The sequence below is a fragment of the Ranitomeya variabilis genome, chromosome 6 (genome assembly GCF_051348905.1).
Source record: "Ranitomeya variabilis isolate aRanVar5 chromosome 6, aRanVar5.hap1, whole genome shotgun sequence".
In the NCBI taxonomy this organism is placed as follows: domain Eukaryota; kingdom Metazoa; phylum Chordata; class Amphibia; order Anura; family Dendrobatidae; genus Ranitomeya; species Ranitomeya variabilis.
In genome coordinates this window covers 16,753,429-17,041,786 of record NC_135237.1, presented here as the reverse complement: position 1 = coordinate 17,041,786, position 288,358 = coordinate 16,753,429, and the positions used below count along the sequence as shown (strand labels likewise).

Sequence of the window (288,358 nt, the reverse complement as noted above, 5' to 3'; positions counted from 1 at the left end):
TATGGCTAGACCAAAAGGCAGAGCTGAGAACTGGAAGTGGCTTAGGACTCCTCTGATGTGAACCGCCATCCTGAGGAATCTTTGGTGATCCTTGTGTATTGGGACGTGATAATATGCGTCCTTTAGGTCTAGGACCACCATGAAGCATTGAGGAAACAGCATCTTGATAGATGACTTTATCGTTTCCATTTTGAATGCCTGGACCTCTAAGTAGTTGTTTAGACTTTTCAGATTTATGATGGTTCTGAAAGACCCGTCTGGTTTTCTTCTCAGAAATAGAGGGGAATAGTATCCTTGTCCTCTTTCTTGAGGGGGGACCTCCAGTAGAACTCTCTTTTCTACTAACCCCATGACTTCTCTTTCTAGTGCCAGCTGTTCCTCTGCTGAAGACCTTGTAGATGTCATCGTAAAAGAGGGACGAGGGTATCTCTTGAATGTTAACCTCAGTCCTGATTCTATAATGTTCAGTATCCATTGACTGGAGGTAATCTTTTTCCAGGCTGGGAGAAAGCGAGACAGCCTCCCTCCCACCTGGGGCGAACCTTCATTGCGGAGGTTTCTTGTTATCATTGGGGTTTTTATTAAAGATAAACCCCTTGTTTTTGTTCCTCTTATCCTCCCATTTCCCCTGGCCTCTCCCCGGGTTCTTTCGGAAAAACCTCTTGCTCCGAAAGGGCTTCCGGTAAGAGGGGAGGCCCAAGGGAGGAAAGGACTTTTTCTTGTCCCCAGCTTTTTCTAAAATGTCATCTAAAGTGGAGCCAAACAAGAATTCTCCTTCACAGGGGATGGTACACAGTCTTGTCTTAGTTTGGAGGTCGCCTGGCCAGTTCTTAAGCCAGAGGGCGCGCCTGGCTGCATTAGCTAGTGCTGCTGACCTAGCGGCTAGTCTGATTGAGTCGGCCGAGGCGTCAGCCAGGAAAGCCGCGGCTCCTCTCATCACTGGTAAAGTATTCAGTATGGAGTCTCGGGAAGTCTTCCCTTTTAATTGACCCTCTAGTTGGTTTAGCCAAATCATTAGGGAGCGAGATGTACACGCCGCTGCTACTGCAGGTTTTAAGCCCCCCCCTGCTGCCTCCCAAGAGCCTTTGAGGAAGGCGTCCGCCTTCTTGTCCATAGGGTCTTTTAGTACCCCCATGTCTTCAAACGGGAGTGCGAATTTTTTTGACGCTTTGGCTATAGCCACATCTAATTTGGGGGCTTTTTCCCAAAAGGAGCAGGATTCGTCCTCAAAAGGGTATTTCCTTTTGGGAGTTAAGAGAGACTTTTTCATGGGCTTTTTCCATTCTTTTTTGATTAAAGCTGCAATTGCATCATTAAGTGGAAAAACTCTCCTCTTTTTTTGTTCTAGGCCCCCGAACATGATGTCCTGTACCGATTTTTTGGGGTGGGAGTCTACTAATCCCATAGTACTTCTCACCGCCTTTATAAGGCCATCGGTGTCCTCTAGAGGGAAACAATTGTGCCCCCCCGAGGAAGAAGTGGATGATGCCGATGAGGAGGAGGAGGAGTCGGAGGATACTGAGCTTGCACTGTCGCTGTCAGATTTTGAGACCGGAGATGGAGACCTATCCTTGGTCTTTCTCCGTTTTTTCCCCTTTTTTAGGGATCTAAGGGTGTCTTCTACTTGCTCTTTAATCAGGTTTTTTAAGTCGGTTGCAAACCCTGGCAGACTTTCAGATACTGTCTGCTGTATGCAAGTATTACACAGCGTCTTCTCCCAGGCAGGTGGAAGATCTTCTCTGCAGATGGCACAAATTCTATGCTTTGTTTTGCCTACGCTCTTCCTCCCCTAAAAGAGACAAATAATAACCTTACTGTCTCTGACTTTCACGAAGATCCACTTACCACCTCCAGGACCCATAAATACCGATTGGGGATTCTCCGCCTCTGGCTTTTTCCCCGACGCCGTACTGGACCCCTTACTGCGTTGGGACCTCTGGCGTTCGTTGCTGGTGTCCTGGCGCTGCTGTCGCCTTTTTTGCTGCTGCTGCTGCTGTGGCGCTGCTATAGGTGGAGATGATTCTGGCAAGGGAGATGCCGGGTCGCTCATATTGCTGCTGGTCTGCGGTCACTGCTTTGACAACACTCTGATGTAGTTGCAAGCAGCTTTTTTTGAGGCTTCTGCTGATAAATTTGCGGAGCCGCTAGGAGGAAGTAGCTTTCCCCATTTAAAGCCTTCGCGCCGCTTTTTTTTTTTTTTTTTTTTATTATCCGCGCCTGCGCAGTAGCGCCCGGCTGATCGAACGCCGGCGCCTGCGCAGTAGCGCCCGGCTGACGCCGAACGCCGGCGCCTGCGCAGTAGCGCCCGGCTGATGGCGAGGAGCGCCGAACGCCGGCGCCTGCGGATCCAAGCGGCGCCTGCGCAGAAGCGGTATGAGCGCTTCGCCGGCGCCTCGCGAGACCAGCTTAATCCCGGGCATGCGCCGAACTTGCAAGATGGCGCCGGGAGTGCATATATGGCGCTGCTGACCGGCGCCTCCGGTCCTATGCAGTCCTTAGTGTGCGGCTCTGCATGCCCGATGGCGGTGCAGTGTGCAGACTGACGCCAGCTTTTTTGGGGGGAGGGCCGCCGCACCTCCCGCAACCACAGAGGGACCCCCCTGGATGTTGCCTGCTGCATCTTACCTGGGGAGGTGACCGCGAACTCCTTGTCACCTCCCCCGCACACCCTAGAGGCCCACTAGCCCTTCGCGGTGGCGCTTCGGGTCACCACCTTAGCCGAGGCAGAGGGACCCCAGCTGCCTGAACCGGACTAGATGGCCCCGGAATTCCCACGTCGATCTGGTAAGTCCATAGGTCTCCCATCAAGGACAGGAAACCAACTGATGCGGGAGAGTGGTACCGCCTTTTTATCCGTAGGTTTCCTGTCCTTGGTGGGCGGATCCCCTCTCTCCGTGGTGCCGTCATGGGCGATCAGAGAAAAATCCATGTTTTCTGAGTTTTCGTTTTACAGTGATTAGGAGGTTAAGGAAGTAGCACCCAGATTCTCCAGGTCGGTGCACTCATACCAAATAAATTATTTTTTCTTCCTATATTCTAGTGGACAAAACCAAAAACTTTAGTGCGTCAACAATTCTGTTTTTACATTTTTTAAAACCCACGACCCTTGGGGTAGGTGCACACCACATCTTTTTCAGAGATTTCGCCTGCAACAGGCATGAAAAAGACAAAAAAAGAAATACCCAAAAGAATGAACATATGCAAAGCAGTAACAAAACGACTTGCTCTGCATGCGTTCAGTCTTTCAACTTATTTTATCAGCTTTGCAGTTACAAGGTAAATCTAACACATTTTATTCGAGTTTTAGTGTATTTAACCCCCTAACACGATGTTGGGATGTGAGGAGCCGAGACTGCTCCACAGGTGGCAGATGCCAGCTAAATTAAATATCCAGCATCTGTGTAACAGCCACAGCGGAGATCTGGACGCTGCCGTCTACCACTGTCCGCAGCATGTAAATGTTGGAGCTGCCGATGCTTAGTGAGGAGCCGCAGCTCGGACTTCCTCGGTTACATTTGTAGGAGGAGAGTGAAGCAGCAGCTGACTTGGGCTCGAGTGACAATGTCAAGTGAACCCCGGGAGAGTCCGTGCCAACACCACTGGTACAACATGGAATATATAGTTTTTATTTTTTTTATATAAGGTGGAAAACCGTGATCGCGAAGGGACTGTCAGTTGTGGACAACCCCTTTGACAACATTTTTAAAGCAGCCAACATCCCCCTTACATATAGAAAAACAGAAAACTGCCTATTGGAAGGAGGGAAGAAAACAAGTGCATAAATATCAAGTAACTCGACCATTTAATGGATTACATTTTTATTTTTGCTTACAAACACTATCTGCCCATTCTCATTTTTAAAAATTTGCTAATTTTGTTAACGTGGACCATTAAACAGACAATGGGGCCAGAACGGAGGACATTTTAAGGGAGACATTGACGGAGGGACATTATTAAAGGACATGTCCAGAATCGTAGACTGCTGGTGGAGGCCAGGTCCAAAGTTTGCACCATAGGACTCTAGTTCAGCCACCGTCAGTTGCATTATGCAGCCAGTCATACCCTGAATATTCATTCTCATATACAAATTATCTGTAAACCTTCCCATCAGTGATCCAAAGCACTAACCTGTTCGTCTGCAGTTTGCGGGGTGGGGATGCCAGACGAGGCTTCACATAGACTGTCTCCAGATGGGGCTTTACTGACAGATGGGGAACACGAGGAAAAAGGCAACCGGCTGCCTCTGGTATTCAGCACTGCTGAAGGTCCTGACGGCTGGTGCGGCGTTATGTCTTCACTCTGCGGACAGTCCCCGAGCAAAACACTTCCCTGGAACAAGATGACATCGCGTCACACAGTCTGCCATCATTTCAGTAATGCGTGTAACCGGGCCGTGGTCTACAGCAGGACAGAACGTCACTGCACCTCATTCTCAGCCTTAGTTACTAACAGTTCGTGTCACACAAAGAAAAATGTAATCCCACACATCATCGATTACTATCAGATTGGGGAGGTTCACTCAGCATCACCGTTTATTACAGAAATTTCTCTATATTTTCGGTTTCGGCCAAAACCACAATCAATGGCGCATGAGCAGAAGCTCCACAAGAACAGACACAGCCCTGGGAAGGAAAACCACCAAATGCAGAAAAAAACAAAACAAAACAGTTGACAGAAAGTAAAGAGTAATGCACGGCAACTTTCCTCTCTCCCGAATACCAGCGTGACATCACATTCAGGTTCAGGGGTGCCGTCCATTAATATAATTCTTATGCCATATTCTCTTGATGTACGGGTTGTATCCCAGTGCCAATTTCTGGCCAGGAAACAGGTTTTACATGCAACTTTATGGCCATGTTCACACAATGCGTTTTTTACTGCGGAACCGCAGCTGTTTTCCATGCAGGGTACAGTACAATGTAACCCTATGGAAAACAGGAAGCGCTGTGCACATGATGCTGAAATTCACTAAAAAAGCCGCGCTGAATAGCTGCGGTAAAAAAGAAGGACCATGTCACTTCTTTGTGCGGAACTGCAGCGGTTCTACACCCATAGACCTCCATTGTGAGGTCAAACCCGCAGATCAAAAATATATCTGCGGGTTTTATTGCGGTTATGGGTGGAGAAACCGCTGCAGCAGGAAGTGCGGGGAAGCGGGAGGAAGTTCGTGGGCGGAGTGTGTTCCTGTATCCCGAAGAGACATGGAGGCATACCGTCGCATGGGGATCGATGTCGGCCGTTTGATAGATTTGGTTGGTGTGTGTGTGTGTGTGTGTGTGTGTGTGTGTGTGTGTGTGTGTGTGTGTGTGTGTGTGTGTGTGTGTGTGTGTGTGTGTCCTGTTGTGAATTTGCTTTTTGGCTCCCTCTAGTGGTTACTAGTGATTTGACTCTGGGTATGTCAGTCATCCCTTGTATGCTCACCTGGGCCGTTAGTTCAGGGGTGTTGCTATATAAGCTCCCTGGACCTTCAGTTCAATGCCTGGCAACGTTGTAATCAGAGCTAATCTGTTGTGCTCTTGTCTACTGATCCTGGTTCCTGCTAGATTAAGCTAAGTCTGCTTTCTTGCTTTTTGCTATTTGTTTTTGTTTGCATTTTTGTCCAGCTTGTACATAATCTGTATCCTAACCTTGCTGGAAGCTCTAGGGAGGCTGGAGTTCTCCCCCCGGGCCGTTAGACGGTTCGGGGGTTCTTGAATTTCCAGTGTGGAATTTTGATAGGGTTTTCGTTGACCATATAAGTTATCTTACTACATTCTGCTATTAGTAAGTGGGCCTCTCTTTGCTAAACCTAGTTCATCTCTGTGTTTGTCATTTCCTCTTACCTCACCGTTATTATTTGTGGGGGGCTTGTATCCAACTTTTGGGGTCTATTATCTGGAGGCAAGAGAGGTCTTTGTTTTCCTCTTCTAGGGGTAGTTAGTCCTCCGGCTGGCGCGAGACATCTAGCGACCTACGTAGGCATGTTCCCCGGCTACTTCTAGTGTTGGCGTTAGGAGTAGATATATGGTCAACCCAGTTACCACTGCCCTATGAGCTGGATTTTTGTACTTCGCAGACTTACTTGTTCCTCTGAGACCCTCGCCATTGGGGTCATAACAGTCTCCCCATGCGACGCTAGTGCCACCATTGTGCTAAGTCGCCGTATGGGACTACTACTCCCATCCGGTATTAGGATGGGAGAGTTGTCCCTGTGTCCGGCGACTTAGCACAGTTGTAAAGTTACTCAAAACACACACAATACACATACATGACACACAGTACATACAACATATAACACAGAGTATATACTCACCAACAGCACACTGGTAGGCGAAGCCCTCGATCCCCTAGAAAAAATCCCAAAATAAAAAATCAAATCCATACTCCCTGTCCGCAGAATCCATAAAACGAGTGTCCCACGCCGATCGGCTGCTCTCCGGCGATACACTGCCAGGAGCGAAGCTCCTAGCAGTGTATCACGTACTGTTCCGGCGTTCAATGGCTCCGGCGTCTCGGTTAACGGCAGTACAGCTGCGTTGAACTTTCCCACGCAGCACTGCCGTTAAGCGAGAGTGCCGGGGTCAATGACCGCCGGTAAACTCGCTCGCGCATGCGCAGTGACACACCGACAGGAACTATGGCTCCTGTCAGTGTGTTGCTGCAGCCGTGGAGAGCAGACATATCTCTGGATGTGTCTGTTCTCCATGGAAGATCTTCGTGGGACCCTCGATGGATTTCTGCGGACAGGGCCAGGGAGTATGAATTTGTTTTTTTATTTTGCGTCTTTTTCAGGTCGAGGGTCTTCAGGACGGATTGAGCGTACAATAAAATATGGTCAAAAAGTGGGTGTCTTTATTTCATTAAAATATTTTTTTTCTAGTGTTTGTGTTTTTTCTTTTTAACCCTTTCATTGGATTAATAATGGATAGGCATCTTATTGACGCCTCTCCATTATTAACCGGGCTTAATGCCACCTTACAATAGCAAGGTGGCATTAACCCCTCATTACCCCATATCCCACCGCTACAGGGAGTGGGAAGAGAGGGGCTAAGTGCCGGAATTGGCACATCATTTTGATGCGCCTTTTCTGGGGCGGCTGCGGGCTTATATTTGTAGCCCGGGGGGGGGGGGGGGGGGGGGTCGGGGATGGGGGGGCAAATATCCATGGCCCCTTTCCTAGGCTATGAATTTAAGCCCACGGCTGTCTGCATAGCCTTTCTGGCCTAAAAATATAGGGGGACCCCAACACTTTTTTGGGGGGGGCTCTCCCTTTATTTCTGAGCCAGAAAGGCTACGCAGACAGCTGTGGGCTTCATATTCATGGCCTGGGAACAGCCATGGGTATTTTAACCCCTTCCCAGGCCACAAATATTGGCCCGCAGCAGTCTGCCTAGCCTTTCTGGCCTAAAAATATAGGGGGACCCTATGTCATTTTTTTTTTTTTTTTTGGGGGGGGCCTATATTTTTTTTTCATCATTTTAATAGCATTAATAATGGATAGGCGTCTTATTGACGCCTCTCCATTATTAACCGGGATTAATGCCACCTTACAATAGCCGAAACGCGTGGCACCGAAACGCGTGGCACCGAAACGCGTGGCACCGAAACACGTGGCACCGAAACACGTGGCACCGAAACACGTGGCACCGAAACACGTGGCACCGAAACACGTGGCACGTGGCACTTAAATACGTGGCACTTAAATAGCTGGATAGAGCTGGATCCGCGGGCTGTGATCTGGCCTACGCTCAGCACTGCGGAGCGCTGTCATTCAAAACACGTCCACTCATTTTGGTGTTTAGTCCCAAAATGGAGGATGGAAGAAGAAAAGGGTTGGACAAGAAAATTACATCATTTCTTTTTTTTTTTTTTTTCCCACTGCAGTTAAAGCTTTATTTGTGTCAAACACAGACAATCTGCAGAGAAAACTGCATAAAAAACCGCACTAAAAACCGCATCAAAAAACGCACCTGCATTTTCTGCCAAGAGCTGCGGTTTTTAGTGCAGAAAAACAGCAGGGAAATCAGGAACGTGTGAACATGGCCTATAAATGTTTTTATCTCCTCTAGCTTTTTTTGCGTTATTTTTATTTTTTCAAAAAATATTTGTTTAAAAAGGGAATTTGTCAGCAGTTTTAGCCGATATAAGATACAGCCATCACCTTCTGTAATGCCGTATATCTGCCCCCAAGCCGACCTGGAAGAACTGAAAAAGAAGTTTTATTATACTCACCTGCGGGGCGGTCCGGTGGTCTTCGCTCTGGCTGGGCTCTTTGACCTTTTCCGGCACCTGCGCACTACAATGGGGCAGATAAGTCCGCCTGTGCAGGAGCGTGATACCGGGGAGCCTGTGTGGATGATGCAGGGTCACGTCATCCACACAAAGCAAGCAGGATGGCGGCCATCATAAGATGGGAGGCACCGGGCCAAGACCAGCGAAGACCATCGGACCGGACCGCCCCGTAGGTGAATATAATAAAACTTAATTTTCAGTTCTTCCAGGTCGGGTTGGGGGCAGATATACAGTATTATAGAATGTTGTATATCAGGACTGAAAGGTGATGGCCGTATCTTATATCGGCTAAAACTGCTGACAGGTGAACTTTAACAAGAAAGATCTTAGACTGACGGATGCCGAATATATTGCATATAATAAGACACCACATTTCCAGATTTTCAAATCTCTCTCCCCATCAGAACCCCACCTTTTCCCCTTATCCATCTGATTTTGCATTAGACTGTTGGCCCTCCTTCATGTACAAATGCCAACAGTATCATGAACTGCACATCCCATACACTACCCTCTATCCGCTCTATTGTTTTGAGCCAACTCATTAGACACCATAATTGAACCTTTAAACAACCCCCTCCACACACACACCATTTCCCAAATTTAGCCGTGTTCACCCTCTTTATATAGACCTTTTTTCCCACCAGGATAGTACTGTTTAGGCCTCCTAGTACCTTTTCTATTAGGGGGGCATTATTTGCCAAGCAATGGCTATAGTCTTTCTAGTCTGAGGAGCCCCTAACCATTCCTCCCCCTCTGTAGAGGCGGCGAGCCCCTAAACTCCCCCCACCCCTCCGCTGTAGAGGAGACAAGCCCCTAACCTTCCCCCCCCCCCTCTGTAGAGGCGGCGAGCCCCTAACCTCCCCCCCCCCCCCCCGCTGTAGAGGAGACGAGCCCCTAACCTCCTCCCCGCTGTAGAAGTGGCGAGCCCCTAACCCCCCCACGTAGAGGTGACGAGCCCCTAACCATTCCCCCAACCCCCCCCCCCGCTCCGCTGTAGGGGCGGCGAGCCCCTAAAACTCCAACCCGAGCTGTAGAGGAGACGAGCCCCTAACCTACCCCCCACTGTAGAGTCGTCGAGCCTTTAACCCCCCCCCCCCCCCCCCCCCCCCCGTAGAGGCGAGCCCCTAACCCCCCCCCCTTAGAGGTGACAAGTGACAAGCACCTAACCATCCCTCCCCCTTCCCCAGCGCAGATGCTTTTTGTGTTACTCAACACTTAAATTGTTAAAACTTTAGGAAGTGCAACCGATCTTTTCTACGAGCCTTTCCGCTTTTCATATATATTTATATAGCACCATTGATTCCATGGTGCTGTACATGAGAAGGGGTTACATCCAAATTACAGTAAACAGACTAACAACAACAGGCTGATACAGAGGGGAGAGGACCTTGCAGGCTTACATTCTACACTATCACTATTAAATTGAATATTGAATCAAATTTTTTTTTTTTTTCTTTTTAATAAGGATTTACTTTAATAAATTGGGCACAGACGGCCATAAAATAGAAGTATAAAAAAGCTTACAGGATCGATGTGCCACCTCTGCAATGTTATCTGGGGAGGAAATGGATAGAACTTTTCTTTCTAGGATCTCAGTACATTTTTCAGGCTAGAAGCCTGCCTGTAAGGGGTTAACCAGCCCTAAAATGAGGAGGCTCCTCCATCATCAGGGGCTCTGCACTCTTAGTAGTAGAGACCCCCACACTCCTAACCTTTACCTGTACCCACATCACAGCAGCAGGGTCAGGGTGAGAGCACGTGGTCAGGAAGCCGCCCCCCTCATGGGCTATGCTCCCAGTATGGAGACAGGAAGTCTCCTGTGCACTGAGGCATGCTGGGCAGATTAGGCTCACAAGAGCATCTGATAATTGTTATCTTTTAATTATATGCACTAAGAAACTACTATTCTGGTCTATAAACTACAGAGGCTTCCTCAGAAGGGATGACTGCACACCCTACAGACCATCAAAATTGCAGGGAGCGCACCAGCCCATGATAAAGGGCCCATGATAAAGGACTGGCAGAGTGGGATTAGTGCTGGGACACAGCAGAACTATAGCAACAACAAATTAAAGTAAATTAATTGCATAGAGGCTGTAGTATAGACTGTGTCTAGACCAGAGATGAAAGTCTGCAGCCAGTCTGTCAGGTCTCCCTAGTATTGCCGGTTTGAGCGAGCACGTCTATTACAGCCACACTGTCAGGATTCAGAAGTCTGCAGACTTTCAGCCCAAGCCAGAACTACCCCTTTAAGTTATCCATTATGGTTAGGGGATCATTTGCTGACCGCTGTCGTAGAGCTCTGCAGTGCTCATATTTGTGTGAAGATTGGGAACATTTAGCCGACTCCATTCATTCTCTGTAGGACTGATAATTGCTGAGCTCAGTACTTGCCATCTACGGCAGTCCCATAGAGAATGAATGAGGCAGAGGTGCACAATGTTCAACCTACATTCAGACAGATGTGCAGAGGCCCCGGTCTAATGATCCAGCAGGTCCCAGCAATCGGACCCCAGCCATTAATAACTTATCCCTTATCCTATCGATCGTGGATGAACATTATTGGTACAAATTTTTCATTTGAACTAGAATAGTCTATGTGCTGTTGAACGACAATACAGATAACCAATGAAGGCAAAAATCAGCAAAGGCATCCTCTGTGCCTAGGCCTGAAAATATTATAATCCATATATCTGCATCCACGTAGCACATTGGGGCAGAATTACATACTCCACACTATCAGATGCTGCTGAATGTCTTACCAAATGCCACACAACGTACTACTTTATGTAAGGCAGTGCGTACAATATCCAAAAACCACACGCTGCTTCATTTCTGGGGAAAAAACACGGCTATTATCAGAAAAAAAAACCCAAACTGTGCGACAACCGCTGCTCAGCCAACACCAGAGGCCTCGATCATTTCACCTTCTCCAGGCTGGAACCTCTGGATGAATTAATGGTTGTATCACGCTGCAGTTCTCACAAACACAACACATGGTGCACTGATCTGCAGGATACAATTCACGGCCGTGCGTCCACCACAGTCAGATTTCTATGTAAATATATAGCCACATCAATAGCAGACTTGCATTGTGGCTTTCACCTTATGGAAAGAAATTCATTAAAATGAACCAAAAAGGCCAGAAGGACCAAATAATTATATTAAAGTTATTGTCTCACTGAAGAAACTTATGGCAAATCAATAGTTCTTAACTCTGGGACCGGCACCTTCTGTTCCCCCGCTAGGTCCAGCATACGGCCACCAGCCAGTGGAAAGGTTGTAGTAAATGGAGTTCTATAGGAGTTCTGAGTGCAGAATAGCACATATGCTCTTGGTGGTGTGTGAAAGTCCCATAGAAATGAATGGAGATGGAAAACACACACCGCCACCTTTCCACTCATTGTTCAGACAACGGTCAGACTGGGTATCGAAGGACTTGTATTCTAGAGATCCATGTGGATCCCACATCTAAGGGACATTTATGGCATAACTAACTAATGTAACATAAAAGTCTCGATAGAAGACGTCCCTAATTCTCCGTTTAATAAACCATACAATGACACGGCTTACATGAGCTACTGTTGACCGATTAACAGCGCACATAAAAGATCCAGTCCTGTAACAAACTTAGGCTAGTTTCACACATCAGTTTTTTGTTTTCAGGCTAAATCCGGCTAATTTTTTAAAAAACAGATCTGTTGTAAATTGTGAAAAACTGATGCGCCGGATCCGTTTTTTTAGGGACAGGGAGAGAGACATGATTTGTATGGAAAATGCTTTGAAAACCAGATCCGGGTGCCAGATTGATTGTGTCACACCTCCGTTTCAAGCGTTTTTGGCTGATTCCGTCACTGTGCGTTTTTTTTTCCACCGGACAAAAAACATCACAGTGGACGTTTTCTCCGTCCGCCGGAAACGACTACTTGGACGGATCCGGAAAGAAACGGATGAAACGTCTGGCCATCAGGCACAATCCGGCACTAATACAACTCTATGGGAAAAAAACGGATCCGGCGTAAAAAAAACCCAAACATCTGTTCTTTTACAAAAATTGCCGGATTGTGCCTGAAACAAAAAACCTGATGTGTGAAAGTAGCCTTAAGTTGTGTGCGTTCATTAGCGACGTTACTCAGGCTAAGGATTGGGAACAAGTGTTCTTATGAAGACTCCTTTATGTATACAGCCCTGTGTCGTATGGATAGAGACAAGACAGGTCATAGAAAGCTGCTTTTCTTTCTGGCTGGTGGATGGGGTCCCCATGTGGACATACACACAGCAGGCAGTGGGAAGTCACACACAGGCAGTCACACATTCTCCTGTGGGCCTCACAGTGTTGACTCCTTGGCTGCAGTAGAATAATATCCATGTCCAGCTTTATTTAGAGCCTAAACTGTAGAGATCCTCCCCTGCGTCCCTGGATGACTGCATTTCACCTAGTGACTGCATTAGGCAAGATGCCAACCTGTGTGCAAAGCTCATGTAGACGGGACAAATGTCCAGGAGAAACTGTGCACGTTACCTAAATGATCAGCCAACAAAGGACACATCCACCCAGCAGCATACAGGCCCGACAGGGATTACAAGTCCATGGCTGATGCAATACCCCCGACAACCTGAAGACAAGTGTGGCACTATTCTACAAGAACGCACCAATCGTTTTCTAATCTATACAATCCCTTTAAAGGGTGGAGATATTTTACAATTCCAGCAGATAATTTTAGGTCTTTGCAGACAGGCTGGCTTTTTATCTGATGGCATATTACAGTTTGACAACTCCTAGCAGGTGGCATCTTTGCAATGCATGTCTTTACCTTCGTACATCGGATTTGCTTGTAGATCTCCGTCTGTTGCCTTATCCGAAACTCTAGGTCGGAAACCTGAGCTTGTAACCATGTCCACCGGCAGATAATAGCCGCCCGCTCCATCGCCCACCTCCACTCTGCCCGGCGAGGACACCTGCAGAGAAGCGTCAGGTTAGAATATTATGTCTAGGAGCCGAGATGCTGCACAAACACTGCGGGAACAAGCAGGTCATTACATAAAACGGAGGAAGAGTTTGGGTTACATAAATGTTCATTTTTAAAAGTGTTTCACCCCAATATACGGCGATTTAGACCCAGTCTAGAAAACACAAGAGCTCCCCAAAGTCAGGACTGCCACTCTGAAGGGTCATTAACTGTGTAGGACAAGGCACAGAAGTCACAGCGGTTCAGGAAAGTAATACGCCGGCGCGGTGCAAAGGGTGAAATTACAGCACAGAGCTCCATTTCCTGGAAGGAGCGACAAGAACAGGATACGGTGTAACCTGCACAATTCACAGCGTAAAAAGATGGACCCCAGCACTGCCAGAACGAATCCTGGCGCATGACTCCATTACTGACCACAACTCTGGGCCTGGTCAGAAAGCATCGGAAGAAAACCACCTGCCCTCCACTCATCCGTAACGGGACCTCTACAAAGGTGCCCCCATTCTGGTGACTAGCGAGGGTCTCAGAAGTCCCCGCTAACCTAGAACCATGCTGGTTTTCAACACTGAAGGACAAATATTAACAACAAATCATCAGTGATTGGCGAGGGACCAATTTTTAGCAACCCCTTCAGATGTCACCTTTTTTTTTGGCGACGTGACAGAACTATTACAGAGAGTTTAAAGGGCTTTAGTCGAATATGTATGGGGTCTTCAGGTTACATCATTAGTACCAAATTCAGTCGATATCAGTCTAATGTGTAGGACGGGCTCCGGAAAAAGTGTCGGGGGGGAGAGAGGGATCCTGCCTGCTGAATCGGCAGCTGCCCCCTCAGGGGACACGGGAACGCTTGGCCAAGCACTCGGTATATGGGAAAGTCGGGGGAGGAAGCGGCTGGCGAAGCAATTGTACTGGCAGTGACTAATGTGTACAGAAGGTTTGTGGATAATCCGGTATCCGATCACTTGGGATCTGATTAGCCGCTCAGAACAAGCTTCTGTCATCATTGGGGGGGGGACTCATTGTGGCCTTTTATCGTGGATCTTCCCATTAATAATCTGGTTCTGTGGCTTAGATCATGCGAGTGTGACTAGGTGATTGTTCACACATGGTGTTTTTTGCAGTGGTTTTGTCTGCAATAAAACGGATCTGCACAAAGCGCGGCCATCTGAAGTGATTTTCAGGCAGATTTCAGGTGTGATTTTTCTACACCACATGTTAATAAAGTTAGTTTTATTCAACAAAATCACTGCATTAAGCCGCACAAATGTTCCATGGCTTTTTTTGAATTATTCTTTCAATAGGCAAAAAAAAAAAAAAAACCTATGCAAGAAGCAACACGCTGCAGAAACGCTGTTCAAGTTTAGTCAGGAAAAAGAATCTGCATGACTGAACGCTCATTGCTATGGCTGGTCCTGGAAAAAAGTACAGCCACTTTTGCCTGGAAGAAAAAAAAAAAAAAAAACTGTGAAAATAGCCTAAGGCCACCGCTGATCTGTAAGGATCAGGCCCAGTTTATTTTTTCCTTGCGCACTTTCTGTGCATGTGAACGGAGGTTACAGCCAGGTTCACTGATTGTCATTGGTTTGATGTGACTGGCACAGAATCCATATCTAGACTGGTGTCCAACCCTGAATGTGGGAATGGACCCTTGTATGTCAGTTATCTCCTTACAGATTACATCAGGTTAATCACCCACAAAGAAAAGGACAGGGTGTGCGATCTATACTGAGCACAATAAAGGAAGAAGTGAACCCGTGTTATCACACAGCGCAGACCTGGACATAATGCAGGCGGCCCGGGATCTGAGCACCGAGGACATTGCAGGTCTACATGTACAGCTGAAACCACAAGCTTCCATCCGCTATCTGACATGAAAGCAGAATAAACCTTTCCCGTTTTAGGTCGACTAGGATTACCATAATTATTAATATTTGCCAAATGCCAGAGAATAGTGATAGAATGTTATAAGGTATTTTCATTACTTACTGCAAAGTGAAAAGTTTACATACACTACGCCTTAAAACAATTATGGGATGTCCATATGATGATGTCATGTGTTTGGAAGCTTCTGATAGGTTTTTGGCAACATCTGAATTAGACACACCTGTGGATGTATTTTAATGCACACCTGAAACACACTGCTTCTTCGTGTAGCATCATGGGAAAGTCTCAAGAAATCAGCCAAGATGTCAGGAAGAGAATTGTGGACTTGCACAAGCCTGGCTCAGCCTTGTGTACCATTTCAAGATAATACCTGAAGGTGCCTCATTCATCTGTACAAACAAGATGGGAATGTCCAGCCATCATACCACTCAGGAAGGAGACGGGTTCTGTGTCTCCGAGATGAACGTGCTTTGGTCCGACAGGTGCACATCAACCCAAGGACAAAAGCAAACGACGTTGTGAAGATGATGGTGGAAGCTTGTAAGATTTTGTCAATATCCACAGTGAAACGAGCACTGTATCAACATGGGCTGAAAGGCCACTCTGCCAGGAAGAAGCCATTACTCCAAAAGAAACAAAGTCAGATTAATGCATGCAAAAGGCACACAGGAACAAAGACCTTAATTTTTGGAGACATCCTGTGATCTGATGAAGCTAAAATGGAACTTTATGGGCAATCATTGCGCTTGGAGGAAAAAGGGAGAAGCTTTGAAGCCTGAGAACACCATCCCCACTGTGAAACATGAGGGTGGCAGCATAATGTTATGGGGTTGATATGCTGCAGGAGGGACTGGTGCACTTCACAAAATAGATGGCATCATGAGAAAAGAAGATTATGTGGGAATTCTTAAGCAACATCTCAAGACCTCAGCCGGGAAGATAAAGCTTGGGCAGAAATGGGTCTTCCAAACCGAAAATGACCAGAAGCAGACTGCCAAAACGGTAACAAAGGGGCTCAGGATAACAAAGTCAATGTTCTGGAGCCCTGATCTCAATCCTACTGAAAATTTATGGGCAAAGCTGAAAAGGCCGGTGCGAGCAAGGCGACCTACCGACCTGGATCAGTTACACCAGTTTTGTCAGGAGGAATCGGCACAATTTCCAACCAACTATTGTGAGAAGCTTGTGGAAGGAGATCCCAAACGTCTAACCCAAGTCATTCAGTGTAAGGGCAATGGTACCAAATACTAATGAAATGGATGGAAACTTTTGACACTGCAGTAAGTAATAAAAATGCCTTAAAACATTCTCTCTCATTCTTGCATTTGGCAAATAACTGTTATCCTCATTGGCCTAAAACAGGAAAAAAGTTTATTCCGATTTCATGTCAGTTATTGAGATAAACATGTAGATGTGTCTTTATATATAGTGAATGGAAACTTCTGGTTTCAACTGTATATTGTGACTGCAGATTATACATCCCCCATCACGTCCGGTTACACATTCAGCCAGAGAATCAGGTAACAGGATGTGTTAATTTTCTACTACTGGACATCAGAGTTCACTCAGTTCAGAATATTCTCACCGTCTGCAGCGGTGCAGCTCCTTCAAAACGTATTCACAGTATTTCACTTTTTTTTTCGTCCGTTTTCGGCTGAAAAAATATTCTAAAAAAAACGCTTACATTAAGCATCCCTTCATTTCAGTGCATTCCGCAATTTGTGCACATGCTGCGTTTTTCCCCCCCAAATTAATTTTGTCGATTTTTCACGTTTTGCCGCTATATTATTGCATTGGGTAGCTCCGGAAAAAAAAACGCGAAAAATCCGCAAAAAAAAAAAAAAAGGGAAAAAAAAGCATGCGGATTTCCTGCAGAAAAAGTCAGATTTTGTTCAGCAAAATTCTGCAGACATTCCTGAACGTGTGCACATAGCCCAAGAAGGACTTCGGAATAGAAATCCAAAGATAGAGTAAGACAGATGTGGAGGACTTGTGTACAGATATATAATGAACCAGGGCCTTGTAGAGCCAGCAGGGTGGGCCGTCGATGAGCGGGGGCGCCATTGCACATGTATATAGGGTGCCAACCTCCGCCGGTAGCTAGGGCGGTTCAGTGTTTGGGGCAGGCACTGCCCTGTGGTCTTTGTTTTGTAACTTGTGTGTCTCTTTGGTGTTTGTATGTTTTCATGCTTTGCAAGTTTATGATATATTTTATTGATATGAATTAAGTTATATTCTATTATTGCAATATAGTGTAGAGTTCTATGGTGACCAGTGCTGCAGTTCCCAGCAGCGATGGGACTTGTTGGAAGCAGCCAGCACGTGATACAACAAGTCACGTCACTCTCCAGGCACAGCGGCGCCCACATCGCTGCAGGGGGACAGCGCTCAAGTTTCCTTTATGTGGGGTTCTGCATTGATGTAGGTTGTATTTTAAATGGACAAAGCCTTTAAAGACTAAATGTTCTGCATGTTTTTTCATATTTCACATGCAGCAATTTGCCTGCAGATAGGTGGTCTAGAATAGAGATGAGATAATTTTCTCGGGTTCCCTCTTATTCGGGAAGCTATAGCTCTGCCGAATAAGTTGCAGAGGGAACCAGGGTACCTGGATCGCACCGGCCGTTCAGCTGATCGGCGCCGCAGCTGCATGTGCCCGTTTGTTGGGCTCTTCATGCATGTGTTGTAACTGACAGCCGCGATACATGCAGCTGCGGTGCTGATCAGCTAATCGGCCGCTGCAATCCAGGAAGCCGGGTCCCCTCTGCAGCTTATGTGGCTAGCGCTATAGCTTCAAGAATAAGAGGGAACCTGAGAAAATTAACTCATCTCTAGTCTCGAGACCCCCACCAACTCCTTACTAGACACCCTGAGACATCAGCTCAGGAGAGGACACAAACCGCTTCGTATCATATGCTTTCTATCAAATCTGTACTCCACTGTGTGTGTTCACAGGGCCTATTGAGAGATTTGCGGGGGTCCAGGTACTGAGACCCCTACCAATCTGCAAGTCATTAAAGTGCAATGTATATATATATATTTTCAAAACCATTTATGTCTTCAATTACAGCTTAAAAAAAAAAAAGTTTATAAATTAGAAAAGTGACAGAAAGTTACCCCCGACAGATACAGAATATCTAAACCCTTTTAACCATCTACTATAAGGCTATGAAATGGCCACTATTTCCATTCCTGGTTCGGACCCTTCCCTTGTTGTCAGTAAATTGAAAACCCCAGCGGTCTGTTTATTGCACAACAAGACTATGGTGCCTCCTGCCCTCAGCCATTAGCAGGTAATCTCCTCTGCTGCCAGTATCTGGAGGAGGCCCTTGGTTTTGATAACATTAAGAATTTATTAAGCATGCCTACATGCCAGCAGCCATATCCCCAGAGGGGCAAGAAAGGGGTGAGCACGCATCTGTGAGGAGACAAAAGGATGTAGCATTAATAAAAATCAACATGGCCAATCCTTTTAAAAAAGGCCAAAAAAAAAAGGCCAGGAAAAAGCCAGGAGAGCCAAGACAACGAAGGCAGATTCAAAAGAAATCGGGAGCCTTACAGGGGTTGTCTTATGGTGCCAACTTCAGCACCAATGACCCTGCGCACGGTGCGTCTATATTCTGTAATGTGACGGTGCAGGGTGTGCACCAAGTAGATAGCAGGAAGCCAGACAGCCATATGAATAAGGAAAACAAAACAGCTGTCATTTGATAAACGTATTATCAGGCCGTCCGTGACCTATTTTCTTGCTTTCTGACGCCCTTCAGAAAGTGCAGTAATTGAGAGCTCGGTGTTGTGTCTAAAGTGTACACACCACTGAGCAAACTCTGCAGTTCTCAGCCCTGTGCTTCATGCTTCCTGGGACACATCTGCGCTATTGGAGCCGACTCTTCTACTTAAAACACTGGCGGCTCAAGAAAACAAAAAGCACTGAAAAGAAGTGCAGGAACTGCATGACTTGGCTGACCAGTATGAGGCTGGTCCCAGTGGCTTCTTCCCACCACTTTCCTGGCGACTGAAGGCCCCGTCACACATAGCGAGATCGCTAGCGAGATCGCTGCCGAGTCACAAGTTTTGTGACGCAACAGCGACCTCAGTAGCGATCTCGCTATGTGTGACACGTACCAGCGATCAGGCCCCTGCTGCGAGATCGCTGGTCGTGTCGGAATGGCCTGGACCTTTTTTTGGTCGTTGAGGTCCTGCTGACATCGCTGAATCGGTGTGTGTGACATGGATTCAGCGATGTCTTCACTGGTAACCAGGGTAAATATCGGGTTACTAAGTGCAGGGCCGCGCTTAGTAACCCGATGTTTACCCTGGTTACCAGCGTAAATGTAAAAAAAAACAAACAGTACATACTCACCATCTGATGTCCGTCAGGTCCCTTGCCGTCCGCTTCCTGCTCTGACTGAGTGCCGCCGTACAGTGAGAGCAGAGCACAGCAGTGACGTCACCGCTGCGCTCTGCTCACTGTACGGCGGCACTCAGTGAGAGCGGGAAGCAGACGGCAAGGGACCTGACGGACATCAGATGGTGAGTATGTACTGTTTGGTTTTTTTGGTAACCAGGGTAAACATCGGGTTACTAAGCGCGGCCCTGCACTTAGTAACCCGATGTTTACCCGGGTGCTGCAGGGGGACTTCGGCATCGTTGAAGACAGTTTCAACGATGCCGAAGTCGTTCCCCTGATCGTTGGTCGCTGGAGAGAGCGGTATGTGTGACAGCTCCCCAGCGACCACACAACGACTTACCAACGATCACGGCCAGGTCGTATCGCTGGTCGTAATCGTTGGTAAATCGCTATGTGAGACGGGGCCTTGACAGGTATCTTGTCTGCACAGGAGGGAAAGACCTGTCAAAGGGATGGGGAGAAGCTATTGGGACCAGTCAGCCGATAGTCCCCAGATGGCCTCAAGGATTTTAGGCACCACCGCAGCCAGGAACCAGATGACAGGTTCCTTTAATCCAAGTTAACCAGAGACATTAAAGAGTTAACTTTTCTCTTTGCGTACATGCAAATATATAAACTTAATTTATATTCAAAAAGTTTCAGTCTTTGCCTATCAATAGCCTGAATATTCCCTTGCTTTAAAAAGGGAACTTTGGATACAAAAAAAAAAATAAAAAAAAATTGTGGCCATTCCTCAGTACTGAAGACCCATGATAGGGAGGAGGGGGATGCAGCTGCAGTGTTTCTGCCAATCAACAGGTCACAACTCAAAGCTGAAAACCTGGGTCACATCTGAACAACAATAGAGACATGGACAGGGAAAGAAAAGTCCCACAAATCGGCTGCTGTAGGTGACTAACAATCGATTGATTTTTTTTATTTGTGTAAAGACGGACAATTTATAAACTTTTTGGGCTAACTCACAAGACATATTGGTTGTATAATCATCTCCATTTGACAGGCACATCATACGAGGCACATTCTGGTTACAAGACCTGTAGTCAGGCCAGGACTTGGTACCAAACCAGGGATGTGAAAATACAGCCACTATAGTCCCGTGTGGATGAGCCCCAAAACACAGGCCCCCCCCCCTAAACACACAGGCAGCCCCCCTCCCCCCAATACACAGGCAGCTACAGAAAACCAGGGTGGGCATATCTGTGCAATCCTCTGTACTGCACGTGCAGTCTCACCAGCAGCGTCACACGCTTTCAGGAGCGCATTCTGCAACCGGCGTGAGGTTGGTAGTAAAAGAGCGGTGATGGAGCCCAGTGCCATCGTGTCTGTAGTGCAGCCTGACCGCACAGAGCACTATAGGGGTACGTGTCCACGATCAGGAATAGCAGAACGCCGTGTTCTACATTACAAGCACCGTGCATGGGATTTATAGAAATCTCCTGCCCACTGTGCTTCTATTTACTGCTGCGTAAGCTCACCAACGCTGCGGGTTTACGAGATGCAGCATGTACGTATTTTGACCAATAGAATGTCATTACATGCGGTAAATCCACATGTACTAAAAAACAAGTGCGTACATTGAGATTAAGGGCTCATTCTCACACGCGAGAAACTCGGATGAGTCTTGCACGTCAGTACCCGGCACTCAGGAGCAATACATGCAGCCGCACGCTCCGCTCCTGAGTGCCGGGTACTGACGTGCGAGACTCATCCGAGTTTATGAGCCCTTACAGAAGGGATCCCAAAATGATTTAACATGGGACAACCATCCGAGCAGAGGCATCATCAGGCCCCTCACATGATAGAAGGTAAGGTTTACATGTTTCTGCCATTACTGCAGTGTTGCCAAGCGATTAACAAATTCAATGAACCAAGCGACAGACAACGACCCGACGTCTCTCGTGTACTCATCCTCCCACATCGCAGGGGACGGAGTCAGCACTACACATTCATGCCGAGGAGTACAGCTGTAGACAGGAGCAGGATGCGGGGACAACGACTGGAAACTCAGTTTCTGCCAACACAACTAAACACTTGGTTTTCTTTTAAAGAGAGATAAGCTGCCACCAGGTGTCTGGTGTCCATAGTAGTCAGAATGCATGCACGCCTGGCTGAACTGAGCACGCATTTGTAGGAGGAAGGTGACTTAATGAAGGTGTACGGCCAACAGGGGTCAGCACTGTTTTTAGCGACAAAAACAAATTCTCAATGTTAAAATTCAGAAATGCTGAAGGACGAGTAATCTGAAAGCTGGAATGTCACCAATTGCGAAGGCAGCTGTGGCCGGGTCGGCACTGGCTGCAGGGTTTTCTGTCTATGGATGTAAAAAGCATTCAGGGAATCGGATGAGTCATCAAATGAGAATAGTGCACAGGTCTGATAAATCAGGGTCCATGCGTGATATTAGCTGGGCATTGTGCAGCCGCGTCTCTCCAGGAGTAGCATCACTTATCAGGTCAGCAATCTGCAGCCACATGCCACACTACCAACAACACAGTGATAGGAGCCCAGGATCGCAGCACACAGACACCATGGAATGACTGCAGAGGGGGCTAGGAGTGGTAGATTGGGGTCTGACCACTGGGACCCGCACTGATCACCAGAAAGGGGAGCTTTTATACCCATTACTATGTCAATACTGCTCCATTTATTCCTTATGAGGTTGCGGAGTGCTGGGCTTGATTTTGCCAACAGCCCCATAAAGAACGAATGGAGCACAGTTTATTTTTCTCACTTATATGGCGCCATTAATTCCACAGCCCTTTAGAGACATTGTGGGAACTGTCCCCGATGGGGCTCACAATCTAGATTCCCTATCAGTATGTCTTTGGAGTGTGGGAGGAAACCGGAGAACCGAAGGAAACCCACCCAAACACAGGGAGAACATACAAACTCCTGGCAGATGTTGTCCTTGGAGAGATCTGCTGATTGGTGGGTGTCCTGCACCAATCAGCAAGTTATCAATGGACAAGCCCTTTAAATGCTGGATCAGAGAAAAGAAGGTCCGCGTTTAGTTTATTTTATATCATATGCTGCTCTAATAAAAAGAAAGTTGAATAACCCATACAGAACAGGGAAACTAGTCTGAATGCAGTCTGGTGATAAAACCAAACTGGCCACAAGTTAACAGAGCTGCATTACATCAAGTTACACATGTGACTCCAAAATCCTCGCCCCCCACCCCCAAAACTCAATAAGACATTTTATCATAGACTTGCACATTTCTTCTGAAACCCCTAAAGTATTTAAAATAAAATAAAAATAAAAATCAGCAGACACCTGTCCTATAACTCTGGCTACTGTGTGTAGAGGTCTCATCACAAGACACTGATCACACTGAGCGATAAAAGCCATTAATCCAGGCGGAGAGTGTGCAGGCCGGGTCCGCTGCTTCCTCCCGTACGCCCTGTACACGTCTGCTCAGGGACTGATAACGCTATAGCCAGCTGTAATCAGACCGATCCCCGACAACCTGTAACTCCTCTGTAGAGCACCAACACAAGTGTCACATGACAGGAGGTACGAGAAGATGCGACAACTACGGCACATACATATATATGTGCAATATGATGCTGGCAAAAGGAAGAAAATGACAAATACCATAAGCATCTGTGCAAAACAACCTAAGCCACTTCCACAGCCTCCCTGAATATTAGTCTTTGTACAGCCTCCTATAAAGCTGACACTACATATGTACAGTATGTGACCCATCCCTGCCCATATATAACTTGTACAGTGTCTGTATACAAGAGCCTACATAGACCCCTATACAACTTGTAGAGTCAGTATACAGATTCCTGCGTACCGGACTGCTGTTCAGATGAATGTTCCCACATATATAGTGCCTTGGTTATTTCACAGTCACTAACACAATCACACACCCTAAGGGTTTGTGCACACATTGCGGATTCGTGTGCGGATTTTTCCACGCAGATTCTGAAAAATCTGCAGGCAAAAACGCCCTGTGTTTTACCTGCAGATTTACCGCGGATTTCACCTGCGGATTCCTATTATGGAGCAGGTGTAAAACGCTGTAGAATCAACACAAAGAATTGGCATGCTGCGGAAAATAAACTGCAGTGTTTCCGAGCGGTATTTTCTGCAGCATGTGCACTGCGGATTTAGTTTTCCAAAGGTTTACATGGTACTGTACAACGCATGGAAAACTGCTTCGAATCTGCAGCGTCAAATCCGAAAACGTGTGCACATTCCCTTATACTATTACTAAGCCCCACATATAACCTCCTTAAGTGTAAAAAAAAAAAAAAAAATTATACATGCAATTGTGGCCAAAAGTTTTAGATTTAAAATCAGATGAATAGCAAAAAAAAAAAAAAAAATGGAGTCATAACTTCCCTTGAAAATCAATTTAATCACACAAACCCATTTCCACCGAATTGCAGCCCTGACACAAAGACCGACCTACATCATTCCAATTATTTTTTTTCTTCTTTAGATTAGAAGAAAGATTTACCAACAACTAGGTAGCTTATCTTCAATCAGCATGACCGTGATGAGAGCAGACTGGCTGCTTTGAAAGGGGGCTGGTGCCTGAAATCATTTTTTCATTAACTATGATTACATACAAGGAAACTAGAGCAGTAATTGTTGCTTGGCATCAAAAGGGCTTTACAGGCAAGGACATTGATGCTTGTAAGATTTCCCCTAAATCAACCAATTCCAAAGAAGTTCAATGACTATGAATGGGGCATCACGGCACCCAACAAAGTCCAGCAAGGACCATCTAAAGAAAGATACAGCTACTCGATAGGTTCAACACAAATACAAAGATTGCTCAGGAACAGCAGCAGCCCAAAGAAAACAATGTGCAGAGCAATCTATACTAGACTAGATCGCTCAGTGAGCTCAAGCTGCCATAGCTCGACAGCGCGAGTACTGTTTACACAGGACAGTGCACCACAGAGGACGATTTTTTTATGCTGTGGACAGTATTTTTTTTAGCAACTCATTCACATTTACCTACCAGTGTACATACCCATTAAGTAACTCCGAGAACAAAACATTGACATTTTCAGGCCATGATCAGGAAACTCCCCAGAGAGGAATCCCATTGAGAACCCGTGGTCAATCTACAAAAGACGACAAACAAAAACCCAGAAATTGTAGTGAACTCTGGTGACCGGAACAGGCAGCCACCAGTCAGGATCTGCCCAGAAAGATATCCATCTACTGGGGCTGGCATAGGGCAGAAGTCTGGAGAATAAGGGGCAGCGCTGGCAATACTGAGGAGTCACAGAAACTTCATGTGTTGGTCAATAAAATGTAACAACTTAAGAAATGTTTATAATTGTCTGTCAGTAACCATAGAAACAGCAGAATAAGGTTAAGTTCACACAGGATGTTTTTGCTGCTTTTTTTTCTGCAGCAAAACCTGATCATCTTGGCAGAAAAGAAGCTGCGTCAAAAACGCAGGTTTAGGTGCGTTTTTGGTTGAGTTATCTTTTTCTCTTTTTCCAGGCTAATGTCCTTGGGAGTTTCAGCAGCAAATAATGATACCTGAGGTTTTGGTGCGTTTTTTTCAACACCCATTCAAGTCAGTGGGTGAAAAAACTGCAGCAAATACGCTGAAAGAAGTGACAAACTCTATGTCCAAAAAACCCAGCAAAGCACAAAATACTGATCACACAAAAAAACAATGTGTGTGCATGAGATTTCTGAAACCGCATAGGCTTTGCTGGTATTGTAAAAAGCAGCTGAAAATTAGCATTAAAAAAAGCAGCAAAAACGCCCTGTGTGAACTTACCCTTAAAGTGAAAAAAAAACCTCAAAAAGGCAAAATGTGAAAACCAAAATCTGTCAGTCTGAAAACTTTGTGCCACAAATCAAGTATATACTCTTGTATACCATCTGTATATACACTCACCCCCAGTCAGTAAACCTCTCCTGCATCAACATAAAACTCAGCATCAGAATGATGCAAAAGAACATTAAACAAGCCTGATGCATTTTGCAGACAAGTCCTGTTTCCAAGGTTAAGGCCTTGTTCACACGATCCTTTTTTCCCTGCGGATTTTTCAGGTCCTGATTTCTGAAAACCGCAGTGCAAAACCTGCGGTGGTTTTCACTGCGGTTTTCAGTCCTTTTTCTACTGCGGATTCCACTGCGGGTTTCCAGCTGCTTTTTCCTATTGGTGCAGGTGGAAAACAGCAGCGGAATCCGCAGAAAGAATTGACATGGTACTTCTTTTTTTCCGCAGAAAATCAGCGCGGATTTTCCAGCGGAAAAAAGGAACGTGGGAACAGCGGTTTCTTTTTTCCATTGGGTTACATTGTACTGTACCCTGCATGGAAAAAGGATGCGGATCCGCAGCTGCAAATCCGCTGCGGATCCACAGCAAAAACCGCATCGTGTGAACATAGCCTAAAATAGAATTCTTTGGCCACAAAGATCAAAAGGTACCGTATATACTCGAGTATAAGCCGAGATTTTCAGCCCAAATTTTTGGGCTGAAAGTGCCCCCTCGGCTTATACTCGAGTCATGATCGGTGGTGGGGTCGGCGGGTGAGCACTGTCATATACTTACCTAGTCCCGGCGATCCTGTCGCTCCCCCTGCCCGTCCCACTGTCTCCGGGTGCCGCAGCCTCTTCCCCTGAGCGGTCACGTGGGACCGCTCATTAGAGAAATGAATAGGCTGCTCCACCTCCCATAGGGGCGGGGCCGCCTATTCATTTCTCTAATGAAGCGGTGCCGGTGACCGCTGATAGAGAAAGAGGCTGCGGCACCGAAGACAGGCAGGGGGAAGGAGCGGGACGCCGGGAGCAGGTAAGTATTACATAGTCACCTGTCCGCGTTCCACACGCCGGGCGCTGTCTCCATCTTCCCGGCGTCTCTCTCTCCTCACTGACTGTGCAGGTCAGAGGGCGCGATGACGCATATAGTGTGCGCGCCGCCCTCTGCCTGATCAGTCAGTGCAAAGAGACGCCGGGAAGATGGCGCCGAGGAGCTGCAAGCAAGACAGGTGAGTATGTGTTTTATTATTTTTATTGCAGCAGCAGCAGCACAGCTATGGGGCAATAATGGACGGTGCAGAGCACTATATGGCACAGCTATGGGGCAATAATGGTGCAGAGCACTATATGGCACAGCTATGGGGCAATAATGGACGGTGCAGAGCACTATATGGCACAGCTATGGGGCAATAATGGTGCAGAGCACTATATGGCACAGCTATGGGGCAATAATGGACGGTGCAGAGCACTATATGGCACAGCTATGGGGCAATAATGGACGGTGCAGAGCACTATATGGCACAGCTATGGGGCAATAATGGTGCAGAGCACTATATGGCACAGCTATGGGGCAATAATGGTGCAGAGCACTGTATGGCACAGCTATGGGGCAATAATGGTGCAGAGCACTGTATGGCACAGCTATGGGGCAATTATGGACGGTGCAGAGCACTATATGGCACAGCTATGGGGCAATAATGGTGCAGAGCACTATATGGCACAGCTATGGGGCAATAATGGTGCAGAGCACTGTATGGCACAGCTATGGGGCAATAATGGTGCAGAGCACTGTATGGCACAGCTATGGGGCAATTATGGACGGTGCAGAGCACTATATGGCACAGCTATGGGGCAATAATGGTGCAGAGCACTGTATGGCACAGCTATGGGGCAATAATGGTGCAGAGCACTGTATGGCACAGCCATGGGGCAATAATGGTGCAGAGCACTGTATGGCACAGCTATGGGGCAATAATGGACGGTGCAGAGCACTATATGGCACAGCTATGGGGCAATAATGGACGGTGCAGAGCACTATATGGCACAGCTATGGGGCAATAATGGACGGTGCAGAGCACTATATGGCAGAGCTATGGGGCAATGGTGCAGAGCACTGTATGGCACAGCTATGGGGCAGTAATGGTGCAGAGCACTATATGGCACAGCTATGGGGCAATAATGGACGGTGCAGAGTACTGTATGGCACAGCTATGGGGCAGTAATGGTGCAGAGCACTGTATGGCACAGCTATGGGGCAATAATGGTGCAGAGCACTATATGGCACAGCTATGGGGCAATAATGGACGGTGCAGAGCACTATATGGCACAGCTATGGGGCAATAATGGTGCAGAGCACTATATGGCACAGCTATGGGGCAATAATGGTGCAGAGCACTGTATGGCACAGCTATGGGGCAATAATGGTGCAGAGCACTGTATGGCACAGCTATGGGGCAATTATGGACGGTGCAGAGCACTATATGGCACAGCTATGGGGCAATAATGGTGCAGAGCACTATATGGCACAGCTATGGGGCAATAATGGTGCAGAGCACTGTATGGCACAGCTATGGGGCAATAATGGTGCAGAGCACTGTATGGCACAGCTATGGGGCAATAATGGTGCAGAGCACTGTATGGCACAGCTATGGGGCAATAATGGACGGTGCAGAGCACTATATGGCACAGCTATGGGGCAATAATGGTGCAGAGCACTGTATGGCACAGCTATGGGGCAATAATGGTGCAGAGCACTGTATGGCACAGCTATGGGGCAATAATGGTGCAGAGCACTGTATGGCACAGCTATGGGGCAATTATGGACGGTGCAGAGCACTATATGGCACAGCTATGGGGCAATAATGGTGCAGAGCACTGTATGGCACAGCTATGGGGCAATAATGGTGCAGAGCACTGTATGGCACAGCTATGGGGCAATAATGGTGCAGAGCACTGTATGGCACAGCTATGGGGCAATTATGGACGGTGCAGAGCACTATATGGCACAGCTATGGGGCAATAATGGTGCAGAGCACTGTATGGCACAGCTATGGGGCAATAATGGTGCAGAGCACTGTATGGCACAGCTATGGGGCAATAATGGTGCAGAGCACTGTATGGCACAGCTATGGGGCAATAATGGACGGTGCAGAGCACTATATGGCACAGCTATGGGGCAATAATGGTGCAGAGCACTGTATGGCACAGCTATGGGGCAATAATGGACGGTGCGGAGCACTATATGGCACAGCTATGGGGCAATAATGGTGCAGAGCACTATATGGCACAGCTATGGGGCAATAATGAACGGTGCAGAGCACTATATCGCACAGCTATGGGGCAATAATGGTGCAGAGCACTATATGGCACAGCTATGGGGCCATAATGAACAGTATGGAGCATCTATTTTTATTTTTGAAATTCACCGGTAGCTGCTGCATTTTCCACCCTAGGCTTATACTCGAGTCAATAAGTTTTCCCAGTTTTTTGTGGCAAAATTAGGGGGGTCGGCTTATACTCGGGTCGGCTTATACTCGAGTATATACGGTATGTGTGAAAAAATTTCAGGAAAAGAACATTTCACCAACTAGTAAGCATGGGAGTAGATCAATCAGGCTTTGGGGTTTGGCTGCAGCCAATGTCACAGGGAACATTTCACGGGTAGAGGGAGGAATAGATTCAATGAAATTTCAACAAAATCTTTATGTAAACATAACATCTGTAAAACCTGAAGGTGAGAAGAGGATGGATGCTACAAATGGATAATGATCCTACACACACACAGGTCACAATCCACAATAGACGACCTCAAAAGGCGCAAGATGAAGGTTTTACAATGGCCCTCACAGTCCCCAGATCTGAACATAATTGAAAATCTGTGGCTAGATCTCAAGACGCCCCAGAAATCGCACGGAAGGAAATCCCTCAAACAAGTATTGAAAGAGTCTTGTCTGGCTACAAAAGCGTTTACAAGCTGGGATATTTGCAAAAGGGGGCTCTACTAGGTACCAACCATGTAGGGTGCCCAGACTTTTGCATTGGTCCATTTTCTTTAACGATTCTTAAAATGTAAAAGATTTAAAAAATTATTTTTGCCATAAAATACAAAGTATACTATACTGTATACCAGAGGTGTCAAACTGCATTCCTCGAGGGCTGCCAACAGGTCATGCTTTCAGGATTTCCTTGTATTGCACAGGTGATAATTTAATCACCTGCACAGAATGATTTCAGCACCTTGTGGAATGCTAAGGAAATCCTGAAAACATGACCTGTTGGCAGCCCTCGAGGAATGCAGTTTGACACCTCTGCTGTATGCTATCAGTGTACACACTCACCCCCGGTCCTGCAGTGTATATACTCCTGTATACCATCAGTGTACACACTCACCTCCGGTCCAGCAGTGTATATACTCCTGTATAGTATCAGTGCACACACTCACCCCCGGTCCGGCAGTATATACTCCTGCATAGCATCAGTGCACACACTCACCCCCGTTACTGCAGTATATACTATCAGTGCACACACTCACCCCCTGGTCCTGCAGTGTATATTCCCCTGTATACTATCAGTGTACACACTCACCCCCCTGGTCCTGCAGTGTATATTCCCCTGTATACTATCAGTGCACACATTCACCCCAAGTCCTTCGGTGTATATTCCGCAGTATACTGTCAGTGTACACACTCATCCCCGGTCCTGCAGTATCTTCCCCTGTGTAGTATCAGTGCACACACTCACCCCCGGTCATGCAGTGTATATACTCCTGTATACTATCAGTGTACACACTCACCCCCGGTCCTGCAGTGTATATACTCCTGTATACTATCAGCGCACACACTCACCCCCGGTCCTGCAGTATATACTCCTGCATAGTATCAGTGTACCACCCCCCCCCCCCCCCCCCCGATCCTGCAGTATATACCATCAGTGGACATACTCACCCCCGGTCCTGCAGTGTATATAATCCTGTGTAGTAACAGTGTACACACTCACCCCCGGTACTGCAGTGTATATACTCCTGTACAGTATCAGTGTACACATTCACCCCCGCTCCTGTAGTATATACCATCAGTGTACACACTAACCCCCGGTCCGCAGTATTTACCATTAGTGTACACACTCACCTCCCATTCTGTAGCATATACTCCTCTATAGTATCAATGTACACCCCCCCAATCCTGCAGTATATACTATCAGTGGACACACTCACCCCCGGTCCTGCAATGTATATGTATATACTCCTGTGTAGTAACAGTGTACACACTCTCCCCCGGTACTGCAGTGTATATACTCCTGTACAGTATCAGTGTACACACTCACCCCCGCTCCTGTAGCATATACCATCAGTGTACACACTCACCCCCGGTCCTGCAGTGTATATACTCCTGTGTAGTAACCGTGTACACACTCACCCCCGGTCCTGCGGCATATATTCCCCTGTATACTATCAGTGCACACACTCACCCCAAGTCCTGCGGTATATATTCCGCTGTATACTGTCAGGGTACACACTCACCCCCAGTCCTGCAATGTATATTCCCCTGTATACTATCAGTGCACACACTCACCCCAAGTCCTGCAGTGTATATACTCCTGTATACTATCAGTGCACACACTCACCCCTGATCCTGCAGTGTATATACTCCTGTATAGTATCAGTATACACACTCACCCCGATCCTGCAGTGTATATACTCCTGCATAGTATCAGTGTACACACTCACCCCCGGTCCTGTAGTATATACCATCAGTGTACACACTCACCCCCAGTCCTGCAGTGTATATTCCGCTGTATACTATCAGTGCGCACACTCACCCCCGGTCCTGCAGTATATACTCCTGCATAGTATCAGTGTACGCACTCACCCCCGGTCCTGCAGTGTATATACTCCTGTGTAGCAACAGTGTACACACTCACCCCCGCTCCTGTAGTATATACCATCAGTGTACACACTCACCCCCGGTCCTGCAGTGTATATTCCGCTGTATACTATCAGTGTACACACTCACCCCCGGCCCTGTATTATATACCATCAGTGTACACACTCACCCCCGGTCCTGCAGTGTATATACTCCTGTATACTATCAGTGCACACACTCACCCCCGATCCTGCAGTGTATATTCCCTTGTATACTATCAGTGCACACACTCACCCCGGTCCTGCAGTATATATTCCCCTGTATACTATCAGTGTACACACTCACCCCCGGTCCTGCAGTATATATTCCCCTGTATACTATCAGTGCACACACTCACCCCGGTCCTGCAGTATATACTCCTGCATAGTATCAGTGTACACCCCCCGATCCTGCAGTATATACTATCAGTGTACACACTCACCCCGGTCCTGCAGTATATATTCCCCTGTATACTATCAGTATACACTCACCCCCAGTCCTGCAGAATATATTCCTGTATACCATCAGTGCACACACTAACCCCAGGTTCGCAGTATATACCATCAGTGTACACACTCACCCCAGGTTCGCAGTATATACCATCAGTGCACACACTAACCCCAGGTTCGCAGTATATACCATCAGTGCACACACTAACCCCAGGTTCGCAGTATATACCATCAGTGTACACACTCACCCCCCATTCTGTAGTATATACTCCTCCATAGTATCAGTGTACACCCCCCCCCCAATCCTGCAGTATATACTATCAGTATACACACTCACCCCGGTCCTGCAGTATATATTCCCCTGTATACTATCAGTGTACACACTCACCCCCGGTCCTGCAGTGTATACTCCTGTATATTATCAGTATACACACTCACCCCCAGTCCTGCAGAATATATTCCTGTATACCATCAGTGCACACACTAACCCCAGGTTCGCAGTATATACTATCAGTGTACACACACTCACCCCCGGTCCGGCAGTATATACTATCAGTGCACACACTCACCCCCGGTCCGGCCGTATATACACACTATCAGTGCACACACTCACCCCCGGTCCGGCAGTATATACTATCAGTACACACTCACCCCCGGTCCGGCAGTATATACTTCCCTGTATAGTATCAGTACACATCCACCCCCGGTCCGGCAGTATATACTATCAGTGCACACACTAACCCCCGGTCTGCAGTATTTACCATCAGTGTACACACTCACCTCCCATTCTGTAGCATATACTCCTCTATAGTATCAATGTACACCCCCCCCAATCCTGCAGTATATACTATCAGTGGACACACTCACCCCCGGTCCTGCAATGTATATACTCCTGTGTAGTAACAGTGTACACACTCTCCCCCGGTACTGCAGTGTATACACTCCTGTGTAGTAACCGTGTACACACTCACCCCCGGTCCTGCGGCATATATTCCCCTGTATACTATCAGTGCACACACTCACCCCAAGTCCTGCGGTATATATTCCGCTGTATACTGTCAGGGTACACACTCACCCCCAGTCCTGCAGTGTATATACTCCTGTATAGTATCAGTGTACACACTCACCCCAAGTCCTGCAGTGTATATACTCCTGTATAGTATCAGTGTACACACTCACCCCCAGTCCTGCAGTGTATATACTCCTGTATAGTATCAGTGTACACACTCACCCCCGGTCCTGTAGTATATACCATCAGTGTACACACTCACCCCCAGTCCTGCAGTGTATATTCCGCTGTATACTATCAGTGCGCACACTCACCCCCGGTCCTGCAGTGTATATACTCCTGTATAGTATCAGTATACACACTCACCCCGATCCTGCAGTGTATATACTCCTGCATAGTATCAGTGTACACACTCACCCCCGGTCCTGTAGTATATACCATCAGTGTACACATCCACCCCCAGTCCTGCAGTGTATATTCCGCTGTATACTATCAGTGCGCACACTCACCCCCGGTCCTGCAGTATATACTCCTGCATAGTATCAGTGTACGCACTCACCCCCGGTCCTGTAGTATATACCATCAGTGGACACACTCACCCCCGGTCCTGCAGTGTATATACTCCTGTGTAGTAACAGTGTACACACTCACCCCCGGTACTGCAGTGTATATACTCCTGTACAGTATCAGTGTACACACTCACCCCCGGTCCTGTAGTATATACCATCAGTGTACACACTCACCCCCGTTCCTGCAGTGTATATACTCCTGTATACTATCAGTGCACACACTCACTCCGGTCCTGCAGTATATATTCCCCTGTATACTATCAGTGTACACACTCACCCCCGGTCCTGCAGTATATATTCCCCTGTATACTATCAGTGTACACACTCACCCCCGGTCCTGCAGTATATATTCCCCTGTATACTATCAGTGTACACACTCACCCCCGGTCCTGCAGTATATATTCCCCTGTATACTATCAGTGTACACACTCACCCCCGGTCCTGCAGTATATATTCCCCTGTATACTATCAGTGTACACACTCACCCCCGGTCCTGCAGTATATATTCCCCTGTATACTATCAGTGCACACACTCACCCCGGTCCTGCAGTATATACTCCTGCATAGTATCAGTGTACACACTCACCCCGGTCCTGCAGTATATACTCCTGCATAGTATCAGTGTACACCACCCGATCCTGCAGTATATACACCTGCATAGTATCAGTGTACACCCCCCAATCCTGCAGTATATACTATCAGTGTACACACTCACCCCGTTCCTGCAGTATATATTCCCCTGTATACTATCAGTGTACACACTAACCCCGGGTCCCGGGTACACACTCACCCCCCATTCTGTAGTATATGCTCCTCCATAGTGTCAGTGTACACCCCCCCCAATCCTGCAGTATATACTATCAGTGCACACACTCACACCCGGTCCTGCAGTGTATATACTCCTGTATAGTATCAGTGTACACACTCACCCCCGGTCCTGTAGTATATACTATCAGTGTACACACTAACCCCCGGTCCGCAGTATATACCAGTGTACACAATCACCCCCCATTCTGTAGTATATGCTCCTCCATAGTGTCAGTGTACACCCCCCCCCCCCCCAATCCTGCAGTATACACTATCAGTGCACACACTCACCCCCGGTCCTGCAGTGTATATACTCCTGTATAGTATCAGTGTACACACTCACCCCCGGTCCTGTAGTATATACCATCAGTGTACACATTCACCCCTGGTCCTGCAGTGTATATACTCCTGTGTAGTAACAGTGCACACACTCACCCCCGATCCTGCAGTATATACTATCAGTGCACACACTCGCCCCCGGTCCGGCAGTATATACTATCAGTGCACACACTCACCCCCGGTCCGGCAGTATATATTACCCTGTATACTATCAGTGCACACACTCGCCCCCGGTCCGGCAGTATATACTATCAGTGCACACACTCACCCCCGGTCCGGCAGTATATACTATCAGTGCACACACTCACCCCCGGTCCGGCAGTATATACTATCAGTGCACACACTCGGTCCCGGTCCGGCAGTATATACTATCAGTGCACACACTCACCCCCGGTCCGGCAGTATATATTACCCTGTATACTATCAGTGCACACACTCACCCCCGGTCCGGCAGTATATACTATCAGTGCACACACTCGCCCCCGGTCCGGCAGTATATACTATCAGTGCACACACTCACCCCCGGTCCGGCAGTATATACTATCAGTGCACACACTCACCCCTGGTCCGGCAGTATATACCATCAGTGCACACACTCACCCCCGGTCCGGCAGTATATACTATCAGTGCACACACTCACCCCCGGTCCGGCAGTATATACTATCAGTGCACACACTCACCCCCGGCCCGGCAGTATATACTATCAGTGCACACACTCACCCCCGGTCCAGGTCCGGCAGTATATATTACCCTGTATACTATCAGTGCACACACTCACCCCCGGTCCGGCAGTATATACTATCAGTGCACACACTCGCCCCCGGTCCGGCAGTATATACTATCAGTGCACACACTCACCCCCGGTCCGGCAGTATATACTATCAGTGCACACACTCACCCCCGGTCCGGCAGTATATACCATCAGTACACACTCGCCCCCGGTCCGGCAGTATATACTATCAGTACACACACTCACCCCCGGTCCGGCAGTATATACCATCAGTACACACTCACCCCCGTTCCGGCAGTGTATATTCCCCTGTATAGTATCAGTGCACACACTCGCCCCCGTTCCGGCAGTGTATATTCCCCTGTATAGTATCAGTGCACACACTCGCCCCCGGTCCGGCAGTATATACCATCAGTGCACACACTCGCCCCCGTTCCGGCAGTGTATATTCCCCTGTATAGTATCAGTGCACACACTCACCCCCGGTCCGGCAGTATATACCATCAGTGCACACACTCACCCCCGGTCCGGCAGTATATACCATCAGTGCACACACTCACCCCCGGTCCGGCAGTATATACCATCAGTGCACACACTCACCCCCGGTCCGGCAGTATATACCATCAGTGCACACACTCACCCCCGGTCCGGCAGTATATACCATCAGTGCACACACTCACCCCCGGTCCGGCAGTATATACCATCAGTGCACACACTCACCCCCGGTCCGGCAGTATATACCATCAGTGCACACACTCACCCCCGGTCCGGCAGTATATACCATCAGTGCACACACTCACCCCCGGTCCGGCAGTATATACCATCAGTGCACACACTCACCCCCGGTCCGGCAGTATATACCATCAGTGCACACACTCACCCCCGGTCCGGCAGTATATACCATCAGTGCACACACTCACCCCCGGTCCGGCAGTATATACCATCAGTGCACACACTCACCCCCGGTCCGGCAGTATATACCATCAGTGCACACACTCACCCCCGGTCCGGCAGTATATACCATCAGTGCACACACTCACCCCCGGTCCGGCAGTATATACCATCAGTGCACACACTCACCCCCGGTCCGGCAGTATATACCATCAGTGCACACACTCACCCCCGGTCCGGCAGTATATACCATCAGTGCACACACTCACCCCCGGTCCGGCAGTATATACCATCAGTGCACACACTCACCCCCGGTCCGGCAGTATATACCATCAGTGCACACACTCACCCCCGGTCCGGCAGTATATACCATCAGTGCACACACTCACCCCCGGTCCGGCAGTATATACCATCAGTGCACACACTCACCCCCGGTCCGGCAGTATATACCATCAGTGCACACACTCACCCCCGGTCCGGCAGTATATACCATCAGTGCACACACTCACCCCCGGTCCGGCAGTATATACCATCAGTGCACACACTCACCCCCGGTCCGGCAGTATATACCATCAGTGCACACACTCACCCCCGGTCCGGCAGTATATACCATCAGTGCACACACTCACCCCCGGTCCGGCAGTATATACCATCAGTGCACACACTCACCCCCGGTCCGGCAGTATATACCATCAGTGCACACACTCACCCCCGGTCCGGCGGTATATACCATCAGTGCACACACTCACCCCCGGTCCGGCGGTATATACCATCAGTGCACACACTCACCCCCGGTCCGGCGGTATATACCATCAGTGCACACACTCACCCCCGGTCCGGCGGTATATACCATCAGTGCACACACTCACCCCCGGTCCGGCAGTATATACTATCAGTGCACACACTCACCCCCGGTCCGGCAGTATATACTATCAGTGCACACACTCACCCCCGGTCCGGCAGTATATACTATCAGTACACACTCACCCCCGGTCCTGCGGCCGCTCCTCCTCGCTCCGGTCCCCCCGCTCCGGCAGGCGCCGCTCCTCCTCCTCGCTCCCCCGGTCCGGGCTCGCAGCCGCCCGGTCGCTGTCGCTCTCCCCCCCGGAGCTGCTCTCAGTCGCGTCGGAGTCGAATCCTCCCTGCGCCGCCCGCAGCCGGGCCGTGGAGCTGCTCGCCAGCCGGTCTAGCTCCGTGTGCCTGGAGGCCGGCAGCCCCGCGGGCCCCCGCTCCGCCAGCAGCTCCACCAGGCCGGCCAGCTGCTGCCGGACGTGCCGCTCCACCTGCTTGGCCTGGATCACCTGCAGCCGCCGGCACAGCCTGCGGGCCCGGGCCCCGAGCTCCTGCTGCCGGCCGGACAGGCGGGCCGCCCTCCGCGCGCACAGGGCCCCGGGCTCCGCATCCCCGGGCTTGTCCGGGGCCCCCCGGCTCTTCCCCGGCCGCTCCGGGGTGCAGTCCTTGCCGCTCCCGTTGAGCAGGAGGAGGCCGCTCCGCTGGGCCCGGCCCGCCCCGTTCAGCTCCGGCTTCCACACGGGCAGGCCGCGCTCGGTGGCCGGGGCGCTCAGCTTCAGCCTGTGGGGAGCTTCCTGTGCGGCTCCAGTCAGCGCCGGGGCCATGTCCGCCATACAGGGACCTCCGGAAGAGGGGGGCGGCACACGCGTCACGGCTCCGGGGGGCCCGGGCTCTTCATGGCCCGGCCGCCGGGGGGTCTCTCTCCTCAACCCTCCGGCACTCACAGCGCTAGCTCGCGGCCGCGTCTCCTCAGAACGCCCGAAGCGCGGCGACGGCAGAGGCCTCCTCCCCAGCCGGGTAGCAGCCAGGGGAACAAAGCTCCTTTACTCCTCCCCCCGCCTCCTCCTCCATTGCGCGCTTACCCCGCCCGCCGCCATCTTGTGCCGTGCCTGTCACTCCGCGCCCCGGAACGTACCACCGCACTCGGCGCTGAAGACGGTGACCTTCAATGCCCCCGTCACTAACCCTTTCTGTTAACCGCTGCTTAACTGAATATGTGGATGAGACTGATAATCTCTGCGGATAAAACAAAATAGAAGAAATTAAAAAAGCAAAACTATTATCCACCCCTCCTCTCCGCTGCAACTTGGTACAGTCCACTGACTGAGGCGGCGACGACCCCTATTGCGCACTAGGCTAATTCTCACTTTCCCGCCTCCCTCTCCTGACAGAATGCCCCGCCCATTGCTCTGATTGGATGAGCCCTGCACTCCTTTGTATCGCCTGCTTTTTTTTTCTTTTGCAGGACGCCGATAGGCGTGGCATAACGCCCGCCTCCCATCAATGTGATTGACGCGCAAACTAGCCAATCAGGTCAAAGAACATAGTTCCCGCCTTTATTTCACAGGCAGCATGGTAGTAGTCACAGCCATGAAGAGGAGCTTATAATAAAATGGCTACTCAGCTCCAAAATGTTACAGAGATCAGGGTTCTTTATTCTTTATAGTCACAGCTCCATTCATAGATATAAATTACACCTAAATAATAGAGCTTGGAATTCCCTTTTTAGTAAAAGGGGTGGGGCTTAAAGGCGAACGCTAACTTGCATTGGCGTGTGTTAAGTGAATAGCGCAGTGTCCTACCTTAAGTGCCATCACTTACTATATAGTGTCCTTCCTTATTACATATAGCACCATCCATTATTATATAGTGGCCTTCCTTATTACATACAGTGCTGTTTCTTATTACATACTGTGTGTTTCCTTCTTCTGTATAGTGCCCCCTTATTACATACAGTATGCTACCTTATTTGTAGTGCCTTCCCTTATTACATACAGTGTCCTTCCTTATGTATAGTGCCTCCTTATTACATACAGTGTCCTTCCTTATGTATAGTGCTTCCTTATTACATACAGTGTCCTTCCTTATGTATAGTTCCTCCTTATTACATACAGTGTCCTTCCTTATGTTTAGTGCCTTCCCTTATTACATACAGTGTCCTTCCTTATGTATAGTGCCTCCTTATTACATACAGTGTCCTTCCTTATGTGTAGTGCCATCCCTTATTACATATAGTGTCCTTCCTTATGTATAGTGCCTTCTTATTACATATAGTGTCCTTCCTTATGTATAGTGCCTCCTTATTACATACAGTGTCCTTCCTTATGTATAGTGCCTCCTTATTACATACAGTGTCCTTCCTTATGTTTAGTGCCTTCCCTTATTACATACAGTGTCCTTCCTTATGTATAGTGCCTCCTTATTACATACAGTGTCCTTCCTTATGTGTAGTGCCATCCCTTATTACATATAGTGTCCTTCCTTATGTATAGTGCCTTCTTATTACATACAGTGTCCTTCCTTATGTATAGTGCCTCCTTATTACATATAGTGTCCTTCCTTATGCATAGTGCCTCCTTATTACATACAGTGTCCTTCCTTATGTATAGTGCCTCCTTATTACATACAGTGTCCTTCCTTGTGTATAGTGCCTCCTTATTACATACAGTGTCCTTCCTTATGCATAGTGCCTCCTTATTACATACAGTGTCCTTCCTTATGTATAGTGCCTCCTTATTACATACAGTGTCCTTCCTTGTGTATAGTGCCTCCTTATTACATACAGTGTCCTTCCTTATGTATAGTGCCTCCTTATTACATACAGTGTCCTTCCTTATGTATAGTGCCTCCTTATTACATACAGTGTCCTTCCTTATGTATAGTGCCTCCTTATTACATATAGTGTCCTTCCTTATGTATTGTGCCTCCTTATTACATGTATTGTCCTTCCTTATGTATAGTGCCTCCTTATTACATACAGTGTCCTTCCTTATGTATAGTGCCTCCTTATTACATACAGTGTCCTTCCTTGTGTATAGTGCCTCCTTATTACATACAGTGTCCTTCCTTATGTATAGTGCCTCCTTATTACATACAGTGTCCTTCCTTATGTATAGTGCCTCCTTATTACATACAGTGTCCTTCCTTATGTATAGTGCCTCCTTATTACATATAGTGTCCTTCCTTATGTATTGTGCCTCCTTATTACATGTATTGTCCTTCCTTATGTATAGTGCCTCCTTATTACATATAGTTTCCTTCCTTATGTATTCTGCCTCCTTATTACATACAGTGTCCTTCCTTATGTATTGTGCCTCCTTATTACATACAGTGTCCTTCCTTATGTATAGTGCCTCCTTATTACATACAGTGTCCTTCCTTATGTATAGTGCCTCCTTATTACATACAGTGTCCTTCCTTATGTATAGTGCCTCCTTATTACATATAGTTTCCTTCCTTATGTATTCTGCCTCCTTATTACATACAGTGTCCTTCCTTATGTAAAGTGCCTCCTTATTACATACAGTGTCCTTCCTTATGTATAGTGCCTCCTTATTACATACAGTGTCCTTCCTTATGTATAGTGCCTCCTTATTACATACAGTGTCCTTCCTTATGTATAGTGCCTCCTTATTACATACAGTGTCCTTCCTTATGTATAGTGCCTCCTTATTACATACAGTGTCCTTCCTTATGTATAGTGCCTCCTTATTACATACAGTGTCCTTCCTTATGTATAGTGCCTCCTTATTACATACAGTGTCCTTCCTTATGTATAGTGCCTCCTTATTACATACAGTGTCCTTCCTTATGTATAGTGCCTCCTTATTACATATAGTTTCCTTCCTTATGTATTCTGCCTCCTTATTACATATAGTGTCCTTCCTTATGTAGTCTCTCTCACCAGTGGTCACCACTCACCTGGCTAAAATATTTAACCTCTCTCTTTCTTCAGGTATCTTTCCCTCCTCATTTAAACATGCCATCATAACCCCTTTACTTAAAAAGCCATCCCTGGACCAGAACTGCACTGCTAACTACAGACCTGTATCTAACCTTTCCTTCATCTCTAAACTCCTGGAACGCTTGGTTCACTCCCATCTAATCCGCTATCTCTCGGATAACTCTCTTCTCGACCCCTTACAATCTGGTTTCCGCTCTTTACACTCCACTGAAACTGCCCTCACTAAAGTCTCTAATGATCTAATAACAGCTAAATCCAAAGGTCATTGCTCTCTGCTGATTCTCCTGGATCTCTCTGCTGCATTTGATACTGTGGATCATCAGCTCCTCCTCGCTATGCTCCGCTCCATAGGCCTCAAGGACACAGCCCTCTCCTGGTTCTCCTCCTACCTCTCTGACCGCTCCTTCACTGTATCTTTTGCCGGCTCCTCTTCCTCTCCTCGTCCCCTTACTATCGTGGTTCCGCAGGGCTCAGTCCTAGGCCCCCTCCTCTTCTCTCTATACACGGCCCCTATTGGACAAACAATCAGCAGATTTGGGTTCCAGTATCATCTCTATGCTGATGACACCCAATTATACACTTCTTCTCCTGACATCACCCTTACCCTAATTCAAAATACCAAGGATTGTCTGTCTGCTGCCGCGTTAATCATGTCCTCCCTCTACCTGAAACTAAATCTCTCCAAAACGGAACTTCTTGTGTTTCTCCCTTCTACTAACCTGTCTCTACCCAACATCGAAATTACCCTGGAGGGTTCAACCATAACTCCCCTGCAGCATGCCCGCTGTCTTGGGGTCATATTCGACACCAAACTTTCCTTTCCTCCCTACATCCGATCACTCACTCGCTCTTGTCACCTGCATCTTAAAAACATCTCCAGAATCCAACCTTTTCTCACCGTTGAAATTGCTAAGACTCTTACTGTCGCTCTTATTCATTCCCGTCTGGACTACTGCAACTCTCTTCTGATCGGTCTCCCTCTTACCAAACTTTCTCCTCTCCAATCCATCTTGAATGCTGCAGCCAGGGTCATATTTCTGTCCAGTCACTTCACTGATGCCTCCATCTTGTGCCAGTCATTACACTGGCTACCCATTCGCTACAGGGTCCAGTATAAACTCATCTCTCTCTCCCACAAAGCTCTCCACAGTTCTGCACCGCCTTATATCTCCTCTCTCATCTCTGTCTATCGCCCTACATGGGCCCTCCGTTCTACAAACTACCTAAGACTAACATCCTGTCAGGACTCTGAACATGTTTTATTACTTTTTGTGCATTACTGTCCTTTTTCAAGATGGCGTCTTTGGTCTCATGTGCACTGTGTCTTCCTGCTATAAAACTCCACCCCAGCCTTCAGTCTGTGCTAGAGTATTCTGCCTTGCATCCAGCTCCTGACCTCTGGTGACTCCCTGGCTATACACCTGCACCTGCTCCTGTGAACCTGTGTGGTGATCCTGCTACTCTGCTCTGAGTTCCTGCTGCATACACCAGTGTTCAGTAATCCTCCTTCATCTGCTGTTCTTGTTTACTTCCATCTGCATTTGCTGGACATATAAGCTGTTTCTGCTCTGCAAGAACCTGAGACTATTACCCAGGCCTCGCTGGTTGAGCTAAGATATGATTTGAACTGCCTTATAAGCTTATCTATCTGTGCCTGGACTAAGACAAGGATTTATTCGTGTCAAGTATCCTCAAGAATAACTGTGCTTCATAGACTTTCTGCTTGATTGCATTTTCCTCTGAAGTTTCCTATAGACTGCTAAGCTGCGTTTATTATTTGCACCAAGTGTTGTGGACTTGAGTTTCTCTCTGCACCTGTTTGAATCACCGTGTGATAATATAGACTTTACCACTTATAAAACTGTGTCCTGTAGTTGTCTTGTTCCACGCAAAGAGTCTCCTGAGTTATCCCCTATAATTATTACAGGATACTCTAGCCTAAAAAAAAAGGAGACTGCTGGAACAATGACTGCAGAAAGCAGACTAGAGCAGGTGTTTTCCATAATTAGATCACTGCAGAAAGATGTGGAAGGTCTGCAAAAGAAGTTTGGAAGCTTTGAACACAATCAACAAGTGTTTGGACAGACTTTGCAGGACTTAAGCAACCGCATGGCAGCCCAGGAAAACAAACTTGCTGGTATAGAGTCCCAGTATGGACGGGCTTTTCAGGACATAAGCACGCAAATAGCTGCACAAGCGACTTTTCCCTCTGGGCAACCGCCACCAGCTAGCCCACCTAAGTTGCCCCCATTCAGATTTAATGGTAATCGCGACAAATTTTGTGGCTTTGTGAATCAATGTATGCTATATTTTGATGTGCATGCTGACCATTTTCCTACTGATAGATCCAAAGTATTGTGTGTAATAATGCTGCTGACCGCACGAGCGCTCGCCTGGGCGAATCCGATGATTGAGTCTCGTGACCCGCGGTTAAATAACTTGGATGATTTCTTGGCTGCTATGGCATTAATGTTTGATGACCCTAATTGCCGTGCAACCGCTGAATCTGCTTTGTTGTCTTTACGCCAGGCTAAACGTTCTGTTATTGAGTATGCCACTGAATTCAGGAGATTGGCGGTAGATACCAATTGGGACAGTTATGCACAATTGTCTATTTTTAAAAGGGGTCTGTCTAGTATTGTAAAAGATGAACTAGCCCGCTCTGAGTCACCACAAGAGCTAGAGACATTTATACAGCATTGTGTGCGCATAGACATTCGCCTTACTGAGCGTAGGCAGGAGAAATTTGCTGCATATAACCGTATTTCTAACTTTTCCCTTCCTTCCAAAGAGCCTGCAGGTAAAACCTCTCAGGAGGTGGAGGAGGTGCCCATGCAAATTGATTCCGTTCAGAGGCGCGAGATCAATGAGCGCCGGGAGCATTGCCTTCGTGAAAGTCTATGTTTCTACTGCGGCCAGTCTGACCACTTCTTGATCAATTGTCCTAAGTGTCCTAGACGACCTAACAAGGTGCTAGCAGCAGTAGGGGAGTATGACAACGGTGATGATGAATCTGACATCTCTGAATGTAGCCTGCCTGTATTCCATTCACTTTCTATGACTTCACCCCCCAGGGAGCTTAAGGAAAAGAACTCTCACTTTTCTCTCCCTATTAAGATCCTGTGTTCAGGACAGTGGATTTCCAGTGCACAGCGTCGGACTGGAGCACCTTGGGCCCACCAGAGAAAATCATTCTTGGGGCCCACTATGTAGCTACACAGAAATAGATACAAGACCACCAATTGTGCGGTAAAGGCTATGCCTACATTTTTGGACACGATGTGGCCAGGAGGTGGATGTGCCCCGTGCGGTAGGTGCGTTGCGTGCCCTAATGTTGAGAGATGCAATTCCTTTATGAATTCAGAGGGCACGAGGGAATATAATATCAGACAACGCATCTCCTGTGTTTCCCGATACGTGATATATTATGCTACCTGTCCGTGTGGCTTGATCTATGTTGGTCTGACCACACGGCAGTTTAAAGTCCGTATTCGGGAACACGTACTGGGAATTAGCGCAGCAGCTACTTGCACGGACACATCCACCCTAAAAACCCTGCCGCGTCATTTTTATGACTTCCATCAATGTAACGAAAAATTACTACGAGTACGGGGCATTGACCTACTACAAATTAATATTAGGGGAGGTAATCTCTCTAAACGTCTAGCACAGCTAGAATGTAAATGGATTTGGACATTGGGGACAATCCATCCGAAAGGACTGAATGAGTATTTATCATTCGTCCCATTTCTGTGAGCTTCCGTCCTTTAAACTATAGGGGATTCATTTGTGTCATGCACTATGTGTTTTTATGTTTATTTCTATTCGCATTTTTTAATATCATATTTTTTAATATCATACTTTTTAGATGGGTGCACGCCATATTCTACTGTTCTTTGAAATACAAGGATATCTGCAACGCTGCAAGAAGACATCTATTATTATGTTTATTAGTATGTCTTCATGTGTCATTATTAGTGTTTTGAATAACTGCGACAGTGAGGTTATGCTACTTGTACACTATTATTGCTGATAGTATATGGATGTAATATATCGGATATGTACATGTGGGTTATATGCTTTTCTATATATACATATGTGTGCATTTATGTAACGTTGTACAGTTTTTGGTTGTCAATATTGCTGTCTTATGAGATATATATTTTGTTGTTTGTTCCAATTGTCCAATTGTCTTGTTTGGTTTTTTATATGTTGTCCTTGTGTGTGATTCAGCGCTATATTTATCACATGTGGCTATGGTGTATTTATTGTCATACACAGTTATGGGCACGCTTTTCTTCTGTATATATATGTATATTTATCTTGCCCTTGTTCTTTGCCCTTTTCCATAATGGTGTCTGCTACACATCCGCTTTATGCCCACCTGTTTGCTCGCGTTCCTTGGTGTCCATTGTCATGTGATGCCGGAGCACGTGGGGCCCCGCGTGTTTCCGGTTCCGGATGGCAGCGGCGCTTCTGGATGGCAGGGTATGCAGGCAGCGCACTTTGCGGCGTCAGGGATTTCCGATATGGCGGCATATAAATGCTGCCATTATCGGTCCATATCACACCCCCTGAGGAAGGAACACGTTCGGTGTTCCGAAACGCGCGTCGGGGTGGGCTTGGGGTCTCCCCACCGTGGATGCACATCAGGTAACTCCTTCGGGAGAGATAATCTTGTTATAGGTTCTATTTGGTTGCCACTAGTGGCTCTAATCGATTTATCTATGTGCATTTGCACGATATTATTGTTCTCAGGATGGTTATCTACTATTTAATATTGATGTGCTCCTATATGCATTTATATATCCACTTTATGTGGTGTGGCACTCGCATTGCAGTATTTATTATTGCGGTGGTATGACCCCATGGCCCAATGTGCTTTGTGCATTGACACTAGTTTTTCCTATTAGCCCCATTGGTTCCTGTTGTACCTTTTCTATGTACTGTTGATTTTTAAATGTATTTAATAAAGATATAATTTTATGGGATTAATCAACTGTGTCCTCTGTGGAGTATTAGGATTTCGGTTTTACAGTTGTCTCTTGACTTAGTCCTAGCATACACACATTTAGCACCATTATAGGTGTCTGTTTGGCTCTAATATCATGCGTGTCCCATGTGTGTAAAATGCATGCCGCAATATTATTTTCATTATTTACCACTTATAAAACTGTGTCCTGTAGTTGTCTTGTTCCACGCAAAGAGTCTCCTGAGTTATCCCCTATAATTATTACAGGATACTCTAGCCTAAAAAAAAAGGAGACTGCTGGAACAATGACTGCAGAAAGCAGACTAGAGCAGGTGTTTTCCATAATTAGATCACTGCAGAAAGATGTGGAAGGTCTGCAAAAGAAGTTTGGAAGCTTTGAACACAATCAACAAGTGTTTGGACAGACTTTGCAGGACTTAAGCAACCGCATGGCAGCCCAGGAAAACAAACTTGCTGGTATAGAGTCCCAGTATGGACGGGCTTTTCAGGACATAAGCACGCAAATAGCTGCACAAGCGACTTTTCCCTCTGGGCAACCGCCACCAGCTAGCCCACCTAAGTTGCCCCCATTCAGATTTAATGGTAATCGCGACAAATTTTGTGGCTTTGTGAATCAATGTGTGCTATATTTTGATGTGCATGCTGACCGTTTTCCTACTGATAGATCCAAAGTATTGTGTGTAATAATGCTGCTGACCGCACGAGTGCTCGCCTGGGCGAATCCGATGATTGAGTCTCGTGACCCGCGGTTAAATAACTTGGATGATTTCTTGGCCGCTATGGCATTAATGTTTGATGACCCTAATCGCCGTGCAACCGCTGAATCCGTTTTATTGTCTTTACGCCAGGCTAAACGTTCTGTTATTGAGTATGCCACTGAATTCAGGAGATTAGCAGTAGATACCAATTGGGACAGTTATGCACAAATGCCTATTTTTAAAAGGGGTCTGTCTAGTATTGCAAAAGATGAACTAGCCCGCTCTGAGTCACCACAAGAGCTAGAGACATTTATACAGCATTGTGTGCGCATTGACATTCGCCTTACTGAGCGTAGGCAGGAGAAATTTGCTGCATATAACCGTATTTCTAACTTTTCCCTTCCTTCCAAAAAGCCTGCAGGTAAAACATCTCGGGAAGTGGAGGAGGTGCCCATGCAAATTGATTCCGTTCAGAGACGCAAGATCAATGAGCGTCGGGAGCATCGCCTTCGTGAAAGTCTATGTTTCTACTGCAGCCAGTCTGACCACTTCTTGATCAATTGTCCTAAGTGTCCTAGACGGCCTAACAAGGTGCTAGCAGCAGTAGGGGAGTATGACAACTGTGATGATGAATCTGACATCTCTGAATGTAGCCTGCCTGTATTCCATTCACTTTCTATGACTTCACCCCCCAGGGAGCTTAAGGAAAAGAACTCTCACTGTTCTCTCCCTATTAAGATCCTGTGTTCAGGACAGTGGATTTCCAGTGCACAGCGTCGGACTGGAGCACCTTGGGCCCACCAGAGAAAATCATTCTTGGGGCCCACTATGTAGCTACATAGAAATAGATACAAGACCACCAATTGTGCGGTAAAAAGCGCTAATATCAGGGTATAATATAAGGTAGTTCACGTCTTAATTATGTAGCAAGGGTTGGGGTAGCCCCCTCACAGAATATAATGTAGCCCCCTCATAAAATATAATGCGGTCCCCTCTCATAGAATATAATGCAGCACCCCACAAAATATAATGCAACCCCCTCAGGTATGACGCAGTCCCAACCATAGAATATAATGTAGCACCCCCATAGGGTATAATGCAGCCCCCCTCATATAGTATAATGCAACCCACCACAGAATATAATGTAGTCCCCTGAGAGAATGCAGTTCCACCACAGAATATAATGCAGCCCCCCCATAAAGTATACTGTAGCCCCCTCATATAGTATGATGTAGCCCCCCATAATATAATGTAGTACCCTGAGTATAATGCAGTCCCCCCACAGAATATAATGTAGCCCCCTGTTGTGAACTATACCTTTTGGCTCCCTCTTGTGGTCACTAGTGATTTGGCACTTGGATTGTCTTTTACCAGGTTGGTACTCACCTGCTTCGTTAGACCATGGGTCGCAAAGTCTGCAAAACATAAATACTCGCTCTTAGGGAAGTGGTAACTAGGCTGACCATATACCTGATCCTAGCGCAAACACTAACAGCAGCCGGGGAACGTGCCTACGTTGATCCTAGACGTCTCGCGCCAGCCGGAGAACTAACTAACCCTATCAGGGAAAATAAGACCTCTCTTGCCTCCAGAGAAAAGACCCCAAAGTAATACAAGCCCCCAACAAATAATAACGGTGAGGTAAGAAGAAAAGACAAACGTAAGAATGAACTAGATTTAGCAAAGTGAGGCCCACTGACTAATAGCAGAATATAGTAAGAAGACTTATATGGTCAGCAAAAAACCCTGCAAAATATCCACGCTGAATATCCAAGAACCCCCAAACCGACTGACGGTGTGGGGGGAGAATATCAGCCCCCCTAGAGCTTCCAGCAATAACAGGAATCACATATTGTACAAGCTGGACAAAAATATGAACAATGCAAATGATCAAGAGTACGAAAGCAGGACTTAGCTTATCTTGCAAAGAACCAGGACCTGAAGACAGGAGCAAACAGAAGAGAACTGATTACAACGATGCCAGGCACTGGACTGAGAATCCAGGAAGTTTAAATAGCAACACCCATGGTCTAACGAAGCAGGTGAGTACCAACCTGGTAAAAGACAATCCAAGTGCCAAATCACTAGTGACCACAAGAGGGAGCCAAAAGGTATAGTTCACAACAGCCCCCCCCCCCCCCCAGGGCCGTATTTAGGGTTTCTGCTGCCCTAGTCACTTTTAGTGCTGCCTCCCCCTTTGGTGAGTATAACACTATCGGCAGTGACTTTGGCAAGAATCGCTGATGTGAAAGTCGCCTTTTGCAGCAGATCCGACAGTTTTTCTGCATGTGCCGCGTAACAGATCACTTACAGCAACACTGCGTTTGGCCTCATTCATTCCCTATAGGATTTGTGGCACTTGCCGTGATCTGGCAAATGTGGTACCATACCTCCCACAAATTTTAGGCCACGCCTCTGACCACACCCATTTCACAACTAGTCACACCCATATCCACGTCCCAACCACAGCCATTTAGCACTGCTGATCACACTGTTTTATATACAATAATTATAAACAAAAAAAATGGCCACACAGTGCTCCATACTGTATAATGGTCACACATGATACTCAATACTGTATCACGGCCACCACACATGACGCTCCATACTGTATAATGGCCACACATAGTGTTCCATACTGTATAACGGCCACACACAGTTCTCCATACTGTATAATGATCCCACATGATGCTCAATACTGTATAATGGCCACACATGATGCTCCATACTGTATAACGGCCACACATGATGCTCCATACTGTATAATATCCATTGGCCACACATAATGCTCCATACTGTATAACGGCCACACATGATGCTCAATACTGTATAATGGCCACACAGTTCTCCATACTGTATAATGCCCCCCCCTCCTGTATGCATGGCTCATCTCCCTCCCATCCATCCCATATGCATGGCTCATATTCCCCCCTGTATGCATGGCTCATAGTCCCCTCCCGTATGCATGGCTTATATTCCCCCCTGTATGCATGGCTCATCTCTCCACCCCCCGCTCCCGCTCCTGCTCCCATCTTGCATGGCGCGCCAGCTTAAGTCCTCCTTCATCCCCCCGTCCCTCATACTCACCTGTCCCACACTGCACGGCCGCGCCGACATCCCTCGCGCTCTGTCCCGACTCCCGTCGCAGCACCTTCTTCCTGCCTGAGCGGTCATGTGATACCGCTCATTAAGGTCATGAATATGCGCATATTCATGACCTTAATGAGCGGTACCACGTGACTGCTCATTCAGGACGAGCTGAAGACGCTTAGACCATCGCTGGAGCAGGGTGAGCATCGTCTTCAAGGAGGGTGGGAGGCGGGCGGCCGAGGGGGCCCCTGGAGCATTGGGGGCCCTAGGCAGCTGCTGGCCAGTATGCCAGCAGGTGTCAGTGCCAGGGCCCACCGGAGAATCCTCCGGTTCTCCGGTGGGCCAGTCTGAGCCTGCCAATGCAGCTATGATTGACTCTGGTGCAGGTGGCAATTTCATGGATATCGCATTTGCCAAGGAACATGGTATTAAAATTCAGCAAAGAGCCTCTCCAATTACCATGGAAACAGTGGATGGGTCACCTTTAATCTCTGGGCCTGTGGATCAGGAGACCGTACCCCTTGAAATTTTGTTGGAGCCTAATCATCAGGAGCAACTTTCTTTCTTGCTAATTTCTTCTCATTTTCCTGTGATTTTAGGCATTCCTTGGTTGCGTTCTCAGAACCCAATTATCAACTGGGAGACCAAGGAGATTATCTTTCCAACAAGGAGCAACTCAGCGTTAACAGAAGCTGTCCCTGAGTCCACGGCTACGGAACCACATGTACAGGTATTTTCTTTACCTCCAGCATATAAAGAGTTCTCTAACATCTGTGACAAGAAGAATGCAGATCAGCTTCATCCACACAGACATTATGACTGTCCTATTGAGTTGCTTCCTGGGGCAGCTATTCCTTTTGGTAACGTATACCCTTTGGCGGCACCTGAGCTTCAAGCCTTAAAGGAGTATATTGATGAAAATCTGGCCAAAGGCTTCATATGTCCTTCTTCCTCACCAGCAGGGGCACCTATGTTTTTTGTAAAGAAGAAGGATGGGACCCTGAGACCCTGTGTTGACTATCGGGAACTCAATAAGGTAACCGTACGAAACCGTTACCCTTTGCCTCTGATTCCCGAATTACTGGAAAGAGTCCGCCATGCTAAGGTGTTCTCTAAACTGGATCTTCGTGGGGCTTATAATTTGGTGCGTATTCGTCCAGGGCATGAGTGGAAGACAGCATTCAGATGCCGGTATGGACACTTTGAATCTCTTGTGATGCCCTTCGGGCTTTGTAACGCCCCTGCAACATTTCAACACCTTGCTAATGACATTTTCAGAGATTTGTTGGACCAGTTTGTAGTGATCTATTTGGACGATATACTAATCTTTTCTGACTCTCTACAGGAACATGAAGAACATGTCAAAACTGTTTTAAGACGTCTGAAAGAGAAACATCTGTCATGATTCCCCAATGGCATGGGAACATCAGAAACACAAAATAACAGACTAGCCCTCGGGTGATGGAAACTCAAGCTGACCGTGACCTAAATCTACCACACAACTAACAGTAGCCAGGAAGCATTCCTACGGCTGCCTAGATGCCATGCGCCAGCCGGAGAACTAACTACGCCTGGAAGAGGAAGGAACAGACCTGGCTTACCTCTAGTGAAATTCCCCAAAGATGATAGTAGCCCCCACATATATTAACGGTGAGTTCAGAGGAAAAGACATACACAGTATGAAGGTAGATTTAGCAAAGCGAGGTCCACTTACTAGATAGAGGAAGGATACAAAAGAGGACTTCACGGTCAGCTGAAAAACCCTTTCAAAAACCCATCCTGAAATTACTTTAAGACTCCTGTGTCAACTCATGACACAGGAGTGGCAATTTCAGTCCACAAGAGCTTCCAGTAACAGGAAATGACAAACTGTAAACTGGACAAAAAAATACAAAACAAAAAGGACAAGAGTCCACTTAGCTGATCAGCAGACTGGTAGCAGGAACATGCAACTGAAAGACTCAGGTTACAATGATGACCGGCAAGGAAGTGACTGGAGAGCAAGGCTAAATAGGGAACTCCCAAAACTGATGGAAGCAGGTGAGCTGAGGCAGAAAAGAACACACAAGTCTCCAGTACCACCAGCCACCACTAGGGGAGCCCAAAAAGCGGATCACAACAGTACCCCCCCCTTAAGGAGGGGGCACCGAACCCTCACAAGAACCGCCAGGGCGACCTGGATGAGCCCTATGAAAGGCACGAACCAAATCCGAGGCATGAACATCAGAAGCAGTTACCCAAGAATTATCTTCCTGACCATAGCCTTTCCATTTAACCAGATACTGGAGTCTCCGCCTGGAAATACGGGAGTCCAAGATCTTCTCTATAACGTACTCCAATTCACCCTCAACCAGCACAGGAGCAGGAGGCTCAACAGAAGGAACCACCGGCACCTCGTATCTCCGCAACAACGACCGATGGAACACATTATGGATAGCGAAAGATGCCGGGAGGTCCAAACGAAAGGAAACAGGGTTAATAATCTCCAAAATCCTATAGGGACCGATGAACCGAGGCTTAAATTTAGGAGAAGAAACCCTCATTGGGACAAAACGGGAAGACAACCACACCAAGTCCCCAACACGAAGGCGAGGACCAACCCGACGCTGGCGGTTAGCAAACCGCTGAGTCCTCTCCTGGGACAAATTCAAATTGTCCACCACTTGTTCCCAAATCCGATACAACCGATCCACCACAGCATCTACTCCAGGACAATCCGAAGACTCCGCCTGACCAGAAGAAAAACGGGGATGAAACCCCGAATTGCAAAAGAAAGGGGAAACCAAAGTGGCCGAACTAGCCCGATTATTAAGAGCAAACTCCGCCAACGGCAAAAAGGCAACCCAATCATCCTGATCCACAGACACAAAACACCTCAAATACGTCTCCAAAGTCTGATTAGTTCGCTCCGTCTGGCCATTAGTCTGAGGATGGAAGGCAGACGAAAAAGACAAATCAATGCCCAACCTGGCACAGAATGCCCGCCAAAATCTAGAAACGAACTGGGTACCCCTATCAGAAACGATATTTTCAGGAATATCATGCAAGCGAACCACATTTTGAAAAAACAAAGGAACCAACTCAGACGAGGAAGGCAACTTCGGCAATGGCACCAAATGAACCATCTTAGAAAAACGGTCACACACCACCCAGATAACAGACATCCTCTGAGAGACAGGAAGATCAGAAATAAAGTCCATCGAGATGTGCGTCCAAGGCCTCTTCGGAATAGGCAAGGGCAACAACAACCCGCTAGCCCTAGAACAACAAGGCTTGGCCCGAGCATACACATCACAAGACTGCACAAAAACACGCACATCTCGAGACAGAGATGGCCACCAGAAGGATCTAGCCACCAAATCCCTGGTACCAAAAATTCCAGGATGACCCGCCAGCGTAGAAGAATGAACCTCCGAGATGACTCTACTGGTCCAATCATCAGGAACAAACAGTCTACCAGGTGGACAGCGATCAGATCTATCCGCCTGAAACTCTTGCAAAGCACGTCGCAGATCTGGGGAAATAGCGGATAATATCACCCCATCCTTAAGGATACCTGTAGGTTCCGAATCACCAGGGGAATCAGGCTCAAAACTCCTAGAAAGGGCATCTGCCTTCACATTCTTAGAACCTGGTAGATATGAGACCACAAAATTAAACCGAGAGAAAAACAACGACCAGCGCGCCTGTCTAGGATTCAGGCGCCTGGCAGACTCAAGATAAATCAGATTCTTGTGATCAGTCAAAACCACCACCTGATGTCTAGCACCCTCAAGCCAATGATGCCACTCCTCAAATGCCCACTTCATGGCCAAAAGCTCCCGATTACCGACATCATAATTTCTTTCGGCGGCAGAAAATTTCCGAGAAAAGAACGCACAAGGTCTCATCACTGAGCAATCGGAACTTTTCTGCAACAAAACCGCCCCCGCTCCGATCTCGGAAGCATCGACCTCAACCTGAAAGGGGAGAGAGACATCAGGCTGGCGCAACACAGGGGCAGACGAAAAGCGGCACTTAAGTTCCCGAAAGGCCTCCACAGCGGCAGAGGACCAATTGGCAACATCAGCACCCTTCTTAGTCAAATCCGTAAGAGGCTTAGCAACACCAGAAAAAAACAGTTATAAATCGACGATAAAAATTAGCAAAGCCCAAGAACTTCTGAAGACCCTGTAGAGAAGTAGGCTGCGTCCAGTCGTAAATAGCCCGAACCTTGACAGGGTCCATCTCAACAGAAGAAGGGGAAAAAATGTACCCCAAAAAGGAAATCTTTTGAACCCCAAAAACACACTTAGAACCCTTTACACACAGAGAATTCTCCCGCAAGACCTGAAAAACCCTCCTGACCTGCTGAACATGAGACTCCCAGTCCTCAGAAAAAATCAAAATATCGTCCAAATACACAATCATAAATTTATCCAGATATTCACGGAAAATATCATGCATAAAGGACTGAAAAACTGAAGGTGCATTAGAAAGGCCGAAAGGCATTACTAAATACTCAAAGTGGCCCTCAGGCGTATTAAATGCGGTTTTCCACTCATCCCCTTGCTTAATTCGCACCAAATTATACGCCCCACGGAGATCAATCTTGGAGAACCACTTAGCCCCCCTTATGCGAGCAAACAAATCAGTCAGCAAAGGCAACGGATACTGATATTTGACAGTAATTTTATTCAGGAGTCGATAATCAATACAAGGCCTCAGCGAGCCATCCTTTTTAGAGACAAAGAAAAACCCAGCTCCTAAAGGTGATGAAGAAGGACGAATATGTCCCTTTTCCAGGGACTCCTTAACATATTCTCGCATGGCAGCATGCTCAGGTACAGATAGGTTAAACAAACGACCCTTTGGAAATTTACTGCCTGGAATCAGATCTATGACGCAATCACACTCTCTATGGGGAGGGAGAGAACCAATTTTAGGCTCTTGAAAAATATCCCCAAAATCCGACAAAAATGCCGGAACCTCAGAGGGAATAGATGACGAGATAGAAACCAAAGGTATGTCCCCATGAGCCCCCCGACATCCCCAGCTTAACACAGACATAGTTTTCCAGTCCAGTACTGGGTTATGAGATTGCAACCATGGTAATCCAAGCACTAACACATCATGTAAATTATGCAACACGAGGAAGCGAATCATCTCCTGATGGTCTGGAGTCATACGCATAGTCACTTGCGTCCAGAACTGTGGTCTATTACAAGCCAGAGGTGTAGAATCAATACCCTTCAGAGGTATAGGAACTTCCAGAGGCTCTAAATCAAACCCACAGCGCCTGGCGAAGGACCAATCCATGAGACTCAGAGCGGCGCCAGAGTCCACATAGGCATCCACGGTAATAACTGATAATGAACAAATCAGAGTTACAGACAGAAGAAATTTAGACTGTAAAGTGCCAATAGAAACAGACTTGTCAACCTTCCTAGTACGTTTAGAGCATGCTGATATAACGTGCGCGGAATCACCACAGTAGAAGCACAAGCCATTTTTGCGCCTATAATTCTGCCGCTCGCTTCTTGACAGAATTCTGTCACATTGCATTTTCTCTGGCGTCCCTTCAGAAGATACCGCCAAATGGTGCACGGGTTTGCGCTCCCGCAAACGCCGATCAATCTGAATCGCCATTGTCATGGACTCATTCAGACCTGTGGGCGTAGGAAACCCCACCATGACATCCTTAACGGCATCAGAAAGGCCTTCTCTGAAAATTGCCGCTAGGGCACACTCATTCCACTGAGTAAGCACAGACCATTTACGAAATTTTTGGCAGTATATCTCAGCTTCATCTTGCCCTTGAGACAGGGCTATTAAAGCTTTTTCAGCTTGAATCTCCAAATTAGGTTCCTCATACAGCAACCCTAAAGCCAGAAAAAAACGCATCCACATTGAGCAACGCAGGATCCCCTGGTGTCAATGAAAATGCCCAATTTTGAGGGTCACCTCGCAGCAAAGAAATCACAATCTTAACCTGCTGAACAGGATCTCCAGAGGAGTGAGGTCTGAGAGAAAGGAATAATTTACAATTACATTTGAAATTCAGAAACCGAGATCTATCTCCGGAAAATACCTCTTTTGTAGGAATCTTAGGTTCAGAAATAGGAGTACGTAAAACATAATCTTGTAAATTCTGAACCTTCGTAGCAAGATTATTTAAACCTGCAGCCAAACTCTGAGGGTCCATCCTTAAACCGGAGAGATCAGAGCCATTCAAGGATTAGAAGGAGAGAAAGGCAAGGCTGTAAATAGAGCAGAAATACAACTGAGCCAACTAAGTAGCAAACATGAGAGGAAAAAAAAAAAAAATCTACAGACTTCTTTTACTCTCCTTTCTTCTGCCAATTACTTTAACAGTGGCCGGTCATACTGTCATGATTCCCCAATGGCATGGGAACATCAGAAACACAAAAATAACAAACTAGCTCTCGGGTGATGGAAACTCAAGCTGACCGTGACCTAAATCTACCACACAACTAACAGTAGCCAGGAAGCATTCCTACGGCTGCCTAGATGCCATGCGCCAGCCGGAGAACTAACTACGCCTGGAAGAGGAAGGAATAGACCTGGCTTACCTCTAGTGAAATTCCCCAAAGATGATAGTAGCCCCCACATATATTAACGGTGAGTTCAGAGGAAAAGACATACACAGTATGAAGGTAGATTTAGCAAAGCGAGGTCCACTTACTAGATAGAGGAAGGATACAAAAGAGGACTTCACGGTCAGCTGAAAAACCCTTTCAAAAACCCATCCTGAAATTACTTTAAGACTCCTGTGTCAACTCATGACACAGGAGTGGCAATTTCAGTCCACAAGAGCTTCCAGTAACAGGAAATGACAAAACTGTAAACTGGACAAAAAATACAAAACAAAAAGGACAAGAGTCCACTTAGCTGATCAGCAGACTGGTAGCAGGAACATGCAACTGAAAGACTCAGGTTACAATGATGACCGGCAAGGAAGTGACTGGAGAGCAAGGCTAAATAGGGAACTCCCAAAACTGATGGAAGCAGGTGAGCTGAGGCAGAAAAGAACACACAAGTCTCCAGTACCACCAGCCACCACTAGGGGAGCCCAAAAAGCGGATCACAACAAACATCTATATTAAGCCGGAGAAATGCGAGTTCCATCGTTCTGAGATACAGTTCTTAGGTTATATCATCTCTCCCCAGGGGCTGAACATGGAATCTGGTAAGATTCAGGCTATCCTTGACTGGCCGGTACCTAAGAACGTTAAGGAGGTCCAACGTTTTATTGGTTTTGCAAATTTCTACAGACGCTTCATTCGAAAATTTTCTGATATTGTCCGTCCCATTACTTCCTTGACAAAGAAGGAAAAGCCCTTTAAGTGGTCATCACAGGTACAAGAAGCTTTTGATCGGCTTAAGATCTGTTTCACATCAGCACCGTTGTTGATACACCCAGACCCAAAACTTTCTTTCATTGTGGAGGTGGATGCTTCTGATAATGCTTTGGGGGCTATTCTCTCCCAAAGAACTGGAGAGAAGGGTCTGCTACATCCTTGTGCTTTCTTTTCCCGTAGACTAACCTCAGCAGAGAAGAATTACGACATGGGAGACAAGGAATTGCTGGCTATTATTGCGGCTTTCAAAGAATGGAGGCATCATCTGCAAGGAGCTGCACAACAGATCATAGTGCTAACTGGCCATCGCAATCTAGAGTTCCTTAAATCCACTAGATGTCTTTCTCCTCATCAGGCTCATTGGAACTTATTTTTAAATCAATTTAACTTTGTTATCTCGTACCGTCCAGGTTCTCGTAATGGGAAGGCTGATGATTTATCCCGAATCCATGCTGCGGATTCCGTACCTGGAGCCCCGTCCAAGACCATTCTATCTGATGCCAATTTAATCGGAGTTATCCACGATCAGGACTTGTGGAAGGAGTGCAGGGAGGCTTATGACGGTGATGTATTTCTGGCCAACCCACCTTTGGATATTAATCTTGTCTTTAAGGGTGGCATGTGGTTCAGAGATCGACATATCTACGTGTTATGATCTGGTGACCTTGGAGCCGCATGAAACCTTCTCTGGAGTCGGTGGAACCTGTACTGACCGCAAATCCTGAACTAACACCGCAACTAGAAGTAGCCGTGGGGTGTGCCTAACAAACCCTAGACACCTCGACACAGCCGGAGGACTAAATACCCCTATAGATGGAAATAGGAATGCTACCTTGCCTCAGAGCAGACCCCCAAAGGATAGGCAGCCCCCCACGAATAATGACTGTGAGTAGGAGAAGAATAGACACACGCAGGTAGAAAACAGGATTTAGCAAAAGAGGCCACTCTAGCTAAATAGGAAAGGATAGGACAGATTACTAGGCGGTCAGTATTAAAACCCTTCCAAAAATATCCACAGCAGATAATACAAAAAGTTCCACAATCTAACTAAAGACATGGAATGTATATCTGCCACTCCAGAGAATCCAGCAAGACTGAGAAAATACTGACACAATCTGAGCTGGACAAGAAAACACAAAGAATAGCACTGAATTGTGAAGCACCCAACATGTGTGCCACAGGAAAAAAAAAACAGACACTTATCTTTGCTGATTTGGAAGAAAGGCAGGAGGAACCAGGCAGAGGTCCTACACCTCCCAAGAACAATTGACAACTGGCAAGGACTAATTAATCCTGCACGCCTAAATACCCCAGTCAGAACTGCAATCAGCAGATACACCTGTCCAGGACTGCAACTCAGGGGCAACTGCATTACCACCTACAACCACCGGAGGGAGCCCAAAAGCAGAATTCACAACAGTACCCCCCCCCTTGAGGAGGGGTCACCAAACCCTCACCAGAGCCCCCAGGCCGATCAGGACGAGCCAGATGAAAAGCATGAACCAAATCAGCAGCATAGACATCAGAAGCAAAAACCCAAGAATTATCCTCCTGGCCATAACCCTTCCATTTGACAAGGTACTGAAGCCTCCGCCTCGAAAAAACGAGAATCCAAAATCTTCTCAACCACATACTCCAACTCCCCATCAACCAAAACAGGGGCCGGAGGATCAACAGAGGGAACAACGGGCACCACATATTTCCGCAATAAAGATCTATGGAAGACATAATGGATAGCAAAAGAGGCCGGAAGCGCCAATCGAAAAGACACCGGATTAATAATCTCAGAAATCCTATAAGGACCAATAAACCGAGGCTTAAACTTAGGGGAAGAGACCTTCATAGGAACATGACGGGAAGACAACCAAACCAAATCCCCAACCCGAAGCCGGGAACCAACACACCGACGACGGTTAGCAAAACGTTGAGCCTCCTCCTGAGACAACACCAAATTGTCCACCACATGAGCCCAAATCTGCTGCAACCTGTCAACCGCAGAATCCACCCCAGGACAATCAGAAGGCTCAACCTGCCCCAAAGAAAAACGAGGATGAAAACCAAAATTACAAAAAAAATGGCTCAACACCTTTCTTCCCTTCTTCTGAGATGCATTTAACTCATTATGGGCCAGTTGTACTGTTATGATCTGGTGACCTTGGAGCCGCATGAAACTTTAACTGGAGTCGGTGGAACCTGTACTGACCGCAAATCCTGAACTAACACCGCAACTAGAAGTAGCCGTGGGGTGTACCTAACATACCCTAGACACCTCGACACAGCCGGAGGACTAAATACCCCTATAGATGGAAATAGGAATGCTACCTTGCCTCAGAGCAGACCCCCAAAGGATAGGCAGCCCCCCACGAATAATGACTGTGAGTAGGAGAAGAATAGACACACGAAGGTAGAAAACAGGATTTAGCAAAAGAGGCCACTCTAGCTAAATAGGAAAGGATAGGACAGATTACTAGGCGGTCAGTATTAAAACCCTTCCAAAAATATCCACAGCAGATAATACAAAAAGTTCCACAATCTAACTAAAGACATGGAATGTATAGCTGCCACTCCAGAGAATCCAGCAAGACTGAGAAAATACTGACACAATCTGAGCTGGACAAGAAAACACAAAGAATAGCACTGAATTGTGAAGCACCCAACATGTGTGCCACAGGAAAAAAAAAACAGACACTTATCTTTGCTGATTTGGCAGAAAGGCAGGAGGAACCAGGCAGAGGTTCTACACCTCCCAAGAACAATTGACAACTGGCAAGGACTAATGAATCCTGCACGCCTAAATACCCCAGTCAGAACTGCAATCAGCAGATACACCTGTCCAGGACTGCAACTCAGGGGCAACTGCATTACCACCTACAACCACCGGAGGGAGCCCAAAAGCAGAATTCACAACATCTACGTCCCTGAGGTCGTCCGTCTGCAGATCCTCAAGTTGGTACATGACTCCAAGTTGGCTGGTCACAGGGGGGTACAGAAGACACAAGAGTTCCTGAGCCGATTCTTCTGGTGGCCAACTTGCCTGAAGGATACCAAGGACTATGTTCTCTCTTGCGAGGTATGTGCTCGTTACAAGACTCCTCATGTGGCACCTACGGGTCTTCTACAACCATTACCTGTTCCGTCCCGCCCTTGGGGGTCTATATCAATAGACTTTATTGTGGAGCTGCCTACATCGGGGGGCATGAATACAATCATGGTGGTAGTTGATCGGACGGACTAAAGCTGCTCATTTTGTTCTGTGCACCGGCCTCCCCTCAGCTAAAGATACAGTGAACTTGGTTATACAGAATGTCTTTCGGTTGCATGGGGTGCCAGGTGAGATCATCTCTGACCGTGGAGTGCAGTTCGCTTCAAGATTCTGGAAGGGGTTTTGCTCTGCACTCAATATTAATGTCTGTCTCTCTTCCGCTTACCATCCCCAGACAAATGGTCAGACTGAGCGTACCAACCAGACGCTGGAACAATATCTAAGATGCTATGTCAGCCATCTCCAGGATGATTGGTTGGAGTTGCTGCCGTTAGCCGAATTTTCATATAACAATTCTCAGAGCGCCTCCACTAAATTTACACCTTTCTTTGCCAATCTGGGTTATCATCCGTGTATCTTACCTAGGTCTCCAATTAATTCTCCGGTTCCGGCAGTGGAGGAAAGGCTGACTGCGATGAGGCAAAATCTGGAGGTTCTGAAGGAATCCCTGACCACAGCTCAAGAACGTTATAAGAGATCGGCTGATAGATTCCGTAAACCTGCACCCATGTTCAAGGTAGGAGATTCCTTGTGGTTAGCAACTAAAAATCTGAAGTTAAACGTTCCTTCACAAAAACTTGGACAGAAATTCATTGGCCCTTTCAAGATCAACGGTATTGTGAGCTCTGTGGCCTGCCGGCTGAAGCTGCCTAGGACAATGAAGGTACACCCAGCTTTTCATGTATCTTTACTAAAACCTGTATCTCCTAATACCTTCCGGGGACGTGTTGTGCCACCTCCGCAGCCTGTGGTGATTGATGGGCAAGAACAATTCGTGTTGGAGGAAATTATTGATTCCAGGATTCGCAGGAATCGGCTCCAATATCTGATAAGATGGCAGGGATATCCCCCTGAGGAAGACTCTTGGGAATCTGTGGAAAACATCAATGCCCAACAGAAGATTTCTCGTTTTCATCAGAGATTCCCTGAGAAACCAGGTCCAGGATCGTCCTGAGGCCGCTTCTAAAGAGGGAGTAATGTCAGGACTCTGAACATGTTTTATTACCTTTTGTGCATTACTGTCCTTTTCCAAGATGGCGTCTTTGGTCTCATGTGCACTGTCTTCCTGCTATAAAACTCCACCCGAGCCTTCAGTCTGTGCTAGAGTATTCTGCCTTGCATCCAGCTCCTGACCTCTGGTGTCTCTCTGGCTATATACCTACTCCTGTGAACCTGTGTGGTGATCCTGCTACTCTGCTCTGAGTTCCTGCTGCATACACCAGTTCCAGTAATCCTCCTTCATATCACGGCTCGAGAAGTGGACCCTCTGGGTCACGGCTTCAGAGCCCCCGAGGGCGAGCGGACCAGATGGGACCACCCCCTATACAGGGAGTGTTTGGGACAGGCCCAAGGGGGGTGAGGCCGCGACAGCCGGAACCAAAGGGACGACTAGTACGGGAGCCAGAGGTGGGACTGAGAATACAAGAGAGGTGGTGTCCCCGAGGCGCACAGATAGAGCCTAGCCTAGAATGTAAGGTACTAACCGGTGTGAAGGAGATTCACGGTAGATAGGGAGCGATGGAAACACAGGACTGACACGGAGACTGGAACTCAGGACTGGTACGGAGGCTGGAACACAGGACTGGTACGGAGGCTGGAACACAGGACTGGTACGGAGGCTGGAACACAGGACTGGTACGGAGGCCGGAACACAGGACTGGTACGGAGGCTGGAACACAGGACTGGTACGGAGGCCGGAACACAGGACTGGTACGGAGGCTGGAACACAGGACTAGTACGGAGGCTGGAACACAGGACTGGTACGGAGGCTGGAACACAGGACTGGTACGGAGGCTGGAGGACAGGACTGGTACGGAGGCCGGAACACAGGACTGGTACGGAGGCTGGAACACAGGACTGGTACGGAGGCTGGAACACAGGACTGGTACGGAGGCTGGAACACAGGACTAGTACGGAGGCTGGAACACAGGACTGGTACGGAGGCTGGAACACAGGACTGGTACGGAGGCTGGAGGACAGGACTGGTACGGAGGCTGGAACACAGGACTGGTACGGAGGCTGGAACACAGGACTGGTACGGAGGCTGGAACACAGGACTGGTACGGAGGCTGGAAGACAGGACTGGTACGGAGGCTGGAACACAGGACTGGTACGGAGGCTGGAAGACAGGACTGGTACGGAGACTGGAACACGGGGATAACACGGAGGCTGGAACACAGGAATAACACGGAGGCTGGAGACAATGAGACAGAGTAGGGCACAAGGTAAACGCTGGTGGAGCCTAAGAGACCAAGGGGTTGTCGGCAAGGAACCGACGAACACGATAGACGCAAAGGCGTCTAACCTGGGCAAATGCAGGAGTGAAATACCCGATGGGCGCCGCCATATTGGGGGCGGAGCCATCGGGTCACGAACTCCCAGAAGCCCGTGCGGTGAGAGAAGCCCGTCTGCGCATGCGCGGACCGGCAAAGGGACGAGCACCCAGGAAAGCAGGGACAGAGGAGCGAGGAGGAGCGTCGGGAGCGCGCCGGCCGGAACGGTAAGTATGGGAAGGCGTAACAGTACCCCCTCTCTTACCCCCCCTCTCTTTAGAGCTGGAAAGGAATTTTTTCAAAACCAAAGGAGCATTGATATTCTCAAGAGGCTCCCAAGACCTCTCCTCGGGCCCAAACCCTTTCCAGTCAATTAGAAAAAATGTTTTGCCCTTGACAGTTTTTTTGGCGAGAATATTCTTAACCTCAAAAAATGCATCAGAGGAGACAGGTTGATGAGAACGAGATGGAACAGAATGAAAATGATTGAAAATTGCGGGTTTGAGGAGAGATACATGAAAGACGTTAGGAATGCGTAAAGTGGTGGGTAATTTCAATTTGTATGCTACATCATTAACTCGGCTAGAAATCTCAAAGGGGCCGATGTATCGGGGACCCAACTTCTGAGAAGGAATTTTAAGTCTGATATAGCGAGAGGAAAGCCAGACCTTATCGCCAGGTCGATAAGGAGGAACATCCAAACGCCTTTTGTCGGCAAACCGCTTCATTTTGCTACTGGCTTTTACTAGCGCCTCCTTAGTCTCCAACCAAATTTGGGAAAACTCCTGGGACAAGGCATCCGCCGCCGGTACGCCTGAGGTGGGGAGAACAGGGAGAGGAATGCCGGGATGTTGCCCAAAAACAATAAAAAAGGGTGACTTAGATGAGGATTCGCTAGTATGGTTGTTGTAGGCGAATTCTGCCCAAGGAAGAAGAGATACCCAGTCATCATGGTGAGCATTGGAAAAGTGACGAAGATAAGAGATGAGGATTTGATTAGTACGTTCCACTTGACCGTTGGACTGGGGATGGTAAGCAGAGGAAAAATCTAGCGATACCTTCATAAGGCCACAAAGCGCTCTCCAAAAACGGGAGGTAAACTGGACTCCTCGGTCAGAGACGATGTGCTGAGGAAATCCGTGAAGCCGAAAAACTTGAAGTAAAAAAATCTTCGCAAGGTCAGGAGCAGATGGAAGTCCGGGTAAAGAGATGAAGTGGGCCATCTTAGAAAATCTGTCCACTACCACTAGAATAGTAGTGCAATTAGAAGACCTTGGTAAATCAGTGACAAAGTCCATAGCAATATGAGTCCATGGAACCGATGGCACAGGAAGAGGAAGTAGAGGCCCAGAAGGCAGCTGTCGAGGAACCTTATTCCGAGCACACGTGGAACAGGAAGCCACAAAATCTAATACATCCCGGCGAAGAGAAGGCCACCAATAATGGCGAGAAATCAGGGAGAGAGTCTTCTTACCTCCGACATGTCCGGCGAACTGGGAGGAATGACCCCAATGTAAGACCTTTAACTTGTCACAATTAGAAACGAGAGTCTTCCCAGAAGGCGGTGAGATTACATCGAGAGGAGCCAAAGAGACAATCTTAGCTGGGTCAAGAATGTGCGCAGGTTTCTCCTCTATATCTGACGGTTGAAAAGACCGAGACAGGGCGTCAGCCCTGATGTTCTTATCTCCAGGCCGGAAATGCAGCTCGAAGTCGAAGCGTCCGAAGAACAAGGACCATCTTGCTTGTCGAGGATTCAGCCTTTGGGCTGACTGAACATAGGCTAGATTCTTGTGGTCAGTGAAAATAACAAAAGGATGAACTGCCCCTTCGAGAAGGTACCGCCACTCCTCCAGGGCCAATTTGATGGCTAACAGTTCCTTGTCACCAATGGAATAATTGCGTTCCGGGGGAGAAAAAGCTTTGGAGAAAAAGCCACAGGAAACCAACCGACCAGAATTGGATCTTTGTAAAAGCACAGCTCCGGCTCCAAAAGATGATGCGTCCACTTCAAGAGTAAAAGGCCTGTTGGTATCAGGACGATGAAGCACCGAGGCAGAAGCAAATTCTTGTTTCAGAGTTTGGAAGGCTGTCTCTGCCTCTGGAGGCCAGAGATTAGGATCAACCCCTTTACGGACCAGAGCAGAGATTGGTTTAGACAACGAGGAAAAATGAGGGATAAATTGTCTGTAGTAATTGGCAAAGCCAAGGAACCGCTGGATAGCTTTTGTTCCCGAAGGACGGGGCCAATTCAAAACGGCAGAGACCTTTTCTGGATCCATTCTTAGACCCTCTTCAGACACAATATATCCCAAGAAGGGCACGGAAGACTGCTCAAAAACACATTTTTCGAACTTTGCGAAGAGATGATTCTCCCTTAGGCGAAGTAAGACTCGGCGGACGTCTCGGCGATGAGTGGAAAGATCAGGAGAGAAGACGAGGATGTCATCCAAGTAGACAACAACATTGGTATAGAGGCAGTCACGAAAGATGTCATTGACGAACTCCTGGAACACCGCTGGAGCATTACAAAGCCCAAACGGCATCACCAGATACTCGTAGTGACCGTCCCGAGTGTTGAATGCGGTCTTCCACTCGTCTCCCGCACGAATACGAACCAAGTTATAAGCTCCTCGAAGATCAAGCTTAGTAAAAATTCGTGCACCTCTCAGTCGGTCGAAGAGCTCAGAGATAAGCGGTAAAGGGTATTTGTTCTTCACGGTGATGTTGTTTAACCCTCTGTAATCAATACACGGACGAAGGGAACCATCCTTCTTCTTCACAAAAAAGAAGCCCGCGCCAGCTGGAGAAGAAGATTTCCGAATAAAGCCTCTAGCAAGATTCTCTTGAACATAGTCCGACATAGCTTGTGTTTCTGCTGGCGAGAGCGGGTAGATTCTTCCTCTAGGAGGCACGGCACCAGGAACAAGGTCAATGGGACAGTCGTAAGGTCGGTGCGGCGGAAGAGACTCCGCCTCCTTTTTGTCAAAAACATCAGAAAAAGAAGAATAAGCAGAGGGCAGCCCGGAGAGGATGGGAGAGGGACAAGGGACACCAACAGGGCGCACCGGCAGCAGACAACGAGACTGACAGGAATCTCCCCAACGAAGAATACTGCCCCCACGCCAATCCAGGAAGGGCTCGTGGAGACGCAACCAGGGAAGACCGAGAAGAATGGGGTGAGAGATGTTGGCCAAAACTAAAAACGAAATTCTCTCTCTATGAAGAGCCCCAACCTGAAGTTCCACAGAGTGCGTGACTTGAGTAATAGTCTCCTGCAGGGGTCTCCCGTCTACTGAAGCGAGAAGAAGAGGGTTCTCTAACGGCTTAACGGGAACTGAGAATTTGATTACCTCCTCAAGCCTAATAAAATTTCCTGCAGCTCCAGAGTCTAAATAAGCCTCAAGAGAGAAACGTTTGTCATGTACGTGCAATAAAACGGGCAAAGTGAGGGGTTGAGAGGTTTCATTAGTACCTAGGGAGGCCTCTCTTACCTGACCTAGGCGGAGGAGTTTTCCGGACGGTCAGGACAGGCACGAAGGAGATGTGAGGAACTGCCACAGTAAAAACAGAGACCCTGGGTACGTCTCTCCTTGCGACGTTGTTCGGAGAGTCTAACACGATCCACCTGCATCGGTTCAGGAGCAGAAACAGAAGGGGAGACCCTAGGACGAGGGCTGAGAGGTCTGCGAGAAGTCATAGAAGAACGCGGAAATTTTCTCTCCCGGGCTCTCTCCTGAAAACGAAGATCAATTCGCGTAGCTAAAGAAATTAAATCCTCCAAAATAGTAGGAGTATCCCGGCCAGCTAATTCATCCTTGATACGACTGGAAAGCCCCCGCCAGAAAGCCCCGACTAATGCCTCGTTATTCCAACCCAAATCGGTAGCTAAAGTTCGGAACTGAATAGCATATTGCCCTACGGTTAGGGACCCCTGCTGTAGATTAAACAGGGCTTCGGTGGTGGAAGCCAAACGACCTGGTTCATCGAACACTCGACGAAAGGTCTCTAAAAATGAAGTGAGCTGGAGGACCACAGGGTCATCCCGCTCCCAAAGTGGATTAACCCATGCTAAGGCTTCCCCCTCCAAATGTGAAACAATAAACGCCACCTTGGCCCGATCCGTGGGATATTGCTCAAAGTGAAGACGGCACTGATTGAGAAATCCCCGGCATTGTTTGGGATCTCCATTGAAACGAGGGGGCTTAGCCAAACGAGGAGTGGGATGAGGTGCTAGAGCTGGTGAGGGAACAGACGCGGCAGCCTGGAGGGAAAGAAGGCGACTATCAACAGAAGCCATATACCCCAAAATATGGGACTGGGCATCGCGCTGCTGTGCCAGTTCTTGCTGCAAACTGGCCAGCTGAGAGGCACTTCCAGGATCGGAGGACTGGAGGGCCGAGAGACGGGAGTCCATAGATTTCATGAAGGACATCATTCGAGACTGGTTCTCCCGCAAGAAAACTAACTCCTTCTGAGCGGCTGCGGCTCCGGCGGGATCCATGGCCTTTGCGTACTATCACGGCTCGAGAAGTGGACCCTCTGGGTCACGGCTTCAGAGCCCCCGAGGGCGAGCGGACCAGATGGGACCACCCCCTATACAGGGAGTGTTTGGGACAGGCCCAAGGGGGGTGAGGCCGCGACAGCCGGAACCAAAGGGACGACTAGTACGGGAGCCAGAGGTGGGACTGAGAATACAAGAGAGGTGGTGTCCCCGAGGCGCACAGATAGAGCCTAGCCTAGAATGTAAGGTACTAACCGGTGTGAAGGAGATTCACGGTAGATAGGGAGCGATGGAAACACAGGACTGACACGGAGACTGGAACTCAGGACTGGTACGGAGGCTGGAACACAGGACTGGTACGGAGGCTGGAACACAGGACTGGTACGGAGGCTGGAACACAGGACTGGTACGGAGGCCGGAACACAGGACTGGTACGGAGGCTGGAACACAGGACTGGTACGGAGGCCGGAACACAGGACTGGTACGGAGGCTGGAACACAGGACTGGTACGGAGGCTGGAACACAGGACTGGTACGGAGGCTGGAGGACAGGACTGGTACGGAGGCCGGAACACAGGACTGGTACGGAGGCCGGAACACAGGACTGGTACGGAGGCTGGAACACAGGACTGGTACGGAGGCTGGAACACAGGACTAGTACGGAGGCTGGAACACAGGACTAGTACGGAGGCTGGAACACAGGACTGGTACGGAGGCTGGAACACAGGACTGGTACGGAGGCTGGAGGACAGGACTGGTACGGAGGCTGGAACACAGGACTGGTACGGAGGCTGGAACACAGGACTGGTACGGAGGCTGGAACACAGGACTGGTACGGAGGCTGGAAGACAGGACTGGTACGGAGGCTGGAACACAGGACTGGTACGGAGGCTGGAAGACAGGACTGGTACGGAGACTGGAACACGGGGATAACACGGAGGCTGGAACACAGGAATAACACGGAGGCTGGAGACAATGAGACAGAGTAGGGCACAAGGTAAACGCTGGTGGAGCCTAAGAGACCAAGGGGTTGTCGGCAAGGAACCGACGAACACGATAGATGCAAAGGCGTCTAACCTGGGCAAATGCAGGAGTGAAATACCCGATGGGCGCCGCCATATTGGGGGCGGAGCCATCGGGTCACGAACTCCCAGAAGCCCGTGCGGTGAGAGAAGCCCGTCTGCGCATGCGCGGACCGGCAAAGGGACGAGCACCCAGGAAAGCAGGGACAGAGGAGCGAGGAGGAGCGTCGGGAGCGCGCCGGCCGGAACGGTAAGTATGGGAAGGCGTAACACTTCATCTGCTGCTCGTGTTTACTTCCATCTGCATTTGCTGGACATGTAAGCTGTTTCTGCTCTGCAAGAACCTGAGACTATTACCCAGACCTCCCTGGTTGAGCTAAGATATTATTTAAACTGCCTTATAAGCATATCTATCTGTGTTGTGGACTAAGCAAGGACTTATTCGTGTCAAGTATTCTCAAGAATAATTATGCTTCATAGACTTTCTGCGTGATTGCATTTTCCTCTGAAGTTTCCTATAGACTGCTAATCTGCATTTGATGTTTGCACCAAGTGTTGTGGACTTGAGTTTCTCTCTGCACCTGTTTGAATCACCGTGTGATAATATAGACTTTACCACTTATAAAACTGTGTCCTGTAGTTGTCTTGTTCCACGGAAAGAGTCTCCTGAGTTATCCCCTATAATTATTACACATCCTCTGTAATCCGAACCTCGCACCTCCGTCTCCAAGACTTCTCTCGTGCTGCGCCAGCTCTCTGGAATGCACTTCCCCAGATGATCAGACTGATACCTAGCCCTGACCTATTCAAGCGCGCTTTAAAAACCCATCTCTTCAAACAAGCCTACCACATTAACTACTCAGTAAACTAACTTTGCCCTGTTCCCTCCTTCCAAATATTACTCTGAATCTGCACCCTACTATTCATCTGTCTCCACACCCTCCATGCACATGATAACTGCACTTGATACGTGACTATTGCACTTAAACACACGGGCTGATGACCGGATCATGCAGCTTTATATGAAAATCCCTATTTATTATAATTGCCAGACCTGAAATAACAAGCACTTTTCACCTATTGTGTCCCCTCATTTCCTTGTAGATTGTAAGCTTGCAAGCAGGGACCTCACTCCTAATGTCACTGTTTAAATTGTCTTAACTTGTATTGAATTTGTCTGTATATGTCCCCGCTTAATTGTAAAGTGCTGCGGAATATGTTGGTGCTATATAAATAAAAAGTATTATTATTATTATTATTATTATAGTGCCCCCCTTTTTACATATAGTGTCCTTCCTTATGTATAGTGCCACCCCTTATTACAAACAGTGTATGTAGCGCTAGTGTTCTTCTTACCCCAGCAGGGACACCGACTCACTCACTGCCGCAGCCCCTGTCCCGCACTTCCTTTTCCACTTTCTGCTGTCTGGGGGCACTCAAAGCACTGTTCTTAGGAAATATGCACACGCTCTCCTTAAAGGGACAGTGCACGCTGTCCTAAAGTGTCCCCAGCCAATGGATGGAACACAATTATTATTTAAGGCACCTCCACCTGATGAGAGGTGCCTGAGCAACGTGTATACTCTGTTTGCATTCTTGCTAGTTCTCAGGCCCGCTGTTCTAGTTTATCTTCCAGTACCTGCCTGTGCCTGCCTGTATACAAGCCATATTTGTTGTACCTTACTCAGCTTACTGCACTTGCTGTACCCACCTGAATTTCAGCTGCACCTTTCTGCAACTGCAGTGCACACCTCTTTATCAGCCGAACCTGCCTGCACCTGCCAGTATATCAGTTGCACCTGCCAGTGCATGCCCGTACATCAACCATGCCCACCCGTATACCAGCTGTTCCTGTCTGCACCTGCCAGTGTCTGCCTGAATTCCAGCCATCACCTGCAGCACCAGCCTCTCTTGGGTTCCTGCCATGCGTGCCTGTACTAGCTGAACGATCCCATTCCAGCTCCCTGCCCTTTGGGAATCAGCTGCCGTGCATCAGATGGCCTTCCTGGTTTAGCACCTGATGCTCATCGGGAGCCAAGCCTAACCTCACCATCACGGGCTCTAGTGAAGAGTCAGGCGTTCACCTAGTTACACCACTCCAGGCTTTCCTCAGACCACGGCACAGTGGTTCCTCCACTCCCGTTACAGTGTCCTTTCTTATGTATAGTGCAATTTCTTATTACACACAATGTCCTTCCTTATGTATAGTGCCACCCCTTCCTATTTACAGTGTCCTTCCTTATATATAGCGTCATCCATTATTATATAGTATCCTTCCTTATTACTTATAGCGCTGTTCCTTATTACATAGAAATCTTACTTATGTATAGCACCACCCCATATTACAGTGTTCTTCCTTATGTATAGTGCCACCCCTTCTTACATACAGAGTACTTCCTTATGTATAGTACCACCCCTTATTACATAGTGTCCTTCCTTATGTTTAATGCCACTCTTTATTACATACAATGTCCTTCCTTATGTTTAGCACCACCCTTTATTATATACAGTGTCGTTCCTTATGTATAGTGCTACCCCTTATTACATACAGTGTCTGTAGCGTGAGTTTCCTTCCTCCCCTGGCAGAGAAGCCAACTATCTCACTGCTGAAGCCCCCATGCCGCACGTCATCCTCCTGCTGATGCCCGGGGTCTGCGCACAGCTCACTGAACCCTGGGCACTCCCTCCTTCTTAAAGGGACAGTGTCCTAGAGTATCCCCAGCCAATGGCTGGGAGACAATTATTATTTAAGGCATTTCCACCTGATAGGTGGTGCCTGAGCAACGTGTACACTCTGCTTGTTTGCATGCTTGCTAGTTCTCAGGTCCCCTGTTGTAGTTTATCTCCTAGTACCTGCCTGTATACCAGCCATATTTGTCGAACTTTACTGCACTTGCTGTACCCACCTGAATTCCAGCTGTACCTACCTGCACCCGGTGTGCCCACCTCTTTGTCAGCCATACCTGCCTGTACCTGCCACTGCCTGCCTGTATATCAGCCTTACCTGCCTGCCTGTATATCAGTCGTACCTGCCAGTGCAAGCCTATATATCAACCGTGCCCAGCTGTATACCAGCCGTACCTGCCAGTGCCTGCCTGTATACCAGCTGTTCCTGTCTGCACCTGCCAGTGCCTGCCTGAATTTCAGCCATCCCCGCCAGTACCTGATGCTCTTGTGTTCCTGCCATGCCTGAATGTACTAACTGAACTTTTCCTTCTATGCCGGTCCAGATTCCTGCCCTTTGGGGGTCAGCTGCTGTGCGTCCAAGGTCCGTCCTGGTGTAGCACCTGGTGCCCATCTGGAGCCAAGCCTAACCCCACCTTCAGGGCCTTTAGTGAAGAGTCAGGTATTCACCTAGTTACACCCCTCCAGGCTCTCCTTGGACCGTGGCACAGTGGTTCCACCACTCCTGTTACTGTGCCCTTCCTTGTGTACAGTGCAACTCCTTATTACAAATTGTGTCCTACCTTATGTATAGTGTTACCTTTCCATAGTGTCCTTCTTTATGTATAGCGGAAACCCTTATTACATAGTCTCCTTCCTTATGTATAGTGCCACACTTTATTACATAGTGTCCTTCCTTATGTATAGCACCACCCCTTATTACATACAGTGTCCTTCCTTATTACATATTGCGCTCTTATTACATACTGTTTCCTTACTGTATATAGTACAAGTTTTATTACAAACAGTGTCCTTTCCTATATATAGTGTCATCCTTTATTACATACAGTAAGAGGAAGATATAAGGATTTCTGGTGTCAAGGGCAGTGAAATGGTTCATATAAGGATCCCTGGTAGCCTACAGCAGTGAAATAGTTAATGTAAGCATCTCCGGTAGTCAAGGGGATAAAGGATCCATGGTGGTATAGAGAGGATCCCTGGTGGTCTAGGGCAGAGCCTGGCAAACTGTGGCCCATGGGCCACATTCAGGTCTCTGGCTGTTCCAGTCTGGCCACCTGTCCAAGAGAGCCAAAGAGCTGAAAACAGTGGCCATGGGCAGTACCAGGCCCCCACCCACTACCTGCTGTGCCAGCTACCCATATCCTCTGGATGCAGACCGCTGTCTGGTGGAGGAGGGACCGCCAACTCCTTCTTCCACCACTCAACATGTGTGACTGAGCCAGCACACGCGATAACGTCACTTCATTGCATCTGCTGTATGGAGTGTCAATGCACAGGAGCGGAGCACCAGTGGAACGAGAGAGAGGTGAATGAGGTGGGTTTTTTGTCACATGTGTATGGGATGTTTGCATGTATTTAAGAGGCTACGTGAGAGCTCGTGGCATGCTGTATATAGGAGGCTATGTGAGGACTCATACTGTTAATAGGAGGCCATGTGAGAGCTCATGCTGTTAATAGGAGGCCATGTGAGAGCTCATGCTGTATATAGGAGGCCATGTGAGAGCTCATACTGTATATAGGAGGCTATGTGAGGGCTCATGCTGTATATAGGAGGCTATGTGAGAGCTCATGCTGTATATAGGAGGCCATGTGAGAGCTCATGCTGTATATAGGAGGCTATGTGAGAGCTCATGCTGTATATAGAAGGCTATGTGAGGGCTCATACTGTATATAGGAGGCTATGTGAGAGCTCATCCTGTATATAGGAGGCTATGTGAGAGCTCATCCTGTATATAGGAGGCTATGTGAGAGCTCATGCTGTATATAGGAGGCTATGTGAGAGCTCATGCTGTATATAAGAGGCTATGTGAGGACTCATACTGTTAATAGGAGGCCATGTGAGAGCTCATACTGTATATAGGAGGCTATGTGAGAGCTCATACTGTATATAGGAGGCTATGTGAGAGCTCATACTATATATAGGAGGCTATGTGAGAGCTCATACTATATATAGGAGGCCATGTGAGAGCTCATACTGTATATAGGAGGCTATGTGAGAGCTCATACTATATATAGGAGGCTATGTGAGAGCTCATACTGTATATAGGAGGCTATGTGAGAGCTCATACTGTATGTAGGAGGCTATGTGAGGGCTCATACTGTTAATAGGAGGCCATGTGAGAGCTCATGCTGTATATAGGAGGCTATGTGAGAGCTCATACTGTATATAGGAGGCTATGTGTGGGCTCATACTGTATATAGGAGGCTATGTGAGAGCTCATCCTGTATATAGGAGGCTATGTGAGGGCTCATGCTGTATATAGGAGGCTATGTGAGAGCTCATCCTGTATATAGGAGGCTATGTGAGGACTCATACTGTTAATAGGAGGCCATGTGAGAGCTCATACTGTATATAGGAGGCTATGTGAGAGCTCATACTATATATAGGAGGCTATGTGAGAGCTCATACTGTATATAGGAGGCTATGTGAGAGCTCATACTGTATGTAGGAGGCTATGTGAGGGCTCATACTGTATATAGGAGGCTATGTGAGGGCTCATACTATATATAGGAGGCTATGTGAGGGCTCATACTGTATATAGGAGGATATGTGAGGGCTCATACTGTATATAGGAGGCTATGTGAGGGCTCATACTGTATATAGGAGGCTATGTGAGAGCTCATACTGTATATAGGAGGCTATGTGAGAGCTCATACTGTATATAGGAGGCTATGTGAGGACTCATACTGTTAATAGGAGGCCATGTGAGAGCTCATGCTGTATATAGGAGGCTATGTGAGAGCTCATGCTGTATATAGAAGGCTATGTGTGGGCTCATACTGTATATAGGAGGCTATGTGAGAGCTCATCCTGTATATAGGAGGCTATGTGAGGGCTCATGCTGTATATAGGAGGCTATGTGAGGACTCATACTGTTAATAGGAGGCCATGTGAGAGCTCATACTGTATATAGGAGGCTATGTGAGAGCTCATACTATATATAGGAGGCTATGTGAGAGCTCATACTGTATATAGGAGGCTATGTGAGAGCTCATACTGTATGTAGGAGGCTATGTGAGGGCTCATACTGTATATAGGAGGCTATGTGAGGGCTCATACTATATATAGGAGGCTATGTGAGGGCTCATACTGTATATAGGAGGATATGTGAGGGCTCATACTGTATATAGGAGGCTATGTGAGGGCTCATACTGTATATAGGAGGCTATGTGAGAGCTCATACTGTATATAGGAGGCTATGTGAGAGCTCATACTATATATAGAAGGCTATGTGAGAGCTCATACTGTATATAGGAGGCTATGTGAGAGCTCATACTATATATAGGAGGCTATGCGAGAGCTCATACTGTATATAGGAGGCTATGTGAGGGCTCATACTGTATATAGGAGGCTATGTGGGGGCTCATACTGTATATAGGAGGCTATGTGGGGGCTCATACTGTATATAGGATATGTAAGAGCTCATACTGTATATAGGAGGCTATGTGAGGGCTCATACTGTATATAGGAGGCTATGTGCGGGCTCATACTGTATATAGGAGGCCATGTGAGGGCTCATACTGTATATAGGAGGCTATGTGTGGGCTCATACTGTATATAGTAGGCTATGTGCGGGCTCATACCGTATATAGGAGGCTATGTGAGGGCTTATACTGTATATAGGAGGCTATGTGAGGGCTCATACTGTATATAGGAGGCCATGTGAGAGCTCATACTGTATATAGGAGGCTATGTGAGGGCTCATACTGTATGTAGGAGGCTATGTGAGGGCTCATACTGTATATAGGAGGCTATGTGAGGGCTCATACTGTATATAGGAGGCTATGTGCGGGCTCATACTGTATATAGGAGGCTATGTGAGGGCTCATACTGTATATAGGAGGCTATGTGTGGGCTCATACTGTATATAGGAGGCTATGTGCGGGCTCATACTGTATATAGGAGGCTATGTGCGGGCTCAAACTGTATATAGGAGGCTATGTGCGGGCTCATACTGTATACAGGAGGCTATGTGAGAGCTCATACTATATATAGGAGGCTATGTGAGGCCTCATACTGTATATAGGAGGCTATGTGCGGGCTCATACTGTATATAGGAGGCTATGTGAGAGCTCATGCTGTATATAGGAGGCTATGTGAGAGCTCATACTGTATATAGGAGGCTATGTGGGGCTCATACTGTATATAGGAGGCTATGTGAGAGCTCATGCTGTATATAGGAGGCTATGTGAGAGCTCATACTGTATATAGGAGGCTATGTGGGGCTCATACTGTATATAGGAGGCTATGTGAGAGCTCATGCTGTATATAGAGGCTATGTGAGAGATCATGCTGTATATAGGAGGCTATGTGAGAGCTCATGCTGTATATAGAGGCTATGTGAGAGCTCATGCTGTATATAGAGGCTATGTGAGAGCTCATGCTGTATATAGGAGGCTATGTGGGGGCTCATACTATATATAGGAGGCTATGTGGGGGCTCATACTATATATAGGAGGCTATGTGGGGGCTCATACTGTATAATGGAGGCTAATTGAGGGCTCATACTGTATATAGGAGGCTATGTGAGGGCTCATACTGTATATAGGAGGCTATGTGGGGGCTCATACTGTATATAGGAGGCCATGTGAGAGCTCATGCTGTATATAGGAGGCTATGTGGGGGCTCATACTATATATAGGAGGCTATGTGGGGGCTCATACTATATATAGGAGGCTATGTGAGAGCTCATGCTGTATATAGGAGGCTATGTGGGGGCTCATACTATATATAGGAGGCTATGTGGGGGCTCATACTATATATAGGAGGCTATGTGGGGGCTCATACTGTATAAAAGAGGCTAATTGAGGGCTCATCTATATATATAATTGTCTAAGGGTTTTTCCGTCTGTCTGTCTGTCTCTCTTTCTGTCTGTCTGTCTGTCTGTCTGTCTGTCTGTCTGTCTTTCTGTCTGTCTGTCTGTCCTGGAAATCCCGCGTCTCTGATTGGTCGAGGCCGCCAGGCCTCGACCAATCAGCGACGGGCACAGTATCGACGTAGATGTCATAATGGTTGCCATGGCGACGATTATGTCATAAAGGTTGCCTCGACCAATCAGCGACGGGCACAGTCTGCCGCGGGGACATGCATATTCTAGAATACCCGATGCGTTAGAATCGGGCCACAGTCTAGTACTGTATATAGGAGGCTATGTGAGGGCTCATACTGTATATAGGAGGTTATGTGAGGGCTCATACTGTATATAGGAGGCTATGTGGGGGCTCATACTGTATATAGGATATGTAAGAGCTCATACTGTATATAGGAGGCTATGTGAGGGCTCATACTGTATATAGGAGGCTATGTGGGGGCTCATACTGTATATAGGATATGTGAGAGCTCATACTGTATATAGGAGGCTATGTGAGGGCTCATACTGTATATAGGAGGCTATGTGGGGGCTCATACTGTATATAGGAGGCTATGCAAGAGCTCATACTGTATATAGGAGGCTATGTGAGGGCTCATACTGTATATAGGAGGCTATGTGGGGGCTCATACTGTATATAGGATATGTAAGAGATCATACTGTATATAGGAGGCTATGTGAGGGCTCATACTGTATATAGGAGGCTATGTGGGGCTCATACTGTATATAGGAGGCTATGTGCAGGCTCATACTGTATATAGGAGGCTATGTGTGGGCTCATACTGTATATAGGAGGCTATGTGAGGGCTCATACTGTATATAGGAGGCTATGTGCGGGATCATACTGTATATAGGAGGCCATGCGAGGGCTCATACTATATATAGGAGGCCATGTGAGGGCTCATACTGTATATAGGAGGCTATGTGTGGGCTCATACTGTATATAGGAGGCTATGTGAGGGCTCATACTGTATATAGGAGGCCATGTGAGAGCTCATACTGTATATAGGAGGCTATGTGAGGGCTCATACTGTATATAGGATATGTAAGAGCTCATACTGTATATAGGAGGCTATGTGGGGGCTCATACTGTATATAGGAGGCTATGTGGGGGCTCATACTGTATATAGGATATGTAAGAGCTCATACTGTATATAGGAGGCTATGTGAGGGCTCATACTGTATATAGGAGGCTATGTGAGGGCTCATACTGTATATAGGAGGCTATGTGTGGGCTCATACTGTATATAGGAGGCTATGTGCAGGCTCATACTGTATATAGGAGGCTATGTGTGGGCTCATACTGTATATAGGAGGCTATGTGAGGGCTCATACTGTATATAGGAGGCTATGTGCGGGATCATACTGTATATAGGAGGCCATGCGAGGGCTCATGCTATATATAGGAGGCCATGTGAGGGCTCATACTGTATATAGGAGGCTATGTGTGGGCTCATACTGTATATAGGAGGCTATGTGAGGGCTCATACTGTATATAGGAGGCCATGTGAGAGCTCATACTGTATATAGGAGGCTATGTGAGGGCTCATACTGTATATAGGAGGCTATGTGAGGGCTCATACTGTATATGAGGCTATGTGAGGGCTCATACTGTATATAGGAGGCTATGTGCGGGCTCATACTGTATATAGGAGGCTATGTGCGGGCTCATACTGTATATAGGAGGCTATGTGAGGGCTCATACTGTATATAGGAGGCTATGATTAAGAACCAGTCTGTTTGAAACACGTAAGGCCATGCGTTTCCCGGGTTACTTGCCTTTTTTCTGAACTAATGGTTTTATACCATAATTTTAGCCATATTATACATGAAAGATTTTTCTTTTTAAATAGTTATTTACCGATAGATCTGTTGCTGGATGCCTTTCACTCTTTGATATTGCTTGTTTGCTGCTAACACGAACTTCTTTCCGTGCACGGCCATTGGATTCACCTGCAGTGAGCTGGATTTTTTCTACAATTGTTTTTGTATTGAGTGTGGCTATGTGGGGGCTCACACTGTATATAGAGTGGTTATGTGGGGGCTCATATTGTAAATGGGTGCCATGAGGGGACCATGCTGTAAATAGATAGGTAATGTGGAGGCTTATACTGTATATAGAGTGGTTATGTGGGGCTCATACTGAATATAGGGGGCTATGTGGGACTCACACTTTATATAGAGTGGTTATGTGGGGCTCATACTGAATATAGGGGGCTATGTGGGACTCACACTTTATATAGAGGAGCTATGTGGGGGCTCATACTGTATACAGGGGACTATGCGGGACTCACACTTTATATAGAGGAGCTATGTGGGGGCTCATACTGTATACAGGGGACTATGTGGGACTCACACTTTATATAGAGGAGCTATGTGGGGCTCATACTGTATATAGGGGACTATGCGGGACTCACTTTATATAGAGGAGCTATGTGGGGCTCATACTGTATATAGGGGACTATGTGGGACTCACACTTTATATAGAGGAGCTATGTGGGGGCTCATACTGAATATAGGGGGCTATGTGGGATTCACACTTTATATAGAGGAGTTAAGTGGGGGCTCATACTGTATATAGGGGACTATGTGGGACTCACACTTTATATAGAGGAGCTATGTGGGGGCTCATACTGTATATAGGGGACTATGTGGGACTCACACTTTATATAGAGGAGATATATGGGGGCTCATAATGTATACAGGGGACTATGTGGGACTCACATTGTATATAGAGGAGATATGTGGGGGCTCATACTGTATATTGGGGACTATGTGGGACTCACACTTTATATAGATGAGCTATGTGGGGGCTCATACTGTATATAGGGGACTATGTGGGACTCACATTTTATATAGAGGAGCTATGTGGGGGCTCATACTGTACAGTATATAGGGGACTATGTGTGACTCACACTTTATATAGAGGAGCTATGTGGGGGCTCATACTGTATACAGGGGACTATGTGTGACTCACACTTTATATAGAGGAGCTATGTTGGGGCTCATACTGTATATAGGGGACTATGTGTGACTCACACTTTATATAGAGGAGCTATGTGGGTGCTCATACTGTATATAGGGGACTATGTGTGACTCAAATTTTATATAGAGGAGCTATGTGGGGGCTCATACTGTACAGTATATAGGGGACTATGTGTGACTCACACTTTATATAGAGGAGCTATGTGGGGGCTCATACTGTATACAGGGGACTATGTGTGACTCACACTTTATATAGAGGAGCTATGTTGGGGCTCATACTGTATATAGGGGACTATGTGTGACTCACTTTATATAGAGGAGCTATGTGGGGGCTCATACTGTATACAGGGGACTATGTGTGACTCACACTTTATATAGAGGAGTTATGTTGGGGCGGCTCATACTGTATATAGGGGACTATGTGTGACTCAAATTTTATATAGAGGAGCTATGTGGGGGCTCAAACTGTATATAGGGGACTATGTGGGACTCACACTTTATATAGAGGAGACATTTGGGGCTCATAATGTATATAGAGGGCTATGTGTGACTCACACTTTATATAGAGGAGATATGTGGGGGCTCATACTGTATATAGGGGACTATGTGTGACTCACACTTTATATAGAGGAGCTATGTGGGGGCTCATACTGTATACAGGGGACTATGTGTGACTCACACTTTATATAGAGGAGATATGTGGGGGCTCATACTGTATATAGGGGACTATGTGTGACTCACACTTTATATAGAGGAGCTATGTGGGGGCTCATACTGTATACAGGGGACTATGTGTGACTCACACTTTATATAGAGGAGCTATGTGGGGGCTCATACTGTATATAGGGGACTATGTGGGACTCACACTGTATATAGAGGAGATATGTGGGGGCTCATACTGTATATTGGGGACTATGTGGGACTCACACTGTATATAGAGGAGATATGTGGGGGCTCATACTGTACAGTATATAGGGGACTACGTGTGACTCACACTTTATACAGAGGAGCTATGTGAGGGCTTATACTGTATATAGGGGACTATGTGGGACTCACACTTTATATAGAGGAGCTATGTGGGGGCTCATACTGTATATAGAGGACTATGTGAGACTCACACTTTATATAGAGGAGCTATGTGGGGGCTCATACTGTATATAGGGGACTATGTGGGACTCACACTTTATATAGAGGAGCTATGTGGGGGCTCATACTGTATATAGAGGACTATGTGGGACTCACACTTTATATAGAGGAGCTATGTGGGGGTTCATACTGTATATAGGGGACTATGTGGGACTCACACTGTTTATAGAGGAGCTATGTGGGGGCTCATACTGTATGCACGGGGCTGTGTGTGGGACTTTACAGCATATAGGCAGCTGTGTGCAGGCTCATACGGCATACAGGGAGTCAGTGTGTGGGTTAATTCGGTATATAGGGGATGTCAGCATACTTAATTCTGCTCAATATTAAGCCATACAATTAATATAAAATAATTATTAATATATTAATATTAAGCTGAATTAATTTCAGTCTATTGGTTATGCCCTCACAACAGTCACAGTCTCATATGGCCCCTCGGAATATTAATTGCCCACCCCTGGTTTAGGGGGTAATGTAAGGATTCCTGGTGGCCTAGGGATAAAGTAATGATTCTTTTTGGTCTAGGGGATAATATAAAGATTGCTGGTTGTCTAAGAGAAAAAAAGTAAGGGTTCCTGGTACTCAGGGAATAATGTAAGGATCTCTGGTGGTATAGGGAAAAAGTAAGGGTTCCTGGTGGTCTAGGGGATAAAGTTAGGATACCTAATGGTCTAAGTGATAATGTAAGCATTTGGTGGTCTAGGGGATAAGATAAGCATCTCTGGGGGTCTAGGATAATGAATGGGATAATGTAAGGAACCCTGGTGGTCTAGTGAATAATGTAAGGACCCTTGGTGGTCTAGGGGATAAAGTAAGGACCCCTGGTGGTCTAGGGGATAATGTAAGGAACCCTGGTGGTCCAGTTGATAAAGTAAGGAAACCTGGTGGTCTAGGGAATAAAGTGAGCAAGCCTGGTGGTCTAGGGGATAATGCAAGTATCCCTGGTGAAGGGTACTGGAAGGGTTAATTCTCCTTAACTGGAGTCCAGTGGTTACTGGACCCCAAAACCATGAGCAGACTGACTCACTACCCCCTGGTAGGCAGAGTGCCATGGTAAGTGATAGGTGCCCCCTGTGGTAGCGGCTCCTGACACTTGGCAGTTTAGCGTATGTGATGGGAATCAGTTATCGCCTCCGTCACATACGACCAACATGTCTCAGTTCCATGGTCCCCGGGTCTCCTGGTACTTGTGATGCATCAGGGACCAGGATCAGACAGCGGTGAGCACAGATCTCCCAGAGGGCCGCCTGATGATGGGCTGGTGGGGAGGTATATAGGAATATACACAGTAAAGCTGCGGTCACACTAGCAGTATGTGGTCAGTATTTTACATCAGTATTTGTAGCCAAAACCAGGAGTGGAACAATTAGAGGAAAAGTATAATAGAAACGTCTGCACCACTTCTGTATTTATCACCCACTGCTGGTTTTGGCTACAAATACTGATGTAAAATACTGACCAGATACTGAGGGTGCGACGGCAGCCTATATGTGATAGATGTGAGGGTGCACGCTCAGGCTCAGCCGCGGTCTGGATGGGTGAGGGAGCAGAGACTGGACAAATTACAAAGCACCAAGACGTTAGTCATATTGGGCCCCGACTCCCAGATCAACGAGGGCCACTAATATCAGAAGTTTCACTACGAAGAGCATATCATTAACCTAAACTTCTACTTTAATTAGGATTTTACCAATACTCAAGTTAGACGCCTATAATACACCTACACCATACATATAATACACCTACACCGTACATATAATACACCTACACCGTACATATAATACACCTACACCGTACATATAATACACCCACACCGTACATATAATACACCCACACCGTACATATAAAACACCTACACCGTACATATAACACACCTACACCGTACATATAATACACCTACACCGTACATATAATACACCCGCACCGTACATATAATACACCCACACCGTACATATAATACACCTACACCGTACATATAATACACCTACACCGTACATATAATACACCTACACCGTACATATAATACACCCACACCGTACATATAATACACCCACACCGTACATATAATACACCTACACCGTACATATAATACACCTACACCGTACATATAATACACCTACACCGTACATATAACACACCTACACCGTACATATAACACACCTACACCGTACATATAATACACCTACACCGTACATATAATACACCTACACCGTACATATAATACACCCACACCGTACATATAATACACCCACACCGTACATATAATACACCTACACCGTACATATAATACACCTACACCGTACATATAACACACCTACACCGTACATATAACACACCTACACCGTACATATAATACACCTACACCGTACATATAATACACCTACACCGTACATATAACACACCTACACCGTACATATAATACACCTACACCGTACATATAATACACCTACACCGTACATATAATACACCCACACCGTACATATAATACACCCACACCGTACATATAATACACCTACACCGTACATATAACACACCTACACCGTACATATAATACACCTACACCGTACATATAACAACACCCACACCGTACATATAATACACCCACACCGTACATATAATACACCTACACCGTACATATAATACACCTACACCGTACATATAATACACCCACACCGTACATATAATACACCCACACCGTACATATAATACACCTACACCGTACATATAATACACCTACACCGTACATATAATACACCTACACCGTACATATAATACACCTACACCGTACATATAATACACCCACACCGCACATATAATACACCTACACCGCACATATAATACACCTACACCGCACATATAATACACCTACACCGCACATATAATACACCTACACCGCACATATAATACACCTACACCGTACATATAATACACCTACACCGTACATATAATACACCTACACCGCACATATAATACACCTACACCGTACATATAATACACCTACACCGCACATATAATACACCTACACCGTACATATAATACACCCACACCGTACATATAACACACCTACACCGTACATATAATACACCTACACCGTACATATAATACACCCACACCGTACATATAACACACCTACACCGTACATATAATACACCTACACCGTACATATAATACACCCACACTGTACATATAACACACCTACACCGTACATATAATACACCTACACCGTACATATAATACACCTACACCGTACATATAATACACCTACACCGCACATATAATACACCTACACCGTACATATAATACACCTACACCGTACATATAATACACCTACACCGTACATATAATACACCTACACCGCACATATAATACACCTACACCGTACATATAATACACCCACACCGTACATATAATACACCGTACATATAATACACCTACACCGTACATATAATACACCTACACCGTACATATAATACACCTACACCGCACATATAATACATCTACACCGTACATATAATACACCTACACCGTACATATAACACACCTACACCGTACATATAATACACCTACACCGCACATATAATACACCTACACCGTACATATAATACACCCACACCGTACATATAATACACCCTGTTGTGAGCTCTATTTTTGGGCTCCCTCTAGTGGTCACAAGCGGTACTGGGTAGTGTTGTCTTTCTGCAGGTTGGCAGCATCAGCTGGTTCGTTATCCTTGGTTGGTTTCCTATTTAGCTCACCTGGATACTCAGTTCCTTGCCTGCTATCAATGTATTCAGTGCTCTTCAGATTCCTGGTGTCTACCTTGCTCCCAGTCTCTCCAAGACAAGCTAAGTTTTTGTCCGTTCATTTTTTGATTATCAGCATTCATCATGTTTCTTGTCCAGCTTGCTAGGATGTGATCTCGCTTGCTGGTTGCTCTAGGGGACTGAGTTTCTCCCCCCACACCGTTAGTTGGTGCGGGGGTTCTTGAATCTCAGTGTGGATATTTTGTAAGGGTTTTTTACTGACCGCACAGACCCCTTTACTATTTTCTGCTATCTAGTATAGCAGGCCAAAAGTGTTTAATGCATCGCTGAAGTGGGATTAAAAGAAGACCTGAGTACATTTTTTTTTTGTGTGCTGCAGTCTGTCTAGCTTCTGTTCATCCCCTTGAACTCTGAGTGGTTTTGAGCTCAGCTGCAGACATGAATGTTCAGACTCTGACTTCTAGTGTGGATCATCTTGCTGCACGGGTACAAAGTATTCAGGATTGTGTTATTCGTAGCCCTATGTCAGAACCAAAGATACCCATTCCTGAGTTGTTTTCTGGAGATAGATCTAGGTTTCAGAATTTTAAGAATAATTGTAAGTTATTTCTATCTCTGAGACCTCGTTCCTCTGGTGATTCCGCTCAGCAAGTTAAAATTGTTATCTCCTTGTTGCGTTGCGACCCTCAAGATTGGGCTTTCTCTCTGGCGCCAGGAGATCCTGCATTGCTTAATGTAGATGCATTTTTTCTGGCTCTTGGACTGCTTTATGAGGAGCCTAATCTTGAGAATCAGGCAGAAAAAGCGTTGCTGGCTATCTCTCAAGGTCAGGATGAAGCCGAAGTGTATTGCCAAAAATTTCGGAAATGGTCGGTGCTTACTCAATGGAATGAGTGTGCCCTGGCTGCAAGTTTCAGAGAAGGTCTTTCTGAGGCCGTTAAGAATGTTATGGTGGGGTTCCCCACCCCTACAAGTCTGAGTGATTCTATGGCTTTAGCCATTCAGGTTGATCGGCGTTTGCGGGAGCGCAAATCTGCTCATCCTTTGGCGGTATTTTCTGAACAGAGACCTGAGTCTATGCAATGTGATCGAACTCTGACCAGAATTGAGCGACAAAGTCATAGACGTCAAAATGGGTTGTGCTTTTACTGTGGTGATTCTGCTCATGTTATCTCAGCATGCTCTAAACGCTTAAAAAAGGTCGCTAAACCTGTCACCATTGGTACTATACAGCCTAAATTTATTTTGTCTGTTACTTTGATTTGTTCTTTGTCGTCCTACCCGGTTATGGCTTTTGTGGATTCGGGTGCTGCCCTGAATCTGATGGATTTGTCATTTGCCAGGCGCTGTGGTTTTGTCCTGGAGCCTTTGGAATTTCCTATTCCTCTGAGGGGAATTGATGCTACGCCATTGGCTGAGAATAAACCTCAGTATTGGACGCAAATGACCATGTGCATGACTCCCGTACATCAGGAGGTGATTCGCTTTCTTGTTTTGCATAATTTACATGATGTTGTCGTTTTGGGTCTGCCATGGCTGCAAGCTCATAATCCAGTTTTAGATTGGAAAGTTATGTCTGTATCTAGTTGGGGTTGTCAGGGAATTCATGGCGATACTCCGTTGGTGTCTATTGCTTCTTCCACTCCTTCTGAGGTCCCTGAGTTTTTGTCGGACTACCAGGATGTATTTGATGAGCCCAGGTCCAGTGCCCTGCCCCCTCATAGGGATTGTGACTGTGCTATAAATTTAATTCCTGGTAGTAAATTCCCTAAGGGACGACTTTTTAATCTCTCTATACCAGAGCATGCCGCGATGCGGAGTTATATAAAGGAGTCTTTGGAGAAGGGACATATTCGCCCATCCTCTTCCCCTCTTGGTGCAGGATTTTTTTTTGTGGCCAAGAAGGATGGTTCTCTGAGACCGTGTATAGATTATCGTCTTCTAAATAAAATCACGGTCAAATTTCAGTATCCTTTGCCACTACTGTCTGATTTGTTTGCTCGGATTAAGGGTGCCAGTTGGTTCACCAAGATAGATCTCCGTGGTGCGTATAACCTTGTGCGCATTAAGCAGGGAGATGAATGGAAAACAGCATTTAATATGCCCGAAGGCCATTTTGAGTACTTGGTGATGCCTTTTGGACTCTCTAATGCTCCTTCTGTGTTTCAGTCCTTCATGCATGACATCTTCCGAGAATATCTGGATAAATTTATGATTGTTTATCTGGATGACATTTTGGTCTTTTCTGATGATTGGGAGTCCCATGTGAAGCAGGTCAGGATGGTGTTTCGGGTCCTGCGTGCTAATGCTTTATTTGTGAAGGGCTCAAAATGCCTCTTCGGAGTACAGAAGGTCTCCTTTTTGGGTTTTATTTTTTCTCCTTCTACTGTGGAGATGGACCCAGTCAAGGTCCAGGCTATTCATGACTGGACTCAGCCCACGTCTGTTAAGTCTTCAGAAGTTCTTGGGTTTTGCTAATTTTTACCGTCGTTTCATCGCTAATTTTTCTAGCGTGGTTAAACCTTTGACGGATATGACCAAGAAGGGTTCTGATGTGACTAATTGGTCTCCTGCGGCCGTGGAGGCCTTTCGGGAGCTTAAGCACCGGTTTTCTTCAGCTCCAGTCTTATGTCAGCCAGATGTCTCTCTCCCCTTCCAGGTCGAGGTTGATGCTTCCGAGATTGGAGCTGGGGCTGTTTTGTCGCAGAGAAGCTCTGAGGGCTCTGTGATGAAGCCATGTGCTTTCTTTTCAAGAAAGTTTTCGCCTGCCGAGCGGAATTATGATGTTGGTAATCGGGAGTTGTTGGCTATGAAGTGGGCATTTGAGGAGTGGCGACATTGGCTCGAAGGAGCTAAACATCGTGTGGTGGTCCTGACTGATCACAAAAATCTGATTTACCTCGAGTCTGCCAAGCGCCTGAATCCTAGACAGGCTCGTTGGTCGTTGTTTTTCTCCCGTTTCAACTTCGTGGTCTCATACCTGCCTGGTTCGAAGAACGTGAAGGCTGATGCACTTTCTAGGAGTTTTGTGCCTGACTCTCCGGGAGTTTCTGAGCCGGCTGGTATTCTCAGAGAGGGAGTGATTTTGTCTGCCATCTCCCCAGATTTGCGACGAGTGCTGCAGAAATTTCAGGCGGATAGACCTGACCGTTGTCCACCAGAGAGACTGTTTGTCCCTGATAGATGGACCAGCAGAGTTATTTCCGAGGTTCATTCTTCGGTGTTGGCGGGTCATCCTGGGATTTTTGGTACCAGAGATTTGGTGGCTAGGTCCTTCTGGTGGCCTTCCTTGTCGCGGGATGTGCGTTCCTTTGTGCAGTCTTGTGGGATTTGTGCTCGGGCTAAGCCTTGCTGTTCTCGTGCCAGCGGTTTGCTTTTGCCTTTGCCTGTCCCGAAAAGGCCTTGGACGCACATTTCCATGGATTTTATTTCGGATCTGCCAGTATCTCAGAAAATGTCTGTCATCTGGGTGGTGTGTGATCGTTTTTCCAAGATGGTCCATTTGGTGCCCTTGCCTAAGCTGCCTTCCTCCTCCGATTTGGTTCCTCTATTTTTTCAGAATGTGGTTCGCTTGCACGGCATTCCTGAAAATATTGTGTCTGATAGAGGATCCCAGTTTGTGTCCAGGTTTTGGCGAACTTTTTGTGCTAAGATGGGCATTGATTTGTCTTTTTCGTCGGCCTTCCATCCTCAGACTAATGGCCAAACCGAGCGAACTAATCAGACGTTGGAGACTTATTTGAGATGTTTTGTTTCTGCTGATCAGGATGATTGGGTGACTTTCTTGCCATTGGCCGAGTTTGCCCTTAATAATCGGGCTAGTTCTGCTACCTTGGTTTCGCCTTTTTTTCTGCAATTCTGGTTTCCATCCTCGTTTTTCCTCGGGTCAGGTTGAGTCTTCTGACTGTCCTGGGGTGGATTCTGTGGTGGATAGGTTGCAGCAGATTTGGAGCCATGTGGTGGACAATCTGAAATTGTCACAGGAGAAGGCTCAGCGCTTTGCCAACCGCCGCCGCGGTGTGGGTCCCCGACTTCGTGTTGGGGATTTGGTGTGGCTGTCTTCTCGGTATGTTCCTATGAAGGTCTCATCTCCTAAGTTTAAGCCTCGCTTCATCGGTCCTTATAAGATCTTGGAAATCCTTAACCCGGTGTCTTTTCGTTTGGATCTCCCAGCATCGTTTGCTATTCATAATGTGTTCCATAGGTCTTTGTTGCGGAGGTATGTGGTACCTGTGGTTCCTTCTGTTGAGCCTCCTGCTCCGGTGCTGGTCGAGGGCTAATTGGAGTACGTGGTGGAGAAGATTTTGGATTCTCGTATCTCTAGACGGAGACTTCAGTATCTGGTTAAGTGGAAGGGCTATGGTCAGTGCAGCGCCCCAGAGTCCGGGTCGTTGCAGTACTGTGGCTTCGCCACTAAGGGGAGCTATGGTGCGTCTGATGGCACTGAAGGAGTTCATCTGATCAGGTATCACAGACACCAATACATTTCACAGTCGGGCCTCCGGGGGGAGCTAAGGGTTCTATTTACTAGGCCACTCCCCACCATAGTGGGTAAACTGGGGGTCAGGCAGGAAGTTAGATGAGAAAGCTGACTGGGTTGGAACCAGGCAACACCTTGTGGCAGAGGGTGTTGTGGGGGAAGATACAGTAGGGTCTCTGTCAGGGGTGGGATCCTGACAGAGGCTTGACAACTTGAACGAACGTAACGGGACCGTGCCTGCTCAGCATAGCGGCGGTGCCCAAGGAAGGACTAGAAGCGAGATACATTGTGCTGAGTGAGAAACGAGATCACGCAAAAGGAGAAATACCAGTAGGGGTCGTGCTGTAAGACCGAGGCAACATCCTACTGAGGCGCACTACCAGTGGCCGGAACGCCGAGGGAGTATTATAACATTCAGCTTCAAGCGATACTTCAAACAGCGGCAGGACAGTCAGTCTAAGGCGGGCTGTCTAACTTAAATCACCTATGCAGTCTTGGGGGGCAACTTGTGGAGAGGGGCGACTCTAGGGTCCCGGAAGAGCTCCGAGCCTACCCGTCAAACGGGTGCCGTCCCAACCAGAACACCAGGGAGGGACGGAGGATTAGCAGAACATCATCTAATCGAGTTGTGAGGGAACTTAAGAAACAGACACAACAGTTGTGGGGACTTTCCGTAAGCACAGCAGGGAAGGACCGCAACACATAGCGCTAGAAGGAAGGCACCGATTTCCACCTGTGAAGAGAACTCTGGAGGTGCCATTGGACCGGCCGGACTTGCGCAGCCTGGTGAACCGTATTCTGGACTGAGGACCCAGAGATCTTCAGTAAAGAGACTGCAACCTGGTGTCCTCGTTATTTACTGCACTGCACCTCTACAGCCTCATCACCATCATCCGTTGTACCTATTACACTGTGCGCCCCACGGCAGGGTCACGGACCGGGGCCTAGCCGCCGTGACAACCCCAGAGCAGAGACTCAGAGGCCCAGTACCGGGTACCCCTCGGCCCTGCGGCAGTGGGGGCGCTACATCTTGGCGTCACGAACAGGATCTACTTAAGCCTGAAGAATCAGGTCATGTGTGCCTTGGAACTGTGATTTACTGTACTTTATTGAGAGACTGTGTGCTGCGCCATTTACCGCCAAAAATCCGCCGCCATTGCAGCGCTGAGGAGAGCGCAGGAGAAGAGGAGGGGCGTGGAGTAGGCGTAGGCAAGCTAGAGAGCGCGAACAACAATGGCCGCCCAGTCTAAATATTGCTGTGTGCTGAGGACGTGTCCGTCAGCAGTCGAGACCCGCCTCCTGATTTTCTACGCTGGGCGGAAACCGAAGAAACGAAACTATGACTCAGATGAGGTGGAACTGGAGACCAGGACAGGCCTGCAGAAAAGAATGGCCCCGCATCGACCCCCGTCACCAGTGGATTACTCTGATATGCCCCCGCTGGAAGAGTTGGACCCGTGGGAGCTGCCGATGGGGCACCCCGTGCCTGAATGGTCTCCGGCTCATACGCCTTCCGCAGGAGAGGAGAGCGGCGCCGGAGGAGCTACCGTGGGTGAAGGTACCCAATGCCGCGACTCCCGGGGAGGTCACTTCACCTCTGCACACGACCCGGCCCCTGCTGCGACCAGTGGCGTCCCGATGTCCCCGCCGTCTGGCACCAATGCACCGGGGGGGCATGACCTCGGGCCCTTCCCCTGGGGGGAATATCGGAACCACCTGATCGCAGAATTCCAGCGAGAAGTGGAGCGGGAGGCGCGAGGTGAACTGCTGGAGGGCTCCCTGCCGAAGTGGGGCGTTGTGGTTGTGTACCTGCCCCAGACGGGAAAGGGCTTCGTGCAGGAGATCGGGACAGCCCTGAGAGTCCGCATTACCCAAGAAGAAGTGGAGCCCTGCCTGTGTGGAGACGGTGCCAAGTCCTCCCTAAAGCCGGGGGATGTGGTCACCTACCGCCGGCACCTAAAGGGGAGCGGCTGGTGGGCCCGGGATATGCAGCGCTGCACCGCCGTTCTGGCGGTATCCCGCACCGAGGGGGAGGAGCTCGCCGCTGAAGCTGCTGCTGCAGCCGCTGCTGCTGCCAGCATTATCCATCGGCCCACACAGACCCTCATTGCAGCGCACGACCTGGTTGTGCAGAAGACCCGAACCCACGGGGTGCACCTGGCCGCGGGAGTGAACTTGGAGGCCGACCTGCCTGGGTCGCAGAGGGCCACCTGCCAGGTGAAGCCTCGGTGGGGGCTACCGAAAGACGAGTAAGCATGACTGCTTTAAATATGTACATAGTTCTTAACTGTTGGTGTGTTGATTTCTGATGCTGCTAAAACCCGTCCAGGGTTAACTCTTAAGGGGATCCTTCTGTTGACCCAGGATCCCTATTGTTTTGCTTTTGTTTGATTTTTCCAAGTTTTTGCACAAAGTTTCCAGAACTGCTGAAATCATGAACAGTGCATGATCCGAACTTCTTGTATATAGTTTGCACCTTGTTAAAGGTGCTCCCTACTGGTTTTACTTAAAGAAGGACTCTTTGTGAAGATACCACACTGGAACCTTTGTTGAGTACGGACTGGTAGCCTGAGAAGGCGTGCTACCTCATAGAGACTTAGTCCCCTCTTAAAGGGGATGTTCGCCTGTCGCACTTAAACAATGATATTGCTTTAAGTAGCAATGATGTTTGACAAAAGAAAATGATGATAATGTTTACATGAGAAAGTTATATGTATTTAATTAGTTAATTGTGAAGAAATGCTGATGATGTTCCGGAAAGAAAGCGAAAACGAGAAGAAGGATGCAGTGGGCCCATAGGGGTAGACGTGGTGTCCAGCATGCATAGTAGTGAGAAAAATAATGAGAAGGTTTGATGTTGTGTAAAGAAAATGGTTAATTACGTTGATAAATGATAGATAATTAGGATAGAAGGTAAACCCTGAGTCCTCATAAGAGCCATGCAGAGATGGCTCAGTGCTCTTAAAACTGAAAGTATGTTATGTTCTATACTGTGTATAGTAGTTGAAAAGACAGAAGGCTCGGGCTGAAAGGAGCGGTCCTGTAAGAAAGGAGAGGCAGTAGGTCTGGTGCCGATAGGACAGGCGGTCCTGCAGATTTAAAGAAGGAGAATGAAAAAGTTAAATTACCTTATAATGTGATTATAGGAAGGTCTTTAGTGGATTTAGAGTGTATGTCCTTAAAGGCAATGTTAAATTATTGTTCAACAATGTTGCACTTAGTAGAATATCCGGTTGGGTAAGAAAAGTTATTTGTAGCATGTTGCTATGACATTTAACCACGTTTGTAACGTTCAAGTGTCCTTACCTCCCATAAAGGGAAGCCTGTTTAAATATGCTTATTGTTATTACAATCAACAAAATTGTATGTCTTTTTGCTGACTTGTATTGTTGTTTTCTTCCCAGTCCCGGAGTACTGTGTTTAACCAGGGGGGAGTGCAGCGCCCCAGAGTCCTGGTCGTTGCAGTGCTGTGGCTCCGCCGCTAAGGGGAGCTATGGTGCGTCTGATGGCACTGAAGGAGTTCATCAGATCAGGTATCACAGACACCAATACATTTCACAGTCGGGCCTCCGGGGGGAGCTAAGGGTTCTATTTACTAGGCCACTCCCCACCATAGTGGGTAAACTGGGGGTCAGGCAGGAAGTTAGATGAGAAAGCTGACTGGGTTGGAACCAGGCAACACCTTGTGGCAGAGGGTGTTGTGGGGGAAGATACAGTAGGGTCTCTGTCAGGGGTGGGATCCTGACAGAGGCTTGGCAACAAGAACGAACGTAACGGGACCGTGCCTGCTCAGGATAGCGGCGGTGCCCAAGGAAGGATCAGAAGCGAGATAGATTGTGCTGAGTGAGAAACGAGATCAAGCAAAAGGAGAAATACCAGTAGGGGTCGTGCTGTAAGACCGGAGCAACATCCTACTGAGGCGCACTACCGGTGGCCGGAACGCCGAGGAAGTATTATAACATTCAGCTTCAAGCGATACTTCAAACAGCGGCAGGACAGTCAGTCTAAGGCGGGCTGTCTAACTTAAATCACCTATGCAGTCTTGGGGGGCAACTTGTGGAGAGGGGCGACTCTAGGGTCCCGGAAGAGCTCCGAGCCTACCCGTCAAACGGGTGCCGTCCCAACCAGAACACCAGGGAGGGACGGAGAATTAGCAGAACATCATCTAATTGAGTTGTGAGGGAACTTAAGAAACAGACACAACAGTTGTGGGGACTTTCCGTAAGCACAGCAGGGAAGGACCGCAACACATAGCGCTAGAAGGAAGGCACCGATTTCCACCTGTGAAGAGAACTCTGGAGGTGCCATTGGACCGGCCGGACTTGCGCAGCCTGGTTATCCGGATTCCGGACTGAGGACCCAGAGATCTTCAGTAAAGAGGTAAAGAGACTGCAACCTGGTGTCCTTGTTATTTACTGCACTGCACCTCTACAGCCTCATCACCATCATCCGTTGTACCTATTACACTGTGCGCCCCACGGCAGGGTCACGGACCGGGGCCTAGCCGCCGTGACAACCCCAGAGCAGAGACTCAGAGGCCCGGTACCGGGTACCCCTCGGCCCTGCGGCAGTGGGGGCGCTACATCAGGAGGATAATTCCTGGGTTGTCGCCTCTGATGTTCATGCGGCCGATTTGGTTCGCGCCTTCCACGCAGCTCGTCCTGATTTCCCTGGGGGTCGTGATGAGGGTTCGGTGACCCCTCCTCAAGGGGGGGGGTACTGTTGTGAACTCTATTTTTGGGCTCCCTCTAGTGGTCACAAGCGGTACTGGGTAGTGTTGTCTTTCTGCAGGTTGCTTCATCAGCTGGTTCGTTATCCTTGGTTGGTTTCCTATTTAGCCCACCTGGATACTCAGTTCCTTGCCTGCTATCAATGTATTCAGTGCTCTTCAGATTCCTTGTGACTACCTTGCTCCCAGCCTCTCCAAGACAAGCTAAGTTTTTGTCCGTTCATTTTTTGATTATCAGCATTCATCATGTTTCTTGTCCAGCTTGCTAAGATGTGATCTCCTCGCTTGCTGGTTGCTCTAGGGGACTGAGTTTCTCCCCCCACACCGTTAGTTGGTGCGGGGGTTCTTGAAATCTCAGTGTGGATATTTTGTAAGGGTTTTTTACTGACCGCATAGATTCCCTTTTCTATTTTTTGCTATCTAGTATTAGTGGGCCTCATTTGCTGAATCTGCTTTCACCCCTGTGTATGTGCCTTCCTCTTACCTCACCGTTATTATCTGTTGGGGGCTTCTATATCTTTGGGGGATTATTTCTCTGGAGGCAAGAGAGGTCTTTCTTTCTCTCCAGGGGTAGTTAGTTCCTCAGGCTGGCTCGAGACGTCTAGGAATTTTTTAGGCACGTTCACCGGCTACTTCTAGTGTGTTTGGATAGGTTCAGATTTGCGGTCAGTCCAGTTTGCCACCTCCCTAGAGCTTGTCCTACGTTTGTTACTTAGCTGGAGTAATTCGTGATCCTCAACCACTAAGGATCATAACAACACCCACACCGTACATATAATACACCTACACCGCACATATAATACACCTACACCGTACATATAATACACCTACACCGTACATATAATACACCTACACCGTACATATAACACACCTACACCGTACATATAACACACCTACACCGTACATATAACACACCTACACCGTACATATAATACACCTACACCGTACATATAATACACCTACACCGTACATATAATACACCTACACCGTACATATAATACACCTACACCGCACATATAATACACCTACACCGTACATATAATACACCTACACCGTACATATAATACACCCACACCGCACATATAACACACCCACACCGTACATATAATACACCTACACCGTACATATAATACACCTACACCGCACATATAATACACCTACACCGTACATATAATACACCTACACCGTACATATAATACACCTACACCGTACATATAACACACCTACACCGTACATATAACACACCTACACCGTACATATAACACACCTACACCGCACATATAACACACCTACACCGCACATATAACACACCTACACCGCACATATAATACACCTACACCGCACATATAATACACCTACACCGCACATATAATACACCTACACCGCACATATAATACACCTACACCGTACATATAATACACCTACACCGCACATATAATACACCTACACCGCACATATAATACACCTACACCGCGCATATAATACACCTACACCGCGCATATAATACACCCACACCGTACATATAACACACCTACACCGTACATATAATACACCTACACCGTACATATAACACACCTACACCGCACATATAACACACCTACACCGTACATATAACACACCTACACCGTACATATAACACACCTACACCGTACATATAATACACCTACACCGTACATATAATACACCTACACCGTACATATAATACACCTACACCGTACATATAATACACCTACACCGCACATATAATACACCTACACCGTACATATAATACACCTACACCGCACATATAATACACCCACACCGTACATATAATACACCTACACCGCACATATAACACACCTACACCGTACATATAATACACCTACACCGCACATATAACACACCTACACCGTACATATAATACACCTACACCGCACATATAATACACCCACACCGTACATATAATACACCTACACCGTACATATAACACACCTACACCGTACATATAATACACCTACACCGCACATATAATACACCTACACCGTACATATAATACACCTACACCGTACATATAATACACCTACACCGCACATATAATACACCTACACCGTACATATAATACACCTACACCGCACATATAATACACCCACACCGTACATATAATACACCTACACCGTACATATAATACACCCACACCGCACATATAATACACCCACACCGCACATATAATACACCCACACCGTACATATAATACACCTACACCGTACATATAATACACCTACACCGCACATATAATACACCCACACCGTACATATAATACACCTACACCGTACATATAATACACCCACACCGCACATATAATACACCTACACCGCACATATAATACACCTACACCGTACATATAATACACCCACACCGTACATATAATACACCCACACCGCACATATAATACACCCACACCGTACATATAATACACCTACACCGTACATATAACACACCCACACCGTACATATAATACACCTACACCGTACATATAATACACCTACACCGCACATATAATACACCTACACCGTACATATAATATACCTACACCGTACATATAACACACCTACACCGTACATATAATACACCTACACCGTACATATAACACACCTACACCGTACATATAATACACCTACACCGTACATATAATACACCTACACCGTACATATAATACACCTACACCGTACATATAATACACCTACACCGTACATATAACACACCTACACCGTACATATAATACACCTACACCGTACATATAATACACCCACACCGCACATATAATACACCCACACCGCACATATAATACACCTACACCGTACATATAATACACCTACACCGTACATATAATACACCCACACCGTACATATAATACACCCACACCGTACATATAATACACCTACACCGTACATATAATACACCTACACCGTACATATAATACACCTACACCGTACATATAATACACCCACACCGTACATATAATACACCTACACCGTACATCTAATACACCTACACCGCACATATAATACACCTACACCGTACATCTAATACACGCACACGCACACGCACGCGCACACTAAACCCCCCGCCTCCTGCAGTTCCCCTAATGGCCGCTGGTCCTCCAGTGTCGCTGTCGCTTTTGTTCCACTTGTCCTTGCTGTCAGCCGTCTCTGCGCTCATTAATGATGGCGGCGCCCTTGGGGATCGTGCCGGTGCTCGGGAGGCTGCTGCTGTGCCGGGTGCACCGGGGCCATGTGCGGCCGTTGTGTGTGCGGAGACACCGAGTAAATCCGACAGCGGAGGATCACACGGCGGACATGGGGGCAGGTGAGTGGGGACCGGGGCTGAGTGACCTCCGTTATGTCCCGTGCAGTGTCCGCTCTCGTGCTCGGGCTCCTGTCATTAACCCTTTGTGGCTGTTATGTCGCTGAAGTTGTTTCCTATTTGCTTATACTTTATTTTTTACAGTTTATAACAAAGAAAAAAAATCACAATAATAAAATACAAAACGGCTCCGAGAGGAAACCGCGACTAGTGTCCGCTGCAGAAATGGCGTCAAAGGGGCCCCGAAGGGCGTTATCCAAAGGGTTCCATGACCAGGGGCCACAGGTGTCACCACGGATAGAGGGCGCCCCACAGGAGAACGGTCAGGGGGCTCTGAGGAACCCACTGTGATGTCTGCAATCCTGCTAGTGACGGTGGGACCCCCCATCCCTAGTGAGCGCCTGTGGGACCCCCCATCCCTAGTGAGCGCCTGTGGGACCCCCCATCCCTAGTGAGCGCCTGTGGGACCCCTCCATCCCTAGTGAGCGCCTGTGGGACCCCCCATCCCTAGTGAGCGCCTGTGGGACCCCCCATCCCTAGTGAGCGCCTGTGGGACCCCCCCATCCCTAGTGAGCGACTGTGGGACCCCCCATCCCTAGTGAGCGACTGTGGGACCCCCCATCCCTAGTGAGCGACTGTGGGACCCCTCCATCCCTAGTGAGCGACCCCCCCCCATCCCTAGTGAGCGACCCCCCCCATCCCTAGTGAGCGTCCCCCCCCATCCCTAGTGAGCGACTGTGGGACCCCTCCATCCCTAGTGAGCGACCCCCCCCCCCATCCCTAGTGAGCGCCTGTGGGACCCCCCCATCCCTAGTGAGCGCCTGTGGGACCCCCCCATCCCTAGTGAGCGACCCCCCCATCCCTAGTGAGCGCCTATGGGACCCCCCATCCCTAGTGAGCGACCCCCCCATCCCTAGTGAGCGTCCCCCCCCCCCATCCCTAGTGAGCGACTGTGGGACCCCCCCATCCCTAGTGAGCGCCTGTGGGACCCCCCCCATCCCTAGTGAGCGACTGTGGGACCCCCCCATCCCTAGTGAGCGCCTGTGGGACCCCCCCCATCCCTAGTGAGCGCCTGTGGGACCCCCCCCATCCCTAGTGAGCGCCTGTGGGACCCCCCCCATCCCTAGTGAGCGCCTGTGGGACCCCCCCATCCCTAGTGAGCGCCTGTGGGACCCCCCCATCCCTAGTGAGCGCCTGTGGGACCCCCCCATCCCTAGTGAGCGCCCCCCCCCATCCCTAGTGAGCGCCTGTGGGACCCCTCCATCCCTAGTGAGCGACTGTGGGACCCCCCCATCCCTAGTGAGCGCCTGTGGGACCCCCCCCATCCCTAGTGAGCGCCCCCCCCCATCCCTAGTGAGCGCCTGTGGGACCCCTCCATCCCTAGTGAGCGACTGTGGGACCCCTCCATCCCTAGTGAGCGACCCCCCCCCCCCCATCCCTAGTGAGCGACCCCCCCCATCCCTAGTGAGCGACTGTGGGACCCCTCCATCCCTAGTGAGCGACCGACCCCCCCATCCCTAGTGAGCGCCTGTGGGACCCCCCCATCCCTAGTGAGCGCCTGTGGGACCCCCCCATCCCTAGTGAGCGCCTGTGGGACCCCCCCATCCCTAGTGAGCGACCCCCCCATCCCTAGTGAGCGCCTATGGGACCCCCCATCCCTAGTGAGCGACCCCCCCATCCCTAGTGAGCGTCCCCCCCCATCCCTAGTGAGCGACTGTGGGACCCCCCCCATCCCTAGTGAGCGCCTGTGGGACCCCCCCCATCCCTAGTGAGCGCCTGTGGGACCCCCCCCCATCCCTAGTGAGCGCCTGTGGGACCCCCCCATCCCTAGTGAGCGCCTGTGGGACCCCCCCATCCCTAGTGAGCGCCCCCCCCCCATCCCTAGTGAGCGCCCCCCCCCCATCCCTAGTGAGCGCCTGTGGGATCCCTGCCATCCCTAGTGAGCGCCTGTGGGACCCCTGCCATCCCTAGTGAGCGCCTGTGGGACCCCCCCCATCCCTAGTGAGCGCCTGTGGGACCCCCCCCATCCCTAGTGAGCGCCTGTGGGACCCCCCCTGTCATGGTTCTCAATGGCAAGAGAGCGTAGTAAAGCATACAAAAAGGACTAGCTCTTGGAAGATGGGAACTCGAGCTGACTGTGAGCTAAACCTACCGCACAAATAACAGTGGCCGGGTAGCGTGCCTACGTTTTATCCCTAGACGCCCAGCGCCAGCCGGAGAACTGACTGACCCTAGCAAAGGAAAATACAGACCTGGCTTACCTCTAGAGAAATTTTCCCCAAAAGGCAGACAGTAGCCCCCACATATATTGTCGGTGATTTCAGAGGAAATTGACATACGAAGTATGAAGATAGGTTTAGCAAATTGAGGTCCGCTTACTAGATAGTAGGAAGACAGAAAAGGGAACTACACAGTCAGCTGAAAACCCTTTCAAAACACCATCCTGGAATTACTTTAAGACTCTAATATCAACTCATGACACCAGAGTGGCAATTTCAGCTCACAAGAGCTTCCAGCCTCAGAAATATTCAAACACAGAGAACTGGAACAAAAATGCAAAACAAACTTAGGACTACAAGTCCAACTTAGCTGATAGTAGTCTAGGAGCAGGAACATGCAACAGAAAGGCTTCTGGTAACATTGTTGGCCGGCATAGAAATGACTGAGGAGCAAGGCTAAATAGAAACTCCCACATCCTGATGGAAACAGGTGAACAGAGGCGATGAAGCACACAAGTTCAGTACCACCAGTGACCACCGGGGGAGCCCAGAAACCAAATTCACAACAGTACCCCCCCCCCTCAAGGAGGGGGCACCGAACCCTCACCAGAACCACCAGGGCGATCAGGATGAGCCCTATGAAAGGCACGGACCAAATCGGAGGCATGAACATCAGAGGCTGTCACCCAAGAATTATCCTCCTGACCGTAGCCCTTCCATTTGACCAGATACTGGAGTTTCCGTCTGGAAACACGGGAGTCCAAGATTTTTTCCACAACGTACTCCAACTCACCCTCAACCAACACCGGAGCAGGAGGCTCAACGGAAGGCACAACCGGTACCTCATACCTGCGCAACAATGACCGATGGAAGACATTATGAATAGAAAAAGATGCAGGGAGGTCCAAACGAAAGGACACAGGGTTAAGAATCTCCAATATCTTGTACGGGCCGATGAACCGAGGCTTAAACTTAGGAGAAGAAACCTTCATAGGGACAAAACGAGAAGACAACCACACCAAGTCCCCAACACAAAGACGAGGACCAACACAACGACGGCGGTTGGCAAAATGCTGAGTCTTCTCCTGGGACAACTTCAAATTGTCCACCACATGCCCCCAAATCTGATGCAACCTCTCCACCACAGCATCCACTCCAGGACAATCCGAAGACTCCACCTGACCGGAAGAGAAACGAGGATGAAACCCCGAATTACAGAAGAAAGGAGAAACCAAGGTGGCAGAACTAGCCCGATTATTGAGAGCAAACTCCGCCAAGGGCAAAAAGGCAACCCAATCATCCTGATCCGCAGACACAAAACACCTCAAATAAGTCTCCAAGGTCTGATTAGTTCGCTCGGTCTGGCCATTAGTCTGAGGATGGAAAGCAGACGAAAAAGACAAATCAATGCCCATCCTAGCACAGAACGCTCGCCAAAATCTAGACACGAATTGGGTTCCCCTGTCAGACACGATATTCTCCGGAATACCATGCAAGCGAACCACATTTTGAAAAAACAGAGGAACCAACTCGGATGAGGAAGGCAATTTAGGCAAGGGGACCAAATGGACCATCTTAGAGAAACGGTCACACACCACCCAGATGACAGACATCTTCTGAGAAACAGGGAGATCAGAAATAAAATCCATGGAGATGTGAGTCCAAGGCCTCTTCGGAATAGGCAAAGATAACAACAATCCACTAGCCCGAGAACAACAAGGTTTGGCCCGAGCACAAACATCACAAGACTGCACAAAACCTCGCACATCTCGCGACAGGGAAGGCCACCAGAAGGACCTAGCCACCAAATCCCTGGTACCAAAGATTCCAGGATGACCTGCCAACGCAGAAGAATGGACCTCCGATATGACTCTACTGGTCCAATCATCAGGAACAAACATTCTACCAGGTGGGCAACGATCAGGTCTATCCGCCTGAAACTCCTGCAAGACCCGACGCAAGTCTGGGGAAACAGCAGATAATATCACTCCATCCTTAAGGATACCTGTAGGTTCAGAATTACCAGGGGAATCAGGCTCAAAACTCCTAGAAAGGGCATCCGCCTTCACATTTTTAGAACCCGGTAGGTAAGAAACCACAAAATTTAACCGAGAGAAAAATAACGACCAGCGCGCCTGTCTAGGATTCAGGCGCCTGGCAGACTCAAGATAAATCAAATTCTTGTGGTCAGTCAATACCACCACCTGATGTCTAGCCCCCTCAAGCCAATGACGCCACTCCTCAAAAGCCCACTTCATAGCCAAGAGCTCCCGATTACCAATATCATAATTTCGCTCAGCGGGCGAAAATTTACGAGAAAAGAACGCGCAAGGTCTCATCACGGAGCAGTCGGAACTTTTCTGCGATAAAACCGCCCCAGCTCCGATTTCTGAAGCGTCGACCTCAACCTGAAAAGGAAGAGTAACATCAGGCTGACGCAATACAGGGGCGGAAGAAAAGCGGCGCTTAAGCTCCCGAAAGGCCTCCACAGCAGCAGGGGACCAATCAGCAACATCAGCACCCTTCTTAGTCAAATCAGTCAACGGCTTAGCAACATCAGAAAAACCAGTTATAAATCGACGATAAAAATTAGCAAAGCCCAAAAACTTCTGAAGGCTCTTAAGAGAAGAGGGTTGCGTCCAATCACAAATAGCCTGAACCTTGACAGGATCCATCTCGATGGAAGAGGGGGAAAAAATGTACCCCAAAAACGCACTTAGAACCCTTTACACACAAGGAATTAGAGCGCAAAACCTGAAAAACCCTCCTGACCTGTTGGACATGAGAGTCCCAGTCGTCCGAAAAAATCAAAATATCATCCAGATACACAATCATAAATTTATCCAAATATTCACGGAAAATGTCATGCATAAAAGACTGAAAGACTGAAGGGGCATTTGAAAGACCAAAAGGCATTACTAAATACTCAAAATGGCCCTCAGGCGTATTAAATGCGGTTTTCCACTCATCCCCCTGCTTAATTCGCACTAAATTATACGCCCCACGAAGATCAATCTTAGAGAACCACTTGGCCCCCTTTATTCGAGCAAACAAATCAGTAAGCAGTGGCAAAGGATACTGATATTTAACCGTGATTTTATTCAAAAGCCGATAATCAATACACGGCCTCAAAGAGCCATCTTTTTTAGATACAAAGAAAAAACCGGCTCCTAAGGGAGATGACGAAGGACGAATATGTCCCTTTTCCAAGGACTCCTTAATATATTCCTGCATAGCAGCGTGTTCAGGCACAGATAGATTAAATAAACGACCCTTTGGAAACTTACTGCCCGGAATCAGATCTATTGTACAATCGCACTCCCGGTGCGGAGGTAGTGAACCAAGTTTAGGCTCCTCAAAAACGTCACGATAATCAGATAAAAATTCCGGAATCTCAGAGGGAATAGATGACGAAATGGAAACCAAAGGTACGTCCCCATGAGTCCCCTGACATCCCCAGCTTAACACAGACATAGCTTTCCAGTCGAGGACTGGGTTATGAGATTGCAGCCATGGCAATCCAAGCACCAACACATCATGTAGATTATACAACACAAGGAAGCGAATAATCTCCTGGTGATCCGGATTAATACGCATAGTTACTTGTGTCCAGTATTGTGGTTTATTACTAGCCAATGGCGTGGAGTCAATACCCTTCAGAGGTATAGGAACTTCCAGAGGCTCTAAATTAAACCCACAGCGTTTGGCAAAGGACCAATCCATAAGACTCCAAAGCGGCGCCAGAGTCGACATAGGCGTCCGCGGTAATAGACGATAAAGAGCAAATCAGGGTCACAGATAGAATAAACTTGGACTGTAAAGTACCAATTGAAACAGACTTATCAACCTTCTTAGTACGTTTAGAGCATGCTGATATAACATGAGTTGAATCGCCACAATAGAAGCATAACCCATTTTTTCGCCTAAAATTCTGTCGTTCGCTTCTGGACAGAATTCTATCACATTGCATAATCTCTGGCGCCTTCTCAGTAGACACCGCCAAATGGTGCACAGGTTTGCGCTCCCGCAAACGCCGATCAATCTGAATAGCCATTGTCATGGACTCATTCAGACCTGCAGGCACAGGGAACCCCACCATAACATCTTTAATGGCATCAGAGAGACCCTCTCTGAAATTCGCCGCCAGGGCGCACTCATTCCACTGAGTAAGCACAGACCACTTACGAAATTTTTGGCAGTATATTTCAGCCTCATCTTGCCCTTGAGACAGGGCCATCAAGGCTTTTTCAGCCTGAATCTCTAAATGAGGTTCCTCATAAAGCAACCCCAAAGCCAGGAAAAACGCATCCACATTGAGCAACGCAGGATCCCCGGGTGCCAATGCAAATGCCCAGTCCTGAGGGTCGCCCCGGAGCAAGGAAATTACAATCCTGACCTGCTGTGCAGGATCTCCAGCGGAGCGAGATCTCAGAGACAAAAATAATTTACAATTATGTTTGAAATTCTGGAAGCGAGATCTATCCCCGGAGAAAAATTCAGGCAAAGGTACTCTAGGTTCAGATATAGGAGCATGAATTACAAAATCCTGTAAACTTTGAACCTTCATAGCGAGATTGTTCAGACCTGTAGCTAAACCCTGAGGATCCATATTAATCAGGTGAAATCAGAACCATTCAAGGATTAGAAGGAGAGAGAGACGAAGGCTGCAGTAAGCAGAGATGCTAGTGAATCAACTAATGAGCAAACTCAGGAAAAAAAAAAAAAAAATTATCTGCAGACTTCTTTTCTCTCCTTTCTTCTGCCAATAATTTTAACCCTTGGCCGGCCAAACTGTCATGGTTCTCAATGGCAAGAGAACGTAGTAAAGCATACAAAAGGACTAGCTCTTGGAAGATGGGAACTCGAGCTGACTGTGAGCTAAACCTACCGCACAACTAACAGTGGCCGGGTAGCGTGCCTACGTTTTATCCCTAGACGCCCAGCGCCAGCCGGAGAACTGACTGACCCTAGCAGAGGAAAATACAGACCTGGCTTACCTCTAGAGAAATTTTCCCCAAAAGGCAGACAGTAGCCCCCACATATATTGTCGGTGATTTTAGAGGAAATTGACATACGAAGTATGAAGATAGGTTTAGCAAATTGAGGTCCGCTTACTAGATAGTAGGAAGACAGAAAAGGGAACTTCACAGTCAGCTGAAAACCCTTTCAAAACACCATCCTGGAATTACTTTAAGACTCTAATATCAACTCATGACACCAGAGTGGCAATTCCAGCTCACAAGAGCTTCCAGCCTCAGAAATAAACAATCACAGAGAACTGGAACAAAAATGCAAAACAAACTTAGGACTACAAGTCCAACTTAGCTGATAGTAGTCTAGGAGCAGGAACATGCAACAGAAAGGCTTTTGGTAACATTGTTGGCCGGCATAGAAATGACTGAGGAGCAAGGCTAAATAGAAACTCCCACATCCTGATGGAAACAGGTGAACAGAGGCGATGAAGCACACAAGTTCAGTACCACCAGTGACCACCGGGGGAGCCCAGAAACCAAATTCACAACACCCCCCATCCCTAGTGAGCGCCTGTGGGACCCCCCCCATCCCTAGTGAGCGCCTGTGGGACCCCCCCATCCCTAGTGAGCGCCCCCCCCATCCCTAGTGAGCGACTGTGGGACCCCTGCCATCCCTAGTGAGCGCCTGTGGGACCCCCCCCATCCCTAGTGAGCGCCTGTGGGACCCCCCCCCATCCCTAGTGAGCGCCTGTGGGACCCCCCCCCCCATCCCTAGTGAGCGCCTGTGGGACCCCCCCATCCCTAGTGAGCGCCCCCCCCATCCCTAGTGAGCGACTGTGGGACCCCTGCCATCCCTAGTGAGCGCCTGTGGGACCCCCCCCATCCCTAGTGAGCGCCTGTGGGACCCCCCCCCATCCCTAGTGAGCGCCTGTGGGACCCCCCCCATCCCTAGTGAGCGCCTGTGGGACCCCCCCCATCCCTAGTGAGCGCCTGTGGGACCCCCCCCCCATCCCTAGTGAGCGCCTGTGGGACCCCCCCATCCCTAGTGAGTGCCTGTGGGACCCCCGCCATCCCTAGTGAGCGCCTGTGGGACCCCCCCCATCCCTAGTGAGCCCTAGTGAACCACAGTGTAACCTTCATCCCCAGTGAGCGGTGACGGTGGTTTTTCCCACCCCCCCTCCTTAGTGAGTGACTGCATTAACCCCTTGATGTCGCTCTCCGGTGCCCGCGGTTGTGCTGCCTTTGTGTTCTGTTGCTTTTCAGCGTGTTCGGTTGTTTCTTATTATTGTAGTTTTGCAGATAAGACAATTGACAGCTCCCGCGTCATCTGTTTGTTTTCCTCTAGATGCAAATCTTCTAAAACAATTCCCGGCTCCGAAGAACCTGCTGCATTGCGCCATCAGCCGGGCGCTGCGGACCTCACAGCTCCGCGACAAGATGAGCTACATCCACAGCGGCGGCGGCAGCCACAACGTGAGCACACAGCTACTGCAGCGCCTCTTGTCATTACAGGGCACTGCTAGTCTGGAAGTCACACCTTGTAAAGAGAAGTTTTATGACTTTCCAGTGGAATTAGTGTCGGTCCTCACCGATGTCAGTATCTCTGCTGCCCTAAAGTGAATAGGAAATCCAGAAATGGAGCCGAAATCTCCTGTTACCTGCAAGGAAATATTACTAAGAAGTGTCAGGTCTGAACGAGGCGCAACCTCTGGATATAGAAGTTTCCATCCACGATGTATAAAGACACATCTGCAGGTTCTTCTCAATATCTGACATGAAATCAGAATAATCCTTTCCCATTTTAGGCCAAAATGGATTACCATAATCCTTATATATTATTTTAAAACGCTCTTTTTCGGTGATTACTTTGTATCTCCGTTCATACTGCACACACAGACACAAATAATACACCATTGGAAATGTAAACTTGCCCCCTTCAGCAAGAAAATAGCCAAACAAACCACACATCCACGATATGCTCACAAAATACAGTTTAAACATTAATTTTCATACACCTGCAGTAAGGAAAAATGACCTGCAGGTGGCACCACAGTACCCCTTACAGACATCACAAACAAATCTTAACATTTTCCTTGGGAGCTTTCCAGATTGCCGAACTCCTTGCCCAGCCGATTTCAGGCACATTGGGGGATTGCACACTTCACTGCAGGTGAGTCACATATGCAAACATGCCCCCTTCAGCAAGAAAAAACACAAACAAACCACACATTCACGATTTGATCAATAAATACAGCTTAAACATTAATTTTCAAAAACCTGCAGGTGAAAAAAAACAACCTACAGGTGGCATCACAACTTGAAGACCTTTTTTTAGCCTCTACTTATTAAACCAATTTATTGTAATACCAATCTACATATATAAATACCTCTCTGTGTTCATCATCTCATTAAAGGGAACCTGTCACCCCCTGTGCCTATTAAGGTAAAAGAGCCCCCTTCAGCAGCACTAAGGCCTTGTTCACACGATCCTTTTTTCCCTGCGGATTTTTCAGGTCCTGATTTGTGAAAACCGCAGTGCAAAACCTGCAGTGGTTTTCACTGCGGTTTTCAGTCCTTTTTCTTCTGCGGATTCCACTGCAGGTTTCCAGCTGCTTTTTCCTATTGGTGCAGGTGGAAAACAGCAGCGGAATCCGCAGAAAGAATTGACACGGTACTTCTTTTTTTCCGCAGAAAATCAGCGCGGATTTGCCGGCGGAAAAAAGGATCGTGGGAACAGCGTTTTTTTTTTCCATTGGGTTACATTGTACTGTACCCTGCATGGAAAAAGGATGCGGATACGCAGCTGCAAATCCGCTGCGGATCCGCAGTAAAAACCGCATCGTGTGAACATAGCCTAAGGCTGCATTCTGTGAAAGTGGCTCTTATGCTTAGTATCCCTAGGAATGCTGAAATAATCACTTTTGTAAATTTCGTGCCATACCTCTATTGAGTCAGGGAGGTATGATTTCTCCCCCGACTCAGCCGTCTCGTAGCTGTCCATCATCCCACCGGGAGCCAGCCTCCTCTGTCTTGTGCCGTCACCCGCGCCTGCGCTCTGCCCTGGAACTTACAATTAGTGATGTGAGGAGATCGCGCCAGTGCATAGCGCCAGATTCCCAGCCCCGCAGTGTGAATACATTATAACACTGCAAGGCAGGATATGGGGCCTCCGCTGTGCGCAGGCGCGATATACTTACATCACTTATTGTAAGTTCCAGGGCAGCGCGCATGGCGCATGCCCGAGAAATAATTGCAGAGCGCGGGTGACGGCACAAGACAGAGAGGAGGCGGCGCCCGGTGGGATGATGGACGGGGGATAAATCATACCTCCCTGACTCAATAGAGGTATGGCGGGAAATTTATAAAGGTGATTGTTTCAGCATTCCTAGGGATACTAAGCATAAGAGCCACCGTCACAGAATGCAGCCGTAGTGCTGCTGAAGGTGGCTCTTTTACCTTAATAGGCCCTGGGGGGGTTCGCTTTAAATACATTTATGACCAGCTTGATTTTTCTGAAATTGCCTGCGCCCCCGACAACCAGTGTGCGAGAATTTAGCACGGGCCGACTACTTATTTGCCAAATGCCAGAATAATGAGGCAGATAATGTTTTAAGGCATTTTTATTACTTACTGCAAAGTCAAGTTTCCATCCATTTCATTAGTATTTGGTGACATTGCCCTTTACACTGAATGACTTGGGTTAGACGTTTGGGATCTCCTTCCACAAGCTTCTCACAATAGTTGGTGGGAATCTGGGCCCATTCCTCCTGACAACACTGGTGTAACTGATCCAGGTCTGTAGGTCGCCTTGCTCGCACCGGCCTTTTCAGCTTTGCCCATAAATTTTCAATAGGATTCAGATCAGGGCTTCAAAAAATTGACTTTGTTATCTTGAAGCCACTTTGTTACAATTTTGGCAGTATGCTTCGGGTTATTGTCCATTTGGAAGACCCATTTCCGCCCAAGCTTTAGCTTATTGGCTGATGTCTTGAGATGTTGCTTCAGAATTGCCACATAATCTTATTTTCTCATGCTGCCATCTATTTTGTGAAGTGCACCAGTCCCTCCTGCAGCAAAACAACCCACAACATGATGCTGCCACCACCATGTTACACAGTGGGGATGGTGTTCTTAGGCTTCCAAACTTCTCCTTTTTCCTCCAAGCATAATGATGGTCATAAAGCCAAAAAACTTCAATTTTATTTTCATCAGACCACAGGACAAGTCTCCAAAAATTAAGGTCTTTGTTCCTGTGTGGATTTGTAAACATTAATCTAGCTTTTGTATGTTTCTTTTGGAGTAATGGCTTCTTCCTGGCAGAGTGGCCTTGCAGCCCAGGTTGATATAGTACTCGCCTAACTGTGGATATTGACACAATCTTACCAGCTTCCGCCATCATCTTCACAAAGTCTTTTGCTTTTGTCCTTGGGTTGATATGAACATTTCGGACCAAAGCACATTCATCTCTGGGACACAGAACCCGTCTCCTTCCTGAGCGGTATGATGGCTGGACAATCCCATCTTGTTTGTACTTGCGTATAATTGTGCAGATGAACGAGGCACCTTCAGGTATCAGGAAATTGTACCCAAGGATGAGCCAGACATGTGCAAGTCCACAATTATCTTCCTGATATCTTGGCTGATTTCTTTAGACTTTCCCATGATGCTACACAAAGAAGCAGTGTGTTTCAGGTGTGCATTAAATACATCCACAGGTGTCTCTAATTAACTCAGATGATGCAAAGAAAACAGAAGCTTCCAAACACCTGACATCATCATATGGGCAGTCCAGGATTGTTCAAAGGCATAGCAATCTTAGTGAATGGAAGCTTTTGACTTTACAGTAAGTAATAAAAATGCCTTAAAACATTCTCTCTCTCTCATTATTCTGACATTTGGCAAATATTAATAATGATGGTAATCCTAACTGACCTAAAACGGGAAAGGTTTATTCTGATTTCATGTCAGATATTGAGAAAAAACTGCAGATGTGTCTTTATATATAGTGGATGGAAACTTCTGGTTTACACTGTATGTACACAGTGACTGCACCAGCAGAATATTGAGTGCAGCTCTGGAGTATAATACAGGATGTAACTCAGGATCAGTAATGTAATGTATGTACACAGTGACTGCACCAGCAGAATAGTGAGTGCAGCTCTGGAGTATAATACAGGATGTAACTCAGGATCAGTAATGTAATGTATGTACACAGTGACTGCACCAGCAGAATAGTGAGTGCAGCTCTGGGGTACAATACAGGATGTAACTCAGGATCAGTAATGTAATGTATGTACACAGTGACTGCACCAGCAGAATAGTGAGTGCAGCTCTGGAGTGTAATACAGGATGTAACTCAGGATCAGTAATGTATGTACACAGTGACTGCACCAGCAGAATAGTAAGTGCAGCTCTGGAGTATAATACAGGATGCAACCCAGGATCAGTAATGTAATGTATGTACACAGTGACTGCACCAGCAGAATAGTGAGTGCAGCTCTGGAGTATAATACAGGATGCAACCCAGGATCAGTAATGTAATGTATGTACACAGTGACTGCACCAGCAGAATAGTGAGTGCAGCTCTGGAGTATAATACAGGATGCAACCCAGGATCAGTAATGTAATGTATGTACACAGTGATTGCACCAGCAGAATAGTGAGTGCAGCTCTGGAGTATAATACAGGATGCAACCCAGGATCAGTAATGTAATGTATGTACACAGTGACTGCACCAGCAGAATAGTGAGCGCAGCTCTGCGGTATAATACATGACAGCCTAAGTTCAGGTCGGATGAATTCTTATTACCAGAAAACCCCTTTAAGGATCTTTGCTGTTGTTGCTGTTTTTTTACTCCCGGTTATCTCTTGCTCTTTCTAGAGAGTTCTCCTTCGTCTAAAATGGCCAAAACTCATAGAAGTAGAAGGTTACGGATCAAAAAAGGTGGATGCAGAGCGTCAGGCGGCCGCTCGGGCCTGTAAGATTCTGCAGGTGAATTTGTTGCAATGTAACACTTGTAGCTCAATGCGCCGCCATCTAGTGGTGATTGGGAGAAGGAGCCCCCAGCACTGTGACATCGCCCTCTGGTGACCACTCTGAGAATGCTGCCAATACTCAGTAACTTGTCACAGTGCGAGTTTAACACTGATGTGCAGCCACTGAAGGCAGAAATGTCGCCCTCCTTCTCCTCCACTTCCTCCTCCTCCTTCACCTCCACCAGCTGACTAATAACAGCTTTACAATAAGACGATCTCAGGACTTATTCTGGGCTTCTCTTTGCAGGATCTTGGCTTGTTGCATTCAGGTCATCTAGCTGGGAAAGGAAATCTGGCGGAAAGTTTGGATGCGGCCCCTGTTTCCTCGCGGACGCGGAGCAGGATCCACAGCAGAGAGGCCAGGTCTGTCTGTCACTTACCTACTGCAGGTTACGAGCGCCCCCGAAGCTGCGTGACGCCCCCGTATCTCTTCGTGGCAGGGACTGTTCTGCCCTGTAACCGTCTATTACCGTCCTTCGGGCCGCTCCTGTTGGTCAGTGACTAGTTTTTGGTGAATCCCCTTTTTCCTCTTCAGGGTCGCCCCCATAGATTTGGCCGGTGAAGATGCTGAAGCTACGAGGGCTCTGCGTGACTTCTCCAATCCCAAACACCTGCTCTCCTCCGTCATCCAGGTGGCCACGTCCGTCTCGGCCAGTTCGGTAGGTCTCTTGTCTTTGATCCTGCGGCCCTCCAGTGGCTGTGGAAATGCATGCTGGGAGTTGTAGTGCCACAACAGATGAAGGTCTGTGCTATGGGTCTGCAGACAACTCTGATTTAAAGCCCCTTCTTCTTCTGCCTGACATAGCAGTAGTATTGTCCTTTGATGTGAGACCACCGAGCAGCACGGGGTGTCATGCGACTCTCCCGGACCACCATTCCTGTCTCCGTGTGTATCATCACCGTCTCTTCTGCTCTCAGGATTTCATACGTTATCAGAACATTGGAGGAAGGATGAAGATGTGCCGCCTGACCCTCCAGTGGCCTCAGCCCATGGCCTTTGTTGCAAGCGGCCAGCGCCGGATTGAAGCCGAGAGGAAAGCTGCCGCCCTCGCCTGTCAAAAGCTGAAGGTTCGAGATTGGGGTGGGGGGTGCAGCTCGGAGATGGGATTGGATATACATAATTCCCAGAGATCCGCACAGAATGGTTCCGGGTCTGAGACCGGGCTTTGCCCTGATGTTCCCACCTTACATAAGAATCAATGGTAGATCATGGCTATAAGGGGGGTGGTCCGGTGCGGCTCCCTCCTGCATCGGGGGGCCAATCGCTCGGATGACTTGGGTTCTCTCTATTCCTGACCCATTAGTGTAGGACACGTGCTGATCATACATGTGGCCCGGCAGGAACGTGGAGGCGGGATGGCACTGCTCCTCTTCTGATGTGGATGTGACTACCCCTTCCAATATGGGCACTATGGCAACCGCAGAGCAAGCACAGCCGGTGGATATGATCACTGGAGGGACCTTTTATTGTAGTCCATTTTGCTATTGGTTGTTAATTGCACCGCATCTATTAACGTGTGTGATAAATTTACCTGCTATTCGTGGATTCACTCCGTCCGCTACAGCAAGTTTTAAGAAAGTCACAATTCATAAATCTATTATTTGAATGTGAAATCTTGCCCAAGTGGGGAGGTCATCGTAAAATAGCAGAAAGTCAGATTTTTTTGTGTTCTGCAAGACAATTTTGCCTTGAAAATTAAAATCCTCGATAATTTCTCCAGTGTGAACACGGCTGCAGGTGAACGCGCACGATAAGGCGTTCCAGGAGGGAAGGTTGTCGTTTTTTGTTTTTTTTTTATATATAATTTTCTGTCCTTATTTTTAGGATCTGGGCCTCTTGGACCCCCAGAATCGCCCCCTGACTAATGTGATGTACAACAAGTCATCGGTGCAGAAATTTCAGGAACAACAGAAACAAGCAAAGAGGTTCCAGGTCCCCGAGCATCTGCTGCAGAGGATGGAGGAGTATTTCAGCCAGGTAAGTGTCCAGTATGGGGCTGCATTACCTCTCACAGCCCCCACAAAATTCCAATGATGTCACGAGGACTATGGGAGAATCGGTCGTCCCCTGCTCACATCCAGAGCTGCATTCACAATTCTCCCGACTGCCTTCACTCTGCAGCTGGGCCCCTGTAATCCTCCCGTAACCTGTGACTGGAGTAGAGGACAAGTTGTTGATTATTTTAGGGTGATTTACACTGAATTTCACGTCTTCCAGTTTCCCTTAGCGCCGGTGACCGGATCACATTTTAGAGAAGACGAGGCCGAGTACATGGAGGCATCAGATGAGTCCGATATGTCCTCTCTGTTCTCCGATCCGATCACTGGCCGGCCGTATACTCCGATGTCCGAGGCAGAAGCTTCCTGTATCAGCCGCTCGCTAGAAGAAAGGTGGGACAGCAGCGTCACTTTGCAGGGTCTGCCTGCGGACCAGCACCGTGAGGTCATCCTGGCTGCCATTAAAAGCCATCAGGTGGTGGTGATCGCTGGGGACACTGGATGTGGAAAAACCACCCGCATCCCGCGCTACATCGTGGAGGACGCCATTCTGAGTGGCCATGGGGCCCACTGTAACCTACTGATCACCCAGCCCCGCAGGATCAGTGCTGTGTCCGTGGCTCACCGCGTGGGCCAAGAATTAGGGCCCAGACTTCGTCAGAAAGTGGGCTATCAGGTCAGGCTGGAGAGCAATCTGCCACCACGTGGGGGCGCCCTTCTCTTCTGCACGGTCGGGGTGTTGCTGAAGAAGCTGCAGACGAACCCCGGGCTGGAGGGGGTGAGCCACGTGGTAGTGGACGAGGTCCACGAGCGGGACGTGAACACAGACTTCCTCCTGATCCTCCTCAAGCAAGTCCTAGACGTGAACCCAGGCATCAAGGTCATCCTGATGAGCGCCACCGGCGACAACCAGCGCATCTCGCGCTACTTTGGAGACTGCCCGATTGTGAGGGTCCCGGGATTTATGTACCCAGTGAAGGGGCATTATCTGGAAGAAATCTTACCCATGCTGGGGAAGAGATCGTACCAGAAGCCGCAGGTAAGGACACGATATGTGACGTCGGGAGTCTGCTGCGTCCCAGCTTACACGTCTCACCATTCACAAGATCTCCGCACCTCTGCTAGAATTCGCCCTGCGCCTGGTGCGCACCCTCCTATTAACCCCTGCCTATAATCCAGCAAACGTGATCACTGTGTACGTCCGGGGAGGACGGCGGCCGGGAACGGAGGAAACTGATCACGATTGCTTGACTCAGCGCGTGATGCAGACGGGGGGATTCAGCAGAAAGTTGCCGTATATGTATATCCTGAACCGATGCCTAAAACTGGCCCCATGTAGGAGAAAATGAGTGATGGGAAAAACAAGAAGGTGGTGGGGGTCTAGTGCCGTTGGTTGGGGGGGTCTAGTGCCGTTGGATGAGGGGGGTCTAGTGCCGTTGGTTGGGGGGGTCTGGTGCCGTTGGGGGGGGGGGGGGGTCTAGTGCCCTTGGATGGGGTCGTCTAGTTCTCTTGGATGACTGGTGAACATGGCCCCCCACCCTCAGTTTCTCATTTTTTTTATTGTCCCAGACAGCTGAAGATTGCGTTCCGGACCTGGATCTGATTAGTGACGTCATCCTTCACATCGACCAGCACGGCCCCCCAGGTGAGCGGGTGACGAGGTTCCGACTTTACAGATGGAGCAGACTTTTTATTTATTGCGGATTTCCCCAATAAACTGCAAAACCTGCTCTCACCTATGGTTCCTAATAGGGTCTTGGCGAACACTTTTGACCATTTGGAGACTTTTGGGGTTTTTGCCCGCTTTCCTGGTATTTCTGATAACATTCATATCAGAGGGGAGCGCCGCTCCGGAGGACTTGGTGCCACCACGATGTGCTTTGCATTGTATTGGCGCCATGTGATCCCACATTTCACGGGTGTTTTCATTATTTTCTTGTAGGGGGAATTCTCTGCTTCCTTCCCGGTTGGCAGGAAATCCGCCGCATTCAAGAGATTCTGCAGGAGCGACTGGTTCATAGGAACTGCCATCACCTCATCCTTCCAGGTGTGTGGATGCTGGGAGTGATGCTCTGCAGAACGTTGCTTGATAACGGGGGACTGGACGTTGTTTCCATACAAAGTGGGGACGACCAAACGGCTGGAAGGCATAGCTCTGTATGGGAGCTGTATACACAAAACGGGAGTAGAGTTGCAGTATAAAACTTTACTTTACAAAACTTTGCTAAAGTTCCCGCACCTTTAATTTATACTTCTATATTCTTTCATTTCTCCCTCACCCAGTTCACTCCAACATCCCCTTGACGAACCAGCAGGCCATTTTCGAGCGCCCTCCTGCTGACGTCCGTAAAATCGTCCTCGCTACAAACATCGCAGAAACTTCGGTCACCATCGATGACATTGTGCATGTGGTCGACACTGGGATGCACAAAGAACAGCGGTACGACCTCCGGACGAAGGTACGACGTGTGGATATCGGTGAGGTCAATGAAGAGGGCAAATGTAGGGGTCTTAGGGGCGGCAGTGTACAGTCCAGCGATGGTGGGGGCACAATGTGGGGTAGTCACTATGTAGTCCTTGTCTAACAACATAAATTGCAGTAATCCGCTCTACCACTAGGTGACTCCTGCATCTGCTTTTCTTCTAACAGCGCTCCATGTGGCCTGGCATGGTATTGCAAGTAAATACTATCAATAGCAGGGGTAATACTACAACTCCCATATTCCGGCACTCTAGTTGTAGTTTTGCATCCTCTGGGTTGATGTCTCAGAGCAGATTCACACATAATACGACATATCGACATCCGAGTGGACGACATTACTTCTATTGGTGTTACTATTGAGCTCCTGCCGTCTTCTGCAGGTCTCGTGCTTGGAGACCAACTGGGTGTCCAAATCCAACGTGACCCAGAGACGTGGCCGGGCCGGACGCTGCCAACCAGGATTCTCCTACCACCTGTTCACCCACCAGCAGCACCAGAACATGCCCACTTTTCAGGTGGCGGAGATTCTGCGGACTCCTTTGGAAAATCTTGTGGTCCAGGCCAAGATTCACACCCCAGAGATGACGGTGAGACAAAACCCTGGTCCGATGCGCCTCGCTCCGCCGCCGCCCCCCTGGCCCCATGCGCCTCGCTCCGCCGCCGCCCCCCTGGCCCCATGCGCCTCGCTCCGCCGCCGCCCCCCTGGCCCCATGCGCCTCGCTCCGCCGTCGCCCCCCTGGCCCCATGCGCCTCGCTCCGCCGCCGCCCCCCTGGCCCCATGCGCCTCGCTCTGCCGCCGCACCCCTGGCTTGATGCACCTCGCTCCGCCGCCGCCCCCCTGGCCCCATGCGCCTCGCTCCGCCGCCGCCCCCCTGGCCCCATGCGCCTCGCTCCGCCGCCGCCCCCCTGGCCCCATGCGCCTCGCTCCGCCGCCGCCCCCCTGGCCCCATGCGCCTCGCTCTGCCGCCGCACCCCTGGCTTGATGCACCTCGCTCCGCCGCCGCCCCCCTGGCCCCATGCTCCTCGCTCCGCCGCCGCCCCCCTGCGCCTCGCTCAGTCAATGAGCTTTAATCTGGTGTCTGCTTTTATTTCAGGCCGTAGAGTTCCTGTCTCAGGCCCTGGAGAGTCCGGACCGCTGTGCCATCATGGACGCCGTGCGCTTTCTTCAGGAGATCAGTAGGTGGCGCCTGTAGGAAGCTGCTGTGCTTGTGTGATGTCAGGACAGTCACCCTCTATACCCTCAGTCTGTTGTCCTGCGCCCTCCACCCCGTCCGCTCTGATGTTCGGGTGCGTCGTTTATTGGGCTCAGGAGCTGAACTCACAGCGTGCAAAAAAAAAGTAATTAAACAAACACCAATACCAGTTCTGCTGCGGCCACTAGTTTTATTATATAAATTTATTGGACCAATAAAATTAAAATCGTAAAGGAAAAACAACAATGGAGGCTCCAGAACTGTCGCCTTACCGTTGCTGCGACTTTTGCCAGAACCGCAATAAACCGATATAATGTTATGGAGGCGTCGCATGTAACACGAGCCGATACCAACTGGAAAAGCAACACAAACATATAATCGCCGTCACCAGGTAATTACTGCACAATGAGCACCATAGCACCAAAACACATGGTGGGATTGTGCTGTTGGGATTTTTTTCCCCCCATTTTTCGTTATAAGGCTATGCGCACACGTTGCAGATTTGGGTGCAGAATTTTCTGCAGAAAATCTTCATCTCCTGGCAGAAAACGCAGCTGCGGTTTTGCCAACTTTTCCTGCGAATTGAATGTGTTTTTTGTGCTGATTGTGCGTGTTTTTTTTTATTCGTATTTTCATGCCGATTTGTCAGCGTTTTTGTCAAGCTCAATAAGTTGCTGGCGTCCTTAAACTTTGAGGCCCCATCTACTCCTTAGGGGGCTGCGTCACTTCCCCTGGGTCCTCTTTTGGGCTATCTTCAGTTACTTGGCATTATACACTAGCGGATAGGCACAAGGAGAGCTGCACTGTACAGCATGGCGAATAGTCAGGATAGCAGCTGGAATCATTGACGTGACGGTAGAAAGATTCTAGGTTACCCCACAGTCTAATCGCCAATACAGAAAAGCTAATGACTCTCTGTTTCTAGCCGACTTCTAATAGAGCAGGGCTGCAGTGTAAAGCATGGAGTTCTGTGTTTCTGGGCAGGAGTGTTTGTGACCTGACAAGTTTATGAATTGTTTCTTCTTCAGGGGTCCTGGATGAAAAAGAAGGGCTGACGTTACTTGGCCAGAGAGTGGCCAGCATCTCCACGGACCCCAGCCTCGCTAAGGCCATTGTCCTGGCCTCTATATTCCGCTGCCTGCACCCGCTGCTGGTGATTGTGGCCTGTCTGACCAAGGACCCGTTTCAGGGAGGAATAATGAACCGGACGGAGGTGAACAAGGTGAGCCGGACGGGGCGCAGGCTGATTGTGTGCAGCAGTTCCCATTTCTACCACTAGGTGGTGACAATGCCATCTGTCAGTGCCCCGTGTGGTCAGATTTGGCACTGCAAGTAAAACCAGTAATTAATGATTACTACAAGCTCCGTCATAGACTTCCTGCTGGAAGGCCGATGGGGGTTTTCACATTTTGTAGCCTCCTATTGATGGCTGCTGCCTTGTTTCCTATGTTATGGGTCTTTACATGTAGTTTTTGTGTCCAGGTGAAGACGGTGTTCAGTGGGCAGTCGTGCAGTGACCACCTGGTGTTCACGCGGGTTTACAAGGCTTGGAAAGAGATTCTTGGTGGGACGAGTGGCGCCAATCGGAACGATTTCCTAGAGGATAACCTGCTCTCTAAATCTGCCCTGCGCGTCATCCAAGGTGAGCCTTGTCCTCGAGGTTAACACAGCAGCGAGGACGGCCCAGTGCTGACCCCTGGTCTGTTCCAGGTCTCGTCACACAGTTTTCCTCCAACGTGGAAGATGCTTCCCTGGTGGACGAAGCTAATGACTGCACGAACAGATATGCCCTGTGCAACCAGCTGAGTGACCAGGACGAGCTGGTGATCGGGGTGCTGCTGGCGGGACTGTACCCCAGACTTATACAGGTGACTATATGGGGCAGGTGGGGAGACACAGAATGGTGGTCCGTGACCCCCTTCCATCACATCATATGTTGCCTCCGTAGGTGACACGTGGGTATGTGATCCGCGGGAAGTTCCGGCCCAATAGCCTCTACTACAAGACCAAATCTGGACCCGTTCACCTGCACAAGAGCACCGTGAACAGGTGACTGCCTGAGAACAGGACATTCTGGGAGTTGTAGTGTTTGCAGCACCCTCTGTATATTTGGCTGCTACCCATTAATGCTCTGCCTTTCAGGGAGGTGAAGGATTTCTGCATGCCGTGGCTCACCTACTTCCAGGCCGTAAAGTCGTCCGGTGCGGTGTTTGTGCGGGACAGCTCCATGGTTCACCCTCTGGCGGTTTTCTTGATGACAGACAGCTCGGTGAATGTGAGAGGTGAGTACCGCGGCCGACGAGGGGCGATGATGGCGGCACAATGACTATGCTGCCGTGGGCGCCCCCTGCTGGGGAATTGTGGTATTATCTGCTGAGTGCGTCAGCTCTGTCCGATGGGGACCTCTTACCTGTTTATCCCCCGTCCGCCATGGAGTTACGTTATCCGTCATTGCTCCGCATAATACTATGCTGACGCCGGCTTTCCCTGTCAAAATCAGCCGATCGGAGGGTCCGGACCTGCAGTGAGGCTGCTCCTTCATGGGAAAACTCTTACATTTCATGACTGAGGTCTGTGGAGAAACCGCAGAGCGGCTTCTGACCATAAGAAATGAAGTCCAGGATGTTTCTATTAATCCCATCATCCCCAGGCGACTTTTTTTTGTACCTTCCAAGAATCATAACTTTTTTTTTTCCCCACAACCATATATCCATGTGCGGCTTTTTTGTGGGACTAGTTGTACTTTTGAATGACGCCATTTATTTTTATCTTGTATTGTACTGGAAAAAAAATTCTAAGTACAGTGCAATTACAAAAGTGCAGTAACAATTTTTATTTACCATGATCAATATTTGGTAAAGAGACCCGGCAGCACAGGAACACAGATGCTAAATTATTATTTTTATTTTTTAGTTTTGCTTGGGGAAAATTTTTTTTCCCAAGATGCGTGCATAGCTTCTCCCTTTTTTTTTGTGTGCATTTTATTGAACTGTTGCAGTGACCCCTAAAATATAATTCTGGCAATTTGATTTTATTCTTGTTGCGCCGTTAAATCAGCTCTAGTGCGGGTTTAGATGAGGGTGAGTGCGAGCCGCAAGATATGGCCGATGATGCAAATAAACCTTGGGGTTAAGTACAGCGTGTGATTTACAGATGATGATGTAAAGGGTTAATATGACGCCGTCCAGAGCCGCTCCTTTCCGTATCGGCGTGATGTGACGATCACACGTGCTGCTGCGGTCATCGGCGCGGCTCCGTACGGTGCCGGATTTACCCCTTTAACTTTCCACCAACAACAAAGCCGCCTCCGAGCAGGGATTGGTTCTTGTCGCTCCGCTCCATTCACTTCAGTGGGGTCTATTAGGTCCACAGCTTCTGCCGCTCTCGTGTTCCCATATTAATATATGGGCGATGGCTCCGGCAGTCTCTGATCTGCCTTAATCTTAGCTGACCTGTTGCCTATGCACCATTTTGGAACTTTATATTGGTCTTCATAGGAGCTGTGTACATAAAACGAGGGGCTGTCTTTTCCAAGCTTGATAGTAAAGTTCCTTTGTCATCTACCTGGTGGCTCCATCTTTCTTATTTTTCCCTCTTGCAGATCATGGGGAGCAGATGATGGTTTCTCTTTCGGACACGAACCTCCTGAAGCTGGAAAGTGACCCCCGAACTATCACGCTGCTTGGTGACCTGCGCCAGGCCTTGGCCCAGATGGTGGAGAGGAACCTGCAGGATCAGCTCCCTCCGCTGTCCCCCCAGGAGGAGGCGCAGTACACGCAGCTGCTGACCCTCCTGGTGGAGCTGCTGAACAGCACGAGCTATTGCTTCACGGAGCAGGCGGCGGCCATCGCGGAGGAATGAGACGGCGGCGGCTTCTCGTGGACGGTTATTGCTCCTGTGATGGCGGCAGGGGTGTGCAGTGACAATTCCTTTTCTGCTCTGCGTTTTAGGCAGGGGTCGGGGGGTTATTTATTCGCACACGGGGCCGGGCTGCTCGTGTCGTCTTGTTCTGCACCTCCTGCTGCTTCAGAAGATTCCATATTAAAAAGCATTTTGTGATACTTTGGTTTCTCCAGCGACAACTTCTTTACTGTTGTATAAAAGGTGAAGTTCTGCAACTTTGTAATCAGATCAGCTTTGATTCCTTATCATTTAAGAGTTAGCAAAGAGAAACATTCAGAACGGTGTCCTGCTCAGAGCTGAGGGTTTGGTACAATTCTGCATGATACAAATTAATCTCACTCCTCGTCTACACTGTAACCAAAGCGAATTTGTGAGTGGAAATGACATGAAGTCCCATGTAATGATTGTGCTGCTGGGACAGGAGGAGGTCGGCCTTTATAGGGGTCTCTGAGATTGGGGGCCCAGGCTGAGAGGAGACTTCTGGGCACACGGACATTTGTGCTAATGCTGTGAACTCCACGGTCCGTACATGGAAGGATAGGAGCCGCTGCACCGTGCAGAATGGGGAGAGTGTGCTGCAGGTTCTGGGAACCAGCGCTGATGTAGTAAGATGGGGGGCAGAGCCTGCTAGGAAATAATGAGAAAATCCAGTGGTCACAGCTCCTTCCATTCTGGACGATGTGATCTTTGGAGAATCCTCTACCCAACCTGGGCAAAGGGCAGAAATATTGACCCATGGGCCGGGGTCATTCCCCAGGATGGTGGAGGAGGGCGCCGCTGACTTACGGCACTATTCAGTGTGTGGCTGCAGTGCGGAATCAGTGAAGACGGGACCAGGAGCAAGGTCAGGATGTGGTTCCTTTGTGTGGGGGGCTCATACTGACCCCCTGTATGTACAATTGTTAATATTGAGCACAAACACATTTCAGCCATGTTGGTTCATCCTCTGCAGTAGTCACCGGCTCATGTGGCCCATTAGTAATTGTCCACCCCTGATATACGAGATTCCTCAGGTCAGACAACCCCAGCACATGGCTACCCCTGTGATCGCCCGTGACCTGGACATGTGTAGGGTAAGAGCGCTGCCTGTACAGGACCATGGTCGTAGCATCGGACCTGTGAGTGACCATTGCCATAACGCTCAATCCCCTGCTGATTTCTATCACACTAAGGACCTTTCCCTCTCAGGCTGTGTGCACACGATGTGGATTTACTGCAGAGCCGCAGCGGATTTTTCTACATAGAAACGCTGCAGTTCTGCAAAGTGACTCACAGTACAATGTAAATCAATTGCAAAAAAAAAAAACCTGCAGAAAAATCCACATGAAAACCGCTGCGGATCAAAAATAGTAGCATGCTACTCGTGTGGAACTGCAGAGTTTCTGCGCCCTTCCATTCTAGAAACCGCAGGAGTAAAAACACAGAAAATCCACGGCAAATCCACACCTTCATTTTCTGCCAGGAGATGCAGATTTTGTGCAGAAGATTCTGCACCCAAATCCGCAACGTGTGCACATAGGCTAATGCTTCTAACAATTGTACGTTTCCATAACTGCAGCTGCATCCCCCCCTCTCCTCGAAGATGTTGCGTACAGTTTCCTTTGTGATGTTATTAAGGAAGGGTTAACATTGGTTATAATTTTGGAAAATTGTGGTAGAAAGAATAAAAAAAAAAAAATGAATGGAGCCTGCTGGCACTTGTAGTTACCTGCTGCCACCACTAATGGGCGCTCTGGGCACACTGAACAGAAGAGAGGACAGACTGCCAGCACTAGGGGGCGCTCTGGGAGCAGCTGAAAAGAAGAGGACAGACTGCCAGCACTAGGGGGCGCTCTGGAAGCAGCTGAACAGTAGAGATGGACACAGACTGCCAGCACTAGGGGGCGCTCTGGAAGCAGCTGAACAGAAGAGACGGACACAGACTGCCAGCACTAGGGGGCGCTCTGGGAGCAGCTGAACAGAAGAGAGGACAGACTGCCAGCACTAGGGGGCGCTCTGGGAGCAGCTGAACAGAAGAGAGGACAGACTGCCAGCACTAGGGGGCGCTCTGGGAGCAGCTGAACAGAAGAGAGGACACTGACACGTTTCACAGCTAGAAGCTTTTATTTCAACCTTTTACAATAGAAAGTTTCAGGATGTGGAGCAGATAATATTGCTATCAGTATAGAAGGGAGGAGCGGGCAGAGTCAGGAAGCCGCCGTCATCGTGGCTTCTATCAGCAGCATGTCAAACATTCAGTCACAGTCCTGTCCACACGAGACCGGACCCTCAGTTCCTGGCCACAGGGGGGCGCACCTTGGGGGCTACCTGATCGGCCATTAATGCAGGGTGAGGAGCTACAGGTGATGGGGGGCCTTGCTTGAAATGATGGATTCCAAGTATGGCCCCTGCTCATAAATATCAGCGAGGGTCCGGAGAAGTCCTGATAAAGTGCTCGTCCCCCCACAGACAGAAGGAGCCGCAGCGAAGCTCTGAGAATACAGATACATGGCGCGGTGATGGCGGGAGACAATATAATTTACATCTTGTTCTCCAGTCACAACCAGAGCTGCCTTCACTGTTGTAGATCTCCAGATCTGTCATCTTCATGCGCCCCCCACCCAATCCCACACGCCGGGGGGTTAATATGAAAACGAGCAGACCAGGGTGATTACAATAGCTCCAGTTATACACCAATACCCACATAAAGAAAGCGGCTGCAGCTCTGGCTGTGACTAGAGAATACAAAGTCCATTTAAAATAAGAAAATACCTGTTTATAATTTCTGCCCCTGCAAATTATGGACGACTACAGATCCCTCCTGTAAATTCAGGGTGGTTTACATTGTAGGGGTCCCCTGTCTAGACCCCAGTTTGTTTCTTTCATACATTTGGCACTTAGTGAGCAAAAATCACTACGATCGGCCACTACTAATGAGAGCGACTATACAGTGAGCCCGCATTCACCAGAGCCAGGCCAGATATGTACAGGACCCCCGAAAACATGTCCTAGCGATGTGTTCTCTTACAGCGCTATCGTTCAAGATCGGAATCACCGACTACCAGGGAAGCCGGGTGTACCAATATGGCCGCCATCAGCCAGCACAAACTTACACTTAACAGTGCAGGAGCCAAGATAGAAAAAAAAAAACGAGCAGCCCCAGACCCCTCAGCCACGCCAGCCCCAGACCCCTCAGCCACGCCAGCCCCAGACCCCTCAGCCACGCCAGCCCCAGACCCCTCAGCCACGCCAGCCCCAGACCCCTCAGCCACGCCAGCCCCAGACCCCTCAGCCACGCCGCCCATTTGTGGTTACCCAGATATCCCAGTAAATTAACACCAGGTATAACACCCCGATTTAAAGAGGATCCTTGTTTACGAGCATTTCCATCTATTAGAAGCATCTAACAAAAGAACAAATAAATAAAAGATATGGAACAAAATTGCAGTGCCACCCCACAGGCCGGCGCCCGCACCCCTCCGCCGTCACCCACCGAGGGCGTGAAGATTTCAGGATAAGAAATAAATGGCCGAGTTATAGACTGGTAAATACCATAAGGTCAAGCGGGTGGGGGTGGTGGACAAACCTGGAAGATACCAACACAGAAAAGGTAGGGAGGGGGCAGGGATAACAGGAAAAAGACAACATATATGGGAGCATCATCTAGGGACCCCCATAAAATAACTCCATCCATCCGGTTTACGGCCCCTTGTGCCCCCCACGCTCTGCGGATGACTCCCAACTTCCCATGTATCCGCTTTCTGCCCCTTCTTCCTGTGCTAACAGCAGAGGCAGTCTACTATATAGCAGACGTTACTGAAAAATGACCCCAAGGTGCAACAAGTCCAGGAGGCAAAAATCTGAGCTCCCACCTCAGGGTAATTAGAGAGATTACCGGCCTGCACTGCAACACTGTGCAGGAAATCCAGCTGTGAGGAGTCCAGACTTAACAGTTCAAGCAGATGGAGCATCCTAAAGACCCCCGAAATAACAACTGAAGGCATGCGGGATCACAGCCATGGGGGGAGACAGACGTGGGATACAGGGTGTGGGGGGCACACAGGACCGACCATTTGTGTGTCATCCTGAAGAGTCCAGCACAGCAAGCTAAGAGTTAAAGACGTCAGACACCGCTGCAATTGTCACATTTTAATGTCATTTTATTAGAAATCATGCAACAAATTTATTATATTTATATATAAAAATACAAGTGCAATAAGAACGGTGTAGGTCCAGGTGTCGGGGTGCGGCCCCCCGGTTACCCAAGCTCTCGCCCACCCCCCACCCCAGAATAAATTATGTACACGTCAGTCCTTTAGTGTCGTCACAGCACGTAAAATGTTAGTCCAAACCACAAATAGTACAAAAGGAAAAAAGTCAAACATCCCCCAAAATACGATCCTTAACAAACCTTCAGATACCGCACTGTCCTCGTCCCTTCTCTCGGGGGGCTTCGGTAAGAACACGCCCCCCTTCCCTCTTGTAAAACAACATGGCCGACATTCCCAGACCCCACAGCGGCCGCGGCCCTCGTCCCTGACACTTCCCAATCCTTTCCGATCCCGGAGACCGCGTCGCACATTTTTGGAAGACCCCAATAATTTTTCCCTCCACAATCACGTGCTGAACTTTCCGACTTGCAATAATATTAAATATAAACCTAAGAAAAAAAAACAATAATAATCCCGCGACTTCTCGATATGTGAAGAATTTGTAGCGATGAGAAAGCGTCAGAAGCGGCGGCTGCAGGACGTCCACGTGGGCTGCGGAGCGTCGAGGGTTACAGACGCGCCCACGTGGCGCCAGTCACATACATATATATACCCAACATGTAATATTAAATTATAGACACAGGTTTGTTATGAAGATGGCGACCAGGGCCGGCCGCCATTACCGCCCCTCCCCCGGCGGGTCTCTGGCTGGGTGATGGATGCCCTGACCATACCACCCCAACCCCCGGCGGGTCTCTGGCTGGGTGATGGACGCCCTGACCATACTATGAACCACCCCTCACCCAGCCCCAATTTACTATTAATCCGTCTTCTATACAAAGAAAGGTACCAGAACCCCCAGACAGGGGCGCTGCCCGACCCGCCATCACTGAAGCCAGACACCAGGGGGCGGTGGCGAGCCGGCCGTGGCTTACAATGACGAGCAGATGACACTTGGTGCCATGGAAGGTGAATGGCGGATGGATCGGTCGTAGCAGACGCCATGGCGGCTGTAGCGGTGCTGGAGGAGATGTCACCATGTCACAAACCCTCTGCTGAGCTATGGGTAGTAAGAGCGGGGGATGGGAGTGCAGAGCAGAGGATGGGCTATAATGGCGGAGGCGGGGGGAGGTTGCAGACGAGTTCTCCGTGGTCCATCCTTCGCCGGCGGCCGGGGCGACTCATCAATCTGCAGGGAAACAGTGACGATTTCGGAGGTGGGTGGAGAACAAGTGGGGAGGACAGGATGATGGGAGGAGACCAGACAATGAGAGATGGAAGACGACACCACAAATTCATCATTAGATGCCTGGAAAATAAAAGCATTTTGCATCTCAGACGGTGAAACGTGGTGGAAAGTTCCTGTAATCCGGCGACATAACCCGGACCAGCAATGAGAACCGCAGCGGATCATCCGGAACATTCCGGATTACAGGAGCCTTCCGGATCCATGACTTACACACTGCATGAGTCGCTTGGACATGACATGGAGCTGCTGCAGACCCCGGGGTCGGGGCCGCTACACAAATTCTGCCAGACTTTATACAAAGCTTTACCTTTAGTTTTTTCCCCAGATTTCGGCTTCCTGTCAGTGTCCGGCCATTCAGACTGGATCTGTAAAGACCTGATCGCACCGCCGGGGGTCTACGTGAGTAAGGCAGACACCCCCAAAACGTGTCTATTCACAGACAGCAAGCAGAGATCTCTATGGCTCACCACTAGGACCTGACATCTGACACGAGACCCCATCACTGCCCTGGACCCCCACATTCTAGTTAGAGGGGTCCTCATCACTTTCTTACTTGTCTCCGGTATGAGAGAACTGAAGCTCTGAATTTCCCTTTGATTGCTGCCGTCTACAGGGAGCATCTCCGCCACACCATTCTCCCGCGTGTCCACCGCCGTGTCGTCTGCGGGGGCTGCTAGGTCCCCGTTCTGTGGTGGGGTCTTCTGTTCTGCACCGTTCTCCTGGAAACAAATGAAGATTTTATTTTTGGGGTCGGAAAGAGGATGATGGGTCCCCAGATCTCCCTCCGCGGTCTCCGGTTCAGACCTTTATGCTTTCCGGAGGTTCCTGCTTCATCTCAGTCTTCTGTGAGGACTCGTCAGATTTGGCGTCACCACCACCTGCGAGAGAGGAGAGGGTGGTGAAAGTGTAAGACAGGTAATCGTCCGTGCCCTTCTCCCCAATCTAGCTACAACCCCTGCTCTCCACAATCATCCCAGGAAACTTCCCCCAATAACTGTTCACCAACAGGGCTAACCCCTCGTCATCACTGCCCACCAGAGCCCTGCACCAACGGAGCCGATCAGTACCTGTGACTGCCCATCCCCAGCTCCAGGGCCCTGCGGGGCGCCAATCCCCAGCCTACAACAGGTGACAGAACCTGGCGGGCGCCAATCCCCAGCCTACAAGCGGCAGAGCCCGGCGGGCACCAATCACCAGCCTCCAGAGCTCGGCAAGCACCGATCCCCAGCCTACAGAGCTCAGTGGGCGCCAGTCCCCATCCCTGTGTGGCACCCACCAGTCTCCGCAGTCATTCTCTCACCTGACTTGGCTTTGGTGCTCGGTTTGGAGCCGCACTTGGAGGAAACCTTGGACACGTCCACCTTCTTGTTCAGAATCTGGACCTGCGGGGAAGACAAGTACAGAACATGAGCGACGCTCGGCTCAGGATGGCGCTGTGTCACCGTACGCTCCGCCGTCTAATCACAGACTGAACCTACAGATCTCAGAGAAGAAGAAAAGATCAAGAAGAACCCTGTGAAGACGACGGGCGAGTCAGGTCAGTGAGCCCCAAATATCGGCGTTTCCCCAGACGGGTCTCAATATCACCTGCTGGCTGCAGAATTAGCCCTGCAGGGCTCACAATCCTTTAAAGGGGTCTTCCAGATTTATGCAATTACTATAAATTTTGCAGAAATCATCGTTATGCAATGATTAAAGGGGTCCTTGCCGCGGCTCACATCTGCAGAGACGCCCCTAGTCTGATGTTTATGACTGGTGCGCACTAATGGTGCATGTGCCCCAGCCGGTACGAGACGTCCTCCTGATGCAGAAGTGAGACGCCGGACCCCTTTATCCTCAGTAGAGCTGGAAGCCCCCTTAAGCTCACCCTGCACTGAACATCAGAAACCTGAGGAAAGTGAGAGAATAAGAGGCAGATCCGGAGTCAGAGGACGCCACCAGCAGCCGCGGGAGTCCTGGATCCAGCGTGCCCGCATTGCCCCATCTATCCGCCCGGTTACAGTGGTTCTGGAGGTAGCGGCCATGTCACCGCGGAGGGGCCCGGCTCTGGCTGGGGGGCCATCCCCCTCTATTACAGTGACGGACAGAGGAGAGATCAGTGCGAGGGGACGCGGTGCTGGCTGCACATTACTCACGTTGGCACCGCCCGGTTTGTGGCTGGTGGATGCTGGAGGACGGCTGCTGCCTACGGACGGTTTGGCGGCATTTGTTACCTGTGAATAATAGGGGATTTAGTTCTGTAGGGTTGGAGGCGAAGGAGAAGAGACAGAGGAGGCGCGCGGAAACCAGAAATAACTGTACAGAAGGAGAGAAGCGAAGGAAAGGTGGGAACAACATCCAGAGAGGAAGTGTACAACTGGCGGCACTACAAGTCCCAGCATGTCAGGAGCATGGCATCAGCTACAGCGCCGCACGAGACTTATGGCAGCCGTTGTGCACATACGACACCAAAGAACCAGCGGGACGTCTAGGAGAGGAACTGGCACCTCCAAGATTGGAGAAACCATGGCCAATTTCTTCCAAAAGCAGCGCCATCCCTAGTCACAGGCAGCGAGTGGTACTGCAGCTCGGCCTCGCTCTTACAACAGCGCTGAGCCCTGGCACGGCAGCCATGTTTTTCCATCCTCTTTCAGGAATTTGCTCATACAGTAAATAAAGGGTTAAATCTAAGGTAACGCATGAGCATCTGCAGCACACATCTGCATGGGTAGGTCAGGACCCCCACAAGCAGCACTACCCCGGGCCATGCATTAGTGAGTGCTCCCCTGCCTGGGCACACGGGCTGTGCTGCCATCTGCTGCCACGCGCCGAGCTGCCAACATGCTGAATATTTCATTTGCACACTAAGAAAAAAAAACCTGCAATCTGTCCGAGAATCGGCCGAGAGAAAATTAACCTTGTAAGCTCCAAGTGGCATCACAAGCCCTGCAGGGGGCGACACTGCGCCAGTATAGTCAGTCACCGCTGCGCTCCTTCACTGCATTACACTGAATCCATGGCAATACAGGGGTTAAAAGCTACAGGGGGAGAAAGTCTGCAGGTGCAGCAGAGCCTTCCTCCACGCCGCGCAGGTGCAGCAGAGCCTTCCTCCGCGCCGCGCAGGTGCAGCAGAGCCTTCCTCCGCGCCGCGCAGGTGCAGCAGAGCCTTCCTCCGCGCCGCGCAGGTGCAGCAGAGCCTTCCTCCGCGCCGCTGCAGCAGAATATTCCTCCTCGCCGCGCAGGTGCAGCAGAATATTCCTCCGCACCACGCAGGTGCAGCAGAATATTCCTCCGCGCCGCGCAGGTGCAGCAGAATATTCCTCCGCGCCGGTGCAGAATATTAAAAATGAGCCAACATGCAGAATCAGACATGTCCCCATGGACAGGAGCGGCTGTTTTTGTTTTGGGGGGGGATGCAGCCAGGTCTCAGTAATCCAGTAGTCCTGCGTACGAGACAACGACTCCCGCTATGCAATCAGCTTGAGTCTGAAAGAAGCAGCGACCATAAGTCGTGTGCAGGCGATAAAATCCCACTCCCTGATCCCTACAGTCAGGGGGCGCATACACAACAGGTGGTCTGCAGCTAGCGACAGGACTGGCGGACACACAAGTAATAAGGCGCCTGTAGTCTGATCCCTCACGCGATGGTGACGTGGAACGGGATCACAGGGAAAACACAGAAGCTCCGCATCTTTATTACCCATCTCATCCATTCACTTTCATGACATCTCTGCTTCCTGCCAGAGACTGAAAACCCACCATGGTCCTAATCCTGCTCACACCGATACACTGTTAGTTTGCTACAATGTATCAGGGCAGGTAACAAAACAGATTAGTCCGTATAACTCAAGACTGGCTCTATTTGTAGTAAACCCTCAAAAGGACTAGATCCGAGCTTCGGGTTTTCTGCTCTCATTCACTTACAGGAAGCAGAATTAGTATAAAAAAACTAAAACAAACCTCCAATTGGGCCAAAGTTAACAACGGGGTCTAACAGGGGTTAGCATTGGGCCCTTTTCTTTTCTACATTTATTAGTGACCTTGTATAATCACAATATTTACAGAGGATACTAAACTCTGAAAGGTGATCAATGCAGGGGAGGATAATTTATTACAGAAGGATTTATTTGATCTGGAGTCTTGGGCTGAGAAATGTCATCTGACGTTTTAAGTAGATAAATATAAGGTCAGGAACTAGGGCATAAAATGTGTAACTCATAATTATGTACTAAATGGTAACTCACTGAAAGCCTTGGATGTATGAACGGACAGCAAACTCCGAGAGCTGCATAATGATCATTGTACATAGAGGTCTGCAAGACGATTCTTTCCTGTAAGAGCAGTGAGACTATGGAGTCTTTCCTGTAAGAGCAGAGAGACTATGGAGTCTTTCCTGTAAGCAGTAAGACTATGGAGTCTTTCCTGTAAGAGCAGTGAGACTATGGAGTCTTTCCTGTAAGAGCAGTGAGACTATGGAGTCTTTCCTGTAAGAGCAGTGAGACTATGGAGTCTTTCCTGTAAGAGCAGTGAGACTATGGAGTCTTTCCTGTAAGAGCAGAGAGACTATGGAGTCTTTCCTGTAAGAGCAGTGAGACTATGGAGTCTTTCCTGTAAGAGCAGTGAGACTATGGAGTCTTTCCTGTAAGAGCAGTGAGACTATGGAGTCTTTCCTGTAAGAGCAGTGAGACTATGGAGTCTTTCCTGTAAGAGCAGTGAGACTATGGAGTCTTTCCTGTAAGAGCAGTGAGACTATGGAGTCTTTCCTGTAAGAGCAGTGAGACTATGGAGTCTTTCCTGTAAGAGCAGTGAGACTATGGAGTCTTTCCTGTAAGAGCAGTGAGACTATGGAGTCTTTCCTGTAAGAGCAGTGAGACTATGGAGTCTTTCCTGTAAGAGCAGTGAGACTATGGAGTCTTTCCTGTAAGAGCAGTGAGACTATGGAGTCTTTCCTGTAAGAGCAGTGAGACTATGGAGTCTTTCCTGTAAGAGCAGTGAGACTATGGAGTCTTTCCTGTAAGAGCAGTGAGACTATGGAGTCTTTCCTGTAAGAGCAGTGAGACTATGGAGTCTTTCCTGTAAGAGCAGTGAGACTATGGAGTCTTTCCTGTAAGAGCAGTGAGACTATGGAGTCTTTCCTGTAAGAGCAGTGAGACTATGGAGTCTTTCCTGTAAGAGCAGTGAGACTATGGAGTCTTTCCTGTAAGAGCAGTGAGACTATGGAGTCTTTCCTGTAAGAGCAGCGAGATTATGCAAAACTCAACTCTGTACAAGGAGGCCTGGATACATTTCCTGATTCTGCAAAATTAATCCAAGTCTGATCGCCGTATGTGGAGTTGGGAAGGATTTTACCCCCCTAACATGCAGCTATTCGTGTCTGCCCCATGGGGGGGGGGGGGGGGGGGGGGGGGGGGGGTTTCCTACTTCTGGATCAACATGTTAAATTATAGGTTTAACGCGATGGGATTTTTATCTACCTTCAACCTTAAAATCTGTGAAACTCAAAAAAATATAATACAAAAATGTTACAAGTTTCATAGATTTCATCTTAAATGAAATATATTTATCTTCATCTTTTTTAATTGTATAAAATAATAATAAAAAGTTGTGTTTTTTGTCACCGCCGCTTCCTGTCAGTGAATGAGAGCATTAATCCCTGGTCAGCTCTAAAAGCGGAGTATTAAACATAAACCCCCGGCACACGGACCCCGTTAGTTCGTGGAGCAGGAGACACGATGGATATTAGTCGGCCACACGGACGCGACGCCCGGCAGCCATACTTACATTCCCACCACCAGGAACATGCTTAATATTGTCCTTGGAGCCACACTTGGACTGAACATGGCTGTAGTTGACTTTTTTGTTGACTATCTGGACCTGGAGCGTGACAGGATGGGGAGAAAAAAAACAAAACGAGACACAGAAATGGAGAGGCGAGGTTAGAAAATCACGTGACAGCGAACGGGGGTTACGTGAATGACAACAGGGAGGGGAAAGCATGAAGCAAAGGGGTTAAGCAGCAGCTGCAGCGTCGTCCTAGGCCCACCCATGCAGAGCCAGCAATCCTCTTTTTGCAACACGTCATTAGTTGATACGCTGCAAAGTCAACACAAAAACTAGTGATTCAGTCATGCGTTACAGACCACCGCCATACTGGTGGGTGCTAGTACCAGCAAGCGCATGTGCCCCCCATCGAAGTGACCCCAGGTCTTATTCTTCTCCAGAAATCCTTTAAATGTTGCATCTCGGACCCCCAATGACCAGGGGAGCGAGCTGGCACCATCCTACAATGTGCAGAGCGCCAGCTCGGGTGCACGATACTTACCCGTCACCCCGCACATGGGCGCGCGAGCTTTTCTACACGCCTAGAAGTGGTGTTAGGCAGATACACGAGAGGTGACAGGAGGAGGGAGAGAGGACAGATCGCTAAGGTTAAGAGAAGTGACGAGGAGGAGGAGGAGGAGGAGGAGGCAGCGGCTCACTGATCACTCACTTTCCCATTGCTTTGCTTTTGCGCGGTCTCTTTAGGGTCTGCCGGCTTAGTGCTGGCTGTTTTAGTGGCGGCAGGGGCTGGGACAGGTTTTCGGGCTGTGCTGGCGGGCACAGGTTTTTTCTCTACTTTTGCCTGCTGGGGGGGGGGGGAAAATGTAAGATGGTTTATAATTCAGCAATAAGAAAGGAAATAAGTCACCTGTTCCCTTATCTATAGCTCCTCATTACAGAGCGACGGTTCAGGGATTGTCCCGTCTAGTCCAGAACTGCAGCCAAAAAGGAAACGAGACCCTGTGCTAAGCCTGAGTTACCTCCTGTATTATACCCCAGAGCTGCACTCACTATTCTGCTGGTGCAGTCACTGTGTACATACATTACTGATCCTGAGTTACCTCCTGTATTATACCCCTGAGCTGCGCTCACTATTCTGCTGGTGCAGTCACTGTGTACATACATTACTGATCCTGAGTTACCTCCTGTATTATACCCCTGAGCTGCGCTCACTATTCTGCTGGTGCAGTCACTGTATACATACATTACATTACTGATCCTGAGTTACATCCTGTATTATACCCCAGAGGTGCACTCACTATTCTGCTGGTGCAGTCACTGTGTACATACATTACTGATCCTGAGTTACATCCTGTGTTATACCCCAGAGCTGCACTCACTATTCTGCTGGTGCAGTCACTGTGTACATACATTACATTACTGATCCTGAGTTACATCCTGTATTATACTCCAGAGCTGCACTCACTATTCTGCTGGTGCAGTCACTGTGTACATACATTACATTACTGATCCTGAGTTACATCCTGTGTTATACCCCAGAGCTGCACTCACTATTCTGCTGGTGCAGTCACTGTGTACATACATTACATTACTGATCCTGAGTTACATCCTGTATTATACTCCAGAGCTGCCCTCACTATTCTGCTGATGCAGTCACTGTGTACATACATTACATTACTGATCCTGAGTTACAGCCTGTATTATACCCCAGAGCTGCACTCACTATTCTGCTGCTGCAGTCACTGTATACATACATTACATTACTGATCCTGAGTTACATCCTGTATTATACCCCAGAGCTGCACTCACTATTCTGCTGGTGCAGTCACTGTGTACATACATTACATTACTGATCCTGAGTTACATCCTGTATTATACCCCAGAGCTGCACTCACTATTCTGCTGGTGCAGTCACTAGAACGCTGTATTTTTGGCCCATATAGCAGTCATCCACCTGACGGGTAGTTGGTAGCTGCGGCTTTGAACCATCTCTGCTACTACAACCCCCAACGTCCCCTCTATTTCGCCCTGATTTCACTGATGGTCGCCCTCCATAATTCGATCATGCAGAGATTCCGCACAGCGACCGCCCCTACAGCCATGACAGATGACATGAGAGGGGAAGGCACAGTGTACGATGGACGGTGACTCGGGTGGACGCGCCGGCGCTCACCTTCCCTCCTCCAGGCTGATGCTTCAGGTTGTCCGTGGAGCCGATCTTGGAGCGCACGTTCTTCAGATCGGGGGCTGTTGATGGACGAGGCTGTTTGGGGGCTGCGGTGGGTTTGCTGGCGGCCAGTGCACTGGAAGGCTTACTAGCAGGGGCTGTGCTGGTTTTGCTGAGAGGAGCCGGGCGGGTGGTGGGCAGTTTCTTGGCATCTGTGGAAGCACTGGGACCAGTAAGTGGTTTGGAAGCAGCTGGTTTGGTGGTCTTGGGGCGGCTGGGGGCTGCGGCGGCTCCATTGGTTTTTGTTAGATCAGCTGTAACCGATTTGGGGCGACTTAAATCTGCAAGAGAGAAGGAAAAGGAGTCACAATCCTCGACTGAAACCCACCCAGGGTGAAGGTAAAGGGGATTGTCCACTTCATGTATCTAAGGGTTAACGGGTTTGTGTGGGACCGTATAGGTGGTCTTAGTGTCACCGCAGACCACCCAGACCCCTGTGTATCACGTATACGTCCAGTATGTTCCCAGCAGACAGGACTACGCACCTGTAGGGGATTTGGTTGTCGTGGTCTTCTTGGCTTCTGCCACCTTCACGTCATTCTTAAGGGCTGTAACAGAGGAGACCCGTCAGGCCCAGGCTGGCATCAGCACACGATGTGAAAAAGTATGTGACCCTCCAGAAATCCCTTCACTACATCTGTTGGGGTCGTTTCTGCATTAATTACCCCAAGTCTCGATTTCCAGCTTGTGCGCAGACCCTTAAAGAGGAACTCCACCTCAGCCAGTAAAGGTCCACAGCTCTGGCCAAAAACTGCCATACAATGACATCGGCCTGTGCAGCTGCTGCCTGGCATTGAGCACTTCTGCTCCTGGCATTAGGTTTTTTCCTGCAGGATATAAAATGGCGACTTACCAGTTGGTCGTTTGGGGGTGACATTAGGTTTGGGAGCGGATGTTCCTGTAGTAGTCGCAGCGGCAGATGCGCCGAGCTTGGGGGCCACCAGGCTGGCTTTACCAGAAGAGCGAGGGGTAGCCAAAGATGTTAGGGGCTTCTTGTCTGGGGACTTCACTGGACTCAGACTCTGCCCAGAAAAACAAAACAATAACTGACAGTACAGCACAATCTGCAGATGTCACCAGGGCGGAGGGCGAGGTCCACCGGCTGCCCACCTCCTGCCCCTTATATGCACACGGTGGTCGGCACAGGTGTGAGTTGCGCTTTTGTGGTCCGTGCTCTCGTCCACTTTATCACTACGCCCGTATTAATTCACACCTCCGCAATATCCTGTCCAGTGTGTACAATGCCCTTTACTGATTATCGGGGGCGCTCGGCTATGAGGTGGGAGACCCGTAGTCGGTATAACAGCGCAGAGCGGCGGGTGGAGGAGAGCGTCACCTACCATATGTGCCAGATTAGAAAGGCAGCAAAAAGGGCACTGAAAACGGGAGTCCTCACACAAAGTGTCCCTGTAACGCAGGCATTGCAGTTTATAGTTCCCCGACCCCCGTGTATCACCACTTCCCCATCCTCCTGCATATTCTCTCTTTGCTTTCTCTACCTATTGTGATGGCAATGCTATGCTCGGCATGGAGCCAATCAGAGCTCTCCGTGTGATCCCTCCCCTCACAGCAGGCCGTCTCACAGAGAATCTGCAGCTGCATCTCCCTCCTGTCTCTTTACAGGTTTATACTAAATTATCAGAAAGAGAGGACACCAGTAAGGACGGTGAAGAGACGCTGGCCCTAGAGAGACATTACACAGTGTGTACAAGGGGATCAGCAGACGGCTCCCCTATACACAGTGGGGCCAGAGCCGAGCGCAGGGGCCACAACACGCAACTACACCAGCGACGCAAGATTCCTGCTGAAGGATGGACGAGCATTTTGCATTTCCTCACTTACCTTGGGCTTTGCCTCCTTCGTCTCCTTAGGTGTGGTGGACTTGGTTGCACTCCCTAGAGGGCGCTTCGGAGTGCCGTTGCTGACAGTGGTGGCTGGAGCGGGGCCGCTGGTCTTTTTAGCTGGAGTGGGTGTTGAAGAGAGCGGCTTCTTAGGGCTGGCGGCAGCCAGAGGTTTACTTCTAGGGCTAGCGGCGGGCTTGGACGGGGTCACGGCTGCTGCGGCCTTTACATAGAAGATATAAACACATGATGTGATCTGTGCAATGTGTAGACCTCGCACAATCTGACGCCACACTTCAGCATCGCCTGCACAAGCGCCCGCTCTCATACCTTAACCTTCTTCTCTGGACTCGCGGGAAGCTCCTTGGTAGGAGGAGCAGTGATGTCACTTCCTGTGTTGGCGGCTTCTGGGGCGGCGCTCGCTTCAGATTTACCTGAAAGATGAAATTCACAGGTAAAGCCCCAAACGCCACCTAACGGTCTGAAGACCCTCATACGTATACAGACTGATTACACACAGCTCCGTCAGCCATAACATTAATACCAGACACAAGCCTATCACAGTCAGCGGGAATGTTAGCCATTGCCAGGTGTCCTTCCTCAGACCGATATTGGTGGTCACTAACCAATGCAGCGAGCAACACGCCTCTAGCACCGCCGTAACCCGTGAACACCCCTCGAGCACCGCCGTATACCGTGAACACCCCTCGAGCACCGCCGTATACCGGGAACACCCCTCGAGCACCGCCGTATACCGGGAACACCCCTCGAGCACCGCCGTATACCGGGAACACCCCTCTAGCACCGCCGTATACCGGGAACACCCCTCTAGCACCGCCGTATACCGGGAACACCCCTCTAGCACCGCCGTATACCGGGAACACCCCTCTAGCACCGCCGTATACCGGGAACACGCCTCGAGCACCGCCGTGTACCGGGAACACGCCTCGAGCACCGCCGTGTACCAGGAACACGCCTCGAGCACCGTCGTATACCGGGAACACCCCACAGGACCTGCCGTATACCGGGAGAACGCCTTGAGCACCGCCGTATACCAGGAACACCCCACAGGACCTGCCGGATACAGCGAACACCCCTCAGGACCTGTTGTATACCGGGAACACCCAAGACCTGCTGTATACCGGGACACCCCACAAGTCCTGCCGTATACCGGGAACACCCCACAAGTCCTGCCGTATACCGGGAACACCCCACAAGTCCTGCCGTATACCGGGAACACCCCACAAGACCTGCCGTATACCGGGAACACCCCACAAGACCTGCCGTATACCGGGAACACCCCACAAGACCTACCGTATACCGGGAACACCCCACAAGACCTGCCGTATACCGGGAACACCCCACAAGACCTGCCGTATACCGGGAACTCTTCACAAGATGCTCTGACCCACTCATCACAGTCCGGCCCTAGCGGTCGCTTGGGTCTTTACTCTTCCCCGTATTTGCTGCTGACAGAAACCATTGATTATCTGGAATATATGGCGTCACTCATCAGTGGTATTAATGTTGTGGCTCGACGTCTGGCTTCATCTCTGGTTAGGACTGATCACTACACACGCGTGCAATAAAAAAACATTAGAAAACCTTCGAGCGAGAACAGCGGTGAGACCCCAGCAGCCGGAGATTGAGCCGAGACCACCAGGGTCCACAGCAAAACAATGCACCAATATTTAACCTATAGGGAATGGGGGCTGCAAAACAGCATTAGAACAGCGGGACTACGACCCCCATCATGATACAGCTCCATCTTCATCACTGGGAAGAGCTGCGCATGAATCTCACAGCCGACACCCCAAGTATTCTGGGGTAACGGATCCCCGTGGGGCCAAACATCAACCACAGATTTACTTCTAAATCAGCGGCGAACGTCCACTGTAAGACCCTCAATAATTAGCAGGATTATGAACCCCCCACAACTATCTGGAGGTGCTGGAGTAGCTCATCACAGCATGTAACCAAAACAACTAGAAAAATAATCCCTCATGCTTTAAGGCCCCGTCTCACTAAGCGATTTACCAACGATCACGACCAGCGATACGACCTGGCCGTGATCGTTGGTAAGTCGCTGTGTGGTCGCTGGGGAGCTGTCACACAGACCGCTCTCTCCAGCGACCAACGATCAGGGGAACGACTTCGGCATCGTTGAAACTGTCTTCAACGATGCCGAAGTCCCCCTGCAGCACCCGGGTAACCAGGGTAAACATCGGGTTACTAAGCGCAGGGCCGCGCTTAGTAACCCGATGTTTACCCTGGTTACCAGTGAAGACATCGCTGGATCGGTGTCACACACCGATTCAGCGATGTCAGCGGGACCTCAACGACCAAAAAACGGTCCAGGCCATTCCGACACGACCAGCGATCTCGCAGCAGGGGCCTGATCGCTGGTACGTGTCACACATAGCGAGATCGCTATGGAGGTCGCTGTTGCGTCACAAAACTAGTGACTCAGCAGCGATCTCGCTAGCGATCTCGCTATGTGAGACGGGGCCTTTACACTGCAGGCTCCATTCAGGAAACCAGAAGCAGGACACTAAAAATCTATGTATCTTTTTGCTGTAGTTTCCTGCAGACAGTGCGGCCTTGGTGGGAACATCTGCGCTGCGTGTAACCAAAGCCGCAATTTATATAAGAGGCTAAAAAAGCAAATCATGTCCATTTTATTCTTTTACTACAATCCCCAGCGGACGACTAATCCGGCTTGAGACTGCGGCCACTTCAGTAATAACTGTCCCCATGTAACCCATGAGCTGAAATAATGAGCGGGGGGCCGTCCAGTCACTGGCTGCTTCCCCTGCGAGCCCACCCCGTTTATTAATACATGGACGGGTTAGAACAATCACCCCCATCATTAGGCACAGATACTAATTGTCATATCTGCCAACGCTGGGAGATGAAGATGTGTGATGGCGTCAGCGGCCGATCATCCAAAACCAGATAATGAGCAGATGACGGACCCCGCCTTAACTGGGAGGCCTTCCCCCGCCATAACTGGGAGGCCTTGCCCCGCCATAACTGGGTGGCCTTCCCCCGCCATAACTGGGAGGCCTTCCCCCGCCATAACTGGGAGGCCTTGCCCCGCCATAACTGGGAGGCCTTGCCCCGCCATAACTGGGAGGCCTTGCCCCGCCATAACTGGGTGGCCTTCCCCCGCCATAACTGGGAGGCCTTCCCCCGCCATAACTGGGAGGCCTTCCCCCGCCATAACTGGGAGGCCTTCCCCCGCCATAACTGGGAGGCCTTCCCCCGCCATAACTGGGAGGCCTTCCCCCGCCATAACTGGGAGGCCTTCCCCCGCCATAACTGGGAGGCCTTCCCCCGCCATAACTGGGAGGCCTTCCCCCGCCATAACTGGGAGGCCTTCCCCCGCCATAACTGGGAGGCCTTCCCCCGCCATAACTGGGAGGCCTTCCCCCGCCATAACTGGGAGGCCTTGCCCCGCCATAACTGGGAGGCCTTGCCCCGCCATAACTGGGAGGCCTTCCCCCGCCATAACTGGGTGGCCTTCCCCCGCCATAACTGGGTGGCCTTCCCCCGCCATAACTGGGTGGCCTTCCCCCGCCATAACTGGGTGGCCTTGCCCCGCCATAACTGGGTGGGGTACATGCACAATCTGCAGCGGTTCCCAGTCTCTAATATTCGCTGCATGTTCTGCTCACCATCCGCTCATCTCTGAATTCTGGGGCATGGATGTGGGATTTTATGCTAGAAGACCCCAGACGCTGCACTGAACAGAGTGAAATCAGCAGTGAATTTTGCGTGCCGATTTGTGAAATCTGCACCGTACGTCCGTTTCGGTGTAGATACTTCCTGCATCGTGTATCACGCTCCTAGGATCTTTACCCGGGCAGCAGCGCTGGAGTCCAGGGTTCTAATCCCACCCAGGACAACATCTGCAAAGAGTTTGTATGTTCTCTCCATGTTTGCGTGGGTTTCCTCCGGGTTCTCCGGTTTACTCCCACATTCCAAAGACATACTGATAGGATATTTAGATTGTGAGCCCCATCGGGGACAGTGATGATAATGTGTGCAAACTGTAAAGCGCTGCGGAATATGTTAGCGCTATATAAAAATAAAGATTATTATTATTTACCCCGATGCTCCGTTTCTGTGCAGATACTTCCTGCATCATGTATCTCGCTCCTAGGATCTTTGCACAGAAACGGAGTGTCGGGGTAGACATTCCTCCATCGTGTATCACGTTCTACTGCAGAAAATCCCCCGGGGACACAAGTGAAGACCCTTTACCCTGCGCAGCGTGCTGTGGCGGTGACCTGTGCGGCTCGCTCGGCCCCTCATTACTCTGTATCGGGGCGATTACAATTTTTGCACTAAAGCTTCATCCACTTTCCATGCGGCAGCACCAGAGAGAAACAGAGGCCGGGCTGGTTGCCCTCCTGTCCGGAGAATCTCCTGATGGGGGACCACCTTGCAAGAAGTCCCCAGATCGATAGGTGTGTAACCAAGGCTGGGCAAACTACACAGCTCAGCACCCAGCTTTCCCAGACTCCTGAATTTATGAGAGATACCAAGAGAATGCTGATACCGCCTCATAACAAAGACTTGTGTCCTCCTCGGGGGGCCGCATCCTGGGCAGGAGAACGACTATTTGGCTTTTGCAATTTTAAGAGGAACATCTATTAGAGTTTACAAAGGACGAGACAGACGACGGGAGCATAAAAGATGGATACTTAAATCCGAACTACATGTGTTTTGTGCAAAAATAATTGCAATCGTGTTTCATTAAAAATCTTGCACTTAAAAGACTGCTGCAGAAGGAGTTAACTGAGAAGCGGTCAGCGAGCTTGTCACTAATCATAAATCACCCATCACGTGATTACACTCTCCTCAGAAGGAGCTCACTGACAGATCCTCAGTTACCTCATTTAGCAGCCAGCAATGGACCGGGAAACAAAGCCTATAAAAGCACAAAGATGCAACATTTGCACTAAAACCCATTATCAGATATTATTAATGTGCATGACTTCTGGGCTATAAACTAACATAAGAGAATCGGAGGTCCTGATCCGAGGAGATTTTACCCCTGGGCTCCGATGATCGGGGCTCTCGGCTTTAGTGCAATGTGATCTAACGGCTCATGTGAAGCAGATCACTTTCGTTGGCGGAGTCCTTCCCGTTTCGGGCAGATCCCATTATACGGAGCCTCCATAATCTGCTCTAATCTTCGCTGCATTTTCTGACAGATGGAACCAGGAATAAAATCCAGTCTGAAGCGCAGATTTATCTGTAATATTCACATTTCACAAAACATCCCCCCCCCCCCCAAAAAAAAAAAAAAAGTAGTGACTATTCTTTGTCGAGGTCTTAAACACGATTTATAGCCAAAGTGGCCACCATTGCTAAACATAAGGAGCCATCAAAACCCTCCCCAGGTCCAGACACGCTCCCCTGCCAGCACCCTGAGTGACCGTCACCCTGACACCGGTGCGCGTTTCCTACAATCTACACTTATATCCTCCTGAAAGATTACATGCGCTGCCACATTCCACCTGTAGAGGCCGCTGCAGAGAAGACCACTGTCCGGGCAGCTACGTCCCCCCTCCAGGACAGGCGGCGTATGCTGGGAGTGGGGGGGCAGTTACATCCTACACAGCCCAGAACAAGGGGCAAAAGTGAAAACACATCCGCACCATCAGACCACACTTAGGCATAGTTTGCAGTCTAACCATAGGGACAGAGATCTGCAGAGAAGCTGCAGACACAAAACGGGAGAGTTTATTAAACTGGAGTATTTGCTAAGTTGCATCACTGGTTGCAAAAATGCATAATCTGGCATGCAAGGTGTGGTAAAGGCCTGAAAAAAAAATAAAGGAGGCTAAAAAGCATGAAGAATTAGGTTGTGTTAGAATTAGGAGAATGCATTAATGACCTCAATAATCAGTCACCCTGCAGACACTATGGAAGAAAGCACAGGAGCCGTCACTAGTAATCATCTACATCTCCGCATGCTGCGATGAAAGCTGCCCAACATGGTGCGAGTGACACACTCAGCTCTGCTACATCTCCACACAGCTGCGTTTCTCAGCAGACCTGGGCGAGCTGAGCATTCCCCCCCCCCCCCCTTCTCTCACTGTAATCCCCCTATACCCGGAGCCCAATGTGCCCACCATCTAATCCCCCCCCCCGAGACCCTGCAACCCAGGGAAAGACACAAATACAAGAAAATGGAAATGAACTATCGCTTGGAGAACAGCTCAGCGACGACCAATGTGGCGGCTTCTCCACGGCTTCCTAACTGCAATTCTGCCCGCGGGTTCAGCAGTCGGAAAGCCGGGAGTTAAAACTTCAGAACCAGGAGACGATGAGGATGGAAAAGCCAGGACCACTCAAGATGGCTGAATATGAGATGGACTGGTCCTAACGTCTTACACTTACCCTCCGGGACGCCCTTCTCTTTGGGTGATAACAGCGAGGCACTAGCACTTTCCACCACAGTCTCCTCCGTCAGCCTCATGTTCTCTGGCTTGGGTTTCTTATTCTCTGAGACGTTGGATGGAGAAGCGAGTGGAGATGCCTCTTGCTTCGTTTCCTTCTTCTCGCCGGTCCCAGCTTCCGGGACATCGTCCAGCTTTGTCAGTGGCATGGCCAAGGACAGAAAGTCCTGGCCGGTTAGGAGCGGCCCCGCGCTGCCTCGCTCATCCTTAAAGACGAGATGCCCCTTCATAAGAGAGGAGGAGGAGAAGTCCGGGATCTCACTCCTGGACCTGAAGTCATAGCCCGATGACTGCTCTTCGGCTACCGTCATGGATCTCTTCATGGAATTTGCTTGTTTTTTGGCCGGGACTGCTTGGCTGGGGTTCAAGCCACCGGGTGGTGACAGCAGATCAAGGTCTTCCTTGGCTCCTGAACTCTCGGGGTACTTATCAGCAACGTTGACCGTCTGGGGGACTGCCAGGTGCGAGCACTCGGACATCGCGCGCCGGATGGCTTTCCGCTGATAGGAAGCTCTGTCTAGTAGCGGGCAATCATCTAGACTGTCGAGCCGATCATCTGTGTCCATGTTGAACCAGTCTTCATCTAGGTCATTAGTGTGATTGGCAGGGATGGGCTTAAAGTCGTCCTGTGCCAGCTCCACCATTGTTTTCGGTGGCTCGCGGGGCATTTGGACGGCACATCCGTTCTTCAGGTGGTTGTTAAACATGTCGACGTCGGACGGAGAACACTTCTCTTTGCTGAAGGAATTGTCAGCCAGGATGGGGTTAAAATTGGAATTCAGACCCTTGGTGCCGCGATTTTGGAAAAGCATCTCCGATTCGGACTGCCCGAAAAGCTGCGTCTCCTTCTCCATGGAAGACGCCATGACTGTTTTTGTTACAGATTTTTCCTGGTCTGTGATTGCCAGGATCGGATCGAAGCCATCAAAGATACTACATGGTCCGGCGGTGGGCAGGGCGACCTCCGCAGGCTTAGAGAACGGGTCTACTCCTAGGAAGGCGAGTGGGTCGGGACTGGCCAGGACCTGGCTGCCTTTTGGTTGCCCTTCACGCTCCTCTTTGGGTCCCAGCTGGAGGCTTTTGTCCAGTTTCGTCTCGAAGAAGCAGAGTTTGTCCTCATCCGTGAAGCCGGCGCTTTTAACGAGCCCGTCTTTGATTTGCCCTCCGGTCTTGTTCACGTTCAAGCCGATCTCGTTCAGCTTCCCCTCCGTCCTCTGCCATTCGTACTCTGCTTTGGGGTAGTCTGTTCCCGGGATGGTGTCGGGGGTCCTGGCGTTGCACAGTTGGCTGTATTCAGGGGGCTGCTGGCTGGAGAAAGACATTGTTTTCTGGTCTGGCTCGCCCTGGCTTGTGAGAGAGACCACCGTGCAGAGAGTGAGCCTGCCTCGCGCTGTGACATCACATCTGCTTCTGTGTTCACGGCAGAGGATTAATCTCCACCTACAGGGTCCCACCTCCCCATAGCTGACAGCGCAGCCTGGAAGAGCGAGACCCCCGGCAGAGCCATTGTTACCAGCCCGTGCAAGTCACAATGTGCAGCAGAGACGCAAATACTGATTCAGAGATTAAGAACGAATGCCACCATAAGATATACCCCAAAGACCAAAAATCCTCACTCCAACAGCCTCCTGTAGCCCCATACGTTCACATGAGGACCCCCACAGTCCCATACATTCAAGTGAGGACCCCCACAGTCCCATACATTCAAGTGAGGACCCCCCATAGTGCCAGCACAGCGACAGTAGATGAGATTGGACTTGGCCCGCCGCCTAAAACCTCCAATAGGGTATGGCAGTGAGGGTCCGAGTCTAGTTCCTAAAGAGCCATTCCCTCCCCCCAATACGGGGTCAGACCTAGATTCTCAGAATGAAGGGGCTGCGGCGCGGTTTTACTTAGCACAGGTCACCCACATTTAAGGGAATGGTGCGTGCAGCTGGTCCCCGTCCTGTCCGCTGCGCCGCTCTGCAGAGTCCCCCAGTGATCGGACCACCAGCGATCATAAAGTAACAGCACCCAGCGACCTGCAATGGCGTCCAAATTTAATTGCATCCCCACAAAGCACGGGCCAGAACGTCTGCGCGGTTGTCTGTGATGAACCTTCTTTTTTAATGGCTGCACCTATAAGACGGGTGGAGGGAGGATCAGTGGCTTCTTCTACCTGGAAAGTCTCCGTCCTGCACCTTATAACGCCACGTCTATTTCTGCTGCAGATCGGACTTGTGTCTTGTGTGGCCCCGGGCCCTGCGCAGACCTACTTAGCGCGGGGCCCTGGAGTGACAGGCCGCCACTGCTTTGATTTCAGCTCCTGCTGCTATTTCGGGGCTGTGTAGCTTTGCATTAGCGGCTGTGCACGCAGACACGGGCAGATATCCGCTGCCGCGGGCCGGACAGATGACACCCTGTGCCAACAGAAATGTCACACCGGTCCATGTGCAGACCAGGCACGGGGGGGGGGGGGGGGGGGGGGTAATCCTGGATACGGCCGGGTGCGGGGCACATTTGCCATGCCGGACCCTGAGAAACCTATGGCGGCCATATGCACACGTCCATTCCCTGGCGTTGCCCCGCAGGACGCAATGGTGGCGACGCACCATAAAACCCAGAGTCTCCTATTGCCCGGAAATATTCCACCATTACCGTAATAATGATCAGACGAGAAAAAAAAAAATGAAGAAAAAAAATAAAATGCCCCATCAGCAATGACCTTAGTGTATGACCTCCCCTCCTCCACAATCAATCCCAACGCTGCTCCGTCAATGCTGTACTATTCCAGGAAAGTGACGGGAATCCTGCCAGCACTGTAGGGGTTAACCCACCCTCTATCCCTCCGCGCTATATGGAGCGATTCCCCCCCTTTTCTTTGCGCTATTTTTAGCCCGGCTATTTTTTACCAAATTTAACGCTTTCCTTCCAATTTCTCGCTCGTTGCCACGGCAACGTCCTCATAAAGGAGGGAAACGAACAGCGAGGAAGAAGCAAGCGTGGATGGAAGGAGAACCGACGTCAGAAATACAGTGCGTCGGTGTCTGGAAAAGCTGGGTGACGGCCCACGAGGCTGCGATAAAAGCCGACCCGGAGGAGAAGCACCCAGCTTTCCTGGAGTTTGCAACTGTGAAATCTCCCATAAAACCAAAACTGCTAAATCTGCACAAGTTCGTGGGGGTCTTATAGCAGCAAATTTCCAATCCGTGTGGATGCCTCATAAAAGGGTCGACACCCAGCTTTCCCAGAGGGTCAGAAGGGAATTCTCACTGCCCGCAGGGGCGACGTAAACATCCATCATAAAGCGACCTAACAAACTGCGTATTGGTGAAAATCTCCATTGCTACGAACGGCTTCTCCATCCCCTTCTCAAAAATCATCCGGAGGGGAGAGGTCACTAACAATAAGTCCGAACCGCATCACTCCAGTCACCATCAGACTACAGAGGCGGCCGACTGACGGGACACCGGCGCTCAGACTGGAAATTAACACTTCACTCTACAAAGAAAAAAAAAAAAACATGGTCCCTTCGCTCCTGTCAGTTTTGGAAACAGAAGTGGACAATCCCTTTAAGTGTAGATGAGGGATTCCAGATCAGCTGCCAAATCCTGTTGAGAACTACTAGTTCTAGCATGCCAAAATGTTTAGTATGTATGTATGTATGTATGTATGTATGTATGTATGTATGTATGTATGTATGTATGTATGTATGCATGCATGTATGCATGCATGTATGCATGTATGCATGTATGTATGTGTACGTATGTACACTTTAAATGTAAACTTTTATTTTTTAACCCCTTAGTGACGGAGCCAAATTTTTCTAATCTGACCAGTCTTACTTTATGTAGTAATAACTCTGGAACGCTTGAACAAATCCCAGTGATTTTGAGATTGTTTATTCGGGACACAATATACTTTAGGATAATGATAAATTTAGGTCGATATGTTTTGTGTTTATTTATAAAAAAATATCAGAAATTTGAGAAAAATGTAAAAAAAAATAGCAATTTTCAAACTTTTAATGATTATCCCTTTAATCCAGATAGTCATACCACAGCAAAATATTAATAAACAACATTTCCCTCATGTCGGCTTTACATCAGCACTATTTGTAAAACATTTTATTAGCATTTTAGGAGGTTTAAAAATGTAGCAGTAATTTTTCATTTTTTCAAGGAAATTTACAAAATTTATTTTTTTTAGGACTTATCCATATTTGAAGTGCCTTTAGGGGTCCTATATATTGGGAAACCCCCAAAAGTGATACCATTTTAAAAACAGCACCCCCTGACATATTGAAAAAGGCTGTCAGGTAGTTTATTAACCCTTCAGGTGCTTTTCAGGAATTAATGGAAAGTGGCATGACAGAAATGAAAATGTGTATTTTTACCACCTAAATGCCTCTAACTTCTGAACAGGTTACAACAGCCGTCAGACTCTAAGGCCACAATTTGGTCATGAAGTGCCATGGCAAACATCAGGATCACACAATCATGATCTGAGGGCACCAATTGGGATAAAGCGGAAGCCCCCACACTCTTGTTAACCATTTATAATGATGTAGTCACTACTGACAGCAGCATCTAAAGGGTTAAACAGATTTGGACGGTGCAAACACTGATCGTGGCTGATGCAGCAAGTTGTCAGCTATAGTGGACAGCCGGCAGCTGCTGGACTGTCACCTGTATGGGGAGGCTATGCTCTTATATCTCAGGTCAGTTAAAAGACGTATTGGCTGTCATTAAGGGGTTAAATTACAAAATTTTAAAAAAAAAAATTATAAAAATATTCTTAATCATTGTTTATTATTAAATATAATCAAAATAATGTCAGATTTTCATCCATTTAAAAAAAAAAAAAAAAAAAAAAACCCTCAGCAGCTTTTCTTCCTGTAAGGATATAAAGCCTTTCCTTCGTTCACAGTCTCCACGCTTTACCAACGCAGACGTGAATCTCCCATTGTACAGGAACGCACAAGTGACAAATCTAATTCTCAGGCCAAAACTAGAACACAACAGCGGCTGCAGAGCATTTTTTTGTAGTGATTTCCAAAATCACAGCAAAAATTGTAGCTTAGCAATATTAATAATTAAGAATTTAAAAAAATTACCACCCAACTAAGCAAACCAGGCCCCAGTGTAGTACTGAACACAGCGTTCTCGTCGCCGGTGACCAAAGTTGTGCAATGAACCAGAAATGTTACCACATTACACAATTAGACATACGGGGGTTCACATGGGTCCGAATTTGTATCCTTGTTTTTTTATGTAGTAACATACAAATCCTCTGGATGCAGCTGCAGTGTAAAGAATGGCGGTTTTCTATCAGACTGCGGCAATTACACAAAGTCTACATTGTAAGGAATCTCACCTATTAGGATCTGTAGTACGAGGGAGTGTGATGATTGGATGACCGTCACATATATATTGTACAGTCTACACCTGGACCCACTGACCGGACCGATCCCGGATCTCCTGGTCCCAACGCACGGACCATTTGTACAGACTGATCTGAACCCAGGTCACAGCCTACACCATTCATGTAAATGTAGCCTTCCAAGTTCAGAAACCAAAACGTAACCCCCCATTCTTTATACTGCAGGCAACGATTGCAAGCAGGTTGTATGAAGCGTGGGCCGCTCCTTATACATCTGCCATGTTGGACAACCTGATATTTAATCTGCACCCCTCCCAGGACGTCTCTGGATTGCTGCTTGGGGGTCCTGACTGCACCGGACACTGGGACGATTTTCAGCCATATTTACAGATGACCGGTAAAATCTTCAGACAGAAAATGGCAAAACTAGCACACACGGGTTAGTCACACCATGCGGAAATACTGATCATAGAGAAATGCTGGGGACGGGGGTCTCACGGCATGTCAGCATGCTACTTTATGATTAGTGGGGGTCCGACCATTGATTTTTTTGAGATTAAGGAACCGCAGTGCACGATGATTGCTGCACAGCTCCGAGCAAGGAAAACATGAACGCAACCCTTAATTTTCAGGATCAAAGTCAGACCACCGCAGCTCATAACGAAGCATAAAAGCTATATCCTAGCAATTAATGCCGACTTCATCAGGTCTCATTTAGTCATTATATTGGGGGGTCCTTAGGTCAAGAACCCCCCCCCCCCCCAAAAAAAAAAAAAAAAAAAAAAAACATTGCGGCAGTTCTGGCAATCCCAGATAGCAGCCTTATTCATTAACCTGCGACCAATCACAATGTGACATTAATCTTTAAAAAAATATATATTAATTTTTTATTTATTAACAAAGTTTTTTCTCATCTTCAGATCAATGGATCTTGTTGGTTAGAGCTTGTTAGAACGAGCATTTTTGCTTTTAATCGTTTACTAAACTATGCAGCCGTTCCTGATAAATATTTAAAAAAAATATATATATATATTTTTTTAAGCTTGTTGCCTAGGAGACCGACCACCGCTGCTGTCTCCCTTGTCAGTGCTGAAGGTGGTAGTATTTAGAGCATGGTCCAGCGATCATGGCCAGCTTTAAAAGGCAATGCTTGAGAGCTAATAGAAGAGAGTTTGTAAGCACTGTGCAAGCTTGGCCACCACTAAAACGCTAGTGGTGGTCGGTCTCCTTGGCAACGAGCTGTAAACAAACAGAAAAGTGTTAATATCTCAAGAACGGTTGAAAATTTTAAAGCACACTAAACTACAGAACTGTTTATTTTTACAAGCTCTATCCGACAAAATCCATTTGTAAAAATAAGAATACCCTGTTATTAAAAAAACAAAGCAATTTTCAGATTGAGGTTATTGTTCAAGACATGCATGTCAGGCCCAAGACTCAATTGGATGCTGCCCCTTTAAATGACCATTTACCTGCACTCTTGCGTGGTGTATGGGATTAGCGGGGTATACCGGCAATATTAGCAGTGTATCACACAAGCAGCCAAACCTCATCTCGATGCTGCGGTGAGTGTGGCCATGCTTTGCTTGTTAACTCCATGCCAGAGGATGCAAAATATCACACACCTTTTTCCGGCTTGAAATGAGCTTCCTTTGGCAGCTTGGATTTTTCCGTAGGTGGTCCTGCCACTCTAGAAAGTGACGGTGGTCGGGCAGCTTCTCTGGCTTTGGTGGGCCTCATGTAGCCCTTCAGAACTTCAGTCTTGTTACTCTTCTGAGGAGTCTTCTCTGTAGCAGGACGATCTTTAAGACCAGGAGCTGAAGGTAAGATCTTCGTTTTGGTCTTCAAAATATCTTTGGTGGCTTCTCCAGTAGAAGCTTTAGTTGCAGCAGGCAGAGATTTAGCTCCAACTTTTTGCAGTCCGGTTGCATCACAGCAATCTTTACTACGTTCAGAAACATGTTGGACGACATCTTTGGCAACTTTGACATGATCAAGAAATTCTCCAATCTTTGCGGAGTCCTGGGTGGAGGTTCCTACCTCTGAAGAATCTCCTTCAACATTGATATAGTCAATGTTATGTTTGGGCATAGAAGAACAACTCACAAGGGGATCTATGTCCTCACACTTGGACTCCAGCTTTGGTAAGAGTACACAACCTTCAAGGTGGGAACATGGCTTCTCCACTGAAGAATTCGATGGTTCTGCCAATTTTTCTTTGAGATTTGGATCAAGAGCTGGAGATGACTGTAGGACTCCAGAAGACCCAGCTAAATGAGGGGGCAGATTTGCATTAGGTGGTCCCATCTCATCTGACTTCAGCTCTATTTTGTTAGGAGGAGTTTTCCCGGTAAGCGCCAAGATGTCGTCACTCAGCCCTTGTAATAACGGAGCAATGATTGGAGTTTGTTTTTCTGGCTGGACATATGGAGGAAACATGACATCATCAAGATCTAGGTCCATCCGTTGAGAAAGAACCTTTGCTTCTCGCTCTTTCAAAGACAAGTCCACCACTGGAGAAGGAATCAAGACATCTTTTGCCGAATCATCCATTTGATCATTTCCAGCAGGACCATCATTGGCACTCATCAATCCAGCATCTATCAACTTGGAGCTATCCTTCTCTGAACTATGAGGACGCTTTAAAGACCCACGCTCGGCTTTCTTAGAACCTGACAACTTTGTTTCCTGCTGATGGTCACTTGGCTGGAAGGGGACGGCAGATACCTCGACCCCTCTGTCCCCGGCATCAGATACACTTTTTGTACCATTTGGCTTTCCCTTTAATTTCCCCCTTTTGCTTTTCATCTGCCTCTCAAAGGAAGCGTTTCCATTAGTTTGAGCTTTTTTCGAAGAAGAAAGTGGTTGCAGAGTTTGGACCGTTGGCTCGGACTGACTCCCGGCAGGAGAACTGGAGAGTCTGGGTTTAAGGATTGTACCTGACAGATTTTCAGGGATGGATTCTGCACCAGGCCTATTTTCAGGAAAGGGCTCTTTGGTATCCAGCAGTGTATGAAGCGCATCTTCTGGAATGGTGGGCTGTGCTTTTCCAGGTTTATAGTGATCTAGTGTTGTATTAGGTTTACTTTCTGTAAAGGGCTCTTTGTTGTCAGGGACAAAATTCGGATTACATTCAGGAGTGAGCTCCTTATTACACTGTACAGTAGCTGGCTTATTTACAGGATGGGCTTCCTTACCACCCAAAACTGTATCTGGCTTTTTTTCTGGATGAGAAGGAACTTTGACGTCAAGAACTTTTCCCTCCTTATTTTCTGTAACAGGCTCTTTAATGCTAAGGACTGCACAAGGCTTATTGTCTGGAGAAGGAGCCTTAAGGTCAAGGACTGCACTAGGTTTGTTTTCTGGAGAAAGAGCCTTAAGGTCAAGGTCTGCACCAGGCTTATTATCTGGAGAACAAGCTTTAAGGTCAAGCACTGCACTAGGCTTATTTTGAAGAGAAGGAGCTTTAATGTCCAGTACTGCACCAGACTTATTTTCTGGAGAAGTTTTAAGGTCAAGGACTGCACTAGGCTTATTATCTGGAGAAGGAGCTTTAATGTCCAGGACTGCACTAGGCTTATTATCTGGAGAAGGAGCTTTAAGGTCAAGGACAGCACCAGGCTTATTTTCTGGAAGGCACTCATTTTCTGGCTTACTTTTTGGAACAGATTTTTTATCACCTCGGACTGGGACAGGCTTATTTTCTAGAGTATTAAAGACTATACAAGGCGCACTTTCGGAAGCTTTGCAGCCTAGCATTATATCAGGCTTGCCTTCTAGTTTGTTGCGGGCTGGGACTGTACCAGACTTTTTTTCTGGAAAAAAATCCATGAGTTTGCCAGTCTTCGCTTCTGGTGTAGACACTTTACCATCCAAGACCTCCACAGGTATGCTCTCTGAAATAGATTCCTTGCTACCCAGGACCGGATCTGGCTTATTTTCTAGCACAGTCTCTGTGCTACACAGAACCATATCAAGCATTTTGCCACCCTGGACTGTACTGGGTCTACCTTCTTGAATGGACTCCTTGTCCAGGACTGTGCTAGTCTTATTTTCTGGAAAGGCCAGCTTGTCAGTCAGAACAGTATCAGTCCTACTTCTTAAAAGTGAATCTTCACAACTAGGCTTATTTTCTGGAAAAGGCCTCTTGCCCTCAGACTTGGCTTCTGAAGTCGGGACTTTTCCATACGGGTCAGTACCAGACTTATTGTCCAGGCCATCTAGATTTTTGTCTTTTTGGGCTGAACTAAATTCATTTTTTGGAGTAGGTGGTTTTAATTTCGGCTCTATAGATCCCAATACTAGGCCAACCACAGTGTCTGTGAGCTTTAAAGATGTAAAGGGGACATCCTCATCCAAGCCAACTAGTAATGGGGCAGAACCAGGTAATGGGGCAGAACCAGGTAATGCGTCGCTTTTATTAAAATCTTTGCTGTGCAGCAGAACATCCCCGTCTAACCCTGCTGTCCTTCCAAATACCAGTGAGTCTCCAGATACGTTTTTAAGGTCTCTGCCAAGTCCAAAGTCATCATCCAGGAGATCTTCGGTGTCACAAAGCAAATTTTCGTTTGGATTTTTGCTTTTATGGCCCCTCTCGTGGGCTTTCTGGAATTCATCTGGTGGTATTACGGGAGGCAAATGCTTTTCGTCCCAGTCTGGATTGGATGACATACGACCGGCCTGCAGATCCGATTCTAATCCTTTCTGCCAATGCTTTGAGTCTTTCGAGTGCCCTCCACGGCTATAATTGCCAGCTCTCTTATCCCTTTTTTTAGGTTTGTCCCATTTCACCGTCTCGGGTCCACCGGGTGAGGAAGCATCAGCGCAGGACTTGTTCTTTTCCGAGGCGTTCTCCTTGCATTCGTCTTTCCATGGAGCTTTCAGAGATTTTTGCTCTGAAGTCTGGAGCAGAATTTCAGGATGTAAATAAGGACACTTGGTGACATCTGTGTCAGCAATTCCAAATATAGCCTCCATAGGAGAGTCAGGTTTCCCAGTTTCTCCCATGAGGGAAGGCCGTGTGTCGAAAAGGCTTTTATCCACTTGGTCGGCAGGTGGGGACTCTAAGTGTCTGACTGAGGGAGAATCAATGTTTTGTAGAGCTGGCGTTAGTTTCTCTGGAGGATACAAGGTCGGGTCACCTTCGCTCTCCGCGCAGATCTCCAGGGTAGACTTGGCAGCGGTGGGATTAGCAGCGGGCACTGTGCCATTTGCTGCACTTTGTGTGTCTCTCTTAGCAATACCCAGAGATTGCTCAAACAGATGGTCTTGTCTTGTAAGAGGCTCCACGTGTCCCATCTGCCCTGCACCGGAGTATAAAGCCTCACTACCAGCCCTAGGAAATGTGTCGTCCTCACCAAACTCCAAATCTCTGGGGGCATAAGTCTTCCTCTGTTTTGTTTTCTTCTTTTTCTTTTTCATGGATGCCTGGATGCCTTCCGGATCTCCCGCATCTCTTGTGACTTCCTTTCTGCTTTCCATCATGTCGTGGGCTTTTTTGTGCAAAGCTTTGGCTCTAGACGCTAAGGACTCAGAATAACCAGGTTGGGCAGGAGATGGATTTGGATTAGGACTGGCAGGGAAGGGTTCTAGAACTGTGTCCGAAAAGGGCGCTAGAGCAGTTTTCGCTCTGCCCAGCCGTCGGTCACCGGTTTTGGAAGTGTTTTGCTTTAGGGGCACTGTAGATATAACAGGAATATCAGGTTTATTCCCCAAACTAAAATCAAATTCATATGAAACGAGTGTCAGAGAATATGGATTTAGCTTTTAGAGAGCAAACAACCCCCCCCCCCCCAAAAAAAAAAAAAAAAAGCATGAAAAGGTAGGTAAACTCAAAAGACACAAAAATATATACGGTAGTTATTAAACATAATAAAAATACTTTATGTTATGGTATATTATGGGTCTCCAGATTCTCATCTTACATATAAATATTGAACGTTTCAAAAATTCTGTGAGTGAGGGAACGGAGACACATGGAAGGAAAATTCAGGACCAGTAACGGGGAGATCAATATCCCCAAAATGACAGTGAAACAAAGCTAAAAACCAATCTATATTTACTATATAATAACGAGTTTGTCTTACCTTGGTCTCCAGGATGCTGGTCGCCATCTTTCTCCACTGGTTTTGCTGGTTCTTCGGGTGTTTGGTTTCCTCCTGTTACAAGTGGAGTTGAGGTCTCTGCCGGGACTTGGCTGACAAGTGAGGTCAAAGTGGACTCCTCCGGGGCAAAGGTAGCAAGTGGAGCAGGAGTCTCCAATACCGGGGTTAGAGCAGCAGGTGAGGCCGGAGAATCTACTTCCTTGGTTAATGCAGCGGGAGAGGCCGGGACCTCTACGTCTTGAACTAAGGCAACTGAGGTTGAAGAGACAGCTTTCTTAACCGGGGAAGCTGGAACCTCTTGTTCCTGAACCAAAGCTATGGGAGAAGCTGGAGCCTCCTGTTCCTGAACCAAAGCCACGGGAGAAGCTGGAGCCTCCTGTTCCTGAACCAAAGCCACGGGAGAAGTTGGAGCCTCCTGTTCCTGAACCAAAGCCACGGGAGAAGCTGGAGCCTCCTGTTCCTGAACCAAAGCCACGGGAGAAGATGGAGCCTCCTGTTCCTGAACCAAAGCCACGGGAGAAGCTGGAGCCTCCTGTTCCTGAACCAAAGCCACGGGAGAAGCTGGAGCCTCCTGTTCCTGAACAAAAGCCACGGGAGAAGCTGGAGCCTCCTGTTCCTGAACAAAAGCCACGGGAGAAGCTGGAGCCTCCTGTTCCTGAACAAAAGCCACGGGAGAAGCTGGAGCCTCCTGTTCCTTAGCCAAAGCCACGGGAGAAGCTGGAGCCTCCTCTTGCTTAACCAAAGCCACGGGAGAAGCTGGAGCCTCCTGTTCCAGAACCAAAGCCAAAAGAGAAGCTGGAGCCTCCTCTTGCTGAACCAAAGCCACAGGGAAAACTGGAACCTCCTCTTGCTGAACCAAAGCTACTGGAGAATGTGGAGCCTCCTCTTCTGAAACCAATACAACAGGGGAATGTGGAGCCTCCTCTTCTGAAACCAATACAACAGGGGAATGTGGAGCCTCCTCTTCTGGAACCAATACAACAGGGGAATCTGGAGCCTTCTCTTCTGCGACAGACGTTGCAGGAGAATCTAGAACCTCCTCTTCCTGGACAGATGAAACAGGAGAGGCTGGATCCTCCTTTTCTGAGTCCGACACAACAAGGGAAGCCCGAACCTCCTCTTCCGGGACTGATGTCACTGGAGAAGCTAAAAACTCTTTCTGGTCCAATGCAATGAGGGAAGCTGGAACACCCTCTTCCTGCACCAATGTCACAGGGGAGCACAGAGATGTTTCTTCATGGATGAAGTCAGAAGTGGGGGAATCTGGAGACTCTGTTTTGTGGTCTGCAGCAGTAGACAAGGCTGAAATGACTTCTCTTGGGATGAATGAACCAAGTGAGGCCTGAGGCTCTTCCTGGATCTCTGTGGGGATCTCTTGGACAGAAGACACAAGGGAATCTGCCGGTATCAATTCAGCAGGTGATACAGACAGCTCTGCAGAAAATGGAGCTTCAGGAGATTGAGAAGTCACCTGCTCTGCATAAAAATCTTCTTTGGGTTGAAGGACGATGGATGCTTCGAGCTGACAACCTTCACCAACAGAAGGATTGTGGAGACTTTCATACACACAACTTTCAGTAGCTGGGTCAGAACCTTCGATGTAGGCAAAAATGAGGTCTTGACTGTAAGGATCTGGATTTAGCAAATCTTCTGGAAGAAAAGAAAGAAAAAAATAAAATACAAAGTGATTGATATAAGAAGCTACCAGGGAGATTGAGGGGATGAAGCAACCAGGTAAATTTTTTGGGGAAGAGTCAGACCTGAGCCGAGCAAGTGCAAACAAAAACCAAACATTCGCTCAGATTATCTACAGGAGGACAAAGTGACTAAATTACTGCAAGGCTGGACAGATGCTGCAAGATACTGTAAGACAGTAGCACAAGTTCAGGTGCCCCCGAGAGACACGCAGGATAAAGTAGTGTCAGTTATGACCCAGAGTCAAAGATACATGACTCCAAAACTGGTGCAGACACGTGACCACATGGGCGCAGGTGATGAACAACTAGTGCCGATCATCTGCAGCTTGGACAAGACTTGGACAGACTTTTTGGGTATCTGTATACTTCATGCATGGCCACGTTTGAATTTAGTGTTCCTGAGATAGCTCATACATCTCCGACCCGCAAAAGGGGCTTGGAAATGCTCTGACAGAAGAGGGCGATGGCAGCGCACATGGGCCTTACTTCATTCATTCTCTACGGGATTACTGGAAAAAAAGACCATCGCCTGTCGCCAGCAGTCCCACGGAGATCGAGAGGGGGTATTTCAGAGCCCCATCTGACATTGCTATAGATCCCACCCAGCAGACCCCACAGATCCAACGTCTGGTGGGATAGCTCTTTAAGAGGGCAGCCTGACTGTGCACAAGAACTGGGGACAATACACTTTAAATTACAGACTGCGTCCCCCACTGGAGGTTTCAGGACACATGTAGGGTCCCCATAGACCTCATCCATAAGTCTTTAAAAAAAAAAAAAAAGGGGACGCTGAGCAGTATGCCATAAACACCATACAAGGCAGCGGGTCCACGTCCCTATACAGGGACGGTCTACATGACCACAGCGTCTACGTGCCATCTCCTTACCTCCGTCATGTCGCTCCACATAACTTCCCAGGTCTGGTAGGAGCTGGCTTTCTGAGGAAGGAGCGGCATCGAGCGGGGTCTCCTCAAGTTTCAGCTGATGTCCCTCGTGTTCTGCAATGTACAGACAAACAGGAAAATCACCATGACTTGCATAGGCCTGGAGTCCTCTGTTGGGGGAACTACTAGTCTCAGAATAATCTGCCAGCAACAGATGAAAAAAGCAAGACACTAAATCCGCTGGAAGACATTCACAGCCTTAATGCAAATGTAATGGATACGGCGGCCCCCTCTGCAGAAATCCGACCCCGAGCAGGGTCCAGCTGGAGCCGTACAAGTCACCAGGGGGTCCGAGCTTAGAAAAGAAGGAGAATCCGGGGCCGGGAAAGTTACCGATCACGAGGCAGAAGAAAACGGGTCAGAGAAAGAAAAGTTCTGTCCTGTGAGTCAGCAGATCCGTCCGGAGAGGAGCAGGACTTCTGGTAAATTAGACAGCGCTTCCTCAGCAATCCTGAGGGGCCGCGGGGACACGAGAGGCGTCCGCTGATTAAAAGTGAATGAGGCCGAGAGACAGCTGCACGGGGCAGTCTATAAGACCGCGCATGACGAGCCGCACAGGAACGATCACTATGTCTGAAACCAGGAAAGTTACACGAGAACTGGCTCCTAATGCCGAGACCTGCGAGCTGCCAAACCCCAGAGCCCCATCACATAAGAGCGGGACAGGAATAGCCGCAGCCGCCACGCTGATCACATCCACTATGGGGCGCGATCCTATATACTGCGCCATTAGGACCCCCGCAGTACAAGAGACGGCAGAACCTGCAACCCAGGGAGAAACTATTCTGGGCAGGTCACATAAGGTCACAGTCACAACGAAGCATCAGACGCCAACACCGGAAGGACGAGGAAATCACCGACATTTATACCAGCATTGGGTCCAAGAAAGCATGGCGACAAAAGCAAAAAGCAACACTACACCTAGGCTGTCACTCACCCCTGCATTATACCCCAGAGCTGCGCTCACTATTCTGCTGGTGCAGTCGCTGTGTACATACATTACTGATCCTGAGTTACATCCCGTATTATTCCCCAGAGCTGCACTCACTATCCTGCTGGTGCAGTCACTGTGTACATACATTAATACAGGATGTAACTCAGGATCAGTAATGTATGTACACAGTGACTGCACCAGCAGAATAGTGAGTGCAGCTCTGGGGTATAATACGGGATGTAATTCAGGATCAGTAATGTATACTCCAGAGCTGCACTCACTATTCTGCTGGTGCAGTCACTGTGTACATACAGTTAGGTCCATATATATTTGGACAGAGACAACATTTTTCTAGTTTTGGTTATAGACATTACCACAATGAATTTTAAACAAAACAATTCAGATGCAGTTGAAGTTCAGACTTTTAGCTTTCATTTGAGGGTATCCACATTAAATTTGGATGAAGGGTTTAGGAGTTTCAGCTCCTTAACATGTGCGACCCTGTTTTTAAAGGGACCAAAAGTAATTGGACAGATTCAATAATTTTAGATAAAATGTTCATTTTTAGTACCTGGTTGAAAACCCTTTGTTGGCAATGACTGCCTGAAGTCTTGAACTCATGGACATCACCAGACGCTGTGTTTCCTCCTTTTTGATGCTCTGCCAGGCCTTCACTGCGGTGGTTTTCAGTTGCTGTTTGTTTGTGGCCTTTCTGTCTGAAGTTTAGTCTTTAACAAGTGAAATGCTGCTCAATTGGGTTGAGATCAGGTGACTGACTTGGCCATTCAAGAATATTCCACTTCTTTGCTTTAATAAACTCCTGGGTTGCTTTGGCTTTATGTTTTGGGTCATTGTCCATCTGTAGTATGAAACGACGACCAATCAGTTTGGCTGCATTTGGCTGGATCTGAGCACACAGTATGGCGGCTCTGAAGACCTCAGAATTCATTCCTGTGTCACATCATCAATAAACACTAGTGACCCAGTGCCACTGGCAGCCATGCATGCCCAAGCCATCACACTGCCTCCGCCATGTTTTACAGATGATGTGGTATGCTTTGGATCATGAGCTGTACCACGCCTTCGCCATACTTTTCTCTTTCCATCATTCTGGTAGAGGTTGATCTTGGTTTCATCTGTCCAAAGAATGTTCTTCCAGAACTGTGCCGGCTTTTTTAGATGTTTTTTAGCCTTTTTCTTCTTGACACTTATGAGTGGCTGCACCGTGCAGTGAACCCTCTGTAGTTACTTTCATGCAGTCTTCTCTTTATGGTAGATTTGGATATTGATACGCCGACCTCCTGGAGAGTGGTGGTCGCTTGGTTGGCTGTTGTGAAGGGGTTTCTCTTCGCCATGGAGATTATTCTGCGATCATCCACCGCTGTTGTCTTCCGTGGGCGCCCAGGTCTTTTTGCATTGATGAGTTCACCAGTGCTTTCTTTCTTTCTCAGGATGTACCAAACTGTAGATTTTGCCACTCCTAATATTGTAGCAATTTCTCGGATGGGTTTTTTCTGTTTTCGCAGCTTAAGGATGGCTTGTTTCACCTGCATGGAGAGCTCCTTTACCGCATGTTTACTTCACAGCAAAACCTTCCAAATGCAGCACCACACCTCAAATCAACTCCAGGCCTTTTATCTGCTTAATTGAGAATGACATAACGAAGGGATTGCCCACAACTGTCCATGAAATAGCCTTGGAGTCATTTGTCCAATTACTTTTGGTCCCTTTAAAAATAGGGTGGCACATGTTAAGGAGCTGAAACTCCTAAACTCTTCATCCAATTTTAATGTGGATCCCCTCAAATGAAAGCTGAAAGTCTGAACTTCAACTGCATCGGAATTGTTTTGTTTAAAATTCATTGTGGTAATGTCTATAACCAAAATTAGAAAAATGTTGTTTCTGTCCAAATATATATGGACCTAACTGTACATTACTGATCCAGAGTTACCTTCTGTATTATACCCCAGAGCTGCACTCACTATTCTGCTGGTGCAGTCACTGTGTAGATACATTACATTACTGATCCTGAGTTACATCCTGTATTATACCCCAGAGCTGAACTCACTATTCTGCTGGTGCAGTCACTGTGTACATACATTACTGATCCTGAGTTACCTTCTGTATTATACCCCAGAGCTGCGCTCACTATTTATTCCACATGGGATGGAATCTGAGACAAAGCTGATGTAGTGCTCAATAGAGGGCACAGTATGTGAACTGAGCCTTACTTTGACTTCCGTCCCTAGGCAGTTTTCGCACATGATCCTGGCTCTCACCTGGCGCACTGTGGGGGCTGAGAGCAATCTGTTCCTCTGCCGTTGGTTGCCATATTTGTGATCTAGGATCGCTCTGACGGACTTGAAATGGAAGATTTGCAGATTCATCACTTGGAGTTTCCCCAAATGTGGCTATGAAAAATAACCGATAAAAATACAAAGAATCAGAGCATCACAATATACACGTTACACTTCCACATCTGAGCAGCGGCATTGCAGGGAGCGCAGCACCGCAGCATTACACGGCGCACAGACACAAACAACGTATAGATGTATCGGCTGCTCCAGAGCAAGAGGCGGAGACTAGTAGATAAGGGACCCCAATGAGATAATCCCCCCCATTCACATCCTAATCTTACCAGTGGTTTTCTCAGAAGCATCTGCGCTCGGTGTGTCCGTGTCCCCGGATTTAGAGTAAGAATCAGTCAGCCATCCATCATCAAAGCCAACACCAGAGGAGCCTGCAAAATACAGAGAGATTACACCGAGTTACACAACAAAAAGGCACAAAATCCAGGGGAGCAGCAGTCACATCCCAGGGAATGGCCAGGTACTCCAGAGCTGCACTCACTATTCTGCTGGTGCAGTCACTGTGTACATACATTACTGATCCTGAGTTACATCCTGTATTATACCCCAGAGCTGCACTCACTATTCTGCTGGTGCAGTCACTGTGTACATACATTACATTACTGATCCGGAGTTACATCCTGTATTATACTCCAGAGCTGCACTCACTATTCTGCTGGCGCAGTCAAATACAGGAGGTAACTCAGGATCAGTAATGTAATGTACACAGTGACTGCACCAGCAGAATAGTGAGTGCAGCTCTGGGGTATAATACAGGATATAACTGAGAACAGTCACTACAGCCAGTGTTTGGAGGACGACCCCCATCATCCTGGGTCAGTGATTTATGGGTGAAGCCCACAGATCAGCCATCTTATTACCCTAGTCCTATCAGTGCAGGGTCTGCAGATGTGATTTGCATAATCCACACAATTCCTGGGCTGCGAGTCGCTCGCTGACCCCTAAATCTCCAGCAGCAGAGTCCTTGAGTCGTCCTCTTCTGTCAGGACGGTACATGTCATCAGAAGCCGTTTCTCAGTCACATCTGCCGATCTAGCCGACACCCAACCTTCATAGAAACCATTTGTAACTCCTTTCCTCTGGTTTTAGAATGATTCTGCAGAAAGAACCTAATCAGCAGGATATGAGCCCCTAAACCGCCAGCGGCCTTCCCAGGACTAGATCTAGGACGGTGACCATTTTACAATGGAGCTTTGGGACTGGCGATACCCCGGGGATCATCATCGGTGCTGGATACCCTGGTGGTGGGTGGCGAGGACGTGCCCAGAGGCAGGACGTCCGATAAGTCCGGAGGGTGATCTTGCAGGCATCTTCCTTAATAAAAGTAATTTAGATCATACAGACTTTTCCTTTACATCTGGATCCTTTCTGAAAACTGGTGAACGAGCCGCTTTGTTCTCAGTATTGAGTCGGACTTCATTTATGGTACATTAGGGGCCACCGTAACTCTGTAGTGGGAACACGGCTGCATGAAAGGGCACCATGCGCGACAGTCACCGAGATACATGGCCGCCTTCCAGTCATGGTGAACTTGCAGTGTCTGTCCGGTGTATACGCCAGGAAAGTTTCCAGCGCAGAAGTTCAACTTCTCCCCAGACCCCTAGAGATGAGCGATTCGTTCTTTACTCAGTCCGGCCCTCGGTCGTCACTTCTGATCCCATCCCCCGGACGCCTCTGGCTTTCATTTGGCCCCGCAATGTAACGGCACATGGTTCAATTGGGTGAGGAAGCCGAGTAAGAGCCAGGGCCATCCGGGATGTCGGGTGCAGAGGAGAAGACCAGCAGCCACAGTGGACCGGACAGGGCAGCCCAAATGTTAATGCTCAGCTCTAGTTTACATAGTTATGTCTGGCCTGCTCTCCTGTTTCCCTCCTTACTGGAGCAGTCACTCCTCCGGCTTTCAGAGGACATGCCTGGCTGCAGCAGTGCTACGATTAAGGCCAAAAGTGCCCCCTCTCCGGCTCCATGGGCCTGGCTGAATGTGGTGGAAACCCTCCAAGCTTCATTCTGGACCCCTGAACTGAAGTTGTCTGGACAGAAGAGGCCGATCCAATCCTTACTGTGGTTTGCTGACAGGAGTGCACGGTTATGAGCTATCTGATGTATCATGCTGCAGAAACACTAGTGAATCCCCCCGATCAGGTACACACAGAGAGAAGCAGCAAGGTCGTTATTTATTGCCAGCATCTGCTCAGTAGCTCGGCCCGAGATGATAAAGGAGCTGCCCAACCGCGCAGCTGGGAGCTGCCCCCACACACGGGGGGAGCTGCCCCCACACACGGGGGGAGCTGCCCCCACACACGGGGGGAGCTGCCCCCACACACGGGGGGAGCTGCCCCCACACACGGGGGGAGCTGCCCCCACACACGGGGGGAGCTGCCCCCACACACGGGGGGAGCTGCCCCCACACACGGGGGGAGCTGCCCCCACACACGGGGGGAGCTGCCCCCACACACGGGGGGAGCTGCCCCCACACACGGGGGGAGCTGCCCCCACACACGGGGGGAGCTGCCCCCACACACGGGGGGAGCTGCCCCTACATACGGGGGAGCTGCGTACCGGGGAAGGCCGGGCAGATCTGTACTTCTGGATGCAGGAAGAGATCGGTCAGGACGTCTTCATTGCCCTGTGATCCATATAGATCTGCAAAACAAAAAAAATAAAATAATAAATCTTAAGTGCTATTACGGCCATGGACACTATACAACCATATGGAACCAGAGTGACCGATCTTTGCACTCGTCCGCAGCTTATGAACCAGGAGGCTCAGGCTGAACTCTGCACTACAGGAGGGGGGAGGGTACAAATAATGCACTTTCCATAGGTCATCAGTAAGGCATTACTGCAGTTATCGCCTAGTGCACCGCGCTCCTTCCCTGCTGACCTCAGTGTACGCATCCATTAATGTCCAATTCTCCTCCTGATGACAAAGCAAAACCCCCCCGGACCCCGAGGAGACAGGATGGAGCCTCGTTCCAGCAGCCGAGATTTCACAGGCCCCCCCCACCTCTCCAATCACACCGTGAACCCTAAGCGATGCTGTATCACAACTCTCTGACCCACTTTCCTCCGCCGTGCACTCGCTCCGTTATATAAGAGGTGGAAATTTTTCAAGTCGCGCTCCCTATTATCCGGGGGTCTCGTCCATTTACATTCAGCCGTGCTGCCGAGTCTCTTAATGAACGCTGCGGAGATTTCATGCACTGCTGCCTAAGAAGTACCAAGGGGGATATCTAAAGTGGACGCCAACTTAAAAAGCAGCCAAAAAAAAAAAAAGTTCAGGAGGAGATACTGATGACGGGCGGCTTCTCACCCTGCAAGCCGCAGCGAAAAAAAAACAAAAAAAAAAAACTTTTAAAGCGGAGAAATGGTGAAAAGTGGGACGAGGGTAAGGGAGGAGGGGGTCTCTACACGGTGGACATTCACAAACCGGTCTGATTTACCCTACGTCGTCCTAAGTTATCACACACCCACATTACAGGACGGCCAGGACTCGGGTCACCGTGTGGCCGTATATAAGCTCCACACACCGCGTAGTGGCCATTCTTGGTACTGCCGCTCAGATCACATTCACTTCAATAGGAGCTGAGCTGCAATACCAGGATCGGCCATTATACAGAATATGGCGTTTATGTTTCTGCTCTGGACACATCTGGGGGCTGCAACACCCCAATAGCCCCTACAATCTCATATGCTAAACCCCTTTAACTTGAACACTAAAGTAGCCCTTTAGAGGGAGCCTCCTACAGGTGGGACCCCCAGCGACCAGCAAATTAGCACCTGTTTTATGGATTCTGATCATTAGCAAAATTTGGGTTAACCCCTTTAAGTCTGCACTGCAGTTACACCAAGAGCAGCACTTAAAATCCCAAGTTTGGGCCGATTGCTGCCGCCTGTGTCGGGAACGATTAGAATAGGAAAATATTTCACTCCCATTCTCGGATGCCTAAAATGTTATAAAAAAAAAAAAAAAAAAATCACAGCAAGTTATCAAAGTAAAAAACAGCAACTAAACAAACAGCATGGCGCGGGGGGAGCGCTCTGCGACCCGGGTCCATGGCCGCCCATCTCCAGCCTCCTGGAATAGACGCGCGCTTTTCTTCATGGCTGCGGGGAACTTGTCACATTTCGTTACCGATCAGGGAAACGCTGCGAGCCGCTGGCAGCAGATCCGGCTGCCCGAGTATACAGCTGCCCGAGTACACAGCTGCCCGGCCACGACTCGCTGTCTAGACAATATGCCCGGCTTCACGGCTCTGCTGCACGTGAAAGGAGACGATCCGGGGAACGCAGAGCCGCTCAGACAAGGAAAAAGGCAACAGCCGGGTCCGCTCGTTCCTGCGAAAGCTGAGTAAAGGCCAATATGGCCGCCATTACAGCCCAGTCACCCAGCTTTCTCAGGTTCCTGAATGGTAAGTCTTCCCAGTGATACATAGCAGGGGACAAGAATCAGGGTCCGGGGCCGCACACAGACATGTACCGCACCACAGGCTGTAAGAGCCGACATCTAGCAGAATCGTGATTACAGCTCTGGATGTGAATGCAGCAAAACACACAAATTGCATCTCAGGATTAGAACAAGTCGTGCAAATGACACCCGGAGCGTGCACAGGACGGACTAGTCACCGCGCCTCTGCTATAACCGAATGGTCCAGCACTGATAACGACTGGACGCTCCCATCTCAGGACCCTCACATCTATACATTAGGATGGTCGTGGGCGGTGTCAGCTGGCAACATATAAGTGCCGTTACCATGACGACTAGGACTGCGCGAGGTCGACTCGTCCGTCACTTGGAAAGAGAAGATTTTTAGCAATGGAAAGATTCTGCTTTCCAGTTTCAATAACACACACAAAAGGAGACGCTGACCGGATGGAACTGTTCTGCTTGCAGACATTTCAGCCATATACATGTTTTAAAAGACTTCTTATATGTAGCTGCCAGCGCTTTAAACTGCATAGAAGGAAAAACAGGTTTATTCACAGCTACACTGCTCAGTAGAATGTCATCTACAATGCTGCTGCAGCTTTATAAGCTTTTTATGTAACTAATGCTCTAGATTCACAGCTACACTGCTTTGAATGATCATCCATGTTAAAGTTTTTAGTGTTTACTCTCACTTCAGTGCTGGATTCACAGCTACACTGTCCAGTAATGCTGTATAATATCCTACATGCTGCTGATTTCTAGTGTTCGCTCATCTCAGTGCTGAATTCACAGCTACACTGTCCAGTAATGCAGTATAATGTCCTACATGCTGCTGATTTCTAGTGTTCTCATCCCAGTGCTGAACTCACAGCTGCATCACTCGGTACTGCTATATAATTTCCTCCGTGCTGCTGCTGTCTAGCGTTATCTCATTTCAGTGATGGATTCACAGCTACACTAAGGTAATGCAGTATAAGGTCACCCATGCCGCTTTCCACTGGTTTAGCTCATGGCTGCATTCACAGCAACGCTGCTCAGTACAGCTGTATAATGTCCTCTGTGCTGCGGCTTCTGATCACAAGCTACATAATGACAACAGAGCAGGCTTCCCTCATGTCTATGGGCTGCTCTGTATGGGAGACCTCACAGCATGTAGTCTTCATCCACTGCTGAATATTAAAGATACACTGCGGGAGAGGGGGAAATAGTGAAAAATGCAGTCACCTGAAATTATTTGGATTGGTGAGAACAGAAACTTTAAGGATGAGACAGATCCTAAGACAGATCCGAGAAAACATGACAGTAATTACTCTCCCCCCCCCTTTATCTCATGGCATACCCCCAGCGTCTGCCCCCCCCCCCCCCCGCAGTAATCCTGATTTATATGAAGGTCTTCCTCCATCAGTGATGTTCTCTCCTCCTGGCGCTTAGGACAGAAATAGAGCCATCCTCGTATCTGGGCCACGGGGATGGAGGAACTGACATCATCACATCTCCGAATGCCGAGATATTCCTGTTTTACCTATACTGGCATGACACCGGTGTCTGATAGTGCTCCACCTGATCAACCCACAAGCCCCCACAGAAATAACTGTTTAATATCACAGTTCATACTGATCTTCCTGGTGCATGCGCAGAATGGCACTACCACAGCGCAGACGCTGCGCACATTTACATGGCACTCAGGGTCTGTGGGGAGCCGGATAGCACCACAGTACCGTACGGAGCGCAGAGACAGAGCTGAACACTAGGTGGCAGTCATTTGTGTCTGTATCAAAAGTCACAGAACTTTCTACCACAAAGTATCCGCCGACTGCAAAATGTGAAGAGCACGTCCTCCCTGAGGCCACCATAGTCTCTGCCCTGCCTGGGGGATGTGGAGTCATCGCAATCTGCAAATGATGGCGTCATTATGAGCGCGGAGCAATCCTGCACAGCAGGTGACCACGCGGAGCACAACAGTAGAGCGCACAGCCAGAGGGGAACTAAGCAGCGGCATCCTAGAAAGGGCGACTATGCAGAGATCGGAAGCCGTCCTTCCAGGAACAGTTCTAGTAGGCCCTTCTGCTTCAGCGTGCCCTTAAATCTGCAGGAAACAGATTAGTCTTCGTTTCCACCCATTCTAGAAAGTTAAGAAATCAGCCAGAAAAGTGTGGAGATAGCCAGAGGCATAGGCGACAACTCCAACCCGGTCTGTAGGGGCCGCCATATTGGAGGAGGGGGTACAGCCATAGCAATATTACACATTGATAACGCATATGTCGCCACCTGCTGACATTACACTAAAACTGCAGAGGCGACAAGGCGCCAGAAGAGCCACACTGCGTTATAGGTGGTTGACATGACACTTCATGCATAGGAGGAATGTGAAGGATCACCGGGGAAGGGGGGGCAAATACTTAAAAATCGCATTAAGTAGAATTTGCACTTTTTTTTTTTTATAATGCAACGTCTTTGCACACATGGACATCAGCCATGAGGTGTGTTCGCACAGCATGCCATATTGTGATTCTAGATTTCTGGAGCGGATCCAGCAGGTGAGGTTTCTAGCCGATAGTCTAGGCTGTGATTGCTGCAGCTGAGAATTCTAGCCGATAGTCTAGGATGTAAATGCAGCAGCTGAGGTTTCTATCCGATAGTCTAGGCTGTGATTGCTGCAGCTGAGGTTTCTAACCAATAGTCTAGGCTGTGATTGCTGCAGCTGAGGTTTCTAGCCAATGGTCTAGGATGTAAATGCTGCAGCTGAGGTTTCTAGCCGATAGTCTAGGATGTAAATGCTGCAGCTGAGGTTTCTAGCCAATGGTCTAGGATGTAAATGCTGCAGCTGAGGTTTCTAGCTTATAGTCTAGGCTGTGATTGCTGCAGCTGAGGTTTCTAGCCGATAGTCTAGGCTGTGATTGCAGCAGCTGAGGTTTCTAACCAATAGTCTAGGCTGTGATTGCTGCAGCTGAGGTTTCTAGCCAATGGTCTAGGATGTAAATGCTGCAGCTGAGGTTTCTAGCCGATAGTCTAGGATGTAAATGCAGCAGCTGAGGTTTCTAGCAGATAGTCTAGGCTGTGATTGCTGCAGCTGAGGTTTCTAGCCAATGGTCTAGGATGTAAATGCAGCAGCTGAGGTTTCTTGCAGATAGTCTCTAGGCTGTGATTGCTGCAGCTGAGGTTTCTAGCCAATGGTCTAGGCTGTGATTGCTGCAGCTGAGGTGTCTAGCCAATGGTCTAGGATGTAAATGCTGCAGCTGAGGTTTCTAGCCGATAGTCTAGGATGTAAATGCTGCAGCTGAGGTTTCTAGCCGATAGTTAAGGCTGTGATTGCCGCAGCTGAGGTTTCTAGCCGATAGTCTAGGCTGTGATTGCAACAGCTCTCACTTCCCCTCTCGCAGCAAAAATCTCAGCAAACAACAAAATCAAACCTGTGCCCCTCGTTCTCTCCTGGTCCATCAAATCCCTCTATCTTCGCTGGAAACTGGCGCTCATTACTGCGAGGAGAAGGGGAGCTGTGGTCTTTACTGTACTGTACTGTAGCGTTAGTGACAAACATGGTGTTAAAACTTTCCACAACTTATTAGTAGAAGCAATTAAAGCCCAAGCGACAGAGTTAAGTTGTTTATTACAGGTTAGTAAGACATGGAAAAAAGAAATAATTTTAATGAAAATTAGAGTGACTGGGACAAAGGGAGAGTGAAGAGCGGCATCTAAAGGCACTAATGTCTACACTGTGGAGGGGCGGCCGAGATGGGGAAGGAAGGAGACGGCAGGCAGGAGCATGTCCACCTCTCAGGGAAGCATTCTCCACACTCCCAGCACGACAAATGCAGCAAGTCCTGAGGAACGGTGCAGAAAAGAAGCGAGAGGTGGCGAGAGTGAAGCAGGTCCCAGGGTCCCGTCATGTGCTTACACGGAGAGATGGGAAGTGCTGGAGAGAGGAAGAAGAGGAGGAGGAAGAGGAGCCTTCAGCAGAGAGGGCGCCCGGTGCAGAGGAGGACGGCCGCGGCTTCTTCTATCCACTAGCAGCCGGGCAGGGGAAGCGGATATTGGAGGAAAAAGCACTGAATGTGAAGAGGAAGCAGACGGAGTCCCAGTGTGAGGAGCATTAGTCTATGGGAGGAAACAAGGAGCCGGGGAGACAGAAGAGGAGAGAGGCACAAAGCACAAGGTTAGTACAACATATCCAGAAAGTAGCGTCACAAGAGCAGCAGAAGGCGGCAGCGGGGGTCCGCACGACACACGCACCGCATCCAACATACAGACCCTTACCCGCCTAGATAAGGGGGTCCTCAGCTCCATGCCAGTTTGGTTCTCCCCTTACTCAGGTCATGGAGTGGATGCAAGACCACCTCGATCTGCAGGTAACACCCCCCAATGCCACCAGCAATGGCCTTTTGGGCACATTCCCCATTCACATGCAAAGCGCGAGATTCTGCAAGTCGCCTTAGGAAGTGTACGTGGTGAAGAAGCGCGCAGCAGCCGGACACGACATGTCCTCAGAAACCAACGGCTCATTCACACCATGAAAGCTGATGGGAAATGAACGACTAACTGCGATCGTTCTGACCCCAAACATCAATACACGCGCGTCGCTGCTGGCATGACGTGGGGTTTGGTTCTTTCCTGGGTGACCACCGGCGACATTACAAGGACAGATAGTTAGGATCGAGCATTCCTGCACTTGTTCACCGATTACTTAGGGTTCCCACATGCAAAAAGGCTTTATTTTCCCAGCTGCATTTCTCTGCGCCATCGTTCACACCAGGAGCCAGCGGCCCTGACATTACATTTATGGTGCAGATTAGTAAACGCCTTTGTGATATATTCTTGGTGCAGGCATGCTAGAACCCCCCCCCATAATTTCTCCATGTGTCATTTCAGGCTTTGAAATAGAAGCAGACAGTGAAAAAAACGTAAGAAAAGACCCAAAGTTTACCAGTGTGATCACGAGCCGCCATCTGTCATCAAATCACATCCACCTCGCAAACAAATGAAGATTATTTGCTGCAGAACGGAGGGGGCAATTTAAAAAAAATAAGTAATGACCACTTTCTGCAGGGGCTTTTATCCCCTCCAGGGCGATATACGATGTCAGTCTGGGGCCACAATGCCCTCTATAATGCCCGTGACATAGGGATGCAGACCCCGAACAGCCCATCCTGGTGCCATGGCCACCCCTGGGGTTCCCCCTCCCCCGGTGACAGACTGTTATTAGCACCGATTACATATAGTCCTATTTTAGTAATCAGGACACCGTGCTCATTAATCACCGTGCTCATTAATCACCGCACCCAGATCTCCCCAGTGACATCACCGGAGCGCGGCTGTTAATATACATCATCCATGACGATGACAGATCCTCCTGTAAGTTGTGAGTCACAGCGGCTGGACGTCCGGGCAGATTTCTCGGTACACGAGGTGGTGGTCTTCACCATGAAGGCGTCTGATAGTGGGGTGCACTGCTGGACCCCAAACAAGCAATATATCCATGCTGGTTACACTGTATTCTTGCTTTTGTTTTTTTTTTCCACTGACGGCCAATACCTGCCAGCATGTCGGGCTGACGCTATGCATTGCAGGTTTCGTGCCCGCAGTTTCACAGCATTTTGCAGCGGTTTTGTCCGGCCATAAAGCACAAGGGTCGGCACGTGGAGCTGTGTGCACTTACCGGCGACTGACGCGCTACTCATGTATCAGACACCAATCCACCGGGACTTGCAGATCATTTGTATAAACAACCAAAAGGTGAATGTTTAAAGGTCAAGTTGTGAATCACTGGTGGAAGATGCAGAAATCACACCCCACAGTGACCGCTGCACACAGTCCGCACACACGTGCACGATCCTGGGTACACAGGAGACTGAGGCGTCCTGTCATCACCGCCCGGATTATACAGGACAGGTAATCCCGTACACCCAGATCCACGCTAAATGCCGCAGCAAATAAAGGAGGAGACGCCCCTGTGCGGGTTATGGAAGCGCACTATGAGCAATTGTCCACAACATGACAACAAATGCTGAAGGCTCATCGCAGAACACTGGAGACCAGCAGACGACCAAACTATATGGACGTGATACACAAAAAACACAAGTGGTGGAGAAGAAAGAACAACAAGTGGTGGAGCCAGGATCCATAAATGTAACCAGTAATTAACGCTGGGAACGGCAGAAAGGAGAAGAAAGTAACGTCATACCTGACCCACCAACATCTCCTGTGATGTGTTCACCGTTCTCCAGCACCGAGGGATGATGACCTGCACCGGAGAGGAGAAAGGTCAGGAGCCGAGACCATGTACAAAGGAAACGGCAGAACCTTATAAAGGGAGCGCAGCTCTGGAGTATAACAGGATGTAACTCAGGATCAGTAATGTAATGTATGTACACAGTGACTGCACCAGCAGAATAGTGAATGCAGCTCTGGGGTATAATACAGGAGGTAACTCCGGATCAGTAATGTATGTACACAGTGACTGCACCAGCAGAATAGTGAGGGCAGCTCTGGAGTATAATACAGGCTGTAACTCAGGATCAGTAATGTAATGTATGTACACAGTGACTGCATCAGCAGAATAGTGAGTGCAGCTCTGGGGTATAATACAGGATGTAACTCAGGATCAGTAATGTATGTACACAGTGACTGCACTAGCAGAATAGTGAGTGCAGCTCTGGGGTATAATACAGGAGGTAACTCAGGATCAGTAATGTATGTACACAGTGACTGCACCAGCAGAATAGTGAGCGCAGCTCTGGAGTATAATACAGGATGTAACTCAGGATCAGCGCTACACTGTATTTATACGAATCCTGTAGTTTGTCACAATATATTAATGACATCATCTTTCTCACTCCCAGATTGCCTTGATATGACTAGTTACCTTCAGCCGAGTGTTTGCCTCCGGAGCCATTGACCTCGTCACCATCTAACAGAGGAACGTAGTCCACTTTGTCGCACTTCTCCCCAATGACATCGTCATAAGGTTCGGCCTCCAGCGAGCTCATAAAGTCCCGTTTGATCTCCGGCTCAATCTGCGGTGGGGCGTCCGTCAGGGCGTCCACAAGTTCTAGGTCCGCCATTCTCTATATCTGGGTCTGGAGAAATAAAAAAGTGACAATTAAGAATGGGAAGAAAGTGGACGATGGAGGAGACCAGGCCACAGCTCACAATCAGGGGATCAGCAGACTGGATAGAATTGTAACAAACACTCAGCTTTCCTAGAGTCCTGACAGGTAATGTGCCTCTAGCGGAGCCATTACTGCCACTCATCGCCTGTCACTCAGCTTTCCCAGATACAGACAAAACGAAAAAAAAAAAAAAAGCCAAGCAGAAGTCAAAACGGGGATTCTCTGATAAAAGTATAAAATGAGACTGAATCTGGGAGCCTCTTGTGGATTAGCAGTTAATGTCGGTATAAAATGCTGATATCCTCTGTGTGCGGATTATGTGGCGCTGACACAAATATAGATATAAATCCCAGGGATGCGGCAGCTGCCGGTAATACACGGCCGACCGCACACTAATCCGCAGGAGATTGTGACAAGCTCATCAAAAATAAGCAACGGCTAAAAATGTCACCGGAAAATAAAATGGAGCACGGCAAAAAGTTACAGATCACAAGAGAAGAGAGACCACAGGAGACCCCCACAAAATAACCTACAGGGGGGAAATAGATTCGGAAGCTTAACCCTTCGTTATTATTATTCATAAACAGCCATTTTTCTTTCCTTGTTCTAGCAGATCTGTGATTTTTTCTGCTTATTGGACAAATTGGGAGTTTTGAGGCAAGCTCAGATCGTATCGGTCACTCTCGGGTACGGTGGTACGGCACAGCACAGCCGGCACCGCGGCGTAACATCTGAGGTCACCATGCATTCTACACCGATCTGTGGCCGTGTCACTCCGGACGGGTTTTCAGCCTCTAGATGTAAGTGAGAGTGATCACATTCACTGACAGCAAGCAGAAAACTTACAAATGAGAAAAACAAAAAAAGTGTAAGTGAAAGCTGCTATAGGACAGTTACAGCGCCAGTAAACACCATCTAACCTGTGGCTAGTGGGACTACAACCCCCAGCATGCAGTCGCTGCAGCATGAAACCATCAGCAGCCGTCCCCCTCCGCCGACTCCAAAATAACTTGCCTGTAAGCTGCTTAAAGGGGATTACGGGAGAAGGAAGAGCGCTTTAAGATGAGCGGTTACAACAACATGCGGATATTCGGCGGATGCCATAGAGCAGCTCAAGACACAGATCTGATGAGAGCCGGCCGCATACAGACAGCAGAGGAATACCACGCACAAACGCAACAGGAGAGGACAGACCACCCGAGACAGAACCTGCTGTATCTGGGACCACTTTATATCACTTACCCCATACATCACTGCGTCTCCCCCACAGCCCTGCCTGTGCAAGTCAAGATATGCATGAACCAGGAGGCACAGGATGAACAGTACTGTACAGACCGGCCATATACAAACCATACAAAGCAAAGCCTCACCCCAGCGAGAGCAGCTGTGCTCCATATCTGTAGTGTCCTGCAGCAGACTGAGCACTAGGGGGCAGCAGAGATCGGGCACTAACGTGTGACCGGCAATCAGAGGCCTCAGAAGACGGAAACAGCGGAGGTGGAGAATGTAAAGCCTCCCTGCAGCCATTGTACTGCAGCCATTGTACCGCCGCTTCCTCACATCAGCCGCCTATTACTGCCAGACACCAGGCACTGCTAGAATAAGGAAGTGGGGAGGGGGTTGGGGCAGCACCTGCACCCCAAATCTGGCCATTTCCTGCAAGATACCGGTACAAAACTGCACAATGGGCAAACACAAAGATGTGCTGCAGCAGCAAAGGCCCGGTCCAGGACTCTTAGGAGACAGACGCCATCTTTTACCAATTCTGTACAACCCCTTTAGGCTATGTGCACACGTAGGGAGGGTCCTCTGGGTTCTCCCGCAGCGGATTTGATAAATCTGCAGGGCAAAACCGCTGCGGTTATCCCTGCAGATTTATCGCGGTTTGTCTTCCAGTTTCCGCTGCGGGTTTTACTCCTATACTATTGATGCTGCATATGCAGCATCAATAGTAATGTTAAAAATAATAAAAAATGGTTTATACTCACCCTCTGACGTCCCGATCTCCTCGGCGCTGCACGCGGCGATCCGGTTCCAAAGATGCTGTGCGAGAAGGACCTTTGTGACGTCACAGTCATGCGACCGCGGCGTCACCGCAGGTCCTGCTTGCACAGCAACCCTGCAACCGGACGGCCGGGTGCAGCGCTGAGAGGTGAGTATAGCATTATTTTTTATTTTAATTCTTTTTTTTTTTTTTTTTTTACACTAATATGGTTCCCAGGGCCTGGAGGGGAGTCCCCTCTCCTCCACCCCGGGTACCACCCGCACATTATCCGCTTACTTCCCGCATTGTGGGCACAGCCCCATGCGGGAAGTTAGAGGATCAATGCATTCCTATGGGTGCAGAATCGCTGCGATTCTGCACAAAGAAGTGACATGCTGCGGGTTGTAAACCGCTGCGTTTCTGCACGGTTTTTCCCGCAGCATGTGCACAGCGGATTGCTGTTTCCATAGGGTTTACATGTAAATGGAAACGCAATGGAAACTGCTGCGGACCCGCAGCTACAGAAACCCGCAAAGTGTGAACATGGCCTTAACGTTCGCTCTCCAGGCACTGGCTGGACTAGGAGCGGAGCTTGTGGTTGCACACAATAGTCAATCATCAGGAGAGCTGCAGTGTAATGGAGAAAGGACAGAAATCACCTTGGATGAAACAGGAGAATGCAGACAGCGGAGCCAGAGCCACGAAACACTGCTGTGCCCTAATGGAGCAGACATGCAGTGTAAAGCATGGAGTAGGGACAGAGACAAACCCTGAGGAGACTGGGGGTGGATATCAGACTACTCATCTTCAGACAACCCGGCTTCCATAATAAGTTCAAAGGCAGAAATTAAGGGGGCGGGGGTACATGTGACTGTCATCCTGCTTAAAGGGATGTTTGGGAGCAATACACCAACTTGACTGTCATAATGACTGCTCAGCCATCCTAGAGAGGTCGTCTCACAAGACCCCTCCTAGTGGTCCTTTCTAGCTGAATGCCATCATGTTCCTAGTGTCATTTCTAGCCGAATGCTCCTCCTTTCTTGCTGGATACCAAGCACACAATGCTCCAACCAAAAGTCCTTTCAAGCCAAATGCCAAGCACACAATATCACTCCTAGAGGCCCTTTTTCCCTGAATACCAGGGCACACAATGCTTCTCCTATAGGCCTGGATGCTGGACACAATGTTCGTACCAAAAGTCCTTTCAAGCCCAATGCCAATCCAGCATATTGTCCAGCCATAACCAGCATCTCTGCTCTTGGCAGATCTTAGCTCTGGATGGTTTTACCGGATGTGGTTTTTCTTCATGTGACATTTAGTTTTGCGCCCCCAGTGGTCAGGGTTACAGTCCGGAATCTACATAGCAGTTTTTTTTTTTGTTTTTTAGCTCTGACATCCATCATTTTCATCCCTCATAAACAGGTGGCAGCCACACTCCCAGTCAGCGGGAGCACAAGGCCATGCGACAAGTGAGCCCGCACCGGGCAGACATTTCCGGAACATACCATCTGTGTGTGTTGCACCCTGGGAGCGCAGGGATCTGGTCTCGTGCGCAGATGTGGGGGAAACCATCCCAAACTTAACGTATTAAAAAGCCTCTGTCTGCTCTGGTGATAAATCTGCACCAGTACCTTGCTGCATCTTCCCATAGGACTCCTGTGGTGCCGTCCCGGTTATTCTTCCTGAAGAAAATAAGTAACCGCCAACTGGGAGTTACCAGTTAGAGTTCTGCCCGTACAATGACCTGATTGGATGGTTTCAGAGACCGCCCATTATCAAGAGCGACTCCCAGGAGGAAAGGCAAAAAATAATTCTGCAGGAAAAAAAACTAACAAACAAAAAAAAAAAAAACCTGCTTTGACCACTTCTGCGCCAATGCTGACCAGCAATCAATAGAGCAGCACAAAGTCTCTTTACTTGAATGGGGCCGTGCTGCAATCTCCTGCAATCTCTGGAATGGTTGGGGGTCCCAGCTGTCAGACCACAACTAAATTTAGCTGTGAACCATGACTGATTAAAAATGAAGATGGAAACAGGAACGTAAAAAGATGGCAAGTGAGCCCCCTCCACCCCGGATACGACAAGCGGGCGCCACCCTCCGCCCCGGATACGACAAGCGGGCGCCACCCTCCGCCCCGGATACGACAAGCGGACGAGCCCCCTCCGTTCCGGATACGACAAGCGGACGAGCCCCCTCCGTTCCGGATACGACAAGCGGACGAGCCCCCTCCGTTCCGGATACGACAAGCGGACGAGCCCCCTCCGTTCCGGATACGACAAGCGGACGAGCCCCCTCCGTTCCGGATACGACAAGCGGACGAGCCCCCTCCGTTCCGGATACGACAAGCGGACGAGCCCCCTCCGTTCCGGATACGACAAGCGGACGAGCCCCCTCCGTTCCGGATACGACAAGCGGACGAGCCCCCTCCGTTCCGGATACGACAAGCGGACGAGCCCCCTCCGTTCCGGATACGACAAGCGGACGAGCCCCCTCCGTTCCGGATACGACAAGCGGACGAGCCCCCTCCGTTCCGGATACGACAAGCGGACGAGCCCCCTCCGTTCCGGATACGACAAGCGGGCGAGCCCCCTCCGTTCCGGATACGACAAGCGGGCGAGCCCCCTCCGTTCCGGATACGACAAGCGGGCGAGCCCCCTCCGTTCCGGATACGACAAGCGGGCGAGCCCCCTCCGTTCCGGATACGACAAGCGGGCGAGCCCCCTCCGTTCCGGATACGACAAGCGGGCGAGCCCCCTCCGTTCCGGATACGACAAGCGGGCGAGCCCCCTCCGTTCCGGATACGGCAAGCAAGTGAGCCCACACCCCCAACCCCACGCCTGCCCAGATAGGAACAAGCGAGCACATCTTCCCCTCCTGGTTGTGACAAAAGAGCACCCGACCCCCGGAGACTACAAGCGAGCGGCGTCTTCACTACCTGAAGGAGACAGATACAGGCTCTACACGAGATCAGCGGCTACGGCTGGATGACAGAAATGTAACACAACACGGAGTAACGTCATGTATCCGGATTAGGAGCCGTGCTCGGATAATTACCTCCGGGATGAGGACACAGAAGCCCCACATTTACCACTGTGGTAATGTGGCAGAACGATAGGACGGACAGATGAAAGGACGGATAGCTGAAGTACAACTCAACCTGTAACACATGGGAGACGCTATTCCCTCCAGATGAGATGCACAGTTAGCGTGTAACTTTACTATGCAAAGACAGGAGGCAGAATTGTGAATACAGCTCTGAATGTGACTGCAGATTGATGCACAAAGCAGTAAATACATCTGGAGATTGATGCTCTTTGCACCTCACGCTCCGTTGTCTGTATGCCGCTGCATTATTATCTATAGCATTCAGAGCTGAGGGATTCTGGGGCCATTTCTGATCTATATACTTGTTGTAGACGCCTGCACATATATTATATCTGACACTACATGGTCACCTCTCCACCTCTGCATCCTTCGCGCTTTTTCACAGGCTCATACATCTGTGCGGATATTCTGTATTTATTGTTATTTGCATTATGCAGTTGTGCTCGTCTGTAGATCATCGCTTTTCCTTCTAATGTATGTCCTTTTCTGATTACTGATCTCACAGCTTTGGGTATTGTAGTTGTGCGTCTCGTCATATTCTGATTTATTAACAGCTATGAATGTGACCACAGACTGATGCACAAAGAAACTTAGAATGATTAAATAAAAAAAGTTTCTCAAATGCCGTTCCTCCTGGAAATCGAGATAATGGAAAGTCATGAATGGTTATTCACTGGAAAACAGCATCTAACTGTCCTGAGATGAGGGTTTGCTACAATGCATCAATGCACAGAGAAAAGCGAGGCATGGACAGGCAGTAGCCCAGTCATGGAGCCATAAAGAAGTAGCGTCAGATGAACACCAGGGATGTACTGATGTGGAGCAACCGAGGAGGATGCGGGGGTCTGACCCAAAACCACACAAGATTCTGCATGTCAAAGCACTGGGGTCTACCCCGACATCCTTAAAAGCTCCCACAGCAGAAAAATGGCGTCCCCCTGATCCCCTCCTCCAGCTCTCAGAGCAGATGATGTGGACAGGAAGCAGAGATCTTGATAATGGCAGGAAAATAAATCTATTCCCCCTGATAATCTGGTTTTATTAGTCTGCACAACTGATGTAATGACATTGAGAAGTGACAAATTCGGGTACACATCGCAACAGCAAAACCCGGACGGAGGTATGGACGGAGGTATGGACGGAGGTATGGACGGAGGTATGGACGGAGGTATGGACGGAGGTATGGACGGAGGTATGGACGGAGGTATGGACGGAGGTATGGACGGAGGTATGGACGGAGGTATGGACGGAGGTATGGACGGAGGTATGGACGGAGGTATGGACGGAGGTATGGACGGAGGTATGGACGTTTTGTTTTTCTTTTTGGCTCCTCTCGGCTTATTTATGACCAGAGACCACATCAAAGACTTTACAAACTGCCACAACAAGCGCAAACAACACAGCAGATATAGATGGAAAACGATGCAAAAGGTTTATTGAAATAATTGTAAAAAAGTAAAAGAAAAAAAAAAAAAAATATATATATATATATATATATATATATATATATATATATATATATATATGATTGTTAGCCCCATTTTCAATGCATTATGAAAAAAAGAAATAAGCAGACAATGCATATATACTCCAAGAACGTGATGACTTAAAGGGGCGGTCCAACTCTGGCAGGTATCTGTAGAAGTGACGTCAAACGCCCAGATCACCTCCATGTGAAGTCTGCAGATTTAAAGCCCCATACATGTCCGATTTCTCACATAAGAATACCTCTTTAAGCAACAATCACCAGAGTAACAAAACTAACACTAGGGACTGGTAGCCCAGAGATACAGGACACACAGTAAGGCATCTGCACGGAGCCAGGGTTACATGGATACAAGACGTGACATGAAAAGGAGACATGAGCAAAGACAAAACATGGAGAAAAGTGGCAACTGGAGCGTCCGGAGCAACAACCAACCACTCCCAAGCTTCTTCCCCCCGAGGACCGGGAGCCAAAAATGACACAAGAAACCTGGCAAAAACAATACAGGATGAGGCTGATGAGAGGCGAGCACATGGGAGGACTCCAGCGCCTGCACCCAGCAATGGTGTCAGACCCGGACTGCAAGGAGCAGCTGCCCCCGCGTCAAGGTCCTACAAATACACCGATGCCAGACAGAGCCTGGCAGCGTCAAGCATACCAACACAATAATGACACCGCAGAACAAACCCTCAGCTGAGAAAAGGTTTAGGCCTCGGGATATACAGGAAAAAAAAAAAAAGAAGTTATCATCCAATGACAGAAAACAGATCCTGGAGATCGTCCAGTGCTGGATACAGAAATTCCGCAGACACTGAGGTTCCCATCCACCATCAAACCTGAGAGCGACCTCCACGAGAAAACACAGAGTCAAACCCATTTCCTGCTAAATAAGAAACAAATCACTTCCAAAAAGGAAAGCCCGGCTTCCTAAAATGGTCCGTCATGTAGGGAGTGTGGCCGACGGCCAGAGGGTGAGTCACGGGAGGGAGAGGATTGTGTGTAAGGGTCAGAAACCAGAGCCGGCAGCACGCAGGACAGTCAGGAGTACGGGGAACCGTATAATGTAGTGTTACACTGCTGGAAACCGTCAGCAAGCTGGTGCCAGATAACAGCCGAGAAAGTGAGAGCCAGGAGACCGTCATCAGCACAGCAGAGCACAGCCGCCATGGTACTATAATAATACAGGAGCAGAATCGTGAGTGCAGCTGTGGAGTATAATACAGGAGGTAACTCAGGATCAGTAATGTAATGTAAGTACACAGTGACTGCACCAGCAGAATAATGAGTGCAGCTCTGGAGTATAATACAGGAGGTAACTCAGGATCAGTAATGTAATGTATGTACACAGTGACTGCACCAGCAGAATAATGAGTGCAGCTCTGGAGTATAATACAGGAGGTAACTCAGGATCAGTAATGTAATGTATGTACACAGTGACTGCACCAGCAGAATAGTGAGTGCAGCTCTGGAGTATAATACAGGATGTAACTCAGGATCAGTAATGTAATGCAAGTACACAGTGACTGCACCAGCAGAATAGTGAGTGCAGCTCTGGAGTATAATACAGGATGTAACTCAGGATCAGTAATGTAATGTATGTACACAGTGACTGCACCAGCAGAATCGTGAGTGCAGCTCTGGGGTATAATACAGGATGTAACTCAGGATCAGTAATGTAATGTAAGTACACAGTGACTGCACCAGCAGAATAGTGAGTGCAGCTCTGGAGTATAATACAGGATGTAACTCAGGGTCAGTAATGTAAAGTATGTACACAGTGACTGCACCAGCAGAATAGTGAGTGCAGCTCTGGGGTATAATGCAGGATGTAACTCAGGATCAGTAATGTATGTACACCGTGACTGTACCAGCAGAATAGTGAGTGCAGCTCTGGAGTATAATGCAGGATGTAACTCAGGGTCAGTAATGTAATGTATGTACACAGTGACTGCACCAGCAGAATAGTGAGTGCAGCTCTGGGGTATAATGCAGGATGTAACTCAGGATCAGTAATGTATGTACACCGTGACTGTACCAGCAGAATAGTGAGTGCAGCTCTGGAGTATAATGCAGGAAGTTACTCAGGATCAGTAATATAGTGTATACAGTGACTGCACCAGCAGAATAGTGAGTGCAGCTCTGGGGTATAATTTAGGATGCATAATGCAAAGTATAAGTCCATATTTCCGTGCACCGCAGCGCACCACTACCAGGATAGGAGCTATTGTATATTTCTGCATAACCTGAGCCTCTTGATTTACTAACAGAACTCCGGTGACACATGCAGTTCATACACACAGGATAGAACAGTACCTAGATGGCAGGGGACTGTGATGGAAATCCCTGGACAGTTCATGTGGTGCAGGTAAACAGGCAAACTGATTGCAGTCCCGGATGTAGGACCCCCGACCACTATGTTATATCCTAGCGTTACATTATAACATCATCACAAATAACTTATGGTCTACAAAGATTAAGAAGTCGATCTCCAGTGTCAGTGTGAGATTCGGGGGCCTTGTGCACAGGTCACACGCTGTAGATTCTGTACCTGTTCTGCAGGGGTCCCGTCTTCACCCTCTTACAGGTTCTCTGAAAAGTAAAGAAACGCAGGTTACTTATGAACACAGAATCAGACGATCACATAAAGGAGACATTACAGAAACCAAGAGTCGTAGAGAAGTGAAGCCCCACGTCTGGTCCTGAGGAACGCGTCACTGCTCGGCATCCCAACCTTTCCTGTGGACGAGCCATCAATCTCAGATTCCTTGCTTTGATCTTGCCGATCTTTGCAAAATTAATACTATTTCTAGATTCTGGCACGCTGGTTTAGAAAAACTTCTATATAGATTATACAGTGGATATAAAAAGTTTACAAAATCGTAAAAATCCTACCAAGAAGAAACATTTCAGAACTTTTTCTACCTTTAATGTTGCCCATAATGTGAACAAATGCATTGAAAAAAAAAATCATTTGGAGAAAGAAAATAAAAATAAATTATTTTGGTTGTACAAGTGTGAACACCCTCTGTGCATGGCGGCCATCATTAACAGCAATTCTGATTCTCATACAAAGTGTCACTGTTCTACAAGATTATCTGGTCCATAGACAGCTGACAACACAGCAAAAGGATCTATCTCATTGTGGAGAGTTGTCAGAAAGTCCAAAAAACAAAACAAAAATCCCAGGCATTAGATCTACCATCGACACTGAAGACGTCTAGAAGAAGGATTTACATTTGGCACAGCAGTTACATTACCAAGAACTGGACATTACTCAAAAACTGCTCAAAAAACAAGAAAAAGTTGTCCAGAGAGGCTGCCAAGAGGCCGACGGCAACATTAAAGGAGCTGCAGGAATTTCTGGTAAGTTCTGGGTGTGTCCTGCATGTGACAATCTCCTAAATCTGCTAAACGCCGGTGAGAAAATTTATGTCTTAGCAGACACTGGCAGAGCTTTTTGGCCATAATTCCAAAAGGTGGAAAGCGCATTACCAGAAAATCACCATCCCTATAGTGAGGCATGGTGGGAGCAGCATTGTGCTTAGGAACTATTTTTTGGCAGCTGTAACAGGAGCTTTAGTCGAGGGGAACAAATTATTACTAGTCCAAATATCAATCAATTTTGCAACAAAACTTTTAAACCTTTGCTAAAAAGCTTAAAAGAAATTCACATTTCAGCACAACAACTACCCCAAGTATCCTCCAGATGTGCAAAAAAACGGCTTTCCCAGAAGATGGAAGTTGTAGAATGGCCGAGCCCAGACCTAAATCCAAGTGACAATCTACGGTGACCTGAAGAGGACGCCGTACACCGGAGGTGACCCGCAATCTGACAGCTGTGGAGCGGGAAAAGATCAACAGTTCTATTGTGGTTGTTTGTATCGCTGATTAGCCAATAGGCTTTGTAAATTATGTCATATAAAAAGTTATATTTTATTTTCTGCTGGAGCTAATGACACTACGAGGAAGAAAATCTTCTGAAAGGTTTCTTTTACATGACAAAAACTGGGCATTTAACAGGGGTGTGTAGACTTTATATCCACTTTATTTTAAAAAAAAAAAAAAGAAGAACTCCAGAGCCATTCTCGAACTTTTAATAATGTCCCAGTTGTTAAAGTAAGGTGCATGAAGTCATGGGCAGCAGCTTCTTCCGTGGAGGCTGTGTGCTGAATGCGGCCGCTCACCAGTGAATGACATCTTTTGCGCAGAGGTTTCCATAGTATTAATGAAGCATTCCAAATAAATACAACACAAAAGCCGTCTCTCTGCTCGGCGGTCGCTGACTGCGCGGCCAAAACTGCAGTCAGACGGCCATTGTTAGGGAAATGCCTTCAGCATTGCACAATCCCAGTGACTTCACCCTGCGCAGAGCATCTCGTCAGCCTCCACAACCTCCATATAAACCTCCACAATCCCAGTGACTTCATCCTGTGCAGAGCATCTCGTCAGCCTCCACAACCTCCATATAAACCTCCACAATCCCAGTGACTTCACCCTGTGCAGAGCATCTCGTCAGCCTCCATAACCTCCATATAAACCTCTACAATCCCAGTGACTTCACCCTGTGCAGAGCATCTCGTCAGCCTCCACAACCTCCATATAAACCTCCACAATCCCAGTGACTTCACCCTGTGCAGAGCATCTCGTCAGCCTCCACAACCTCCATATAAACCTCCACAATCCCAGTGACTTCACCCTGTGCAGAGCATCTCGTCAGCCTCCACAACCTCCATATAAACCTCCACAATCCCAGTGACTTCACCCTGTGCAGAGCATCTCGTCAGCCTCCATAACCTCCATATAAACCTCTACAATCCCAGTGACTTCACCCTGTGCAGAGCATCTCGTCAGCCTCCACAACCTCCATATAAACCTCCACAATCCCAGTGACTTCATCCTGTGCAGAGCATCTCGTCAGCCTCCACAACCTCCATATAAACCTCCACAATCCCAGTGACTTCATCCTGTGCAGAGCATCTCGTCAGCCTCCACAACCTCCATATAAACCTCCACAATCCCAGTGACTTCACCCTGTGCAGAGCATCTCGTCAGCCTCCACAACCTCCATATAAACCTCCACAATCCCAGTGACTTCACCCTGTGCAGAGCATCTCGTCAGCCTCCACAACCTCCATATAAACCTCCACAATCCCAGTGACTTCACCCTGTGCAGAGCATCTCGCCAGCCTCCACAATCCCAGTGACTTCACCCTGTGCAGAGCATCTCGTCAGCCTCCACAACCTCCATATAAACCTCCACAATCCCAGTGACTTCATCCTGTGCAGAGCATCTCGCCAGCCTCCATAACCTCCATATAAACCTCCACAATCCCAGTGACTTCACCCTGTGCAGAGCATCTCGTCAGCCTCCACAACCTCCATATAAACCTCCACAATCCCAGTGACTTCACCCTGTGCAGAGCATCTCGTCAGCCTCCACAACCTCCATATAAACCTCCACAATCCCAGTGACTTCACCCTGTGCAGAGCATCTCGTCAGCCTCCACAACCTCCATATAAACCTCCACAATCCCAGTGACTTCACCCTGTGCAGAGCATCTCGCCAGCCTCCACAATCCCAGTGACTTCACCCTGTGCAGAGCATCTCGTCAGCCTCCACAACCTCCATATAAACCTCCACAATCCCAGTGACTTCATCCTGTGCAGAGCATCTCGCCAGCCTCCATAACCTCCATATAAACCTCCACAATCCCAGTGACTTCACCCTGTGCAGAGCATCTCGTCAGCCTCCACAACCTCCATATAAACCTCCACAATCCCAGTGACTTCACCCTGTGCAGAGCGTCTCGTCAGCCTCCATAACCTCCATATGAACCTCCACAATCCCAGTGACTTCAGCCTGTGCAGAGCGTCTCAACCTCCACAACCTCCATATGAACCTCCACAATCCCAGTGACTTCAGCCTGTGCAGAGCATCTCGTCAGCCTCCACAACCTCCACAATCCCAGTGACTTCAGCCTGTGCAGAGCGTCTCGTCAGCCTCCACAACCTCCATATAAACCTCCACAATCCCAGATACAAATGATTTCTAACCTCGTATTCTGTATAAATGTGGCGCTTCTGCTTGCTGTCCGTGACTACGAGGAGCTTTGCCTTCCTGAAAATAGAGAACTGCTGTAACTTAGCCCTGCGGATAGTTTGCTACAATCCATCATTGAAGTCGAATGCATCAGCTCCCGATCAGGAGAACTCCGGCTCCAAAACACGTTGCAGGCAGCGGTCCGCATACGATGGGCTCTGGCTCCAATGAGGGGGCGGCAGGACCTAAGCTTTATTCACACAGGGCATTGAGGGCCCCCTTTTCTGGCAATCAGTTAGGGTTCGCCACTTCAGAGGTGAAGATTGGCAACAACCAATCCCAACAGCGCATTATGGAAACACGTTTTCACCTATTTACAGAATTAGGAGAAGTTCTAGATTAGGAGACCATGTAGAAAATGAATTAAGAGGTGGTTGAGTGTGCGCACTGTTACTCCGCTCTATTGGGGGACAAAAGTACCCCTGCAGACAATCGATGGGAATCTCCATCAGACCCCACCAATCGGGAGTTAATTTTAACATGTCTCCATCGTGCTCACCGGACACAAGCTTCCTCGATAGGGGCGCGGCGGATTCACAGGAGATTTCTAGTAAGATCCAAACATACAGTAGTTACAGACAAGAAGGAGGAGGCAGAGGGTGACCCCGACCGACATGTTTGGCAGAACCCTGTGATATCACCCCCACACCCTTTACGATGCCCCCTTGGCTCGAGTGCCCGTTTACTAGCCGGACAGTCACCAGGCCGCACTGTCTGGGTTTTCGCGGTTTACTCTGGATACGCAGCAGATTTTCCACCTTCCCACTCTGCAATCTCCAGTCCGTCCCACAGCAGAGAAATGTGAGGAATTTCTGAGAACGGCAGAATCACTGGGAGCTGCAGGAGCCTACACGTGACATTAGCATTAACACCAAGATGGATGACAGGGAGCATGATCCTCAGCCTCCAGTGTAAGCCCGCACTGCCCAGCGACAGGCCACACAGCAGGTGCAAGAAAGGCTGCGATTACAGGGACGGTCGCCTGTCAAAAGCGGAATCATTGTGAAGCAGAGAGCCGGGCTGCCAGTTTACTGAGGGACCAGATTACATACAGCTAACTATTTTGCAGTTTAAGGAGACAGGATGGGGGTAGAAACAAGCAGGCCCATTGTGCAGCTGTTTATTAAGTGTTTCACTTCATGCAAGTCCTGAATTCACAGCTACACTGCTCAGTACTGCTGTATGTCCTCCATGCTGCTGCTTTTATTAAAGAGTTTGTCCACTACTTTTACACTAATGACCCATGTCTGATCTGCCGGGTTCCGACACTGCCTCCATCAGCTGTTACTGGTGTCGGTGGCAGCAAGTACTTACTTGCGGAGCTGGCAGTCTTCAGATCGTGGCTGCCGCATGGGTCTATACTTTCGTCTCCTATTGATTTGAGGTGGATGTGTAGTACCAAGCCCAGCCAGTTCCACAAGCGAGTACTTCTGGCAGGTAGCCAACACCGATAACAGCTGATGGGCATGGACGCCGGCTGTCAGACCCCGGCCGATGAGACATTGATGACCTATCCTAAGGATAGGTCATCAATGTAAAAGTAGTGGCCAACCTCTTTAATAAGTGTTTTATCTCACCCAATTGGTGGATTCACAGCTGCACTGCTCAGTGATGCTGTATAATTTGATCTATGCCGCTACGTAGAGAAGGGAGAGCAGGAATCCCTCGAGTCTGTATGAGGGACATGACAGTTAGTCTCCATCCACCAGCTCAGTGACTACTAAATATTACGTACAGAGCATGAAGAAGGGAAAAACTGGTGAAAATGCAAAATACAAGGCCAGAAATCATGTTCCTCATGTGCTCCCATGACAGTGTGTTCTGAACAGTCACCTAAAATCACCAAGACCCTCTACACTGCATTCTTTGCCACTTTCAGTGGTCCCGCAGCAGTTTACATTCAAACCCCCCAAAAAACGGGTTTGGGTGTATGCGGTGATTCGATGATTGTGTCTGCGCTATTATAGTCAATGGCCCCATCGGCGCATACACCCAAAATCAGCTCCGAAGCAAGCCCTGACGGGACCACTGAATGTGGCAAATAGTGTGAAAGCCCCCTTATGGAAATGCTGGATACTCATTGTGGATTCTGACTGACAGGTCATTACAGTCTCTTACAAAACCCCTTTAACAAGGCTTCTCCTTGCTTTAAGTGAAGCAATTAAGCAATAATCTTCATCCAGAGGATTTAGTTGTCTGCACTGCAGCTTGTAACAACCCTAGCCTTATTAGATACAGCAGCGAACCTGAGCAAGAAGTACTGCAATGTAAAGCATGGTGGAAAAGCAAAATCAGCACCTTAAGTCTTTTCTGGACAGCAGGCAGAACTCCTCACCACAAATCCTTGCGAAAACAACAAAACCTAAAGCCTGAGCAACTGGCCAAGACTGTGGCCTAAAGTAGCAAAGTTGCAGTGTAAAGCAAGAGGGAAGCAGCCGGTCCCATTACGAACTATCAGTGTGCACCCCCCACCTCTTGTCATATTAGATCATGTGCTGCTGTGAGACGAGCCCCCCAAAGGCAGAAATAGAGCCAACTCAGTAAATGGAAACGTGGGACAGAAGATGGACAGCACGACCGGAGGAACAACGCGCCCGGGACACGGCCGGCTCGTCCAGCAGGTTTCCATTGACGGTCGCTAGAGGAGATGGCCGTGCTGCGACTTGTTACCATTGATTCTGGGACACAGGCGCGTCTACGAAATCCGTCACGCTCCATTAACTTCAGGTGGGAATCGGCCCAGATGCAAACCACAAACCTTCCAGGAACTTCCTGCGGGAACGTAACCTAAAAAGTGCCGCCATAGAGGGGCTGAACGGCACGCAGCACCAGATCCTGTACTAAAGGAGACCACCCAGCTTTCCCAGACACCCAGCTAAAGAAAACGACAGACAAAGGGGAACCCCAGACAACACAAGTGCCCGCCGCAGCTCGATCAATCATGGTGCGTGCCATGATGTACAGGATTCGTGCAAAACACCTGATGCATACCACAGGGGGCTTTTAACTAGGGTCCTCCATTAACTACCCCAAAGTGCAGAAATGTATTGCTGCACCTATTCACGTCCACCTTGAGTGAAGCTGCACTGTAAAGCATGAGGGATGGATGCAGCACTAGACTTTAGACTACACTCCAATAGACAGCGCAGATAAGAGTCACTGATCACTGCTGGAAGCACAGACCAAAAAAGATCAATGAAAGACCGGACTACAACAGGAGACGTGTCCCCTCACCCCCCACATCCCTGCCCCACAATGACCTGGGGTTAGGGAGTTGGGGAGGAGGTGACCCTGTTATTGGTGCTTTAATCACAGCCCAGAATGGAAAAGGAGCCCCCCTAGCAACAAATCATGGCGAAAATGACCCCACGTGATCATGTACACCAGCCATACGCGGAGCCGGAGTCACCTGACAGGTTATAGTTATAAGGCAGTAAAATAAAACTGCAGCTTTGAGAAGGTGACAGCGCGGGTTTATGGGTGGTGGAACAAGAGAGCGTAAATCCCCTATAAACACGGACAAATTACAGAGGATTACTACACTGGGCCGGCCAAAATCCACCCAGAAACCTCACTGCATACACACCAGGGGGTGAGACCGCGACCAGAAAGAACATCGGCCCCATCCACAGGACATGCAACATCGATTACAATGGTGCCTGCAGGAGAGCAAGCAGGAAAAGAGAGCAAGCAGGAAAAGAGAGCAAGCAGGAAAAGTGAGCAAGTGCAAGGATCTGAGAACATATACAAGGCGACAAAATCAGAGGATCTCCAAAACGGCACGGATTGTGGGGTGTGGCCAGCACGCAGCACGGATTGTGGGGCGTGGCCAGCACGCGGAATGGCAAATACCCACTGTCAGGAGCTGCCCACGGAATAAAGACTATTGGACCAATTGATGTAGAGCGGAGTCCACGACTAAGGGATACAGACTGTTCCCAGCACAGAGCACCGGTTACGTAAACCTTATTGTCATCTATTTAGAGATTTGCATGCTCGTCAGGTCAACCTCAGAATCGATGTTTCCATTCAGTAACAGCAAGCAGAGGAAGACGTGCAGGCTGGATCTTATTCATACCTAAGGGTACTGTCACACTCTGCAACTTTACAACGATCACGACCAGCGATACGACCTGGCCGTGATCGTTGGAAAGTCGTTGTGTGGTCGCTGGGGAGCTGTCACACAGACAGCTCTCCAGCGACCAATGATGCCGAAGGCCCCGGGTAACCAGGGTAAACATCGGGTTACAAAGTGCAGGGCCGCGCTACCCGATGTTTACCCTGGTTACCATCGTAAAAGTAAAAAAAAAAACAAACAAAAAAAAACACTACATACTCACATTCCGGTGTCCGTCAGGTCCCTTGCCGTCTGCTTCCCGCTCTGACTGAGTGTCGGCCGTAAAGTGAAAGCACAGCACAGCAGTGACGTCACCGCTGTGATCTGCTCTCACTTTACGGCCGGGAGTCAGTCAGAGCGGGAAGCAGACGGCAAGGGACCTGACGGACACCGGAATGTGAGTATGTAGTGTTTTTTTTTTTTGTTTTTTTACTTTTACGCTGGTAACCACGGTAAACATCGGGTTACTAAGCGCGGCCCTGCGCTTAGTAACCTGATGTTTACCCTGGTTACAAGCGAACGCATCGTTAGATCGGTGTCACACACACCGATCCAACGATGACAGCGGGAGATCCAGCGACGAAAGAAAGTTCCAAACGATCTGCTACGACGTACGATTCTCAGCAGGATCCCTGATCGCTGCTGCGTGTCAGACACAGCGATATCGTATGGATATCGCTGGAACGTCACGGATCGTACCGTCGTAGCGACAAAAGTGCCACTGTGAGACAGTACCCTAAGGCCAAACACTAGACTGGTAATCTGAAAAAGCGATCACTCCATTACTCGTCTCAGGGGCCTCAATCACTAGTCCCATTGTACGGATGGGTAGAGCTGTCACCACAGGGGGTCTCAAGAAGTCCAATGTGATGGGGCTCGGCCTGGGGAAAATACTTCCAACAATGCACTGTTAGCTTTGGGGGGGTTGTTTCTGGCTGAAGCTGGATACATGTGCCAAGGTGGTGGCATCAGTCTGGAGGAGCATAGGCTGTGACTACACACTATACTGGCGGGAGATAGAAAAGCCGTGAGCCAATCAAAAGATGGGAGACAGCGAGTATCGCCTGGTACAGCAGCAATGGAACTGTCGGAGCACAGCGGCCACGATGGAACGGGGTGGACGGAGCGCAGCTGTCACCACAGAAATGGGTCGGAGCATGGCAGCTTTCTGCCAACATCCTGAACATTATTTGTGAGATTGTGATTTCATGCCACACAATATTCCTAAAAAGAAGCCGGAGTGACCGAAGCCCGGACAGGAAGTGTTGGCATAGCCCCGATGTCTAGAGCTCCTCACCAGCCTGGTATTGATACACATTGTCACCATTGCCCCCTGCACCCGGGTCACACAGTTCCCCGAGGACCCAAATTAAAGACAAAGGAATACAAAGCTATTGCAGCCCTGCAGTGTCCAGGCCGGCGGAGCCTGCAGCGTTCTCCCTCCTCCGTATTCGGCTCCTCTGATGTCATGTCACAGCTATCTCCTCCTGACCACCGCTGTACCCTGCCAATAGCCGCCTCATCCCAGACAGAATGAACAGAAGGCGGCCGGCCACGCCTGGAGCTGGAAGCCATGTGTCATCATCAGCAACAAAGAGGAGCCCTGAGCCGAGCGCCCCCTGTGCTGCTAGCAGAACACGGCAAATGTCACATGGAAAGCGATGGCACACCAGGCCATCCACACGGCACACGTCACCTCTCACCGGGCCGGGGGTGGCCTCAGGTGTGGAAAGCACCTAATATTACAGAATCTAAGGCGCTTTGTGGACCTGCAATATGCAAGATAAAAAAACAAAACAAAAAAAACCTCTTCCCTTTTTTTACCCAAAATAATCCGGGTAAAGGAACGTTCACAAAAAGCAAACATGCTGTAGATTTCCCACATTCTGCATAGAAAACAAAATATATATATATATATATATATATATATATATATATATATATATATATATATATATATATATATATATATATATATATATATACCGTGGTAAATCTGCAGTGCAGATTTCCAATGCACTTTGCAGTAACTGCACCGTGAGAAGCGGAAAATCCAGCAAAGAGCAATATAAAACTTGCCATAAAAATGCACAATTTGGAACAGATTTTGCTGTGGATTTTCTGCACAAAAAAAACAACAAAAACACCACAACATTGCACTTCGGTCCCACGTAGAGAGATTCTAGCGCAGTCACACTATCATTGCATCGCAAGGGGCAGTAATATCCCACAAGGATGCAAGGTGCGGACCACGAAGACAACCATTAATAGTCAGGAGTCCAGCGTCCACAGGGTCACGACCAGAAGTCAGATATACCTGTAGATCTAATAGTCCATGCAACAGGTGGTTCAGGATGAATAAAGCATCACAGCCGTGCTGGGAGTATATATCAGGAAAAAAAAAAAAAGGGGAAGATAAATGCATTACGTACCAGACAGGAAATAACCAAGGCGGCAGTGTTCACGGCCTCCTGGAGCAGATCCAGGGCTGCATTACAGGGTTTGCTTCGATTTTATGCCTCTGCCCATATTACACATCATAATCAACTATTAATAACCACAACTCATTAAAAATGGATGTCTGCACTGAGGATACGGCGGCTGATGGAGCAGAGCCGCCTCGCTGCTGCTGGTCTCTCCAGATAATTAGGCACACAATGCCGGCACCATATCAGCGACAGGTCATATACAGACGCCACCGAGCGAGGAGAGGGGAAAGGACTGTCCTTGAGCCAATAAGAGCAAACACAACTGTCACCCCAGGTTACAATGAAAGGAATCATCTCATGAGGAAAAATGAGACAAGTGGCTGCCACCAGGACCTAAGATATTACATGGCCCCTACATGAATGAAGGGTCGACCCCAGTGGTCCATAGACACGCCGTGCAGGGAACTGTGGCTGACCCCTTTAATTGAACAGATTTATCTGTCCCTTTGTTCTCATTAATAGTGAGGTCCCACAGGCCGGACCTCACCAATCAAGGGGATGGGAAGTCCAAGAGCTCCGGCATCAATTTGAGATTTTCCAAAGAGAAAATCTGCAATGCAATCCATTAAACATGCCAATGGCGTCCTTGTTACGCTGCAGATTTCATCCCTTTGAAATGCAAAATGCACAGAAAAGATGACGTATTTGCAACAAGGTTTATTTTATTTTGGCTTTTTTGCTACCAGACTTCGGTTTGCACATTGGAGGGAGGAAACCCCTTTAGATTACATCCCTAAGTGACATATTCCATGTGGAAAACCTGCAGAGGATTTTGCTGCAGGAAAGGAGCAAACGTTGCAGTGCACAGTGTGAAAAGTCTGCAGAGAGGGAGCAAACTTCACAAAACTTTTCACACTGCAGCGAGTGAAACAGGCACGGACGCCTGCAGGATAGATCGACTTGCTGAGGGCTTCAAATCTGCAAAGGAGGCAAATTTCTGCCACGTTTCTTTCTGCAGCGTGGAAATCAATATAACTGAATCTCATTCCCAATACTGGTACAAGAATACACAGCAGACAGCCTGCGCTACATGGGACCACCGTGCCCTCCAACAGAGGAAGACCACCGTGGCCTCCAACAGGGGAAGAAAAGGGTCCGACGAGCGTTTTGCTCTCTATGAGATAACAGATGTCTGGCAATGACTCAGAATAAAGAGTCCGGCAGAGCGAGAGTTCCCGTGTATGGGAGAGTCGGCCGAGATTACTGCCCAATAACACCGCTGTCTGAAGTGTATGGGGGGGCTGTACACTAACGACATCGCGGGGGGGCAATATCCGCACACGAGCCTTGTGATCTCCAGACACTTACGTGGGGTCGGCTCGATGTTAGTTCCCTATTTAGGAAGTATAGCTCTCCCCCCCTTATCCTGCATCGCTAAACTATTTTTCTAACCAAAGAAATTAACTTTTTGTTATGTCAGAGCTGCAAGACAGCAAGAGGAGCAGAAGGAGAGGTACAAGGATGGCACGTGCCAAGTGTGGAAATGGCAGCCATTAACTACTTCACACCCAGCAACCAGACAACTCGATACAGCACACGCAATCGGTACCGATCCACAACTTGCAGACGGAGGAGCCCTGTGTGCCGCCACATGGTGCCCCGCTCCAGGACTCCATTACTTCCCACAAACAAATAGAAGAAAATAAATGGCAGAACACAGCAATCAATGCTCCATGCCACAAGGTTGTACATGAATGAGATCAGAGGTGCGGTATGATGGTATGGATTTCTACGCAGCTGATGCACCAGAAGCCTCAGGCTGCACTCAGGCAGGTGTAATGCAGGAAAACTGGTCCTGACGGGATGTGAATCAGCTCCTGGCACCAAACACAGGGCTCCTGTGAAGAGCTGCACTGGCCGTGAGAATGCATCCTCCTGCACGTGGCCATATATGTGAATCAGTAATATAAGGTGTGAGCAGAGCTGCACCGTCAGAGCCCGATGTACAGCACACAACATGGCATCCAATATTATACAGAGGTATTTTGTTGCCCGTTTGAAGGTAAAAACTTGCACATTATTCAAGTACTGGTGGAGTAGTACTGAGTGCATCACACAGATCTTCACTCCTCATACAGAAGTGTCAATGGACGGCTGCACAGAGCCCAAGCTCATGGCCACGGCTGCAGGCTGTGCACGCCGGCCACTAATCACAGGTCTGGTGATGGTAGCAGGATTGGCAGCCGCCTGTCCTCGTGTGCCCCTGCAGCGGCCAGGATTCCCCATAAGGTGCTTATAAAGCCCGTCACAGCAGAAATTATGAGTATGATGGGCGGATCTGACCGAGCAACGGCTCGACCTCATCTACATATTTCTACTTAAACAAGGTCATAGCGATGGGGGCGTCTGGCAGTGAGACCCCCACTGACCCTCAGAGATTACGTTGTTGCTTTAATACAGTTTTAATTATTGTGCAAAAATATCTACACTCTTCCCATTGTTTGGCTGCTGAATGTTTGGGCAGTCACCAGGTCCAAGCCACAACCTTGTGTGCAGCTGCATCTCTGTACACTTTGTATCATATGAGGCAGGAAGGTATGCGTGGACAACCCCTTTAAGGGTCAGACTTTCACTCCCACCTAGAAAAAAACCACAGCTGATCCTCTATGCTGGGCAGCAGTAAAGCGGCCACTGGTCCGGTTAACTGTTATAGACCAGCAGCTGCTGGGAAGAAATGGTCGTCATTCAGCTCTGTCTGTCACACGCTCAAGCGGCCATTTTTTCTCAGATGTAGATTTCTCTGTAAACGTGATGAGACAGACGAGCCACGACAGTGTATGACCCGGCCGACTGCGCTACGGGCTAATACCCTGCACCCAGACATCAAGCAGCCCTGCACAGGAGCGCAGCCTCTACAATCACCACACCTCCAGCACTGGTTATTACCCTCATCACAGGCGACATCTTACAAATCTGAGGATCGGATCCATCGAACTTTGCTCCTTCACCCCGCGCTCCGCAGGTAAACAGCCAGTGACACACGGTAAGAGTATACGGCCTACATTCCTCCATAACACGCCTGGATACAATTCAATGAAGCTTTATCGACAGGACCAAATAAAAATTAGTTTTGCCAAAGCACGATACTCTGCTCCGACAGGACGTCGTGCCTACACAGTCTCCACTCTGCCACCTGTGTACAACACTGCCGCCTGTAAAATGCACTGTATATTACTATGTGCCCACTCCACCATTTCACCCCGCCACCTGTATACTACACTGTGTACACATCAGCCACCTGTATACTACACTGCGCCCACTCCATCCCCACCCCGCCGCCTGTATACTACACTGTGTACACATCAGCCACCTGTATACTACACTGCGCCCACTCCATCCCCACCTCCTGTATACTACGCTGTGTCCACACATCACACTCTGCTGCCTGTATACCACTGCCTCTCCATGTATACACTAACCCACAGCCACCGTCAGTATACTGCCTGTACACATGTATGTATATATGTGGCCCACTGTATAAAGCGTCTGCAGACACCCCGCACCCTACGCTGCTCCCACTCCACACTCCCGTCACATACATGAGAAGTGCAGTATACAGGCGTTACACGGGGCGAGCAGCACAGATGCTCAGCAGTGTACAGGTCACATACAGGGCGAGATGCAGGAGTATACGGCCTGTACACTGCACTCGACAAAGAAGGGGGTATGACAGCGCCCCCTCCCCCGTTACAGGACGCCATTGACAAGCCACAAGAACGGCTGCGAAACTTAGGGCATGAGGTGTAAACAGAGTGGAGGCCTCAAGACCCTGGACAAAGAAACCAAGAGTCACAGACCCCAGGACCAATGCAGAGGGGGGGAATGAGCAGTCACAGCCCCCCGGGACCAGTACAGAGGGGGGGAATGAGCAGTCACAGCCCCCCGGGACCAGTACAGAGGGGGGGGCAGGCAGTCACAGCCCCCCGGGACCAGTACAGAGGGGGAGGCAGGCAGTCACAGCCCCCCGGGACCAGTACAGAGGGGGAGGCAGGCAGTCACAGCCCCCCGGGACCAGTACAGAGGGGGAGGCAGGCAGTCACAGCCCCCCGGGACCAGTACAGAGGGGGAGGCAGGCAGTCACAGCCCCCCGGGACCAGTACAGAGGGGGAGGCAGGCAGTCACAGCCCCCCGGGACCAGTACAGAGGGGGAGGCAGGCAGTCACAGCCCCCCGGGACCAGTACAGAGGGGGAGGCAGGCAGTCACAGCCCCCCGGGACCAGTACAGAGGGGGAGGCAGGCAGTCACAGCCCCCCGGGACCAGTACAGAGGGGGAGGCAGGCAGTCACAGCCCCCCGGGACCAGTACAGAGGGGGAGGCAGGCAGTCACAGCCCCCCGGGACCAGTACAGAGGGGGAGGCAGGCAGTCACAGCCCCCCGGGACCAGTACAGAGGGGGAGGCAGGCAGTCACAGCCCCCCGGGACCAGTACAGAGGGGGAGGCAGGCAGTCACAGCCCCCCGGGACCAGTACAGAGGGGGAGGCAGGCAGTCACAGCCCCCCGGGACCAGTACAGAGGGGGAGGCAGGCAGTCACAGCCCCCCGGGACCAGTACAGAGGGGGAGGCAGGCAGTCACAGCCCCCCGGGACCAGTACAGAGGGGGAGGCAGGCAGTCACAGCCCCCCGGGACCAGTACAGAGGGGGAGGCAGGCAGTCACAGCCCCCCGGGACCAGTACAGAGGGGGAGGCAGGCAGTCACAGCCCCCCGGGACCAGTACAGAGGGGGAGGCAGGCAGTCACAGCCCCCCGGGACCAGTACAGAGGGGGAGGCAGGCAGTCACAGCCCCCCGGGACCAGTACAGAGGGGGAGGCAGGCAGTCACAGCCCCCCGGGACCAGTACAGAGGGGGAGGCAGGCAGTCACAGCCCCCCGGGACCAGTACAGAGGGGGAGGCAGGCAGTCACAGCCCCCCGGGACCAGTACAGAGGGGGAGGCCGCCAGTCCCAGCCCTCCGGGACCAGTATAGAAGGGGAGGCCGCCAGTCACAGCCCTCCAGGACCAGTATAGAATGGGGGGGGGGGGGGCGCCAGTCACAGCCCTCCAGGACCAGTATAGAATGGGGGGGGGGGGGCGCCAGTCACAGCCCTCCAGGACCAGTATAGAATGGGGGGGGGGGGGGGCGCCAGTCACAGCCCTCCAGGACCAGTATAGAATGGGGGGGGTGCCAGTCACAGCCCTCCAGGACCAGTATAGAATGGGGGGGGGGCGCCAGTCACAGCCCTCCAGGACCAGTATAGATGGGGAGGCCGCCAGTCACAGCCCTCCAGGACCAGTATAGATGGGGAGGCCGCCAGTCACAGCCCTCCAGGACCAGTATAGATGGGGAGGCCGCCAGTCACAGCCCTCCAGGACCAGTATAGATGGGGAGGCCGCCAGTCACAGCCCTCCAGGACCAGTATAGATGGGGAGGCCGCCAGTCACAGCCCTCCAGGACCAGTACAGATGGGGAGGCCGCCAGTCACAGCCCTCCAGGACCAGTATAGATGGGGAGGAGGAGCACTCACAGCCCCCCAGGACCAGTACAGAGGGGGAGGAGGAGCACTCACAGCCCCCCAGGACCAGTACAGAGGGGGAGGAGGAGCACTCACAGCCCCCCAGGACCAGTACAGAGGGGGAGGAGGAGCACTCACAGCCCCCCAGGACCAGTACAGAGGGGGAGGAGGAGCACTCACAGCCCTCCAGGACCAGTACAGAGGGGGAGGCCGCCAGTCCCAGCCCTCCAGGACCAGTATAGAAGGGGAGGCCGCCAGTCCCAGCCCTCCAGGACCAGTATAGACAGGATAGGAGCAGTCAGAGCCCCCCAGGACCAGTATAGAAGGGGAGGCCGCCAGTCCCAGCCCTCCAGGACCAGTATAAACAGGATAGGAGCAGTCAGAGCCCCCCAGGACCAGTATAGAGGGGGAGGCAGGCAGTCTCACCACCTCAGCAGTCAGCCAGAATGCAGGGCGTTGGGTGCAGCCGGTCAGGGTGGTGAAGCATGGACGGTGGGTGCAGGGAGGACGGATACAGTCTCTCTCGGACACTTACCAGTGACACCGGCGCCGGTCTCGTCCGCACGGACAATCTCAGGGATAAATCTCGGCTCCTCACACCCGGCCGCCACCGTTAGAGCCCGCAGAAGCCTCCAGAGACCGGCCGCTCCCCCTCACCGAGGTCAGTGACAGACTGACAGGCCAGCCAATCACAAGTAGTGATGGAGCGAGAGCCGGGCGGCCCAGCCAATGGTGTAGCACAATGGAGCCGAAGGGCGGGGCCAGGAGCTGCACAGCGTCTGAGGAACCGCCAATAAGATCGGCTGAAATCCTCCCTGCCGCAGCTGGCAGAGAGGCGGGACTTACCAGACAGGCGGCTAACGGACAGGACGATGCAGCCAATGAGCAGGGCGTATACAGGCGCCTTCCGCCAGTAGGAGCGGCGGAGTAATATCCGGCGCTTATAAATAGTGCGTCAGCGCGAGAGGTGACATAGTGGAATGTGCAGATTTGCGGCGTTGATCGTAATACGGCTCCTGGAGCCCCGCCCCGTCTGGCGCTGGTACCTCAGCACATAATTTGGGCAACGCCAGTCAGCGAGTTATTAGCCAATCAGAATCAAGGTGGAGTCGTGATTGACAGGCGAATGCGTCATGTTTAGCCAATAGGATGACGAGAAAAGGGCGTGGCTGGCACCCGGGATTTCCCGCTGGATTCCTGTCAGGGGCAGCAGTGCAGTGCACACTTCACACACACACACACAGACATCCTCCCGGCTCCGGGGCCGCTACGTGTGGAGGGGACGTGTAATGAACCGTTACCAGTGTCCGTGGCAAACCTGCGTGACGCCATGAGCCCCGGACATTCCGCGCGGCTACTTTCACACTAGCGTCGTGCAATGCACGTCGCTATGCGTCGTTAGGTTGAATAAACACATCCTGCAAAAGTGCTTGCAAGATGTGTTTTTTCTCCATAGACTTGCATTAGTGTCGCATTGCGATGCTTTGCCACACGTCGCAACCATTGTGGCGGACCGCCATTTCCGACCGCGCATGCGCGGCCGGAACTCCACCCGCACCTCACAATGGGGCGGCGGATGCGCTGGAAAAATGCATCCGCTGCCCCCGTTGTGCGGCGCATTCACTGCTAGCGTCGGTACGTCGGCCTGACGGTGCTGTATATGGGGAATATAATATACAGGTCGTTAGGGCTGTGGTGGTGCTGTATATGGGGGATATATAATATACAGGTCGTTAGGGCTGTGGCAGTGCTGTATATGGGGGATATATAATATACAGGTCGTTAGGGCTATGGCAGTGCTGTATATGGGGGATATATAATATACAGGTCGTTAGGGCTATGGCAGTGCTGTATATGGGGGATATATAATATACATGTCATTAGGGCTGTGGCGGTGCTGTATATGGGGGATATATAATATACAACACGATAGGGCTATGGCAGTGCTGTATATGGGGAATATATAATATACAGGTCGTTAGGGCTATGGCAGTGCTGTATATGGGGGAAATATAATATACAGGTCGTTAGGGCTATGGCAGTGCTGTATATGGGGGATATATAATATACATGTCGTTAGGGCTGTGGTGGTGCTGTATATGGGGGATATATAATATACAGGTCGTTAGGGCTGTGGCTGTGCTGTATATGGGGGATATATAATATACAGGTCGTTAGGGCTGTGGTGGTGCTGTATATGGGGGATATATAATATACAGGTCGTTAGGGCTGTGGTGGTGCTGTATATGGGGGATATATAATATACAGGACGTTAGGGCTATGGCAGTGCTGTATATGGGGGATATATAATATACAGGTCGTTAGGGCTGTGGTGGTGCTGTATATGGGGGATATATAATATACAGGTCGTTAGGGCTGTGGTGGTGCTGTATATGGGGGATATATAATATACAGGTCGTTAGGGCTGTGGCTGTGCTGTATATGGGGGATATATAATATACAGGTCGTTAGGGCTATGGTGGTGCTGTATATGGGGGATATATAATATACAGGTCGTTAGGGCTGTGGCTGTGCTGTATATGGGGGATATATAATATACAGGTCGTTAGGGCTATGGTGGTGCTGTATATGGGGGATATATAATATACAAGACGTTAGGGCTGTGGTGGTGCTGTATATGGGGGATATATAATATACAGGACCTTAGGGCTATGGTGGTGCTGTATATGGGGGATATATAATATACAGGTCGTTAGGGCTATGGCAGTGCTGTATATGGGGGATATATAATATACATGTCATTAGGGCTGTGGCGGTGCTGTATATGGGGGATATATAATATACAACACGATAGGGCTATGGCAGTGCTGTATATGGGGAATATATAATATACAGGTCGTTAGGGCTATGGCAGTGCTGTATATGGGGGAAATATAATATACAGGTCGTTAGGGCTATGGCAGTGCTGTATATGGGGGATATATAATATACATGTCGTTAGGGCTGTGGTGGTGCTGTATATGGGGGATATATAATATACAGGACCTTAGGGCTATGGTGGTGCTGTATATGGGGGATATATAATATACAGGTCGTTAGGGCTATGGCAGTGCTGTATATGAGGGATATATAATATACAAGACGTTAGGGCTATGGCAGTGCTGTATATGGGGGATATATAATATACATGTCGTTAGGGCTGTGGTGGTGCTGTATATGGGGGATATATAATATACAGGTCGTTAGGGCTGTGGCTGTGCTGTATATGGGGATATATAATATACAGGTCGTTAGGGCTGTGGTGGTGCTGTATATGGGGGATATATAATATACAGGTTGTTAGGGCTGTGGTGGTGCTGTATATGGGGGATATATAATATACAGGTCGTTAGGGCTATGGCAGTGCTGTATATGGGGGATATATAATATACAGGTCGTTAGGGCTGTGGTGGTGCTGTATATGGGGGATATATAATATACAGGACCTTAGGGCTATGGTGGTGCTGTATATGGGGGATATATAATATACAGGTCGTTAGGGCTATGGCAGTGCTGTATATGAGGGATATATAATATACAAGACGTTAGGGCTATGGCAGTGCTGTATATGGGGGATATATATTATACAGGTCGTTAGGGCTGTGGCGGTGCTGTATATGGGGGATATATAATATACAGGTCGTTAGGGCTATGGCAGTGCTGTATATGAGGGATATATAATATACAAGACGTTAGGGCTGTGGTGGTGCTGTATATGGGGGATATATAATATACAGGACCTTAGGGCTATGGTGGTGCTGTATATGGGGGATATATAATATACAGGTCGTTAGGGCTATGGCAGTGCTGTATATGAGGGATATATAATATACAGGTCGTTAGGGCTATGGCAGTGCTGTATATGGGGGATATATAATATACATGTCGTTAGGGCTGTGGTGGTGCTGTATATGGGGGATATATAATATACAGGTCGTTAGGGCTATGGCAGTGCTGTATATGGGGGATATATAATATACATGTCGTTAGGGCTGTGGTGGTGCTTTATATGGGGGATATATAATATACAGGTCGTTAGGGCTGTGGCTGTGCTGTATATGGGGGATATATAATATACAAGACGTTAGGGCTGTGGTGGTGCTGTATATGGGGGATATATAATATACAGGTTGTTAGGGCTGTGGTGGTGCTGTATATGGGGGATATATAATATACAGGTCGTTAGGGCTGTGGTGGTGCTGTATATGGGGGATATATAATATACAGGACCTTAGGGCTATGGTGGTGCTGTATATGGGGGATATATAATATACAGGTCGTTAGGGCTATGGCAGTGCTGTATATGAGGGATATATAATATACAAGACGTTAGGGCTATGGTGGTGCTGTATATGGGGGATATATAATATACAAGACGTTAGGGCTGTGGTGGTGCTGTATATGGGGGATATATAATATACAGGACCTTAGGGCTATGGTGGTGCTGTATATGGGGGATATATAATATACAGGTCGTTAGGGCTATGGCAGTGCTGTATATGGGGGATATATAATATACATGTCGTTAGGGCTGTGGTGGTGCTGTATATGGGGGATATATAATATACAGCTCGTTAGGGCTATGGCAGTGCTGTATATGGGGGATATATAATATTCATGTCGTTAGGGCTGTGGTGGTGCTGTATATGGGGGATATATAATATACAGGTCGTTAGGGCTGTGGCTGTGCTGTATATGGGGGATATATAATATACAGGTCGTTAGGGCTATGGCAGTGCTGTATATGGGGGAAATATAATATACAGGTCGTTAGGGCTATGGCAGTGCTGTATATGGGGGATATATAATATACATGTCGTTAGGGCTGTGGTGGTGCTTTATATGGGGGATATATAATATACAGGTCGTTAGGGCTGTGGCTGTGCTGTATATGGGGGATATATAATATACAAGACGTTAGGGCTGTGGTGGTGCTGTATATGGGGGATATATAATATACAGGTTGTTAGGGCTGTGGTGGTGCTGTATATGGGGGATATATAATATACAGGTCGTTAGGGCTGTGGTGGTGCTGTATATGGGGGATATATAATATACAGGACCTTAGGGCTATGGTGGTGCTGTATATGGGGGATATATAATATACAGGTCGTTAGGGCTATGGCAGTGCTGTATATGAGGGATATATAATATACAAGACGTTAGGGCTATGGTGGTGCTGTATATGGGGGATATATAATATACAAGACGTTAGGGCTGTGGTGGTGCTGTATATGGGGGATATATAATATACAGGACCTTAGGGCTATGGTGGTGCTGTATATGGGGGATATATAATATACAGGTCGTTAGGGCTATGGCAGTGCTGTATATGGGGGATATATAATATACATGTCGTTAGGGCTGTGGTGGTGCTGTATATGGGGGATATATAATATACAGCTCGTTAGGGCTATGGCAGTGCTGTATATGGGGGATATATAATATTCATGTCGTTAGGGCTGTGGTGGTGCTGTATATGGGGGATATATAATATACAGGTCGTTAGGGCTGTGGCTGTGCTGTATATGGGGGATATATAATATACAAGACGTTAGGGCTGTGGTGGTGCTGTATATGGGGGATATATAATATACAGGTTGTTAGGGCTGTGGTGGTGCTGTATATGGGGGATATATAATATACAGGTCGTTAGGGCTATGGCAGTGCTGTATATGGGGGATATATAATATACAGGACCTTAGGGCTATGGTGGTGCTGTATATGGGGGATATATAATATACAGGTCGTTAGGGCTATGGCAGTGCTGTATATGAGGGATATATAATATACAAGACGTTAGGGCTATGGTGGTGCTGTATATGGGGGATATATAATATACAAGACGTTAGGGCTGTGGTGGTGCTGTATATGGGGGATATATAATATACAGCACCTTAGGGCTATGGTGGTGCTGTATATGGGGGATATATAATATACAGGTCGTTAGGGCTATGGCAGTGCTGTATATGAGGGATATATAATATACAAGACGTTAGGGCTATGGCAGTGCTGTATATGGGGGATATATAATATACAGGTCGTTAGGGCTGTGGTGGTGCTGTATATGGGGGATATATAATATACAGGACCTTAGGGCTATGGTGGTGCTGTATATGGGGGATATATAATATACAGGTCGTTAGGGCTATGACAGTGCTGTATATGAGGGATATATAATATACAGGTCGTTAGGGCTATGGCAGTGCTGTATATGGGGGATATATAATATACAGGTCGTTAGGGCTATGGCAGTGCTGTATATGGGGGATATATAATATACATGTCGTTAGGGCTGTGGTGGTGCTGTATATGGGGGATATATAATATACAGGTCGTTAGGGCTGTGGCTGTGCTGTATATGGGGGATATATAATATTCATGTCGTTAGGGCTGTGGTGGTGCTGTATATGGGGGATATATAATATACAGGTTGTTAGGGCTGTGGTGGTGCTGTATATGGGGGATATATAATATACAGGTCGTTAGGGCTATGGCAGTGCTGTATATGGGGGATATATAATATACAGGACCTTAGGGCTATGGTGGTGCTGTATATGGGGGATATATAATATACAGGTCGTTAGGGCTATGGCAGTGCTGTATATGAGGGATATATAATATACAAGACGTTAGGGCTATGGTGGTGCTGTATATGGGGGATATATAATATACAAGACGTTAGGGCTGTGGTGGTGCTGTATATGGGGGATATATAATATACAGCACCTTAGGGCTATGGTGGTGCTGTATATGGGGGATATATAATATACAGGTCGTTAGGGCTATGGCAGTGCTGTATATGAGGGATATATAATATACAAGACGTTAGGGCTATGGCAGTGCTGTATATGGGGGATATATAATATACAGGTCGTTAGGGCTGTGGTGGTGCTGTATATGGGGGATATATAATATACAGGACCTTAGGGCTATGGTGGTGCTGTATATGGGGGATATATAATATACAGGTCGTTAGGGCTATGACAGTGCTGTATATGAGGGATATATAATATACAGGTCGTTAGGGCTATGGCAGTGCTGTATATGGGGGATATATAATATACAGGTCGTTAGGGCTATGGCAGTGCTGTATATGGGGGATATATAATATACATGTCGTTAGGGCTGTGGTGGTGCTGTATATGGGGGATATATAATATACAGGTCGTTAGGGCTGTGGCTGTGCTGTATATGGGGGATATATAATATACAAGACGATAGGGCTATGGCAGTGCTGTATATGGGGAATATATAATATACAGGTCGTTAGGGCTATGGCAGTGCTGTATATGGGGGATATATAATATACATGTCGTTAGGGCTGTGGTGGTGCTGTATATGGGGGATATATAATATACAGGTCGTTAGGGCTGTGGCTGTGCTGTATATGGGGGATATATAATATACAGGTCGTTAGGGCTGTGGCTGTGCTGTATATGGGGGATATATAATATACAAGACGTTAGGGCTGTGGTGGTGCTGTATATGGGGGATATATAATATACAGGTTGTTAGGGCTGTGGTGGTGCTGTATATGGGGGATATATAATATACAGGTCGTTAGGGCTGTGGTGGTGCTGTATATGGGGGATATATAATATACAGGACCTTAGGGCTATGGTGGTGCTGTATATGGGGGATATATAATATACAAGACGTTAGGGCTGTGGTGGTGCTGTATATGGGGGATATATAATATACAGGACCTTAGGGCTATGGTGGTGCTGTATATGGGGAATCTATAATATACAAGACGTTAGGGCTGTGGTGGTGCTGTATATGGGGGATATATAATATACAGGTTGTTAGGGCTGTGGTGGTGCTGTATATGGGGGATATATAATATACAGGTCGTTAGGGCTGTGGTGGTGCTGTATATGGGGGATATATAATATACAGGACCTTAGGGCTATGGTGGTGCTGTATATGGGGGATATATAATATACAAGACGTTAGGGCTGTGGTGGTGCTGTATATGGGGGATATATAATATACAGGTCGTTAGGGCTATGGCAGTGCTGTATATGAGGGATATATAATATACAAGACGTTAGGGCTATGGCAGTGCTGTATATGGGGGATATATAATATACAGGTCGTTAGGGCTGTCGTGGTGCTGTATATGGGGGATATATAATATACAGGACCTTAGGGCTATGGTGGTGCTGTATATGGGGGATATATAATATACAGGTCGTTAGGGCTATGGCAGTGCTGTATATGAGGGATATATAATATACAAGACGTTAGGCCTATGGTGGTGCTGTATATGGGGGATATATAATATACAAGACGTTAGGGCTGTGGTGGTGCTGTATATGGGGGATATATAATATACAGGACCTTAGGGCTATGGTGGTGCTGTATATGGGGGATATATAATATACAGGTCGTTAGGGCTGTGGTGGTGCTGTATATGGGGGATATATAATATACAGGTCGTTAGGGCTATGGCAGTGCTGTATATGGGGGATATATAATATACATGTCGTTAGGGCTATGGCAGTGCTGTATATGGGGAATATAATATACATGTCGTTAGGGCTATGGTGGTGCTGTATATGGGGGATATATAATATACATGTCGTTAGGGCTGTGGCTGTGCTGTATATGAGGGATATATAATATACAGGTCGTTAGGGCTATGGCAGTGCTGTATATGGGGGATATATAATATACAGGTCGTTAGGGCTGTGGTGGTGCTGTATATGGGGGATATATAATATACAGGTCGTTAGGGCTATGGCAGTGCTGTATATGGGGGATATATAATATACATGTCGTTAGGGCTGTGGCAGTGCTGTATATGGGGGATATATAATATACAGGTCGTTAGGGCTATGGCAGTGCTGTATATGGGGGATATATAATATACAGGTCGTTAGGGCTATGGCTGTGCTGTATATGAGGGATATATAATATACAGGTCGTTAGGGCTGTGGTGGTGCTGTATATGGGGGATATATAATATACAGGTCTTTAGGGCTGTGGCTGTGCTGTATATGGGGGATATATAATATACAGGTCGTTAGGGCTATGGCAGTGCTGTATATGGGGAATATAATATACATGTCGTTAGGGCTGTGGTGGTGCTGTATATGGGGGATATATAATATACATGTCGTTAGGGCTGTGGCTGTGCTGTATATGGGGGATATATAATATACAAGACGTTAGGGCTGTGGTGGTGCTGTATGTGGGGGATATATAATATACAGGTCGTTAGGGCTGTGGTGGTGCTGTATATGGGGGATATATAATATACAGGACCTTAGGGCTATGGTGGTGCTGTATATGGGGGATATATAATATACAGGTCGTTAGGGCTATGGCAGTGCTGTATATGAGGGATATATAATATACAAGACATTAGGGCTATGGCAGTGCTGTATATGGGGGATATATAATATACAGGTCGTTAGGGCTGTGGCGGTGCTGTATATGGGGGATATATAATATACAGGTCGTTAGGGCTATGGCAGTGCTGTATATGAGGGATATATAATATACAAGACGTTAGGCCTATGGTGGTGCTGTATATGTGGGATATATAATATACAAGACGTTAGGGCTGTGGTGGTGCTGTATATGGGGGATATATAATATACAGGAACTTAGGGCTATGGTGGTGCTGTATATGGGGGATATATAATATACAGGTCGTTAGGGCTATGGCAGTGCTGTATATGGGGGATATATAATATACATGTCGTTAGGGCTGTGGTGGTGCTGTATATGGGGGATATATAATATACAGGTCGTTAGGGCTGTGGCTGTGCTGTATATGGGGGATATATAATATACAGGTCGTTAGGGCTGTGGCTGTGCTGTATATGGGGGATATATAATATACATGTCGTTAGGGCTGTGGTGGTGCTGTATATGGGGGATATATAATATACAGGTCGTTAGGGCTATGGCAGTGCTGTATATGGGGGATATATAATATACATGTCGTTAGGGCTGTGGTGGTGCTGTATATGGGGGATATATAATATACAGGTTGTTAGGGCTGTGGTGGTGCTGTATATGGGGGATATATAATATACAGGTCGTTAGGGCTATGGCAGTGCTGTATATGGGGGATATATAATATACAGGTCGTTAGGGTTGTGGTGGTGCTGTATATGGGGGATATATAATATACAGGACCTTAGGGCTATGGTGGTGCTGTATATGGGGGATATATAATATACAGGTCGTTAGGGCTATGGCAGTGCTGTATATGAGGGATATATAATATACAAGACGTTAGGGCTATGGTGGTGCTGTATATGGGGGATATATAATATACAAGACGTTAGGGCTGTGGTGGTGCTGTATATGGGGGATATATAATATACAGGACCTTAGGGCTATGGTGGTGCTGTATATGGGGGATATATAATATACAGGTCGTTAGGGCTATGGCAGTGCTGTATATGAGGGATATATAATATACAAGACGTTAGGGCTATGGCAGTGCTGTATATGGGGGATATATAATATACAGGTCGTTAGGGCTGTGGTGGTGCTGTACAGGTCCTTCTCAAAAAATTAGCATACAGTGTTAAATTTCATTATTTACCATAATGTAATGATTACAATTAAACTTTCATATATTATAGATTCATTATCCACCAACTGAAATTTGTCAGGTCTTTTATTGTTTTAATACTGATGATTTTGGCATACAACTCCTGATAACCCAAAAAACCTGTCTCAATAAATTAGCATATTTCACCCGTCCAATCAAATAAAAGTGTTTTTTAATAACAAACAAAAAAACAATCAAATAATAATGTTCAGTTATGCACTCAATACTTGGTCGGGAATCCTTTGGCAGAAATGACTGCTTCAATGCGGCGTGGCATGGAAGCAATCAGCCTGTGACACTGCTGAGATGTTATGGAGGCCCAGGATGCTTCAATAGCGGCCTTAAGCTCATCCAGAGTGTTGGGTCTTGCGTCTCTCAACTTTCTCTTCACAATATCCCACAGATTCTCTATGGGGTTCAGGTCAGGAGAGTTGGCAGGCCAATGGAGCACAGTAATACCATGGACAGTAAACCATTTACCAGTGGTTTTGGCACTGTGAGCAGGTGCCAGGTCGTGCTGAAAAATGAAATCTTCATCTCCATAAAGCATTTCAGCCGATGGAAGCATGAAGTGCTCCAAAATCTCCTGATAGCTAGCTGCATTGACCCTGCCCTTGATGAAACACAGTGGACCAACACCAGCAGCTGACATGGCACCCCACACCATCACTGACTGTGGGTACTTGACACTGGACTTCAGGCATTTTGGCATTTCCTTCTCCCCAGTCTTCCTCCAGACTCTGGCACCTTGATTTCCGAATGACATGCAAAATTTGCTTTCATCAGAAAAAAGTACTTGGGACCACTTAGCAACAGTCCAGTGCTGCTTCTCTGTAGCCCAGGTCAGGCGCTTCTGCCGCTGTTTATGGTTCAAAAGTGGCTTTACCTGGGGAATGCGGCACCTGTAGCCCATTTCCTGCACACGCCTGACTCAGTCCACTGCTTCCTCAGGTTCCCCAAGGTCTGGAATCGGTCCTTCTCCACAATCTTCCTCAGGGTCCGGTCACCTCTTCTCGTTGTACAGCGTTTTCTGCCACATTGTTTCCTTCCAACAGACTTACCATTGAGGTGCCTTGATACAGCACTCTGGGAACAGCCTATTTGTTGAGAAATTTCTTTTTGGGTCTTACCCTCTTGCTTGAGGGTGTCAATGATGGCCTTCTTGACATCTGTCAGGTCGCTAGTCTTACCCATGATGGGGGTTTTGAGTAATGAACCAGGCAGGGAGTTTTTAAAAGCCTCAGGTATCTTTTGCATGTGTTTAGAGTTAATTAGTTGATTCAGAAGATTAGGGTAATAGGTCGTTTAGAGAACCTTTTCTTGATATGCTAATTTATTGAGACAGGTTTTTTGGGTTATCAGGAGTTGTATGCCAAAATCATCAGTATTAAAACAATAAAATACCTGACAAATTTCAGTTGGTGGATAATGAATCTATAATATATGAAAGTTTAATTGTAATCATTACATTATGGTAAATAATGAAATTTAACACTATATGCTAATTTTTTGAGAAGGACCTGTAATATACATGTCGTTAGGGCTGTGGTGGTGCTGTATATGGGGGATATATAATATACAGGTCGTTAGGGCTATGGCAGTGCTGTATATGGGGGATATATAATATACATGTCATTAGGGCTGTGGCGGTGCTGTATATGAGGGATATATAATATACAGGTCGTTAGGGCTATGGCAGTGCTGTATATGGGGGATATATAATATACATGTCGTTAGGGCTGTGGTGGTGCTGTATATGAGGGATATATAATATACAGGTCGTTAGGGCTATGGCAGTGCTGTATATGGGGGATATATAATATACATGTCATTAGGGCTGTGGCGGTGCTGTATATGGGGGATATATAATATACAACACGATAGGGCTATGGCAGTGCTGTATATGGGGAATATATAATATACAGGTCGTTAGGGCTATGGCAGTGCTGTATATGGGGGATATATAATATACAGGTCGTTAGGGCTATGGCAGTGCTGTATATGGGGGATATATAATATACATGTCGTTAGGGCTGTGGTGGTGCTGTATATGGGGGATATATAATATACAGGTCGTTAGGGCTGTGGCTGTGCTGTATATGGGGGATATATAATATACAGGTCGTTAGGGCTGTGGCTGTGCTGTATATGGGGGATATATAATATACAAGACGTTAGGGCTGTGGTGGTGCTGTATATGGGGGATATATAATATACAGGTTGTTAGGGCTGTGGTGGTGCTGTATATGGGGGATATATAATATACAGGTCGTTAGGGCTGTGGTGGTGCTGTATATGGGGGATATATAATATACAGGACCTTAGGGCTATATTGGTGCTGTATATGGGGGATATATAATATACAAGACGTTAGGGCTGTGGTGGTGCTGTATATGGGGGATATATAATATACAGGACCTTAGGGCTATGGTGGTGCTGTATATGGGGGATATATAATATACAGGTCGTTAGGGCTATGGCAGTGCTGTATATGAGGGATATATAATATACAAGACGTTAGGGCTATGGCAGTGCTGTATATGGGGGATATATAATATACAGTGTCATGAATCCCAATGGCTAGGGATAGCAAGGGACAAGCAAAGTAATACAAAATATCGGACGAGCTCTAGGGTGATGGAACCTGGGCTGACCGCTGCCCTACGCCTGACAAACGCAACTAGAGATAGCCAGGGAGCGTGCCTACGTTGGTTCTAGACGCCACGCACCAGCCTAAGAGCTAACTAGTACTGCAGAGAAAATAAAGACCTCACTTGCCTCCAGAGGAATGAACCCCAAAAGGTATAGTTGCCCCCCACATGTATTGACGGTGAAATGAGAGGAAGGCACACACATAGAGATGATATATATAGGTTCAGCAAATTGAGGCCCGCTGTAAACTAGAAAGCAGAACGATACAAAAGGGGTCTGAGCGGTCAGCAAAAAACCCTAATCAAAAAAACATCCTGAGATTACAAGAACCCATGTGCCAACTCATGGCACATGGGGAGAACCTCAGTCCACTAGAGCTACCAGCTAGCATAGAGACATAATAAGCAAGCTGGACAAAAAACCAACAACTGAAAATCAGCACTTAGCTTATCCTGAAAGATCTGGGAGCAGGTAGGCAGGAACCAAACAGAGCACATCTGAATACATTGATAGCCGGCAAGGGAATGACAGAAAGGCCAGGTAAAATAGGAAACACCCAGCCTCTGATGGACAGGTGGAAACCAAAGGCCGCAACCCACCAAAGTCACCCAGTACCAGCAGTAACCACCAGAGGGAGCCCACAAACAGAATCCACAACAGTACCCCCCCCTTGAGGAGGGGTCACCGAACCCTCACGAGAACCCCCAGGGCGATCAGGGTGAGCTCTATGGAAGGCGCGGACCAAATCAGTCGCATGAACATCGGAGGCGACCACCCAGGAATTATCCTCCTGACCATAACCCTTCCACTTAACCAAATACTGGAGTTTGCGTCTGGAAACACGAGAATCCAAGATCTTCTCAACAACATACTCCAATTCTCCCTCCACCAGCACCGGAGCAGGAGGCTCAACCGAAGGAACAACGGGCACCTCATACCTCCGCAACAACGACCGATGGAACACATTATGAATAGCAAACGATGCTGGGAGATCCAAACGAAAAGATACAGGGTTAAGAATCTCCGAGATCCTATAAGGACCGATGAACCGAGGCTTGAACTTAGGAGAAGAGACCTTCATAGGGACAAAACGAGAAGACAACCACACCAAATCCCCAACAAGAAGTCGGGGACCCACGCGGCGACGGCGATTAGCAAACTGCTGAGTCTTCTCCTGAGATAACTTCAAATTGTCCACCACCTGGTTCCAAATCTGATGCAGCCTGTCCACCACCACGTCCACTCCAGGACAATCCGAAGACTCCACCTGACCAGAGGAAAAACGAGGATGAAACCCCGAATTACAAAAAAAAGGAGAGACCAACGTGGCAGAACTAGCCCGATTATTAAGAGCAAATTCGGCCAGTGGCAAAAAAGCAACCCAGTCATCTTGATCAGCAGAAACAAAACACCTCAAATAAGTTTCCAAGGTCTGATTAGTTCGCTCCGTCTGGCCATTCGTCTGAGGATGGAATGCAGACGAGAAAGACAAATCAATGCCCATCTTGGCACAAAACGTCCGCCAAAATCTAGACACAAACTGGGATCCCCTGTCAGAAACGATATTCTCCGGAATCCCATGCAAACGAACCACGTTCTGAAAAAATAAAGGGACCAACTCAGAGGAGGAAGGCAACTTAGGCAAGGGCACCAAATGAACCATCTTAGAAAAGCGGTCACACACAACCCAGATAACAGACATTTTCTGTGAAACCGGGAGATCAGAAATAAAATCCATGGAAATGTGCGTCCAAGGCCTCTTCGGGATGGGCAAGGATAACAACAACCCACTGGCCCGAGAACAGCAAGGCTTAGCTCGAGCACACACTTCACAAGACTGCACAAAGGTACGCACATCCCTAGACAAGGAAGGCCACCAAAAAGACCTGGCCACCAAGTCTCTAGTACCAAATATTCCAGGATGACCAGCCAACACAGAAGAATGGACCTCGGAGATGACTCTACTGGTCCAATCATCCGGAACAAACAGTCTTTCTGGTGGACAACGATCCGGTTTATCCACCTGAAACTCCTGCAATGCACGTCGCAAGTCTGGGGATACGGCGGACAATATTACCCCATCCCTAAGGACACCAGTAGGCCCAGAGTCTCCAGGAGAGTCAGGCACAAAACTCCTGGAAAGAGCATCTGCCTTCACATTCTTTGAACCTGGCAGGTATGAAACCACGAAATTGAAACGAGAAAAAAACAACGACCAACGAGCCTGTCTAGGATTCAAACGCCTGGCAGACTCAAGGTAAATGAGATTCTTGTGATCAGTCAAGACCACCACACGATGTTTAGCACCCTCAAGCCAATGACGCCACTCCTCAAATGCCCACTTCATGGCCAAAAGCTCCCGATTACCCACATCATAATTGCGCTCGGCGGGCGAGAATTTTCTAGAGAAGAATGCACATGGCTTCATCACCGAGCCATTAGAACTTCTCTGTGACAAAACCGCCCCCGCTCCAATCTCGGAAGCATCAACCTCAACCTGAAAAGGAAGTGAAACATCTGGTTGACACAACACAGGAGCAGAAGAAAACCGGCGCTTAAGTTCCTGAAAGGCCTCCACGGCCGCAGGAGACCAATCAGCAACATCAGCACCCTTTTTAGTCAAATCAGTCAAAGGTTTAACAATACTGGAAAAATTAGCAATGAACCGACGATAAAAATTAGCAAACCCCAAGAACTTCTGAAGGCTCTTAACAGATGTAGGTTGTGTCCAGTCACAAATCGCCTGAACCTTGACGGGATCCATCTCAATAGTAGAAGGAGAAAAAATGTACCCCAAAAAAGAAATCTTCTGGACTCCGAAGAGACACTTTGAGCCCTTCACAAACAGAGAATTGGCCCACAGAACCTGAAACACCTTCCTGACCTGTAGAACATGAGACTCCCAGTCATCAGAAAACACCAAAATATCATCCACATACACAATCATAAACTTATCCAGATATTCACGGAAAATATTGTGCATAAAGGACTGAAAGACTGACGGAGCATTGGAGAGTCCAAAAGGCATTACCAAATACTCAAAATGGCCCTCAGGCGTATTAAATGCGGTTTTCCACTCATCACCCTGTTTTATCCGCACCAGCTTATACGCACTGCGAAGATCTATCTTAGTGGACCACCTAGCCCCCTTAATGCGAGCAAACAAATCAGTCAATAATGGCAATGGATACTGATACTTGACTGTAATCTTATTCAGAAGGCGATAATCTATACAAGGCCTCAGGGAACCATCTTTTTTTGCCACGAAAAAAAAACCTGCTCCCAGAGGGGACGAAGATGGACGAATATGTCCCTTTTCCAAGGACTCCTTAATATAATTCCGCATAGCAGTATGCTCTGGCAGTGACAGATTAAATAAACGACCCTTAGGGAACTTACTGCCAGGAATCAATTCTATAGCACAGTCACAATCTCTATGAGGAGGGAGCGAATTGAGCTTAGGCTCCTCAAAAACATCCCTATAGTCAGACAAAAACGCAGGGATCTCAGAAGGAGTAGATGAAGCGATTGAAATCGGAGGTGCATAATCATGAACCCCCTGACATCCCCAGCTTAACACAGACATTGTTTTCCAGTCCAGGACAGGATTATGAGTTTGTAACCATGGCAGACCAAGCACTAGTACATCATGTAAATTATACAGTACAAGGAAGCGAATCACCTCCTGATGAACGGGAGTCATGCGCATGGTCACTTGTGTCCAATACTGCGGTTTATTCATAGCCAATGGTGTAGAGTCAATTCCCTTCAGAGGAATAGGAACTTCCAGAGGTTCCAGACTAAAACCGCAGCGTTTAGCAAATGACTAATCCATAAGACTCAGGGCAGCGCCCGAATCCACATAGGCATCGACGGAAATGGAAGACAGTGAAAAAATCAGAGTCACAGACAAAATGAACTTAGGCTGCAGAGTACCAATGGCAAAAGATTTATCAACCCTTTTTGTGCGTTTAGAGCATGCTGATATAACATGAGCTGAATCACCACAATAAAAACACAATCCATTTTTCCGCCTATAATTTTGCCGTTCACTTCTGGACTGAATTCTATCACATTGCATAGTCTCAGGTGCCTGTTCAAAAGACACCGCCAACTGGTGCACGGGTTTGCGCTCCCGTAAACGCCGATCAATCTGAATGGCCATAGCCATCGACTCATTCAGACCTGTAGGCGTAGGGAACCCCACCATAATATCCTTAATGGCCTCGGAAAGACCATTTCTGAAGTTTGCAGCCAGGGCGCACTCATTCCACTGAGTAAGCACCGACCATTTCCGAAATTTTTGACAATATATTTCCGCTTCATCATACCCCTGAGAGAGGGCTAATAAAGCCTTTTCAGCCTGAATCTCCAGGTTGGGTTCCTCATAGAGCAATCCCAATGCCAGAAAAAACGCATCCACATTGAGCAATGCAGGATCCCCTGGTGCCAATGCAAATGCCCAATTCTGAGGGTCGCCTCGCAGGAAAGATATTACAATCTTGACCTGTTGAGCAGGGTCTCCAGAGGAGCGAGATTTTAAAGAAAGAAACAATTTACAATTGTTCCTGAAATTCAGGAAGGTAGATCTATCTCCAGAAAAGAACTCTGGAATAGGAATTCTAGGTTCAGACATGGGAGTGTGAACAACAAAATCCTGTATATTTTGAACTTTTGCCGCGAGATTACTCAGGCTGGAAGCCAAACTCTGGACATCCATGTTAAACAGCTAATATCAGAGCCATTCAAGGGTTAAGAGGAGGTAAGAAGCAGCTAGACAGCAATTAAGGGCTAGGCAGCAAAACTCTGAAGGAAAAAAAAAAATTAAAAAAAATAAATTTCCCTTAAACACTTCTTTTTCTCCTGCTTCAGCCCAAACAATTAACACTTTGTGGGCCGGCTATACTGTCATGAATCCCAATGGCTAGGGATAGCAAGGGACAAGCAAAGTAATACAAAATATCGGACGAGCTCTAGAGTGATGGAACCTGGGCTGACCGCTGCCCTACGCCTGACAAACGCAACTAGAGATAGCCAGGGAGCGTGCCTACGTTGGTTCTAGACGCCACGCACCAGCCTAAGAGCTAACTAGTACTGCAGAGAAAATAAAGACCTCACTTGCCTCCAGAGGAATGAACCCCAAAAGGTATAGTTGCCCCCCACATGTATTGACGGTGAAATGAGAGGAAGGCACACACATAGAGATGATATATATAGGTTCAGCAAATTGAGGCCCGCTGTAAACTAGAAAGCAGAACGATACAAAAGGGGTCTGAGCGGTCAGCAAAAAACCCTAATCAAAAAAACATCCTGAGATTACAAGAACCCATGTGCCAACTCATGGCACATGGGGAGAACCTCAGTCCACTAGAGCTACCAGCTAGCATAGAGACATAATAAGCAAGCTGGACAAAAAACCAACAACTGAAAATCAGCACTTAGCTTATCCTGAAAGATCTGGGAGCAGGTAGGCAGGAACCAAACAGAGCACATCTGAATACATTGATAGCCGGCAAGGGAATTACAGAAAGGCCAGGTAAAATAGGAAACACCCAGCCTCTGATGGACAGGTGGAAACCAAAGGCCGCAACCCACCAAAGTCACCCAGTACCAGCAGTAACCACCAGAGGGAGCCCACAAACAGAATCCACAACAGTACCCCCCCCTTGAGGAGGGGTCACCGAACCCTCACGAGAACCCCCAGGGCGATCAGGGTGAGCTCTATGGAAGGCGCGGACCAAATCTGTCGCATGAACATCGGAGGCGACCACCCAGGAATTATCCTCCTGACCATAACCCTTCCACTTAACCAAATACTGGAGTTTGCGTCTGGAAACACGAGAATCCAAGATCTTCTCAACAACATACTCCAATTCTCCCTCCACCAGCACCGGAGCAGGAGGCTCAACCGAAGGAACAACGGGCACCTCATACCTCCGCAACAACGACCGATGGAACACATTATGAATAGCAAACGATGCTGGGAGATCCAAACGAAAAGATACAGGGTTAAGAATCTCCGAGATCCTATAAGGACCGATGAACCGAGGCTTGAACTTAGGAGAAGAGACCTTCATAGGGACAAAACGAGAAGACAACCACACCAAATCCCCAACAAGAAGTCGGGGACCCACGCGGCGACGGCGATTAGCAAACTGCTGAGTCTTCTCCTGAGATAACTTCAAATTGTCCACCACCTGGTTCCAAATCTGATGCAGCCTGTCCACCACCACGTCCACTCCAGGACAATCCGAATACTCCACCTGACCAGAGGAAAAACGAGGATGAAACCCCGAATTACAAAAAAAAGGAGAGACCAACGTGGCAGAACTAGCCCGATTATTAAGAGCAAATTCGGCCAGTGGCAAAAAAGCAACCCAGTCATCTTGATCAGCAGAAACAAAACACCTCAAATAAGTTTCCAAGGTCTGATTAGTTCGCTCCGTCTGGCCATTCGTCTGAGGATGGAATGCAGACGAGAAAGACAAATCAATGCCCATCTTGGCACAAAACGTCCGCCAAAATCTAGACACAAACTGGGATCCCCTGTCAGAAACGATATTCTCCGGAATCCCATGCAAACGAACCACGTTCTGAAAAAATAAAGGGACCAACTCAGAGGAGGAAGGCAACTTAGGCAAGGGCACCAAATGAACCATCTTAGAAAAGCGGTCACACACAACCCAGATAACGGACATTTTCTGTGAAACCGGGAGATCAGAAATAAAATCCATGGAAATGTGCGTCCAAGGCCTCTTCGGGATGGGCAAGGATAACAACAACCCACTGGCCCGAGAACAGCAAGGCTTAGCTCGAGCACACACTTCACAAGACTGCACAAAGGTACGCACATCCCTAGACAAGGAAAGCCACCAAAAAGACCTGGCCACCAAGTCTCTAGTACCAAATATTCCAGGATGACCAGCCAACACAGAAGAATGGACCTCGGAGATGACTCTACTGGTCCAATCATCCGGAACAAACAGTCTTTCTGGTGGACAACGATCCGGTTTATCCACCTGAAACTCCTGCAATGCACGTCGCAAGTCTGGGGATACGGCGGACAATATTACCCCATCCCTAAGGACACCAGTAGGCCCAGAGTCTCCAGGAGAGTCAGGCACAAAACTCCTGGAAAGAGCATCTGCCTTCACATTCTTTGAACCTGGCAGGTATGAAACCACGAAATTGAAACGAGAAAAAAACAACGACCAACGAGCCTGTCTAGGATTCAAACGCCTGGCAGACTCAAGGTAAATGAGATTCTTGTGATCAGTCAAGACCACCACACGATGTTTAGCACCCTCAAGCCAATGACGCCACTCCTCAAATGCCCACTTCATGGCCAAAAGCTCCCGATTACCCACATCATAATTGCGCTCGGCGGGCGAGAATTTTCTAGAGAAGAATGCACATGGCTTCATCACCGAGCCATTAGAACTTCTCTGTGACAAAACCGCCCCCGCTCCAATCTCGGAAGCATCAACCTCAACCTGAAAAGGAAGTGAAACATCTGGTTGACACAACACAGGAGCAGAAGAAAACCGGCGCTTAAGTTCCTGAAAGGCCTCCACGGCCGCAGGAGACCAATCAGCAACATCAGCACCCTTTTTAGTCAAATCAGTCAAAGGTTTAACAATACTGGAAAAATTAGCAATGAACCGACGATAAAAATTAGCAAACCCCAAGAACTTCTGAAGGCTCTTAACAGATGTAGGTTGTGTCCAGTCACAAATCGCCTGAACCTTGACGGGATCCATCTCAATAGTAGAAGGAGAAAAAATGTACCCCAAAAAAGAAATCTTCTGGACTCCGAAGAGACACTTTGAGCCCTTCACAAACAGAGAATTGGCCCACAGAACCTGAAACACCTTCCTGACCTGTAGAACATGAGACTCCCAGTCATCAGAAAACACCAAAATATCATCCACATACACAATCATAAACTTATCCAGATATTCACGGAAAATATTGTGCATAAAGGACTGAAAGACTGACGGAGCATTGGAGAGTCCAAAAGGCATTACCAAATACTCAAAATGGCCCTCAGGCGTATTAAATGCGGTTTTCCACTCATCACCCTGTTTTATCCGCACCAGATTATACGCACCGCGAAGATCTATCTTAGTGGACCACCTAGCCCCCTTAATGCGAGCAAACAAATCAGTCAATAATGGCAATGGATACTGATACTTGACTGTAATCTTATTCAGAAGGCGATAATCTATACAAGGCCTCAGGGAACCATCTTTTTTTGCCACGAAAAAAAAACCTGCTCCCAGAGGGGACGAAGATGGACGAATATGTCCCTTTTCCAAGGACTCCTTAATATAATTCCGCATAGCAGTATGCTCTGGCAGTGACAGATTAAATAAACGACCCTTAGGGAACTTACTGCCAGGAATCAATTCTATAGCACAGTCACAATCTCTATGAGGAGGGAGCGAAGTGAGCTTAGGCTCCTCAAAAACATCCCTATAGTCAGACAAAAACGCAGGGATCTCAGAAGGAGTAGATGAAGCGATTGAAATCGGAGGTGCATAATCATGAACCCCCTGACATCCCCAGCTTAACACAGACATTGTTTTCCAGTCCAGGACAGGATTATGAGTTTGTAACCATGGCAGACCAAGCACTAGTACATCATGTAAATTATACAGTACAAGGAAGCGAATCACCTCCTGATGAACGGGAGTCATGCGCATGGTCACTTGTGTCCAATACTGCGGTTTATTCATAGCCAATGGTGTAGAGTCAATTCCCTTCAGAGGAATAGGAACTTCCAGAGGTTCCAGACTAAAACCGCAGCGTTTAGCAAATGACCAATCCATAAGACTCAGGGCAGCGCCCGAATCCACATAGGCATCGACGGAAATGGAAGACAGTGAAAAAATCAGAGTCACAGACAAAATGAACTTAGGCTGCAGAGTACCAATGGCAAAAGATTTATCAACCCTTTTTGTGCGTTTAGAGCATGCTGATATAACATGAGCTGAATCACCACAATAAAAACACAATCCATTTTTCCGCCTATAATTTTGCCGTTCACTTCTGGACTGAATTCTATCACATTGCATAGTCTCAGGTGCCTGTTCAAAAGACACCGCCAACTGGTGCACGGGTTTGCGCTCCCGTAAACGCCGATCAATCTGAATGGCCATAGCCATCGACTCATTCAGACCTGTAGGCGTAGGGAACCCCACCATAATATCCTTAATGGCCTCGGAAAGACCATTTCTGAAGTTTGCAGCCAGGGCGCACTCATTCCACTGAGTAAGCACCGACCATTTCCGAAATTTTTGACAATATATTTCCGCTTCATCATACCCCTGAGAGAGGGCTAATAAAGCCTTTTCAGCCTGAATCTCCAGGTTGGGTTCCTCATAGAGCAATCCCAATGCCAGAAAAAAACGCATCCACATTGAGCAATGCAGGATCCCCTGGTGCCAATGCAAATGCCCAATTCTGAGGGTCGCCTCGCAGGAAAGATATTACAATCTTGACCTGTTGAGCAGGGTCTCCAGAGGAGCGAGATTTTAAAGAAAGAAACAATTTACAATTGTTCCTGAAATTCAGGAAGGTAGATCTATCTCCAGAAAAGAACTCTGGAATAGGAATTCTAGGTTCAGACATGGGAGTGTGAACAACAAAATCCTGTATATTTTGAACTTTTGCCGCGAGATTACTCAGGCTGGAAGCCAAACTCTGGACATCCATGTTAAACAGCTAATATCAGAGCCATTCAAGGGTTAAGAGGAGGTAAGAAGCAGCTAGACAGCAATTAAGGGCTAGGCAGCAAAACTCTGAAGGAAAAAAAAAAATTAAAAAAAATAAATTTCCCTTAAACACTTCTTTTTCTCCTGCTTCAGCCCAAACAATTAACACTTTGTGGGCCGGCTATACTGTCATGAATCCCAATGGCTAGGGATAGCAAGGGACAAGCAAAGTAATACAAAATATCGGACGAGCTCTAGGGTGATGGAACCTGGGCTGACCGCTGCCCTACGCCTGACAAACGCAACTAGAGATAGCCAGGGAGCGTGCCTACGTTGGTTCTAGACGCCACGCACCAGCCTAAGAGCTAACTAGTACTGCAGAGAAAATAAAGACCTCACTTGCCTCCAGAGGAATGAACCCCAAAAGGTATAGTTGCCCCCCACATGTATTGACGGTGAAATGAGAGGAAGGCACACACATAGAGATGATATATATAGGTTCAGCAAATTGAGGCCCGCTGTAAACTAGAAAGCAGAACGATACAAAAGGGGTCTGAGCGGTCAGCAAAAAACCCTAATCAAAAAACCATCCTGAGATTACAAGAACCCATGTGCCAACTCATGGCACATGGGGAGAACCTCAGTCCACTAGAGCTACCAGCTAGCATAGAGACATAATAAGCAAGCTGGACAAAAAACCAACAACTGAAAATCAGCACTTAGCTTATCCTGAAAGATCTGGGAGCAGGTAGGCAGGAACCAAACAGAGCACATCTGAATACATTGATAGCCGGCAAGGGAATGACAGAAAGGCCAGGTAAAATAGGAAACACCCAGCCTCTGATGAACAGGTGGAAACCAAAGGCCGCAACCCACCAAAGTCACCCAGTACCAGCAGTAACCACCAGAGGGAGCCCACAAACAGAATCCACAACAGTACCCCCCCCTTGAGGAGGGGTCACCGAACCCTCACGAGAACCCCCAGGGCGATCAGGGTGAGCTCTATGGAAGGCGCGGACCAAATCAGTCGCATGAACATCGGAGGCGACCACCCAGGAATTATCCTCCTGACCATAACCCTTCCACTTAACCAAATACTGGAGTTTGCGTCTGGAAACACGAGAATCCAAGATCTTCTCAACAACATACTCCAATTCTCCCTCCACCAGCACCGGAGCAGGAGGCTCAACCGAAGGAACAACGGGCACCTCATACCTCCGCAACAACGACCGATGGAACACATTATGAATAGCAAACGATGCTGGGAGATCCAAACGAAAAGATACAGGGTTAAGAATCTCCGAGATCCTATAAGGACCGATGAACCGAGGCTTGAACTTAGGAGAAGAGACCTTCATAGGGACAAAACGAGAAGACAACCACACCAAATCCCCAACAAGAAGTCGGGGACCCACGCGGCGACGGCGATTAGCAAACTGCTGAGTCTTCTCCTGAGATAACTTCAAATTGTCCACCACCTGGTTCCAAATCTGATGCAGCCTGTCCACCACCACGTCCACTCCAGGACAATCCGAAGACTCCACCTGACCAGAGGAAAAACGAGGATGAAACCCCGAATTACAAAAAAAAGGAGAGACCAACGTGGCAGAACTAGCCCGATTATTAAGAGCAAATTCGGCCAGTGGCAAAAAAGCAACCCAGTCATCTTGATCAGCAGAAACAAAACACCTCAAATAAGTTTCCAAGGTCTGATTAGTTCGCTCCGTCTGGCCATTCGTCTGAGGATGGAATGCAGACGAGAAAGACAAATCAATGCCCATCTTGGCACAAAACGTCCGCCAAAATCTAGACACAAACTGGGATCCCCTGTCAGAAACGATATTCTCCGGAATCCCATGCAAACGAACCACGTTCTGAAAAAATAAAGGGACCAACTCAGAGGAGGAAGGCAACTTAGGCAAGGGCACCAAATGAACCATCTTAGAAAAGCGGTCACACACAACCCAGATAACGGACATTTTCTGTGAAACCGGGAGATCAGAAATAAAATCCATGGAAATGTGCGTCCAAGGCCTCTTCGGGATGGGCAAGGATAACAACAACCCACTGGCCCGAGAACAGCAAGGCTTAGCTTGAGCACACACTTCACAAGACTGCACAAAGGTACGCACATCCCTAGACAAGGAAGGCCACCAAAAAGACCTGGCCACCAAGTCTCTAGTACCAAATATTCCAGGATGACCAGCCAACACAGAAGAATGGACCTCGGAGATGACTCTACTGGTCCAATCATCCGGAACAAACAGTCTTTCTGGTGGACAACGATCCGGTTTATCCACCTGAAACTCCTGCAATGCACGTCGCAAGTCTGGGGATACGGCGGACAATATTACCCCATCCCTAAGGATACCAGTAGGCCCAGAGTCTCCAGGAGAGTCAGGCACAAAACTCCTGGAAAGAGCATCTGCCTTCACATTCTTTGAACGTGGCAGGTATGAAACCACGAAATTGAAACGAGAAAAAAACAACGACCAACGAGCCTGTCTAGGATTCAAACGCCTGGCAGACTCAAGGTAAATGAGATTCTTGTGATCAGTCAAGACCACCACACGATGTTTAGCACCCTCAAGCCAATGACGCCACTCCTCAAATGCCCACTTCATGGCCAAAAGCTCCCGATTACCCACATCATAATTGCGCTCGGCGGGCGAGAATTTTCTAGAGAAGAATGCACATGGCTTCATCACCGAGCCATTAGAACTTCTCTGTGACAAAACCGCCCCCGCTCCAATCTCGGAAGCATCAACCTCAACCTGAAAAGGAAGTGAAACATCTGGTTGACACAACACAGGAGCAGAAGAAAACCGGCGCTTAAGTTCCTGAAAGGCCTCCACGGCCGCAGGAGACCAATCAGCAACATCAGCACCCTTTTTAGTCAAATCAGTCAAAGGTTTAACAATACTGGAAAAATTAGCAATGAACCGACGATAAAAATTAGCAAACCCCAAGAACTTCTGAAGGCTCTTAACAGATGTAGGTTGTGTCCAGTCACAAATCGCCTGAACCTTGACGGGATCCATCTCAATAGTAGAAGGAGAAAAAATGTACCCCAAAAAATAAATCTTCTGGACTCCGAAGAGACACTTTGAGCCCTTCACAAACAGAGAATTGTCCCGCAGAACCTGAAACACCTTCCTGACCTGTAGAACATGAGACTCCCAGTCATCAGAAAACACCAAAATATCATCCACATACACAATCATAAACTTATCCAGATATTCACGGAAAATATTGTGCATAAAGGACTGAAAGACTGACGGAGCATTGGAGAGTCCAAAAGGCATTACCAAATACTCAAAATGGCCCTCAGGCGTATTAAATGCGGTTTTCCACTCATCACCCTGTTTTATCCGCACCAGATTATACGCACCGCGAAGATCTATCTTAGTGAACCACCTAGCCCCCTTAATGCGAGCAAACAAATCAGTTAATAATGGCAATGGATACTGATACTTGACTGTAATCTTATTCAGAAGGCGATAATCTATACAAGGCCTCAGGGAACCATCTTTTTTTGCCACAAAAAAAAAAAACCTGCTCCCAGAGGGGACGAAGATGGACGAATATGTCCCTTTTCCAAGGACTCCTTAATATAATTCCGCATAGCAGTATGCTCTGGCAGTGACAGATTAAATAAACGACCCTTAGGGAACTTACTGCCAGGCATCAATTCTATAGCACAGTCACAATCTCTATGCGGAGGGAGCGAATTGAGCTTAGGCTCCTCAAAAACATCCCTATAGTCAGACAAAAACGCAGGGATCTCAGAAGGAGTAGATGAAGCGATTGAAATCGGAGGTGCATCATCATGAACCCCCTGACATCCCCAGCTTAACACAGACATTGTTTTCCAGTCCAGGACAGGATTATGAGTTTGTAACCATGGCAGACCAAGCACTAGTACATCATGTAAATTATAAAGTACAAGGAAGCGAATCACCTCCTGATGAACGGGAGTCATGCGCATGGTCATTTGTGTCCAATACTGCGGTTTATTCATAGCCAATGGTGTAGAGTCAATTCCCTTCAGAGGAATAGGAACTTCCAGAGGTTCCAGACTAAAACCGCAGCGTTTAGCAAATGACCAATCCATAAGACTCAGGGCAGCGCCCGAATCCACATAGGCATCGACGGAAATGGAAGACAGTGAAAAAATCAGAGTCACAGACAAAATGAACTTAGGCTGCAGAGTACCAATGGCAAAAGATTTATCAACCCTTTTTGTGCGTTTAGAGCATGCTGATATAACATGAGCTGAATCACCACAATAGAAACACAATCCATTTTTCCGCCTATAATTTTGCCGTTCACTTCTGGACTGAATTCTATCACATTGCATAGTCTCAGGTGCCTGTTCAGAAGACACCGCCAACTGGTGCACGGGTTTGCGCTCCCGTAAACGCCGATCAATCTGAATGGCCATAGCCATAGACTCATTCAGACCTGTAGGCGTAGGGAACCCCACCATAATATCCTTAATGGCCTCAGAAAGACCATTTCTGAAGTTTGCAGCCAGGGCGCACTCATTCCACTGAGTAAGCACCGACCATTTCCGAAACTTCTGACAATATATCTCCGCTTCATCATACCCCTGAGAGAGGGCTAATAAAGCCTTTTCAGCCTGAATCTCCAGGTTAGGTTCCTCATAGAGCAATCCCAATGCCAGAAAAAACGCATCCACACTGAGCAATGCAGGATCCCCTGGTGCCAATGCAAATGCCCAATTCTGAGGGTCGCCCCGCAGGAAAGATATTACAATCTTGACCTGTTGAGCAGGGTCTCCAGAGGAGCGAGATTTTAAAGAAAGAAACAATTTACAATTGTTCCTGAAATTCAGGAAGGTAGATCTATCTCCAGAAAAGAACTCTGGAATAGGAATTCTAGGTTCAGACATGGGAGTGTGAACAACAAAATCCTGTATGTTTTGAACTTTTGCCGCGAGATTACTCAGGCTGGAAGCCAAACTCTGGACATCCATGTTAAACAGCTAAGATCAGAGCCATTCAAGGGTTAAGAGGAGGTAAGAAGCAGCTAGACAGCAATTAAGGGCTAGGCAGCAAAACTCTGAAGGGAAAAAAAAAATAAAAAAAATTTTCCCTTAAACACTTCTCCTTCTCCTGCTTCAGCCCAAACAATTAACACTTTGTGGGCCGGCTATACTGTCATGAATCCCAATGGCTAGGGATAGCACAGGACAAGCAAAGTACAAATATATTACGGACGAGCTCTAGGGTGATGGAACCTGGGCTGACCGCTGCCCTACGCCTGACAAACGCAACTAGAGATAGCCAGGGAGCGTGCCTACGTTGGTTCTAGACCAGCCTAAGAGCTAACTAGCACTGCAGAGAAAATAAAGACCTCACTTGCCTCCAGCGGAATGAACCCCAAAAGATATAGTTGCCCCCCACATGTATTGACGGTGAAATGAGAGGAAGGCACACACATAGAGATGATATATATAGTTTTAGCAAATTGAGGCCCGCTGTAAACTAGAAAGCAGAACGATACAAAAGGGGACTGAGCGGTCAGCAAAAAACCCTAATCAAAAAAACCATCCTGAGATTACAAGAACCCATGTGCCAACTCATGGCACATGGGGAGAACCTCAGTCCACTAGAGCTACCAGCTAGCATAGAGACATAATAAGCAAGCTGGACAAAAAACCAAACAACTGCAAATCAGCACTTAGCTTATCCTGAAAGATCTGGGAGCAGGTAGGCAGGAACCAAACAGAGCACATCTGAATACATTGATAGCCGGCAAGGGAAATGACAGAAAGGCCAGGTAAAATAGGAAACACCCAGCTACTGATGGACAGGTGGAAACCAAAGGCCGCAACCCACCAAAGTCACCCAGTACCAGCAGTAACCACCAGAGGGAGCCCACAAACAGAATCCACAACAGGACACCTGCCCAGGATTGCAACCCAGGGACAACTGCATTACTACCAACAACCACCGGAGGGAACCCAAGAGCAGAATTCACAACAGTACCCCCCCTTGAAGCGGGGTCACCGAACCCTCACCAGAGCCCCCAGGCCGATCAGGATGAGCCAGATGAAAGGCACGGACCAAATCAGCAGCATGGACATCAGAGGCAAAAACCCAAGAATTATCCTCCTGGCCATAACCCTTCCATTTAACAAGGTACTGAAGCCTCCGCCTCGAAAGGCGAGAATCCAAAATCTTCTCAACCACATACTCCAACTCCCCATCAACCAACACAGGGGCCGGAGGATCAACCGAGGGAACAATGGGCACCACATATTTCCGCAATAAAGATCTATGGAAGACATTATGGATAGCAAAAGAAGCCGGAAGGGCCAATCGAAAAGACACCGGATTAATAACCTCAGAAATCCTATAAGGACCAATAAAGCGAGGCTTAAACTTAGGGGAAGAAACCTTCATAGGAACATGACGGGAAGACAACCAGACCAGATCCCCAACCCGAAGCCCGGAACCAACACACCGACGACGGTTAGCAAAACGTTGAGCCTCCTCCTGAGACAATACCAAATTGTCCACCACATGAGCCCAAATCTGCTGCAACCTGTCAACCACAGAATCCACACCAGGACAGTCAGAAGGCTCAACCTGCCCCTAAGAAAAACGAGGATGAAAACCAAAATTACAAAAGAAGGGCGAAACCAAGGTAGCCGAACTAGCCCGATTATTAAGGGCAAACTCGGCCAATGGCAAGAAAGCCACCCAATCATCCTGATCAGCAGACACAAAGCATCTCAGATAAGTTTCTAAAGTCTGATTAGTTCGCTCGGTCTGGCCATTTGTCTGAGGATGAAATTCGGAAGAAAAAGACAAATCAATGCCCAGCTTAGCACAAAAGGCCCGCCAAAACCGAGAAACAAACTGGGACCCTCTGTCGGACACAATATTCTCCGGAATACCATGCAAACGACCCACATGCTGAAAAAACAACGGAACCAAATCAGAAGAGGAAGGCAATTTAGGCAAAGGCACCAAATGGACCATCTTAGAGAACCGGTCACAAAAAACCCAGATGACAGACATCTTCTGGGAAACCGGAAGATCAGAAATAAAATCCATAGAAATATGCGTCCAAGGCCTCTCAGGGACCGGCAAAGGCAAAAGCATCCCACTAGCACGGGAACAGCAAGGCTTGGCCCGCGCACAAGTCCCACAGGACGGCACAAAACAACGCACATCACGCGACAAAGAAGGCCACCAAAAGGACCTACCAACCAAATCTCTGGTACCAAAAATACCAGGATGGCCAGCCAACACAGAACAATGAACCTCAGAAATCACTCTACTAGTCCATCTATCAGGAACAAACAGTTTCCCCACAGGACAGCGGTCAGGTTTGTCAGCCTGAAATTCCTGAAGAAACCGTCGTAAATCAGGGGAAATGGCAGAAAGGACCACCCCTTCTTTCAGAATGCCGACCGGTTCAAGGACCTCAGGAGAATCAGGCAAAAAACTCCTAGAGAGGGCATCAGCCTTAACATTCTTAAAACCCGGAAGATACGAGAGCACGAAATCAAAACGGGAAAAAAACAAGGACCATCGAGCCTGTCTAGGATTCACCCGCCTGGCAGACTTGAGGTAAATCAGATTTTTATGATCGGTCAAGACCACAATACGGTGCTTAGCTCCCTCGAGCCAATGTCGCCACTCCTCAAACGCCCACTTCATAGCCAACAACTCCCGATTGCCGACATCATAATTGCGTTCAGCGGGGAAAAGAAGGCACACGGTTTCATCAAGGAACCAACAGGATCCCTCTGAGACAAAACGGCCCCTGCCCCAATCTCAGAAGCGTCAACCTCAACCTGAAACGGAAGAGAAACATCTGGTTGACGCAACACCGTGGCAGAAGTAAATCGGCGTTTAAGCTCCTGAAAGGCAGAGACAGCCGCAGAGGACCAATTTGTCACATCAGCGCCTTTCTTCGTCAAATCGGTCAAGGGTTTAACCACACTGGAGAAGTTAGCAATGAAACGGTGATAAAAATTAGCGAAGCCCAAAAATTTCTGAAGGCTCTTCACAGATGTGGGTTGAATCCAATCATGAATGGCCTGAACCTTAACCGGATCCATCTCTATAGATGAGGGAGAAAAAATAAAGCCCAAAAAAGAAACCTTCTGCACTCCAAAGAGACACTTAGACCCCTTCACAAACAAAGCATTATCACGAAGGATCTGAAATACCATCCTGACCTGTTTCACATGAGACTCCCAATCATCGGAAAAAATTAACATGTCATCCAAATATACAATCATGAATTTATCAAGTTAAGTCCGGAAGATATCGTGCATGAAGGACTGAAAAACAGATGGAGCAGTAGAGAGCCCGAATGGCATCACAAGGTATTCAAAATGGCCTTCGGGCGTATTAAACGCAGTTTTCCATTCATCACCCTGCTTAATACGAACAAGATTATATGCCCCCCGAAGGTCAATCTTAGTAAACCAACTAGCCCCCTTAATCCTAGCAAACAAATCGGAAAGCAGAGGCAAAGGGTATTGAAACTTGACCGTGATCTTATTCAAGAGGCGATAATCAATACAGGGTCTCAAGGAGCCATCCTTCTTAGCAACAAAAAAAAAACTGCTCCCAACGGTGAAGAAGATGGCCGAATATGTCCTTTCTCCAAAGACTCCTTAACATAACTCCGCATGGCGGTATGTTCAGGCACAGACAGGTTAAAAAGTCAGCCCTTAGGAAACTTACAGCCTGGAATCAAGTTAATCGCACAATCACAGTCCCTATGCGGTGGAAGGGAACTGGACTTGGGCTCATCGAATACATCCTGAAAATCAGACAAAAACTGTGGAATTTCAGAAGTGGAAGAAGAGGAGATTGACATCAAAGGAACGTCATTATGAACCCCCTGACATCCCCAACTAGTCACAGACATAGACTTCCAATCCAACACAGGATTATGTACCTGCAACCACGGAAAACCCAGCACGATAGCATCATGCAAATTATGCAACACCAGAAAACGACAATCTTCCTGATGGGCTGGCGCCATGCACATGGTCACCTGTGTCCAGAACTGGGGCTTTTTTTTAGCCAAAGGTGTAGCATCAATGCCCCTTAAAGGAATAGGGTTCTGCAAAGACTGCAAGGGAAAACCACAACGCCTGGCAAACTCAAAGTCCATTAAGTTCAAGGCGGCGCCTGAATCCACAAACGCCATGACAGAAAATGATGATAATGAGCAGATCAAGGACACAGATAATAAAAATTTAGGTTGTACAGTACTGATGGTAATTGAACTAGCGATCCTCTTTCTACGCCTAGGACAGACTGAAATGACATGAGAAGCATCGCCACAATAAAAACACAACCTATTCTGATGCCTGAATCCCTGTTGTTCCGTTCTAGACAGAATCCTATCACACTGCATTGACTCAGGCATCTGCTCTGAGGACAACGCCACAGCGCGCACAGTTCTGCGCTCCCGCAAACGCCGATCAATCTGAATGGCCAGAGACATAGAATCACTCAGACCGAAAGGCGTGGGAAACCCCACCATAACATCTTTAACGGATTCAGAAAGACCCTTTCTGAAAATTGCCGCCAAAGCATCATCATTCCATTTAGTCAACACAGACCATTTTCTAAATTTCTGACAATACAATTCTGCCGCTTCTTGACCCTGAGACAGGACAGGTCTTCTCCGCTTGATCCACAGAATTTGGTTCATCATATAATAATCCTAAAGCCTAAAAAAAGGCGTCTACATTAAGCAAGGCCGGATTCCCAGATTCCAGGGAAAATGCCCAATCCTGAGGATCACCACGCAGCAGGGAGATGACAATTTTAACCTGCTGAATGGAATCACCAGAGGATCGAGGTCTCAGAGCAAAAAACAGTTTACAGTTGTTTTTAAAACTCAAAAATTTGGACCTGTCCCCAAAAAAACAAATCAGGAGTAGGAATCTTAGGCTCTAAAACTGGAGTCTGAACAATATAATCAGAAATACCCTGCAGTGCTGTATATGGAGGGATATATAATACTAGACTGTGGCCCGATTCTAATGCATCGGGTATTCTAGAATATGCATGTCCCCGTAGTATATGGACAATGATGATTCCAGAATTCGCGGCAGACTGTGCCCATCGCTGATTGGTCGAGGCAACCTTTATGACATCATCGTCGCCATGGCAATCATTATGACATCTATGTCGATACTGTGCCCGTCGCTGATTGGTCGAGGCGAATTCGCGGCAGACTGTGCCCGTCGCTGATTGGTCGAGGCAACCTTTATGACATCATCGTCGCCATGCTGTGCCCGTCGCTGATTGGTCGAGGCCTGGCGGCCTCGACCAATCAGAGACGCGGGATTTCCAGGACAGACAGACAGAAAAACCCTTAGACAATTATATATATAGATACAGGTCGTTAGGGCTGTGGTGGTGCTGTATATGGGGGATATATAATATATAGGTCGGTAGGGCTGTGGTGGTGCTGTATATGGAGGGATATATAATATACATGTCGTTAGGGCTAGTCGTGCGGCTGTTCAGTAGGTTGAGGATCACTGCAGGTTGTAGGCTTGTCGGAAAAGGTGAGTCTTCAGGTTCTTTTTGAAGGTTTCCACGGTAGGCGAGAGTCTGATGTGTTGGGGTAGAGAGTTCCAGAGTATGGGGGAAGCACGGGAGAAGTCTTGGATGCAGTTGTGGGAAGAAGAGATAAGAGGGGAGTAGAGAAGGAGATCTTGTGAGGATCGGAGGTTGCGTGTAGGTAAGTACCGGGAGACCATGTCACAGATGTATGGAGGAGACAGGTTGTGGATGGCTTTGTATGTCATAGTAAGGGTTTTGAACTGGAGTCTCTGGGTGATAGGAAGCCAGTGAAGGTCTTGGCAGAGACTGCAGAATAGTGGGGAGACAGGTAGATTAGTCGGGCAGCAGAGTGTAGGATGGATTGGATTGGTGCCAGAGTGCTAGAGGGGAGGCCAGAGAGCAGGAGGTTGCAGTAGTCGAGGCGGGAGATGATGAGGGCGTGCACTAGTGTTTTTGTGGTTTCATGGACAAGGAATGCACGGATCCGTTAAATATTTTTGAGTTTGAGATGGCAGGAGGAGGCAAGGGCTTGGATATGAGGCTTGAAAGAGAGAGCAGAGTTGAGGATCACCCCAAGGCACCGAGCATGCGGGACTGGGGAAAGTGAGCAGCCATTGACATTGATGGATAGGTCTGGTGGAGGGGTAGAGCGAAATGGGGGAAAGATGATGAATTCTGTTTTGTCCATGTTCAGTTTTAGAAAGCGAGCAGAAAAGAAGGATGAAATAGCGGATAGACATTGTGGGATTTGGGTCAGTAATGAGGTGATGTCAGGTCCGGATAGGTAGATCTGCGTGTCATCGGAGTAGAGATGCTACTGCATGCCGTGGGATTCTATGAGCTGTCCCAGGCCGAAGGTGTAGATGGAGAAGAGTAGGGGTCCTAGAACAGAGCCTTGAGGAACACCGACAGACAAGGGGCGAGGTGAGGAGGTGGTGTGGGGGAGAGAGACGCTGAATGTCCGGTCTGTCAGATATGAGATTCAGTATAGGGCCAAGTCTGTGATGCCGAGAGATGAGAGAATTTGTAGCAGGAGGGAATGGTCCACAGTGTCAAAGGCAGAGGACAGGTCCAGGAGAAGGAGGACAGAGTAGTGTCGCTTGCTCCTGGCAGTTAGTAGGTCATTGGTGACCTTAGTTAGGGCAGTTTCAGTTGAGTGATGGGGTCGGAAGCCAGACTGTATCAGGTCAAAGAGGGAACAGGAGAGGACAGTTCAAGATGGACGTGTTGTTCCAGTAGTTTTGAGGCATAAGGGAGAAGAGATATAGGGCGATAGCTGGATACAGAGGATGGGTCGAGGGAAGGCTTTGTGAGGATAGGTGTGATCCTGGCATGCTTGAAGGATGAAGGGAAGACACCGTTTGTAAGTGAGAGATTGAAGAGATGGGTTAGGGTTGGGATGAAGACCGTGGCAAGGTTAGGGATGAGGTGAGACGGGAGCCGGTCAAGCGTGCAAGTGGTAAGGTGTGATCTTGACAGAAGGGGGGGTATATGTGAGATATATAATATACAGGTCGTTAGGGTTGCGGCGGTGCCGTATATGGAGGGATATATAATACACAGGTTGTTAGGGCCGTGGTGGTGCTGTATATGGGGATAGTTATACAGGTTGTGGCAGTGCTGTATATGGGGGGATAGTTATACAGATTGTTAGGGCGGCGGCAGTGCCGTATATGGGGGATAGCTATTATACAGGTCGTTAGGGTCGCAGCGGTGCTGTGTATGGCAGGATAGTTATACTGGTTGCGGCGGTGACATATATGGGGGATAGTTATACTGGTTGCAGCGGTGCTGTGTATGGTGGGATAGTTGTACTGGTTGTGGTGGTGCAGTATATGGGGGATAGTTATACTGGTTGCAGTGGTGCCATATATGGGGGATAGATAATATTCAGGTCATTAGGGTTGCAGCGGTGCCGTGTATGGGGGAATGGTTATTATACAGGTTGCGGTGGTGCCGTATATGGAGGATAGTTATACTGGTTGTGGCTGTGCAGTATATGGGGGATAGTTATACTGGTTGTGGCTGTGCTGTATATGGCGGGATATTTATATAGATTTAGGATTGCGGCTCTGCAGTATATGGGGGATAGTTATTATTATACAGGTCATTAGAGTCGCAGTGGTGCTGTGTATGGCGGGATAGTTATACTGGTTGCGGCGGTGCTGTGTATGGTGGGATAGTTATACTGGTTACGGCGGTGCTGTATATGGCGGGATAGTTATATAGATTGTTAGCATTGCGGCTCTGCAGTATATGGGGGATAGTTATTATTATACAGGTCATTAGAGTCGCAGCGGTGCTGTGTATGGCGGGATAGTTATACTGGTTGCGGCCGTGCTGTGTATGGTGGGATAGTTATACTGGTTGCGGCGGTGCTGTATATGGCGGGATAGTTATAGATTGTTAGGATTGCGGCTCTGCAGTATATGGGGGATAGTTATTATTATACAGGTCATTAGAGTCGCAGCGGTGCTGTGTATGGCGGGATAGTTATACTGGTTGCGGCGGTGCTGTGTATGGTAGGATAGTTATACTGGTTGCGGCGGTGCTGTATATGGCGGGATAGTTATAGATTGTTAGGATTGCGGCTCTGCAGTATATGGGGGATAGTTATTATTATACAGGTCATTAGAGTCGCAGCGGTGCTGTGTATGGCGGGATAGTTATACTGGTTGCGGTGGTGCTGTGTATGGTCGGATAGTTATACTGGTTGCGGCGGTGCTGTATATGGATGGTGCAGCCTCCAGTACATATTGCATATTGTCTAACTATCTTGGCACAACTTACCTGTTCGAGGAGGTTAAGAAAAAATTTAAAATAAATTATTAAGTCCAATAAAAGCTGTAAAGAAGTAAATCAAAGCGCCAGATTTAAAAAAAAGGAAAAAAAATTATGAACTTTTTTTCTTTATATAAATTTTCTTTTTTTTTTTCCCACTAAATACTTTTATCACCTACGTATGATTGCGGGGGTCCGACCACTGGGACCGATCCCTACGTCTCCGGTGTGAATAAATCATGTACGACCACATCTCCTGTCATTGCCGATTCACAGGATTGGAGCAGCCATTACTCATGTGTCCTCCATTGTTACTTACACAAAAGGACATAGGACCCCCATTCTCGGGATCAGTGGGGTCTCAGCGGTCGTACATTTATTACCTGTCCTGTGGGAATCTTAGCAGGAATCCTAAGGCCGGGGCTACACGGTGACATTGGCCACGACACTGGTCACGTGGCCGAACATCAGGCTATAGCTGTGCTACGTCGCAGGATAATGCAGGTGCAACCTGTACCGTGACATGCAAGTCGCAAAAATCCAACTGGTTCCGACTTTTTGCAACTTCCTTCCAGTCATCCATCATTTTCTGACGGCCGTCACTATTTTACTAAAATTTACTAATTTAGTAATTTACTAATTTATTAAAACTATTTTACTAAAATTCTGACGGCTGTCACTATTTTAAATAAATATATTTATTTTCTTTGTCACAGTCTGAGATCCTTCACTTAAATTGTGATTTTAAAATTTCATGTGGAAACGTCTACTCTAGAGAAAAGCGAATTTATTTAAATTTGCCTTAAATTTTGCCAAAATTCAGATTTTTATTTATACAATTTTTTTTTTTTCTTTTCAATTTGTTTGATGCAAATACAAACTTGTGCTGAGTCTGGCCTATGGCGTCATGGTATGTGAGACCTCAGAAGCCCCGGCGCAGAGTGGAGACGCTGAAGAAGACATTGCCCGGCTGCGGCATAACGGGTGAGCGGCCAGTACTGCGCCAACAGATCCCTCCGTGGATAAGCCGCATTGTCGTTATTGATTCCGCGGCCGGAACACAAATCTGCTCGCTTTATTTCCGGGGAATGGGGTATGAAATGTCTTTGTAGTTTGCACTGGATGCGATAACCCTTCTGACCATGTGAATGAGGCCTTTGAGGACGGGTTTGAGGGGATAACTGACCATTAATTATGAGGCTTGTTTACTGGGATTCCTGGACTACGGCAGGAAGCCGTGTCGCTGGATACCGATGGCTGATTTATAACTTGTTTGTATAACATGCTGCATGAGAAGCTGTGTATATGACCGCTACATGGTAACCAAACCGACCCAGCCTGCAACATACAATCTGCAGGAACACCGCCATTACTAGCTATTGTTCCTTATTGTCAAAACCAGAAAAGATAGACTCATATAGTATGCACACCCACAAAGATAAAAGAACATATATATATGTAAATGTATCAAAAAACACCTTTATTGCATCTCAAGGAACACATTAAAAACATCTAAAACATGACATACATGCAAAACACCATACCCCAAAACTACAATGAAAAAACCCCATCAATATGCCAGCAACATCATATATATGCATGCAAATAAATCACCCCCTATGCTAGAGTCATTGCCTCTTGATATGAGGTGCCCCTAAATACTAACTGACCTGACCTATATGACACATGTGCATCATGCAGCATACCTAGGATTCCGCCAATAAGGTAAATGTGTATATTGGTAATGCATACATATACACCGTGGGCATGTGGAAGCCGTGATATGCAAGAGCCATCCAGAGGTATACTACCTGTTGGTGGTCAGGGGGCAGTGGGGCAGAGCTGTAAAGGTGCAGCACGCCTAGGAGGAGAAAGACTTCAAGCCAGGATTAGATCCCCGAGTAGCCATTTGGGGGATGAGCATGGTGGCCTAAAAGAATACAAGGGGTATGGTGCAAGACGGCCCAACGCGTGTCGCTGCCGCAGCAGCTTCGTCAGGGGAAGTGACTGAGGGCATCACAGGTGAGTTTAAATAGCGTTTCAAATGAAAAAGATTACGTACCGCTGCGTGTGGCACATCATGTGCGGAGGGGAGGCCAGAGGGGCGGAGAGCGCCAGGTACGCCGCATTGAGGGAGACAGCATGATGCTGGAACAGAGGCGGCGTCCATCGGGTACAGTGCGCATGCGCGCACCGCGACTCCAGATAGGGTCGCGTTGCGCAAGCGCCGTCCCAAGCCGGCAGGACACTGAATGGTGAGGTAGCCGGAAGTAAGGAAAAGAGTAGAGTGAAAGTCCATATGGAAGGGCTATTTTGAAGCCACACGAAAAAGGACATAAAGGTCAATGAAAGAAATCAATACTAATAGGGGCAATGATAAGTTATTCATATAAATGGCGAACCAACTGATACTTCAGAGGACCTGTGATGGTAACCAAGTCGGCATCTTAAGACCTGTGGAGCCAGAATTACTTATTAAGAATAAAAGTAAAAAATAATAAATGATACAAATAATAATAAATGGTCCATGACCCACAGGGGAACTACATGGATACGTATTAGAGGGGCCCATAAATGCTTAGAACAGCCAGTAGAACCTAAAGGTGAAGCTGGTTATTTAGACAAAGTGTGGATATCCCAACAGCACACCATACAAGGGTACACAGGTAGAGTATTAATATATGCAAATATACACCCATGTGTGAATTTACATTAAAGTGTCTTCTACTAATGACCCAATTCCGAAGGTCTGGTATAGTTCATATCCGAACACCCAAGTCCAAAAGAGGGCCACTCCTATAAAAAAATCTTCCATCCAGCTGATTCGACCATATGTCCTTCTCATGGTAATGGGTGAGGTCTGCCATAGCCATATCCAGAGTGAAGATAGGAACAGCCCAAGTTGTTAGAGATAATTCTGTCAACATATGTTGTGTTTCCATTCTCTTCAGTAACTGTCTACATCCACACTCCATCCATTTTGCGTCCACTATTCCAGAATTCCATAAGGCGACACAGATCCCAGAGTGGTTTTCCAGAATTTATCAACGACCAATATATCCCTGGTCCCATTTTATACGATATCAGCTTCCCTAGAGAAAATAATATGCACAGAATAAGAAAAAGGAGGCGGATCAAGCATAACACTAAAAAATCTACCCCAGGAACCCCGTGAAAAGAAGCTCTTCGTTGAGCCCCAGGGGTGTAACTGCCTGGAGTTTGAAAATCCACCTAGATTCTGCGCGCAAAAGAAGGTTGTGTATATTGCCACCCCTTTCGCCACAACAGATCTTCTGTAACCCCACAATTTTGAGATTCGTGGGGGAACCCCTGTGCATGGACAAAAAGTGTGCCGCCACAGGGGTGAGAATTTTACCTTTTACTTGATCTGTGGCTGCCAGGCGGATGGTGGATATATGCTTCTGTGATCGTTTACGCAATTCTTGGGATGTCTGCCCCACATAAACCCTGTTACAGGGGCACAAAAGAGCATAAATCACGTTCCTAGTCTTACAATTTATGTAAGTTTTTAGAGCGTGTCTACTAGAATTGTTTGGATGTATAAATGAATCTTGCGTGGGTGCCATGAACGGGCAGACATTATATTCCCCGCAGGGGAATGACCCCTTAAGGACAATACCCCTGTTTAGTTTAACCGTGGGCCTGGAGAAATGGCTCTTGGTCAACAGCTGCCTCAAATTAGGGGCTCTTCTGGAAGTCAGGAGTGGCCTACTACTGATTATTTCAGTCGTTTGAATATCCGTTTGTAATATGGGCCAATGTCTGGTCAGGATGGCTCTTACCTGTCCCCAACTATCGTTGAATTCCGTGATAAATCTTGTTTGTGATTGCCACGGACGTCTAGTGGAGGTCAAGAGGGCAGTCTGATCCTGTTGTTTTGCTCGTTGAAAAGCCGTGGAGACCACCCGCTTCGGGTAGTTCCTCTGTCTAAAACGATCCGTCAGATCACGAGCTTGGGTTAAGAAATCCTGCTCCAGAGTACAATTACGTCTAATGCGTAAAAATTGCCCTGTAGGGACACCAACCTTGGTATGCCAGGGGTGAAAGCTGTTAAACTCTAGGAGGGCATTTGTCGCTGTCGGTTTCCTGAAGAGGTCCGTCGCCAAGTGATCTCCCCTCTCAAATATCCTCAGATCCAAAAAGTTGATGGAGCTATTGGAGATAGAATGGGTTAGAAAGATGTTGTGGGAGTTGGCATTAAGACCATTGATGAATTCAACACAGTCCTCCCTGGTACCCAGCCAAATGAAGAATATGTCATCGATATATCGATGCCAATTCCGGACCTGGTTTTTAAAGGCCATGGATGGGTACACGAACATCTCCTCCCACCAACCTAGAAAAATATTTGCATAGGTTGGCGCGCATTTTGCCCCCATTGCCACTCCTGCTATCTGTAAATAAAAAGTCCTATCAAACAAAAAAAAGTTGTGATGAAGTACGAATCTGAGTAGATCCAAGAGGAAAGAATCATGTCCCCGGTCCGATTGTGTGTTCTTATCCAGGAAAAAGGTTACCGCATTAAGACCGTCCCCATGCTCAATATTGGAGTACAAAGACTCCACGTCACACGTCACCAGATAGAACTCTCCCGGTAATTTTATCTGTCCACAGACCTCTATAAAGTGCGCGGAATCCCTGATGAAAGAGGGTAGGGCTGTGACAATGGGTTGAAAAAAGAAATCCAGGTACTCACTTGCCCGCTCACAGATGCTGCCAATACTGGAGACAATCAGTCTCCCAGGTGGTCTCTTCTCATCTTTGTGTATCTTCGGCAACATGTAAAATGTTGCCGTCACCGGATGTTCCACCCATAGGTATTTTTTCTCTTGGGGCGAGATGATACCGAAGCGCTGTGTCCTGCAAAGTAAGGCGTCAAATTTAGATTCAAAGGTATCCGTAGGGTCAGATGGTAACCTTTGATAGCACCTAGAATTAGTAAGCTGTCTGTTCGCCTCAGTCAGATATGCTTCCACAGACCACAACACCACGTTGCCCCCTTTATCTGCCTCCTTAATGATGAACTCTTTATTGTTTTGTAAGTCCCACAAGGCTCGTTTTTCCTCATGGCTTATATTGGAAAGTGTACTCACCCGATTTGGCATGGTCAAGATGTCTCGTTTCACCAGCTCAAAGAATATTTTAATGGCAGGCACTAATGAAAAAGAGGGTGTTCTGAGAGATTTGTTTCTACCTGGGAATCTTCTCCTGGTATATCCTGATTCATTTTCTTCCAATAGGTCTAGTAGATCTTGAAAGGCTTGACGCTCGTCTAGAGGCATAGATTGCAAAATATCTGGTTTTTTGTAGATCACCTGGAATGTGAGGTTCCTGCAGAAAAGATAAAGGTCTTTGACCAAAGTGAATTTATCGGCAGCGTGTAGGGACAAAGGTTAAGCCCCTTTTCAAAACCGCAAGTTCTACAGTGGTCAACACATGGTTTGACAGATTTATTACCTGTAGAGTTGATGTGGGGGGTCCCGAGACCTGTTCCATGAGGTGGGAGGCAGTCGCCGAGTTTACTTCCGCCTGGTCGGATATTTGTGATGGTATGACGAGTTGCGGCTCTTGTGGCGCGTTATGCGTTTTATTACGGCCCCTCCGTCCCCTCCCACGTCTGGTCCGTGGTCTATTTCGCTTCCGGCAGAGGATAAAAAATCACTCGAACTCTCTTCGCCACGGGAAGGTCCGGTAGATGTAGCAGTTACCCCCGGAGAGTTATTGCCATAAGCCCTAGTACGGCGTGAATTGCCCCTATGTGACCATCTATACACTGTATTTTGTTCATAATCGATCTTATCCCTCAGGAGTTTTTTACGCTTCCTGCCAGTTACCTCTGCCTCGTATTTGTCCAAGGTGTCTTTAAGTGTAGTCTTAAAGGCATTTACTTTTGTCCCCTCAAAGGTATTCAATTTAGTCTCCAACTCCTTGATAACAGTCTTCGTGATGGAAAAAAGATTCCTATCATGTTCCAACAGTAGATTTAAAAGTATATTTGAGCATCGTGTGAGTCCTTGTTCCCAAATCTGTTTAAATGTAACTGAAGGTTCCCATGCTGGAAAAATGGATACACGTAATCCCCGAGGTACCAAGCCTAATTTAAGGTACTCCTCTAGACTCCTCATATTCCACCATAATCTGATGCCTGTCTTATGTTCCTTCATCAATTCTGAACACACTGCAGAGAAACCAGATTCAGATTCCGTGATAGTGGAGTCCAAAAAATCAAAAGCGTTAGATGACCTGGCCAACCAGGCCGCCTCCCTAGCCTCCCAGTCCATGACGCTCCACACAAATGCACAACACACCAAACCCAATCTTTATAAATATCACCAACGCTATAATATGCGCGTGCGACTCCCCAGGAATGCCTCGGAACATGAGGCCAAGGCTATGGCAATAGAGAGAAGGAGCAGGGGCGCACTAATTTCAAATATATGATTAGTCGTAGTGGGGTGCAACACAGAGTCTATAAATAACAATATGTCAAAACCAGAAAAGATAGACTCATATAGTATGCACACCCACAAAGATAAAAGAACATATATATATGTAAATGTATCAAAAAACACCTTTATTGCATCTCAAGGAACACATTAAAAACATCTAAAACATGACATACATGCAAAACACCATACCCCAAAACTACAATGAAAAAACCCCATCAATATGCCAGCAACATCATATATATGCATGCAAATAAATCACCCCCTATGCTAGAGTCATTGCCTCTTGATATGAGGTGCCCCTAAATACTAACTGACCTGACCTATATGACACATGTGCATCATGCAGCATACCTAGGATTCCGCCAATAAGGTAAATGTGTATATTGGTAATGCATACATATACACCGTGGGCATGTGGAAGCCGTGATATGCAAGAGCCATCCAGAGGTATACTACCTGTTGGTGGTCAGGGGGCAGTGGGGCAGAGCTGTAAAGGTGCAGCACGCCTAGGAGGAGAAAGACTTCAAGCCAGGATTAGATCCCCGAGTAGCCATTTGGGGGATGAGCATGGTGGCCTAAAAGAATACAAGGGGTATGGTGCAAGACGGCCCAACGCGTGTCGCTGCCGCAGCAGCTTCGTCAGGGGAAGTGACTGAGGGCATCACAGGTGAGTTTAAATAGCGTTTCAAATGAAAAAGATTACGTACAGCTGCGTGTGGCACATCATGTGCGGAGGGGAGGCCAGAGGGGCGGAGAGCGCCAGGTACGCCGCATTGAGGGAGACAGCATGATGCTAGAACAGAGGCGGCGTCCATCGGGTACAGTGCGCATGCGCACACCGCGACTCCAGATAGGGTCGCGTTGCGCAAGCGCCGTCCCAAGCCGGCAGGACACTGAATGGTGAGGTAGCCGGAAGTAAGGAAAAGAGTAGAGTGAAAGTCCATATGGAAGGGCTATTTTGAAGCCACACGAAAAAGGACATAAAGGTCAATGAAAGAAATCAATACTAATAGGGGCAATGATAAGTTATTCATATAAATGGCGAACCAACTGATACTTCAGAGGACCTGTGATGGTAACCAAGTCGGCATCTTAAGACCTGTGGAGCCAGAATTACTTATTAAGAATAAAAGTAAAAAATAATAAATGATACAAATAATAATAAATGGTCCATGACCATATATCCACACTTTGTCTAAATAACCAGCTTCTCCTTTAGGTTCTACTGGCTGTTCTAAGCATTTATGGGCCCCTCTAATACGTATCCATGTAGTTCCCCTGTGGGTCATGGACCATTTATTATTATTTGTATCATTTATTATTTTTTACTTTTATTCTTAATAAGTAATTCTGGCTCCACAGGTCTTAAGATGCCGACTTGGTTACCATCACAGGTCCTCTGAAGTATCAGTTGGTTCGCCATTTATATGAATAACTTATCATTGCCCCTATTAGTATTGATTTCTTTCATTGACCTTTATGTCCTTTTTCGTGTGGCTTCAAAATAGCCCTTCCATATGGACTTTCACTCTACTCTTTTCCTTACTTCCGGCTACCTCACCATTCAGTGTCCTGCCGGCTTGGGACGGCGCTTGCGCAACGCGACCCTATCTGGAGTCGCGGTGTGCGCATGCGCACTGTACCCGATGGACGCCGCCTCTGTTCCAGCATCATGCTGTCTCCCTCAATGCGGCGTACCTGGCGCTCTCCGCCCCTCTGGCCTCCCCTCCGCACATGATGTGCCACACGCAGCGGTACGTAATCTTTTTCATTTGATACGCTATTTAAACTCACCTGTGATGCCCTCAGTCACTTCCCCTGACGAAGCTGCTGCGGCAGCGACACGCGTTGGGCCGTCTTGCACCATACCCCTTGTATTCTTTTAGGCCACCATGCTCATCCCCCAAATGGCTACTCGGGGATCTAATCCTGGCTTGAAGTCTTTCTCCTCCTAGGCGTGCTGCACCATTACAGCTCTGCCCCACTGCCCCCTGACCACCAACAGGTAGTATACCTCTGGATGGCTCTTGCATATCACGGCTTCCACATGCCCACGGTGTATATGTATGCATTACCAATATACACATTTACCTTATTGGCGGAATCCTAGGTATGCTGCATGATGCACATGTGTCATATAGGTCAGGTCAGTTAGTATTTAGGGGCACCTCATATCAAGAGGCAATGACTCTAGCATAGGGGGTGATTTATTTGCATGCATATATATGATGTTGCTGGCATATTGATGGGTTTTTTTCATTATAGTTTTGGGGTATGGTGTTTTGCATGTATGTCATGTTTTAGATGTTTTTAATGTGTTCCTTGAGATGCAATAAAGGTGTTTTTTGATACATTTACATATATATATATGTTCTTTTATCTTTGTGGGTGTGCATACTATATGAGTCTATCTTTTCTGGTTTTGACATATTGTTATTTATAGACTCTGTGTTGCACCCCACTACGACTAATCATATATTTGAAATTAGTGCGCCCCTGCTCCTTCTCTCTATTGTTCCTTATTGTCAGACACCTCAGGCTGCGGAAAGGCTGATTATAAAGGCTCCCATACACTCGAAACTGAAGTAGGCCGAACCCACAAATGTCAGCATGTCTAATGTATATGTTGGCCGCCTGACACCCCCCGCCCCCCCATCCATCCACCAAGAAAAGTATCCGGCACATTGGAATTCCAATGGTCGGCCTATAGTTTTGTTTATCTGGGAGATAAGTCTCTGTCAGGGGAACCTGGAGGACACCAAAGAGTCTGGAGGACAAAGAGGAGCCTAGGGGACATAGGGGAGTCTGGAGGACACAGAAGAGTCTGGAGGACACAGAAGAGTCTGGAGGACACAGGAGGCAGGAGGACACAGAGAAGTTTGGATGACTCTGAAAGTCACAGATGAGTTTGGAGGACAGATAGGAGTCTTGAGGATGAAGATGAGCCTGGAGATCACAGGAATTTGGAGGAAACAGATGGGTATGGAGACACAGGACACAGGAATCTGGTAGATACTAAGGAGTCTGGAGGACGAAAAAGAGTCTGGAGGGGACAGAGGAGCCTGAAAGTCACAGAGGAGCTTCGAGGAGCCTGTAGGACACAGAGGAGGCAGGGGAACAGAGAGGAGCCTGGTAGTGTCAGCGGAGTCTGGAGGACATAAAGAAGTCTGTAGGACACAGAAGAGGCAGGGAGACAAAGAGGAGCCCGGTAGTCTCTGTCGGAGTCTGGAGGACATAGAGAAGTCTGGAGGACACAGAGGAGGCAGGGAGACAAAGAGGAGCCCGGTAGTCTCTGTCGGAGTCTGGAGGACATAGAGAAGTCTGGAGGACACAGAGGAGGCAGGGAGACAAAGAGGAGCCCGGTAGTCTCTGGCAGAGTCTGGAGGAGCTTCGAGGAGCCTGTAGGACACAGAGGAGGCAGGGGAACAGAGAGGAGCCTGGTAGTGTCAGCGGAGTCTGGAGGACATAAAGAAGTCTGTAGGACACAGAAGAGGCAGGGAGACAAAGAGGAGCCCGGTAGTCTCTGTCGGAGTCTGGAGGACATAGAGAAGTCTGGAGGACACAGAGGAGGCAGGGAGACAAAGAGGAGCCCGGTAGTCTCTGTCGGAGTCTGGAGGACATAGAGAAGTCTGGAGGACACAGAGGAGGCAGGGAGACAAAGAGGAGCCCGGTAGTCTCTGGCAGAGTCTGGAGGACATAGAGAAGCCTGGAGGACACAGAGGAGGCAGGGAGACAAAGAGGAGCCCGGTAGTCTCTGGCAGAGTCTGGAGGACATAGAGAAGCCTGGAGGACACAGAGGAGGCAGGGAGACAAAGAGGAGCCCGGTAGTCTCTGTCGGAGTCTGGAGGACATAGAGAAGTCTGGAGGACACAGAGGAGGCAGGGAGACAAAGAGGAGCCCGGTAGTCTCTGGCAGAGTCTGGAGGACATAGAGAAGCCTGGAGGACACAGATGAGCCTGGCGGAGTCTGGAGGACACAGAGGTGTCTAGCAGAGATTCTATCTCATAGAGAACACAGGAGTGCCTGGCCATACTTAGCATTTCTGTCTATGAGGGACTCATGAGAGATTGCTGTTGGCCGACAATAGTTATAGGGGCCCACCAGTGATATTGGCTCTGGGGGCCCATTGTTCAGCTACATGCAGTATTACATTCATCTCATTCACAACGTTTCCTCTGCTTCCATATGATAATAATCTGGGTAGTTTTTTTAGATGGATGATGAGGATCGGCTTCTGTATGTACATAGGGAATAAAGTGTATTGTGCCTCATATAGGGGAGTGAGGGCCCATCGGAGGATTCACCTCATTTGACCAGTCCGAGCTTGTACAGGGAGCGGACTGGTCAGTGCAGTGCAGCTCCGCAGTTCAGTTATACCACAAAACATAATGGTTTTCAGATTGATCTGTTGTGCAGATTAAAAGCAGCTTCATCCACAAAACGCCGCAGCTATTAACTATAAAATAAGAACATTTTCCCACACGGCTTCTATTAGACCACCGCTTTCTTCCATCCGACTTTCATGGTCAATGTCTGGTCCGCCAGCGTCCTCCTGACCTGAATCATAGAAATATACGAGGCTCAGGCAAAGCTGGATGTGTGAATGTGGCCTTACTCACTGCTGAGGGTTTGCTATACTTGCATCAATTCCACTTCTCTTCTGTGATGGCTAAACAGCCTGGAATCCAGACTGCTACATAATAACAAACTGACAGGACAGTAAAGAGAACTGTGCAGCTGATACAAATGTAACAAACCCTCAGCAGTGACATCTATTTGGGCAGAATAGTCTCTGAATGGAAACAAAGATGTTTCCATCCACTGGCAGCAAACAGATCTTACTATAACGATCTATAAACTGTAAAGTAGAAAAGATTCTGACATTTTATTATGGAGGAAATAGCTTCGTATGATGATACCCATCATCCTCCGCTGTGCTGAAGTCAATGGTGGATGCTGAGCGTTCCTCAGTGGTGTCATTAGTGATGGGACCCAGCCTGGGCCTGTGGCCGGTCAGCGTATTCTAGTAGCCTCATTGTCGGCCAGCGTATTCTAGTAGCCTCATTGTCGGCCAGCGTATTGTAGTAGCCTCATTGTCGGCCAGTGTATTGTAGTAGACTTATTGTTAGCCAGCGTATTGTAGTAGCCTCATTGTCGGCCAGCGTATTGTAGTAGCCTCATTGTCGGCCAGCGTATTCTAGTAGCCTCATTGTCGGCCAGCGTATTGTAGTAACCTCATTGTCGGCCAGCGTATTATAGTAGCCTCATTGTCGGCCAGCGTGTTGTAGTAACCGCATTATCGGACAGCGTATTGTGGTAGCCTAATTGTCAGTCAACGTATTGTAGTAGCCTCATTGTCGGCCAGCGTATTGTAGTAGCCTCATTGTCGGTCAGCGTATTGTAGTAGCCTCATTGTCGGCCAGCGTATTGTAGTAGTCTCATTGTCGGCCAGCGTATTGTAGTAGCCTCATTGTCGGTCAGCGTATTGTAGTAGAATCATTGTCGGCCAGCGTATTGTAGTAGCCTCATTGTCGGCCAGCGTATTGTAGTAACCTCATTGTCAGCCAGCGCTTAGTAGTAGCCTCATTGTCGGCCAGCGTATTGTAGTAGCCTCATTGTCGGCCAGCGTATTGTAGTAGCCTCATTGTTGGCCAGCGTATTGTAGTAGCCTCATTGTCGGCCAGCGTATTGTAGTAGCCTCATTGTCGGCCAGCGTATTGTAGTAGCCTCATTGTCGGTCAGCGTATTGTAGTAGCCTCATTGTCAGCCAGCGCTTAGTAGTAGCCTCATTGTCGGCCAGCGTATTGTAGTAGCCTCATTGTCGGCCAGCGTATTGTAGTAGCCTCATTGTCGGCCAGCGTATTGTAGTAGCCTCATTGTCGGCCAGCGTATTGTAGTAGCCTCATTGTCGGCCAGCGTATTGTAGTAGCCTCATTGTCAGCCAGCGCTTAGTAGTAGCCTCATTGTCGGCCAGCGTATTGTAGTAGCCTCATTGTCGGCCAGCGTATTGTAGTAGCCTCATTGTCGGTCAGCGTATTGTAGTAGCCTCATTGTCGGCCAGCGTATTGTAGTAGTCTCATTGTCGGCCAGCGTATTGTAGTAGCCTCATTGTCGGTCAGCGTATTGTAGTAGAATCATTGTCGGCCAGCGTATTGTGGTAGCCTCATTGTCGGTCAGCGTATTGTAGTAGCCCCATTGTCGGCCAGCGTATTGTAGTAGCCCCATTGTCGGCCAGCGTATTATAGTAGCCTCATTGTCAGCCAGTGTATTGTAATAACCTCATTGTCAGCCAGCGTATTGTAGTAGCCTCATTGTCGGCCAGCGTATTTTAGTAGCCTCATTGTCGGCCAGCGTATTGTAGTAGCCTCATTGTCGGCCAGCGTATTGTAGTAGCCTCATTGTCAGCCAGTGTATTGTGGTAGCCTCATTGTCGGTCAGCGTATTGTAGTAGCCCCATCGTCGGCCAGTGTATTGTAGTAGCCTCATTGTCGGCCAGCGTATTGTAGTAGCCCCATTGTCGGCCAGCGTATTGTGGTAGCCTCATTGTCGGCCAGCGTATTGCAGTAGCTTCATTGTCGGCCAGCGTATTGTAGTAGCCTCATTGTCGGCCTACGTATTGTAGTAGCCTCATTGTCGTCCAGCGTATTGTAGTAGCCTCATTGTCGGTCAGCGTATTGTAGTAGCCCCATTTTTGACCAGCGTATTGTAGTAGCCTCATTGTCAGCCAGCGTATTGTAGTAACCTCATTGTCAGCCAGCTCTTCGTAGTAGCCTCATTGTCGGCCAGCGTATTGTAGTAGCCTCATTGTCGGCCAGCGTATTGTAGTAGCCTCATTGTCGGTCAGCGTATTGTAGTAGCCCCATTGTCGACCAGCGTATTGTAGTAGCCTCATTGTCAGCCAGCGTATTGTAGTAACCTCATTGTCAGCCAGCGCTTCGTAGTAGACTCATTGTCGGCCAGCGTATTGTAGTAGCCTCATTGTCGGCCAGCGTATTGTAGTAGCCTCATTGTCAGCCAGCGCTTAATAGTAGCCTCATTGTCGGCTAGCGTATTGTAGTAGCCTCATTGTTGGCCAGCGTATTGTAGTAACCTCATTGTCAGCCAGCGCTTAGTAGTAGCCTCATTGTCGGCCAGCATATTGTAGTAGCCTCATTGTCGGCCAGCGTATTGTAGTAGCCTCATTGTCGGCCAGCGTATTGTAGTAACCTCATTGTCAGCCAGCGCTTAGTAGTAGCCTCATTGTCGGCCAGCGTATTGTAGTAGCCTCATTGTCGGCCAGCGTATTGTAGTAACCTCATTGTCAGCCAGCGCTTAGTAGTAGCCTCATTGTCGGCCAGCGTATTGTAGTAGCCTCATTGTTGGCCAGCGTATTGTAGTAGCCTCATTGTCGGCCAGCGTATTGTAGTAGCCTCATTGTCAGCCAGCGCTTAGTAGTAGCCTCATTGTCGGCCAGCGTATTGTAGTAGCCTCATTGTCAGCCAGTGCTTAGTAGTAGCCTCATTGTTGGCCAGCGTATTGTAGTAGCCTCATTGTCGGCCAGCGTATTGTAGTAGCCTCATTGTCGGCCAGCGTATTGCAGTAGCTTCATTGTCGGCCAGCGTATTGTAGTAGCCTCATTGTCGGCCAGTGTATTGTAGTAGCCTCATTGTCGGCCAGCTTATTGCAGTAGCCTCATTGTCGGCCAGCATATTGTAGTAGCCTCACTGTCGGCCAGTGTATTGTAGTAGCCTCATTGTCGGCCAGCGTATTATAGTAGCCTCATTGTCAGCCAGTGTATTGTAATAACCTCATTGTCAGCCAGCGTATTGTAGTAGCCTCATTGTCGGCCAGTGTATTGTGGTAGCCTCATTGTCGGTCAGCGTATTGTAGTAGCCCCATTGTTGGCCAGTGTATTGTAGTAGCCTCATTGTCGGCCAGCGTATTGTAGTAGCCCCATTGTCGGCCAGCGTATTGTAGTAGCCCCATTGTCGGCCAGCGTATTGTAGTAGCCTCATTGTTGGCCAGCATACAGACGGATCTGTTTCTCTCTCTGTTGGACGCCTTCCATTCTCAGCTGCTGTTTCTTATCAATGTCTTAGGGATCGGAGGCGGCCACCGCAGCTGTGAGATCACTGCTGGATCCTCATGTATGGGAGAACGGAAATTATTATTCTCATTTTCTGGCCAGCACTAGCAGGGTCTGATCACCATCATAGATGCAGACGAATGCAGCACAGAGCATGTCAGCATTGTTAGTCATTGCTAGGTCCAGCAATGATAGTGGCAACTTCAAGAAGAACTGTGGTGATGTGACTGCGAATTAAAGACATCGACATCTGTTAACTGGAAGCTGTCACCACTCATTTCCTGAAAATTCAAGAGTGGAGACGATAAGGGGCGCCAGATACATTTGGTTCTGCTTATCTCCAGAGGAAAAAAAGCTCAGATCCAACCTGCTAGATCCCTTATCTGCTCTATGGCAGACTGCAGGTCCGTATAAAAGCCCGTATAGACAACGTACTGAGTATCAAGATTAATGTGTAGCAACAATTCTGCCAGCATTGAATTAGCATATTATCTGCTGCATTTAACTTTTATTATATGATGTAAATTCTCACTATTTTCAGTAACCACAAGCGGGAGCTCTCTACATTCAGATTTATACAGCCACCACTAGGGGGAGCTTTTATACAGCCACCACTAGGGGGAGCTCACTACATACAGATTTATACAGCCACCACTAGCGGGAGCTCACTACATACAGATGTATACAGGCACCACTAGGAGGAGCTCACTACATACAGATTTATACAGCCACCACTAGTGGGAGCTCACTACATACAGATTTATACAGCCACCACTAGCGGGAGCTCACTACATACAGATTTATACAGCCACCACTAGTGGGAGCTCTCTACATTCAGATTTACACAGCCACCACTAGGGGGAGCTTTTATACAGCCACCACTAGGGGGAGCTCACTACATACAGATTTATACAGCCACCACTAGTGGGAGCTCACTACATACAGATTTATACAGCCACCACTAGCGGGAGCTCACTACATACAGATGTATACAGGCACCACTAGGAGGAGCTCACTACATACAGATTTATACAAGCACCTCTTGGGGGAGCTCACTACATACAGATTTATACAGCCACCACTAGGGGGAGATCACTACATAGATTTATACAGCCACCACTAGGGGGGAGCTCTCTACATTCAGATTTATGCAGTCACCACTAGGGGAAGCTCACTATATACAAATTTATACAATCACCACTAGGAGGAGCTCACGACATACAGATTTATACAGCCACCACTAGGGGGAGCTCACTACATACAGATTTATACAGCCACCACTAGGGAGAGCTCATTACATACAGATTTATACAGGCACCACTAGTGGGAGCTCACTACATACAGATGTATACAGCCACCACTAGGGGGAGCTCACTACATACAGATTTATACAGCCACCACTAGGGGGAGCTCATTACATAGATGTATACAGGCACCACTAAGGGGAGCTCACTACATACAGATTTATACAGCCACCACTAGGGGGAGCTCACCGCATACAGATTTATACAGCCACCACTAGGGGGAGCTCACTACATACAGATTTATACAGCCACCACTTGGGGGAGATCACTACAAATGGTTAAAACAGCACTCCAGTGCTTTTTTTATTTCAGCCCTGAAGAGGTGCTTCTAATCCAAGTTCCCTGAGCCCAGTCTTATACTAACCAACCGCTATCTTCAGCTCTGCCCAGCGCTGGTCCAGGAAGTCAGAAGTAGCAGTCACAAGCTCTCAATGCAAGTCTATGAGAGCCTCGTATTGGTCTTGTTCTGGCTCTCGCAGACTTACGCTGAGTTACGACTTCCGGATACCCAGGTTATACCAGCTGTACATATATAATTATATAGAGAGGATACCCAAGTTATAGCAGCTGTACATAAAATTAAATACAGCAGAAGCCCAGGTTATACCAGCTGTACATATATAATTATCTACAGGAGATACCTAGGTTTTACCAGCTGTACATATATAATTATCTACAGGAGATACCCAGGTTATACCAACTGTACATATATAATTATATACAGGAGATACCCAGGTTATACCAGCTGTGCATATATAATTATACACAGGAGATGCCCAGGTTATACCAGCTGTACATATATAATTATCTACAGGAGATGCCCAGGTTATACCAGCTGTACATACATAATTATATACAGGAGATGCCCAGGTTATACCGGCTATACATATATAATTATATACAGGAGATGCCCAGGTTATACCGGCTATACATATATAATTATATACAGGAGATGCCCAGGTTATACCAGCTGTACATACATAATGATATACAGGAGATGCCCGGGTTATACCGGCTGTACATATGTAATCATATACTAGTGGGGTGTGGTATATTGATACATGTGCATTGTTACTATGATTGTGCTGCGCCCCAGGACACAGAGTAACCCTATCTGCCAGCTATGTGTAATCTTACCGGCGTGTACTCTGTAATTAGCGGAGCTGAGCGTTCTCAGTTTCTTCTTATGTTCCCTATTATAACCTCGCCGCTCCCACTGTGCCTGTGACAGCATCACCCACTAATGAAAATCCTAATAATTTACACTCTTTATATTGGATCAGATGTAGAACAAAGATTGTCAGAGAATGTGAATGACAAGAATCAAAGTCTACAAAACAGAAGTGACTGAATCCTGTCAGCAAGGGTTAATAATGGAGCTGCTTTGTAAATCATATGTCTTATACCAGCTGCATCAGAATTACATCACCACACCAGGCAGAAGTCAAACATCCAGAGCTGCACTCTAGAGTATAATACAGGATGTAACTCAGTAATGTAATGTATGTACACAGTGACTGCACCAGCAGAATAGTGAGTGCAGCTCTGGAGTATAATACAGGATGTAACTCAGGATCAGTAATGTATGTACACAGTGACTGCACCAGCAGAATAGTGAGTGCAGCTCTGGGGTATAATACAGGATGTAACTCAGGATCAGTAATGTCATGTATGTACACAGTGACTGCACCAGCAGAATAGTGGGTGCAGCTCTGGGGTATAATACAGGATGTAACTCAGGATCAGTAATGTCATGTATGTACACAGTGACTGCACCAGCAGAATAGTGGGTGCAGCTCTGGGGTATAATACAGGATGTAACTCAGGATCAGTAATGTAATGTATGTACACAGTGACTGCACCAGCAGAATAGTGAGTGCAGCTCTGGAGTATAATACAGGATGTAACTCAGGATCAGTAATGTAATGTATGTACACAGTGACTGCACCAGCAGAATAGTGAGTGCAGCTCTGGAGTATAATACAGGATATAACTCAGGATCAGTAATGTAATGTACGTACACAGTGACTGCACCAGCAGAATAGTGAGTGCAGCTCTGGAGTATAATACAGGATGTAACTCAGGATCAGTAATGTAATGTACGTACACAGTGACTGCACCAGCAGAATAGTGAGTGAAGCTCTGGAGTATAATACAGGATATAACTCAGGATCAGTAATATAATGTATGTATACAGTGACTGCACCAGCAGAATAGTGAGTGCAGCTCTGGAGTATAATACAGGATGTAACTCAGGATCAGTAATGTAATGTATGTACACAGTGACTGCACCAGCAGAATAGTGAGTGAAGCTCTGGAGTATAATACAGGATATAACTCAGGATCAATAATGTTATGTATATACACAGTGATTGCACCTTCAGAATAGTGAGTGCAGCTCTGGGGTATAATACAGGATGTACAGTTGTGCTCAAAAGTTTACATACCCTGGCAGAATTTTAGCCCCTCTGCGTATCACCCTACAAGCTCTGCTTGGCCTCCACTTGCTACTTGAACCTTCATGTATCTCTAGGGGCCCGAGTCGATCATGCGCAGTGCAGACTCTCTCATCTATTATCCTGCCTGCACTGCTGTGCATCTGGATGCTGTACAGAATGGAGCTTCTACTGTGAGGGATGATGTCGCAGAAGGGTTCTCCTTCGCTAGAATGCAGAGAGCTCATAGTAGGAGGCAGCGGTTTGCTGGAGTGATGAACTGCTGGAGCAATGTACTGTGGAGCAATGTACTGTGGAGCGATGTACTGTGGAGCGATGTACTGTGGAGTGATGTACTGCTAGAGCAATGTACTGTGGAGTGATGTACTGTGGAGTAATGTACTGTGGAGCGATGTACTGCTGGAGCGATGTACTGCTGGAGGGATGTACTGTGGAGCGATGTACTCTGGAGCAATGTACTCTGGAGCAATGTACTGTGGAGCGATGTAGTATGGAACGATGTACTGCTGGAGCAATGTACTGTGATGCAATGTACTGTGGAGCCATGTACTGTGGAGTGATGTGCTGCTGGAGTGATGTACTGCTGGAGCGATGTACTGCTTGAGCGATGTACTGTGGAGTGATGTACTGCTGGAGAGATGTACTGTGGAGGGATGTACTGTGGAGCGATGTACTCTGGAGCGATATACTGCTGGAGGGATGTACTGTGGAGCGATGTACTCTAGGAGCGATGTACTGCTGGAGCGATGTACTGCTGGAGCGATGTACTGTGGAGCGATGTACTGTGGAGCGATGTACTGCTGGAGGGATGTACTGTGGAACGATGTACTGCTGGAGCGATGTACTGTGGAGCGGTGTACTCTTGGAGCGATGTACTGTGGAGCGATGTACTGTGGAGCGATGTACTGTGGAGCGATGTACTGTGGAGCGATGTACTGTGGAGCGATGTACTGTGGAGCGATGTACTGCTGGAGGGATGTACTGTGGAGCGATGTACTGCTGGATGTACTGTGGAGCGATGTACTGCTGGATGTACTGTGGAGCGATGTACTCTGGAGCGATGTACTGCTGGAGGGATGTACTGTGGAGTGATGTACTCTTGGAGCGATGTACTGTGGAGCGATGTACTGCTGGAGCGATGTACTGTGGAGCGATGTACTGCTGGAGGGATGTACTGTGGAATGATGTACTGCTGGAGCGATGTACTGTGGAGCGATGTACTGTGGAGCGATGTACTGCTGGAGCGATGTACTGTGGAGCGATGTACTGCTGGAGGGATGTACTGTGGAGCGATGTACTGTGGAGCGATGTACTGCTGGAGGGATGTACTGTGGGGGGATGTACTGTGGAACGATGTACTGCTGGAGCGATGTACTGTGGAGCGATGTACTGCTGGAGGGATGTACTGCTGGAGCGATGTACTGTGGAGCGATGTACTGTGGAGCGATGTACTGCTGGAGGGATGTACTGTGGGGGGATGTACTGTGGAGCGATGTACTGCTGGAGGGATGTACTGCTGGAGGGATGTACTGCTGGAGGGATGTACTGTGGGGGGATGTACTGTGGAGCGATGTACTGCTGGAGCGATGTACTGCTGGAGGGATGTACTGTGGAACGATGTACTGCTGGAGCGATGTACTGTGGAGCGATGTACTGCTGGAGCGATGTACTGCTGGAGGGATGTACTGTGGAACGATGTACTGCTGGAGCGATGTACTGTGGAGCGATGTACTGTGGAGCGATGTACTGCTGGAGGGATGTACTGTGGGGGGATGTACTGTGGAGCGATGTACTGCTGGAGCGATGTACTGCTGGAGGGATGTACTGTGGAACGATGTACTGCTGGAGCGATGTACTGTGGAGCGATGTACTGCTGGAGCGATGTACTGTGGAGCGATGTACTGCTGGAGGGATGTACTGTGGAACGATGTACTGCTGGAGCGATGTACTGTGGAGCGATGTACTGTGGAGCGGTGTGCTGTGGAGCGATGTACTGCTGGAGCGATGTACTGTGGAGCGATGTACTGTGGAACGATGTATTGTGGAGCGATGTACTTCTGGAGCGATGTACTTCTGGAGCGATGTGATGTGGAGCTATGTACTGTGGAGCGATGTACTGCTGGAGCGATGTACTGTGGAGCGGTGTACTGTGGAGCGATGTACTGCTGGAGGGATGTACTGTGGAGCGTTGTACTGTGGAGCGATGTACTGTGGAGCGGTGTACTGTGGAGCGATGTACTGCTGGAGGGATGTACTGTGGAGCGTTGTACTGTGGAGCGATGTACTGTGGAACGATGTATTGTGGAGCGATGTACTTCTGGAGCTATGTACTGTGGAGCGATGTACTGCTGGAGCGATGTACTGTGGAGCGATGTACTGCTGAAGCGATGTACTGCTGGAGCGATGTACTGTAGAGCGATGCACTGTGGAGTGATGCACTGATGGATCGAGCTCTGTATAGGGGAAGTTGAAAATAAAGTTATACTGCAGGCTGGGATTATATACAGGGGGCTAGAAGGAGAGATAAACTACAGAAAGCAGATAAAGGAGCAATACATGGCAGGAAATGGATATTCAGAGGGTAGAGACGTAAGATTTACTGCAGGATGGGGTTACGTATAGAGGGGTTGTGAGAGAATATACTGTAGGGTGGGGCTATATACAGGCACTGGAAATGTTGCTCTATTGATGTATATGACAGAGGATTATGTTCTGCATCAATAGAGCAGAATTTATAGTTGCACATCACTGATTTGTCAGCAGCCGGCAACAATCATGGCTAACTCTCCACCTCAGGTGTGGAGTTGATCTCTGCTGGAACCAGATAATGATGTAAATAAAACTACCCACACTGACATCTCATGTAGATGGCAGAGGATGAAATCAACTACGTAATGTCCTGTGTAGAAGAAGACAGTGCTCAGAAGAGTAAGGTAAATGGTAATTCAGAGAGGTGGGGCTGGTCAGGAGCACTCAGGAGAGGAGGGAGGGGAACGCAGCACTGAGGGGAAGCAGGCTGCTGCTAGGAAATGAAGTTTTAGGAGGTAAGAACATGACTAGTCTGCTATGGGAACCTGGATGCACCCAGGGGCAGATGGAGATGAAAGAAGACGCAAACAAGAAAGAAACTTTATGGTGGGCTTACTCTCTATTATCACTAAGTCTGCAGTTACTGTGATCTGTGAAAAATAATAAAAAGAATAATGTGAATGGAAATAACCCTTTAAGTGACAATCCTCTGTGTGTCGTCCATAGATACATAACCGGAAGAGGCGAGTGATGCAGGCGGCGTCCTGTGAACATGTACGACAGGTTTAGTGACATATTAACGTCTCAGGTATTCCAGGAATTGCATTCATGTCCGGAACAGACGGGAGACAATTTTTGTCCATGTGCAACTTATAATTTTTGTGTTGTCAGAGTTAAGTGCCTCCCTGTGGAATGAATGAGATATATATAACAATATATAGGCCTGGTCAGCGACACTTATCTGTCCGCGCTGTTGTATGATTCAGGTCTCATGTTATTATATTCACACAACTATCATACGGTGCAATGTAAAATGGGGGCACAGTCCTGCACCCCTGCTGCACCCCTGCCCAGTCATACCATGAACATCCCTAGTTACAGAGGACGCGTGGTCCTGAGCAGGGACTCATCCTCCTCTTTGCTCCAAATTCTCTCGTTTTGTATTTGGAAAATGCAATTTTGCAACCAGACCTTAGTTTCCCCCCATCCCACCACTTATATTAGTCGCTCATCGTTGCCTCTCAGGTTGGGAGTCACACACTGTTCAGATTTGGCATTTCAGGCTGTTTCCTCATTAATCTGCCACATCAGCAATTGCATCACCGGACATAGCAGGGAGACGAGACATAATTACATAGAAGCAGCCTGGTCATACGCTGCATGTGCTCCACAATTATTATTATTATTATTATTATTCATTTATATAGCACCAATAATTCCATGGTGCTGTACATGAGAAGGGGTTACATACAGGGTTATAGATATCGTTTACAGTAAACACAGTGACACACTGGTACAGAGGGGAGAGGACCCTGTCCTTGCGGACTTACATTACAATGTCAATTACTGCGCATGGTGACATCTGTCTATTATCTGTAGCTGTTGAAAAACTATAATTCCCAGCATGTCTTTACAGCCGTAGGGGTGAGACAAGGAGTCCTGACATCATAGACAGGCAAAGCACATTATCAATCAAAACATTCCTCATTATGTCCCACCCTGACATTATCATTACTGTTCAGTATTTGCATCAATAAAGTGCGCCCCAGCTAGAGAGCATGCCCATACTCAGTGCCCCAGCTAGAGAGCATGCCCATATTCAGTGCCCCAGCTAGAGAGCATGCCCATATTGAGTGCCCCAGCTAGAGAGCATGTCCATATTGAGTGCCCGAGCTAGAGAGCATGCCCATATTCAGTGCCCCAGCTAGAGAGCATGTCCATATTGAGTGCCCGAGCTAGAGAGCATGCCCACATTCAGTGCCCCAGCTAGAAAGCATGTCCATATTGAGTTCCTGAGCTAGAGAGCATGCCTATACTCAGTGCCCAAACTAGAGAGCATGCCCATATTGAGTGCCCGAGCTAGAGAGCATGCCCATACTCAGTGACTAAACTAGAGAGCATGCCCATATTGATTGCCCGAGCTAGAGAGCATTCTCATATTCAGTGCCCCAGCTAGAGAGCTGTTGTGAACTCTGTTTTCGGGCTCCCTCTTGTGGTCACACATGGTATTGTGTGAGTTTTGTTTTTGGGCTCCCCCTGGTGGCTTTGTTTGTTATCCTGTGGATCTGTGGCTGAATCAGCTGCCTCGTTATGCACTAGGGAGTTTCCTACTTAGCTCTGCTTCACCTCCACTTGTTGCCGGCTGTCTATGTATTCAGTGCTATTCTGATCTCCCCTGATTATCTTCGTTTTCGGTCTCTTCTGGAGAAGCTAAGTTTCTGTTTGATTATTTTTTGCTCATCAGTCTGCAATATGATTTCAGTGTATGATGAGTTTAGTCCAGCTTGCTAATATGTGATTTCTTTTTGCTGGTAAGCTCTGGGGTACGGAGTTGCTTCCCCCGCACCGTTAGTTGGTGCGGGGGCTCGAGCAATCTCTGCGTGGATATTTTGCTTAGGGTTTTCTATTGACCGCACAGCTCCCTTCCTATTTTCTGCTATCTAGTGTTAGCGGGCCTCATTTGCTAAATCTATTCATCTCTGCGTTTGTGCTTTCCCCTTAACTCACCGTTAATATTTGTGGGGGGCTTTTCTATATCTTTGGGGTCATTTCTCTGAGGCAAGTAAGGACTTTACTTTCCCTCTAGGAATAGGTAGTTTCTCAGGCCGTGAAGAGACGTCTAGGATTTTCAGGTAACGTTCCACGGCTGCCTATAGTTGTTTGCGGATAGGATCAGGTTGCGGTCCATCCAGATACCACTTCCCCAGAGCTGGTCGTCGGTTTAGTTACTTAGCTAGTCAAATTTGTGATCCTTGCCACTAGGATCATAACAGTACAGCCGGCCTATAAAGTGTTAATTGCATGGCAGAAGCAGGAGAAGAGAAGCCTTGAGGATTTTTTATTTTTTTTTGCTGCCGTGTGTCTAGCTGCTGTGTGGCTAGCTTCTCTCCTCCTCTTAATCTTGGTGTGGCTCTGAGTTCAGCTGCTGACATGGATATCCAGAGTTTAGCCTCCAGTGTAGATCATCTTGCTGCAAGGGTACAAAGTATTCAGGATTTTGTTGTGCACAGTCCTATGTCAGAGCCTAGAATACCTATTCCGGAGTTGTTTTCTGGAGATAGATCTAGGTTCCTGAATTTTAAGAACAATTAATTATAAATTGTTTCTTTCTTTGAAACCTCGTTCCTCTGGTGATTCCGTTCAGCAAGTTAAGATTATTATTTCTTTCTTGCGCGGCGACCCTCAAGATTGGGCCTTCGCATTGGCACCAGGGGATCCTGCATTGCTCAGTGTGGATGCGTTTTTTCTGGCCCTTGGATTGCTCTATGAGGAACCTAATCTTGAGAACCAGGCTGAAAAAGCTTTGTTGGCCCTCTCTCAGGGGCAAGATGAAGCAGAGGTGTATTGCCAGAAATTTCGGAAATGGTCGGTGCTTACTCAATGGAATGAGTGTGCCCTGGCTGCAAATTTCAGAAAGGGTCTTTCTGAAGCCATTAAGAATGTCATGGTGGGGTTCCCTACGCCTGCAGGTCTGAATGAGTCAATGACTCTGGCCATTCAGATTGATCGGCGTTTGCGGGAGCGCAAACCTGCGCACCATTTGGCGGTGTCTTCTGAACAGACACCTGAGTCTATGCAATGTGATAGAATTCTGACCAGAAGTGAACGGCAAAATTATAAACGGCAAAATGGGTTGTGCTTTTAATGTGGTGACTCAGCTCATGTTATCTCAGCATGCTCTAAGCGCACAAAAAAGATTGATAAATCTGTCACCATCGGTACTTTACAGCCTAAGTTCATTTTGTCTGTTACCCTGATTTGTTCCTTGTCATCTTACCCGGTTATGGCTTTTGTAGATTCAGGTGCTGCCCTGAGCCTGATGGATTTGTCATTTGCCCGGCGCTGTGGTTTTGTTTTGGAGCCTTTAAAATTCCCTATTCCACTAAGGGGTATTGATGCTACACCATTGGCTATGAATAAACCTCAGTACTGGATGCAAGTGACCATGTGCATGACTCCTGTTCATCAGGAGGTGATTCGCTTTCTCGTTCTGCATAATTTGCATGATGTTGTCGTGTTGGGTCTGCCATGGTTGCAGACTCATAATCCAGTCCTGGATTGGAAAGCAATGTCTGTGTCAAGTTGGGGTTGTCAGGGAATTCATGGTGACGCTCCTGTGGTGTCAATTGCTTCATCCACTCCTTCTGAGGTCCCTGCGTTTTTGTCGGACTATCAGGATGTATTTGATGAGCCCAAACTCAGTTCTCTACCTCCTCATAGGGACTGTGATTGTGCTATAAATTTGATTCCTGGTAGTAAGTTTCCTAAGGGACGACTTTTCAATTTGTCAGTGCCGGAGCATGCTGCTATGCGGAGTTATATAAAGGAGTCTTTGGAGAAAGGGCATATTCGCCCCTCCTCCTCCCCTCTGGGTGCGGGATTCTTTTTTGTGGCTAAGAAGGATGGTTCCCTGAGACCTTGTATTGATTATCGCCTTCTAAATAAAATCACGGTCAAATTTCAGTATCCTTTGCCATTGTTATCTGATCTGTTTGCTCGCATTAGGGGGTCTAGTTGGTTCACCAAGATAGATCTTCGTGGTGCGTATAACCTTGTGCGTATTAAGCAGGGTGATGAATGGTCAGGAGGATAATTCCTGGGTTGTCGCCTCTGATGTTCATGCGGCTGATTTGGTTCGTGCCTTCCATGTGGCTCACCCTGATCGCCCTGGGGGTTTTTGATGAGGGTTCGGTGACCCCTCCTCAAGGGGGGGGGGGGGGTACTGTTGTGAACTCTGTTTTCGGGCTCCCTCTTGTGGTCACACGTGGTATTGTGTGAGTTTTGTTTTTGGGCTCCCCCTGGTGGCTTTGTTTGTTATCCTGCGGATCTGTGGCTGAATCAGCTGCCTCGTTATGCACTAGGGAGTTTCCTACTTAGCTCTGCTTCACCTCCACTTGTTGCCGGCTGTCGATGTATTCAGTGCTATTCTGATCTCCCCTGATTATCTTCGTTTTCGGACTCTTCTGGAGAAGCTAAGTTTCTGTTTGATTATTTTTTACTCATCAGTCTGCAATATGATTTCAGTACAACCAAGGAAACTAAATATAAACAGAAACCCAAGGAGTATATTCCAAAATATTTATTAAATAAAATACAGAGCAGAGTAATTACTAACCAAGCAGGACTGAAGGATAATGACAGGTAAACCGCATGAAAATTTCAAATACCCCGTATTGTGAAATGAATAACACAACACTATGCTAGCAAAAAAATAGCATTGTACCAATAATATAATAGAAGTGCAATACATATAATACTAGGATATGGTTCTACTGCACTGAAACGAGCCATCAGGCTTCGTCTTTCCTGACGAAGATCGGCGAAACGCGCGTTGAGGCGGCAGGCTTTGGACTTCAGGCTGAATACCGCATATAGGTAATCCTTTTCCCCCATGCAGCATTTTAATATCCCTGCTTTAATTGGTAGTATGCACTTTAATCTTTGATTTTCCCCTACCTGGCACACTTTGCACTTTTGCAAACAATTTTGGTTTGCATTGTATCTTCATAGATACTATGGTGGGTTTTTCAATAAGGGAGCCTGATGGCTCGTTTCAGTGCAGTAGAACCATATCCTAGTATTATATGTATTGCACTTCTATTATATTATTGGTACAATGCTATTTTTTTGCTAGCATAGTGTTGTGTTATTCATTTCACAATACGGGGTATTTGAAATTTTCATGCGGTTTACCTGTCATTATCCTTCAGTCCTGCTTGGTTAGTAATTACTCTGCTCTGTATTTTATTTAATAAATATTTTGGAATATACTCCTTGGGTTTCTGTTTATATTTAGTTTCCTTGGTTGTGCTATAATATTTGGAGTTTAAACTTAATAGTGTTTGATCCTGTGGATATATCTTGTGTCTCTAATATGATTTCAGTGTATGATGAGTTTAGTCCAGCTTGCTAATATGTGATTTCTTTTTGCTGGTAAGCTCTGGGGTACGGAGTTGCTTCCCCCGCACCGTTAGTTGGTGTGGGGGCTCGAGCAATCTCTGCGTGGATATTTTGCTTAGGGTTTTATATTGACCGCACAGCTCCTTTCCTATTTTCTGCTATCTAGTGTTAGCGGGCCTCATTTGCTAAATCTATTTCATCTCTGCGTTTGTGCTTTCCCCTTAACTCACCGTTAATATTTGTGGGGGGCTTTTCTATATCTTTGGGGTCATTTCTCTGAGGCAAGTAAGGACTTTACTTTCCCTCTAGGAATAGGTAGTTTCTCAGGCCGTGAAGAGACGTCTAGGATTTTCAGGTAACGTTCCACGGCTGCCTATAGTTGTTTGCGGATAGGATCAGGTTGCGGTCAATCCAGATACCACTTCCCAGAGCTGGTCGTCAGTTTAGTTACTTAGCTAGTCAAATTTGCGATCCTTGCCACTAGGATCATAACAGAGAGCATGCTCATATTCAGTGCCTCAGCTAGAGAGCATGCTCATATTCAGTGCCCGAGCTAGAGAGCATGTGCATATTCAGTGCTCCATCTAGAGAGCATACCCATATTCAGTGCTCCAACTAGAGAGCATGCCCATATTCAGTGCTCCAGCTAGAGAGCATGCCCATATTCAGTGCCCCGGCTAGAGAGCATGCCCTTATTAAGTGCCCGAGCTAGAGACCATGCCCATATTCAGTGCCCGAGCTAGAGAGCATGCCCATATTCAGTGCCCGAGCTAGAGAGCATGCCCATATTCAGTGCCCCAGCTACAGAGCATGTCCATATTCAGTGCCCCAGCTTGAGAGCATACCCATATTCAGTGCTTCAGCTAGAGAGAATGCCCATATTCAGTGCCCCAGCTAGAGAGCATGCCCTTATTAAGTGCCCGAGCTAGAGACCATGCCCATATTCAGTGCCCGAGCTAGAGACTATGCCCATATTCAGTGCCCGAGCTCGAGAGCATGCCCATATTCAGTGGGTTGTATCAATGGAGCAAACAAAGTGGTAGGTATGGAGTGAGCGGAATCCGTAGAAGCACCTTGTCAGCGCGAAACGTCCGTCGGCCCTCACAGTCTCCCTCTCACTCCCTGCCTACCGATTTGTTTGCTACATTGATGGAATATAGGATTTTACCAGATGTGGTGAGTGCTGTCTTACACTTATTATTGGATGACATACCCATATACAGTGCCCAGATAGAGAGCATGCTTACATAAAGTGCCCCAGCTAGTGAGCTTACCAATTTACAGCGAGCGTTTACCCTTACAGTGCCCCTTCTAGAGCTTGGCCATATGTAGCACACGTAAACAGCATGCCAATGTACCATACAGTGGCCCAGCTAAAGAGCATACCCATGTACAGTGCCCCGGAAAGATAGCATGCTCATGTACCGTACACTGCTCCTGATAGTGACCATGCCCGTACAGTGCAAATCCCCATATACGGTGCCATAGTTCATAGATCCTTCCAGATATAACAAAATACCCTCTACAAACTGTGCCACTATTGGGTTGATAAATAGTGATTAAATCAGAGCATGGTCCTATATACTCAGTTCTTTCCCTCCGTTGCCAGAGTTAGAGAATGCTCTTTATCCAGTGCTGCATCCAGAGGATTTGTATATTTAGAGAACATCACAGAATCAGAAAATGCAGGATATGAGGTCCTGCAGAAGATGGATTATGGGATTATAGAAATTGTAACATACTGATGATGATTCCTTATAAATTTATTGTCATCAGAGGGGTGTGTGATATTTTGGGGAGATGCACCCAGGCTATAGTAGGGAGCAGGCTGAGATACTGAGAAGCTATTGATCCTCACATGCCAGACACAGAGATGAACTGACCTGCAGCATAAAAATGACTTAAGACGCCAAATATGAAGGGAGTCAGACAGAACTGATTTCAGTAAGAAATTACTGTAATGCCCAGCAGGAAGGATTAATCTCCATCCTAATCTCCTAATCTTACTATGTCATGCAGTGTATCTAACCCATCGTCTCAATCCCCCCAGAGCTCACAATCTAATGTTGCTATCTCACAAAATGCAACACTCCTCCCATCATCCATGACCCCAGGAACTCACAATTTAATCTCACACAACATATCACTAACATAATCTTTGCCCCAGAAGTTTACAATCTAATCATAAGCACAATGTATCACTCTCATAATCCTTGCTCCTGCACAATCTCTGTCACACAGCTCATAGTCTCAGCTCACTCCCAGTCACATCCAGAACCTTTGACACTCATGTTTTTAGGATTTACTTACATGTCACAAAAAATCTTGGTAACTTAGCTGTATTATGTACCTTCCCACAAAGTGCTTTTTCTTTGTCATAGGAAATCAGAATCTTTCAAAATGAAGGCATATTTTTGCACATTATTTTCTTAACACAGGATTTTAGTCCATGAAAATTAGTTTTAACAAGTATTAAACAATTTTGTGGTGGGACCGCCATGGACACGGCAGAAACCTCACTACATGAAAGTTTCAGCTATATAGTGCAGCTTTATTTTTGAAGGGACCTGCTGTACATGACCGTAAGTACAGAGAAAAATTGTAACTGCTTAGTGATTGGATATGACGTAGATAGTAATTATTGAGAACCTCCATGGACTCTGCATTAACCACAGAGCAGGAAAACCTTTATTGTGCTGATCATAAGCCATCTGTGGCTTCCACTGTCAATGTGAGGTGCACTTACATAAGTGTAGCACAGTCGGTCTAATCTAATCATATGGGTCCGACCAATAGGCTATTAGCCAGCAAAGTGCACTACATGTAGCTAAGTGCCTGGCACTTTATACTGTCTGTTATGACCCCAGTGGACAGGGTCTCAGAGGAAATGACAAACACAGAAATGAACCAGGTTCAGCAAAGAGAGGCCAGCTTACTAATAGCAGAATATAGCAAGATAACTTATCTGGTCAACAAAAACCCTATAAAAATCCACGCTGGAGATTCAAGAACCCCCGAACCGTCTAACGGTCCGGGGGGAGAACACCAGCCCCCTAGAGCTTCCAGCAAAGGTCAGGATACAGATAGGAACAAGCTGGACAAAAATACCAAACAAAACAAAAGCAAAAAGCAAGGAAGCAGACTTAGCTTGAAAAAACAGGAACCAGGATCAGAGGACAAGAGCACAACAGATTAGCTCTGATATCAACGATGCCAGGCATTGAACTGAAGGTCCAGGGAGCTTATATAGCAACGCCCCTGAACTAACGGCCCAGGTGAGGATATAGGAAAAGACAGACGCTCCAGAGTCAAATCACTAATGACCACTAGAGGGAGCAAAAAGCAAAATCACAACAGTACCCCCCCTTAGTGAGGGGTCACCGAACCCTCACCACGACCACCAGGGCGATCAGGATGAGCGGCGTGAAAGGCACAAACTAAATCGGCCGCATGAACATCAGAGGCGACCACCCAGGAATTATCTTCCTGACCATAGCCCTTCCACTTGACCAGGTACTGAAGCCTCCGCCTGGAGAGACGAGAATCCAAGATCTTCTCCACCACGTACTCCAACTCGCCCTCAACCAACACCGGAGCAGGAGGCTCAGCAGAAGGAACCACAGGCACAACGTACCGCCGCAACAAGGACCTATGAAACACGTTGTGGATAGCAAACGACACAGGAAGATCCAGGCGAAAGGATACAGGATTAAGAATTTCCAATATCTTGTAAGGACCAATAAAACGAGGTTTAAATTTGGGAGAGGAAACCTTCATAGGAACAAAGCGGGAAGAAAGCCACACCAAATCCCCAACACGTAGTCGGGGACCCACACCGCGGCGGCGGTTGGCAAAGCGCTGAGCCCTCTCCTGTGACAACTTCAAGTTGTCCACCACAAGATTCCAGATCCGCTGCAACCTATCCACCACAGAATCCACCCCAGGGCAGTCAGAAGGTTCCACATGACCCGAAGAAAAACGAGGGTGGAAACCAGAGTTGCAGAAAAACGGCGAAACCAAGGTGGCGGAACTAGCCCGATTATTAAGGGCAAACTCAGCTAACGGCAAGAAGGTCACCCAATCGTCCTGATCAGCAGAGACAAAACACCTCAAATAAGCCTCCAAAGTCTGATTAGTTTGCTCCGTCTGTCCATTAGTCTGAGGATGGAAAGCAGACGAAAACGACAAGTCAATGCCCATCCTACTACAAAAGGATCGCCAGAATCTGGAAACGAACTGGGATCCTCTGTCTGACACAATATTCTCAGGGATGCCGTGCAAACGAACCACGTTCTGGAAAAACACAGGAACCAGATCGGAAGAGGAAGGCAGTTTAGGCAAAGGAACCAAATGGACCATCTTGGAGAAGCGATCACATATCACCCAGATAACAGACATGCCCTGAGACACCGGAAGATCAGAAATGAAATCCATGGAAATATGTGTCCAAGGTCTCTTAGGGACAGGCAAGGGCAAGAGCAACCCGCTGGCACGAGAACAGCAAGGCTTAGCTCGAGCACAAGTCCCACAGGACTGTACAAATGACCGCACATCCCTAGATAAGGAAGGCCACCAAAAGGATCTGGCCACCAGATCTCTGGTGCCAAAAATTCCTGGGTGACCTGCCAACACCGAGGAATGAACCTCGGAAATGACTCTGCTGGTCCACTTATCAGGCACAAACAGTCTGTCAGGTGGACAAGAATCAGGCCTATCAGCCTGAAATCTCTGCAACACACGTCGCAGATCTGGAGAAATAGCTGACAAGATAATACCATCCTTAAGAATACCAACAGGTTCAGCGACTCCAGGAGCATCAGGCACAAAGCTCCTGGAAAGAGCATCGGCCTTCACATTCTTTGAACCTGGTAAATACGAGACAACAAAGTCAAAACGGGAGAAAAACAATGACCAGCGGGCCTGTCTAGGATTCAGGCGTTTAGCAGACTCGAGATACATCAGATTTTTGTGATCAGTCAAGACCACCAGACGATGCTTAGCACCCTCGAGCCAATGACGCCACTCCTCAAATGCCCATTTCATGGCCAACAACTCCCGATTGCCCACATCATAATTTCGCTCCGCAGGCGAAAACTTCCTAGAGAAAAAGGCGCAAGGTCTCATAACAGAGCAACCAGGGCCTCTCTGCGACAAAACGGCCCCTGCTCCAATCTCTGAAGCATCCACCTCAACTTGAAAGGGAAGCGAGACATCAGGCTGGCACAAAACAGGCGCCGAAGTAAACCGACGTTTCAACTCCTGGAAAGCCTCCACGGCAGCAGGAGCCCAATTAACCACATCGGAGCCCTTCTTGGTCATATCGGTCAAAGGTTTCACAATGCTAGAAAAGTTAGCGATAAAACGACGGTAGAAGTTAGCGAAGCCCAAGAACTTCTGAAGACTCTTAACTGACGAGGGCTGAGTCCAATCAAGAATAGCTCGGACCTTGACTGGGTCCATCTCCACAGCAGAAGGGGAAAAAATGAACCCCAAAAAGGGAACCTTCTGTACACCAAAAAGACACTTTGAGCCCTTGACAAACAAAGAATTTTCACGCAAAATTTTAAAGACCATCCTGACCTGCTCCACATGCGAGTCCCAATTATCAGAAAAAAACAGAATATCATCCAGATAAACGATCAGAAATTTATCCAGATAGTTCCGGAAAATGTCATGCATAAAGGACTGAAAAACTGAAGGGGCATTAGAGAGCCCAAAAGGCATCACCAAGTACTCAAAATGACCTTCGGGCGTATTGAATGCGGTTTTCCATTCATCCCCTTGCTTAATGCGCACAAGGTTGTACGCACCACGAAGGTCTATCTTGGTAAACCACTTGGCACCTTTAATCCGGGCAAACAAGTCAGACAACAGCGGCAAAGGATACTGAAATTTGACAGTGATCTTATTTAAAAGCCGATAGTCAATACAAGGCCTCAAAGATCCGTCCTTTTTAGCCACAAAAAAGAATCCCGCACCAAGAGGGGAAGAAGACGGACGGATGTGTCCTTTCTCCAGAGACTCCTTGATATATGAACGCATAGCGGTATGTTCAGGTATCGACAGATTAAACAGTCTTCCCTTAGGAAATTTACTGCCTGGAATCAAATCTATTGCACAGTCACATTCCCTATGAGGAGGCAGTGCACTGGACTTAGACTCACTGAAGACATCCTGATAATCAGACAAGTACTCCGGAACTTCCGAAGGCGTAGAAGAAGCAATAGACACAGGCAGGGAATCCTCATGAATACCACGACAGCCCCAACTAGACACTGACATAGCCTTCCAGTCAAGGACTGGATTATGGGTCTGTAACCATGGCCGCCCCAAAACAACCAAATCATGCATTTTATGTAGAACGAGAAAACGTATCACCTCGCGGTGTTCAGGAGTCATGCACATGGTAACCTGTGTCCAATACTGCGGCTTATTTTCTGCCAATGGCGTAGCATCAATACCCCTAAGAGGGATAGGATTTTCTAATGGTTCAAGAATAAAACCACAGCGCTTAGCAAATGAGAGATCCATAAGACTCAGGGCAGCACCTGAATCTACAAACGCCATGACAGGATAAGATGACAGTGAGCAAATCAAAGTTACAGACAGAATAAACTTAGGATGCAAATTACCAACGGTGACAGGACTAACAACCTTAGCTATACGTTTAGAGCATGCTGAGATAACATGTGTAGAATCACCACAGTAGTAGCACAAGCCATTCCGGCGTCTATGAATTTTCCTCTCATTTCTAGTCAGGATTCTATCACATTGCATCAAATCAGGTGTCTGTTCAGACAACACCATGAGGGAATTAGCGGTTTTTCTATCACATTGCATCACATCAGGTGTCTGTTCAGACAACAACATGAGGGAATTTGCGGTTTTGCGCTCCCGCAACCGCCGGTCAATTTGAATAGCCAGGGACATGGTATCATTCAGACCTGTGGGAATGGGAAAACCCACCATAACATTCTTAATGGCCTCAGAAAGGCCATTTCTAAAATTAGCGGCCAGTGCACACTCGTTCCAATGTGTCAGCACGGACCATTTCCGAAATTTTTGGCAATACACCTCAGCCTCGTCCTGGCCCTGAGACATAGCCAGCAAGGCTTTCTCTGCCTGAATCTCAAGATTGGGTTCCTCATAAAGTAAACCGAGCGCCAGAAAAAACGCATCAATATCAGCCAATGCCAGATCTCCTGGCGCCAACGAAAAAGCCCAATCCTGAGGGTCACCCCGTAAGAATGAAATAACAATTTTTACTTGTTGAGCAGAGTCTCCAGACGAACAAGGTTTCAGGGACAAAAATAATTTACAATTATTCCTGAAATTCCTAAACTTAAATCGGTCTCCTGAAAACAGTTCAGGAATCGGAATCTTGGGTTCAGACCTAGGATTTCTGGTAACATAATCTTGTATACCCTGCACACGAGCGGCAAGCTGGTCCACACTTGTAATCAAGGTCTGGACATTCATGTCTGCAGCAAGCTTAAGCCACTCTGAGGTAAAGGGGAAAAGAAAAAAAAAAATGAGAGAGGGAAAAAAAAAACCTCAAAATTTTCTTTCTTATAATCCCACTTCTGCAATGCATTAAACATTTAATACTGGCCTGGCAAACTGTTATGACCCCAGTGGACAGGGTCTCAGAGGAAATGACAAACACAGAAATGAACCAGGTTCAGCAAAGAGAGGCCAGCTTACTAATAGCAGAATATAGCAAGATAACTTATCTGGTCAACAAAAACCCTATAAAAATCCACGCTGGAGATTCAAGAACCCCCGAACCGTCTAACGGTCCGGGGGAGAACACCAGCCCCCTAGAGCTTCCAGCAAAGGTCAGGATACAGATAGGAACAAGCTGGACAAAAATACCAAACAAAACAAAAGCAAAAAGCAAGGAAGCAGACTTAGCTTGAAAAAACAGGAACCAGGATCAGAGGACAAGAGCACAACAGATGAGCTCTGATATCAACGATGCCAGGCATTGAACTGAAGGTCCAGGGAGCTTATATAGCAACGCCCCTGAACTAACGGCCCAGGTGAGGATATAGGAAAAGACAGACGCTCCAGAGTCAAATCACTAATGACCACTAGAGGGAGCAAAAAGCAAAATCACAACAACTGTCATGGATGTGTAAGTGGTTGTTCATCAGTATTTTGCACAAGTGATACCTCCAAAAACATCTGTCTGTAGGATTCCTCTTTTTGTGTATCATCCTTTCAATCGTTACACGTCCCAAATCCCTAGGAGGAGTTGGTCTCCCAGATTTACTATCATACTATAGAGCCGCCCATCAAGGATTATAGATTGGTGTTGACACTATTGAGCAATAAGCCTCCTATGGATCCAAACTCTATCACTATCATGCACACATACCACAATGGATCCCACTTGACGTTGCTCACACTATTCTCACAGATGGAGTTTTCTTATTCACCTTCTCAGTTTTTTCCCTTTTGAGGATAATCTCTCCTTCCCCTCTGGCTTGGGGGAGGCTCATTTTTATGTGGTGTATGGTCCATAATTGTAGAGCTCTTCACGTTCTTTAGAAAAATAGCCGGTCTCTACTCTTTCTCCAGATTTACCATAGACCCTTGTCCACTCGGAGTCTGGAGACATCAGGATTCCCTTTCACGTTTCCTGTCATCTTCAATTGGTAGGAACTGTGCACTCTTTAGGCTATGTGCACACTTTGCGGTTTTTACCGCGGAACCGCAGCGATTTTGACGCTGTGGGTCCGCAGCAGTTTCCATTGCGTTTACAGTTACATGTAAACCTATGGAAACCGCAATTCGCTGTGCACATGCTGCGGGAAAAACCGCGCATGTCACTTCTTTGTGCAGAATTGCGGCGATTCTGCACACATAGGTAAGCATTGATCCGCTTACTTCCCACATGGGGCTATGCCCACCATGCGGGAAGTAAGCGGATCATGTGAGGATGGTACCCGGGGTGGAGGAGAAGAGACTCTCCTCCAGGCCCTGGGAACCATATTTGTGTTAAAAAAAAAGAATAAAAAGAATAAAAATAATGATATACTCACCTCTCAGCGCTGCACGCGGCCGTCCGGTTGCAGGGTTGCTATGCGAGCAGGGCCTGCGATGACGTCGCGGTTACATGACCGTGACGTCACGAAGGTCCTTCTCGCAGAGCATCTTTGGAACCGGACCGCCGCGTGCAGCGCCGAGGAGATCAGGACGTCAGAGGGTGAGTATAAACCATTTTTTTATTATTTTTAACATTACTATTGATGCTGCATATGCAGCATCAATAGTAAAACAAGTGCAGGAGTAAACCCGCAGCGGAAACCCCAAGACAAACCGCGATAAATCTGCAGGGCTAACCGCAGCGGTTTTGACCTGCAGATTTATCAAATCCGCTGCGGGAGAACCCACAGAGGACCCTTCCTACGTGTGCACATAGCCTTAAAGTGATTCTCTCTACTCACCATTCTCTTTCTCATTTATGTACATGTCTCTTATATCTCTTGCAAACTTATTCTTCCCAAATTATATTTCACCTTGGGAAAGAGACCTCAAAACTTTAACCTCTGAAGAAAAACCCAGATTTAGTTTTTCCTTTCTGCACAAGTCCTCATTGTCAAGAGCATTTCAGATGGTACAGAGTCCCCGCTACACTGCATGCACTTATGCACTGTGAGGCAGCGAGGGGGATCATATGCAAGGGTCAATATATGTCCCCCAGGATATGGGCGGAGTCCTATTAAACCCGATGGAGAACTTTGTGATCACAGCAGAACGCCGTTGAATCACATGGCAAAATAAAACAAAGAATGGATTGGGTCCAAGTAGTGACCCAGTCAGATTTTTAGGAAAACCCATTAAGGGCTTTTTTTTAGAGGGATTTGCAGGTTTGATAGTGGGGCAAATCCCTCTCTCCACTCCGGATTTTGGAAATGGCTCTATGACCACTCTATGGCCACAATTCCATTTAAATCTGTCAGTTTTGCTTTGGGGATGTCAGTTTGGAGTTTGAAAACTGCAGAGCAGGAGGCTCTGTGCAATCCCAGGTCTGTGTGGAGCTAACACAGAGCCAGGGACTTACAGGCGGCTGACGCACCCGGCTGCGATCCGGAGGACATCACTCCTATGTGTGAGTTCTGAGAATAAAGACACTGTTTATGTTGATTTTTCTGCCCTTGCCTATCTGTCGCACTCCACCAACCCAGCTGCACTACAGCACTTATCTCTCCATTGTGCTGGAGAAGTGAGGAGAATACAGATACTCTCAAGCATATTGAACAGGGTCTGGCAAATAACTTCCAAACTCACTGATTTTGCCCTCTCTTTTTCTTTGGATCTCTCTCTGCTCCACTTTCTTCCTATTGTAAGTCAGTTTTCCGCCATTTAATAAATGCAGCCAGAGCATCCAATCCAGCAATGCAGAAACAGGAGGATCCTCCCTCATTAAAATTTTGTCTTTTTCAGGTGCGGGAAGTACTACAGATGAAGGACCTAACAGCTTATTTAAGAGGGTACTACGATTAATACCTTAAAACCTAGCATAATCTTGTTCCCTCAATTATTTCTTTTATGGATGTTTTGAGGACCATATTTTGACACTGTTTAATCTTTAGCTTAAAGAAGCGCTCTCATAAAATTTTTTATCCTCTAAACCTGTGCAAATGTGTATGTAATATAGCGTAAGAGTTACAATGTAAAAGCAACATCTAGGTCATGCATAAACCACTATGAAATCCAGTGAGTTGCAATTGCAGTCTTGTGTGTGAGAAGAGGTCCAGAGCAGTGTTGGAAACTGGAGAAGACAGCGATCAGCGAGTATATTAAAACACTTACACTACATTACATACACAATTACACTGGTTTAGGGAGTTAAAAAAAATTATGAGAGCGCGTCTTTAAACAAAGGCAACATTTTGCTTCTTTTTACATTTTACCTTTTCTAAAATCTCTGTGAAATTTTGGCTTCTGGTATACCAATTTTATCTCTAGTATGTAACCTGCCACAATGCATTTCTACCTGGTGATAGGACATCAGATATCAATTTGCATCTGATGTTGTTAACAGAGGAATTAGGTCAATGATAACTCATTTTTCTCTACAGAGGAAACCATGTTCCTTGGGAACCGCCATGGATACAGCAGCAACCCCAGAGCAGGAAAACTTCAATATAGTGCAGTCTGCACTGAACAGCATTACTTTTATGGGAAATAAACATAGACGTAACTAGTTAGCATTTCTACAGAACCACTACAGACTGTGCTGTAACTCCAGAGAAGGGAAGTTTATATTGTACAGATCATAAGCCAATCTTGACTCGTAGCCACATGTGACCTCTACAGAAACTCATTTCAACTTAGTTCTAGTGAGTAACCTACCAAAATTTACTACTTCCTGGTATTTCAAATCTTTCTAAATGCAGCTTTTAATGTGACAAGAGACGATATGTAGTAGGAAGCCTCCAAGATAAATAAAGCAAAGCATATATTTTTACTGGAGCAGCGATGTATCCCTCTGTATCTAGTATAGTGGTTGCAATCAATATACAGTACCTATTTTATTGGCTACGTCAGCAATCTGTGGCAAATGGACAGGAGCCCTGAGAACCACCTCTTACGTTACAGCAATCACAACTCTTCTTTTGATAGTTCAGCTTGGCGCAACGTCATTGTTGCAAAAAAGTGCACATAGCACATCATGCCTAGTCGGCTAATCAAAAGGAGAATCGCGGATGCCTTCACTTCAGAGGCAATTCTCAGGGCTCCCTTCCAGAAGCCACAGTTTACTGATGTGGCCAACTCGATTTGCACCAAGTGTAACAACTAGTTATATTTGCAGTCTAGGAAAGTTGGGTGACGTCTCTTGTAAGGGCTATAACTGTAGAAATATTGACCGTGACTCAGAGTTCCCAGAAGTAGATATAAGTAAGGAACAGCTGAAAAGAACTTGACAGCTGTTCAAGAAGTCAACTTAGTGTCCTAAATTTGGGAATGTCATGGTGAAAAATTATTTAGCAAAATGTATTTTTTTTTTCTGGAAGTTATCAGGACCCAGCAAACAGAACAGTATTGATTACAACATTACTCGCTAGCAATCACGTGTGGTTACAATACTTAGGCTAGATTGTGACATTAGTGTGAGAACGGAGCAGCTGTTTCCAAATATCATTGTCCCCAAAGGTCACTTTGAAGCAGGAATGTAACAGAGTATGAGACATATCCGGGATTCCACCATATAATCCAGCCCAGAACCTGGCTTCTGCCATGCTGCTGCAGGGGAATTTCCAAAACCAGATATCTGCCTGGACATCACTTCATTAGGCATCAACTCCTGGAATGGTCTACTTCAGATGAGTCTGGTTATCAATTTGTACTTAATTTGGGGTCAAATAATAATTACAAGATATGAAATGTTATTAGGGAACTCACATGAACATAGCAGCAACCCAAGAACAGGAATGCTTCAGCTGTATAGTGAATCGTGCAGAAAAAAAGGATAGCATTACTTTTTAGGGGACCGCTATGGACATTGCAGGAACCCCAGAGCAGGAAAACTTAAACTGTAGAGTGCATTTGGAGGCTCTGGATTGTGTTTCATGGCAGCAACTACCGGAGCAGTAAAGCTTCAGCTGCATAGCCTATTGGTATACAATGAATAGCATTCTACCTAAACTATAATGGCTTTGATGCAGCTCCCAGAACAGGAAAGATTAACTGCATAGTGCATTAAGATGTAGTTCAGAGGGTTCATAGGAAAGCTTATATTACTGTGACTCTAGAGCAGGAAAGCTTAAGCTGCATAGTGCATTAGCATGCAGCAAATAGCATTTATAGAAAACCGCTATGGACTACTGGGTGACTTGATTATGAAGTGTATAGTATTTATACAATATCCAAATCTCCATGAACTCTTTAGTAACCCCAGAGATGGAACACTTTAGCTGTGTAGTGCATTAGGATACACTAGATAGGGTTTTTATGGATCCTTATGAACATGATCGGTACCTAGAACCAGAAAAGCTTTAGCTTCACTGTGCAATAGGATTCAGTGAATGGCATCTCTTAGGGAACTGTTATGGACTCTGCAGCAACCCCAAAGAAGGTAACGTTTAGCTGCATAGTGCTATGGGATTTGGTAAAAAGTATTTATAGGGAACCGCTATGGACATTTCAGCAACCCAAAAGAAGGGATGCTTCAGCTGCATAGTGCACTGGGATGCAGCAAATTGCATTTGTAGGGAATGGCCACAAACTCTGCAATAACCCCAGAGCAACGAAGCTGCGTATTGCATTAGGATATAGTGTCTTGCTTGTTTGTGTGGAATTGCCAGAAGTCATGTACCCAAAGATCACTGAATTAAAGGCTTCTTGCCATACGCTAAACATAACTATGGGCCATCTTTTCAACCATGAGTGATTGCATCAAAAAAAGTAATCTGCTCATCGATTCACAGAATTTGAACATGTGATCAAAGCTGGGTGACCATAGTTGGGTAATTACCCACCATGATAGATATGATAGGATAACAACAATGCGATCGAAAGTCCAAAATCGGACATGCCCAATCAACATCTCTCCCGACCATCAGTCGACCAGCGCCCCAAACACATTAGACCATTGACCGAATCTGTTAATATTGATGGGTTGAGCGGACATTAGTCTAATGTGTATGTGGACCTAATACAGGCACTGATGAGGTGGGCCACTTTCAGGCTGTTATCTAAGGAAGCTAGGTCAGTGTTAGGGTACCGTCACACAGTGCCATTTTCATCGCTACGAAGGCACGATTCGTGACGTTGCAGCGTCGTATGATTATCGCTCCAGCCTCGTAGACTGCGGTCACACGTTGCAATACACGGCGCTGGAGCGATAATTTCATGACGTATTTGCGATGTAGAAGCCGTTGGTTACTGTGCGCACATCGTATACAACCTGTGTCACACGATGCAATCATGCCGCCACAGCGGGACACTAGACGACGAAAGAAAGTTTCAAACGATCTGCTACGACGTACGATTCTCAGCGGGGTTCCGGATCGCAGTAGCGTGTCAGACACAGCGATATCGTAAATGCATCGCTGGAACGTCACGAATCGTGCCGTCGTAGCGATGAAAATGGCACTGTGTGACGGTACCCTAACCCTAAGACCATGTGGCACAATGAGAGATAGAGATATTATAGGATGGTCCTGTGGGTTATTAGAAGAGCATGTGGTACTGCTAGTTGGGCTGCATAAGGGAGGGTTATTGGAACACCATGTGGCCTTGCTGTTTGGGCAGTGTGATTGTAAGACTACCTTGTCATGGTAATCAGGCTACATAGGGCACTTTTATGTGAACACCTTGTGGTATTATTGTTTGGTCTGTGTAGGGCATTTTAATTGGAGCACCATGTAGTGGTATTATTTGGGCTATGTAGGGCAGTATTATTGGAAGACTATGTGCTGGTATTACTTGGTCTGTGTAGGGCAGCATAATTAGAGGACCATGTGGTAGCATTATTTGGGATGTGTAGGACACTATTATTGGAGGACCATGTGGTAGTATTATTTGGGATGTTTAGGGCAGTTTTATTGGAGGACCATGTGATAGTATTATTTGGGCTGTGTATGGTAATATTATTGAGGGCCATGTGGAGGTATTATTTAGGCTGTGTAGGGCAGTATTATTGGAGGACCGTGTGGTGGTGTTGTTTGGGCTGTGTAGGCAGTATTATTGTAGGACCATGTGGTAGTATTATTTGGGCTGTGTAGGGCAGTATTATTGGAGGACCATGTGGTAGTATTATTTGGGCTGTGTAGGGCAGTATTATTGGAGGACTATGCGGTGGTGTTATTTGGGCTGTGTAGGGCAGTATTATTCGAAGACCGTGCAGTGGTGTTATTTAGGCTGTGTAGGGCACTATTATTGGAGGACCATGCGGTGGTGTTATTTGGGCAGTATTATTGGAGGACCTTGCGGTGGTGTTATTTTGGCAGTGTAGGGCCATATTATTGGAGGACCGTGCGTTGGTGTTATATGGGCAGTGTAGGGCCGTATTATTGGAGGATCATGCGGTGGTGTTATTTGGGCAGTGTTATTGGAGGACCGTGCTGTGGTGTTATTTGGGCAGTGTATGGCTGTATTATTGGAGGACCATGCGGTGGTGTTATTTGGGCAGTGTAGAGCAGTATTATTGATAAACCATGTGGCGCTATTATTCAGACAGTGTTATTACGGCTATGGTCAGACCATGTGGTTGGCTTTTCTGTAAGCTCCGGGCCTCCACCCTCCGCGCCTCTCACGTTGTAGCAGCACATTCCTCGTTCACATGGTGCTGCTGTCAGATTGTATTTTGGGCTTCAGACCTCATCAGACAATGACTCTACAGAATGATCCTCCCTCCAGAAGTGTGTCTGGTGAATCACGACCCATACGATCCAGCGTCTGTCTGCAGGCGCTAATGTGTGTCAGAGCCCAGCCAGTCTGTGCATGCTCTGCGAGGCCTAGAGACAGGGACAAAATGCTGTGTGTGCACTGGGATCTACTGAGCTGGAGGATCCAGGACGGCCAGAAGGAGCGAGGGTGGGATCCTAGATTTGGGTGCCATTATCCTACAGCGTGTGACAACGAGCTCGTTATATCGGGTCACACTCCAGAAATACATATAATAGGTTATTGATGTATGGTCTGGTTCCTGCTGCGCGCCGGGGTCTATCGATCGGTGACGTGAACTCTCTATGAACTATGGGATGCTCTGCAGCACTGAGTAACACTCCACCTGATACATCACACAAAGCAGCAATGAAAGCTGCTGCAACTGCGCGCTTTTTTCTCCGTGTTCTCCCACAGTTCCGTTCTTTATTACGGAGGCCATATCTGATAGATGTAACCATGAAATGACCCCCAGGCCTTGCAGGCTGCACTTTCCTATACAGATGCCCATTGTAAAAAGACAACATACCATAGGCTATATGATTATTTATATGTTTATGCATGGTATATATCTCCGCTGGTGGGCTCATACGCAGTGTGCGCTGACCCTCGATCACATGTGACCTTGCTGCAGACACCTCGCTGTAGACAATCCTGTAACCACAAGTGGCTGCTGACAACTGAGAAGTGACCACTTGTCTGCATGTCTGATGCTGGTTCTAGAGGCAGCAGCGCCATCTAGTGGCAGCCCAGTGTACAGACAAGGCAAAAGCCTTCGCCATATCTGTGATATTACCCTGTCCTTAGGAAAGCTCAGGGCCGGCTCCAGGTTTATGATATTGCCCTGTCCTTAGCAAAGATCGGGGCAAGCTCCAGGTTTGTGATATTGCCCTGTCCTTAGCAAAGATCAGGGCCGGCTCCAGGTTTGTGATATTACCCTGTCCTTAGCAAAGATCAGGGCCGGCTCCAGGTTTGTGATATTACCCTGTCCTTAGCAAAGATCGGGGCAAGCTCCAGGTTTGTGATATTACCCTGTCCTTAGCAAAGATCAGGGCCGGCTCCAGGTTTGTGATATTACCCTGTCCTTAGCAAAGATCAGGGCCGGCTCCAGGTTTATGATATTACCCTGTCCTTAGCAAAGATCAGGGCCGGCTCCAGGTTTGTGATATTACCCTGTCCTTAGCAAAGATCGGGGCAAGCTCCAGGTTTGTGATATTACCCTGTCCTTAGCAAAGATCAGGGCCGGCTCCAGGTTTGTGATATTACCCTGTCCTTAGGAAAGCTCAGGGCCAGCTCCAGGTTTGTGATATTACCCTGTCCTTAGGAAAGATCAGGGCCGGCTCCAGGTTTGTGATATTGCCCTGTCCTTAGGAAAGATCAGGGCCGGCTCCAGGTTTGTGATATTGCCCTGTCCTTAGCAAAGATCAGGGCCGGCTCCAGGTTTGTGATATTACCCTGTCCTTAGCAAAGATCGGGGCAAGCTCCAGGTTTGTGATATTACCCTGTCCTTAGGAAAGCTCAGGGCCGGCTCCAGGTTTATGATATTACCCTGTCCTTAGGAAAGATCAGGGCCGGCTCCAGGTTTGTGATATTGCCCTGTCCTTAGCAAAGATCAGGGCCGGCTCCAGGTTTATGATATTGCCCTGTCCTTAGCAAAGATCGGGGCAAGCTCCAGGTTTGTGATATTACCCTGTCCTTAGCAAAGATCAGGGCCGGCTCCAGGTTTATGATATTACCCTGTCCTTAGCAAAGATCAGGGCCGGCTCCAGGTTTGTGATATTACCCTGTCCTTAGCCAAGGTTTATGAGGCTCCAGGTTTGTGATATTACCCTGTCCTTAGCTAAGATCAGGGCCGGCTCCAGGTTTGTGATATTACCCTGTCCTTAGCTAAGATCAGGGCCGGCTCCAGGTTTATGATATTACCCTGTCCTTAGCCAAGGTTTATGAGGCTCCAGGTTTGTGATATTACCCTGTCCTTAGCTAAGATCAGGGCCGGCTCCAGGTTTATGATATTACCCTGTCCTTAGCTAAGATCAGGGCCGGCTCCAGGTTTGTGATAGTACCCTGTCCTTAAGAAAGATCAGGGCCGGCTCCAGGTTTGTGATATTACCCTGTCCTTAGCCAAGGTTTATGAGGCTCCAGGTTTGTGATATTACCCTGTCCTTAGCTAAGATCAGGGCCGGCTCCAGGTTTATGATATTACCCTGTCCTTAGGAAAGATCAGGGCCGGCTCCAGGTTTATGATATTACCCTGTCCTTAGCTAAGATCAGGGCCGGCTCCAGGTTTGTGATATTACCCTGTCCTTAGGAAAGATCAGGGCCGGCTCCAGGTTTGTGATATTACCCTGTCCTTAGCAAAGATCAGGGCCGGCTCCAGGTTTGTGATATTACCCTGTCCTTAGCTAAGGTTTATGAGGCTCCAGGTTTATGATATTACCCTGTCCTTAGCAAATATCAGGGCCAGCTCCAGGTTTGTGATATTACCCTGTCCTTAGCTAAGATCAGGGCCGGCTCCAGGTTTGTGATATTACCCTGTCCTTAGCCAAGGTTTATGAGGCTCCAGGTTTATGATATTACCCTGTCCTTAGCAAAGATCAGGGCCAGCTCCAGGTTTATGATATTACCCTGTCCTTAGGAAAGCTCAGGGCCAGCTCCAGGTTTGTGATATTACCCTGTCCTTAGGAAAGATCAGGGCAGGCTCCAGGTTTGTGATATTACCCTGTCCTTAGGAAAGATCAGGGCCGGCTCGAGGTTTGTGATATTACCCTGTCCTTAGCCAAGGTTTATGAGGCTCCAGGTTTGTGATATTACCCTGTCCTTAGGAAAGCTCAGGGCCAGCTCCAGGTTTGTGATATTACCCTGTCCTTAGGAAAGCTCAGGGCCAGCTCCAGGTTTGTGATATTACCCTGTCCTTAGGAAAGCTCAGGGCCAGCTCCAGGTTTGTGATATTACCCTGTCCTTAGGAAAGATCAGGGCCGGCTCCAGGTTTGTGATATTACCCTGTCCTTAGCTAAGATCAGGGCCGGCTCCAGGTTTATGATATTACCCTGTCCTTAACTAAGATCAGGGCCGGCTCCAGGTTTGTGATATTACCCTGTCCTTAGGAAAGATCAGGGCCGGCTCCAGGTTTGTGATATTACCCTGTCCTTAGCAAAGATCAGGGCCAGCTCCAGGTTTGTGATATTACCCTGTCCTTAGCCAAGGTTTATGAGGCTCCAGGTTTGTGATATTACCCTGTCCTTAGCTAAGATCAGGGCCGGCTCTAGGTTTATGATATTACCCTGTCCTTAGCTAAGATCAGGGCCGGCTCCAGGTTTGTGATATTACCCTGTCCTTAGGAAAGATCAGGGCCGGCTCCAGGTTTGTGATATTACCCTGTCCTTAGCCAAGGTTTATGAGGCTCCAGGTTTGTGATATTACCCTGTCCTTAGCTAAGATCAGGGCCGGCTCCAGGTTTATGATATTACCCTATCCTTAGCTAAGATCAGGGCCGGCTCCAGGTTTGTGATATTACCCTGTCCTTAGGAAAGATCAGGGCCGGCTGCAGGTTTGTGATATTACCCTGTCCTTAGCCAAGGTTTATGAGGCTCCAGGTTTGTGATATTACCCTGTCCTTAGCTAAGATCAGGGCCGGCTCCAGGTTTATGATATTACCCTGTCCTTAGCTAAGATCAGGGCCGGCTCCAGGTTTGTGATATTACCCTGTCCTTAGGAAAGATCAGGGCCGGCTCCAGGTTTGTGATATTACCCTGTCCTTAGCAAAGATCAGGGCCAGCTCCAGGTTTGTGATATTACCCTGTCCTTAGCAAAGATCAGGGCCGGCTCCAGGTTTGTGATATTACCCTGTCCTTAGCCAAGGTTTATGAGGCTCCAGGTTTGAGATATTACCCTTTCCTTAGCTAAGATGAGGGCCGGCTCCAGGTTTATGATATTACCCTGTCCTTAGCTAAGATCAGGGCCGGCTCCAGGTTTGTGATATTACCCTGTCCTTAGCCAAGGTTTATGAGGCTCCAGGTTTATGATATTACCCTGTCCTTAGCAAAGATCAGGGCCAGCTCCAGGTTTATGATATTACCCTGTCCTTAGGAAAGCTCAGGGCCAGCTCCAGGTTTGTGATGTTACCCTGTCCTTAGGAAAGATCAGGGCCGGCTCCAGGTTTGTGATATTACCCTGTCCTTAGCCAAGGTTTATGAGGCTCCAGGTTTGTGATATTACCCTGTCCTTAGGAAAGCTCAGGGCCAGCTCCAGGTTTGTGATATTACCCTGTCCTTAGGAAAGATCAGGGCCGGCTCCAGGTTTGTGATATTACCCTGTCCTTAGCAAAGATCAGGGCCGGCTCCAGGTTTGTGATATTACCCTGTCCTTAGCTAAGGTTTATGAGGCTCCAGGTTTATGATATTACCCTGTCCTTAGCAAATATCAGGGCCAGCTCCAGGTTTGTGATATTACCCTGTCCTTAGCTAAGATCAGGGCCGGCTCCAGGTTTGTGATATTACCCTGTCCTTAGCCAAGGTTTATGAGGCTCCAGGTTTATGATATTACCCTGTCCTTAGCAAAGATCAGGGCCAGCTCCAGGTTTGTGATATTACCCTGTCCTTAGGAAAGATCAGGGCAGGCTCCAGGTTTGTGATATTACCCTGTCCTTAGGAAAGATCAGGGCCGGCTCCAGGTTTGTGATATTACCCTGTCCTTAGCCAAGGTTTATGAGGCTCCAGGTTTATGATATTACCCTGTCCTTAGGAAAGCTCAGGGCCAGCTCCAGGTTTGTGATATTACCCTGTCCTTAGGAAAGATCAGGGCAGGCTCCAGGTTTGTGATATTACCCTGTCCTTAGGAAAGATCAGGGCCGGCTCCAGGTTTGTGATATTACCCTGTCCTTAGCCAAGGTTTATGAGGCTCCAGGTTTGTGATATTACCCTGTCCTTAGGAAAGCTCAGGGCCAGCTCCAGGTTTGTGATATTACCCTGTCCTTAGGAAAGCTCAGGGCCAGCTCCAGGTTTGTGATATTACCCTGTCCTTAGGAAAGCTCAGGGCCAGCTCCAGGTTTGTGATATTACCCTGTCCTTAGGAAAGCTCAGGGCCAGCTCCAGGTTTGTGATATTACCCTGTCCTTAGGAAAGATCAGGGCCGGCTCCAGGTTTGTGATATTACCCTGTCCTTAGCTAAGGTTTATGAGGCTCCAGGTTTATGATATTACCCTGTCCTTAGCAAATATCAGGGCCAGCTCCAGGTTTGTGATATTACCCTGTCCTTAGCTAAGATCAGGGCCGGCTCCAGGTTTGTGATATTACCCTGTCCTTAGCCAAGGTTTATGAGGCTCCAGGTTTATGATATTACCCTGTCCTTAGCAAAGATCAGGGCCAGCTCCAGGTTTATGATATTACCCTGTCCTTAGGAAAGCTCAGGGCCAGCTCCAGGTTTGTGATATTACCCTGTCCTTAGGAAAGATCAGGGCAGGCTCCAGGTTTGTGATATTACCCTGTCCTTAGGAAAGATCAGGGCCGGCTCCAGGTTTGTGATATTACCCTGTCCTTAGCCAAGGTTTATGAGGCTCCAGGTTTGTGATATTACCCTGTCCTTAGGAAAGCTCAGGGCCAGCTCCAGGTTTGTGATATTACCCTGTCCTTAGGAAAGCTCAGGGCCAGCTCCAGGTTTGTGATATTACCCTGTCCTTAGGAAAGCTCAGGGCCAGCTCCAGGTTTGTGATATTACCCTGTCCTTAGGAAAGATCAGGGCCGGCTCCAGGTTTGTGATATTACCCTGTCCTTAGCTAAGATCAGGGCCGGCTCCAGGTTTATGATATTACCCTGTCCTTAACTAAGATCAGGGCCGGCTCCAGGTTTGTGATATTACCCTGTCCTTAGGAAAGATCAGGGCCGGCTCCAGGTTTGTGATATTACCCTGTCCTTAGCAAAGATCAGGGCCAGCTCCAGGTTTGTGATATTACCCTGTCCTTAGCTAAGATCAGGGCCAGCTCCAGGTTTGTGATATTACCCTGTCCTTAGCCAAGGTTTATGAGGCTCCAGGTTTGTGATATTACCCTGTCCTTAGCTAAGATCAGGGCCGGCTCTAGGTTTATGATATTACCCTGTCCTTAGCTAAGATCAGGGCCGGCTCCAGGTTTGTGATATTACCCTGTCCTTAGGAAAGATCAGGGCCGGCTCCAGGTTTGTGATATTACCCTGTCCTTAGCCAAGGTTTATGAGGCTCCAGGTTTGTGATATTACCCTGTCCTTAGCTAAGATCAGGGCCGGCTCCAGGTTTATGATATTACCCTGTCCTTAGCTAAGATCAGGGCCGGCTCCAGGTTTGTGATATTACCCTGTCCTTAGGAAAGATCAGGGCCGGCTCCAGGTTTGTGATATTACCCTGTCCTTAGCCAAGGTTTATGAGGCTCCAGGTTTGTGATATTACCCTGTCCTTAGCTAAGATCAGGGCCGGCTCCAGGTTTATGATATTACCCTGTCCTTAGCTAAGATCAGGGCCGGCTCCAGGTTTGTGATATTACCCTGTCCTTAGGAAAGATCAGGGCCGGCTCCAGGTTTGTGATATTACCCTGTCCTTAGCAAAGATCAGGGCCAGCTCCAGGTTTGTGATATTACCCTGTCCTTAGCAAAGATCAGGGCCGGCTCCAGGTTTGTGATATTACCCTGTCCTTAGCCAAGGTTTATGAGGCTCCAGGTTTGAGATATTACCATTTCCTTAGCTAAGATCAGGGCCGGCTCCAGGTTTATGATATTACCCTGTCCTTAGCTAAGATCAGGGCCGGCTCCAGGTTTGTGATATTACCCTGTCCTTAGCCAAGGTTTATGAGGCTCCAGGTTTATGATATTACCCTGTCCTTAGCAAAGAACAGGGCCAGCTCCAGGTTTATGATATTACCCTGTCCTTAGGAAAGCTCAGGGCCAGCTCCAGGTTTGTGATGTTACCCTGTCCTTAGGAAAGATCAGGGCCGGCTCCAGGTTTGTGATATTACCCTGTCCTTAGCCAAGGTTTATGAGGCTCCAGGTTTGTGATATTACCCTGTCCTTAGGAAAGCTCAGGGCCAGCTCCAGGTTTGTGATATTACCCTGTCCTTAGGAAAGCTCAGGGCCAGCTCCAGGTTTGTGATATTACCCTGTCCTTAGGAAAGATCAGGGCCGGCTCCAGGTTTGTGATATTACCCTGTCCTTAGCAAAGATCAGGGCCGGCTCCAGGTTTGTGATATTACCCTGTCCTTAGCTAAGATCAGGGCCGGCTCCAGGTTTATGATATTACCCTGTCCTTAACTAAGATCAGGGCCGGCTCCAGGTTTGTGATATTACCCTGTCCTTAGCCAAGGTTTATGAGGCTCCAGGTTTATGATATTACCCTGTCCTTAGGAAAGCTCAGGGCCAGCTCCAGGTTTGTGATATTACCCTGTCCTTAGGAAAGATCAGGGCCGGCTCCAGGTTTGTGATATTACCCTGTCCTTAGCAAAGATCAGGGCCGGCTGTTATGATCCTAGTGGTAGAGGATCTCAGGAGTTCCAGCTAAGTCCGCAAACACAAAAACCAGCTCATAGGGAAGTGGTAACTTGGCTGACCGCATATCTGATCCTGGCAGAACAACTAGAAGTAGCCGGGGAACGTACCTACGTTGATTCTAGACGTCTCGCACCAGCCGGAGAACTAACTAACCCTTTCAGAGAAAATAAGACCTCACTTGCCTCCAGAGAAAAGACCCCAAAGTTATTATACAAGCCCCCAACAAATAATAACGGTGAGGTAAGAAGAAAAGACAAACGTAAGAATGAACTAGATTTAGCAAAGAGAGGCCCACTAATTAATAGCAGAAAATAGGAAGAGGACTTATGCGGTCAGCAAAAAACCCTATAAAAATATCCACGCTGAAGATCCAAGAACCCCCGCACCGACTAACGGTGTGGGGGGAGAATATCAGCCCCCTAGAGCTTCCAGCAAAAACAGAAATAACATTTTGAACAAGCTGGAACAAAATAAGAGCAAATGCAAAAGGACAAAAATAAGAAAGCAGAACTTAGCTTATCTTGCAAAACTCAGGGACCAGGAGTCAGGAGGAAAACAGACATAGACTGATTACATCGATTCCAGGCACTAGACTGAGTTTCCAGGAAGTCTAAATAGGAACACCCAAGGCCTAACGAACCAGGTGGGTACCAACCTGGGGAAGGATAATCCAAGTGCCATACCGCTAGTGACCACAAGAGGGAGCCAACAAATATAGTTCACAACAGTACCCCCCCTTTAAGGAGGGGTCACCGAACCCTCACCAGGACCACCAGGGCGATCAGGATGAGCAGCGTGAAAGGCACGCACCAAATCGGCCACATGAACATCAGAGGCGGCCACCCAGGAATTATCCTCCTGACCATAGCCCTTCCATTTGACCAGATACTGAAGTCTCCGTCTAGAGAGACGAGAATCCAAGATCTTCTCCACCACGTACTCCAACTTGCCCTCAACCAACACCGGAGCAGGAGGCTCAACAGCAGGAACCATAGGCACAACGTACCGACGCAACAAAGACCTATGGAACACATTGTGAATGGCAAACGACACAGGAAGATCCAAACGAAAAGACACCGGATTAAGGACTTCCAAAATTTTATAAGGACCAATAAAGCGAGGCTTAAACTTAGGAGAGGAAACCTTCAGAGGGACAAACCGAGAAGACAACCAAACCAAATCCCCAACACGAAGTCGGGGACCCACACCGCGGCGGCGGTTGGCAAAACGCTGAGCCTTCTCCTGTCACAACTTTAAGTTGTCCACCACATGATTCCAAATCCGCTGCAACCTATCCACCACGGAATCCACCCCAGGACAGTCAGAAGGTTCAACATGACCCGAGGAAAAACGCGGATGAAAACCAGAGTTGCAGAAAATGGCGAAACCAAAGTAGCGGAACTAGCCCGATTATTGAGGGCAAACTCAGCCAATGGCAAGAAGGTCACCTGTTGTGAAATTGGATTCTGGGCTCCCCCGGTGGCCACTTGTGGAATTGTACTTGTGTGCATCATCCCCTCTGTTCACCTGCTCCTATCAGGATGTGGGAGTCGCTATATAACCTTGCTCCTCTGTCAGTTTCATGCCGGTCAACAATGTAATCAGAAGCCTTTCTGTGCATGTTCCTGCTACTAGACAACTCCCAGCTAAGTTGGACTTTTGTCCTTGTGTGTTTTTGCATTTTGTTCCTGTTCACAGCTGCTGTTTCGTTACTGTGTCTGGAAAGCTCTTGTGAGCGGAAATTGCCACTCTGGTGTTATGAGTTAATGCTAGAGTCTTAAAGTAATTTCTGGATGGTGTTTTGATAGGGTTTTCTGCTGACCATGAAAGTGCCCTTTCTGTCTTCTTGCTATCTAGTAAGCGGACCTCGATTTTTGCTAAACCTATTTTCATACTACGTTTGTCATTTCATCTAAAATCACCGCCAATATATGTGGGGGCCTCTGTCTGCCTTTTGGGAAAATTTCTCTAGAGGTGAGCCAGGACTGTCTTTTCCTCTGCTAGGATTAGGTAGTTCTCCGGCTGGCGCTGGGCATCTAGGGATAAAAAAAAACGTAGGCATGCTACCCGGCCACTTCTAGTTGTGCGGCAGGTTTAGTTCATGGTCAGTATAGTTTCCATCTTCCAAGAGCTAGTTCTCATATATGCTGGGCTATGTTCTCTCGCCATTGAGAATCATGACAGTTTGACCGGCCCAAAAAAAAGGGTTAAATTACTGGCTGAGAAAGGAGAGAAAAAAGAAGTCTGCTACAATTTTTTTTTTTTTTTCCTCTAGTTCTGAGTGTGCTCTTAATTGAATCACTTGCTAGTCTGCCTATACTGCAGCCTTCCTCTCTTTCTCTCCTTCTAATCCTTGAATGGCTCTGTGTTCACCTGTTTCAAATGGATCTTCAGAGTGTAGCTACAGGTTTGAATAATCTCGCCACAAAGGTACAAAATTTGCAAGATTTTGTTGTTCATGCACCTATGTCTGAGCCTAGAATTCCTTTGCCTGAATTCTTCTCGGGGAATAGATCTCACTTTCAAAATTTTAAAAATAATTGCAAATTGTTTTTGTCCCTGAAGTCTCGCTCTGCCGGAGACCCTGCACAGCAGGTCAGGATTGTAATTTCCTTGCTCCGGGGCGACCCTCAAGACTGGGCTTTTGCATTGGCACCAGGGGATCCTGCGTTGCTCAATGTGGATGCGTTTTTTCTGGCCTTGGGGTTGCTTTATGAGGAACCTCATTTAGAGCTTCAGGCGGAAAAGGCCTTGATGTCCTTGTCTCAGGGGCAAGATGAAGCTGAAATATACTGCCAAAAATTCCGCAAATGGTCTGTGCTTACTCAGTGGAATGAGTGCGCCCTGGCGGCGATTTTCAGAGAAGGTCTCTCTGATGCCATTAAGGATGTTATGGTGGGGTTCCCTGTGCCTGCGAGTCTGAATGAGTCCATGACGATGGCTATTCAGATCGATAGGCGTCTGCGGGAGCGCAAACCTGTGCACCATTTGGCGGTGTCTACTGAGAAAACGCCAGAAAATATGCAATGTGATAGAATTCTGTCCAGAAGCGAGCGGCAGAATTTTAGACGAAAAAATGGGTTGTGCTTCTATTGTGGTGATTCAACTCATGTTATATCAGCATGCTTTAAGCGTACTAAGAAGCCTGACAAGTCTGTTTCAATTAGCACTTTACAGTCTAAGTTTATTCTATCTGTGACCCTGATTTGTTCTTTGTCATCTATTACCGCGGACGCCTATGTCGACTCTGGCGCTGCTTTGAGTCTTATGGATTGGTCCTTTGCCAAACGCTGTGGGTATGATTTGGAGCCATTGGAGGCTCCGATACCTCTGAAAGGGATTGACTCCACCCCATTGGTTAGTAATAAACCACAATACTGGACACAAGTGACTATGCGTGTTAATCCGGATCACCAGGAGGTTATTCGCTTTCTGGTGCTGTATAATCTACATGATGTTTTGGTGCTGGGATTGCCATGGCTGCAATCTCATAACCCAGTCCTCGACTGGAGAGCTATGTCTGTGTTAAGCTGGGGATGTAAAGGAACTCATGGGGACGTACCTTTGGTTTCCATTTCATCATCTATTCCCTCTGAGATTCCTGAATTCTTGTCTGACTTTCGTGACGTTTTTGAAGAACCCAAGGTTGGTTCACTACCTCCGCACCGGGAGTGCGATTGTGCCATAGACTTGATCCCGGGTAGTAAATACCCTAAGGGTCGTTTATTTAATCTGTCTGTGCCTGAACACGCGGCTATGCGAGAATATATAAAGGAGTCCTTGGAAAAGGGACATATTCGTCCTTCGTCATCTCCCTTAGGAGCCGGTTTTTTCTTTGTGTCTAAGAAAGACGGCTCTTTGAGGCCGTGTATTGATTATCGACTTTTGAATAAAATCACGGTTAAATATCAATATCCGTTACCACTGCTTACTGATTTGTTTGCTCATATAAAGGGGGCCAAGTGGTTCTCTAAGATTGATCTCCGTGGGGCGTATAATTTGGTGCGAATCAAGCAGGGGGATGAGTGGAAAACCGCATTTAATACGCCCGAGGGCCATTTTGAGTATTTGGTGATGCCTTTTGGTCTTTCAAATGCCCCTTCAGTCTTCCAGTCCTTTATGCATGACATTTTCCGCGATTATTTGGATAAATTTATGATTGTGTATCTGGATGATATTCTGATTTTTTCGGATGACTGGGACTCTCATGTCCAGCAGGTCAGGAGGGTTTTTCAGGTTTTGCGGTCTAATTCCTTGTGTGTGAAGGGTTCTAAGTGTGTTTTGGGGTTCAAAAGATTTCCTTCTTGGGATACATTTTTTCCCCCTCTTCCATCGAGATGGATCCTGTCAAGGTTCAGGCTATTGGTGATTGGACGCAACCCTCTTCTCTTAAGAGTCTTCAGAAATTTTTGGGCTTTGCTAACTTTTATCGTCGATTTATTGCTGGTTTTTCTGATGTTGTAAAACCATTGACTGATTTGACTAAGAAGGGTGCTGATGTTGCTGATTGGTCCCCTGATGCTGTGGAGGCCTTTCGGGAGCTCAAGCGCCGCTTTTCTTCCGCCCCAGTGTTGCGTCAGCCTGATGTTGCTCTTCCTTTTCAGGTTGAGGTCGACGCTTCTGAAATCGGAGCTGGGGCGGTGTTGTCGCAGAGAAGTTCCGACTGCTCCGTGATGAGACCTTGTGCTTTTTTTTCCCGTAAATTTTCGCCCGCCGAGCAGAATTATGATATTGGGAATCGGGAGCTTTTGGCCATGAAGTGGGCTTTTGAGGAGTGGCGTCACTGGCTTGAGGGGGCCAGACATCAGGTGGTGGTATTGACTGACCACAAAAATTTAATTTACCTTGAGTCTGCCAGGCGCCTGAATCCTAGACAGGCGCGCTGGTCGTTGTTTTTCTCTCGGTTTAATTTTGTGGTGTCTTACCTACCGGGTTCTAAGAATGTTAAGGCGGATGCCCTTTCTAGGAGTTTTGAGCCTGACTCCCCTGGTAATTCTGAGCCCACAGGTATCCTTAAAGATGGAGTGATATTGTCTGCCGTTTCTCCAGACCTGCGGCGGGCCTTGCAGGAGTTTCAGGCGGATAGACCTGATCGTTGCCCACCTGGTAGACTGTTTGTTCCTGATGATTGGACCAGTAGAGTCATCTCTGAGGTTCATTCTTCTGCGTTGGCAGGTCATCCTGGAATCTTTGGTACCAGGGATTTGGTGGCAAGGTCCTTCTGGTGACCTTCCCTGTCACGAGATGTGCGAGGCTTTGTGCAGTCTTGTGACGTTTGTGCTCGGGCCAAGCCTTGTTGTTCTCGGGCTAGTGGATTGTTGTTACCCTTGCCTATCCCGAAGAGGCCTTGGACGCACATCTCGATGGATTTTATTTCGGATCTGCCTGTTTCTCATAAGATGTCTGTCATCTGGGTGGTGTGTGACCGTTTCTCTAAGATGGTCCATCTGGTTCCCTTGCCTAAGTTGCCTTCTTCTTCCGAGTTGGTTCCTCTGTTTTTTCAAAATGTTGTTCGTTTGCATGGTATTCCGGAGAATATCGTTTCTGACAGAGGGACCCAATTCGTGTCTAGATTTTGGCGGGCATTCTGTGCTAGGATGGGCATAGATTTGTCTTTTTCGTCTGCTTTCCATCCTCAGACTAATGGCCAGACCGAGCGGACTAATCAGACCTTGGAGACATATTTGAGGTGTTTTGTGTCTGCGGATCAGGATGATTGGGTTGCTTTTTTGCCTTTGGCGGAGTTCGCCCTCAATAATCGGGCCAGCTCTGCCACCTTGGTGTCCCCGTTTTTCTGTAATTCGGGGTTTCATCCTCGATTTTCCTCCGGTCAAGTGGAATCTTCGGATTGTCCTGGAGTGGATGCTGTGGTGGAGAGGTTGCATCAGATTTGGGGGCAGGTGGTGGACAATTTGAAGTTGTCCCAGGAGAAGACTCAGCTTTTTGCCAACCGCCGTCGTCGTGTTGGTCCTCGGCTTTGTGTTGGGGACTTGGTGTGGTTGTCTTCTCGTTTTCTCCCTATGAGGGTTTCTTCTCCTAAGTTTAAGCCTCGGTTCATCGGCCCGTACAAGATATTGGAGATTCTTAACCCTGTGTCCTTCCGTTTGGACCTCCCTGCATCCTTTTCGATTCATAATGTTTTTCATCGGTCATGGTTGCGCAGGTATGAGGTACCGGCTGTGCCTTCCGTTGAGCCTCCTGCTCCGGTGTTGGTTGAGGGTGAGTTGGAGTACGTTGTGGAAAAGATCTTGGACTCTCGTGTTTCCAGACGGAAACTCCAGTATCTGGTCAAATGGAAGGGATACGGTCAGGAGGATAATTCTTGGGTCACTGCCTCTGATGTTCATGCCTCCGATCTTGTCCGTACCTTTCATAGGGCTCATCCTGATCGCCCTGGTGGTTCTGGTGAGGGTTCGGTGCCCCCTCCTTGAGGGGGGGGTACTGTTGTGAAATTGGATTCTGGGCTCCCCCGGTGGCCACTTGTGGAATTGTACTTGTGTGCATCATCCCCTCTGTTCACCTGCTCCTATCAGGATGTGGGAGTCGCTATATAACCTTGCTCCTCTGTCAGTTTCATGCCGGTCAACAATGTAATTAGAAGCCTTTCTGTGCATGTTCCTGCTACTAGACAACTCCCAGCTAAGTTGGACTTTTGTCCTTGTGTGTTTTTGCATTTTGTTCCTGTTCACAGCTGCTGTTTCGTTACTGTGTCTGGAAAGCTCTTGTGAGCGGAAATTGCCACTCTGGTGTTATGAGTTAATGCTAGAGTCTTAAAGTAATTTCTGGATGGTGTTTTGATAGGGTTTTCTGCTGACCATGAAAGTGCCCTTTCTGTCTTCTTGCTATCTAGTAAGCGGACCTCGATTTTTGCTAAACCTATTTTCATACTACGTTTGTCATTTCATCTAAAATCACCGCCAATATATGTGGGGGCCTCTGTCTGCCTTTTGGGAAAATTTCTCTAGAGGTGAGCCAGGACTGTCTTTTCCTCTGCTAGGATTAGGTAGTTCTCCGGCTGGCGCTGGGCATCTAGGGATAAAAAAAAACGTAGGCATGCTACCCGGCCACTTCTAGTTGTGCGGCAGGTTTAGTTCATGGTCAGTATAGTTTCCATCTTCCAAGAGCTAGTTCTCATATATGCTGGGCTATGTTCTCTCGCCATTGAGAATCATGACAGTCACCCAATCATCCTGGTCCGCAGAAACAAAACATCTCAAATAAGCCTCCAGTGTCTGATTAGTTCGCTCCGTTTGGCCATTAGTCTGAGGATGAAAGGCAGATGAAAATGACAAATCAATGCCCATCTTAGCACAAAAAGATCGCCAGAATCTGGACACAAACTGGGATCCTCTGTCAGACACGATATTCTCAGGAATGCCGTGCAAACGAACCACATTCTGAAAGAACAAAGGAACCAGATCGGAAGAGGAAGGCAACTTAGGCAAGGGCACCAAATGGACCATCTTGGAAAAACGATCACACACCACCCAGATGACAGACATTCCTTGAGACACCGGAAGATCTGAAATGAAATCCATGGAAATGTGCGTCCAAGGCCTCTTCGGGACGGGCAAGGGCAAAAGCAACCCGCTGGCACGAGAACAGCAAGGCTTAGCCCGAGCACAAATCCCACAGGACTGCACAAAAGAACACACATCCCGCGACAGGGAAGGCCACCAAAAGGACCTAGCCACCAAATCTCTGGTACCAAAAATCCCAGGATGCCCTGCCAACACCGAGGAATGAACCTCAGAGATAACTCTGCTGGTCCATTTATCAGGA

The 288,358-nt window shown here is 47.9% G+C and overlaps 3 protein-coding genes and 1 long non-coding RNA gene across 5 annotated transcripts in view; 2 read left to right on the top strand and 2 right to left on the bottom strand.

Annotated features, from left to right (window-relative positions):
* Positions 1-37,839, bottom strand: part of LOC143781374 (KAT8 regulatory NSL complex subunit 1-like) — a 72,817-nt gene extending 34,978 nt beyond the window's left edge. The window contains exons 1-3 of the mRNA XM_077267959.1: positions 36,969-37,839; positions 13,086-13,230; positions 4,129-4,329 (exon numbers count right to left, since the gene is read on the bottom strand). Of these exons, the coding sequence (XP_077124074.1) occupies positions 4,129-4,329; positions 13,086-13,230; positions 36,969-37,606 (984 nt within the window). The 5' untranslated portion in view covers positions 37,607-37,839. The remainder of the gene's footprint in view (positions 1-4,128; positions 4,330-13,085; positions 13,231-36,968) is intronic.
* Positions 37,840-95,975: 58,136 nt separating this feature from the next.
* On the top strand, positions 95,976-119,123 carry DHX30 (DExH-box helicase 30). Its single transcript, XM_077267957.1, has 19 exons — positions 95,976-96,164; positions 104,699-104,826; positions 109,235-109,345; positions 109,637-109,752; positions 109,925-110,048; positions 110,308-110,457; positions 111,215-111,367; positions 111,608-112,426; positions 112,957-113,032; positions 113,330-113,434; positions 113,671-113,846; positions 114,250-114,456; positions 114,964-115,045; positions 116,091-116,284; positions 116,545-116,704; positions 116,773-116,930; positions 117,011-117,111; positions 117,205-117,344; positions 118,664-119,123. Exons 1-19 carry the CDS (start codon positions 96,020-96,022, stop codon positions 118,921-118,923), a joined length of 3,405 nt encoding a protein of 1,134 aa, XP_077124072.1. The 5' UTR covers positions 95,976-96,019; the 3' UTR covers positions 118,924-119,123.
* Positions 119,124-123,078: 3,955 nt separating this feature from the next.
* LOC143782222 (uncharacterized) lies at positions 123,079-195,147 on the bottom strand. The gene is made up of 21 exons (XM_077269432.1): positions 194,956-195,147; positions 178,774-178,814; positions 169,403-169,616; positions 168,722-168,781; positions 160,674-160,757; positions 158,384-158,485; positions 158,025-158,156; positions 154,755-154,865; positions 152,153-153,820; positions 147,692-151,744; positions 134,563-134,666; positions 134,234-134,455; positions 133,245-133,413; positions 132,877-132,939; positions 132,338-132,672; positions 130,874-131,008; positions 130,165-130,257; positions 125,705-125,786; positions 125,209-125,282; positions 124,958-125,123; positions 123,079-124,464 (listed from the first exon to the last, which is right to left on the bottom strand). Exons 3-21 carry the CDS (start codon positions 169,599-169,601, stop codon positions 124,457-124,459), a joined length of 7,860 nt encoding a protein of 2,619 aa, XP_077125547.1. The 5' UTR covers positions 169,602-169,616; positions 178,774-178,814; positions 194,956-195,147; the 3' UTR covers positions 123,079-124,456.
* A 108-nt stretch (positions 195,148-195,255) lies between these two features.
* Positions 195,256-269,079, top strand: LOC143781371 (uncharacterized). 2 transcript variants are annotated; one of them, XR_013216678.1, is made up of 5 exons: positions 195,256-195,387; positions 252,279-252,360; positions 260,111-260,254; positions 268,125-268,171; positions 268,763-269,079. It is a non-coding gene; the product is annotated as an uncharacterized LOC143781371 (long non-coding RNA). The 2 variants fall into 2 exon arrangements; XR_013216677.1 differs by having other exon boundaries at positions 260,054-260,254.
* The last annotated feature ends 19,279 nt before the right edge of the window (positions 269,080-288,358 follow it).

Coding starts and splice junctions, on each gene's coding strand:
- DHX30 (XM_077267957.1), top strand. CDS start 96,020: ATGATGGCGGCGCCCTTGGGGATCGTGCCGGTGCTCGGGAGGCTGCTG. Junction 96,165..104,698: donor CACGGCGGACATGGGGGCAG/GTGAGTGGGGAC, acceptor GTTTTCCTCTAG/ATGCAAATCTTCTAAAACAA. Junction 116,705..116,772: donor TGCCCTGCGCGTCATCCAAG/GTGAGCCTTGTC, acceptor GGTCTGTTCCAG/GTCTCGTCACACAGTTTTCC.
- LOC143782222 (XM_077269432.1), bottom strand. CDS start 169,601: ATGGCGGACCTAGAACTTGTGGACGCCCTGACGGACGCCCCACCGCAG. Junction 132,673..132,876: donor GACAACCAAATCCCCTACAG/GTGCGTAGTCCT, acceptor TCTCTCTTGCAG/ATTTAAGTCGCCCCAAATCG. Junction 131,009..132,337: donor ATCAGCCTGGAGGAGGGAAG/GTGAGCGCCGGC, acceptor CCCCCCCCCCAG/CAGGCAAAAGTAGAGAAAAA.